The sequence below is a fragment of the Pelecanus crispus genome, chromosome 6 (genome assembly GCF_030463565.1).
Source record: "Pelecanus crispus isolate bPelCri1 chromosome 6, bPelCri1.pri, whole genome shotgun sequence".
Lineage (NCBI taxonomy): Eukaryota > Metazoa > Chordata > Aves > Pelecaniformes > Pelecanidae > Pelecanus > Pelecanus crispus.
The window spans coordinates 20,368,340-20,612,132 of record NC_134648.1 but is presented as its reverse complement, the minus strand read 5'-3'; the positions used below and the strand labels follow the sequence as shown (position 1 = coordinate 20,612,132).

Sequence of the window (243,793 nt, the reverse complement as noted above, 5' to 3'; positions counted from 1 at the left end):
ACAGAGACCACACAGTCACTGTCAAACGAGAGAAGTATATCCTGTGAAGTCCGTATACAAACAAGATTAGAAAGCACAGGATTAGCCATGCAAACGTGATCCACTACAGATCCTTCTCTCTTTCTTTTTCTTTTCAGCTTATCCAGGTAACATGCAGAAAATGCCAGAAGTACCAAGGTGCTGGAAAAAATGGTCAAATACTGGGCGGGGAGGCAGGAGAGAAGATGCCTTACAGGAGTAACAATTAGCTAATGGCAGGAGGACTAAAACACCATTATTCTCCCTTTGAAGTGTATAATCAGTGATTTCATGACTAGGAAAATATTCAGGCCTTTTAAAGATCCAGCTACTGTCTGTGGCTTTCTGACTTACTGCAGTAGTTAATTCTTCCACCTGATTGCATGCTGTGCAAATTACTATTTCCATTTGTCCTTTGTAGAGTTACTTATCTCTGTATCTACAAGCAAAGCCATTTTCCCTTAATCTGTGGTGGAGAGGGGAGGGACTCATCACTTCTCATGGTATCACTCAGAACAGCAGCATGCTCTGTTCACTTTGGCATGCACACAACCCCAACTTGTTGTCAACAGATTGTTCTGCAGCAAATGATTTTGAGAAGACCCTCACAGTGTCATTGAGGAAGGGACTCTACTTTGCTCTGGCCTGTTCTGGTTTCTGATGACTTGGCAGCAGGGTCTAGCCAGCAGATAATGGGAGACAGAGTCAGAAACCTTGGTTCCCGTTTGACTTTGTGACAGACTTACTACCTGACACTGAAAAAGTAATTTTCTCTTTTGTTTCCCCTTCATCTTTTGTCTGCCAGGGCTCTTTAAGGCTGTGTGCTCTTTGGAACAGTCCTCTTCTAACTCTTTACTCTGGGAAGCCTACCTGTTTTTTCAATGCAGTTATTATCCCCAACAACCAAGGGGTTTTGAGAGAGAGAAGGAAAAGGCTTCTTATATACCTGATAAATGAGTTTAACACTGCCACACTTGAAATTCAAATTATACGCCAACATGCATACCTGGGAAGACAGTGAGTATTTACAATATTCATGTTGTCATCTGCAAAATTCACTCAATAACTTAAATCTCTGCCAAAAAGCACTGGGAGAAGCCATCAGAACAGTAACCTTAGTTTTTACAAATATATATGCCAAGGATACAGCATTGACTCTGCCAAAATATTTCATATTCCTTGGCTCCAAGACAGACAAGGCTCAAAAATGCACAGGGACGATCTTGGGAACACAGGGGTTTGGATTTCATTTTGCTATGTCTAGTTCTCTGCTGCTCCTACAAGAGAAAAGGAGAAAGTGTGTTTTTTCTGAAAGCAGTTGCTTCACCCCATTCCCTCCCTCTCATCTCCCTCAAGCAGCCACGAGCACTCTGTTTCCCTTTCCTGCCCTGCCCACGACCTTAAGACACTGGCAGATAAGCTCAATAGCTACTGCCAAGGGGAGAAGATGAAATCTGAACACAAAACTGGGACCTTGCTCATGCCAAAGGCTTAAGTGCTCTATATTAGAAAGAACAGGAAACTATTCTGGGGATGACGAATTTTCTCCCTGCCACTTTATTTATATATTTTTTTAACTCTCTTATTAAACAACTGAAAAATCTGGTTCAGTAAAAACCAAAAGTCTTAAAACTTACTGCCCATTCCCTCTTGTATCAAAGGCAGTAATCCCAAATCCTAAAGCAAATACTAAAGGTATAATTTAACCCTCAATGCTTCTAAAATAGTCAATAAACTTCTAAACCAGGCTTTCAAGACATGAGCTCAGCCCATCTCCTGTATGCAATTGCATCCTTGTGTCAACCACAATTTCAGGGTTGATGTGAATGAAGAAAGAAGGAATTAGATGGAATTTAAAATCCTGGCCCACTGTTTGACACAAAGTCCATCTAAAACAATTTCAAGCTAACAGCAAAAGCAATTTAATTTTAATAGAAAGTTCTGAGTTAAAAAGCAGAAGCAGCATGCAAAGGCCTGATACAGCACACAACCATTTAGTGCTGTGATTCTAAAGACATCATTGAATAAAACACTTTCTAATGTTATTCCAGCTAATAATACCAGCAAGCTACCTGGACTCAAACCCCAAAATTGACTGATTTTAACTTGTATCTACAGTTGCAACACATGAGACAATGTATTTGGGAAGAGCAGTGCTTGCAATTTATGAAGAAACTCTTTGTCTACTTGCATGAGCAGAACTGGTCTGCATTAATTATTCCAAATACCTCCACCTGGTTCATTACTAGCTCCAACTCCAGTGCAAAACAAAGGCACTTTGGCATTCACTTAGCCAGATTTATCAGTTGTTTTAATGAGAGCAAAATTAAAAGCCTCTGTGGCAATCATCTTTTTCCTTAAGTACAAAAATAACACTACCGCTTGTTTTACACAAAAGCTCCCAACACAGCAACTGAAACAGCACTTGTAAGGGGGAAATCATAGAATCATAGAATGCTTTGGGTTCGAAGGGACCTTTAGAGATCATCTAGCCCAACCCCCCTGCAGTGAGCAGGGACAGCTTTAACCAGATCAGGTTGCTCAGAGCCCCATCCAACCTGACCTTGAATGTTGCCAGGGATGGGGCCTCCACTGCCTCTCTGGGCAACCTGTTCCAGTGCTTCACCACCCTCACTGTAAAAAATTTATTCCTTAGATTCAGTATAAATCTATTTTTCTTTAGTGTAAATCCATTATTCCTTGTCCTGTCACAACAGGCCTTGCTAAAAAGATTGTCCCCATCCTTCCTTTAGGCCCCCTTGAAGTACTGGAAGGCCGCAATATGGTCTCCCTGCAGCCTTCTCTTCTCCAGGCTGAACAAGCCCAACTGTCTCAGCCTGGCCTCATAGGAGAGGTGCTCCAGCCCTTGGATCATTTTGGTGGCCCCCTTCTGGACCCGCTCCAGCAGGTCCATGTCCTTCTTGTGCTGAGGGCCCCAGAGCTGGACGCAGTGCTCCAGGTGAGGCCTCACCAGAGCAGAGTAGAGGGGCAGAATCACCTCCCTTGACCTGCTGGCCATGCTCCTTTTGATGCAGCCCAGGATATGGTTGGCTTTCTGGGCTGCAAGCGCCCATTGTTGGCTCACGTCCAGCTTTTCATCCACCAGTACCCCCAAGTCCTCCTCTGCAGGGCTGCTCTCAATCCCTTCATCCCCCAGCCTGTATTGATACCGGGGGTTGCCCCATCCCAGGTGCAGGACCTTGCGCTTGGCCTTGTTGAACCTCATGAGGTTCACACAGGCCCACCTCTCCAGCTTGTCCAGGTCCCTTTGGATGACATCTCATCCTTCTGGTGTGACAACCACACCACTCAGCTTGGTGCCATCTGTAAACTTGCTGAGGGTGCACTCAATCCCACTTCATTGATGAAGATGTTAAACAGCACTGGTCCCAGTACAGATCCTGAAGGACACCACTTGTCACTGATCTCCATTTGGACATTAAGCCGTTGACCAATACCCTCTGGATGCGACCATCCAGCCAATTCCTTATCCACCAAACAGTCCATCTGTCAAATCCGTCTCTCTCCAATTTAGAGAGAAGGATGGTGTGGGGGACTGTGTCAAAGGCCTTACAGAAGTCCAGATGACATGTATAGCTCTTTCTTTGTCCACTGATGTAGTCACTCCATCACAGAAAGGCCACTAGGTTGGTCAGGCAGGACTTGCCCTTGGTAAAGCCATGCTGGCTGTCTTGAATCACCTCCCTGTCTTCCATATGCCTTAACACAGCTTCTAGGAGGATCTGTTCCATGATCTCCCCAGGCACAGAGGTGAGGCTGACAGGTCAGTAGTTGCCAGGATCCTCCTTTCTACCCTTTTTGAAAATAGATGGATGCAATGTTTCCCTTTTCCCAGTCACCGGGGACTTCACCTGACTGCCATGACTTTTCAAGTATCGTGGACAATGGCTTGGCAACTACATCAGCCAATTCCCTCAAGACTCTGGGATGCACCTCATCAGGTCCCATAGACTTCAGGTTCCTCAGGTGGTCTCGAACCTGATCTTCCCTTACAGTGGGAGGGGCTTTACCCCCCTGGTCCCCATCTTGTGGTGCATCGACTTGGGAGGGGTGAGGAGACAGGTCGGCGGTGAAGACTGAGGCAAAACTGTTGTTGAGTACCTCAGCCTTCTCCTCATCTGTTGATACTAGGTCGCCATTCTTGTTTGGGGGGTGTGTGTACGCTTTCTTTAACCTTCCTTTTCTGGTTGACGTACCTGTAGAAGCCCTTCTTGTTATTCTAAATCATCCCAGAGGTAGTTGCTACGAGCAGAGCTGAACTTTGCCACCCTACCACAGTATCACTGTAGTAACTATAGGGACTAGGGAGCCAGCTTTGTAAATGACGTAAATTACTCCCTCCTCTTTCTCAGTGCGGTAACACAACACTCCCAGGTATCTCTTCTCTACCTTCCACAGCAACGCTGCTACTGCTGGGCCTTCATCTACTCATGATATATAAGCACGTCTGCTCACAGCATTTGTTTTGCTCAGCCCCTAAAAGGAGCAAAGGAAAACACAAAAAGGTTGCAAAAACTGTAATAAGTCAAATAATCTATGGCAATTTAACTTTTTTGCCCCCATGAGTTCACCTGAAAAATCCAAAGAAACATTAAATATGGGGTGAAAATGGATATTCACAGTCCTAAATAATTTCCTACACTGGGCAGTAACAGCCTACTGGCTATTTTTAGTCACAGTCCCACCCTCCACTACTGCAAGCAAAGAGAGCATATAGCAGAGTATATGCTCTCCACCGGTGCACTGGAAGAAAACTCACTAAAATATATCAAAAGACCTACCTAGACCATTCCTAAATGCAGATTGTAAGGGAGAATAGAAAAGTAATGTTCAGTTAAAATTGGTGATGTCTGTAAGGTTTCTTTGAGCTGCTTTAACACTTGCAAATATATGCAATAAACAAAGGAAAACAAAATTCAGTCTTATATTTTTGAGTAGGATGAGCAGCAGAGGTAATAATAATGTACAGACTTTACATATTGGAGCAAACTGGTGAAAACACCACAGTCTTCTGACTTCTATTCCATGCACACTGACCTTTGTGGAAGGTGAGATATATCACTCAGGCAATCCCTGCTGCAGCCATACACATAGCAGGAGCTTCACAGCAAAAGATGACAGAGCTTGAACATTAGATAGCCCTGTTCTAAGAAACTGTGCCTGGATTTGCAGAAAAATACAACAATCCTGCAAGCCTTACAGCAAGTCACTTACACAAAAAACACACGGCATGTAATCTAGAAATTGGAGGGCCTGTGCCCTTCTACCACCACATGTATGTCTGTTGTGGTTAGTGGCTTCTGGTAAATGAAATTAGGAGAGTTAGGAAGTCTCTAGAAAGTCAACATGCTGCTTATCTACCCTGCTTATCACATGTTTTCACATGAACTTCATTACCCTTCTTCAAAAAAACAGGTGAGCAAGGTAATACCCTGTAATTAAGTTCTACTCCCACCTGGGCAGCCAGCTGAGAATTCATACACAGAGGGGCAGCTTTTTACTTTATGTTTTGCCTTCCCACACTAGACAACTGCTAAATTTTACCTTATTTAAACTCCACACCATGGATGGATCAAAATACGATAATCTATGTGCCACATGAAGGCAACTCAAAAGTGCCCCTCTGCTTTGCTCTCAGCAGTTGACTGGAGAATTAATTCTAATGTGTTGGAAGTCAGAGTAAGAGCTTATTTCATTAAGAGCTTAGATGAAACTTTTTTTTTTGTTTCTATGAAAATACCATACAGATTTTTCTACAGTATTTTTTCTAAAATAATTTTTGAAGTTACATTGTAACCATAAAAAATTAAAATATATACAGAAAAGGTAACTGATATAAGTAGGAATGCAAAACAACTAATCATTTTCAATTTTGAGTCTTAGATTCCATTGATCCATTTTTTTTTGCAAAATAACATTTTGTTTTCAAGTTCTCATTCCAATAGAATACATTTAAAGGCCTATTTCAGCTTTTAATCTCAAATGCTAACAAGATAAGTGATGTTATTTATTTTTGCAACTTTTTGAATAAGCAGTGTTAATCAAATTCTGTTCCAGTTATTTTTCATATTAAAGCTTTGTTTTTCTAAAGAGAAGATACATTTTTCCCCAACACAAAGTATCAAAGTAATTCCCTGGTAGACTACAAAACATCAATTCAGGCTTAGTTAATTGCACTTACTACATAAAAAAGAGATCACCAAGGGAATGGGATTTTCAGGAAATAGCTACATACAACCTCTTCAAGCTACAGAGGTAGAATCCATCTGCTTTGTGCTGCCATTTGTTTAACTAAAGTCATACAGCTGCACTGTGTATTAAGCAAAACAGTAAACTTCAAAAGAGACGTCCCAAATTCAGAAGAAACTATAATTACAGTTCCTATGAACATTCATTAACTTTGCCGTTTCCACAGAGAAGTATGCACAAAACATCACCCCCACTCTTAAAAATAATTACCACTAGTAGCTCATAGTAGAAACAGAAAAGTTCATATTTTCACCCAAGCTCATAAACCACACAAAATTGTTACAACTCATGCAACAATTCCTTATAACTAAGAAGTGGTTAAAGAAGCTGTTTTCCTATTGTCATCCTTCAGTCTACCTTGCCTCTTCTCTTTCACTCCCAGCTTTCTTACCTGGAAGCTACAGCTAATTCTGGAGTTTGACACCTACATATGATAACAAAAAGGAACTATAAAACAAGGCACCAAAGCAATTTTCCTTGAAAAAGTAGCATCTCACAATGAGACAAGCTAAACTATTTTCTGCAATTCTCTGTTAAAACTGTTTCTGATTACAAAGACTCTTTGGCAGCTCTGGTTTTCAAGACACTTACCACAAGAGACATGTTTCCTGAGATAAGATGTGATGCTGTTATCCCAGGAGTATGGTCCATGTGATCCTGCAAACAGTCAGGTAAGTCCTCTTTTCTGTCTCAAAAAGAGACTTAGTTGTATACAGATATAAAAAACCTCCTTTGCTAACTATTAAAATTATCTGCATGATGATAATTGACGATAAAAATGCTAGCTTCATATCAAAGACCAGCTGCAACAGAATCAGCTGCTATTTCTTTATCTCAGTGAATGCAATAAAAATTGTGCAGAAAAATCTATTTATCTTAACCCTGCATGAGTCTAACCCAAAAATGTAAAACACAGGGAAACACAAGAGCAAAGGTCAGTTGGAAAAAAGCTCCGCTTGGCATCAGGTAGCTAAAAGATACCTTTACCTTCATTGCACCTGAGATCTTACCCTAATATACAGAAATTTTTCTTGCAACAGAACTAGATTATAGAGCACAGCTTTTTGTTTTTTTTCCCTAAATATATCTTAGAAAACTGAATGATGAAATATTCTGTTCAAATAAACACACTTCCATTTCATTGCTTGCTATACTAGATGTAAGCTGTTTTAATAGGAACACTAGATATTTCTCCCCAGTCATACCCTTGATTCTTGAAGTCATATATCTTTGGCCTTGCCCTGCAAGTACCTCATTTAAAGAGTACTTGTTTCTATGGAAGAATAAACATACATACTTTTTTTTTTTTTCCTTTACAGAAAAATATTTCTTTGCATTATAAAACAGTACTTTCTGTTCTTTTTGAAATGAGGGAATGAAAGTCACCTGCCACGGTCCTTACAGCAGTGCCACTCCAGCACTCCCACGCACCTTCTGCCCTTAACTCAGTTTTCCCCACTTGTCTGAGGGAAAGTCATAAAAACAGATGCTCTGCAGAACCCACTCTCATACGAGCATCTCTCTCCTGTGTCATCTTTTCATACATGCCGTGAGGTGTAAATTTCAAAAGAAGTGTGTTTTCATGGTGGCTTGCTGATGCCATACTGCTTTGTGGATTCTCTGATATCTAATAAAAGACAACCTGACATTCCCACACACTGAAAAATGAAGGAAACACAAGAGAAATCCATCAGAAGCAGATTTTCATTCATTCTGGAGCTCACATGCCTTCTGGTGCTCACTTTTTGTTTTTTTAACAGAGAACTTAACAATAAAGAATTATGCCAGCTTTGTTTCTTTTGGAATACTATTTCTAAAGCAACAAACTTGTTTTGCATTTAGAGACAAAAGGCAACATCCTTGGCTTCAAGCACCTATATACCATGGATAGCTCAAAATCACAATGTACTCCTCATCTGGTATTTATTTTTCATGATACAGCAAGGGTTATTTTGATCTTTTTGACACACAGAGGTATTCATTCTATCTCTAAGGATGGAAAAGACACTTTTTAACATAGCTGTACTCAGAGACAAACAGGAATCTTGAACTTCATACAGAATCATCATGGAATATAAAAAAATTCTGAAAAACGTAATAAATTACATGATTCTTTCTTAGAGAGGAAACAAGAATCTAAAATGAAATATTCTTTTCTTCCCCACACCCAGTTTTGAAAGCTACCTACTAGCTAATATAAAAATGGATGCCATTTCAGATCACAAACTCCCCCATTTCTTACAGACTATTTTTTCCTGAGACACTCTGGTTCAGTAGTGCCACTGAAAGTAGAAAAAACAGTGTAATAGAATTTAATTCTTGTGCTATTCTCGATGCCATTGCCAGAGTGACTTTAAATTGCTTTTGAACGAACTAGAAGTTCAAGTTAATTGAACACAAGGATTCATGTAGCAAATTATCTTACTACTAATGGTATGGAAGAAAGAAGCCTGATTAGTAAACCCTGCTGGATACTTGCAATGTGAGAAGTCGAGAGATGCCAGAACTAAATCAGAGAGGTGAAGATCAATAGTTCTTTAATCAATGGTGGATTACAGTGGGATTTGTTCTGCTGAAAACAGCAGGGGCAGATAAATTCCCCACTGAGATTAATTTCTGGGAAGGGTGGATGCAAACAGAGGAGTGCAGTTATCTTCATGACAACTGTAAGTGGCAAGAACACCACCAGTGGGAGTACAGCACTATTGCCTGAGTCTCTGCTGGTGACCAGTGACACCCTCATCAAATTCCCAGCACCTCTTAGTTCCTTAGAAGAAACTGCCTTGAAGCCTGTGTACTTCTACAAACACAAATATTGTAAACCAAAAAGCAGGGACACAATTTTTTGGCTTTGTTTTTAAACCGATGGTTTGTTACAGATTTTGGGTTCATAAAAATTCTGTATTATGGAGATGAAAGCACCAATGTGTACAGCTAAAGAATGACAGCTTCATGCACAAAGATGCTGATCACATTCACAGCACCTACTTAAGTCAAAGGATTGTCAGAGCTGCTCTGGGGCTGTCTATTGGGGCTATCCATGTAATCCATCATTACCATTATAGTCTTCGGTGCTATACATTACAGTTCCCACAAACTAATCAATAATGCATCATGCTAATACTGTAAACTGAGACAATAAGCAGGCTAAGCAGAAGAGAGAAATCACAGAGCATCTGTTATAACAAAACCAATTTAGAAACAAGTCATAAATTGAAATTACTGTGACTTTGAACTACTTAAGAAATACTAACATGAAAAAACAGAGCTAAGAGCTTAGCTTGTCAGTGCTTGATTTTTTACCAGCTTGAGGGAAAGATATCTAATTGGTCTCCCCCCTGATATTTTACATTGACTTACCTTATCAGAAGACAGCAAGACGCAGAGGGTCCAGCAGATACTAAGTTTGCTGGACATCATCTGATAGATTAATTTGTTCACTTACTTTGGTTATTACCAGACATTGTTTGAGAGGTCTCCATCTTAAACTTTGATCAGATGGCATCAACTTGTCCATTTTATTTCTTGTAGGAAACATTTCAGAAAATATTTTCAACTCTGACACCATCCCAGCTACGTTGGTTTATTTTCAATGACTCTGAATTCAGGAGCTTTAAAAGAAACTTCTGGGTTTTTTTTCTCTGACTTTTATCAGACATTAATAATCACATCTGTGTAGCAAATCAGAAAAGGTTCTTTATTGGGAAAAATGCAAATTTAATACAGATATAATATAAATTACAAAATATGTTTTAAAAATCACATCTCCAGGATACCCAAATTAATTGAACACGGAGTCTCAGTGAAGCAAATAAAGTCTTTCCCAGATCATCTCTTATTTTAAAGCAGGTCATAAAAATAGTCCAGGCCTTGTCCCAGTTCCCAGATGGATATTCCAGTGCCCAATTCTTTTGCAAGCTCTAAGCGCAACTGGATGGACTAAGACAAAGACACATAAAGCAATTACCTTTTAGTCAGAGACATTAGACACTCCATGCTGCCATCTCTTCAGGACATTATCAGACTTTCTGAAAACATCTATCCTTGAACCAGATACTGAAAAACCTAGTCTGTATTTCAAATGCTCTCTGGTTAGCAAGCAATCATTCAGTAAGAGACAGTTAATTGCACCAGTTAATTCAATGACCTAATAAAAGATAATCAGCTAAACAGACAAAATGCCACAGAAATAAATCAGATTTATGAACTATGCAAAGGACTATTCTAATTTAGGCTATCATTTCACATGGTACAGAAATTCTAACTCTTCCCAGAAATGTCTCAGGGGTAAAATAAAACTTCATCACTGAAGACAATTAGAACAACTTGTCAAATACCATCAAGATCTCTTACCTACCCCTGCCTTCTCCCAGGACAGAGTCACAATTTTCATTATCACAATTCTATTTTAAAGAGATTCTGGGACATTAATATTTTAAAGTATCCCTATTTGAGCTCCAGCCATTGATTTAGAGTTAGTTTAGCCATTGACTTACAAGGGAAGCAATGCCACAATTCATTTTCTATACTTCTTTCAGTTCAAACAATAAAAATAATTAACTTTCAATCTTTTACTTTCAGGTCTTCTTACTTTGAAGTGCAGCACCGCAATGTTTAAACTGCTCACACCAGGGATGTGTTTAAAACTCATTTCCATAGAAAACAGAACAAAGTATCAGGGCATCATTAACATCCACTGGGCCTGGCATTCATGACTGCTTTTAACTAATCATGAATAAACCAATTTTCAGCAACCTGCCAGTGATTCTAACCTTAAAAAGGGAAGAAACACACTTGTCATGGGGTAATAAAATGAAGTGTTGCCCAACCATCTTGATCACCATTATGTGAACAACTCTTCGATTCACCCCAGCATACAAATCTCAAAATATTTCATTACAAGCTTGTTGAAATTGGAAAGAAAACCTGCTTCCATAAATTCACCAACCATCACAGTTGAGTATCTGCTAGAGAAGAAGTAATGAAAGAAATGTACAGGAATGCGTGTTCTTAACCTGGTTAATACTGACAATAGCAGCGTGAAATCCTTCCACGAGGCCAAAGAGAACATAGCATAACAACATGCAGCACAATCTATCTTTTCTCTGATAGGTTCACAATGAAACTTTCTAACACTAAGACGGGTACTACTAGCAAGAACATAGTTAGACATGGTAATTAATACCGCATATGTGCTAGTACTTCCACCAACATTAGATTAATGAAGGGAAATATCCTTGTACTAATGGAGCTTAAGATAACAATCCTGTTCAGAAAACCAGAGCCTTGGATCATTTCACACTAGTTTAACCATACAAAATGTCTCTGTTCTCTGTAAATATGATATACTTTCACTACAGAAGTAATTCCCTTCTAATATTAAAAGCCAGCAGAGGCTTAACATACTGCCTTTAGCTTAATTTGAGAAAATCTAAAGATAGCTTCCTAGGAACTAAGGCTACAAGTAACCATTTTATCCTGTATTCTGGTATATTCCAGACTATTTTGTAGACAGAAACTGTATGTCCTGACAAAGGACTTTAGTAAGGCCAAATACCTAAGTTTTCAAAACACCAAAATATGTTCCACAGAAACAGAACTGAAGAAAACGGGGTGATGCAGGCTGACAGGGAGAATCAGGACCCCGTTACAGAGGAAGGCAGAAGTTCCCCAAGCTCCCAGCCAACATGATCAGAAGGAAAATTTCTTCCATCTCTTGTCTGACAATCAGCGTGTCTGTTAGCACCCGAACTGTGCACTCAAACAGATCTCCTCAGAGCACTGGTTTGCCCTGATGTATCTTATCTCTAGACATGGCTAATCTTTAAAGATCCCCAAACCCCATTATGCATGAGACAGAAAAAACAATCTTCTTGTATAGGCAGCTGAAGCTTTGAATCATAACAACTACATGAGAGTAGACTTCTTTCACAAAAGCCTAAACCCGGTTCAACATTTTCTGAAGTGTCTCAATAACGCAACAAGTCAAGTAAACATCTCTTTCCTCTTACAGCCCTCTGACATGAAGAAGTGGCACCTACCTTCAGTGTTGGGTAGAAGACGGCATGTTTTCCTCCTTTATTTCTGCAAAACAGGAACACCAAATAGTCACAATAGCTTCGACAGATTCCCACAGGATTTTTAGCTGAGGTGAGAATTCAAAAACAGTTTTATTCCTTCCCACTAAAAGGAAACAAAGACAGTGCTAAAGAAAACTACCGATTTTATTTTGGAGAAGTTATTGCTATTAAAAATGAGATACACTAGTATGTTCAGCACATGAACGTTAATATGCCCATATCAAAGACAGAGACTACTTGCCATTTGGTGGCTCATATCTTTGAGATTTCTTACCCAGTGTTCATTCCACTCTGGAAGCTGAGGCACTCTGTCTCTGAACTCAGACACTTTTGACACCAACTTCCATTCATTCCATACTTGCATCCCGGCTACTCTATCTACTGAGGGCAGGGTAGGGCCAAAATCTTCTCTACTTCTCTCCCTTTTCTACTGCAGATAAGAACTACTCCTGCCCCTTTTCTACTGTAGATACAAACGTATCACAGCACATAAATCCAAAGTGGTGGGGAAAGAAAAGCCATTAAGAGAAGGTCCACAACATATCTAAAAGTCAAGTATGCAACTGTGTCACTGTCCTGCAGGTATCAGTTACAGGAATATTTGTCAGAAAGGTCCTCCTGACAAAATTATCCTACTTAATGGATTTAACAATGCTAGCATCTGGAAAGTTAGAAAGTTCAAAACATGACTGTGTAGAGTCAAAGACCTGCTAGAGGAGTCTTTGCATAGCAATTGTATCATGCCACAACTACAACAACAAAAATCCCTGGTTATCTAAAGGATTCCTTAAAAGGCTTCAGGATAAGGCCTTTCAAAACATTTAAAACAGAGTGTCGTGGTTTAGCCCCAGCCAGCAACTAAGCACCACGCAGCCGCTCGCTCACTCCCCCTACCCCGATGGGATGGGGAAGAGAATCGGAGGAGTAAGAGTGAGAAACACTCCTGGGTTGAGATAAGAACAGTTTAATAATTGAAATAAAGTAAAATAGTAATGCTAATAGTAACAGTATAATAATGATAATAATAATAATGATACACGAAGCAAGTGATGCACAATGCAATTGCTCACCACCCGCCGACCGATACCCAGATAGTTCCCGAGCAGCGATCGCTGCTCCCTGGCCACCCCCCCGCCCCAGTTTATATACTGAGCATGATGTCATATGGTATGGAATAGCCCTTTGGTCAGTTTGGATCAACTATTCTGGCTGTGCCCCCTCCCAGTTTCTTGTGCGCCTGGCAGAGCATGGGAAGCTGAAAAAGTCCTTGACTAGCATAAGCAGTACTCAGCAACAACTGAAAACATCAGCGTGTTATCAACATTCTTCTCCTACTAAATCCAAAACACAGCACTATGCCTGCTGCTAGGAAGAAAATTAACTCTATCCCAGCCGAAACCAGGACACAGAGCCAAGTTTCCTAATAATTAACACAAAGTTTGGGAAAAAATCAGGTAACTTTCATGGTTAAGATGAAAGTCCCAAACTGCTTTGGGTGTAACACTTCATCCAAAAACTGGTTACAATGAAATACAATACAGGCAAAGTCAGACAAGATACTTATTTATCCCATACTAGTTGCTTTTAAGGAGCACAACTCTTAAAAGAGGTGAAAAGACTGACAGCAAAAATAGAGGATCCCAGAAAAGACCTCACAACAGAGATGGTTTGATACTAGATCTAAGTAAACACACCAAGATATCTTGTTGCAACTGGATTACAAAACTGTCAGATAGTAAAACACAACTGCACCTACTAAATGCACATCTGAAAAAGATGAAGACATTTGGTTGTTAGATGCAAACTGTGAAAGATTTCCCCCAATTCTCCAAATCACTATCTTTCAGGTTAAATTAAATGCTAGCACTATAAAATATACAGACAGGGCAAGCTATGCTGGGCACAGATACAAAGGCTCCATCTTAAACCCCTAATAATGAGGAGGATGAGTTAGTTACAAGTGGTCTCACAGCACCACTTTACCAGCTAGGCTAGGAGGAAATGCAGAGTGCATGGACAGACCAAGGAGGAATTGCTGCTAAAATCTCCCAACTTACATAAATGCATACCTACCTGTAAAGTACACTGGGACAAGCACTCAGAGGCAACAGATTTCTGTAACTATTTGTATTAGTCTCTGCCTGCTGCATGAAAATCACTAGCTGTGCTTTGCTTAAAGAGTCATGATTTGATTTCTTAGCAACTGTAGACATGCAAGATTTCCAAGTGGGAAGCTTTACCAGTGAAGCATATTTCAGGCCTGGCCGCCATCCCCATCCAATATAACTGAACCTTTGCAAACCAAAGAGGTAACTGAAAAAGAGTTCCCTTAAATAACCCACCCCTGCAGCCAGCTGAACCACTGCAGACACACTGAGCCACACAAGCACAGTGTAGCAAGGGAAGTTTAGAGTGATTTTTAGATCCAGCGTGCTTTATGCATGAAAAATTCCTCCAGGCAGCCCACAAATGAGAATCTCCAAAGACTGGCTTTCAAAGGCAAATGATGTAGTACTATTGACAAGCTATCCCTTTCCCGCACATTCAGTTTGCAAGGAGACATTTAGGAAATGTGTTTCAGAAATGATTCCCAGAAGCATACCATTCAAACAGAGCCCTCAGGTTTACTCTTTTGAGAGCAAGTCTTCATCCAGTGGTCATCGTGTCTCCAGTTGGACTGTGCATTAAAGATCAGTAAAACAAAGCTTCTGATTTACTCCTCTTTAGTTAACATGAAAAACCTTGTAATTTTTTGGCACAAAGTAATTTTGCAACAGGACACCAAAGAATTAAATATGAAGGAACACAGATCCCAGTCCTTTCATACAAACACAGAAAATAAATTAATACACTGCTGACCAACAGGTAAATTTTTTTTGCTGATAAGAAATACATGTTGCTGAGAAGTTAGGAGAAAATTACAGGCTGAGAGAAATCTTGAAAAATATTTAGTTTTAAAATTTTAAAATTTTTAAATTTTAAATTTTTTAATTTTAATTTTTTTTAGGTTTTTCGCTTTTGGGGTTTTTTTCACATTTAAAAATATTTAAATCAGGAAGGTATTTGGAAATAACAAAGTAGTTCTGATTTTTTTTTCTTAAAGCACCCTGAAATGTGTTTTACTCTTGTTTTCACTGGTGTGTCTTCACACTACTAATGCATTGAGTAACATACAAGATACAGTTTTGTACAAGTAGTAGGATTTTGTTTGTATAATTTTACTGTATTTTTGTATATTTGCATACAAAAATAGAAAATTATCACTGAGGTGTAATAAGATGTTGCTGGGGTTTTTTTAAAATCTGTTTTAAATTAGTTTTTCCTACCATCAGGAATTCTGTTGTCATTTCATGATGAAAAAGGGAGGACAAAGAAAGTTATTACCCTTTCCCTTCATGCTCTCAGTCCTTTTAAAAACTTTATCTAGAAGTCACTTGACATTATTCTCATTACATTTCTCTACAGCCCATTCCATTTAGTGGAAGTCTGTTGCTTGACCAATCTTATCACTAGGACTTGTAAAACCAGGCTCTTGTACCACAGATTTTTCTTAGAACTATTTTTGGCCAAGTTATTGGTAATCACCCAACAGCTCACAGTACTAATCTCAGAGCCTCTGATTTACTGACACTTAGCAGATAACTTTGATGGATAACTTCTAAAGATATGACTCATCAGACTTCTAAAGATTGCTTTAGCTCATGTTATTTCATTCATCCTTCTCTGATTTACTTCTCTCGCCTGAAGCACTCTTTTATGCTGCAGTTCAGCGTTGACATACAGATCACAAACAGCAGAATTTCCATTTGTTGAATTCAGTTGCATACTTTAGTTAACTAGTAATTCATTGTGTACTGGGCCATGCCCAAAAATATTTGCAGAATGGTAAGTTAATAAATGTAACTCACTTTTTGTATTCAAAGTAGTGTTCAGCAATTTGTTCATCCCAGACAATTTTTGGTTTGTGCTCCTTCAAGGTTTCAATGTACCTACAAATTAAAAACATAGATATGGAATTAACTTTTCTAAAAAGCAGTTACGAAATTACATTGCAGAAATTTCTGAAAAAACAGTTTTACCATGTTCAGATGTTGAACACTGTATCAAGAATATCTTCTTGCTGACAATTAATTTCCTCATCTACTTTACAATTTGCCGTGTTCACATTTTTAGGCTTTTTTTTTTAAGCAATGAATTAATTAACGTTCATCAATTGACAAATCTATATAGGCACATGAAGGCAGTGCCTCAATATTTCTACAGTCTGATTCCTATATGCCAAAGCCCAGCAACTGAAGTCACCCCTAGGCTGTGTACTGTAATTGCGTCCTCCAAGGCTAATCAATGCAACTCTCAATTATAAGCCACTATAATGTGATCAGAAAAGTTCTTCTATAAAATGGTCTTAGTTAATCTTCTAAAAATGAAATAAAAAAGAGCTTGTTTTCAAGGAAAAGTTACTGCTAAGTAACACTGCATATGAATTTTCTCCACCACTAGCTTCTTGGCATTTTTCTCTTGCATGGATATTTTGAACGTGGAATGACCTACCTCATACCTGCTTGACAGAAATTGAGGACAGAATACTACTTGTACCCAAAAAACTGCATAGTGAACTGGTGTGGAACAGTTAGTATGCTGTAAATTCATGTTCTTGGTTAGCTCACAGTATCATCTCAGTGTAGAGACAGTGTCTCCTTGTGTCTGCATTTCTGACTGCACAACGGAAACAAAGCTGCTTGCTGCCTCATGCAAGAAGACCAGAAGATGGCAAGCTAGTGCCAATGATAGAGGCCACGTGGGTGTCACAGAAATAAGAGAAGTCTCTATCACATGTTCCTCTGTCTCTTCTGCATCTTTTTAACTTGCATCCTTGGCCAGCAAGAAGGCTGAACTTAACTCTGCTGACAACTTTCCTGACTAAACATTGGGGGGTTTATCTGGCCACAGGCCAAGCACCATCAGTTTCTTTTTTTTTCCTTGGTGACTGTATCGGGAATTTGAGTTCAAAGTCCCATTATCAGTACTCTTATCATGATTATATAAAGCTATCACAGGCAAACACAGTGATCATAAGGTAAAAGCATTAAAATTATTTTTCTATTTTTGCAAAATCTATCAAGACCATCTCTTCCACGATATGTCTCATTCTTGCAATACTTTCTCTGCTCATGACAGGGTTTGCATAGAGAAATTTGCCTTCAGATTATCTTATTTTTAAATAAGAAATTTCCATCACCTATGTAAAAGATGCTATAACTGATTTCCATCAGCCACCATCCTGACTCCATCAGTGCTGAAATTCCACCTCACTATATACTTCAAAAAAAAGAGAAAAAGTTTGTATTTCTCAGTTTGAAAAAGATTTATTCTCTCCTTCGGCATTATTCTAAATGCAATTACAACATTCCGCATTGCAGGGAATATCTTCTCTCTTTTGCTGTGGCTTGCTCATTCATATATTGGTAAATTACTGCCTACTGCTAGCAGTTTTAGGAAAGATTTTTATTTTGTATTTAAGTCAAATGAACCCGAGCCAGGCATACTATTTAAGTATCTACATATACAAACACATGATATCAGCTATTGCACTCTTCCTCAATACACACATGCCCTGGAACAACGCACCTTTTCAAATAATGAAAGTTAAACCTTGGAACCTGCCCATCCCTTTTTAAGATATACAAATTTTAAGTTGCCCCCCTAGAGAGATATGCAAAGAGATCTAGTTTTGTATATTTAAAATTTAAGGATAGCTTTAACACCTTGCCCCATTTCAGAATGGTGACTTCAGTAATGACAGGAGACAACAATCGTGTAGAACATGGGACCAAGATGTTACAGCCTAGAAGACAAGAACTACCACCCAAGATATCCAAGATGCAGTTTTATTCCTGAATGTATGACTTTAGATTGGAAATCCTAATTTTGCTTGCTAAAAATCCCAACACAATTAAAAAGTGTTCAGCATACATATGAACAAGCTTTAAAATTAGAAATGCAACTTGAAACAATTATTATAGCCTATTATATATAAGGCATATTATTATTTTAAAGCTGTTTAGGCATGCACCACATTTAATGACAACCCATCCTGACCAGGCACAGAGAATTTATTTCCCTTTCTCCTGCCTCTAGGCATTTAGCACCATGGTATGTAGGAGCAAAAATGAACAAGTTCATCTTCAAATCACATCTATGGTGATGAGACTAGCTCCAAGATTGAATTGGGGAAAAAAGAAACTTAAGGCCCAAAATTATCACTACTATCCATTAATTTGGGGGGACCTACTTGAAACGTATTAACTTCGTTTTTACATTGTCTCTATTAAGGACAAGAAGAATTCAAAGTACAATGTTCAAAACAATAAACTCCTGTTTACTTCAACCGCAACTGCGTACTCAATGCTTCTGAAAGTCAAGTTTTATGTTTTTCAACCAGACAACAAGGTTGCTGTGAAGAGTCTGGAAGAGGTGCAGCAACAAGCCAGAGCTATTTGTTATAGGCCTTCTATTGCCCTAATCTGGGAACAATCCATTCCCTTCCTGAAGTCATCTGCCCCAGTCATTATTCATTTTCTTGCACTAAAACATACGGGAGCTTTACAGGCAACATCTCCCAGATATGCCATATTCCTATTAGCTCTGTGCTATCCTACTACGTGCATCATACGCACAAGGGTTCCCATGTAAAACTGCATCACTTGTATCACAACACACTTGCTTGACTCAAACTAATGCTTACTCAGACACTCTTAACATGTTATCTCTGAGCTGAGGCAGTACTTGACTGAATAAGTATTTGATATGCAGTTATTATAAAAAAAAAAAAAAGAAAAAATATTGAGAAATTTTCCATCACACTGAACCAGACAAACATGGGATATCGGTATGCCTGCAGTACAAGAGATCTAGATTAATTTCCAGGTTCTCAAAGAGGAAAAGGGATGGGCAGGGAGCTCATCACAGCCAGCCTTCCTTCTTCTTTCCACCTCTCACCTCACTCTTCTCCTTTTGATGCATATTTATTGCTATCTTTCTCTCCTCTCTTTCTAATTTATCCCTCTTTCTACTCCACTATCCCAGTTCGCATCTGCTTTTATACTCCTATCCAGACTAATTTATTTGCTTCCTCATCCATCAGCTCCTAACTTACTAGCTTTCTTCGAGCTGCTTCACTGCCCTGCACTACGTATTTCCTGGGAAGTTTGTGACCATTTGCAGAGAAAGTCATGCTGTTTCTCTGGTCCTAGCCTGAAACAAGGTCAGCACAGATGAAGTATCTGGAGTGTTGATGCTAGTCTCTAATGAAGTGTCAATGCAGCATGTATAAATGATAAATTTGCATGGATTATCAGGAATAGTAGCAAAAGGCAGATGTCACCTACATGTCCACCTTGAAAATACTTGTTCTTAAAAAGAGAATTGCCATTCTGGCTTGTTTAAATAGGCCTTGGTTTAACTTACCCAAAGCAACATTTTTGTTCCCCAGAACATTCCTTCTTGATAATAGCTAAGGGGCTAAAGTATCAATTCTGTTGTCACAACTGGGCTTTGAAAGTTTAAAAGTTATGACCTAGTAAAAACAGGGCCACATAATGCAAAAGTGTTTGGAAATGATTTTAAGTCTGCCTGCCACCTTTCATGCAAGACTTCAAATCTGCAGTGTTTTACTGCAATTTACTGCCATACCTCTGTCAAAAAGGACACTTGGTCTGTAGACACTGACTGTTATGATTCTGATACTCTGTTACAAACCCACTGGGCAGGGCTGGACTAGAACAAGCACTCCCTTCCACAGAGTAAATGAGAAGCCAAAATGTACATATTATGGAGTACCTGTAAAGCCAGTCCTCCCAAAGATGTGTATCTATGAACAACACTAACATGGTTACACCTACACAGTACTGCACTTTGCTGAACATTCAACTAATAAATAAAGGATCCAGAAGAAAGCTTCTCAGGATTTATGGCTGGTGCTCCTTTTCTAAGACACTTTTCTTCCAAAACATGAAAAATGGTGCGGCACTGGAATATGTTAAGGTAAAATCCACGATCTGTAGTCCCCCTGAAGAATGTATTTATCTCCATGGATAATGCTTTTTGACCAAGAACATAAAGAAACAAGCCTCTAGTATATCTTTTGCAACAAGAATATACATTCTAGGAAAATATATAGCTTCATATATAATTTTTAGACTAAGATTTATTAATGAAGGTTAACTTTTTTAATCTTCATGTGCTTTGCTTTATTAGTGTGGAGTTGCTCTTCAACAAAAAAGCTTTAGTGACAAGGAAACCACTACTGAGCATGCACCTCATTTTGATGCTCTTTTCTAACACTTTACATTTTCTCCTCAGCTCTCACATGAACAAAACTCTGTCTTGAAGCAAGAGGTCTCTAATCAGAAGGATCATTTGCTCCTGCTGCAGGAAACTGAGCTTATCTTCCACTATAGCAAACTTTAGTGATTCAGTCCAAGGATAAAAAAATACTACTCAGCTTGAAAATCTATACCACATATTTTCTTTTCCATCTGCTTCAGTTACAATAGACTTAACTTAGTTATTAAACCCTGAACCTACCAGGAACTGCATCTCCATAACTGACCATCAATACTGTCTATGCATGGCAAGAGATGTTTTAGACTCAACTAGATAGGGTCCATCTTCCCCCTTTTCAGGGAGCCCTATCTATTAATAGAAGCAAGAGAAATCACATAAAAGGCCATATTCTAAAGCTCAAGAGTTTCTATTTCTGATGCAAAACAAATATACAGAAATAACTCTAAACCAGTTTTCATGGTAGTATTCCTAAGGACTTTCCCTGTCTTGGTACATATCTTCCAAACAGTACTGGCCAGTCTCCCCACTGCTCTGTGTATATCAGGACACTGTGTCAAAGGGCAAATACCCATCTTCGAAACAAGATTTTTCAGCGGGGATCTCTCTCTCTCTCTCTCTCTCTAAAACCTGTAAGTCAAAACCCCTTTTATTTAATGTTTAATTTCAACTACCACGACACTTTCACATTTTAGCTGTTTAGGCTTTTCTTAACTATTTCCTTTTTGGCAGGAGAAAATGTCAAGAAACAATATAATCTGGAGACATTTTTAAACTTTAAATAGAGAAGGTTTTAAAACAGAGAATTTTTTTGGCCTTCTCTGCTTTTTAGAAGATCATTTCTAAAGAACAGCTGCAAAATTGCTCAATATACTACAAGCTACTAAATAATTCAGCCATGAAACTAACAGTTTTGATAAAGGATGACTTCCATGGCAATAAATGAAAACACAAAAGGAAGAAAATTTGAAAATGAAGAAAGATTATATAGAGATTTTGAGTTCTCACTCACTAGATCCCTAAAATTGCAGCTTGCAAAAAGTAGATGCCGTACAATTTTAAGAGTCTTTAGATATTAGCCTTTAAATAGTTTTGTGAGCATGCATAAATTTATGAAAAGACTAGCTGCAGAGTCACTAATAGCATAATATTATATGTGTGTGTATATATATAGTATTATATAGTGTGCAGTAATAAAGGTCTGTAATAGACTGAAAAATGAAGTAACCTTTCACCACACTGGTCCCATCAGGATCACTTAAGCACCTTTTTACTCATCTCCTCTCACCATTCAATACTCAATAGCATCATATTGACAATATATAAGTATAAACTTCCAGCTTTAAAAGATGGTAAAGTTGCATACCACTATATCCTTTTCTTGCACATTAAAGAATTCGGATTTTATTAACACAAATCCCACAAGTTCTTTCAAAAGCAAATAGGTTATCCAAGAAAAAGCTAGTACGTATCTTCTAGAGAATCAAAAGAACACACTAACATTAAAACAGTTTTTACTCTGGATTTATTCATTTGAGTGGAGTGGAGAGCACACTGTAAAAGCCTTATTTATTCTGTCTGCAGAGTATGTTATTAAAAAATAGTTCTGTTAAGACCTTTAGGTTATTTAATGTAAAACAACTTAAAACCAAATACAGTTTGCAGAGAGATACGAATCTGTTCACTTTTGTTACAATGGGGTGTCTTTGGTAAAGCTGTTGAAGTATCCAAGTAGCAGCACAGAAATGAAAAATCTACAAGCATCATCTTTCTCTATTAATATTCTCTCTGTTGTTGCCTGCACCTTTGCTCTATCAGTTTTAAAAGGCAATAATAGTATTTTCATTATTTTAATAGTAACAGGTTTCCAACAGAGCAGTTTCTCTGTGGGTGTGTTGCTTTCAGTAAGTTTTATAAAGTCATTCTCAACTGATTTCTCCACAATACTTCATCAGTGACTTGACAGATGACACTTTTCAGTGCTTCCCCACCAACCTCACACAAACCTATTGACCTTCTAACTTCTGCCATGATGCACAAGCCAAGCCATGATGCACCAGTCCAATGAAAATAAGCAGAACCTCAGCAACGTTTCTACCGTTACTCTGGGCTCTTCAAAAGTGCACCTTGTTTAGCATTCTCAAAGTAATAATGCTTTGGTGGATACAATCTGCAGAGGGGCAGCCAAGTATTCCTATTTTATAGAACTCTGGAGACACAGAAGACAATGTCAAGCTTTTCAGAAGCGTCCTCTTCTTGCTCTTGTCTCAGGGAAACAACAAGCGTTAAAACCTTTCAGTGCCTTACTACAGCTACAAAAGAAAGCACACATGTTATAGCATTTCTGTATATACAGGTTTACATGTTAATAGTGTCCCTTATTTTCATTTAACTTCACAGAGGTTTTATAATGAAAAATCCCCACCTGAGAGTGTATGTAATGGTACGCTGGCAAATTACCCTAGGGAACTGCGAGTACAGCTGAGAGTACTCTAGTGTGTGCTAATTTTTCTCAATATAAGCAAAATGGTGGTTCTTTACAAAAAAGAAAACAAAGTTACGGTTAGATATTGATCAAAGAATAGAACTAATCACACACAAGGCAGAAAAATGTGTGACTTTATATATTTAAGGTTTTGACTCAAACTGACAGATATCAGAGGAACATATGAAAATCTCCTTAAAGAGAACAAGATCTTTATTTCTAAGCCAATAAATATTTCTCAGACAATGCAGACATAACTCAATTGAGGCAGAAGGTTTGCATATCTGTTTGTATACCTTCAATAACACACTGCTGTTCAGCAGCTCCATTTGATTTTGTAACGAGACAAATTTTTTTTGGTCTATTTTTCAAGACACGTGGGCTACAAAATGTGAACTTTTTTTTCCAGTGCAAATTGTTTATGATAACAACTGTTTACTAAATTGCTTTTTGTTCATATGCATCAACTTTGCATATTGCCCATCAGAAACGTTTGTTGTTCTTGACCATTGCCAAGTCTCAACTTTCTAGCTAAAGTATCTGACAATCTTTTTCCTTGTATTTGTTAAGTTAGACATAGAATTTTCTTTCCAATTTACCCAATCTAATACATGACAGGTCACTATTTATGGCAGGGTTTCGTTTTGGCAGGTTTTGCCATCTTGAAAGAATTAGTTCCTTGCCTTTAAAAGCCTGCTGTATTGTCTGGACTTCTCTTTCTGCTCTGGCCAAAGGGCACCCTCCTGTCAGGCAGAAAACAAGTTAATGGTAGAATATTTTACTCTGCTAGAACAAAAAGCAGGATTCAGGCAAGCTCACAGAAACAAAAAAGCACAAGAGAACTGAATGAAATAAAACATAGCGTTACAGACTAGCTCAAGTAACTAGTCTATTTAGTCATACTAAAAAAAAGTTTAGTTTGACTATGAGTTAGAGGCTAGAGGTTCCACAGGCAAAGGATGGGTTTTTAAAATTTATTTTTAATGAACTTTGTATATTGGTCAATTTGACATCTTTGATAGAAACATATCTTCATTTGGTCTTGATTGCCTTTGCACACACTTTAAAAAATGTAACTATTCAACAAAAACATGATGTTGTCTTTGGTATTCATCACAGAATTAATACCAAGTAGGCATGCTACTGGGCAAACAAAGAGTAACGATATTGTCTCTCAAATTAGGAATCAGGTCACCTCAAGGTTAACATTTTCTCTGACTCACTTCACTTATGAACTATACCAGACAGAACTCTCCCTATGTGCTCACTTCTAAGCAAGAATTTCCCCCTCCTCCCAGTTTTGAGTTGAAATTAAGTAGAAAAGAGAAAAAATAGCAGATGTGTAAAACAGTCTAATATAAATAATTTAATAATTTAAAAGTTGATACGAAGTAGATCCTCCTCTCTCTCACACTTCCTATTTCATAATTAAAAACCTTTTCATTAGCAATCACAACTGTCTCTGCTATACACCATGGACAACTTGAAAAGCCTTGTTTAAAGCAAGCTGTCAGGCTACATTTTGCTGCTCTAAAATGCAGCACACTGTGAAGACAAACTGATTTTCCTCCAAATTCATACCATCCACCATTACCAACACAAACCACAGATATATTAAATCTCATATAAAACCTACAGGGCACACTGATGACCATCATCCCTAAAAAGAATAAGAAAACCCTTTTCCTCAATTAAAAAAATACTGTCCCATGGAGTTTTCACTGGTCCACGTGGCTTGATAAAACCACCATTATTTAGACAAACACACTTGGAGTACTGCATGCTGTCTCCATTTATAACCAAGTTGATTCACCTGTTCTGTATTGTCTAAATTCTACAATATAGCTTGTTTATACTACATAGGAAAGTGTTAGTACAAGTGTTCAATTGTACCAGCACAGTGCAGTTATTCCTAGCAGGGGCGATCAAAAGCCAAGTGCTATTTTGTGAGATGTTTAACATCTGCATGCATGCAAATTGTCCTAAATAGAGTTGAAAACATATTGTTACCTTACTAATGAAAAGACAATTTCAAGAAAATATGTAGATGTGTCAACAGCAGTACTTATACCACTGTATGTCAAATCATATAATATGCACTTATTTATTAAAATAATGTATTAATTTTATACCTTATTTTAAAATCAATGTTATGTTTCAATTATTCGTTATGATACTAGGAAAAAGTAGGAGAAGCATATCTCTTTTTTACTACCTCTAGTCACAAAATATTAGGGTAAAAGAAGTATGAAGGAGAATACTCAATAAAAAAGACTTTGTCAATAGAGTACCTAACTTTATTGCAGGATGTAAAATTTAAGCAGATTCTGAAGATCTGCATTCTGAAAAAAAGAGAAAATCATAGCTTTCTTACTTCTTTTTTGTTTTTTTAAATCACTTGTCTCATTAGGTCTCTCTATAGATATATACCTGGGGTTTCGTTACTTTTCTCTCTCTGGATAGGATTTGTAATCTGGATCTTTTGTGCTATATGGATAAAAAAGGACAGAATGTGGAGGTCTGTATCAAACTGAAACCTTTCTAGACAACTCCAGGTAGTCATGGCTAACTGCACTGGAAAATAACCCCCTTTTCAGGAGAAGTCTCAGACTACCAATGCTGTTTCAGAATGATTATACCAGAAGATACTACAGTGCAATGCCAGAATTTGCTTTGAGCAGTGAAAGCTTTGCTTACTCCTACCATATTAAGGCAGTTTCCACCATAATCCAGGGTAAGAATCATCTCAACACCAAAGATTTTACCATATGAATTTCCACTAGAGGCTAGGAGCAGTGAATGAAAGGTTAAATACATTCTATGGGATAATAAATAAATTATCATGCTGTCAAAATTAAATACATATAATGTTTAAGTTACATAACAAGCATCTACTATGTGGAAGAGAAGAAGCTTAGTCACAGAAATGTTAACCTTACAGAATTGTGAAATACTTAAAAGTGCTGCTAGGCTTCTAAGAGAATGCCTGTGTCTAAAGGAGAATTTAAAATATGCATTGTTGAGAAGCCAGTAGGTGATTCTTTCCTCAGTCAGGGTCAAACCACCACACTGACATTACTGCAGCTTAATGTCCATCCTTCACAGAAGAAACACAGGTCCTAATAAATTCTTATAAGGTGTTGTATCATCATGTAACAGTAGAAGTATTAGTCCCTCCTAGACCACACAACATAAGAACTTAAATTCTGCTCCAGCTCACCCAATAATCTGGTTTACTACAGAATCTGAGACAAGACAGTCTCTCTGCTTAAAAGTACTTCTCAACATGATGAAAACTAATTCTTGTTTATCCCTACAGGCTTGTTTCAACAATCAATGGGTTCATCCTAAAAAAATAGAAAAATCTTTGAAGATAAAACTGCTAGTTTAAGGGTACATTTTCTGAAATGCTTAAGTAACACTCAATTGGGGTTGAAGCATTTTCAATTACATTACTCAAAGTACAATACTGTGCTCCATTCTTCCAAGAACTGACATAATAGGCAATGCACATGAAAAATCTGTATATCTCTGGATGTGAGGCTGAACAAACTTCAGATACACTAATACATCTGCTGTTCTGCTTCAGCTGTAAGTAACAAAAACTAAAAGTATGCCTGTTCTGTTGCATGTCAGGTTGGGTTTGTTGTTTTGGTTTTTTTTTAACACACATCCCACAAGCTTTCCAGACTTTCCTCATGCTCAAAATATACAAATCAGCTATATTCATACAGTGCTACACAGATTAGCTATGAAAACTGTGTTGTACTGGATTTGGAGCCTGGTGAGATTCAGAAGATCTTAATTCAGTGTATAGGAGATGAAATCTGATGCACTCCAGCTATGAAAATGAAGGCTGAGTGCACAGTCACCTACTTTGATATTCTTAATTCTTCCATGCTCTTCCATGCCTACTTCATTAAAAAAGATAGATATAAAAAAAATATTTCTTTTCCATCCTTGCCTAAAAGGTCAGATGATCTTAATGCCAGTGAATGTCACTGCTAACTCTTCCAGTTGCTTCTTGCATCTCTCTTCAATCACTCCTGAATTAAAACCATTCCAATAAAAACATGAGGTCAATAGCAACGTCACCCACCAGATTTAACAACCACAAAAGCCAGCAGGAACATCTTTTCCTCACCCTGTGTCAGGAAAGGTGCAGCACGGCTCTTCTTCCAAGCCCCCACCTCGGTCCTATCTGACCTGGGTCTGGGGTACTGGAGGACAACTTTTGAGGTTGCTGGGAGGCCTGTGCCAGGCAGGTGCTCAAGCCCGCTGTTTCCACAGGGTTGTTAAGAGGCCCTGGCTGAGACAGATGGTCAGGGGCCAAGCCCCATGCAGGGAGCAGTTACAGAAATGTTACACTTGGTAGCAAAGGAGAATGAAAAGGAACATACATTGGGTGCAAGCAGCAGAAGGCACCAAGGATGGGAGAAGGATGCTGTAGCTGAATCTGCTAGCAGTGTAGCTCCCAGATGACCTTCTCTAGTCAGGCAGAGCACAAAACTTGCAGGCTGCAGGACTCTGGGTATGTAAAACTGACCCAGGTCAGCAACAGCCTTAGGAGAAAAATGCTGGCTCTGTTCTCTCTCCAGAAATAGGAGAAATAGTTTAGGCCAGACAGAAGCAGTGTTGTCTGCAAGGAAACAGAACTTCAGGTGATGAACAAAACTAACTACATACAGCAGGAGACTGTAGCCTGAGAAAGCTGACCATTATTTGGATTCCATCTGCTTCACAAGGTGCTGAGAATGAGACACAGAAATAGATCTCCACTTCCAAGTAGCCTCAGAAGAGTGTTCAGATTCCTTAGCTGACAGTCAGTATCTCTGCCTGCTTCTCCCTGGCTAGTGGGTTTTCAGTAAAACATGACCTGTGACAGCAAAGTTGATACAAAATGCTAAACCATGAAAGTGATCCAGTTGTTGAACAGCCCTCTCCCTTCAAAGCAGTGGGAATATCTGTATCCTTCAAATCTCTTGAAGGCAGCCTCTGCTACCACGGCTCTGAACTTCGGAATATAAGACATGCTTCATTCTTAAGCTATAGGAAGAACAGTCCAAGAAGCAAGGCGGCAGCATTCACCACTGCCTTGTGCAGCTCTGCTGCAGATCCTTGAGATCCCAAGCACCCTGCTGAATGCAACAAACCAAATGCGTTTAAGAATGGTCTTCATGTCAGCCCAACAAACAAATCCATGGTATTATTTCCTCCATCCGGGACACTGCCATACTCCCAGCTATCAGAGCCCTAGCACTGTAATTTTCAACGCTGCAATGACAAACAAGGACAAAATATCCACCATTTACTTGTAACTATTTCTGTTCTCTTGAAAAGTATGTAGTAAATGCTTTCAAAATGAAATAATACTTGTTAAAAGAATGGTATTTAAGTAATTCCTTACAAAAAAAATTTCAATTCCATAAAAGCAATTGTGATAAACTACCTAAAAGAAGCTACGAAATTACAGTTGCTCAAGCTTTATGTATCTTACTGTGCTGCTCTAGTTTGTGGACAAATGTTACCCATAGTCTCTTAAAACTAACACATTCGAAACCTATTTCAGGTTATGTTCCTAAATGGAAGCATATTGTAGTATTCTCTGACTTTTAGAGGTAGCAAAGACCAAAACCCAGCAAGTTTTGCTCTTACATCTGAGGCCAATCTGCCAAATTCTCATTGCTCATAAATCTGACTAAAATAGGATTTCCAGGTTATCACACACATATTTTTTGAAAATTTTCAGGGTTCTTTTGTTCCAATTTTTACTTTAATTAGCCAGCATGCAATTAAGTTTTGGTATTTCAACCTATCTCTGACAAAGCAGAAAGATTTTTCAAAGCTACTCCATGTCTTTTAATTATCACCTGTCATGTCTCAAGTTCAACCTCTGAAGACCTGAACACCAAACACTTTCTATAAGATAAAAGAAACACAGTTCAGGGATATTTTTTTGCCATGAAGTAGTTATAGATGCGCAGTAATAAATTTCAATGATCAAGCGCAATACAGCAGATATTTTTATCTTCATATGAAAGAGATCATAAATTCAATCCCTCACTGGGAGGATTATAACTAAAGAAGGCAACTACACTAAAGGAAAATCTATGGCAGATAGTAAACTCCACAAACCTCCAGTGTCCTATGAAGCTATATACTCTTTTCCATCTTTTGGGACCAACTTAAGTGAAGAACAAAGAACATTGCTGCTGACTTTTGAGTTCATTTCTCATACTTGGCAGAGGGATTTTTCTCCTCTCAACTGACCATGTTTTAGTCACAGTCATACAGATTTGTTCTGGATTTACACCAATAGAACTAATATAAGACTTTCAGCCTTTGTTTTTTTAAAAGATAGAATTATGATAAGTTAATGCAAATGACTATTAACCTCTCATAAATAATGCAAATCTCAGAGGGTTAGTACATTTTTAACATGCCTTAGAATAATCTGGATGACATATAATCCCTCCATTTTTGGCATGACTTGAATTGAGGATGGGTTATGAAGTTATAAACTATATTTTATCCAGTGAGAGTGGAGATTTATAACCTCTTAAGAAACTATCTTCATCAGGGCAGTTAAGTAAATACTTGAGAACACAGATTTTGAATCTCTTGATATTTAGTTAAACTAATACATATTCATGTGGCAATGTTCCGTTTTAAAGAAAAGCCTGGCACTTTTCATCATGAAAAAAAAGCAGAACGTCTTCTGTATCTTTGCTGTAACTCCAACAAATATTTGTATATTTTTAACTGTTTATTTTCTGTTGAAAAAATATATCTGTGCCGGCTGCTAAAATTTGTAAAGGTTAAGACTAAATTTTAAAGCAAAAAACAATATGGATATATTTATTAAAAATGACTTCCAAAAGAACTATACTTAAATCAAACGGCAAGACTTGGAGGGCAAATCAAGGGACAAAATGATGACCACTGCATTTTTCTCCCTTTAAATTAACTGGAAATTTAAAAATGCAATACTATTTTACGACTAACAGGTATCTATATAATGTTCTTAATCTTTAAATTAAACTGCACTACCTTTCACATTAACCATAACTATGGCCCTCTACCACGTATACAGCACCCTGTTCACAAAGGATCTTTGGTTTGCTGAAGAAATTGTTGATTTAGAGGAACAGTGTAAAGGGGAATTATACTCACAGCATATGCGGGATCTGTGTACATTCTAAAATTTTGTTAACATCTGGGGAAGTTAGAAAATAAATCCTTTTGCTGTGTTTGAATGATAGAAGTATGCTTTTTGCAATTATTTGAGCAAATTCAGACAGTAAGTATTCACAATTTATCCTAGTACACTGCTAAAGGTAAAACAGTAGGGAATTTATGTATCTGAAGTCATTCCATATGCAAATATATTAAATTGCGATAACACTTTCAAAATACTATCACTTTGCATTCCCTACACAAGTCATCCAACACATGGAGTAATCACCAGTACAGCTGTGTAGTAAGTAATAGAAAAAGAATGTCCTTTAAACACTTACTAATTGTAAATCTAAACAAGTTAAATATTAACAAACACTATGATATGCATGTAACAGAAGGCGAATCCAGAAAGCCCAAAGCAAAACTAAAGAGCAAAAAATCCTACAAGGCACCAATTACTAAAAGCACAGTGGAAGAGAGACTGATACAATGTGGAATGAAGAAAAAATGTCTTTTTTTTTTTTAAAAAAAAAGCACAATTTAGAAACAACTGTTGGGGAAACACAGCTATTTTCCTTTTTTCTTCTGATTTCATCAGTGAACATTGCTTTTTTCAAAGGCTCAAGAAAAGCATTTGATTGTTTTAATTAAAAAAAATTGATTCCATTGAATTAAGTCTGTTAAGACACTGAATAAGTTCAGACAAGTCAACTTTTCTACCTTAACACAGGCCTGAGGGGAGAAGTAAAGCTCTACTATCCATTGCAAAGAGCCATTTCAAAACCATATGGCAGAGGTGCCACGTGGGCATAACTCCCTGTGCCCCACATACCTAATTATCACAAGCTCCTGCTACAGTCATATGCACAGAGATGAGGTATGAATGACGTTGTTAAGTAAAGAAAACATAAAAAGAGGATGATAGCAAAGCTAGAAGATGAAGAGAAACAGATGGGACTGTCAACCGTAAAACTGCAAAGCCCTACAATGCAAGAACATGAATAACATGGAGAATTGTGCTTGGACTAGATGAAGAAGTTCCAACTGCAGTCACTGAAAGACTTACTGACCCATGTTTGGGATTGGTAAGGCTTTTGCTGGGTATTACTTTAATTGTGCTTACTTTCACATAAGGGGGAGGGCTGTAATCTGTTCCTCTTTCATTTTCCATTGCAGCTATTGCAATAAACCTCAGTACTGCTTTACACACATTGTAGTCCACAATATAGCTATTGCACCACTTCAGAAGCTCTTTTATTTCAATCCACCCCTCAGGATGGCACAGTTTTCTCTTTGATGAGAAGAGGGATTCTGTACTCAGCATCAAAAAATGTTTGGTGAATCAAATCCAGAAGTCCTGAAGAGAAATAAAAATTACCTCCTCAGACCATGAAAAAAATGCAGGTTCTTGGCTTTTCAGTAAGCTCCATAACTGGGATCAGTTGAACTAGTTTTCCTGATTGATTCTGGCACTTGCTGACTTGAAATCCCAAATATTATGTTGCAAGTAATCTTTCCCCCACCAAAGCTCTACATTTGTGGATTATGATGACTGCTGTCTTTGATCAAATGCTCAGAAAGTTTTCACAAAGAGGACCAAACTAGGAAGAAAAAAGAACCTGCACACACGACTGACAGCCAAAATACAGAGAAACACACTGAAAAGGCCAAAATGGATTTTATTGGGCCCTTTGTCTACGTGGATATCACATCAGGGAAGGTCTAAATACATCATACATGTTACAGGTTTCTTAAGCTGACAAGAAGAGACAAAGGGAAAAAAAAAAAAGAGTGGGGCCAAGAGCTTATTTTTATCTATTAATGTTTCTGAGCAAGCAACATTCAAATGTGTTGGATTCAAGCATTCAAATATGTTAGATACTCTTTTGGATACTGGGGAATGAAGAGACAGATTATTAGACCTATTAATTTATATTTACAAAATATATTCCAATTACAAGTAGTTTCTGACCCTTTCTGGCCCCATAGCCTTTGGAAGAACCTCTTTAATTACTTGCTTCGTTTGCAATAAAATACAATCAAGCAGTACTGATTATTTGACACAGATATTTTAAGTGTGGAAGAGGCTAACTAGTTGCTGTAACAACATAATTTAACGAACTTGACTGGCAGGTACTACAGATTCTCACCCCATGGCAGAACAGTTTTGAACTGCACCCCCACTTTCAAACCTATCATCTTTGTTGCAATTTGTACCTACAATAAGATAAGAACATATTGAATAGAAGAGTGCCTAAAGAATTCATAAAACCATCAAATTGTCCCAGCATTTCACACTTCAGGATGATGCATAAACATTAAGCAATTACGACAGAGGTGGGAAGACTAGTGATTAAAATAAAGAATCTATTTGGAAACAAGTTCTTCCTCTGAAAGACAGAAGTCGGGGATAATGTTATAAATTAAACTAGATGAAAGCAATACCAATCCAGCCAGTAATTGTGGGGATTTTCTATAATAGAAGAGTGACTTCTCCCTACAAGGGCAGCAACTAAATATGCCATGATTTATAAATATTTCTTCAGCAATACTGCAACAGCATTAGCAGTTGTCTAGAAAAAAATAATTTAAGACAAATATCAGAAAATAATAAAAACTATTGAAATTTCTTTACATGATTCCAGATAATCTTAATGATTCCAGATAATCTTCATTGCGTCCCCCAAAAAGATGCCTGGTCACAGAAGGAAAGTGGAGCTAAGGAGTTACCAAGTTAACAGAAGAGCCGTTTTAGGGAAGTGCATCATATGACAAGATTGCGTTACTTTAGGAGCACTTTGCTCTAGCTTATAGCTAACACAAATTATACTGTTTGCCATTTAAATTTGGTCAATCACTCAGATTCAAATTTTATTTTTAACACAATGAAAGGATGAGTAATTCAAAAGGAATTCAGAAAGGTGCTCAATTTTTACAGATACAGAAACATCATTCTGTAAAGAATTGGTTCCATTAATTTTGAGTTCACAAAGACAATACACAAGCTTCACAGAACCAGAGATACTGTTTCATTCCAGCAAATAGATCTGTGTTGGTTATAATAAAATACAAGTAACATATCCAAGTTTTCTTACCTTTTCATTTGAGTTACTGGATACTCAAAATTAAATTTAAAGCTAACACAGGGTATTCATGTTTGTTTTTACCCAGAGGATAAATAATTTCTTGAAAAGGTTCAGCTATAATGATTAAAATTGATGGAAATCACTAGAATTTTATAACTGCATTATGTGTCACTAACTACAACCTCAAACATAACAGAAGAAAAAAATTCTTGACTGATGTCTGATACTCACCTTCACCACCAAACCTTCCTTCTTGACCTTATGACTTCTTTAGCAAGTCAAACCAACACTTAGAAGTGCTTTAGAAAGCCACACACACACACCATTTTGCCAGAATCAAATCAATCATATCTCTCCTTCCTTGAACAAACAGGCAAAACCTACCCCTGCTCCTCTGCTAGTCAGTGTTAGCAGAAGACAAATACTTGCATTGGGCTCCACACATATTTTCAAAAGAGAATTTAGCTAAATCTTAAATTACGAAACTACTCAAAACATTAATATATTTTAGTAATATTTAAGGAAACAGAAAAACATAGAAATAAATCCAAAATGTTTATTTAGTAGTCAAAATTAGTTATCTTTCATTGTGTAAACAGCAACAGCTTCTTTTTTGCTGTTTAATTTTATTTTCAGCTGCATCTCAGGGAATTTACAAGTAAAATTGTGTGTCTACTGTTAAGCATTCTGATTCTATAACAAAAACATGTTCAAGGTTTTGCTTTGCTTTCAAAAGTTTTTAAATCTTACACAAATTTAAGCTTATTTATTCTTAAAACATATATGGAGTTTTAAAGATTCATATCTTAAAGACTATGAAATATTTCAGTACAACATACTCAAACATTTTCATATGAAAGCTCTTAGGAGGACATACTGTATGAACTTCTGGGGGCAAAAATTAGGGCAGTATCACCATCTTTACCACCCCAGCATGACTATGGAAGAACAGCTGATAGAACAAGTGCATCAGAATTAATCACAGGGTTCATATATGTATCATATTTAAAGAAAGGAAAATAAATGAAAAGAATCAAAGTAGTGTCTTAAAAGGACAGAAATATACTAGGATTAAAAAGAACTTATACACACAAACCAGATTTTGCTAGAAACAGATGCATATGGGACATTACATTTTACCTCCAATGTTACTGCCATTCTACAGAAGGGGAATACAATAATAATGATAATTAATACAAACATCTTCAATTTTTCCACACAGTACTGAAGTCTACTGTCTTAGAATTTCCACAACTATTTACACAAGCAGAGAGTACTATTTGACTTGCCTCTTAAAGTATTTTCAAAGGGGTATAGAAGACTATGTGATATGCCACTTAGTTGGACTTTCACAGCTACTAAGAAAACAATACATTCATTAGTCCAGAATCGGAAGTCACATCTCGGAGGTGAGATCTGTTAGACTGTAGGATGCTATTATTGATGGGACTCCACTCCACTCCCACATACAATGAAGAATATAGCCCTTATATATGGTAAGAATGTTTCTGCATGGGCTAGTACTGAAAAATTGAAACTGGAGCTTTACATCTTTTTCTGAAAATAGCTAAGATGATGATTTTCATTAATGCAAGCAAACACAGAATAATTTAACTTCAGCACCTCTTAAACTTGACTAATTGACTGCTTAACTTTGACTGCAATGAAAGTGTATTTTAATATAACTATGCAATCACTGTATGCAAAACATACTAATAACTTCCTTAATTTATGTATTCCAAAGCATTATAAAGGCTAATGAACCTTGCTGCTTTGATTTATCATGCAGGATAACCTGGTTAGACAGTCATTAAGAAGCTGCTTTCTCATGACACAAAATAGAAGTTTTTGCTAATGGAGAAAATATTATAAAATACATCTTACAGGTACATAAAGACTACTTTACCCATTCCAGAATTTTCTATAAAATTATGAAAAATTCAGAAGTGTGAACAATTATTTCTCAAAGGTCTCCAGATTTTTTTCAAGGATAGGCAGAATAACTTATTTTCATAATACTCTGGCATCTTCTAAATGCCTCACTGGCATTATCCAATTAACCTTCTGAGCATCTCATCTTCCACATGGAAGAAAAGGCAGAGATGTTAACTTATGTCACCAGCAAGAGGGATGTATTCAAAATCATCACAGGAACAGAATTCTGCCATTGTAAAAAATGGTGGGTCTGTATTGGTAAAAAATAGTGTCTTGAAGCACATTTAATCCACAATTGTAATACAATTAGTAAAAAATAAAGTAACTGCCCACTTGATTAACATTTTTCGTCCTCAATATTTACAAGAAGCACAACTCTTGATTAATCCACCAGTATGAGTATCACATCAGAAGCCAAGGTTGTAACTAGATTCCAACTTAGAGAACAAGTTTATTTCCTTCTGTTGACACTAAATGAGGATGAATTTTAATAGGTGCCATGGAAATTTCAAGAGTCTGCAGTCAGGTTGACATGTTCTATAGGTAAAGTTATAGGTTGATTTCAATTTAAACAACAAAGTTGCTTAGTCTTTGGGTAAGTTTGAGAGCTCCGATGATAACTTGTAAATACATTTAGTAAAAATAAATAGACGTAGTGAACTAAATTCACTGCAGAAGCCAAAACTAAAAAGTATTTGAAGTTTTTGCTTTATAGGTACAAAGAGTTGTAAATCTGAAGTCAGTTATTTGAGCCATACTTTACTTTTCTTTGGAATCCTGTATTGGGGGGGCGGAGGGGGGGCAGGGAAGACACACAAATCTTCAAATTACTTGGAATCTGTGAACCTCAAAGGGCTAACTTGCTTTGATATATGTAGAAGATTACTGCAATGTAATTTATTATTTTATCTACCACATTCCAGAGCACAGCTGTAAGAGATGCCAAGTGCCTTGTCACCTTGTTCTTGTCATGAGCTCAGAGGCAAAGAGCCTCAGACCAAACATCTTGCCTTTCTTGGGTCTCCATACAGACTCCCAGGAAAAGATTTCTTTACTAGGATTGTCATCAACACATCAACATCCTGCGCACAGTTGCTTCAATGAAAACATAGGCTCTTCCTCTGTGTGAATTTGCACAGTGAAACAGCTGGTGTTGAGGATGTTCACGCAGTGTGTGCTTGAGGAGTTACTTTAGACTAGGCCTAATCTGGTTTCACGGACTCAAGGTTCATGAGGAGAGTGAACTAAATGCACTCATGCATCCCTGCTTCCATTTCGGTCTTGTCCAAAAGGAATTAATGTTGTATATTCCAAGACTGCTCTGCAATGTGAACTAAAGTAACATAAATGGGACATGACATGGAAGACTGACTTAAAAAGTGTATTCCAGAACCAAACTAAAATACACCACACTATTTTTAAATATTTCTCACTAAAAGAATGATCAGTGGAGTTTTCTTTGGTTGGTTTGGTTTTTTACAGTCTATATCTTTGTCTTTCTCCCCCTTACTGCATTTTTAAAAGTCCATAACGAAGAGTCACACTATATGCCAAGTGCCAACTCAACTAATTGAGTTATAATTATTACAAGGAATTATTACCTGAATAATAACTTGTACCCCAGGAGATGAGTATCCTAAACATGCACATGTAAGATCTTGATTCTATTGCTAAATGGTATCAGAATTCAGGGTATCTCCAAAACAAAGCTGAAAAGTCAATTTTATCTGCATTACAGGAAAGTGAGAAAAATGTTCACCTTTTGAAACATGATACACACAACAATGGTGATACAGTAGTACATCTGAAATACTTGCTTTTGGCATTCCAGTAAGTTCTATATTAATTCATAAATAAGAGGGGCATTTTCAGTAGCTCACAACACTTTCAGATCTACAAAGTTCAGAAACTATATAGAAAATGCATGTGCTGACATACAATACAAAAGTACATATTTCACTTTTTTCACAGGAAAAAAAATGTAAGTAGGTCCTGAGCACATTTGCTCATTCTGTTTATTTCAGAAAGACACAAACTTTCTAATTCAGAAAAAAAGCTTCACAGAAAGGGTCAAAGAGTAATTTCAAAGAGTAGTTTTGTACTTACAAGAAGGCAATTTGATTTCTAGGATACCTAAAACATCCAGAGCAAGGGTGGTAGTATATATTTTAGATATGCTCTATTGTAAAATAAATGAGTGCATACCTCACTGATTTAAAAATTAAGTTTATCCACTTGTGGATAGAAATAATTTGGCCTAAATGTATTAGTTACTACCTTCATTCTGCAACTTAACTTCATTTGATAAGGGCCTTAATACATGCTTGTTTTCATGTATCTTTCCTTAATTTATCCTGAATTCTTAAAATTCCTGCAGTTTTCAGTCACCCAGTTCTACCTTTACATTGCTTAAGTATTTTTGCTGAATTTAGAACTCCTGTTTATTTCTGCAAATCAAACATGTATTTACATGAGTCACTATTTGCTGGTGCTTAGTCTGAGCTTTCTGCAAAAAAACAATGTGAAATACAGCAGGGTACAGATGTCATTGTAATGGTACACTCCTCTCTCTCTCCTGTTCCTTCTGCCTGTTTTTAAACAAAATCAAGTTTCATTCTCACAACTCCAGCTACACTCTAAAGTATTCCGTCTTAGGGATTTTCCTCAACGTGTTTTTCTAGTTTTAAAGAAAATACATTTACTAGTTCTGAGAATGCGTGCGACACTTCAACCTTACGTTTCAAATAATTGTATTTTTTATGCTAAAATTCACAAATCACTAAGCATGTCTTGGGAAACCTCTGGAAGAACTTAAGAATTGAGATCATTAGTAAACCAAGCCTGTATTATAAAACAGTTAGTGTGACTGAAGTATTTTGAGTTAAATTTTGCACCTAGTTAATTTTGAAAAAACTGTGTACTCTTAAAAACAAACAAAGAGAAAAGCACAGTACAAACCCAAGGTCATTACATTTGTAGTATTCTAGGAGGGATTACTAGCCTGTAATCAAGGATAGAAGAAACTCATGGAGGGAGATTATGTAGGGCAGGAGAAGGAGGAAAAACAGATCAGGACAGGATAGAACTGGGAGATTGAAAATTATAATCTTCAGAACTCAGAATAGATTAAGGGAAGATGTACTGTACATAAGACTTAAGCACCAACACAGAAACATTAGGACTGAAAAATAATTAAAATACCAATAAGCATGATTGTTACAATATCAGTACTAAAAAAGGCAATATACATACCTGCACATATTAAAAATGGAATACAAAACAAAATCATCACTCTTCAAATTCTGTTTCATATCAGATGTGAGCAAAAATTACTCAATTTACATGATGGATTATACTTGTAGAGACAGAAATAAAATATCTTTTTCACTATATTACTCGTAAGAAACTTTAATACCTAGTTTGTTTACTGAAACTTGCTGAAGTTCATGATGATTTTACAAGGCTGAACTAGATGTTGAGAGCAAGTTTTGCTCAAAACAGTTTAACACATCTTGAGAGAGCAGGACCTAGGAGTTAGCACAGAGGACAGCTATCAGAGTTAAACACTCCGTTGCTGGTTTGCTCCTCCTATCTCTCTTTTATGGTTACAGGCAAGTCATTTATGAACATGGAATATCCCCATCATAAAATAAGGTTATACCTGCTTTCACTAGACACATCGAAACTTCAGACTGAGTATCATACCCACACGAAGTACTTCCAACGTTCTTTTAGAGGCTTACATAGACAGACTCAGGTCTAACTTGTACGTACTGTTCATAAAGAAATTCTGGAACTTTTTTAACATAGGAAAGGACCATGAAGGATTCAGCAGCAATCCTTGATCAGCAGAAGTCTGATTTCACCCTGTTCTTCTATCTGTATAAGCCAAATAATTTAAAACTCCTTGCAGTATGTAAATGGCAGGCTAGCAACCATTACAAAATACTCTGAACTAAGCAACGAAGCTGGTGAAGGGTCCAGAGAACAACTCTTATGAGGAGCAGCTGAGGGACTGGGGTTGTTTAGCCTGGAGAAAAGGAGGCTCAGGGGAGACCTTCCTGCTCTCTACAACTACCTGAAAGGAGGTTGTAGGGAGGTGAGTGTCGGTCTCTTTCCCCAAGTAACAAGTTATAGGATGAGAGGAAACAGCCTCAAGTTGCACCAGGGGAGGTTTAAATTGTCCAAGTTAGGAAATTAGGAAAAATTTCTTCACTGAAAATGTTATCAAACATTGGAAGAGGCTGCCCAGGGAAGTGGTTGGGTTACCATCCCTGGAGGTATTTAAAAGACGCGTAGATGTGGCACTTAGGGACATGGTTTAGTGGTGGACTTGGCAGTGTCAGCGTTACGGTTGGACTCACTGATCTTAAAGGTCTTTTGCAACCTAAATGATTCTATGATTCTATTCTACTCTGTAAAAACAATGTGACTGACACTAATCTTTATACAAAGGTTTTTTTAGTTACCTTGTGTCAGGGACTGAAAGAGTTAATGTCTCAAGCACTGTGGTGAGGCAAGTTAAGGTCTCCATTGAGATAAATCGGGGTCTGCACAGCACCACAGGTGAGAAGCCGATTGGCGTGGAGTTGGCAGGGAGGCGGGAGGCTGTCGGAGGCGGCCAAAGGTCATGCGGAGCTCATTTGAGGAAGGGGCTCACGACCACCCGAAAGATCCCTCACGACCACCTCCCCCGCCCACAGTGGCGCCTGCACAGAAGAGGGAGAACATTCTGGAACAAGGCTGAAGGGGGGCGAGACTAGAGGCGGGGAGTGGCCTGTCAAAGACACAACTTGGAGGAGCCACGTGGCGCACCCCCAGCCCCGGAGGACCCCGCGCTGCCGCCTCCCCCGCCCGCTGCCAGCGCAGCCGGAGGCCCTGCACTCCGGGAGCAGCGCCCAGCGCCGGAGGACTGCCGCGTTTGGCATCTACCTCGCGGGATCCAAGGGTGGTGATACCGCTCGCACTCCTTTTTCTTCCTTTTCCTTTCCTCTTCTAAGTATTTGGATTGGAACCCACATTGCTTACTGTTGTGCTTTCCTGGTTCGGGTTGCCTACCATTGTGCTTTCCAAGTTCAGGTTGGTGTTTACAGTCAATAAAGTACGTAATTGATTGGTGTCGTTTCACCTTTAATTTAGCCCAAGGGAATTGCAGAACCTCCATGATCTTCTCTGGACAGTCCAGTTTGGGCCATGACACCTTGTTGCAGGCATTCATTGATATTTACACTTCAATAAATCCATGACTTAGTATCTTGAAATACCAGCTACCTCCTTGAAACATGGGAAAAATTCCAAATAAGACATTGGAAAAATCAACAGTCAGGGAAGTCATGCTGTCTAATGAGCACCAGCACTGCCATGTCCCGTTAGAAAGAACTGAGCAAACAAACATTCGGAAGACAAAGAACAAGAACAACACTGGACACAGCAGTACTAAGTTCAGTGGTGCTAGTTATGAGCACATTATAATATAATTCTGAAGTCCAGTTGAGCCAACAATTGAGACATGGGAATTATTTTTGGTTAAAATTCTGAAACAGAATCCCAGTATAGAAGGTTTAACAGAAAAAAAAAAAAAAAAAATCTAACAATTTATCTGCTTGCACTATGCTACCTTCTATCTTCTTTTCAAAGGCATTAGGAATAGGTTAACTACACCATAAAAAAGGCAAAAGTTGTGAGACACCTAAGGTAATCCTTGACAGAAAATACTTGATTGTTGTGAATCTTTTAAATTTTTCTTTGGACACAAACAGTCAACTAGAAAATCTCCAAAATTAACATCCAAGAAAAAGCTACCAGTTGTTGATCAAGCCTTTCACAGCTGGAGTTGAACAGTAAAGGGGTCTGGTTTAGCGCACTTTCACAACAGAGGGAAGGAAGTCTGATCCTCAGCAAGCCTCCCAGATGATGCAAAATAGAATTGGACAGTAAGAATTCTTACAGAACCTCAAAGTGGCCCCCAAGACATTTATTATGTACTGAATGTCAAATTTGGCTTTAATTCACTAACAGAACATTAAATACATCAAAGAAAATGCTGATGAGTGACATTCTGGCATTGGCCGTCCTGGTGAGGCATGTGAGCAAAGAGAATTAAGTAATTTGTGGAATGCTCCCTCCCTAGCTGAACTAGGTCAAATGCAGAAGAGGACCTTGTAAAAGTAAATATGTGGTCTGTTAAGGCTAATGTGTCAGGACAGTGGTTGAATTTAAATATGATTTCAGTGGAAATAAGAAACTACTTGGGAGGGCATACTGTCGTCTAGTGGTTACACTGTGTTAAACACTCATTTTGTGACAGCATTAGTTGCTGCATTTGAACTATCTGTACATCAAAATACTGGGCAGCTCCCTTCCTACAGTGACAGTATATTGAGTGAAAGGAATATTACTAAAATTTTTAACAAAAAGGTATGGTTTTTTTAAATATTTGTGTCATGAAATCAGATGTACAGGAATAAGTGAACAAAGAAATCTACAACTGTATAGGTTCTCAAAGCCCAGAGAGCAGTCAAATACAGGACAGAGAGGAACACAAGCACGCTGGAACAATCTTGCTAACTGAAGGAGTGCACAGTTCGCAACTTTGAATCAGAAAACAATATAACCTTGTTAAAAACAGGAAGTAACAAAGTCAGTCTTACTGCCCTAAGGCCAGCAAACGTCTTCCTAAGTTATTTCAGGCAAATCAACTGTAAACATGATGGATAAATCTCAAATGAGTGGTTGTTGAAGTGTACACATGGTCAAGCTGGTTCATTTTAGGAAAAAGAGAGCAGTGGCAGGCTCCTGCAATGACAGCTCAGCAAGCTGAAAGAACTGTATCCTGTGTTTTGCAATTGACTGTTTCAAAACCAGTGCACACAGCCTCCAAAGAACTGTCAAAAATATCAAGTCTTTTCATTTGAAACATTTAGAAAACAGTGTCTGAAAGATATACTTGAGGATTTCTCTCAGGGAAAACCCATATTAAAACCAAATATACATACATTCATCTCACTTTTTGATTACTCAAAATGGTAGTCAGTACAAATTTTCTCTAAGTGTCCTGTTTAGAATGTCATCAACAAATATAACTTGTAAAGCATATAAACTGCACCAAACAAAATTATAGGACCTAGAGCTGCGTTCATACAGGAGACCTGAAAGAAAGTCAGAAGCAGTACATGGCTATTGTTTATCAGGTAGAGCTAACAATCCAGACCTGATAAATCATGATTTATTACTGTTTTTTCTTAAATCTAAATTTCTGTTCCTCCATGTGTATGACCAAGATAAATGTTCTTTTTTAAAAAATCCTCATTGTGAAAATACATAAATAAAATACTGACTATAAAGGTATATATACAGGGCCAGGAAACACAAATTGAATGCTTCTATCTCTGACTTGCACACGACACTGTAACACAAAACTTACATGCTAGGTCTGATCCTGTAACACACTGAGCACTGCCTTGCAGGTGGTGAAGCATAGATCCTCAAACATTTTCACAGGTTTCACTTCTACTAAGATCCTTCATTACAGAAGACTTCAGTAAGAACTAAGTGCCCAAATGCTTTGGGCAACCTGGCTTGCAGACTCTAGAGCTTGTATCTAAAGTGACTGGGAAAAGAGAAGGCCCAGGCCTTAAGAGTTCCAAATCTATCATATTTTATTTCAAGGGTTGGTAAGGGACAGGATGGTCATCTATCATGTCATTTAAATATACCTACAAACTTAAAAAAGGCGTTGAATTATTAAGATCATCATAAATTTTGCACTACCCACAAAATGAATGTACTCTATGTTCAAATATAAAAGAAATGTATATTTTGTTACAAAACAACATGGATTGTTGGTGACCATAAGAGCTGGGTTTATGTATTATTCACCATGAAAAAAAATCATTAATTCAAAGATTGCCTGGTGGTGTTCATGCCCTTCTGCAACGCTAAGCCTGAGGAGGGGTGAAGGTGTTTCAAACTCAAAACTTGTGTCTCGCTTGCTTTTGCTGGCAGTGGAATGCTGGGAAATACCTGCATGCTGTCCAGTCACTTCCAGTTACACGTTGATCTGCAGTCTACAGAGGGATCCACTGAAAGAATACGGCAAAGCTACAACTGGTGGACAGTGTTTCTCCAAGGTTCTCAGCCCAGCCCATACACAGGAAAGAGCTACCTAAGCATTGTGCAAGATCTGAGCATTCTCAGGTTCAGCACCCAAGTGGGTACACGATGTCACTTATGAAGAACTGTAATGCATGGGCTCATCAGCCTACAGTTTTCTGCTATTTATTTTCTGTCAGCAGGTAAATGGGACCAGAGCGTGGTGTGTAGATTTAATTGTGAGTAAATGAAATTACAGAATTGGAAGGCAACAACAGCTTTAGCGTAAAGAGACTAATCTGTGTGACCAAAGGATATAGGCATGTATCTCCTACTAAGGGCAGTGCACAGGCAGACTGCAAGTAATGTTGGGCATACTGATGCATCACTGAAAGAGACAACAGCTGTTGTATGAACCTTTGCCATAATTTTATATTTCTGATGTCTCAGAAGGCTGGCTTTTTCTGACTTCAAACCCTCTCAAGATGGAAAGAAGATAGCTAGGAATCCATAGCTCTGCACAGAATAAGGCTTTTTCATCAAATTAGTAGACATATGGACTTTTTATCTGGCAATAGTAAATGGTTGTTTTTACAACAAAAAGAAGTAAGCTACAGCATTTCAGGAATATCTGTGTTGTGACCTTTGCTGTTCAATCTATATACATGAAAATCTGAAAAAGGAGCAATTAGCAAGGGTGCAAAATTTGCTGACGAGATGAAAATACTCAGAGCCAATTAAAACTAAACTTGACTGAAACAAGTTGCACTTGTTCACAGCAATGTATTATATGGCAGTAAAATGGCAACCAAAATCTGATGCCAATAAACACAAAATAGTAACTATGAGAAAAGTACAGTATTGGTTCTGAATAAGCTGTTATCACCCAGAAAAATGACCTTGGTGTTTCTATAGATGGTGCTCTGTTTGCATCAGTCTAGCACTCAAAAGTTGTCAAGAAGTCAAACAGAATATTAGAAATCAGTAAGAAAGGACTGCAGAAACATGAACTACAAGTGATAAACTGTTTCACTCACTTTATAAAGTATTCTGAATGCAGTTCTCAGTTCTGGTGCTTGGAAGCCTATGATATGCATCAAGTACATTTTAACAAATCATACAGCAACATTCAGCTAAGGGTCACATTTAGCCAGACTCTGACCAATCTCCAGCCAATGCCATTGTCTGTTACACATCCCCTTGAACCAAGAAATAAATAACAAACCAGAAATCGTTTGTGTTACTTTGCCCATAAATACTGCAATTGGCTAGGTGAATGTAAAACTTATCTTGGTTTGAGCACCTATTTCAATTTTGTTTTCCCATGGGGCAAGTAGGTGCCATTGCAGTAGATGAAGGAGACATCTAGGAAATGAAAAAGTCTGAGGCACAGTTCCACTAGTCATGGTTTAATCTCCATATGGGAACAAGCACTAATAGAACTTGTCAATCACCAGAAAAGTTTGTGGGCTGGGGAGGAATTAGAAAAGAGCAGATGAAATCATATGCCAACAAGGGCTGATTTGGTGCATAAACCTTGCCAGGAGACATACCACACTCCACGGTAAATCTAAGTAAGCATGTTAATTTTACAGTATTTAGAAAAGCATTAGAAATAGAACCAGGTTCTTAATTTTAATTGCAGCAGACCTGGCATCTTAATGATATAATTTCCCAACTTGATTGTACAATATATTTAAAGGATCAAGGCTTTTCAAATTTGGTAGAACATTTAGTTTTTTGAAACATACACCATGCAAATATGCTGAGAAACACCTTAAAAAGAGAGTAAGCCCTGATGTATCATTTATATATAGGTTCTCTAACACTAACTATTCATTAAACATGATCATATTTTTTTTCCAAAATAAGTCTGTTAATCCTTGGAATTTAAGATCACTGATAAAATGGCTGTTATTTTTTAATCACTGTTATGGTATTTCAGCAAGTCAACTGCAGATAGAGATGAGCTACATTTTCTAATCATGTGCTATTTTTTTCACTTCTCCCATTGTGAGCATTGCCAAGTTTCAAACCAGACTAGTTACCACTGAAAACTGACTCTAAAAAAAGTCAGTGCCAATGGTATGTCAGTTATATATAAATAGGTTTCATAAAATGATTTTAACTTCTCTCCTTTATTAAAATCAAACAGTAACATCAAAATACATCAAAATTATTTTCCAGTTGGTGTGATAAAGAGGGCACAAACACATTTGCAAAACTGCAAACACCATTTGAAGAACGTAACTGTAGCATACTAAAACTTTATTTAAGCAACCCACTATCATAAACAGAGGCAGTACTATGATGGTACCGTGGTTGAGCATTATGGTTGTAACTTCATTGCAATATGCTTCAGAGATTTCACAACTGCAAGATCATGAGCGTGAGTGGTAGTACTTAAGATGATGCTGTGAAATCTGAGGATTCAAAAAAGATGTCCAGACTGATCAAAATTCTGGAAACTTGCAGGAGAGACTGAAAGATGGGAATTCTTTACTTTTGAAATGAAAATAACAAAAACGCCATAAATAACAAACACTTTAGAGATCACAAAGCATGCATATTTCTTGCCACTTTGCAGTTTTGGGCTGTAGCACAGGATAATCCTAGTGTTTCTGTAAATGTACAATCCCACGAAGTTTCAGCTTACTGTAATTCTTAATGCAAGCAACATTTCTGGATGAGACATAAAACCATAAAATATTAAAAGTGTTTTCCTTGTCAAGAAGACCAGGCTAATCCATCAAATGGTACCTCTTTAAATACTCAAAGTAACTGGGCATGTCACAATTTAACCACACTTTTCCATCTCTCCAAAATGAAAACACACCTATAGGACTGACACAGTTTTTATTGGCAGTGCCTAAATCAGTTACTCAATTAGAATAAGTAAAATGGGCAAAAGATAAAGAAATCTGCACTAGGGGTTTGTCAGCCTAAGGCTTTGTTAGTTAAGAGCAAAATTTTCATTACTCTTCTTCCTAATATTTTAGGCAAATACCAGCCTAAACATTCTACATCTTAAGCATCACCTGGAGTAATAATTTTTGCATCAGTCCTATCTAACTTGTGCAGATTGCACAATGCAGATAGAATAGGAAAAAGAATACACTCTGTCTTATCTGTAAAACTGGAATATTTCAATGCAATTCATTTTCTCCCTTTCACTAGAGGTGTAAAAAAATCCCAGTGTTTTGAAGCCACCTGTCATTTTGTGCAAGTGAAAAGAATAACAAAATAGTTAACTATGTAAACATAGAAAAGGAAGATTTTCACAGTAGAGAAATAGGATTTACAAATGCAATCCAAATGAAAACCAGAAGTTGAACAATCCAGTGCACCTCATGTTTCTTTTCTGCTTTGTAAGCACATTTTTGCTGTTTAATAGCAATTTAAAAACTATGATGCATGCAGTCTGTCTCCTCATAATGAAGTGCAATATTTATAGACTTAAAACAGAAATGGATTCCAGAATCCTTGCATTGACAAACTTCATTTTGTGAAAGCAACAGACGTCTACATTTGCTTCTTTCACATCCATGCCTTTGCAAATACTATATCGCTTTCACTTACATTAACAAGCCTTTGCCTTACCATTCCATCCATGTTTTACCCAAAAGCAACATCACAATAAGCTTTTCAGAACATTTTCTCATTAATTCTGCAATACAGGTCATAGAACGTACCCCCCAATATATTTTTGAAATTTCATTTCTTCAAGCTGCATTTCCATCAACTACCTCTGACAATTCAGAGAATGTCACTAAGTTATGAATTTTGCTTAAGGTTATGAAAATGTCGCACCACTTATGGCCTCAAGGCGCACACAGTCTGCAGTTCTCTATCAGAGTGGCATCTGGTTTCCCAGGTAAGATGCAATAAAGAATCACTTGCTGACCAGCTATTCGGAGGGAGCAACCTTGGAGGACGGCTTGCTGCACAAGACAAACTCACTTTACGTTTAAATTCTAACAGGCTCTAAATACACTAATGAACTTTGATCGTCAGACAAGGCTGCCTGGGAAAGAGAGACAAAAAGAGACAAAGGATTATAAAAGGAGAGGTTACATAATGGCTCTTTGGGGAGAAAATAGCAAAGGGACAATTTTTTTTTCTAAGTAGAAGAGTAAAAACTATGTGCAGGAGGGGAATAATGAACTTTTAGAGGCTCTGATGTTAACTTCAAATAATACTTCCTGAGGAAAGTAAAATCATAAGAAATACATAGACATTTATTATTTTGCCCTCTGCATGTTTCTTTTTCTAGTTAAAGTGAAGAGTGTTTGTTTTCTTGGACCCATTAGCAAGTCCCAGTGGGAATTTACTTGTTTGTTTTTCCTGTAAGTATCACAAATATCTGGTAAGACAAGCTGCAAAATGAAACTGTACAACAGGAACTCAGGGAGAGTGTGTGCCAACAGTGAATTTGGAGGATCCATGCTTATCTGGGAACCTAAAACAGGCAGTTGCAAGGTACAGTCCATTACCAGGGAACAAACAAGGATCTGCCTCCAAGAAGACTATCAGGGAGGCAAGACAAATGATAGCACTGTAACCAACCAAGACCCAGCAAAGGTATGAGCACAAGGATGATGGTGAACTTCAAATCCAGCAATCTGCATATGCAGCAACAGAACCAAGTGGTCCTTGTGCCATCACTTCCATTTCTTGCCTAGGCTTTTTTGTTTCCAGCTCCTGCAAAGAGTTTCCTAGGTAAGTCCCAATTGCAGAAACATAATTTTTCTGCGAAATCCCCGAGGAAATCTCACTGTGCTTATAGTGACTTTGGAACAAGAAAGACTTGCTGAAGTCAACTGAAGCCAATACTTTATTGGTTTACCTACGGTCTCTGTACTGGTTCTGTTCATCCTGCAGGTAAGTTTTAAGTTGTTGTAGTAACAGATTGTACTCCAAACTTTCCTTAGTAGAGTGGCTTTTACTTATTATTTATTTACACCTTCAGTTAACTCACTGCCAAGAAACCACAGGTAATTTTCTAGCAACAGTTGTAGCCTAATTGAAGCTTTTGCTGGGACAGCCGTGATGATTATAGGTGTGATTCTCTTCTTGTTGCAGTATTTCTCATCTGGTAAGTGAAAGGGTTTTTGGTGTAACGTCGCCTTTCACATTGTCCTGGTTTCGGCTGGGATAGAGTTAATTTTCTTCCTAGTAACAGGCATAGTGCTATGTTTTGGATTTAGTAGGAGAAGAATGTTGATAACACACTGATGTTTTTAGTTGTTGCTAAGTACAGCTTATGCTAGTCAAGGACTTTTCAGCTTCCCATGCTCTGCCAGGTACACAAGAAACTGGGAGGGGGCACAGCCAGAATAGTTGATCCAAACTGATCAAAGGGCTATTCCAAACCATATGACATCATGCTCAGTATATAAACTGGGGGGGGTTGGCCAGGGAGCAGCGATTGCTGCTTGGGAACTATCTGGGTATTGGTCGGCGGGTGGTGAGCAATTGCATTGTGCATCACTTGCTTTGTATATTGTTATTATTATTATCATTATTATATTATTATTATTATCATTTTACCTTATTTCAATTATTAAACTGTTCTTATCTCAACCCAGGAGTGTTTTTTTTTCACTCTTACTCCTCCGATTCTCTCCCCCATCCCATCGGGATAGGGGGAGTGAGCGAGCGGCTGCGTGGTGCTTAGTTGCTGGCTGGGGCTAAACCACGACACGCATACATTACACTGGGAGTGTTTTCTCTAGTAGCTATACTTACAAATATTTTTAGTGCCAACTCCAAACATTTGCAGACTGTAACAAATATTTATAAAGTGTTCAAGCAAATATTTACAAAAATACTCTGAGATCATCAGCTACTTTAGGTACAGAAAATTTCCATTAGAATTCTATACCAATAAGGAAGATAAAAAAGAAAACCAAACCCCTCCAGGACATGAAACAACTCTGTATTAGGGACATCATACATTACATATGAAGCCTACATTTTTGTAGGCAAGAATTTAATGTTTGAACTCTTAATGTATGGGCTTTATGTTACATTGAGGTAAGTGCTTTTCATGCGTAGAGCTAAAAAGAGGACATAAATTGAACAAAATGGACCTAGACAGGCTGGATCGATGGGCTGAGGTTCAACAAGGCCAAGTGCCGGGTCCTGCACTTCGGTCACAACAACCCCATGCAACGCTACAGACTTGGGGAAGACTGGCTGGAAAGCTGCCTGCCTGAAAGGGACCTGGGGGTGTTGGTAGACAGCCAGCTGAACATGAGCCAGCAGTGTGCCCAGGTGACCAAGAAGGCCAACAGCATCCTGGCTTGTATCAGGAATAGCATGGCCAGCAGGAGCAGCAAGGTGATTGTCCCCATGTACTCGGCGCTGGTGAGGCCGCACCTGGAATACTGTGTCCACTTTTGGGCTCCTCAATACAAGAAAGACATTGAGGTGCTGGAGCATGTCCAGAGAAGGGCAACAAAGCTGGTGAAGGGTCTGGAGCACAGGCCTTATGAGGAGCAGCTGAGGGAACTGGGATTCTTTAGCCTAGAGAAGAGGAGGCTGAGGGGAGACCTTATTGCTCTCTACAACTACCTGAAAGGAGGTTGTAGTGAGGTGGGTGTTGGTCTCTTCTCCCACGTAGTTAGCGATAGGACGAGAGGAAATGGGCTCAAGCTGCGCCAGGGGAGATTTAGATTGGATATTAGGAAAAATTTCTTTATGGAAAGGGTGGTCAAGCATTGGAACAGGCTGCCCAGAGAGGTGGTGGAGTGTTGAAAAAATGGGTAGACGTGGCACTCTGGGACATGGTTTAGTGGGCATGGTGGTGCTGGATTGATGATTGGACTGATGATCTTAGAGGTCCCTTCCAATCTTAACGATTCCTAGTTTTTACTTTCATTATAAATAATCCAGCCACCAAGCCAGGAAACATGAAATTATTACTCTCCCCTTAACTGGTTTAGTGGTGGACATGGTAGTGTCAGGTTAACAGTTGGATTGGATGGTCTTGAAGGTCTTTTCAAACCTAAATGATTCTATGATTCTATGAAAATTATTTTCTGTCTTTAAGTGCATAATTGGATGTACATGTACATACATGCACACACATGGATCATGGCAATTTCCCTGAAGAATAATCTGAATTTTCAGCTGAACTGACATTTCAGTAATGGTATCACTGAAATAATAGTGCTGGACTAACCACAAGTGAATGTGACATCAGAAATTGAAAAATGCAAACTATTAACATTGACACTGTTTGGAAATTTGGCAAGAACCTCCCAAGAATTCAGTTATATCACGCACCCACTTGAACTTCTAGGAATCCCAGTGAATTTAGCCTGTAACAGTAAGACTGATTAAATACTTCTTGAGTTCTTTATTACATATGGTTTTGTCCTGGTTTCAGCTGAAATAGAGTTAATTTTCTTCCTAGTAGCCCGCATAGTGCTGTGTTTTGGATTTAGTAGGAGAAGAATGTTGATAACACACTGATGTTTTAGTTGTTGTTAATGTCTGCTTATGCTAGTCAAGGACTTTGCAGCTTCCCATGCTCTGCCAGGTGCACAAGAAACTGGGAGGGGGCACAGCCAGAAGAGTTGATCCAAACTGACCAAAGGGCTATTCCATACCATATGACGTCATGCTCAGTAAATAAACTGGGGGGAGTTGGCTGGGGAGCAGCAATCGCTGCTCGGGAACTGTCTGGGTATCGGTCGGCAGGTGGTGAGCATTGTGCATCACTTGCTTTGTATATTATTATTATCATTATTATATTGTTATTATCATCATTAATATTTTACTTTATGTGAATTATTAAACTGTTCTTATCTCAACCCTGGAATGTTTCTCACTCTTACTCTTCCGATTCTCTCCCCCATCCCATCGGGGTAGGGGGAGTGAGTAAGCGGCTACGTTGTTGGCTGGGGCTAAACCACGACAGGTATTTTTAAACTTTAAGCAATATCTTATCTATCAACATTTTACTTTCTACGCCTTCTTAATCCTTAAATATCTCCTTATTAACCTTCTATTTATTTATCTTTAAAAACACAAAGTGCTAGTGTGCAACATTAAATAACCATTTTGGTTGAGAAAAATAACATTTTGACAATCAGATAAAAAAATAGTATCAGGCAAGTAATTACTAAAGTCCCATGGTTTTGAACAGTGTTTCACCTAAAGATGGTTTTGTGTCATATGGAACTACTAGAAAACACACCCCCATCCCCCCAAACCTGCCTGGTTTTCTTTATCAGCTTTTCTGCGATTGTGCTGTAACTCCATGGCTGGAAGTCTCATCCTTGGCTTATGACATGGAAAGCTAAAAAGATGCCCCTAAACCCTGCTTTTTAAAGAGATTGCTTTATCTGCTGAAGTAAATTATAAATATTCCCTAAACTACCAGAATTTATTTGGAATGATGTCTCCACTTTTGCATTTGGCATACAGTCCACTTACTCCTTCTGTTTCCAAACAATAATGTTAGTTAGAATTAATAAGTATTGGTTATGATCCAGCCTGTTAATAGCAAGACTGATCCATGGGGTGTTTTATAGCTTGTTAAAAGTTTATTAGCTATCACAGTTCATCAATAAAAACTGTTTAATTGGCTAATTGCTACAGCTGCTGCTGTCAGTGATGCTTGTGATTCTTCCCATGTATACAGTAGCATCTACTCCCAAACACTGCCTGTCTGATATTCCTTTTACAGGAGACTCTTATTGCAGTTTTGTACTCTGTGATAATACAGCAGTTTTTACCTCTTAACAGTTCCTATGAGAAACACTAGATTAGGTTACAGCTGCAGTGAGAATCTTTTTAAAACGTGTGGAAAATTAAAATATTAAAAGCCTTTTGAGTGTCTTGGTTTGATAAGTAGTGACCTCAGAAAGTCAGTGCTCTGATGGGCTGACTAAAGGTGACTACAGCATGTTTGTTCAAGCCTTTATTGCAGCTGTTTCACAATCTCACATGGCTAAGTAAGTATTTGCACTGAAAAACATGTAGCAACCAAACATTTGGCCAGCTGGAATTATAAGAATGATGATATTTCACAATTAGTATTAGATATGATGTCATTTTATTTGAATTCTATTTCAAGAGATAAAATTATCATGTTTGATGTGCAGAAACTTTTCATTTTCTCCACAAACAACTTATTCTAATTGCTTGTAATATGAAAATTGTATTTAAATATATCAAAAGTGTATTTTTGCTCACTAAAACAGCTCTTAACTGTTGCATATGAACAGCTGACTGCCATGCTGTACTGCAGATGTTTGTATAAGATTATCAACTCTTCCAGTGTTCTCAGAGCAACCCAGAAAGTCAATATGACATAAGAAATATCATCAAGATTTTGCTTGTTATAATCTGTTGAATACTGTATATATTTCAGGGTTTCAAGCCTACACTTACCATGTACAGCTATTTTATCAATATGCATTCTGGGCAGCAGTGCCCAGGCTTTCACCAGTGAAGAGCACAGGCTGAGTATTCTTCTGAAACAGGGTTATACTTGCAGAAATTCCTAAGAAGCAAATGCATATAGTGTTTATTTATTCATTCATTCATCTGTTCCTTCTGTAGATATTCAAACACTATATGCCTGAATAGATGAAGCCCTCTCAAGTGCTGCTCTAAAGTAGGTATTTCTACAGTACTCCTCCCTAAAGGTTATGAGTGGAGAGCAGTACCACAACAGCTGAGAACAGCTTGTTATGCCTGTGAATTTTTTTCTTTGTAAGTGTGCAAGCTGAATAAAGGGAGGGGGGTGTTTCTAACAACAAGTCCCTCTAGATCTTCCAATTATCCTGCTGCTGAAGGTTAAGACAGCAAAATATACACACACACACGCGCGAAGGATCTAATTTCTATTATTCTAAGATCATCTAAGGTTCATTTTAAAACTGTGTGTCCCTTATGCAGCACAGCTACGCATTCCTGACATTCAAATTCTAAAGCCAGTGTTATACATAGCATATTCCATTTTACTTTGCCTACCAGTACCAACTTGATATTAACACAAAGCAAGTATTACACTCTGAAATCCAGCGGTACATTATCTTTGCTTGTTGAACAACAACAGTGCAGTTACGACAATCTTTCTCTTGTGCCCTCTCTGCCCTGGATTTTGTGAGATATGAGCACAATAGTTATGGCACAGAGACTATCATCCTAGCAGTTTGTTAAATCTGCTTGCTAATTATACATTGTGTTGATCAATACTGGAAGGGAATTAATGCATCACAAATATATGACATACATCTTAAACTACTATTAAGGCTACAGTCTTCTGAATAATGAATGAAGTAACAAAATATTGTAACCACAGTTCAACACGATAATCACATTTCAGAATAATAGTTTATGGTATGAAAGCCTGAGATCTTTCAAAGCCAGTATGATCTTAGCAACTCATTGGTCAACTGCAATTCATATTACTGCTTTGGAGTCTTACACATATTACATTTATTGGTAGAGATGATCTAAAGTAAGTATTCAATTTTTAATAGTGTTCCAATATTTCTTACCCTTCAAAAAGACATCTTTTAAGCCTACTTACATAGAAGGGCAAGGGAAGAGGAAGAAAAGATGTAGTAATTAGATATATGATTAGCGCTGCCACCTATAAGTTGTAGATAAAAAACCAGATTCATTTCTCAGTGCTGAGCTGCTGCTTCTACTCCAGACCCTCTTATACTCTCACTTGTTTTCTGATAATTTCCTCGAATTCCACCAGAGCAGTATACAGATTTATGAAGATCCTTACAATACTAATTCTGCATAGACACAATATATCAGAACCTGGGAAGAGAATATTGTCTACAGTTCTGCCTCTCTGAGATTTCAAAGATTGCACATTCCCGGATCTCAGTTCCGTGTTTGAGATAAACAGAAACTCTTGAAGGTCCTAGGAGCTATGGTACCAACGTCACGGTGCACTTTTTGACAGCTTTTGGGATATTCCAGCCAATCAACATCCTCTGTTCTATCCAGCCAAAATAACTGAAAAAAATCTTGCATAGGAGAATTTAAATCACTATACAAAATAAATATTAAGATAAAACATATCCTGACATTTCCTTTCCCCTTGTGCTTTGTTTCCAAGCCTCAAAAGTATCCTGGATATTCACACATATGCGAAGTTTTTTTAGAAAAAAAGAAAAAAAAAAGCCTCAGCTTCTGATTATAGCACATCTGTACTGGGATGCAAATAATAAATATGGTGGTCAACAGAGCATTCATAAAGCCAAAGAAAAGGTCACAGAAGACATACAGACACGGCTGAATTCAGAAAATATCTAATTGCTTTGTGGGGAAATCTGAAGGAGAACAAAAATCAAGAAGATGACATAACTTCCATTGAAAGTTTTTCTTCTGAGACAGAGTCAAGAGGATATGCCTGCTATGCATCAAAGCCTATGGATAAGCTCAGAGCAGAGGACGCAGCCACTTACTGTGTGGGTTACACTGCAGTCTATCACCTACCCTTTTAGGGCAAAAGCGCTGAGAGCTTTGTGATTTCCAAAATCTTCTGCAAGGGCATGGAAACCTAAAAACAAGGATCCTGACAGATGGAATCTTGAGACAGAACAGCCAGCCTTATGGTATGTGTCAGAATCATGGTTTCATTAAACTTCAATTTTTCAGTCAAATTTCACAAGAGCAAGTTTTGCTAAATAGGAAACTAAGCAGAGAAAATTTTCTTCTAAAGTAACATTGAGCAAGTCTTATGAAAGACCATACTGAACCTCTTCTAATACCATCTGTTAATACCAGATGAAGATGTGAGTACTGAGTTTATGCTGGCAATCATTAGTATGTTTTCAGTTGCACCTTGATAAACCCTACATGTTGGTTAATGACACAGACTATCTGCAGAGTATTCAGTAAGTCCAGCTGGGCTGATTAAGAAAACCCAGATGGAGAAGCAACTTTTCATACCATTGTAGGTTTTAAAAGGCTACCATTTTCTTTTAATGCAAAGAACTAAAAGACCTAACAAGATTGGAAACATGAGCAAAAACACGAGCCAAGTATGAAGCAAAGATGCAATTAAATGCATCAAGGTTTTGTTGTGACTGACTGAAAGATAGTTGTCATCTAAAACATTTTTTATATATATATACACATATAGCTGTCACACACAAGATGGCTGTTCATACAGCCTTTTACCAAGAACTTGACCCACTATAAGGTAACATACAACAGCTCTTCTTAGTGACTATCTGAAACTGGAAATAGTATCTCTCTCTCAAATTTAATGAATATAGCACTGTTGGCTGGTACAAAAAATAAACACTGCATTCAATATGACCAGAGAAGAGGAAGAATCCATGGGTTTTGGAATAACTTTTTAGCTATTAACTCCTCATTCAAGAACTTACTTGCTCGTACCAACCTTTATCTAGTGAAAGAGAATGAATTGTTACCCTCTGTGGGATTGTCAGTGTTCTTCCTGTAAAATGTTTATCATGCTACTGAAGATAATCATTAACCTCACTGGAACCTTTACAACCTCTCAACATTATGAAAAACAGAGCCCAGGAAATATAATTCATTCAACCCCTTGTGAACAATCCTTTTGGCAATGATAGCAGATTTGAGGAAAAAAAAAAAGCCTTGACGTCCTACATAGTAGGACAGCACCATCACCACTAAATGATCATTGTGCAACAGTGCTGCCATCAGCTTTGCAATACCCTCACATGCTAGAGAATGTCAAAGTCTTCACATCTAAACAAACATTTCAGGGCATTGGGGGTTTTTGTTGTTGTTTTTGCACTGAGGGAGGGATGAGAAGCCCAACTGCATGCTCAGATGTCAAGTTCATAGCCAGAGCATGAATTTCACAAATTAAAGTAATCTGAGTTGGTTACAATTCCCTGTGCAAGCATATAATTAATAAAATGGGAATAAACCTCGCTGTACAATTTGTGCCAGTGCTTGCTCTAATTTCCCAGACAACCACAGCCTCATTACTTCCAGATTTGTGCGTCTCATTATGATGCTGACACTCACACTTGTGTGATTAGTGCTGAAATTACAGATTCATCCTGATTTAGTGTGGCCTTTATTGCTGTTAATTAGGCAATGAAATGTGAAAACTGTTACAGCATTTTAATTATCTGAATGCAATGAGATTTGTATATAAAAAAAAAACAAACCAAACCCCCCCCACCACCACCAAATCCGAACCCCAGAGAGAATGCAATCTTTTCTTTGAAACAGTTGCTGGTTTTGATGGAAACAGCTGATTGAGAGAAATTTCACAGTTTATTTCCTGCTAGTTGAGGTGACTCCTCCTGTCTCTATCTGCCATGTACAGTTTTATTTTTTGCAAAAAGACAGATCAAAAATGCCCTCATATCAAAGGGCATCAAAATGTGCAGCAAGAAAAATCTGAATGAAATACAGACAGATGAAATGCTTAATCTAGGTAAACTTAGAGCCAAGATCCTTCCAAAAACACCTGGAGGAACAGCCACCAGTAGGCACAACTTATGTGCAGAAACACAACCTCATAGGAGACAGCATCAAAACCGCAAGGGAAGAAGCACTGGAGTCTCACCCTTGTTGCTGGACCTAGGTTGAAGTAATTTTATATGCTGAGTGGTCAGCATGACCCCATCCTGATCAGTTGTCTCAGCCAAGATGTGTGTCGTCTTGCAGTCAGCTGTCACGGAAGGTGCATGGGAGTACAACTTCTCTGGTTGTACCAGAGAAGTTCTTCCTGTAAATGTTTATCATGCTACTGAAGATAATAATTAACCTCACTGGAATCTTTACAACCTCTCAACATCATGAAAAACAGAGCCCAGGAAATATAATTCATTCAACCCCTTGTGAACAATCCTTTTGGCAATGATAGCAACTTCTCCCATGGCATGGGCTATACACAGCACATAACCGTAATGAGTCATGTGTGAGTGAGGTATGTGTCTGAATGTGTCTCCTACTATTTGATCTTCTCACTGGTTAAATAAAGGTTTCATTGAGCATTATTGCTTTGCTCCACTAGTTTTAGTTATTACTGGTTTATTCATTTTTGCTAACATACAGTAATTGATAATTGTCATAGGACATTGTGAAGGAATTTGGTTTATGGGCAGAAGAAGGCTTTAAAGAGATGGAGAGCCACATGCTGGCACCTTGGCTGCCCTACGACAGCTTGCTGGAGAAGGCAGGCGGCCCCCTCAGACAGAGGACTACTGATCTCACTAGCAGACCTCCAGTGGCTGTGTACTTCTAGGCTTCACTTGCAAAAATGGTATTTTAGGCAGACAGATCACATGCAGGCGCTCACATGTACACACAAACATACGACTCTGAATCCTGAACTGCACTATGCCTTGTGTGTTTGTATTTCTGTAAATAGTTACATCAGAGCCTGTCTTTACAAGCACTCATAAGAATGCAGAGCCTGGCAAGCCTGCAGACAGCTGCTCATAATGCCCATGTGGAATCTGTAGAAAAGCACTGTCGTCCCACACTTTTTATAATAGACTCAAATTTGTAGGACATTACTCTCACTATACCCATTTAAATCATTCTTCAACAGTGTGACCTATGTAAGTGTTATCTTATTTGATTATAAATAACTTTCTACACATAATACTTCCATTTTGATAGTTCTGATTAAGCTCTCAAACCTGTCCCCTCCTTTCATCATATACTGGATAGAATTTTGTAATTTTTCTTTTACAAGATCACAAAAAATTAGTATTATGTTTATTTGTGAAAAGGAAACTGAACTGCTGTCATTTTTTCAATAGGCATGAGATTTCAAATAGATTTTAAACAGACAAGCATCAGGAAACTTGAAAAGTAAGGCTCTCAAAGAAATGTCAAATTTAATAGATTGTATGCATACATACATATATATATTATATATCTCGTGCATATGCATTCATCAGTAGTCCATAACATTAAAATATAATTGGCATGGTGCTGCACTGGGAATTTCTCTGATCTCTCATTTACTTTCTCATCTTAATTTATGTACATTATACATTTTTGGATTGGTAATTTTTTAATGAAATAGCCAAGGAAAATATTCTCAAGTAAGACTATTTTTTACTGTTCTGTATACCTCTAGTGAAACAAAATTCAAAACACTATGGTGAAAAAAACAAAGTACTTGCATTATTGCTACTACAGACACACTAACCCTCATGATGTGAAAACCCAGCATGATTTTATCTAGGTATTTAGTGTTCAAAAAGCACAGAAAACTGAGTGTTTCAGAGTGTGTCATGAGTGCTGATTAGGCATGAGGACCAAATTTTACTCCAAATAAAAATCAAAGGCCATTTCTTTAATATTTGGTTTAAAATCCTCCTTGAAAAATGGTATTCTCTCACTTTCAAGTCAATATATTTCCCAGTGTGTTTCTGGAGTCATAACACATCACCTTTTCCTTCCATTGCCACATGTCTGCCTGGACATTCTGCTATAAAACAGAAGTACCGCTGTATTTGGAGTTAAATTGTGCTCTATTGGGGGGGGGGGGGTGGGGGGGGAAGTATGAGTATGTGAAAAAACCATGCGATTCCCTGCCTTCTACCTCCTCTCTACTTTCAATACCACAGTCAGTTCCCTGAAAATAATTTTGAGAACTGTACCAAAAAGAAGGTATTATTGAATTGAGCATCTGCCTGAGGAACTAAATATGGAAGAAAACCTAGACTGATGGGTTTAATATAGAGAAATAAACATGAATTTATCCAGCAATTTTTCACTCTAAAGCAAAAATGCAAATATTAGGCAATTTGCCAAAGGCTACACAAGTCAGTAAGAGAATCATGAGCAGAGTCCAGTTCCTTGCTGAATTCATCAAACTGCTAATCAGTAAAGTCCTTAACATCAGGGCAAGCAACACATTATTTCCAATATAAGCACAGAAATAATGTTGACAGAATATATATAAACACATGCACACACTCAATGTGACAGTACTGCAGCCCCTTAAGCTTCTTGAAAAAGCAGACATCAAAATCTATAAAAGTAGAGTTGTCTGTATCTTATTTTCTACTCAAAGATACCGCATAGCTGCCTGTTCCACTTAAGAAAGTGCTCAAGTTCACCCCTTTATACATTGTTCCATAGGATTTATCTTCTAAATCCCAGAAAGCAGATGAACTTGGTGCATGCATTCTTAATAAACATCCTTTTCCCCTTGTCCTTTAAGCTTACTACGCTGGAATTGTTTTACTTGCCAGCCAACCTTTCCTATTTTTGACCATTCATTTGCACACAAATAACAAAAAAACTCCAGCTGGATACACAATTCAGGGAAAATTTTACAGCTGTCTCGGAACACTAGAAAGGATAGTACTGGCTCTACTAGGCCAGCTGACTGTCCCAGCTCAGTGCACATGTTCCCAATGAATTGGATACATCTTCCTATGAATATGATCTTTTTGGCACACAAGGATGACCCAATTAATGTAAAGCAGTAAGACAGACTCCCAGATGTGAAGTCAAACGTATTGAAAGGTCCACCCTGACCAGTTTCATTAAACCAGCTCAGAATAATGGACATCTTTAAACTGAAAGCTGAATTACTCCTAAATAATTAATAAAGTATATTTTACCCATAACTTCATACAGCCTTTTTTAATGGCAACTAAGGAGAAAAGCAATGAAGTTATTCCTGCCCATCCCCTTATTTTTTGGCACTGTGCAGAGAATGAGACAGTGAACTGTTAAAATCAAAATGTCGATGCGTTACACTGAAGTCTGGAAGATGCTTCCCTCAATAAATTTGCAAGTTAATGGCTTACATTTTCATAATCTAGCAGACTACTATATAAGCATATTTTCCATACAATAGTATCTAATTGGTACAAAATGGGTCATTTCATTAAATATTTTTAAGTGATACAAGAATGGGGGCGCTCACATGAATTCTAAAATAAGCACACAGATATCATAGAACAGTTGAAAAAAAACTACTGTACTATCTAGCAAAATTACATATATTACCATAAAAATGAATTCAGCACCTGAAATGTCACAGTCACACCTGAAATAGACATTTGCTATTATAGCATTCAACTTAACATCTTTTACAAATTCTGTCTTTGCACTGATAGTATGCAATACTTCAGGTACAGAATATACACAAAGTTCTCATCTCACGCATACATAATAAACAATTCAAGAATATCTTTTGCCAAGGAAATCAGTAATTTTATGAAGCAATTTTCCATTAAGAAGAAAAGACAACTACTAAACTTTGCCACCAGCAGTGTGGGCTGCAAAAACACTCCATTACAGGGTAATACAATACATAAGGCAATTAAGGAACATCATGTTACCAGATATGAGGTCTCCTTTTTCATATTCTTTCCCTGTTGAGACTCACTGATTTTGACACTGTCTCCCACAATATTCTCCTTGGGAAGCTGGCAGCTCATGGCTTGGACGGGCATAGTCTTCGCTGGGTAAAAAACTGGTTGGGTGGCTGAGCCCAGAGAGTAGTGGTAAATGGAGTTAAGTCCAGTTGGCAGCTGATCACAAGCGCTGTTCCCCAGGGCTCTGTTTTGGGGCCAGCCTTGTTTAATATCTTTATCGATGATCTGGATGAGGGGATTGAGTGCACCCTCAGTAAGTTTACAGACGACACCAAACTGGGTGGGAGTGTCGATCTGCTCGAGGGTAGGATGGCCCTGCAGAGGGACCTGGACAGGCTGGACCAATGGGCCGAGGCCAACTGTATGAGGTTTAACAAGGCCAAGTGCCGGGTCCTGCACTTGGGTCACAACAACCCCATGCAACGCTACAGACTTGGGGAAGACTGGCTGGAAAGCTGCCTGCCCGAAAAGGATCTGAGGGTGTTGGTAGACAGCCGGCTGAACATGAGCCAGCAGTGTGCCCAGGTGGCCAAGAAGGCCAACAGCATCCTGGCTTGCATCAGGAACAGTGTGGCCAGCAGAAGCAGCAAGGTGATTGTCCCCATGTACTCGGCGCTGGTGAGGCCGCACCTGGAATACTGTGTCCACTTTTGGGCTCCTCAATACAAGAAAGACATTGAGGTGCTGGAGTGTGTTCAGAGAAGGGCAACAAAGCTGGTGAAGGGTCTGGAGCATAGGCCTTATGAGGAGCGGCTGAGGGAACTGGGATTCTTTAGCCTAGAGAAGAGGAGGCTGAGGGGAGACCTTATTGCTCTCTACAGCTACCTGAAAGGAGGTTGTAGGGAGGTGGGTGTTGGTCTCTTCCCCCATGTAGTTAGTGATAGGATGAGAGGAAATGGGCTCAAGCTGCACCAGGGGAGGTTTCGGTTGGATATTAGGAAAAATTTCTTTATGGAAAGGGTGGTCAAGTATTGGAACAGGCTGCCCAGAGAGGTGGTGGAGTCACCATCCCTGGAAGAGTTCAAAAAACGGGTAGATGTGGCACTTCAGGACATGGCTTAGTCTAGTCTACCCTTGACTGGTTTAGTGTGGACTTGGTAGTGTAGGTTAATGGTTGGACTGGATGATCTTAAAGGTCTTTTCCAACCTAAACGATTCTATGATTCTATGATTCTATGATTATGACAGCATTTGGTACAAAAGAAGATGGACAAGAAAGATGTTGTACAGGAAACCTGTATGATAGGAAAAGTCAAATTTGCTGAAGAAACATCATCACGAATTTAACTACAGTCTTCTGTTTAGTAAGAGGGACTGTGTCTGTCTCTTGCAATAGCTCACAGAACTAGAGATGGTGGAATGCTAACTTGACCTGACATTACAAAAAGCTCTGCACATAGCTGAAATACAGCAACATCACAGCAATCCAACGGAAGTATTAAAAAAAGAAATAAGGAAGCTGCGTGCACTATCCTGCACTGATACTGCAACTGAACACTGAAACAGTTCAAATTAAGTGTACAGCAGTCCACTTTTAAGAATGGCTGTCAACAATGGTGTATACCTCTGTCCCTTTCCTCAGCCTTTCAACTTTGTGCTTCAGCATCATAAGTACAACATACTCATGTGTGGTTAATAGAGTACATATCATTCCACCATCCAGCATCTCCGTACCCAGCTTACTTCCAGAGAGGAAGGCTGCTTAAGAATCTATTTTAAATCCTAGGCATACATGTTCTGCCACTTGTCCTCAGCCCCAAGATGACTGTTACATCTTTCATTGTATCCATGAAATTTGAAAGAAAAGAAAAAAAAAAGGCATTTAAAGGCTGTGATTTAAAAAGAAAACACCCAGGAGCAGAAGAGATGGGGATGCTGGTGAAAAGTAGTCAAGCATCAGTGCACTGTACAATCGTTGCCAAGGCAGCCAAGAGGGCACTGACAATACTGATAGACTACAGCAAGTACAGGGATGTAGTACACACAAATTCTTTGTAGGTAGTAAGCATCACCCTTAGATCATAAAGCAATGGGCAATTGTCTCCTGAGTCTTTTTATGAACACATTAAGTTACAAAGGTTGACTTACAAAAAACACTGTATGACCATGTAGAACACTTCAAATACTTAACAAGCATCTCAGGCACAATGAAAGTCAAAATGTTCTAATACATACAAAGTTTACATAAAATTTTGTGGCCAGTGTTATTCAAGACAGTGATTCACATACAAGAACTTGCTGTCTTCTGTAAACCACTTAGTACCTGAAGGCAAGCTAATTATTGTTTTACAGAAATCAAAATATTATGCCTTGATAATATCTCTTGGATCTTGAAATACTCTCTTGATGTGAGACAGTTATGCTTCTGTTGGTCCATCACAAGGATTATGCCCTTCTATCTAGCACTGGTTCTTTGGCACTGCTCGAGGACCATCTGCTTAACATCATTTAAGAATTTCCCTAGATACTACTTCCAAAATTGCATCCTCTTGAAAGAATACATAAAATGCCAAATATAGTCTCTGCTATTAGCCACTGTTAAAGGCAGTATACTTATTATCCAGTGTAATTAGCTACAAGCTTCTGAATGTCAATTCACCACGCAGGGCTGAATGATAGGAGGGGAACAGTCAGTTTGACCACTGAGGTCTTTATGAATTGCAGACAATCTCAGTAAGAAAATGCCCTGAAGTGTGTATTTGCAATTTTACTGCTATTAAAGAGTATTAAAAGTTATTCATATGCCACAGATACAATGAGACAAAAATAGAAAGCTTACATAAGCTTCTATTATGAAGAATGAGTATTGAATGTAAAAGTAATTGAAAATGAGATTGTAGGCAGCCACTGGAAGGTTAGACTTGCCTTAGCTCTAAAAATAGACAATAATGTATTTGCTGGTTAGTGGCTGTAAAGGACATACAGCTGATCCACATCCATTTATAAACACTGCATGAGACCTGGTTGCTGATATAGTTACTGTATGCATATATGAATTTGGCTTAGTAAAAGAGCTGTTCAGAAACTATACAGAACCATTGGATTAGCAACAATTGCCAGGTTATGAATCAATCACCCACCAATCACCCAGTAAACATCACTGATGGAAATACTGGACGTCTTAAAGCTCTGCAGTTGCAAGAATTATTTTGCTGAAATTAGAAAGCAAAGATCTAAAGGACAGTAAACAACTAGGAAGTAGGACAGTAAACAACTAGGAAGTGGTTTTCAACTTTCAGCTTGGCAAAAAACATTGCAGGGGCCTGCTGAGCAATCACAGTTTGTACACAAGTAGATTACCCAGCACTTGCTTTAAAAGCAAGTTCTCCTGCAGGTGAAGGAAGCAAGATTAAGTTTAGCAGAATCACTCAGTAAGACCAGAAATGAAAACAGAAAAGCTGCTAACACACAAGTCCCAACAAAGACTTCTTTAAGAAAGTGCTTACTGTTATTTCAGGTAGAATGTCAAGTATCCTGAAGTTTCCCTTATGGAACCTCTTTTCTCTAACATTAAGAGTTTCCAATGTTCAATACCATATGGATTCACTAGCATGCATACAGTGACTTCAAGTGTTCTGTGCAACTAACTTAAATGTCATGCCTGTTAACATTAACATGTTCTAGGCTTGCCTTATACTTATGAGAGTATGTATGTGAAGAAAACATTGATCTTACAATTGTTTAAACTACTTCTTTCTCAAACCTTTCAAAATAATTATTATATAAGGGGTCATGATGCCCACTCACATGTATTTAAAACAGACACAGCTCTTACGGAAATTAGTAACAGCAGATACAATGTACGATCAGCAACCTATACCTTCACCAAATTACACTACTCATTGTTTCACTATCACCAGTTAAAGAACCTTCCTAGCTGCAACAAAGTGTCACTAAAAAATGAGGTGCTATGCACTGGGTTGACCCTGGCTGGATGCCAAGTGCCCACCAAAGCCACTCTATCACTCCCCTTCTCAACTGGACAGGGAAGAGGAAATATAACAAAAAATCTCGTGGGTCAAGATAAGGACAGGGAGAGGTCACTCAGCAATTACCATCACAGGCAAAACAGACTCAACTTGGGGAAAATCAGTTTAATTTATTACCAGTCAAATCAGAGTAGGAAAATGAGAAATAAAACCTAAATCTTAAAACACCTTCCCCCCACCCCTCCCTTCTTCCTAGGCTCAACTTCACTTCTGATTTTCTCTACCTCCTCCCCCCGAGCGGCACAGTGGGATGGGAAATGGGGGTTGCGGTCAGTTCATCACACATCTCTGCTGCTCCTTTTTCCTCAGGGGAGGACTCCTCACACTCTTCCCCTGCTTCAGCATGGGGTCCCTCCCATGGGAGACAGTCCTCCACCAACTTCTCCAACATGGGTCCTTCCCACAGGCTACAGTTCTTCACAAACTGCTCCAGTGTGGATCTTTTCCACGGGGTGCAGTCCTTCAGAAGCAGACTGCTCCAGCATGGGTCCCCCATGGGGTCACAAGTCCCACCACCAAACCTGCTCCAGCATGGGCTCCTCTCTCTCCATGGGTCCACAGGTCCTGCCAGGAGCCTGCTCCAGTGTGGGCTTCCCACAGGGTCACAGCCTCCTCTGGGCACATCCACCTGCTCTGCTCCAGCATGGGGTCCTCCACAGGCTGCAGGTGGATATCTGCTCCACCGTTAACCTTCATGGGCTGCAGGGGCACAGCCTGCCTCACCATGGTCTTCACCACAGGCTCCAGGGGAATCTCTGGTCTGGTGCCTGGAGCACCTCCTCCCCCTTCTTCTTCACTGACCTTGGCGTCTGCATAGTCGTTCCTCTCACATATTCTCACTCCTCACTCCAGCTGCAGTTTTTTTGTGTTCCTTTTGTTTTTTTCCCCCTTCTTAAATACGTTATCACAGAGGTGCTACCCACTGTTGCCGACTGGCTCGGCCTTGGCCAGCGGCAGGTCCGTCTTGGAGCTGGCTGGCATTGGCTCTCTTGGACATAGTGGAAGCTTCTAGTAGCTTCTCACAGAAGCTACCCCTGTAGCCCCCCCGCTACCAAGACCTTGCCACGCAAACTCAATACATGCTAGAAGAGGAAGAAAATTATGTTGCCCTGTAATATTCAGAGGTCATGGCAAATTTAATCAGCGTGTGTCACCAGCAGTGCTATATCCAGGAGTTCAAGCTATCTGGAGGTGAAACAATACAAAATTAAAGCTGAACTGAGCAGAGAGGTCAGGAACAACCTCCTTTCATTTTCAACTGGCCTATTAACAAAATACACTGTGTGTAATGGAGACCTTACCCTCTGAAGATGATGCAATAGAAAACTGGCAAATTTTTTTTTTATTTTTTTAAAGAATGCATTAAGGAACCCAGACATTTCTTGCTTCTTTTTAAGTGTATCACTAGTAGACACTGCCCCTTGTTTCTTAAACTGCAATGCGTATTCTCACAAGGTATGCATTAATCAGTGGTAGATTTGTTTGTTTCGTATGAAAAAGGAAAAAAAACTAAACCTCTAAAACCCAACAGAGAAGTCCATCAAAAGTATTTCTTCAGTGCCAAAAATACAGAAGTAGAGCACCAGTAGGTGTTTACAGTTAAAGATTTTTGAGACTTAAGGTCCTTAAAACCATATTAGCAATAATGTCATTCAACATCAAATCTCAAGGAGCTTTACCAAATACCACTCTGAAATGCAGCACATCTCCGCAAATGAAAACATTCAGAATAATATACACAATCATGTCAACCCTGGGAAAAAAAATACTCGCCACGTAATACCACAGGATACTCTCTGTGAGTGGACAGTTGCTTTGCTTCTCAGGTCTGATGGAAGCTCCTGGTAAACTGCATTTTCTAGAAAGTTAAAGTGAATCAAAGTTTCTATTTGTACATAAAAGTAGACAAGTACTATTAGAGTGTGGACAAGCATGATTTTTATATGTAATTATTTTTAAGCAATGTGCTATATTACCTCTGGTATTTAGCACCAGAGAAAGCAAAAATCTCTTGAATTAAAATTCACCACAAATCTTACGGTAGTTCCACTTGGGTGTACAAAAGCAGATCTCACAGGTGACTTTCAAATCATGCAGGTCAGGAACTCCAAATACTGAAGACCATGCATGCAACTAAGAACCACAAGCAGACAGAAGAGTGCTGTTCCTTTATAGCTATTCTACCGAACAGCTGCTCTTCAGTTTAATATTCTAGGAAAAAGTTTCTTGGCTTTTTGTAATGAATAATAGTAAAGTTACCCTTAAAAAAACCCCAGAAAAACCCAAACCCACCCAAAAAACCCTCCACTACAACCCCCAAACTACCAAACAAGGAATTCTCTAGGTTGTGCACAATAAAAGCCAAATGTGTCTCAACAGCCAAGGCAACTGAGATGTATTTTCATACTTTGCTTTGTTGAGGCAGGTGCAACTTTCTGTTGCAGAAATCAACCCTGTGTTGCTTGACAAAATCTGTAAAACAAACTGAATTCCTGCCCTAAATGTTCTTTGAAGAAAGCTTCTCTAATATCTTAACTCTAAACATAGCCCAAACTTCTGATATTCTAATATTCACCTCTTCAAAATAAAACATCAATTTAAATTGACAACAAAAACCTAAAATTATGCTGACAACAGTGTGTAACTGGAAGATATATATTTAAAACATTTCTTCTCTAGCAAGTGTGATTCTGGAATCACTTAAACATTTTTTGGAAAAGTGTTTTAAAGAAATCACGCTGCTGATAACTTCTTATTCCATACGTTGATCGTTTTGCTCTTATTACCTCAATGACTGCCATTATATATAACAAGCGCAGTTTAACTTCTCTACCACTATGTTTCTTTATTGATCTTTCGAGGCAATTTATCAGATGCTTTCTAAAAGAAGAAAAAAAAGTCCAAATACAAATGAAAATATGACCTGTAACATACCTCTTCCAAACAAGTCTGGCAAGTGAAAGGTCACAATTTACTCTTAAAGAAACCATGGTGGCTATCCTTTTGTATTTTAAAAACCTGTTTTTCTCGTGATGCTGATACATTTAATTCCTATGGGAAACACATCCATAAATCCACTACTTTTATGTTTTCCATTTGGATGGTTGATTCAGTCTTGCCTCTCTAAAGATACACCTTACTCAGGAATCTCACCAAAATATACATTCTACATTGTTCCAGTGACTGAAGATAAAAATTCGTCAGAGCAGACTGCAGTGGTCTTGTTCTGACATGACTAAAACACATACAATTGTAAGACTGACATCCAGGAGACCAACGCAACCTCTGGGACCAGACACCAGTGGCCAAAATACTTACTGAAATACAACGATGCAACACACTAGAAATGCCCACGCTGCATGCACTGCTGTAGAGGCACTTCAGCTGGGCTGTTGGCCATGTGACCTTTTTAGAGGAACGCACCTTAATTCCTTTGAGGTATTTCACTGGTGTTTCCCTGTTGGCTTGTATTATCTCAGGAGCCCCTGGCTCATCTCCATAAGACTTACAAGTGTGCTCCAGTGTACCCAGCAGATCTCAGAGCAACAGGCTGAGGGCCCTTGCTAGCACCCCATCCTTCTAACCCTGGTGTGTCATCCCACATCTTGTCCCTCTCTCCGTCCTCCTTCAAGTCTGATTTAAAGCTCTGTCAGTCAGCCCTTCTAACTCATGAGCAAAGACCCTCTCACCCCTTTGAGAAAGTTGAATCCCATCTGACACCAGCAGGCCTGGTGCCATGTAGACTATCCCATTATCGAAAAACCCCAAATTGTGGCAGTGACACGAGCCATGGAGCCATGTATTAATAGACTGGGTCCATCTATTTCTTCCAGTATCGCTGCCCACAACTGGAATGAGAGAGGGGAAAAAAAGTACCTGTGCTCTGGATTCCCTTACCAACTGTCCCAAGGCCCTGAAGTCTCTTTTGATTGCCCTTGGACTATGTGTTGTGGCTTCATCACCAGCCACATGAAAGAACACTAACAGGTAGACCAAGGGCTGTACCAGGCTAGGAAGTTTCCTAGTAATGTCCTTAACCCAGGCCCCAGGGAGGCAGCAGACTTCCCTAAGAGAAGGGTCTGTCTGGCATATTGGACCCTCTGTTCCCCTCAGAAGGGAGTCACCTACCAGTATAACCTGTCCTTCTTCCTCATGGAGGTGGTCGTGATGGGGGGGGGTAGTCCTTTCTGACCTTGGCAACACCTCTGGTGTAGATGGACCATTATCCACATCATCCATTGACTGACCTTCCACATCCAGAGCCTCATACCTGTTGTCTAGAAGTACCTGGGAGGGCAAGAAGGAGGTTCGCCTCCCACTCTGAGCGTGGACTTGCCTCCATTCACTCTTTTCCTTTAAGCTACTGCCTTCAAGGATCCCCTTGATCTTGTGTTTTTTCTGGTGGCTCTTCCTGTTTCTGTCTCAGGGAGGGCAGAGCATGGTTCCAACAGTCTAAATCTTTCTCATTTCCCTACTAATGACCCTGTGTTCAACTCTTAAGAAATAGCAGCCAAATGTCCTAATAATGGTGGCTGATAAGCATAGCTCTGCATAACAAAGTGCAACGTCTTTGGAAATACTGTTTTCCATTTCAAGCAATGACATTAAGTGATTCAAAAGCATTATTTCATGCTTCTTATAAGAAATTTCCATTTTGTGTGGTTATTTTTTTGCTCACAGTAGCAGATGAATACACACAAAAATGTATTGCTAGTAAAGGGTCATTTGCTACTTGCTTTATGGATTTTAACTGGCATTCACATCAAGCTTGAGCAGAAGCTATGTAATATAACTGATGCATAATGAATTCCATCTTACTCAAATTATTTTCCAGTACTTATTCTCATTAGAGGAGAAAGCTCCTTAGGTCAAAAGGCAATGAAAAAGATGTTTCATTCCACCTCATACTCTGAACTCTACCTGGAATTAAACACAGTGGTTTAATATCTGGATGCATTTGGATCTGCTCAAATAGGATTTAATATCCTTCCATAAATAGCAAGTTCTGTCTAAGTTAAGATATCACTGGTACAGAGATAACTCTTGCAAGTGGTATTATATTTATAGGTAAAATATATACCATATTCTATACATGCAATACTGTACACACATATGTAGAAAACGTAATAATTAAACATTTTTATACTGCAAGTGCTTGTATTTTTACTATGATAAAAGCTTTTTTATCAAACAGTTCTGTCTGGATTAATAAAATTTCTGCTAATTCTAAAGGGAAAACCACCTAACAAGTTACAATATCAATTAAATGGAACAGAGCCAAATGAGGAATCCACTATTAACTTCTGGAATAAGAAATGTTAATTCTTTTACATTAACTGGCCTTCTGGGATTTCTAATAGGCTGAATCTAGCATACTGTGGGATTTTAGCATTGATATGTTTCTAATGAGAGGTTAATGAATCTAATCGCTCATACCATGGTAAAACACAAGACTGGGATTCAGGGAGCCAGTTCTGACAGTGTTTGTCTGTGTTCCAGTTGAGTTCACTTATTCGTGAAGAAGTTTCCATCAGATGCTCCACTTCTTACTGAAATATGAAGTGAGTTGGAAAAGAAAGGTCCCTGTGGTGTAGAAGGAACTGTCAGCAACCCAAGGAAAAGGCCAAATTAAAATTAAAATTCATTAACCTTAGCATCTGCCAAACAGTTCTCAAAGGAAGACAGAAAAAAGAAAAAAAGAAGGGTGAACACAGTAGCCTGAGACAAACAGAATTATCACTTTTTACCTGTTTCCCAGAAAACTACTACATCAATAGCCTTAGTTCTCTGAGAACAGTATCTTTGATAAATAGAAATTATGTAACCTAGCTAAGTACCATTCTTCACTGACAAGTCCCTGCGTCTACCTGGCATTTGAATGTGATGAGAATACCTTTTTCAGTCTTCCTTTTGCTGTTTTTTTGTTTTTGCGGAAACTTCTATTTTTTCCAAATTCTTTGCTTAAGGAATGTAAAATCCACTAACAGTTTGTTGTCATGTACAGTCATGTAAGGTAGAGACCTTGTGGGAAAAAACACACAAAAAAATTTGAAAGATTACTTAGGGCTAATGAAGCATCTATACAGGACCGAAACCACTAAGAGTGAGACAGTGCATTTTTAATTTGTACTGTGCTTATGGAGTCCACATCTGGGTTTCCTATATGCTACTGCAGTGCAAATAGTGTATGATAGAAGTCTGGCAAAAATTCTTTTGCTCTATTCAGACTTTTTTTTTTTTTTTTTTAAGTTTTTGGTGGGATTTAAAGATGAAAGACTATAAGAAGAAAAGCAAGATTTAGTGCTTGTTGAGAGAAAAATTAAGTAAGACCAGCACTACCAATGCAAGAGAAAAACAAAAGGCAGGTATACATTTAAAATGTTTCCTCTGAAATATACTGATTGTTAGATATCTGCCTAATATTACATCTGCATCTATCAAATACATCTGCATCTATCAAATAAGCCATTTTAAAGACCTAGTTCCCAAGTGTGAGAGTAATAGTACATTAATAACAAGTTTTATAATTTAAAAACATCTTTGTAAAATAACTTGGCTTGTTTTGAGCAGAATTGTTAATACCGAATAAAATTTTATTTTTATTCACTGTTGAAACTTTCATGTGGATAAACTAATTCTGCTCAGCTTGAGTACCAGGAAGAGCTGACAGAAGTAACCTATAAGGACTTTTTTCCTCAGGAGACGGAACAAGTTAGTGATAGCCATTGAAAGATGAAGTCTGTATCTGATATAGCAGCTAATAAAGGAGGTTTCTCAGGTCATCTTAAATATGATTACTGACACCAGTTACCATTTAGACAGGTTTACAGATTTGGGTATCATTCCTATCAGTTGAAACAGTACTAAGAAAATAAAAGTTTACATACCTTGTTTCCAGCAGAATATTGCTTGCTGTGCAAATTGACAACAAATACACTTTTATCATCATCTTGAGTCTCAGATCAGTGTAAAGCAAATAAGATTCATTTTCCCAAATTTATGTACGGTCAAGCAGAGAGCATCCCGCTAGCCAAGTCCACCCATCAAAAAGCTGTTGCAATATTCTGTGCAATCCACATCCAAAGAATCACAGTGAGAAATGCACAGACATAACCTACTCTAGCCCAACTAAGCACACAGTTCACAGCAGACCAAAGGAGACCCTAAAGACTGAAAACAGTGACGTTTCCTACAACTTTTCTCCCAGTTATAGCAAGCAATTCCATGCACAGCACAACTCATGAAATCTGACTTCCTATCTCTAGCTGGATTTCCCTCTACCTAATCAAATGTAAACTTTTCCCAGTTGAGCTTTACACAGATTCTCTGGACACCAGCAACCAGCTTATGGTAGGGAAGCTTACTCTCTTCACAGCCATAACTTATAATTTACAGTTCTCCTAAACCACCTATATTCAGAAAAGTTTTCATATCTTTGAGAACTTCAGTCTTTGTCAAATTTGGTTTCAAGTAGTTCATATATCCAAAGAGCACTGCAGAGAACAACTGCATGGACAAGCTGACCAGCAAAGACAATGCGAGTCATAAAACTTATTTTCTTGAGAAAAATAGTAATAATCTGGATGACTGAGTGTAGAATATTCAAGATATAAAATTTATCAAAGTGGAACCAAACAATGTATTTGAACACTGATACATATGAAACATGCATAAGCACCTCAAAAGGAAATAGAACTCAGTGAAACTTCAAGCAGTTTGTAAAGACATACTATTTTTCATTGCTAGTTCAAAAAAATCACTCCTTGGCATCTCAATACATAATTTACTTTAGTTCTGTCCTCAAAACAGCTATCTTTTTGCAGACTACTCTAATGAATACTTGGAATTTGGTTTTATACATTTTATATTTCCTAACAATCGGAAGCACAATTCTGCAATTTAACAGTGCCATAACATGGGTAAATAAATAAATAAATACATTTTATGCAAGTTATTCAGCCAGTCTTACTGCTTTTCAAATGTTCTCATATTTCTACTACGCAGCTGTGAATGATTAGCATCCCTCCCTCATCCCTCTCTGCTTAGTTTCATGTTAAGTTTGTTCTTGCCTAAAATAAAGCTTTTTCAATACAAGCAGGTCCTGTAATACTTCAAATATTTTATTTATATTTCCAATTTATTTCAAGATTAACATGCTTTTCTTCCCTCCTCACCAGATCTTAAGTTGAATTTCCGATGTTAATCTAGTTCATGTTTTGGGAAATCTGGTTCCTTATTTGGGTTAGGTAAATTCCAACTCTGGCACCAGGAATGTCCCTTTTTGGTGCTGCAACACTGGGAGAAGGTTTAAGCCACTCTGAAAGCAACACACTCAATACCAGCTTGACACATTCTTATTTGAAAACTTTTTATTTCAATGTGTCAAAGTTTGTAAAATAGGTAGAATTTGGAATTATAAACAGAATCACTTTTTAAAAATATGCTTCAGCACAGTGTAGGATGAGAGATCATGCGTGGGCATGGTGAACTTCCCATGAGGTGAACATATAAATTAAAAATACGTAGTAGAAGAATTAAAGATTTTGAATAAATAGCTGAAAAAATGCACATCACATAAGCAGCCTAAATAGAACAATATGGCAAGTATAACAAGATTTACAACACTGGTAATGTTATTGGACTGTTATTTGTTTCCAGCATAGAAGAAACCCATTACAATAGGCCTCTGGTACTGCTACAAGACAGCATCGTATATCCCTCTCTGACAAAGATTATTCTTTCTTGAATCGACAACACTCAAGACTTTTACTCTGTACACTAACATACTGGGAAGAAAAAAAAAAAAAAAAGACAAATAACTTGGAATCTCCTCAAAGTCATTTCAAAGTAGGTGATAATATTATAACATCCCCAGACTATCCTTGAACATATATTTGTGACAATCATCTTCTACTACAAAGAGGACACTATAAAATGACCTTCTTTGTTCAGCTATAATGGAGGAAAATGCTGCCAGTTAATATGATGAAGAAAGTATCAAATGTCAACGTTTTCTAAAACACATTTCCAAAATCCAAACCAAGATCCTTTGTTGCACAATACTCCAGGATTATTCTTAGTAAAGACCAAAAAAACCCCACAATAAAGCAACTCACTTGCCAAACTCTAAATTTATTTCATTCTTTTAAAGGCTGTAAAAAATGGTCAAAGAAGCTCCCCTTCAGCAGGCTATCCAATAAGGCAGAACATTCTATGACTTCCCTTTATTTATTCTCTCCCAGTAGCTCTGGCAACCATAAAGAGAAGGGAACAAGAGGACAGAATTGTTACCCACTGGAGGGCTGAAGAAAGGCTGAGTTCTCTGGCTCATTTCATGAGATGATTTTGCACTGTAAATTGCATGATAAAAATTATTTATCTGAACCACTCTTAGTATGAAACATGTTTATGAAGCAAAAGTTCAGTTTATTTCCCATGAGAGTGAATTTTTTTTTTCCCTGACTTTACAGCAATCCTGGTGGAGGTTTTGCTTGTTTAATAGACTCCACATTTGCCATTTTTTTCTCCCTGTCAAAAATCTATCCTCCAGAAAAAATTGTCAGGAGAGAAAAGACAAAGAGACTCCATTCATGAAGACTGTATTTAGCAATAAACTAAGACAAACAACTAGCAAGAGTCTGAAGGTGCAGGGTACAAAGCAGTAAGTGATGGTAATAGGAAGAGCCTTTAAGAGAAATCAGAGGAATCAGGAATCAAGAACAAGAGATAATGCCTAGCATTAAAGTTGATTAAAGTAATTCAAGAAACTGGAAAATATGAAAAGCTATTATTGGGTAAGGCAAAACACATCTTTGTTTTCAGTGAAAAGATCAGATGTTCCTTCTAACACCTCAAAAAAACCCAAAACAAACCACAAGCATAGGCCAGTTAAGGTCTCTAGCTGACAGCCAAATATTTATTATAATATTACTACCCAGTATTGTTGAATTTTGCATTACCTATATTCACCAGTGCTCTGAACAATGTACCACAGTCTTTTTATGTTAAGTGGTATCTTTTCAATTTTAGATATGGAATCACTACAAAAGCACAAACTGCAGATTGAAATTAATTCCAAGCTGTTTCATCTGTACTAAAAATCTCAATATTTGCCAAAGTTCGAATGCAGATTTCTTACCGGCAATACTGCTAGAACTAAAATACATACACATTTGCTTTTCTGGTAGTTCAAATAAAGGGGAAGAGGTTAAATAAACTGATAAGGTTTCACAACAAAATCGAATGCAGAATTCAGAAAGAAAATGAAAAAGAGCAGTTTCAGTTGTATTAAAAATTCTGCTTTTTCACCATCATATTCCTTTCCTTTCCCTTCAGAAACATAACCTTGAATTTTTATCTTGCTAGCCAAAAGAACAAGGGCCTCCCTCCACAGATGCCTGACTCTTTTGAATAAAGCTTTCCTATCATTTGCTTTCCAAACTCCAGAACAGCTCTAGTCCAGAAAAAATGTCCTCAGTTTCTCTTTTCTCTTTCCTTTGGTGTTTTGCCATTTTAATCATTGTTATGTACTGACTAGTTTTCTGTAGCCATGTTTCCAAGTTTAATAGAATAATAAAGCAATAATTGATTAATGGAATCTTTATCTGGAATAATTCTTCCACTATTTTAACAAAAATTAACAGCTTCAAATAGTCAGTTTGTCCTGAAGTAGCCGTCTAATTTAAGGGATGCATTTGTAACCTTTGACCAGAACTTTAGAATCCCATCGCCTGAAGCTATGGAAGGGCAGAGAAGGGCAACAAAGCTGGTGAAGGGTCTGGAGCACAGGTCTTATGAGGAGCGGCTGAGGGAACTGGGGTTGTTTAGCCTAGAGAAGAGGAGGCTGAGGGGAGACCTTATCGCTCTCTACAACTACCTGAAAGGAGGTTGTAGTGAGGTGGGTGTTGGTCTCTTCTCCCACGTAGTTAGCGATAGGACGAGAGGAAATGGGCTCAAGCTGCGCCAGGGGAGGTTTAGATTGGATATTAGGAAAAATTTCTTTATGGAAAGGGTGGTCAAGCATTGGAACAGGCTGCCTGGAGAGGTCATGGAGTCACCATCCCTGGAAGAGTTCAAAAAACGGGTAGACGTGGCACTTTGGGACATGGTTTAGTAGGCATGGTGGTGTTGCGTTGATGGTTGGAATGATGATCTTAGAGGTCCTTTCCAATCTTAATGATTCCTAGTTTTTACTTTCATTATAAATAATCCAGCCACCAAGCCAGGAAACATGAAATTATTACTCTCCCCTTAATTGGTTTAGTGGTGGACTTGGTGGTGTTAGGTTAATGGTTGGACTGGATGATCTTAAACGTCTTTTCCATCTTAAACGTCTTTTCCAACTTAAACGATTCTGTGATTCTATGCTTTTAATTAGATGACCTGCATTGCCTTTTGTACCTCCATTGAATAGTTTCTATTTATGCTTAAATACCGATTTTTTTATTCTAAGTTGAAGCCATCCTTTAAAAAATCTGACCTTGTGACATAGGACTTTCCGCCTTCAGTACGTTTTTGTGGTTTTTTTTTTTTTGCTGGGACTGTCAGACTGAGGCCCACGTCTTTCACTAGTGGCTACTGCCAACATGGTATCTGAGGAGAACAGTGCTGTGTAAATGTTTTCCTTTCCTTTGTCTGTATTTTTGCTAAATCTATATTTCCAGTCAATATGCCTGATAACTAACAGTGCTATGCCAGGGAGGAACAGACACATTTAAACAGCAGATAAATAAATGTCAGAATCCAAGAACGATTTAGAACAGTGGTCAAAATATAAACAGCCAAGCAGAAAATATGACCTAGGTTAGCTAATACTACTTTAGTGGTCTGTGAGCACGCTTTGGAATATGGGATAGTAAGAAGGTAGAAAAAAAATAATTTGAAATAACCCATTCTTAAAATTTTAAATTTTAAAAAAACCCAACTTACCTCTATAGGTATCAGGTTTCCAGGATCAAACATAAGAGCAATTACAAATGACAAACAATTTACCATTCATCTTTAACAATTCCACCAATTCTCCTGTCTTCTAATTCATTTTCCCAAGGATACGTACATCAGCAAAAAGAGAATTGTTCAGGAGGCCTTCAATATGCAAACTCAAGTACAGAAACAAAACCAGGGTAAACTAAACACTTCAGAATGTTCGGACCCAGCTAAGACTTAAAGCCCACCCCCCGCCCCCAACCAAAAAAAAAAGAGAAAATGTTAAAAACAAGCAGCAATCAAGGTGATATGAGACATTCATATCATATTTATAACTCAAAATTTCAGTGTTAACTGCAGAAACACTATGCTCCCCATGATGTTTTTGTCATGTATTCACTGGGTAATGAGGGCTCAGCAATGCCAGTTTGCAATAACATTAGTTTCCCAGGTTTGGTACATAAAGGTCTCCCTAAGGATGCATGTCTCCCTGATTTCTCTCCATATGCTCATAATTCACAAATGCTAAAATCTAGGACCAATTCTATAGATTATTACTCCCAACAGCAATCATAACTTCACTCACACTGTCAATACTAAGACATATTCCACTTCTATATTGAGTTTTCTCAAACCATCTAGTGCCTCGTTACTATAAAATGTAGAATCCAGTGAAACGTAACCATATCTAAACCCATTAAAACTAATTCAAAGCTATGCAAGAATATGAAAAGTGACAGCTTCATTGACTTTTACCTTTCCAGGTTTATGGCTCCAGGTGATAAGCATATTAAGCACAGACCTCTAACCCGCAACTACTCCTCATCTGAAAACATCTTAAGAAAGTTACTGAGACTCAAAGCCCTGGACTCTGGGAAATTTTGCTTTCACTCAAACAGGAAAAAAAATAATCTTTTAAAACACTGATGTCTCTAAATTTTGGTAAATACAAGGAAATACCAATGATAAAATTGCCTCCTCTGGGTTTTAACCATTGTAGCAGGTAATTTTATACTCAAGATTGCAAGCACCACCTGCCATCTACACCCCCACACCGTATTTGAGGTTGGCAGTACGACTATCCCCAATCTTACAGAAACTGGGTCACAGAACTTACAGACTCCATTTTAACCCTCCCATCTGATCAGCATCCTCACTCAAACAGGGAAGTGCATGTACCTGCTCTAAGCCTGGCAATACAGCTACCTTGAACTTTACACAAAATACCATTCTAGACGAATTTTCTTTTCCCTCCCCAACCTTAAGGGCAGTTAAATAACAAAGGCAGAAGCTATTTGCAAAAGGTTTACAAGGATGTAAAGTATATGGACAGATTTTTAGTTTTTTCAAAGTTTTTTCAAAGACAGTTTCTTTCTAAACAGGGTAACAAAAACAACATTTGATTTAAACATGGAAATGACATACATAAAACTGTCAAAAAGTTGTAACTACTTAGGATATATAGATATATTTTGGGCATAATCTTGTAAATTGGATTGAGTTTCAAATAACTCATTTGTGATAATCTTCATAATACTGTATTTTTCCCTAAAAGTAGATTAAGTATCAGAGTCTGCCTTGATTTCCATTTTAGCCATGAATACCACTATGTTCCAGTAACTCTGAAATGCAGCTCTCCTATTTTTAAAGTACAAAATCCAAAAACTATTTCAGCTAAAATTTATTACACAACATTTCTAGATTCATCTCCCTAAAATAGGCATGAACGAATTTAGGAGGGGGAAGCCCACCTCCCTCTACTTCCTGGTGTTAATTATATACTGAAATATCTCATAGAAGTGTAAAGAAAAAAAATTTATTGGACCTTATACTGCTACTGAATGTTATCAGCAGAAACCTCATTCAATCACCTGCTGTGTAACTCGAAGTGTAAACAAGCTCTTTGCACATATCAAAAGCTGTTAATGTTGTGGAATATACTTGCACTTCTATTACTTCAAAGACTGTGAAGCTATACGCTCCATTACTATTTTCTGTTAAGTATTACTTCAAGGCTTCAAGCCTATTCCTAAGTCTTACATATTTCCACACCGGCTCTTGACTTGGTTATCAAGTCCTTCCATCAGGAATTAGATCACTGTGCATACTTTGTTGCTGTGATTGTTACTTTTCTCTAGAATCATAATAAACATGCACATTTATTCTAGCCCACTGAAACAACTATGCACAAAAAACAACCTTGAAAAATGTTAAAATATTTTTATAGAACTTTTTTCCACTGCCTTATGCAAAGAGTAATCAATTTTTTTTGTAACTTCACCTTTTTTTTTTTTTTAAATTGTACTGTTCAAAAGCATTGTGTCAAAATGAAAGGAGGCATTTAGATTGTATGATTCTGCCTACATCAAACTTCTAGTTCACATCAAGATTGAGCTTTTACAAGAAAAACTAACACCATACCTTGGTCTGCATCATGGAGCAGTCTCAGAGTGCACGAAATGGATGCTTTTTTTTTTTTTTTTGGATGAAACAACAGCAGAAGAGGCACTCTTAACTGCTAATGAGTTTCAGTCCATAGGACCAGACTAGAGTCATCCCAAGGAAAAAAAGCCCCAAAGACTCATTGTGTTAGCACTGGGTCCCCAGCACCACTTTTGTGCCCACCTGCTTGACAGCATATACATAGCCAAGTAATGAAGACATGACTTTAGCAGATCAGGAAAAAAAAAAAGCAAAGAACTGTGCTTTATTAGGATTTACCCCAAGTTTCAGAGCTTGCTACATAAAGCTTTGAAAGTGGTGCTCTTTAGCAAATGAAGGAGTATGTAATTGTCTTCCTATAAATTCAACCAACTGAAATTATATTTGAGTTACCAAGAAAGTTCATTCCAACTTTTAAATCTATACTGATGATATTCAAATTAATTTCAATAGGCCTATAAAAAGTCATAACGTGGTTTTAATTCTGACTGCTTCCCCAACAGTCATGGCAATTCAATTCACTGAAGGGACTAATGTTAAAATTAAGTAATGACGATTGCAAAATCAGTTTAAGATTAGAAAAACTCCAAGCTGCTTTCTTTTAAGACTTAAAAGAAAAGCCTGACTGTTAAAAAAAACAAGCATACACTACACATCAAACAATGCCCTTCCTTCAACAAAATACAAATGATCTCATTACTGTCAATTTTCTAGCAAAGAGAATAGACAGTCAGAGTCTGGCTCTATTTAAGTTGCAAGATAAACAAGCCCTTTCTCACAGTATCTGTATTCAGAAACATGTATTCCATTATTTTTCAAGCCAGACCAAGTTTTCAATCACCAGACACACTAATCAACAAAAAAGCGGTCCATTTCATCAAAATAATAATAAATAATGAAAAATAAATAATAAAATAATATTAATAAAAATAATAAAAATGTTTTTACAAGTACATCAACAACAAAAAGAGAGCCAAGGAGAATCTCCATCCTTTGCTGGATGTGGGGGGGGAACACTGTCACCAAGGATGAGGAAAAGACTGAGGTACTTAATGCCTTCTTTGCCTCTGTCTTTAATAGCCAGACCAGTTATCCCCAGGGTTTTCAGCCCCCTGAGCTGGATGACAGGGATGGGGAGCAGAATGGAGCCCCCATAATCCAGGAGGAAGCAGTTAATGACCTGCTATGCCACCTGGACGGTCACAAGTCTATAGGGCCAGATGGGATCTACCTGAGAGTACTGAGGGAGCTGGCAGAGTAGCTTGCCAAGGCACTCTCCATCATCTATCAGCAGTCCTGGTTTACAGGGGAGGGTCCCTGATGACTGGAGGCTTGCCAGTGTGACGCCCATCTATAAGAAGGGCCAGAAAGAGGATCCGGGGAACTACAGGCCTGTCAGCCTGACCTCGGTGCCAGGGAAGATTATGGAGTGGTTCATCTTGAGTGCGCTCAACAGGCATGTGCAGGTCAACCAGGGCATCGGGCCCAGCCAGCATGGGTTCATGAAAGGCAGGTCCTGCTTGACCAACCTGATCTCCTTCTATGACCTGGTGACCCACCTAGTGGATGAAGGAAAGGCTGTGGATGTCATCTACCTGGAAATCAGCAAAGCCTTTGACACAGTCTCCCACAGCATTCTCCTAAGGAATTTGACGGCTCATGGCTTGGACAGGCGTACTCTTTGCTGGGTAAAAAACTGGCTGCATGGCCGAGCTCAGAGAGTTGTGGTGAATGGAGTTAAGTCCAGTTGGCAGCTGGTCACGAGCGGTGTTCCTCAGGGCTCTGTTTTGGGGCCAGTCTTGTTTAACATCTTTATCAACGATCTGGATGGGGGGATTGAGTGCACCCTCAGTAAGTTTACAGACGACACCAAGTTGGGTGGGAGTGTCAATCTGCTCGAGGGTAGGATGGCCCTGCAGAGGGACCTGGACAGGCTGGATCGATGGGCTGAGACGAGCTGTATGAGGTTTAACAAGGCCAAGTGCCGGGTCCTGCACTTGGGTCACAACCCCATGCAACGCTACAGACTTGGGGAAGACTGGCTGGAAAGCTGCCTGGCCGAGAAGGACCTGGGGGTGTTGGTAGACAGCCGGTTGAACATGAGCCAGCAGTGTGCCCAGGTGACCAAGAAGGCCAACAGCATCCTGGCTTGTATCAGGAATAGCATGGCCAGCAGGACTACAGAAGGGATTGTCCCCCTGTACTCGGCACTGGTGAGGCCGCACCTGGAATACTGTGTCCACTTTTGGGCCCCTCAGTATAAGAAGGACATTGAGGTGCTGGAGCATGTCCAGAGAAGGGCAACAAAGCTGGTGAAGGGTCTGGAGCATAGGCCTTATGAGGAGCGGCTGAGGGAACTGGGATTCTTTAGCCTAGAGAAGAGCAGACTGAGGGGAGACCTTATCGCTCTCTACAACTACCTGAAAGGAGGTTGTAGGGAGGTGGGTGTTGGTCTCTTCTCCCACGTAGTTAGCGATAGGACGAGAGGAAATGGGCTCAAGCTGCGCCAGGGGAGGTTTAGGTTGGATATTAGGAAAAATTTCTTTATGGAAAGGGTGGTCAAGCATTGGAACAGGCTGCCTAGAGAGGTCATGGAGTCACCATCCCTGGAAGGGTTCAAACAACGGGTAGACGTGGCACTTTGGGACATGGTTTAGTGGGCATGGTGGTGTTGCATTGATGGTTGGAATGATGATCTTAGAGGTCCTTTCCAATCTTAATGATTCCTAGTTTTTACTTTCATTATAAATAATCCAGCCACCAAGCCAGGAAACATGAAATTATTACTCTCCCCTTAACTGGTTTAGTGGTGGACTTGGTAATGTTAGGTTAATGGTTGGACTGGATGATCTTAAAGGCCTTTTCCAACTTAAACGATTCTATGATTCTATGAAAACCAATGGGGGAAGTAACTTACACATAAAAGAGTCAGGGGTGGGGGGATGACATGACATGACAGGACAGACAGACACAGGGACGGGACACAAGAAAAACAACAAAAACAAAACGAAACAAAACTACAAAAAACCAACCCAAAACCCCAGGATGTATTTTTCTCAGGAGAAGGTCAAAAACTCTCCCAGGTTAGTAATAAAAGAAAACTAACCAGCTGCCTGGAGCCAACACTTTAGTCCATGCATCCCTGTCAGTAGTGGCTAGGTCCCAGGGTGACTGATAAACTTTATCCAGGCTGCTGTCTTTTGGCTCAAAAAGAGGACGACTTCATGCCTTCTGAATCAGAAGCTTCCCAGAGGAATCTATACTGCACATGATCCAACAAGTCAGCACACTGCACTTAGCCAGTTCTAGGCTAACTCATATAAAGATGCTAAGCATTTTCAGGAGGCCCATTTCACACTCATCCCCAATTAATTTACAATGGAACTGAACATAATGAGTATCTTGTGCGGGACAGTCAACACCAGGCAAAAATTAGTCATTAGCAGGGCTCATTGACAGGGCTTTAAACTAGATGTGAAGGGGGAGGGGGAACATACCAGGCTTGCCTGTGACAAGCTGCAGGATGGTACGCAATGGTTAGAGGGATGGGGTGCTACTATGAGCCCTCAACCTGTTGCCCAGAGGCATGATGAGGATGCTGCAGCACAGCTGAAGTCTTGCAGAGATGAGCTGGGGGCTCCTGAGATAGAGCTCACAAGGAAACCTTCGTTAAACACCCTGAGGGAAACAAGGGATGTTCCACTAAGAAGGTGACATGGCCAGCAGCCCAGATGAAATGCTTATACACGAACGCATGCAGCATGGGGAACAAACAGGAGGAGCTGGAAGCTGCTGTGCTACTAGACAGCTATGACCTGATTGCCATAACCAAAACCTGGTGGGACGAATCCCACAACTGGAATGTGGCTATTGATGGCTACAGGCTGTTCAGAAGGGACAAGCAAGGAAGGAGGGGCGGTGGCGTTGCCCTCTACATAAAGAAATCAATACAGTGTGAAGAGCTGTCCCTGAAGAATAGCCACGAGCAGGTTGAAAGCTTATGGGTAAGTCAGAGACAGAGGCAACAAAGGGAACCTTGTGGTTGGTGTCTACTACAGGCTGCCTGATCAAGGGGAGCCTACTGACGAAGCCTTGTTCCTCCAGCTCCGGGAGGCTTCGCGCTTGCAGACTCTTGTCCTGCTGGGGGACTTCAGCCACCCTGACATTTGCTGGAAAAGCAACACAGCGAGCTGTAGGCAATCCAGGAGATTCCTGGAATGCATAGACAACAACTTCCTAAGCCAGGTAACAGACACCCCTACCCGAGGGGACACGATACAGGATCTGATGGTCACCAATGCAACTGAGCTCATCAGTGATGTCAAGACTGGAGGCAACTTGGGCTGCAGTGATCACGCGTTGGTGGAGTTCACGCTCCTGAGGGACATGGGAAAAGCAAGGAGTGCAGTCAGGACCCTAAATTTTAGGAAAGCAAACTGCCAGCTCTTCAAGGAGTTAGTCAGAAGGACCCCCTGGAAGATGGTCCTCAGGGACAGGGGAATGGAACAGAGTTGGCAGATCTTTAAGGACACCTTCCATAGAGCACAAGAGCTATCAGTCCCCAAGTGTAAAAAATCAGGCAAGGAAGGGAAGAGACCAGCATGGCTGAGTCGAGATCTGCTGGTCAAACTAAAGAGTAAGAGGGAACTGCACAGGCAGTGGAAGCAGGGACAGGAGTCCTGGGAGGAGTACAGGGAAACAGCCTGGTTGAGTAGGGAGGAGGTCAGGAAGGCCAAGGCGAGGATGGAGCTGAATTTGGCAAGGTACGTAAAGAATAACAAGAATGGCTTCTACAGGTATATCAACCACAAAAGGAAGGTTAAAGAAAGTGTACCCCGCCTTGATGAACAAGAAAGGCGAACTTGTAACAACGGACGAGGAGAAGGCTGAGGTACTCAACAACTTCTTTGCCTCGGTCTTCACCGGCAACCTCTCTCCTCACCCTTCCCAAATCAATGGACCACAAGATGGGGACCAGGGGGGTAAAGCCCCTCCCACTGTAAGGGAAGATCAGGTTCGAGACCACCTGAAGAACCTGAATGTACACAAGTCTATGGGACCTGATGAGATGCATCCCAGAGTCCTGAGGGAATTGGCTGATGTAGTTGCCAAGCCACTCCCCATGATATTTGAAAAGTCATGGCAGTCAGGTGAAGTCCCCGGTGACTGGGAAAAGGGGAATGTTGTGCCCATTTTTAAAAAGGGAAGAAAGGAGGACTCTGGGAACTATCGAGCTGTCAGCCTCACCTCTGTGCCTGGGAAGATCATGGAACAGATCCTCCTAGAAGCTATGCTAAAGCACATGGAGGACAGGGAGGTGATTTGAGACAGCCAGCACAGCTTCACCAAGGGCAAGTCTTGCCTGACCAACCTAGTGGCTTTCTATGAAGGAGTAACTGCATCAGTGCACAAGGGAAAAGCAATGGATGTCATCTATTTGGATTTCTGTAAAGCGTTCGACACAGTCCCCCACAACATCCTTCTCTCTACATTGGAGAGAGATGTGTTTGATGGGTGGACTGTTCGATGGATAAGGAATTGGCTGGATTGTCACATCCAGAGGGTCATGGTCAATGGCTCGATGTCCACATGGAGACCGGTGAAAAGTGGAGTCCCTCAGAGGTCTGTACTGGGACCGGTGCTATTTAACATCTTCATCAATAACATAGACAGTGGGATCAAGTGCACCCTCAGCAAGTTTGCAGATGACACCAAGCTGAGTGGTGCCATTTACATGCCAGGAGGACGAGATGTTATCCAGAGGGACCTGGACAAGCTGGAGAGGTGGGCCTGTGTGAACCTCATGAAGTTCAACAAGGCCAAGTGCAAGGTCCTGCACCTGGGATGGGGCAACCCCCTGATACCAATACAGGTTGGGGGATGAAGAGATTGGGAGCAGCCCTGCAGAGAAGGACTTGGGGGTACTGGTAGATGAAAAGTTGGACATGAGCCAACAATGTGCGCTTGCAGCCCAGAAGGCCAACCATATCCTGGGCTGCATCAAAAGAAGCGTGGCCAGCAGGTCAAGGGAGGTGATTCTGCCCCTCTGCTCTGGTGAGACCCCATCTGGAGTACTGCATCCAGCTCTGGGGCCCTCAGCACAAGAAGGACATGGACCTGCTGGAGTGGGTCCAGAGGAGGGCCACCAAAATGATCTGAGGGCTGGAGCACCTCTCCTATGAGGCCAGGCTGAGAGAGTTGGGGTTGTTTAGCCTGGAGACGAGAAGGCTGCGAGGAGACCTTATTGCGACCTTCCAGTACTTAAAGGGGGCCTACAGGAAAGATGGGGACAATCTTTTTAGCAAGGCCTGTTGTGATAGGACAAGGAATAATGGATTTACACTAAAGAAAAATAGATTCAGACTCGACATTAGAAAGACGTTTTTTACAATGAGGGTTGTCAAGCACTGGAACAGGTTGCCCAGAGAGGTGGTAGAGGCCCCATCCCTGGCAACATTCAAGGTCAGGTTGGATGGGGCTCTGAGCAACCTGATCTGGTTAAAGCTGCCCCTGCTCACTGCAGGGGGGTTGGGCTAGATGATCTCTAAAGGCCCCTTCGAACCCAAAGCATTCTATGATTCTATGATTATCCTTTCATCATTGAGCATGAGAGAGGATGGGGCAATGGCAGCTAAGGGATTGATAGCAGAGGAATCTGTATACACACATAGTGTTACCTGTTCTATGCTGTTTGTTAATCACCATATATTTGAAGATACTCGGTCAGGGCTAGTAGTGGTTTTAGTGATCCACCACCAGTGATCTCACAAGCCCAAATAAGGCTTCCAAAGCAATGAGTTTTTTTCACTTTACACTAGGTGCAGACACCCACACACAAATCTATGAATGTAAGTAAATTTAGCTTACAGTAAAGGTTTCTAGCTCTTCCCTTTGTTTGTTTTAAACCACAAAACTATTTTTCCCAATTCCGTCATGCTATCTTCTAATGGTTAGAGTACAACAACGAGACAATAAAGAACTGTATCATTATTATTTTGTCAACATTTGACGACTAACTATTGCCTGTAGCAAATTTCCTATTAAAAAAGATCCTGAGAGACAAAGACCACATTTCACAGCAATATGCCCACCATCAAAATGTCACAACTGACTACATTTTTTTTAAAACAGATGCACTAACTTATACACACACTCACCCACAGCCAATATGCCATTGTACAACTGAACTTCAGAACCAATCATTTGCGTAATAAAGACAAGCCACCTTTCCCTCATTTCAAAGGAAATAAGGAATGTGTTTCACATAAAACCCAATTATAACAGTTTTTATATTTAACATCATATTTACAACTTGGACAAGCTGAAATAGCATAATAATTTTACTTTGTAAGATGTTCTATCTACTTTATATGAATTAACTAGTCTTTCAGCTAACAGCTCATGCTCACCTTCCATTCCTAAAGGGAGGAAGGGACAGATATACCATGGAAGCCACACATAACAGAATATCCCAGAGGAAATTTAATAGAATAAACCTCTTGAAACACTCCTGAATTACTTACGACATTTGTGATATAGAAATAACTTCTTTCTGATTCCAGGCCCAATCACAACTTCTTCCTATCACTGCCATGATTTTACCATCTGACCCAGCAGTACATTTTAAGAAGAGCGAGCTTAACAGTTTCTCCAATGAAGCGGAGAGGTGGACAACAGATCAAGAGGATATTCAATCCTACAGAGCTAATTGGTCCATCAGTTTATTTGAAATATTAGTATCTCCCCAATGTTACATAAGCTAGGAGCAAAACGGATTAAATCAGGAGACAGAATCCTGGTATGCCAGGAAGTAATGGAAAACCTGAGAGAATTACAGCATGAAATGTTGTAAAAGACTTGAAGCTGCAAGAGTAAAAGCGTCCCTTAAGCAAGGTTTTTGCTACCTTCTGTAAGACAAAATCATGAGTCACAGTTGGCCCAAAGCTTCTTAAATTGCTGCTAATAAAGACACTGCCATGGTAATTCAGGGAAAAAGCTCACCTCTAACTGTTTCTAAGTACCACTTTTAATTACCTGCTATTTACAGAATGGCAGACAGCCAATAAAATTCTCAGTAGAACTCTACATCCTACATAGCTTGCAAATCATCTTACTTTCTATCTCTGAATAGCACAATGCATTGTCAAATTAGTTTCTCCCTTGCTTCAACTGGTAATTTATTATATCAATCTTCTTAAGTGTTCAAAAATTAACATAAAAATCCCTATTCAGATTCCTTTAAATAAAAGGTAAGCGCACACAGCATTTTCTCACAACAATGGAATTATTCACATATCTATTTTCAACAGCTACATTTGGAACAAAAGCAGCTTGGATGCAGAATATATTCAAAAGTTATATACAGCCAGGTGGAACATCGTATCTTCCCTCTTTCAGCACTATACAAAAAAAGGACAAAATGTCTTTAACACATTAAACTTAGCAGGGATGTGCTCAATAAAGAAGGCTGATTTATTAAATGTAAGTGGCACCACTGCCACATGATAGCCTTTGATTTACACTGTTTTTAATTCACAGCTAGCAACGAAGTTTTTCCGTTCCCTTACAGCCCAGGTCATAAAGGCTACAGATTTTAGATATCATGGAATGGAAAACACCATAGCACTGCTGTCTAACTTCCCATGAGAAGGCAAAAGAAAACAATGGGTATTACTGCAACTGAAATATAATGTCCCAACAATTAAGAGAGATTCTGAAGAGCAGATAGCTAAAGGTGAAAAAAGTACATCGGAAGTAAGAAGCTTGTGAGACTGAGGGACTTGCTGAGCTACTACAGGTCTCAAAAAGGACTCCAAGGTAAAGATTCTGCCGAAAGGCTAAACAATTTCTTAAGCTTCAGGGCGTACTGAAGAATTATTTACCCAAGACATATACTTTTGAGGTGAAGAAGAAATACTCTTAGGTTGCGGTATCTATAAAGGACATGCTGGAACAAACTGATCATTAAAGCAGCAAGTCAGCAATACCAGACGGTTATGTTCTGACAGGATTTTAATACAGTGGTAAGTTTTAATGACGGCATCTTAGCAGTTCAGACACCTGATTCTTGACAGCCAGAGGGCAGAAAACATTTCCAGACACACTAGAGGTGATCTGGGGGATCACAGGCAGAACACCTTTATTTCAGGCTTAGCATTTCATACAAATTATGTCAGAAATAAATATACACAGGAATGTAGCTTCCCTGCAGCTAAACAACAATGGTACTTGGTTGATTAAAGCACCAGAATGTGCTATAATCTCTGAGACTGACTCATTGTATTAACACATAATACTTGTGACCAAGCTGCAACATTGTTACTGCAAATATAAGCTGTAGTTCCTACTGTAACAACACCCAAAGACAAACTACATTGTGCTGTAAAAGAAAAATCGTTTTCATTTAATTTAATCCTGAGATATATATATACACACACACAAGCACATATACATATTACTTTTTATGGCATGTATGAAGGAAAAAGGATATTACATGGAAAAGTTGTATATCTTTTCAGCAAAATGGTAACCACGCATTTCTACCTTTAGGTTACATTCTGCAATTAAAAAACACTGCCAGATAATATTTTATGGAAATAGGAATTCCACTGAAAGTTATCTTATGAACTTTTGGACTGAAATATTTGGTGAATGAAATCTACCTATGTTCAGAGCCTCTTTTCATTACATAATTCCTATCCCAGAGAAAAACACAAACATGAGACCAGCAAAGGTTTCTGCACTCTGCATGTAATCCTATGTATAAGTTATACTAATAATCAATTTAAATGCATACTACATTTATATCAAACAACTTGAGACTTGCCACTGAAGCTTACAATATGCTTACATTACAATTATTGCTATATACCTTTCACTGTAGACAATGGCTTTATTGTAGTACAGTATTGACCCTGTAGTAATTTTCTGTTATTCAGCCAGATTCAGACACAATTCAGCACTGGGAGAAAACTGTGTCTACAGTATTAGACCCCTGCAAACAGCCAAGGTGAAGCAGGAAAACAGCAGAGGCAAGTGCAATGCTGACAAAGTGTTTGTGTAACTGAAGGCATGGACATAAAAAAATTCAGGCCCCTGCCTCATATACAGTCCACCTCAGATAGTATTTTAATGCCTAACAAGCAATCTGTTACTATATTGAAATATCCTGGTGTAATGAATTTAGTAACCTGTGAAAGTGAGAACAGTCACCTCTTGCGCTTTAGCTTTGTTTCCACTTGGCTTGGTTCTATTTTATAAATCAGTAAGAAACTTTGGAACAAACCTGATTTTCCTGCCAAATTCACTGTTTTTCTTGCTTTTTCTTCTGGCTTGCTGTACTATACCCTGACTGTATTTCTACAAAGCTCACTGTTATTACAGGTGGTTATTACCCAAAATTAAACCAACCATTTTCCTCTGAGAATCAATATAAAAATGCAGGCTGGCTTTGGAATACTTCCCTTTATCTTGCTATAGATTTACGTCTCCAGGTGAGCTTACTGCAGCTTTTTCTTCTCAAAAGAAACTTGGTGGCATATTGCTGTTTGAAACCAATATCAAATTTCAAAGCAACAGGTAACAACTTCAGGAGCTGAGAGGAACATTCTTTAGGTCAATTGCATGAACCCCCAAAATGATAAAGAGCATAAGAGAATACAGCAGAACATTTTAATACAAAGATGGCAAACTGCACGTACAGACATGGATAGAGGAAAGAGGGAAAACTACACAAATAATTTTTCCACAGTTCTGACAGGATAACCGTGCCATCTATCTGTACTTCTGTACAAGGAAGAGAAGTTACAGGTCTTACTCTAACTGGTGAGCTACTGTTTCACGTGCAGATTTATCACTTTTGTCATTTCTATGCTACTAATACATCCATATTTCTAAACAAGAATATTTGTGGATTTCTGAGTTTTGTAAGAATACATCATACATAAGTACTTACTATCCAGAGAAGTCTTACCTGTTACCAAGGACTGGTTCCCCAGAGGCTCCCAAAGCAGAATAGTCCATGCCATAGAAATTCAGCCCTAGAAGTATTTTATTCCTCCATTTTGAATCAGGATCCAGTACTTGAACACATGCTCGTACCCAGGGAAGAGGGGAATTCGGACCAGGTCTGTCAAGTTAGCAAAAAGCAAACAGGTTGTCAGAAAAAATACTCATTCATTCTCAGCCTTCTCTTTTTGACTAGTGTAATTGTAAAGAGCAAATTATGGCACACAAAAATCAGTGAAGGTTAACCTACAGTCCTATGAAGGTTAAATGCACATTCTTCAGTGGCTTGAAGTACTGATGCACAAAACATGCTTGCCCCACTCTTGACTTTGCGATTCATTTCTAAGGTGAAGGGACACAAAACTTCTTACAGTGGGTTAGAAAAGGTTTCCACCTAGCACATTTTCTCTGTCACTGGGCCTGGCATAATGCCCACACAATAATTCAAAACTCTGTATGACTTCAGTCATTTTCCAATACTATCCTCGGTGTTTTTACTGTAAACTGGCACAACATACTGGGACAAAATCCACCATTTACTTACAGAAAGAACTATAAAATCAATGATTGTTAAGCAAGACAGGTTTCAATGACTGTAACACTTATTTGTGGATAAAACCCTAAATAGGCAATTACCTAACAGAAAGCTACATTAAGAAAAAGAGTAGAGCCTTAATAGACAGAGTAATTAAATCATCATACACATAGTATCAGGGTATCATGCTCATTCTGTTCCTATCTCATCAGAGAGGAGAGCAGGCTTTATCATAAACACTCACTAACATGATAAAAGGCACTCACTAACATGATAAAAGGAAAAGCATATTCTAGTCTTACAGATATCAACATCTACTCCCTACTCATTATCTGCCTCAAAGCCTTCAGGATATCTGTGCCATTAAAGCTCAATGTGCTAATACAGGACAGAAATGTAGCTGGAAATTGTGTTCATATTTAAAGGCAAAAAAATTGTGAGAAAACATATGTATTATCCTGTATTTCATATAGTCAGACCAATCAAAGCAAATTCAAGTGAAAAAAATTTGATTTTTTTACCAAATCCTTTCTCAGACTAAAAGTAAATCTCAGAAACTACATTTATTTCAAATACAATGGGTGTGAACTGAAGAATGCTTCCCTCCTCCTTTCAAGTAAAAAAGGTTAGCAGCTCCAAGTAACTTAAAGTGCCAGTGAAAGCATAAAGATGTGACTGTACCACATAACAGAACACATGATTTTAACATGGCATAAAGCATGCTGCAGCTTTGCCACACAGGAAAGATCCAGCCTACAGCACAGCATTTCAAAATGCAAAGCGGTTCCAGATGGGTTTGTATAGTCTGTACAAAAGCCTTTAGCACCTCATCTTCATAGATGTCAGACTTACCTAGAGAAAAGCTAAACTGGATACATCTATGCTGCATATTCCAGCAGGAAAGTAACAAAAAAAAATGTTCTAACTTCAGTACACATCACTGCCTATGTTTTTTCTCCCCTACGTAGCTAGGCTTGAAGATGTAGAGACAGGCCTGGGGAAGGATAGAAGAGACAAAAGTTCCTGTCCAGACATTATCAAAATGCTAATATACTACAGGTGACAAAGGTTTTAGTGATGTAATAAACACAGGAACAATGGCATTTCTAAATCTGCCAGTTTACCACAAATAGAAACTCCAGACAGCCACCTTGAAGCAAGATATACAGAATCTCCCAGGGATTCCAAAAGCATATCCTTAGCTGCAATTTGTAGGTGAAATGAACCATGCTTTTGGAGAACAGTAACATAAAGAGTCTCTGCAGAATTTAAGGACCTCTCAACTATATTGCTGTTCCACTTTAACACAGTTAAAAACTCAAGTTCCTGAAAATGAATATTCATGTACAAGAGCAAAGTTTTGTGTTATTTTTCAGTCAGATCAGCTCCCTGATCTGGTTTGATGAACTGCTACATGAGCAGCTGTATCAGTACAAGGGAGGGACTAGTGAAAGACTGCAAAAAGTCAAGCATATCCACCTTAGCAGTGCTGCCAAAAGGCAGTCTGCTGCCTCGGGATGAAGCAAATGACTTGTTAATTGTGCTTTAAAGCTATTTTTTTTGACAATGACATGTACTAGATTATTCGTGTACCTATCCTGCAGAACTGTGCTAAATAACTAAAAACAAAACAGCCTGGCCTGGAAAAGAATAAGTGTCATGGAACTAGTAAAAGGATAATTTTTTAGCTTGAGTACAAAGCCTTTCACAATATCTGGGTGCCAAATATACATTGCTGTTAGACAATGTCCTGAGTCATTGGCTTGTTCAGAAGTGACCTATCCTAATTACTAATCCAAAACTTTAGTATCTGATACAGTTAAAACACACTGTCCACTTTACTAAATAAATGAACTCATGCTGTAGATTTAATAGTGACTTAACTGGGAATCAGCTCCTTCAGCAATCTTTTTCTAATGTTAGATGAAGCCTTACCGTTGTGGTGTTGAATAGTCATATGTCATGAGACTGAAGCTGTCTATTGCCGAAGCCAACTGATCAAATTCTTTCTTTGTGAACATTCCCGGCTGGTTAGTCCTTTTAAAACAAAGCAAAATGAAAACAACAGGAAGAGATAAATTACTACAATAACCTGGTTTATTCTCTCTTTTGGGTTTCATACCATTTGATCAGGTAAGAAAAATATTTCATTCTGAGGTGGCAAAAAAAGATACTTCAGTACCATTCTTATAATAAATGTCCAAGAAAAAAAAATATTCAATGCTATTTACATTGCCAGTGGGAAGAATCAGACTTCCAGAGCATACTTACAAAATAAGCATTTCCAGCATGGCTATGATAGTGATTATAAGGGCTGTGGACTAATCAAATTGCCTTTGGTAGCAATCAACTGAACTCTAAAAGCTTTTACAAAACCTTTAACTGCTTGGCCTGTCAAACTGTTTTTGATATATATAAAACTAAGTTATCTGAGCCATACTTAAATAAATGGATGGGTGCAGCTTTTGAAACAAAAACATAAACCAAAGGTAATTTATTAATCTCAAAAAGAATAGTAATTTCAGCTTGTACTGTACTTCAGAAATTTTCTCTCACTGATGAAAAACACTTTAGTTTCTTTTCATTCCCTTTCAAAAAAGTCCTAAAAAGCAGAATGCCAATATAACTTCCTGTTTTTAGCAAAAGACTATACAAACCTCTTTTCTTTAGACAAAACCACGTCCATTTCTTCTTTTTTGGGGGGGTGGGGGGGTGGGGATAAATCCATTCTATGACTTCTCTAGACAAAAGTCTAGTTATGCCTTCTGTATATCTTTGTATGAAATATGGAACACAATTCTTACTTCCCCCTTTTTTTGCTTATTCTTGATTTACAAAATCTAGCACTGGGTTAGTATCTACCTAAGCTTCATGGGTGAGGGAGTATATTTTTGACAGTTTTGGACTCATAGAGACTACTAACTTCCTTCAACCATTCAACTTGGAAACAATTAATGCACACAAATTGCCTGAAAACATTGAATCTGTTTCAAAGAGAATTCTTAACTTCAAACTAGCAGCACACATAGCACAGGGGGGAACATAAGGCAGCCTTAATCACATTGTAAAGATGGGACTGTACTAAAAAGGAGAAGCTGCCAGAAGAACCACGTCCTCAGCCCCAGGGCTCTGAAACACGTTAAGATGAGACAGACAGGTAGAGAAGTAGCATACTGTCCTAACAGCCTGGGAGAGCAAGGTTCATAGGGGAACATTATAAAAGAAAATAAAAAGAAAAAAAAGGTGGTTTAACAGCTACAAACCCTGTGGTGCGACTCTGCCATTTGAGAGGCAGACTTAGATGATTGTACAATATTCCTCTAGAGAACAGAGAGACTGAAGAATCCAGACCTCCCCAGTAATATCAGAAATCGCTACTTGATCTAGAAATTAGTAAGTAGGCAACCCCTACCTAGACAAGGTACACATTAAAACAACTCATGTTCCATCTTAAATGTAAAAAACAACAAGATGCTCAGTGACAGATACAAGTAATAAACTGAAAAATCACTTATTTTGACCTTTATCACTTATGGATCAGTGCGCAAATTCTCCATCCACCAATGTGTGCTGAGTGGATCACCAGAGCATAACAGCATTCATTTATCAGTCTACAAGGACACTTTCTGTTCCATCACATTAGGAAAGAGGTTAACAGAGTACAGGTTACAAAGTGGGGCAGATTAAATCATTTAACATGCCTGTCACACTATACGTGAGCAAAGCATGAATGATGTTTGCAAGCCAGGTCAATGAACCTGACCAAACATACACTGGATTATGTAGCTGTAATTTGTATGAAGCCTAGTGGTGTTCTGGAAGTCTCAAGTTTTCAGAACCAGTGATATACTTGTTATATTAAGGAGAAATCCCATCCCTTTCCTTCCAGGGTTTTAACAAATTAAAACAAATCTTCACTTCTGGAACCTATTGGTGGACCTCAGTTTTTTGGATAGTTATATGTTTGTCATTTACTGCAATTACAAGCTACAGTGGATCTACAAGAATAAAGAAAACTAAAGACATCTTTGAAGCAGTGTCATGGCAACTTGGATGTCTGTAGGCAAAGCAATTCCTGAACACACTCCAGCAAAACACATTTTCAGTAAATTGATTGTGATTACTCATGAAAGGAAAAGCACAAAAAGTAATTATAATGTGTATTAGATATTAGGGCAAGTTGGATTGCTTTATAGATTAAGCTCGGTAGTACTTCAATGAAATTTGTATATGTAACTTTCCCTCTACATCCATTTTTCATATATGTCAAGGAATATGGGGAGGGGGCAGGGGGAAACCCACAACAAAAAAACTGAGGTTAAAATGGATATTGTCATCATTTTCTCCAAAGCAAGCTTGTAACTGAACTACTTCCACTACAAAGGAATGCCATCTGAGGAGCAAGGTCATGAATTTCCATCTTGGAACAAACTGAGCAGCAATGAATACATTTTGTCCATTCATGGATAGTGTTAAAACACCACCACTCTTCACAGAAAGCAAGCACCACTCACTAGCTCAATCCACACCACCAGTCAATTCTGCTCTAGTTAAGCAATTCAGGAAACTGTCCACTGGAGCAAAAATGAGACTATTTGTTTCATTTCTTGAGACCTGTTCTGAGTCAAGAAAATGGGCGCTCAAGGATAAAAACTAAATATTTTTCAACAGCTATCATGCTTCTCATTTGAGGTTTTCCAATCATTCTAATATTTAATCAGAAACTTAACTCAAGGTCAGGTATGTTCTACTGACTACATCAAGAAAACCAGCACAGAGAAAGTCAAGAGGTTTGGCACAGAATATGCAAAGTCCATGAGAACAAAAGTTTCCGAGTCTAAGCCAAAAGCCTGTCATTATTCTAAGTCTTGAATACCATTTTCCAAAATATTCAGTGAAGTGGCAGAAATTTCATCATCATTTATCAGCACTGTACAATATATATACTAAAGACAGCTTGTTATTAAATTGTCAGATGACTAAAACCTTGGTGATTTTATCTGCTCACTATCAATACTGCAAATGTGAAGGACCAGAAGTCAGGTGTATGAACATGAATAATATGAAAAACAAATTATTTAATATATCTGAAAAGTCTCTTTGCATGGAATTAAACCTGACCTCTGAACTGCTTCATTTGCTTTACCTTTGAGTTCACCATAAAACACAGTTCAAAAATTACATCTCATTTGGAATCTAACAAATGTACTTGTTAAAAGAGTGAAGTTGAACACTGAATACAAGAGAAATCTGCTGTTTAAAGAAACCTGCTCCTACTGGCCTAAAAATATACTGAAATTACAAAACATGCACTATAAATACAAAACAATTTGGATTCAAGAAGTAAATTCAGGCAGAAAAGAGTAGTCTTTTTATGTTAGCTTATACGAAATCCTTTTCATTGCTGTTCTAAGAGCCAGACACTTCATATGGTATTTGCATTTGTATTTTTCTAACTCAATAGCTTAAGTAAATGTTAAGCTTCCTTAACATTCTGCTCAAATGCACTGGTGTTCTTACATGATTCTTATATCATTGTTCAACATAGTTAACTCTGAAACTTATTAAATACTAGCAAAAACCCCAACTATTCAGGTTTGGAAACGGTTGGAATCTGGGCAAAATGTGCATCTATATAGACTGTAAAAGTTGCTCCATGAGGAGAAATTCACCAGAGAGATGAAATTTATGGCACTTCAACTGCAGTAAAAAACACCTCTGATATTATATATACAAATCATTCATTTCAGCTGAGCTCTGGATATAATGTCCATCATGATGTCTATAAGACATTATCCCACGTGCTTGTGCTGGTTGACAGCAGGCTTAATATGAGTCAGCAGTATGCTCTGGAAGCCAAGAGGGCAAAACACATCCTGGGGTGCATCAAACACAGTATAACCAGACAGTCAAAAGAGGGGATTATCCCACTGGATTCAGCGTCAGTGCAGCCTCACCTCAAGTACAGTGTGCAGTTCCGGGCCCCACAATTTAAGAAGGATGTTAAGGTCCTTGGATGCATCCAGAGGAGGGCAACAAAGCTGGTGAAAGGGCTGGAAGGAAATGTCCTATGAGGAGCAGCTAACGACTTTGCACTTGTCTAGTTTGGAGAAAAGGACACTGAGGGGCAACCTCATTGCTCTCTACAGCTTCCTGAGGAGGGAAAATGGAGAGGGAGGTGCTGAGCTCTTCTCCCTGGGATCCAGTGATAGGATGCATTGGAATGGTTCAAAGCTGTGTCAGGGGAGGTTTAGACTGGACATTAGAAAGCATTTCTTTACTGAGAGTGTGGTCAAACACTGGAACAGACTTCCTAGAGAGGTGGTTGATGCCTCAAGCCTGTCAGTGTTTAAGAGGCATTTGGACAATGCCCTTAACAACATGCTTGAACTTTTGGTCAGCCCTGAACTGATCAGGCAGTTGGACTAGATTATCATTGTAGGTTCCTTCCAATGGAAAATATTCTATTCTATCTTTCCCTTTGTAGGGAACCATGGAGTTACTGAGAGAAAAAGCACTCTACTTTTTGAGCATAATGTTTAAGACACAGAAATATTTCTAAGAAGTGACCCAGTCCTTTTCTTGTACAGAGAACAGCTGTCCCTGAGACACATCAATACTTTTGCTTTAGACCAGCACATTTCCTCAAGAGGTGATGAAGCTTCCACCACACACTTTTAAGAGATGCATTTTCTTGGATAAAATACTGATTTTACTGCTGAAACCTTGTTTACATGGCCCAGTATTAATTTGTTCCCATTCTTAGCTATGTCACCTTTGACTTAACTAAGTAGCTCCTTTACTTTGTCAAGAGATTCACTGTTTCCATTTGTAGCTCCTGACCAAAATTTATGTTAGACAACACAGCAAAAGCGGAAAAACTATTCCCCTGAGAGCATAGTTCTTATGTGCATATCTTCCCAAAAACTTGTCAGTATTTTCCGATGGCACACTGCTATATGTATATACAGAAGCTATTATAGGGACAACATCACAGACTTAGAAGAAGAAATCACCTGTTTTCCTTGGTATTACTGTACATACAGCTTAGAATTTCACAGACCCTTTTTACCATTCTGTCCTTTCACATCTAAAATAAGTGCAGGGGAGTTTGTTTCATAGCCTAGAATGTCTATTACCTGAATCTTCCAAATAGCATACAGTCATATGTATCAAAATTCCCATTAGTGCCTTACTGATAAGTATTTCTGTAAGGTTTTGACTTTGTAGTCTTTCATATTGAAAGACTGGAAAAAAATACTTCAACCATGCAAGCCACTTTCATTTACTTTCAAATGAATCTACATTCTCAATTACTTCTTGTCTCACTATGATTACTCTCAAAATGAAGTAAGAAAAAAAAAAAAAAGGTCTTGTAACTGACTATTATTCCCTGCAAGTTCAAACTGCATTCTTGTTTGGTTACCTCATCTTCTCCCTCCCTTACAAAAGGGAAGTTTTCTGTATCCTCACTTCTTTGAATAGTCCTTCATAATGGAAAACTGACTGATTTTCTGTTTCTAGTATATATGTATTTCAGAAGTCATCTTCTCAGTAACGACTTAATTTTCTTCTTATGTATAATTCCTTGTTTTCTCTGTAAAACAACTGTTTGCAAATCTTGCCTTCTCCCATCTTTCTTCACCATCAGATATTATTTTCATAGCTCCTTGCAGTTAGCTGCACTACAGTATAATGCTATTGCATTTTATGAACACAGACCATTGATTTCAGTTAATGCACAATCACTGAATAAAAATTCACCATTTCTTCCTCCATCTACTCTGTTCTACAGCAAATAGGAGAAAGAGCTAAAATCTCTACCCTGTGCATCACACAGTTATAGGCACTGATAATGAAGTAGTCAAATACATAAAAAAGTTAAATCTGAAACCATTTTCTTTTCAGGAAAAGTCCTTTTCACAGTTTTGTAACTACCCTCTTGCTTTTTAGGTTCCTCAAAACTCTGTAAGGATGACAGCTCACTGAAGTAATTCTCCGCTATCAGTATTTAGAAAACAGTTCTATGTGGATCCTGGTTTCTATGGATGTTTTGCAACTAGATTCTCTGGTGTCTTACAGGTGTTCCATTTACAATGCCCTCTGACTGCTGGGTCTTGGGAAAAAAGATGTGTCATCTTTGTCTGTCCAGCTGCCTATTTTCATGAAGTGTCAGGGATCTGACTATTAAAACAATATCTCTATGTCAGTTTTGTTTGAAACTGGTCAAATGCTAAAAAAGCTTTTGCAGAGAGATGAAGAATGGAAGAAATAAAGCTTACAGATACCTTGTTTCCTCAGAAGTCATGCTAAAAATAGAATTAAGGTCTGTCTGCAACGGCACTGGATGAAGCAACAACAGGACCTTGACACAATACTGCTGTTCAAAGCCATGAACAACATTTACAGATCTAATCCTGCTGTCAAAAAAAGAACAGGACCATACTGAATGATTAACCAAAACAAGAGAGATTCTCAGACAGATGAAAATAGATTTAATACATAGTGGGGGCTGAATTCCATGCAGTTGGTTGGAGATTTTAAAAAGCACAGCATGATCTCCATCTCTGACCTCTCTCCCTCAGTGAGCACATCCTTGCAGACAACATATCAAGGCTTTTACAGAGATGCATTTTACTCGTTAAGCATTTCAGAAAATGAGCATGCTTAGTATTCAAATACGTTCACAAGCATTTGTAATACAGCAATCCTTTTCTCTATTTCCTTTGTAAGGACAGAAACTTGCAAAAGCTGAAGAACTGCATGCAATGATATGATCTAAATCTTAGTTAAATCAGAGCTTAAACACAGTATCTGATTTTGTGGCCTAAAAGTCCAGATCAATATGACAAATCAGGGACTGTACATTGCAAAACCAAAAATGTTGGTCCACTGAACCACAGTGTTGATGTCAGTCTGTTGTGGGAAAAACAAATAACACAAATTCCAAGTTAGTATAAATGTTGTGGGGGGGTTTTTTTGTTGTTTTTGTGGGGATTTTTTGTTGTTGTTGTTTGTTGGTTTTTTTTCCCCCCAATCTGTATGAAAGTCCCATTCCTCTTAAAACAGAAATAAAAATCAAACTGAAAGGTAACTCCATAAAACCAGTGCAACCACCACTGCTCACATACACTCTTCCAGTTGTGGCTTTTCATCTGATCCTACTCTTAGAACACTCTCCCAGTTTCACACACTAACAGTGTTAGGACAGATGAAGGCAGAGACAAAAGCAGAAGGTTCCTTCCCCTCCCAACTAACCCTCATCTTCTTAACATCTCCAAATCATGTTTTGCTCATGTAATATGAAAGACTACCTTATTGTTCATAAGCCAGAGAAACATTATCCCAAGAGATAAAACTTATGAAAGAATGAGCAAATGAAAAAAAAGGATTTTTAATGGAAACACGACAATTTAGCAGTTCATTTCTAATGAGTTGGAACAGCCTGAATATTGCAAGACTTTAGCAAGCCTGGGCTAGACATTAGGGAGAACCTTCTAACGGCGCATGTAGTCTGGAAGCACTGTAATAACATTCATTCATTGGTAGATTTTAAGAGCTTGTTAGATAAACTTCTATCAAAAGTCATGTAGTTATAATTTATTTTGCCTTAGGATAGTGCACCTTCCAATACTATTCTCTACTATTCAGCACAGTAGCTTAAATTCAGAAATCAAAGCCTGCAACCCTACTTGTGCACTGTCTTTGGCTGCTGCACTAATTTAATGACGGGAATGGTAAAATTCAGGTGCCTTCAAAGAGCATAAGGGCTATCTGTCAGTTGTCCACAGAAGAGATCACAATTTAAAATAAAAAATATCTCTACCAAATGCACCCTAAAACCACAAACCTGACTGATTTTATTGGCATTACTGACCATGTTCAAGTTTTCTTAATGGCAAGAATCTCTCTACCAAATTCTCAGATTAGACTAGGACAGGCATTTAAAAAACAACAACAAAACCTAGCCAGCTTGACAAGCAAGAAAACTGTAACCGAATGCTAGAGATTCACAATACAAAAGAGCTGGGAGTGGTTACTTCACACAACATGAGTGCATCATATCACTGGGGGACTGTAAATGGTAACAGACTACCAAGTAAAAACTTACTGTATTTTCATCAGGAAACAAAATGGCATTTATGTACCAAATGAAATTTTTGCAGAACATTGAGGGCTGGCACTCTTCCTTAATATACATATCCCATCCCAGCTGTTGCCTTTGCAGTACTTGCTCTCCAAACAGGGAGAAACACAGGATCTGTTCTTGTCATGGAGTAGCCTACGCAGTTTTCATGAAGCCAAACTAATTACGTGTGGCCCATCTGGTTTAAACCAGTAACAGAAATCAAGAAAGAGAAGCATGCCAACAATTATATGTCCTGAAAAGAAAGCATGAAATCCCAGCAGACACCTAGGGACAAATGAGCCTGAAAACTGCTGTCCTCAGAGCTGAGGCATGCTGGCAGACCAATCTGCCCCACTTACACTGTATTTTTTCAAGTAACTTAAGAATTGTTACCTGAAACTCTTAAGCCAACATACAAAATTCACCTGTTTGACAAAAACAGACAATCTGAATACCAAAGAAGGTTTCTTTTGATACTTGTCATTGTATTTACTGTTTGCATTTTTGGGGAGGTTAACTGCTCTCCTTTAATGCTGTTTCTGTTATGTTGCTTCAGCCTCTTCAGAGGAATCATTTAAGCAAGACTATGCATAAATGAACATCCACTGTGTCACCATTTGGTTCTCCTACTTTCCAAACTATTCTAGTGCCTTTCATGCCAGGGCTTAATGCCCAGGCAAGCCATGCTCCAATAGCAGAACATCACGCAAAACAAGCTTGCACCCTGGAGCATATGAGCCTGATTTAAAAACTTTAACACACCAAATGTAGGCTTAATTCTTCCTTGCAAAGATTAAAATGCTCATCTTTTTTGAGGGTTTTTTTTGGGTTTGGGTTTTTTTTTTTGGAAAGTTTTCTGACTTCATAGTGAAACTTATGCAGTAGTTCCTCTATAGCAGCTGGCTCAGAATTAGTAGAGCTACAAACACCAGACACGGTGAGGAATACATTCCACTCTTTCTTCTCTTTGACTGTTGTTAGTTGACCTGCAGATTATTTTAATGATTCTCCCTAATGGGAATTCAAAAACTGACATGTACACCTGCTTCAGCACGTCAGTGCAGTCAGACCTTGGCGGCATTAATTTTATATAGTAAGGCACAGCCTTTAAAAAGCCACTTCTAAGAATAGATTTGTTCCTCTCAAGTCCTTTCTGAATCTATACAAGATGCATTGAACGTTCCACGGCTGCAGTCAGAGCCATGCTGTACTGAGCTGGCAGCCCAACAAACAGCAGCAAAAAAACAGCGAAGTCATTGGCAAGGGAAACAGATGTAGTTTAGAGCCATTAACAAGCATCCAGATTTACTGCAGCTAACAGAATTCAGTTTAAAGACGTGACTGACAGACTGTCCTGGTTTCGGCTGGGATAGAGTTAGTTTTCTTCCTAGTAGCTGGTATAGTGCTGTGTTTTGGATTTAGTATGAGAATAATGTTGACGATACACTGATGTTTTAGTTGTTGCAAAGTAGTGCTTACACTAGTCAAGGACTTTTTAGCTTCCTATGCTCTGCCAGCAAGAAACTGCGAGGGAACACAGCCAGGATAGTTGACCCAAAATGGCCAAACAGATATTCCATACCATATGACATCATGCTCAGTATATAAGCTGCAGAAAGGTGCCCGGGGGCAGTGATCACTGCTCAGGGACTAGCTGAGCATTGGTTGGCAGGTGGTGAGCAACTGCATCGTGCATCACTTGCTTCATATATTATTATTACTACTACTACTACTATTTTACTTTATTTTATTTCAATTATTAAAATGTTCTTATCTCAACCCACAAGTTTTCTCACTTTTACTCTTCCAATTCTCTCCTCCACCCCACCAGGGCAGGGGGAGTGATTGAGTGACTATGTGGTGCTTAGTTGCTGGCTAGGGTAAACCATGACAGTCCTTTCTGGCACACAACATGGGGCACGAAGGGTTTGAGATAATAACAGATTAACCAGAGCGTATTAAGGAATCTGTTAACAGTTGCCAGTCACAATATTGATTCGTGTGTTCTCAATATTAGCTCATCTGATTTGCACTATGCTCCTTTTTTTTGCTGTACATGTTAAAAGATTGGTGTTGGGTTTTGCAGTTTGCTGTGCTCTGCAGGGATTAGTGATGATTTGCCTGGGAGATTTGTTATTAAAACACTGGCCTTGAGCTTTATCTGGTATTTGGGTTTTGTACTGAAGCCATTACTGTACTTCAGGTACTACCTCATGGAGACAATTAGCAATTACACCTCTTCCTCTGACAGGTTTTTTTATGAATGAAATACAGAATGGCACCTTTGCTACCTTCTTCTATGATGTTTCCTCCTTCATTACTATAACTTTTCATTATCTTGAACATCTTTGGGTAGTTAAGATACATCTATTGGTATTTCTTGGGAATATTGTTTCGGTTTTGTCTAAGGTTAATAAGCAATTTAAGAATACCATCCAGAGACCTGCCCCAGGCTGGATAGTTATGAGTGGCAGGGTATGTGGGATAGTATGCGCAAGTACCTAGGACAGTGGGCACCTCCAGTGTTTTGGAACTTCATCCCGAACAAGTGCAGGATCCTGAAAAACTAGTAAAGTATTTGGAAAAACTATGTTGTCACCCCAGCAACTCCAGAGAGACACAAATCACTGCAACGTGCTGGGGCCTGGCCCATGCCTACAGAGCTCTGTTCAATACTATTCAGAACCCTCAAGGCGAAAAGAAGGTCTCTGGATCTGATGACAAAATGACAGGCACTGCGGCTACTCCAAGCCCCGCAACAGGCACCGCTGCTAAACCGCAGTGAACACACCTGTGCTGGTATCAGTCACCCCTATACACAAGAAAAAATACACAAGAAAATCAGCTTGTTTAGTAAGGGATGAAGGTGAGCCAGTGCCATCACAAGAACAGGAGGAGGAAGAGGCAGAACCCATAAATGAGATGGTAACCACCTGATCCCTATCCCCGAGTGAGCTGTGAGATATGTGAAAAGATTTCAGTCATCATCCAGGCAAGCACATCATCACCTGGCTGCTCTGATGCTGGGATAATGGGCCCAGTAGCCTGGAATTAGAGGGTAGGGAAGCCAAGCAGCTGGGATTACTTTCTAGGGAACAGGGCATTGACAAAGCAATTGGAAAAGGGGCACAAACCCTCAGCCTCTGGAGGCAACTCCTGTCAGGTATGAAGGAAAGGTATCCCTTTAAGGAAGATGTTATATGTCACCCAGGCAAGTGGACCACCATGGAGAGAGGTATCCAGTACCTGAGAGAATACAACCGTGCTGGAGGTGATTTATGGTGACCTGGACAACGAGCAGCTATCTAAAGATCCAGATGAAGTCAGGTGCACATGACCCATGTGGCAGAGGTTTGTATGGAGTACACCATCATCTCGTGCAAACTCATTGGCAGTAATGATATAGAAGAGAGGAACACGGAATGAGAGGAACAGACCATGGATGAATTGGCTGGCCAATTCTAGCAATACAAAGAAAGTCTCTCTTCCTCCCTATGGGCCTGTGCCTTGGCTGTGGAAAAACTGTCTGAAAAACTGCCCCACGAGTTCCAGCAACTCAAAGAGGGTATGTCCTGCTCCCCACCTGTACAGACCAGTATCTCAGCCATTAGGAGTAAGGGTCCCTCTGCTCAAGAGAGAGAATATAGTGTATACACACCACAGGCCACCCAGTGGTTTTATCCGTGTGACCATGGAGAGGACATGAGGAAGTGGGATGTAAAATCTACCCCAACCCTAGAGGCACGGGTACCCTAGAGGTGAGTTGCAAGGAAAAACAATTACAAAAGGCAGTTCTTCCCAGAAAACTGCAGCTCCAGTTTCCAGTAAGCGGTTCCCCAGACAGAGTAAAAGGGCTGATTTTACTTCCAATCTTAATAAAGGAACTTTTGATTCGCATTTACAAGGCGTGAATAACAAATACTATGAACAGGACCAGAGGAGCCCTGCCTAGTAGCCTTTAAGCCTTTATACAGGGAAGAAACAAAACCCATGAGCCCAACAGCATGATTCTGAATATGATTCAATAGTATTACTATAATTTGAAGAGCCTACTAAACTTTCTTCAATAACTGTTACTCAGAAGTAGTCAGTAGTCTTTTCCTACCCAGTTTTCTGCTCCCCTCAATATAAACTCATATCTCAAGCTGTATCTTGTGATCCAAGTCACACATATTTTACAGGTTTTCTAGTATGCAATAAAAACTACTATGTCAGGCAGCTAGTCTAGACAGCCCACTTAAGAGTCATTTCTATGCCATCTTGAGTGCTGAATTTTATGCACAGAGCCTGATTTCAAAATCTCTTTATGTGTAACTGTACTCTCCATATTCCTGACAGTACCTTTCTTTTAGGATGCTCACAGGAAGACTGACAACTACAGGAACAATGGAGGGCAACGTGTTATCAACTAGGCACAACAAATAGGAAACTGTGTATAGTTACAGTTCTCAGATTTTCCTTCCCAAGTCCCATTTTCTGTATATTGTTTGCCCAAAGAGATTGTCTTCCAGCATCAAATTTCTTTATTAGCAACAGCAAGCATGGGAGAGCATACTCACTGTACATACTAGCTAACTCTACCATGAATACACACTGATCATTTTTAGAATTGCTTGCTTTTATGTGACCTCATTTGTCAAATTGGAAGGAAAAGTAAGACAGATAATCAGACATGTAGAAAGATCAGAAAAGTGCAGCAAGAGTGTTATTGATTCCAACAAAATAAGATTATTATGGCCAGGTTTCTCACAAACATTTTGACCTTTCATAATGTTAAGCATAGGCATTGGTAAAACGGAATGCTACTTAATAAAACACTACTCTACAAAGCTGTTTGTCTAGTATGCTGTTATTTGACATAATCTGATAATTTAAAACTCCATCTGAAGCAAGCAATAGGTTTCCTGCTGTTTTGATCTCTGGCATTATTTACTTACCAAAATTTCAAGGCTTTACATTCTGTCCCGCATAGTCCTACATGAGAATGAAATTAAAAGTGACAGTTCCCATCTCAGTCCAAACCAGAAACATCTTAGAAGCTGTTTATAATTTAACTGAATTTGTTTACCATACATTACCATAAAAATTACCCTGTTGTTTACTTGCATATTCTGCATCAGAATTACTACTTGCTAGGAAATGCTTCTAAGGAAAACAGTGCATGTGTACTGGAACCCACAAACATATTCTGTATATGCAACATTATGGAAAGGCAATTGAATCTGCAGCAACTTCTAAAGATGACAGACTCCTGGTGAAAAACACAGATTACCTTAATCATTACAAGTATCCATTCATAATCAACTTCTAAGATACTAAAACACCTGTTTCCTTTATCACATATGCAAAACACTGGTCAATTGTGGTATCCATTGAGCTGTGCAGCTGTGAGGTCAACGAGCAATTTTCTATCATGTACTCTTTCTACTTTTCAGCCAAGTGTGTATGTATATTTATAGGAAAGGAGGAAAAGAGCATGACAGTACAAAGTAAAAGGAGCCACAAATTGCCTGCCCTGCTGTCAATCTTTCCCAAGAGGCAGGGCAGCAAAACTAAGCTTAAATCCACTGCTGCTGGATAGCAGTAATAAAGACCGCACAGACTCCGGTAACTTTCATTGCACAGCAGCTCTGGAAAGAAAGAACTGAAGCTACTTAAGACAGTCCTTCACATCCGCAATGTTTCTGCAGCAATAATAAAGAATAAACTGAGTGCCAAAATCTTAAGTTTGGAGAAGTGGAAGTTTAGAGCTGGAAAATACTGACAGTACGTACCTAGAGAAGCTTAAACTAACAGGAAGAGAGGCTGTAGGTTGGGTTTTTTTTTTTTTTTTTTACTCTTACATATGCAAATATGAACATCCGCAGTTAGGGATGCTTGCCGTATTTTGAACAAGAAGCATACATCACGTTCAAATATTTGAAGAGAGAAAAGTGGTTTGGGTTCCTGCGGCTTTCAAATGAAAGCAGCTGTGTTACTGCTGTGCATCTCAAGAAGCCAATAAAGACAGACAAATTTGATATGGATTATTTGCCAAGACTGCAGTAGCTTTAATATGCTCTTTTCAAAGCCTAGAATCTAAAAAAGTGAAAAACTAAAGATGTGCTCAACTACAGATTTAACCGCACGTGTTTCATGAGCAAGTAACAAGTTGTGTGCAAGACTGCTGCATAGCAGAGAAGTATTTTGCAAACTTTCTAAAGAACAAACAGGTACTAAAACAGCATTACAGCAAAGTAAGCTGAAGAACCTGAATACCAAAACTTCTGGTTTGCAGGCTGTTTTGGCACAAATTGGAAATCCTTCTTTTCAGCCAGCTCTGGTTCCAGCTGCCCTACCAAGTTACTTTCATTAATTCAGTTGTCTGGCTTTCTTTTAAAGTTCAGAGAGCAAATGTATATTGTTTGAGCATCATCTTCTTGTATTTATCTTAAGAGACACTAAGTTTTAAGAGACACTAAGTTTTAAGAGACACTAAGTTTTAAGAGACACTAAGTTTAGCATAACAAAGGCAGTAATAACTTGAACTTTAGCAAGAACATTTTAAAAGGATGAATCACTTCAAAATGCTGGGAGGTGTCCATTCCCCAAATCCATTGTTACATACCTGCTGACAGCATACAGAACAATTCTAGAATTTCCCCTAATACAAAGGTGGATCTTGATCCATAAAACTTACAGTGAGGTCTAAGAGACAGTGATTCTCACAACAAACAAAAAACACAAAGAAACATCCACTTACTCTGAACAGTCAAGTAGTGGTCTAAAGGAGGAAAATCCTGTTACATAATTCTTTCTTCATAAACAGCACAGACACTAGAAAAAAAGCTTCCCAATCTCTCCAGAAAAGTTTTCTCTTCACTTTCTGCTCCATCAAAAGGACTGTTTTTAACAAGATAACGTCTTGTTTTCCTGGAAATACAGTTTCTTCCTTCCTAAAGAAAGGAGTAGTATACTCTAACTTTTACAGCCCCCATACAGTCCTAGAAGGATTTCAGCTACATGTTTTTAGAAAAGACTAAATATTTGACCAGGTTACTATCAGTCTTGGAATAATTCTGCCTAAACAGCATGACAGTAAACAGGAATCTGTGTTAACTGCCTCTTTTTTTCCCCCAGGAATCTCCTAAAAGAAGCTAGGTTAACTCCATATATTCACATCTCACCACAGCAAACCTTAGTGTTCAATGAATGAAGAATACCATTTCAAAGCTACCAAACAAGAGAGCTAGTCTTTTTATGACAAAAATACAGGAATTAAGAATCAGTCTTGTCTACCCTCCACCCCCACTACTACAAAACTAAAGCAAAATGAGTACAGAACATTCCTCCTGATCTTGTTCAGGAATGTCAACAGATCCAGCTCCTAGAACAATGAGTGTACTATAATGAAGATTTTCAAAATAATAGTAAGTGCCATTTGAACATAAAATGCATTCTCTTTAATGGCTTAAATCAAAAACACTTTGAGGCTGAAAAGAGGAAAATTGCTGAATCACAGTAAAACACTGTCAAGGCTTTATAATCTCCCTACTCTAAAAACAGTGATGAAGTAATGGCTCTTGAGATATTTTTGGTTTTTCTCAAAGTCCCTTGTCTCATAATGCATACGTAAACCAAAAATATCCTCTGCCAGCAACTTCTCATTGCTTTTAAAAAAATGTAGTGTCAAGAACACTTGACCTCAGCATAACCCAAATCAGTTACCAAATCTTAAGACTTCAGACTGTTTGAAATGTAAGAAGGGCTATGATTTTCAACTTTTTTTTTTCCAATCAAACAAGAGATCAGCCACAGTAAGAAGCAGCAGTTAAAAATTATTGTTGGGATATAACTGCACTTAGCTGAGAATGTACAGGAAGCAGAAACACACTTTGAGATGCTGTGCTTCACATACAGATGTGGCAAACTTTTCAGAGCAAGGAGAAAACAGCCAGCACAGTATCTGATAGAAAATGTTTTGTCATAGACATGTTTTGTCAATTTTAGACAACTCATGAAAATTCACATACAGTTATAAATTTAACAGTATGGGCCTCTTCAGTGTTTTAGACATTATTTTGGAAATGTTTACCTGTCATTTTAATTCACTGAGGCTAAAAGCAAGCCTATACAGTCTCAATTTAAGAACAGAATGCCAAAACCTGACTTGCGTATCTTCAGCTCTTTCCATTCCTTTGCTGTGTCTGCTCCACCCACCCTTTTTTAATCACAACTAAAAGAAAAACTTCTCTAGATTTCTAGCTTACCTAAAACCTTAGTACAAAGGCTTAACAAAGAAAGACTTCAAAATTATCTATTAAAAAAAGAATAAGGCTAGCTTGAGTCCTAGGTGCATCCCCTGTACAAGAAGCTGCCCACAGCTCTTCAAGAGAAACAGGGAGAAAGGTGTATTTGTGAATGTTTGCTTTGTTCCTGGGACAGAGGAAGAAAGTTTCACAACAGAGCATACTCTTTTTCTTTTCTCGCCCACTGTCTCAGTTCTGCTCCCTTGCACTCTTCTGCCAAGCATGCCTTTATGGATCATTAATTCTGCCATCCAAAGAAACAAAGGTACTGCTCCCCCTTTTCTCCTTGCACAGCTGTGAATCACCTGCTTCCTAGATGTGTATCACCAGGTTCAAAATGCATATGAAGATTCCAAAATTTTCCTAGGTGTTTCTACAGTGCTTTGCCATCTGACGTTATTCTTTTTCTAGTGTTCTTTATCATGAACTATGAGTATTTTTATCCTTTTCTTCCACACTGATGTAAAGACCAATGTATCACTATCACTTACACAGCTGCTGTTGACACATTTGAAGACTTACTATGTCCCTGACATTTTTTTTCCTCTTTTTAACATACTAAATACAGTTCTTCAAACTTTCCTCAAACGAGACATTATCTATACTTCTAGGTATTTTTCTTGCTTTCTTCTAAACTCTCTCATTTATCTACATCCTCCTATAAATACAGTACCCCGGACTCAGTTTTCCATGAGACCTGCCTAGCACTGACAGCAGAATAATTACCTTTTGTCACCCCAAAAGCTCCCTGCCAATTGTCTCAAAATGAAAAGTATCCCCTTTCCTCACAGCACTTTTGCCTCTGCATTTTGAAATTGTCTGATCCTCTTCCTGCACAGGACTGCCCAAAAAGTTTCCATGCATTTATATGTTTTACTTCTCCCTCCTTAATATAGTATATTATATCCACCTTTACTTAGTCTCATGGCATTAATCCCAGGCAATTTTTAATATTTTTGGAATAACTTCAAGATCCGACCACCTCCTGTTAAATGTTTACTTCCCAATCTGGTATCTTCCACAAACTTAAAAACAATCCACCAGCCTTACTGTTTTAGGAAAATGCTTTAGTCACTTTCATACAAGATATATTGCCCTACCACTTCTTTGGCCCAGATTTTACAGATGTCCAGCAAAGACTGATTTTTATACTGCATATACAAAAGGTCTAATGTATCCAGAATATACCAGACTTGCTAGGCATGTGCCACACAGTTCATTTGTGCTGTCCTATACATTCTGCTCTATACCATATGGACACATATTTCTTCCAGGAAAATCTAAGGGCCACAGTTTAAAATACATGGTTCAGGGAACCAGATATTAAGGAAGATGTAGGAGATTTCGAGAGAGTCCAGAGAAGAACAATCCAAGGTCTAGAAAATATGACCCATACTACAGCATTAACAGACTTCAGTATATTTATTCCATACAAGATTTGCTGATGGGTCCCACCTGAAATGTCATCCCAGTCTGACAGTCACACATCTGCAGAGTGGACTATTTTAAGAAAGCTGGCACTTACATCAAATTCATACTGAGGGCTTTTGTTTTAGGGACAAGGAACCATACTTCATATTTGCACTAATGCTTCCCAGTCCTTCTGCCAGACATGAAACTGTGAGGTTAAGTGCACCTTTCATCAAACATGTTTGGTTTTAATTTAAATACTACTTTGATATATACTATCAGAAACTGGCCAGGAGATAACAATTTATTCTAGCTAATGTGTATGCAATTACCAGTAGCAGTATTTTTGAGAACTTCATGAGGACAGTGATAGTCCCAATGATTTGTTTACAATGTGCTTCATTCTTGCTAATCATCCCAAACACCATGTCCCATAAGGTTAAATGAAAACATACTGCTCAATGACCTCTGCTTTGTACTGGTAAGCATGTTATTAAGACATAGGTAAGAACAGTAGCACACTATTACCTAAACCAAGGATCAAGGTCTGATATACATCTAGTATTATCATGGCAGACTTGATAAAATCACTAAAGTATAAAGCTGTCTTGTGTTACCTGGGGCTTCTTAAACAACTGAAACTGTTTTTAAAACTATCTTCGATTCATTTTACTTATGATGGATACATACAAAACTCCAAAGTTTTGGAGGTTTTAAAAAGATTTTTTTTTTTCAGAAATGCAGCAATCACTCCTTTAACAGGCTTTCATCTATAATTCTAAGACTCTTAACAGTGACAAAGTAACCAGTCCTGTTCATAGCTTCAACGTATACTCAGTGTATGACAAAACAAGCTCTTAGTATCTTAAATGTGATCTTCCTTAAAAAAGACCCCCAAAAAAGTTCTCAATGGCATGTCAAATAAGTCAAGATATTTCATAGAATCATAGAATCATGTAGGTTGGAAAAGACCTTTAAGATCATCAAGTCCAACAGTAAACCTAACACTGCCAAGTCCACCACTAAACCATGTCCCTAAGCACCACATCAACACAGCTTTTAAATACCTCTAGGCATGGTGACTCAACCACTTCCCTAGGCAGCCTCTTCCAGTGCTTGATAACCATTTTGATTAAGAAATTTTTCCTAATATCCAATCTAAATCTCCCCTGACAAACTTGAGCCCATTTCCTCTCTTCCTATCACTTATTACTTGGGAGAAGAGACCAACATCCACCTCATTACAACCTCCTTTCAGGTAGTTTTAGAGAGCAATAAGGTCTCCCCTCAGTCTGCTCTTCTCTAGGCTAAAGAATCCCAGTTCCCTCAGCTGCTCCTCGTAAGACTTGTGCTCCAGACCCTTCAACAGCTTCACTGCTCTTTGGACACGCTCCAGCACCTCAATGTCTGTCTTGTAGTGAGGGGCCCAAAATGGGACACAGTATTCGATGTGCAGCCTCACCAGTGCCAAGTACAGGGGGACAATCCCTTCTGTAGTCCTGCTGGCCATGCTATTCCTGATACAAGCCAGGATGCTGTTGGCCTTCTTGGCCACCTGAGCACACTGCTGGCTCATGGTCAGCCAGCTGTCAACCAACACCCCCAGGTCCTTTTCCGCCAGGCAGCTTTCCAGCCACTCCTCCCCAAGCCTGTAGCGTTGCATGGGGTTGTTGTGACCGAAGTGCAGGACCCGGCACTTGGCCTTGTTGAACCTCATACAGGTGGTCTCAGCCCATCGATCCAGCCTGTCCAGATTCCTCTGTAGAGCCTTGCTACTCTCCAGCAGATCAACACCCCCGCCCAACTTGGTGTCATCTGCAAACTTACTGAGGGTGCACTCAATCCCCTCATCCAGATCATTGATAAAGGTGTTAAACAGAACTGTCCCCAATACTGAGCCCTAGGGAACACCACTCGTGACCAGTCACCAACTGGATTTAACTTTATTCACCACAACTCTTTGGGCCTGGCCATCCAGACAGTTTTTTCCTCAGCAAAGAGTATGCCCATCCAAGCTATGTGCCGCTGGCTTCCTAAGGAGAATACTGTGGGAGACGGTGTCAAAGGCTTTACTGAAGTCCAGGTAGAAGACGTCCACAGCCTTTCCTTCATCCACTAAGTGGGTCACCTTGTCATAGAGGGAGATCAGGTTAGTCAAGGACCTGCCCTTCATAAACCCATGCTGACTGGGCCTGATCACCTGAATGCCCTGTACGTGCCACGTGATGGCACTCAGGATGATCTGCTCCATAACCCTCCCCAGCAGAGGAGGTCAGACTGACAGGCCTGTAGCTCCCCAGATTCTCCTTCTGGCCCTTCTTGTAGATGGGTGTTACTTTTGCTAACCTCCAGTCAACTGGGACCTCCCCAGTTAGCCAGGAGTGCTGATAAAAGGATTGAAAATGGCTTGGTGAGCACTTCCACCAGCTGCCTCAGTACCCTTGGGTGGATCCCATCCAGCCCCATAGACCTGTGTATGTCTAAGTGGTGTAGCAGGTTGTTAACCATTTCCCCTTGGATTATGGGGGCTTTGTTCTGCTCCCTGTCCCTGTCTTCCAGTTCAGGGCGCTGGGTGTCCCGAGAACAAGTGGTCTTACTATTAAAGACTGAGGCAAAGGTAGCATTAAGTACCTCAGCCTTTGTCACTATGTTTCCCCCCACATCCAATAAAGGGTGCAGATTCTCCTTAGCCCTCCCTTTTGTTATGAATGTACTTATAGAAACATTTTTATTGTCTTTTACTGCAGTAGCCAGGTTAAGTTCTAGTTGGGCTTTGGCCCTTCTAATTTTCTCCCTATATAACCTCATGATATCCTTGCAGTCCTCCAGAGTTGCCTGCCCCCTCCTCTGAAGGTCATAAAGTCTTCTTCCTGAGTTCCAGCCAAAGATCTCTGCTCAGCCAGGCCAGTCTTCTTCCTGACTAGCTCATCTTTCAGCACATAGGGACAGTCTACTGCTGTGCCTTTAAGGTTTCCTTCTTGAAGAATGTCCAGCCTTCCTGGACTCCTTTGCCCTTCAGGACTGCCCCCCCAAGGGACTCCACCAACCAAGCCCCTAAACAGGCCAAAGTCCACCCTCTGGAAGTCCAAGGTAGCAGTTCTGCTGACCCCCTTTCCTTACTCCTCCAAGAATCAAAAACTATTATTTCATGATCGCGGTGCCCAAGATGGCCTCCAACCATCACATCACCAAGTCCTCCTCTGTTCACAAACAACAGGTCCAGCAGGGTGCCTTCCCTAGTTGGCTCACTCACCAGCTGTGTCAGGAAGTTATCTTCCACACACTCCAGGCACCTCCTAGACTGTTTCATCTCTGCTGTATTGTATTCCCAGCAGACATCTGGTAAGTTGAAGTTCCCCACAAGAACAAGGGCTAGCAATCATGAGACTTCTCCTAGCTGCTTATAGAATATTTCATCTGTCTTTTCATCCTGGTTGGGTGGTCTATAAACAGACTCCCACCATGATATCTGCCTTGTTGGCCTTCCCCCCGATTTCTACCCATAAACACTCAACCCTTTCATCACCATCATCAAGCTCTAGACAGTCAAAACACTCCCTAACATACAGGGCTACCCCACCACCTCTCTTTCCTTGCCTACCCCTTCTGAAGAGTTTATAGCCATCCATTGCAGCACTCCAGTTGTGCAAGTCATCCCACCATGCTTCCATGACTGCAACTATATCATAGTTTTTCAGTTGCATATCATCTTACAGCCCTTCCCATTTGTTGCCCATGCTGCATGCATTGGTGTAGATGCACTTCAGTTAGGCTATTGATCCTACTACCTTTTTGTGGGGAGAAGCCCTAATTCCTATGTGATTGTTCTCAGGCACTTCCATGGTTTCCAACACATCAATAACCCCTGTGCCTTTGCTGCCATGTGGATTGGATCTCCATCCCCTACCTCCATTGAGACGCCAGACCGAAGGACCTTGCTAGTACACCATCCCTCAAACAAAGCTTATCTCTAGTGAGCCTGGTTTTATCCCTTTCCCCCTTCAAATCTAGTTTAAAGCTCTTTCAATGAGCCCTGCTAACTCCTGTGCGAAGAGCCTTTACCTCCTTTGAGACAGGTGTACTTGTCTGTCACCAGTAGGCCTGGTGTCATGCAAACCCACCCACAATCAAAAACCACAAAATTCTGCTGGTGACACCAGGCTCAGAGCCAGGTATTGATCTGCTGGCTCTTCCAGTTTCTTCCCTCATTGTTCCCTGCAACTGGAAGGACAGAGGAGAACACTACTTGTGCTCCTGATCCCTTAACCAGTTGTCCCAAGGCCCTGAAATCTCTTGATTGCCTTTAGACTTCTTGTTGCAACCTCATCACTGTCTAGATGAAAAATCAGTAATGGATAATAATCTGAGGGCCATAACAGGGTAGAAGTCTTCTTGTCACATCTTTAACCCAGGTCCCAGGGAGACAGCAGATGTCCCTAGAAGTGAGTCTGGTCTGCATATTGGGCCTTCTGTTCCCTTCAGAAGGGAGTCTCCTATGACAATGACCCATCTTTTTTTCTTTATAGAAGCGGTTTTGATGCAGGGTGTAGGCCAACTTAACTTTGGCGACTCTTCCAACCTAGATGAACTATCGTCCTTATCTTTATTCAGTTCTACTTGCAGAGCTTGTACCTATTATGCAAGTGCATCTGGGAAGGTGGGGTAGCTACAGAGGAGATGCGCCTGCTGCACTGGGCAGGAACTTGTTGCCATTGCCCCCTATCCCTTGAGTCACCATACTCAGCCAGGTGGAGAGAGCATAGGGAATCCTCTGTATCATGTATCCTGTCTGCCTTACAGGCCTGTCCCAGGGAAGGTAGGGTGTGATTCCAGTAGTCTCTCCCTCTCTTAGACTCCCTGATACTCCTCACCTACTCACCTCCTCCTGGAGCTCTGTTCACTAAGCAGAGGAGTTCCTCTACCTGGGTGCACCTCCCACAGGTGCGCTCACCGCTGCTGTCCGATACTGGCATAAGAGTAGGGCACACCCTGCAGCCTGACACCCGGGTGGCAGCATGTTCCCACCAGAGCTCTGTCAGTAAAGCTGTGTTGGTCGTGGTGGGTGCAAAGCTTAGAGAGGCCATGGCTGTCTGCTGGGTGGATACCATTGCTTCCCGGTCAAGCTGGCAGAGCTTCAGCACCCTTCCTGCACACCTTGCCACACCAATTGCCATACCACACCCTCTTTGCCCACCCTGTTGGCAGTGCCCCTGGTCACTAGGGCTCCCCAGGGGCTTCTTTTATATGTGTGGGGGGCTCGGCCACTGTTGCTCCTGGCCCCGCCCAGGTCTCACCAGCCACTGTCATGCGAGCTGCAGGCTCCCGGCAGCTTTCTGTGCTCACCCTGTTTTCCCCTGTTCAGGAAACCCCACTGTGCACCACACTAGAGCACTCCTCTGCAGATCATGCCAGTACCGGAGCTGCTTGCCTCAGTGACTGAGTTTACTTGTTGAGATTTTACTTTTTCTCATTTACAGATTTCATACAACTTCAAGAGATAAAGAATCATCTGCTATTCAAGGAGTAGGTACTGTCTTGTAATCAAGAGACAGGTGTTTTAAAAGGATATCCATCACACAGCACAAACTGCTCAGTGCATATCCTAACCGTCAAAATGCAAGTAAAGAGCACGGTGTTATGTTATGAAGTGACACAACCAATGCCATCTTTTATTACAACTTTGTGCAAAGGACTATACTTCAGGGGACAATAAAAGTCCAAGAAAAGTGACCACTAACAACCTGTCTGCAAATACAGAGTTAGTTAACACTGTGTTTAGCAAAACTAACAGCTTTTAATGACTTCGTGTATACCAAGCTGATCCTTAATGCAATTACACCATATGTCTAATGTCTGTCATAAACTACAAATGCCAGAAAGGCCATGGTTATGCAACCATGGCTAGACTCAGAATCCCTGTGAAGACAACATCCTATCTACAGCTCCTGAGAGCTTTTTGTCTGCCTTTGCTCTTTCTCAGGACAGCAGGAAACAGGAGTATTACTCATGCTCTTTCCGATGATAGCTCATCTAAATAATCCTAAGAATTTTCTTTACTCATTGTTTTCTTCATGGTAACTGGGAAACACCATGGATAAAATGGTTGCTGAACCTGGACAAAATATGTAATAATCTCATCAGATTAAATTCAATTTACTTGCAGACAGGAAAGAGTTACTATTCAAAGCCTTGTTTTTTGCCTTTGAAAACTCATCCCTAACATATAAGTATAGAGAAACAAATAAAATAACCAACTCAATCCCTGCGATTTACAGACTTAAGAGAACGGGTGCAACCAAATTTCAAGTCCCATTTGCCATCTTTTCTTCCCCCCCCCCCCCCAGCATAATTAGGCATAAAGTTAGTTCACTCCAGCACAACTATCCTATTCAGAAAGAGGTCTGTGATATCAGTATAAAACATCCACACAGCTTTCACCAGTATAATTTCTGCAGTATGGTAACCACTGAAGTGCACATATTTAAGCCAGGAATTTAATCAAGCCCAGGATTAGTCAGCACAAATGGAGTTACCCACCCACCACCAATGGCAGAATATGCCTGGTTACCCATTACTTGTTTTAGAAATGGTACTCATGTAGTTTATACATGCATCCATATCTAAGCATGTTAAAAGCAGTAACACTCCAACAATTTAAGACAATCTGTTGAAAGATAGGCTGGAAGTCTTCAGCAAACCATCTGCTCTAGCAACTATTTACATAACACAGCAGTCCTAGCACCTCTTTTCAGACATACGCAACCATGAGTTTCCCATCCCAAAGGAGAGTCACAGTATAACACACACACTTTTTAGAGCATAGGTTTGGCTCCTGTTGTTCCTCTCTCTTGCAAATCACTTATGTTTGCAGGAAAATCATGCAATTCCTGGACATCAGGTGGATGGAAATACTAACTATCTCAATCTGTGTTTGCCACCACAGTAGCTCTACACACATTCTCTGTAACAGCAAAGCTTGCTAGAGAGATTCCTGCCTCCTGATCAGCCTCCACACACATTCCCACCCCTTGATTACACCAGTGCCACTGTCTCTGGACAATGCTGTAAACAGATACATTTAAAAAATGCTATAAAAGAATATATAAAATGTCTGAAATTTAAAAAAAAAAAAAAAAAAAATGTTTTTCGAGTGAAGTTTTCCTTTAGCCCAGAACATTTCACAAGCAAACCAAAAACCAAAGGCTTCACCAGATCCTTTAGTTATGAAAGCAAGCTTCAGCTAGCAGATCAGTCTCACTTAGTTTTTGTTTATAAAAGCTGAATTCAAGAAGTTAAACAGATGACCCAATGTGTTTCCTTCCTGCATCATGCACTTGATCTCATGTGCAATGCCACATTTTCCAGACTCTTTTTCCCTAAATAAACCAGTATTTTTTAGCTCTTAAAAGTGACTCAGATAGTATTTGCTGCCAGACTGCTTTGATCTTAATGCATATCAAAGGAGTCTAAATTACAAATTCCTAAATAAACTGCTTACATTTAACTGTGCTCTCTCTTTAAATTTTAATCAGGGTAGAACACAAAAGGAACAATGTTTCAGCTCCTAGCATCCCAGATGATTAGGGTGTTCCACACACAGCTAGTTTCCTTTATCAGCCTCTTGCCAGCTGCTGAACTGTAAAATATTATTTGATTCTTGATGGTACTTATTTCCATGCCTTTTGCTGTATTTTTGACTAACAGTCTACAGTGATTCCAACAAATAAAGAATATAAGACACATTAAAGCACATTTTCAACCATGTGTAAGTGTTAAAACCCGAAGCGAGTTTCAAGACACAAGATACTTAATACACAATGGGAAGTACTTTTCAGTTGAAGCCTTGTTATGCTATAAATCAAAAATCTTCAATTACAGCTACTATCTAAAAAGTCAAGTAGGGCAGAAAGAAAATTTCAGGATTCTGCTTATTGATATCATTAAGTCCAACATACTTCAAAGCTTTAAAGCACGCATGGACGTTGTGAACATTTTAGGATGTTTCTGTAATTGGTGAACATACTTTCAGCTACCTGCTTACTCAAGAAGCTAAAGTGTTTCTTCTAGCTAATGCAATCGGAAGACATACATTGAAGACACAGACAGGTGGCTTATATAAGAGTATTAATTGAGAAGAATGTGACTAATGCATTCTCCTGGGCAATAATGGTTTATGAATAAATCCCAAAAACTTTAGGAATGCATAAAAAACCAAAATAGTTGGTTTAGAGGAATGAGACTTTTGGATTCTTTCATATAAACTATAGGTGTTATTTCCCACAGCCAGAAGACAGGAATACTTCACTAATCCTCTACAGATAAGGCCATTTAGGGACAGCATGTAATCCATATTTCAGGGTAAAAATTGCACTTGAGATAGACAGCTCTTCCCAGCTCTAACATGGCATCTCTAAGTCCCAGTTCAAAAAGGTTTTGGAACTGTGAACCCACTATCCTGTCAATATGCAGAACAGCAGCAGGAGGGGTAATGACAACTCAAGGTCCAAACCTCAGTGTGGTGTTCAACTGCAAAATAGTCCTCAAAGACAGTAACAAAGCAAATTCTGGTCAAGGCAAAATGCATTTAAGAATCCAGAGGGCTTATAGTAGCTTCGACTCTTGTTTTGGGATTTAGAAAAAGTAGAGTGTAAAGCCCCATGTGACTGCATATAAACAAAACAGATTTAGGTCCCTCTGGCTACGAGACTGAATCTGGTAATGTAAATAGGCTTCACAATGAACAGGAATCTTAAGGTTTGTACGATTTTCCACTTTCTCCCTACCACCAAAAGGAACAAATGCACTTTAATGTGAACACTGTTTACAGCAATTGTTTAAATTCTACCAGAGCATGCATTAACATTTTAAAATAATCCCTGTGATAAAGTGACTCATAAAGCATTTTAGAAAAATGTTTTAAAGTGTTCTCCTTCGCTTTATCTGTAATAGACTACAATTAATAGCAACAGAAAATTGCTTTAAAAAGGAACTATCAATTGGGATGAAATGTAGATCATAAGAGGGCAGCATGAAAGATTGGAATAAATGATAGATAGAAGACATAGTAATTTCTCATTATTTTTGACTTAACCAAAGAATGAGAATCTCAAAGTATTCGTTATCACCATTGAACATCCATGTGACACAAAGGCATACCAGCCCACAATTTTCCAGAAAAATCTGCAAGAAATGAGAGTATTAACCTTTGCAACATTCACAGACCATTATCTCATGAGCCAGGAATAGATTTTTAAGGACTTAGTTTCCATGTCTTTATTTTTAAAGAAGTATTGCAGTTATTGCGCTGTGGTGCAATGAGTTAAAACCCGAAGTGAGTTTCAAGACACAAGATACTTAATACACAATGGGAAGTACTTTTCAGTTGAAGCCTTGTTAAAGGCTTCAGTTGAAGCTCCTGAGAAAGACCTCACCATGCTGATGACTCATCTTTCTGCTTAAGGAATACTGTCAGCCTCAGGACCCACAGGAACAGTGGAAGGGTGAACATAACACCATTGAAAAGGGGTAGAAAAGTGGGAAGGCTCTCCGTAACAATTCTAGCTGTAATGTTAATGAGGCTTTTCTGTATTAACTAGATAATTTGGACTATCATACTATTAAAGGCACATAACACTGACTTACTGGGAGCCATGCTAGCATTTCAGGGGGCAATAGCCAAAAGCATCATTCAGTTCCTGGAACCTTCCTTGTAGTAGAAAGTTTTACCAGCAAAGCCATCCATGCATCAGAAGAAGCTCCTAAGCATTTATATTCTGAAGCAAACCTGAATGACTCTCAACCTTCTCTTGACAGAGAAAGCTGGCTTCCTAAGACTCAAGTATTACCAGCCACAAAAGTGGCTCTCAACAGCCACACACAGACATCCATGACAGTAAGGAACAACATACCTGCCCTGTAGCTCTGATTACTTGCAACACATGTGATGCCTCACCCTGAGAAACAGTGCTGATTAGAAGCTTCCTCCTTTTTAAAATCCTCTGCATCTTATGGCCTGAACATTCTTTCAAATAATTGTTGTGGTCAAGTGAGTACTGCCTCCAGCTCTGGGAATACCACATATGGAAGAGGTCTGACTGACCTGAGGCGTTTGCACAAACTTCAAACTTCAGCTGAGAGTCAATGAAGAGGAAGCAGATTGTGACAGAAAAAGTGAAATAGCCCCAAATGAAACCTAAGGCTGACAAAGAAGAAACCTCCAGCATGAATATCACACTGCTCCTGAGAAAGACCTCACCATGCTGATGACTCATCTTTTCTGCTTAAGGAATACTGTCAGCCTCAGGACCCACAGGAACAGTGGAAGGGTGAGCATAACACCATTGAAAAGGGGTAGAAAAGTGGGAAGGCTCTCCGTAACAATTCTAGCTGTAATGTTAATGAGACTTTTCTGTATTAACTAGATAATTTGGACTATCATACTATTAAAACATTAGGTGGACGAACAATAAATTCTTGACCCCATTTATATAGTGCATTCCTTTTTGCACATTACAACATTTGGAGTGTAGCAGCGTGCCAAACTGCCTCAGGATTATAGGGTATGTATTCTGACATGGGAAGACCAAGGAAAGTATGGAGCACAGAGAGGAAAAAGGAACAAGCCACACCATGTCCAGAGAAAAAGAAACAACAGTGTAAGTCTAGTGTTGTTCTGAGACTTGGATCCACTCTCAATGCACTAAAAGTAGTACTGTTCTACGAATAAAGTGTCTCATGAAACATGATGCAAAAAACACCAGAACTGAGGTAGAAACAGAGGGGCTTGAGTGACAGGAAGGAATCTCCTCAAAATGCAGCTAGGCTGTCAGAGCCCTTCAGTCCCTAAAGAAAAGGGCTCTGCATAGCTATTATTTTACAGGACCGCCTACTTTTCCAATTTACATGGAATTTATTTTGTTTGCTTTTGCCATAGTCTTCAACATATTGCTTCTCTCTCTCTGCCTATCAAAATTTGGTGGCCAGCCACACATGGAAGCAAAGGGATTTTTGCATTAAACTAGCTACTTCATTTTAAGGCTATAAAACAGTCATAGCATGCAATAGAGGAAAACATAAAGCAAAAAAAAAGTCATCCTGAAGTACATAGCTTTATAGAAAATGAACTGCAATCAGATTTCATGCAGCTATTGAAGAACAAAATTACAGGTAGGTATTATTCAGGGCTTACAGTCTTAAGATGGTAGAAAGTACATACCCTATAATCAAGAATTGGTTTGGATGGGGTTACATCACAGTTATAGTGCAGATGCTAACTGATCTCAGCACAGACAACATTTTAGTCACCTACTACAGGGTCCCTGAATCTTCTCGGCAGGCAGCATTTAAGCTCTGCACAGATATCTGTAGGCAGAAATGTTTTGCTTCCCCCTCATGCTATCGGACCTCCCCGCAAAACCCAACAAAAACTTGAGACCATTGCAGAGAAATGTTCAGCTGCAGAAGAGACATTTACAAGCCTGCTCAGGCATTCCATTTTCTCAGCCTTTTTGACACCTTGGAAATGAACGTACACTGAAAGATCGTGACAGCCTACAAGAAATTGAGGAGGCTGTACAACACCATCCTGAAACTGTGCTGTTAAACTGTCATAAACTGTAGTGGCTGTGAGCCTGTCCATACCGTTATACAGCCCAAGGTGAGAAAAAGAATACTTTGTAATATTTTTTTTTAGCTGTCTAACTCTCATATGAAAAATACCTAATAATGGCTCTCTGTTTAAGATTGACTTACATTACTGAATTTTCATGTGCAGGCATAAGGTTGCTGAACAGCTTGAAGGAAAAAGGAAACTTGGAAAAAAAAATCTTGCACTGCCGACTACACAAATATTATGAGTCTTCCCCAGTTATCATTATCAGCAAGTCAAGCCCAGTAAGTCAAAAATATCTGCATAATCAGGAGGAGGTACCTATTCCATTAGGTAAAATTCAGAGATAAGGAATAAACACAACAGAGGATTAGGACACATGTCCCATCTGTCACCTATTCTGCAGTTAGCAGAGCCTACTGCAACATACTCAATTACTTTATGAAGACTGTTTCATGTATGTTATCCTCTACAACAGGTTATGCTTCATTATTCTGCAGTTCCATATCACAAGAGCCCCCACCAAAACTCTTAAAAACAATGAACAGGGATTTAGAGCTTCTCACTCTGACAGTAAAAGGCCATCACCCATGACATACACGCAACTTTAACATTTGGCCCATCCACAGTGTAACAGGGACATTCATTACCTTTGAGAAGCAAGGAAACAGGAGAGTGGAATACAGAGATTCAGAACCTGGTAGTTTTTGCGATTACATAACCCTTATTACCACAATTCTCTGAAAGGTATGATGTATTCCTTGTAGCACTAGTGTATACCATAAATGCTTTTCCACAAGGTAGCACAACAGATAGCTATGCTCATGATGCAAGGGTACCTTGAATCTTTTGACCTGGAAGGGCATCCAAATGTGAACAAATGTTACCAAATAGCAGATGAATACTGCCAAAATCTTGCTAATAAAGCTGTATAGCATTGGCATGGCCCACATTTCAATTTGAAATGACAATAACAAAGTCACATCACTCTGCTGGTATTCTGAATCACCTTCCACCCTTGTCTTCATTTCTATCTGCTCACTCACACATGGATGTAATCACTGATTGATCATACAAAGCCCTGAAGGACTACACATAATCTCCCTGAAATACCAAAATACGGGAGTGCCATTTTCTTTCAAGAAAAAGACTAGAGATCTAGTAAAACTGTGATTTTTTTCAGTGTTACTATATATCACTTAAGGACAATGGAAAATCTTTTCCTAAAAATGTAAAGACTTAAAAAGGGTTCAAATTCCTTCCACATATAATGAAATTACAGTCTCATTTTCCACATGGGTTTTGTTTTTTCCAACACATACAATCTTATGAAGTAATTCTCTCTCTGCTGAAACACTGAAAGATAAGAACTGCCTACTGCTGTTGAGCCAGAAGAACATATAAACTGCTACATCCGTCAGATTTAAATCATTGCACAAATAAACAGAATCATTAACAATTCCAAATATTATCCTCTTATTAAATGCATTTTCTGTACATATGAACTATCAAGTCAAAATAATTTTAAAAACCCACAGCCCTATTATAGATATAATTCCTTCTTGCAGCTCTGTTTTGCTTACTTAAAGAATAACTATTACCTATCATAGCTGAAATTGTGCCCAAAGACTCAGAAAGTTCTTTCATATGCTACCTTTATGACACCCTTTCCACTCCTTGGTAACAAGTCGTTAACCTCCACAACTGTTTCTGCTCTTGTTCTCCTGGAAGTTCTTACCAGACATTTTGGGCTAACACCACAATAGGAGGTCCCTTTTGCAAGTTGTTTTGACATCAAAAGCTATGAGGTATATATGAATGCACAGTTACTAAGACTATTCAGTGCAACATGCATGAAGACAGGACTACCAAACCAACCCAAATAATTTCTTATTCATTTAAGCTGCATAGCTATAAACAAAGCTTTGAATTTATTGTACATCAGACAAGAAAGTATTTCTCATCTGGAACCTGCCATCTAAATAGGAATACTCACCCTGCTGCAACTGCAGGAGGGATGACCAGTATGAGTTTAAGTTGTGCTTCATGCAGAGCTTCAGAAAGGTGAACAAGCAAGTGAATCAATTCCCTGAAATACAAATATATTGTTAGAGGAAAGGGCAGTAAAACTGGCAAGAACAAGTTAACAAGTAACATTAGAAATAACTGAAAAGATGCAGCTGGCAAGAGAAACAAACACAGTTTGTAGTGAATGACCGGGGCAGGTCGGTGGGGGTGGGAGTGAATCTGGAAGACTGATCAGAGGTTTACCCTCTTCCAGGAATAAGAACACTGAACTGCTTGATACAGTCTTAGTTTTATTGGAACTGGTGCTCAGCTTGAGGCTAAAATGTTTCCTAGTTTTATTTTAATCTAACTATGCATTGTTAGCATGCAAAACCAGCATATCTTATCAGAGCAGGTCACCTCTTGCGGTCATACTCAGTAAAAAGAATTAGATCAATAGAAGAACCAAACACTGTTCTGAAACAAGCAGCTGTTGAAGAGATTCAGGTTGCCACTGTATTACTACACATGAGGTCTGAGAATTTGTAAAGATGCTTTCACAGCAAGACATGCAATCTTAGGCCTGTATTTAGAAACATTGCTGCTGCTTTTTTCTGTATAAATAATCCTTTTGTTTCTCAATACATTGCTGTATAGCTATAAAATAAATGGCTGACAATGTCATATCTGGAAGTATCACCTTCCATATGCATCATTTAAAGACTTTCACAAAAGCTGATTTTTATATCCATATTCTAAACATTTCAATAGGAAAATAAACTCCAAAATTCTCATGTCAGCTGTTTTTAAGTCTTCCTGATTTGAAGGGTGATGTTAATAGAAAATCCTTCAGAGACAGACTGCAGAAACAAAAAAGTTTAATGGCTATTGTTATCTTAAGACGAGTCCAATATTACCTTCAATTTGCACTATAAATATGGGCCTTCTGTGTGCCTTAAGTCATTTGATTTTTCAGAACAAAGTCAACTTTCATATTTACCCATTGGCAGGGCTGATCCACAAAAGCAGTCAGACAGATGATATTAGCACAGAGTTCTAGATCTGTTCAGAACTATGCTTAAACCTGAACCGAGTAGAAATCAACTTAATGACCCATTCCAGTAGGCTAAAACTGCTAAAGTGGGAAAGGCAGGATATACATAGGGGATCATCCAAGTTGTTTGCTCCACTTAAACTGGATTAGACCTGAACTCTCAGAAACAACTTTTGGTACTGTCATGCCTTTCAAGGCAGTATCATCCTAGAGATACTCTTCTGAAATCCTTGATCTTCCAATATAATTATCCATCACAGTAATAATGTTTGACTTGCACAATGGAGACGCTATCCAAAGGCAACCAAGTATTTTCATTGTCCCTGAAATGGTTTGATGCCTGGTGAAAACTTCCTAAGGACACTACAAAAGCCATTACTCTCAAAATCCTGGCAAACAAACAAAGCAAGTTTTATCACTTTCCCAATACCACCAGTATTTTGTGCTTACAATTTGGGAGCTGGCTGTGCTGAACAGCTCTTGACAATGAACCGCCACCTATATTTCTCCTGTGCAGGGAGACATGAGATTACAGCAATCAGCTTTTGGTCTGTCTGCAGCATGTACTTCTACCATTCTTGTTCTGGGAAAGTAACATCTTTCCCTCCCATTTCCTTATCATACGAATTCCACATCAAGAGTGTCACTATTCAGACAAATCAATTACAGCAAAGAAGAATCCTTTTCCGTAGGAACGCATTAAAAAATTACAACACTAAACAGATATTTACTGACTCCAACATATACATCACAGTTTCCAGATGACAAAATCTTAACAAAAACTGTAATCAGTATTAAAACTAGCGATGCCTTCTTTCCCACTGATTTGTGTCTCATAGCTAAGTGACCTTTTTAACTAACTGTGGCCAAACTGCAGTATGATTGCACCCTTTATATGTAGCATCTCTGACATCTAATAAGACAAATTTGACCAAAGAATCAATTCCTCTGGTATTGAGATTATTCTACAATATTCATCAGCAGGGATCTCTCTGCTCTGCCTGGCTAGCTACCTTTGTTAGCTATAGGAACTCTGAGACCTCTACACCATGCAAAACATTTGCTGACTTTATTTAGAAGGTGAGGGGATAGAAGGATGGGCAGAATAGGACAGAAGAACCTAACATAGGTGCAGAGCAAGATAGCGTATTTTTCATTTAGAAACAAGGCCAACACCCTTGCTCCCACTCTGCATCTTCACATATTTGCCTCAGCTCCTAAAATTTTGCTATCCAGGTACCAATGCTTTGAAGCATAAGAAAAGCAGTTGGGATTATTTTGAACTAGATGCAGAGAAAAAAAAAAATCAAGTTAATATTAAATTCAAGGTTTCTGCCTTCCTCAGCAATGTCAGACACTGGTGGTTAGCCAGCAGAAGTAAAAATGTATTCGCAAAAGCAGTGAGACGCACCCATAAAAAACAGTGACTGCACAAAAGCAGTCATATTTTAAAATTAGAAAGGCATACAGCATAGAACCACAACGTACAACTGTAAACAAAGGACAGAGATTTGTGGCCTGATAAAGGGGCAGGAGTGCAGTTTGGATTGCTGGTTTTATTTTGTAGCTAGCAGACCGGACTCTCAAACCAGACTCCATTAAAGCAGCCACTTCTTCCCCTCCTGCCACCGAATCCAAGCAGTATAGCTCTGGCCAAAAAATAATTAGCTTCAACTTGGAGGAGGTCAGGAAGAAAAAGGGTAGCTGGACAACTGCAGATTCTTGCTCAAGAAACCCAGATTAACATCTACTCACTAACCTGTCAAGCCAGGTCTCTGGGCCCTGAAGACTCTCTAGTGAATAAGACAGATTAACAGTTCAAAACTTAATTTAGGCCCACTTCTATTTGTCAGCCAAGACAGACTATGCAAATCAAATGTGCACTCTTCCCCTCTCCCCCAAACAGCAATAGCAGAATGCTCATTTATTGTGTGCTATAAATTAAAACTTTACTGTATCCCAACAGTGCTTTCCAGTGTTTTAAACACAATATTCTCCCATCTTACCACTGGTAATTTTGAAAGAAAAGCTACTGACATTTTAAATATTATAATGAGGTGCAGGAAAGTAGGAATAAAATCAGTCTCCCTGAAAAGGCTTCATTAAATATTTACCAGAGACTTCACCATTGTCAAATTTAACTTCAGAGCAGCTACTAAAACATTGGCAGCTTTAAGACTCTATCTTGAGCTAATTAAAGCCTACTTCATTCCTACTATTCCAGGCCTTCTACTATCCCTACCATTTGTAGGTCAATTTTCCAAGTGTTCATTATTTCAAAGTATCTTGTCCCCTATAAAGTATGCAGACCTCCAAATTTTCATCACCCAAAGTTTGAGGGAAGCTTACGTTTTTCAGAACTCCCTTCTTCCAGCATTGCTGGTCTATTGTGTTTGGGACACCTTGTAGTACGGTTTACTTCAGTGCACAAGAGTGGGCTGTAGGTGTATTTGAAAAGCCTTGCAGAAAACACATAAGGCTGTTCTATCCTTCCCTTCAGTTACATAACCCTTCAGAACTCTGCAACTTTCCAACTTCAGCCAGTTTTTTGCACAAGTTGGTAGTCAGTACTCCCTAAAATTTATGCCTTGTCAAGAAAATTGGACAGAATAAAGCTGTCTACTTCAAGAAGAAATTGCCCTTTTGTGCCATTTCATTGCCTAGTTAATACCAAGAAACTGGAGTGAATTATGGCGAATCTTTTATTAATAGATTAATTTTTCAGGGACTAACATGAAGGATAGAACTGCCAGAAGAGCTTTTTGCTCCTATACTCCTACCAACATTAATAAGATGTCTGAAGGTCATCTTCTGCGTGATACCAAGTGCCTGCAGCACGTGGTGACAAAAAAATCATGTTTTTCAGATTGGTTCTGTGTGATGGCAGTGCCATCTGTCAGCTAATGCCAGACTGATCAGAATAATGTGTGTACTTTTATGTATGCTGTGAGATTCTGATGGGTACATTCATGCCTTTTTCACAACATGACCCAGGTCTCTGGAGAAAAAAACACACCCAATAAACCCACAAGTGAGATTAGTAAGAGAGACATCGTCCTGCCTAGCTATTCACAAAGCAGGAGAACCTTTGCTTGCTCAGTTATCTCAGTATTCCTGCCATGTACATTTCTAAACTCAAATGCCACAGTGTTAATAACTTGGAGTATTTTATTGCAAAATCAGTCAAGAAAGTTCTATCTAAAAGACAGTTATTTAATTAAGAAGCAGGTTTAAACTATAAGAAGCAGCAAAACACATTAGAATTGAGGTATCATCTGCCTATCATCTCACATTAAATTTGACCTCACTGTGATTTGTATATCAATAATTCTATTCCCAGTATCACAGGAAAGAAGTAGGTACCAGTACTATAGACAGTACTTTGAAGTATCCATATTCGACATCTAAGGGAGCCTGAACTGGTCAGTATAAACACCCTAAAACTTAGATCCACACACACATATCAAGACAATTCAGGTTCTTCAGACAGAACAGGTGGTATTTTGGCATCTAAATATAAGAACCTAATGCCATTTTATACATCCAAAGGTATACAAAGCATGCATACAGGATTGCTGTGTAAGACTCGAGGCATCTAGGACCCTACATGAACAGCCAGAGACCAGGCTGCTTAAGTTACCTAACATGAAACCAGGCAGCTATGTTTAGGCACATAATTCTCTTACATAAAATGTATACTGTTGGTAAAATAAACATTTAAATGAATATGCAAAAGAAAGCAGGACAAAGGGTTAATATAATTTAAGACTTTAGTCTGCTGAGCATCACAGAGCAATTCTAACCCCAAACCAGAATGATTAGAAATTTTTTTGTTCTTGAAAACAAGCAAAACCAGATTAAGTTAGTTCTGCTCAAGAGGTAAAACAGAAGATACATGGTAAGCCTGAAACAACAGAATTTCCTGTGTTAGTGGAAGCCAGCAACATAACTTCTTAGCAACATTTCACCTCATCGGTAATGTCAGCTAGGCTAAACAGAAAACTGAAGACTCTTTTTAGATAACTCCTCAGGCCTTGCAGGAAGAATTTTCATTTGTTTCTAATGTTGAAGTGAGTACCCAAAAAATCAAGATTTTCTAGAAACACGCAAAGGGCTGACAGAGACGTGCCTCAACTTGCTTAATTTTAAAAATGCTCAGTGATCACAGAGGCTGGTCACAGGATTTATGGGTTACAGAAGCTTTGCACAGAGCTAACATTGTTACCCTGTTATATGGAGATACTTACAAAATTTAATTGTCACAGGGGCTTTAGGCAATTCAGTGTTTCAAGCCCCAACATCAAGACAATAGGGAGAGCATGCGTTAGGAAGATGTCATCATGCCTCTTTAATCCAACCAAAATTCATGTTCAGCTATTGAAAAAAGGTATCTCATGGGGACAATTCCTCAGCTGAGGTCTACTGAGAAGAGAGCTTCAGCTGCAATTAATTCAGCTTTCTGATATATGAAGTAGTGCTTAAATCATAACCCAATTTATTATTGAGTTAGGACACTAATTTGCAGGTTTTCAGATTCTTTTGCAGACTCACCTGCCTCAAGAAACATTGGTGCGCTCTGCTAAAGTATCACTGCACATTGTCTTTAGAGAATGGATGCCAATTTCATAGCTGAAACACCACATTGAGCAGAAATGTTCCATAAGCAAATCCCACCCTCTAGTCATTTTAAATCTGATAAAGAAATCTGTGCTATATTAAGTGTTCCTGCACCATTAAGGTAGTGCACTGGATGGGATCATGGATCTTTTCCATAACACTATTAAAAAAAAATTACAGGAATAATTTCCACAGCTTTCCCCTCAACACAGATACATGAAAGGATGCACTAGAATAACTGAGTGCCATTTTATTATTTATTAATTTAATAGCTAGGTATCCACTGACTTTAGGTTTTGAAAAATAAAAACCATAATGATTCTAAGTGAAATATTTTTCACTTAGATCCACACCACTGCTCTGTCATTTCATAAGGCAAGCTGGCAACTGCAGCGTATCTCCAAATAGTTTTATGCACCTATGTTGAGTCTTAATAACCTGTTGCTAACTGCTTACATGAGACTATTCCTTGTATTTAAAAAAAAAAAAACCCTGATTTTTTTTTTTTTCTTTTTAAACTAAAACATGTTCACACTAACTAAGCAGAATAAATTGTATTAGCTAGGCAGGTCTCCTTGTATTGTCAGACAGCTCTGAAAGTAATTTGAAGGCAGACTGTCTGTTCCTAGGAGCATCATTATGATCTTTTGTTCCTTTACGTAGAAGTAGGTTAAGCTACTTTCAGCTGTTTGACCTTGAAGGATCTGAATCAGGAAAGCCTACACTATGTACCTAATAGTTAATACAGATGCTTTATATGGAGCATACACAATTGTTGTTTATGAACACTTCACATCTCCGAAGGATTAGGGGTCATCTCTGTGTTGAGACCTACCTGTCAACTGACCCCCACCCTTCCAAGGTTAAGAACATGCTTTGCTACTGGTGTTTGTCACTTTCGAAAAAAACAGTCTGACAAGGAAGATCAAGTATGAATCATGTTACAATACTGCCACTCTGTGGGCTAAAGAGGTCGTGGGCTGCTCCAATTCTTTTCTGGCAGGGACAAGCAAAGCAAAAGATGTCCACCCTTACCCATTTATCAGGAATAACTCTGCTCTGCTATTCAAAAGGAAATTAACAGATCCAAAGTAATAGCACTCAATGTGCAATAAAAATACAAGCTTGTCAAGGTGCTAAGTTAACTTCATTCTGCCCCTTAAGATCGGTGCAAAGCACCTGTTCACTCCAAAAAACATTGACAGGGAAAACCCCTGGGGCACTGGATACCCAAGCCATCCAGTTTTAGAGCAAGTAACAGACAAACTGACTTAATCTCAAAATGAAGACACTGGTCCCATAACTTAAAAGCATCATGAGGCAAAATTTTAATGTAATGATGCACTTCTACTTTCACAGAACAACTGTTATTCCACACACAAGCCTGGCTTCAGCTTGCTGTCTAGATTAGCCTTATTCAGAATGCTTATCTCTGAGGAGGCAAGCCCAGCCCAAGGTATTCTGCAACTTAGACACCCTAACCATTTCTAGGGGAGTGGCAATAAAGGGACCAAAAAAACCACAGATGAGTTTACAATGAAGCACTTAAATCAAAACTGGTCTTGAAGAAGAGGAAAATCTGCAGTTTATAACTTCGTTTCTATTCATGTTTTTCTACCAAACGTCATCTTTCACATTTTTAGTTAGGATAATCCTAAAGTCTTGTTCACAGGTGGCCACATAGGATCAAATATTACTGACTCGGAGCAAAGGAGGCAGTTACCATTCTACTCTATAAGAATAACCCTTTCCTTATCTGAAGTTATGGAAAATACTTCCCACTCCTGTCTATCAATAACAGACAGAGAATATGTAAGTGGCACTTCTATACTTCACCTAAACAACACTCAGGTACTGAAGGCTAGAGCAACTACACAGCAGTACCTCCTCTAGTACAGTTATTATCACACAAGATGGGACAAGCAATGGCAATGCTGTTTTGAACCAGCATTACTCCTGGCAAAGAGTAACATTTTTACCATGCCACAAGTAAACTCACCCTGGAGCTAATAAAAGAGTATGCTTTGTTCATGTGTGTCATTTGCAATACAGAACTTTGATGCTACTGTCCTTAAATTGGTGTTCAGTGAGTCTTAAAATTATAGCAATACAGTCTGTCTTACATTCATGGAAATTAACTAATAGGAAAAGCATCAATTTTACTGAAATATAGTAACCACAGTAGATAAACTGACCACTACACCCAGCTTCTGGCTGGCAGTTACTAATTGCTTAAATCACCTTGTTGGCTGTCTTATTAAGACATTGCAATAGGTTCAGAGCTCAGTATAGAGATCAACTCTTAGGAGCAAACTGGCAAATTACCTGATTATGAGCAAGAGCATCTAGCTTAAGGATTATTCATTCCAGTGCAAATGGTGGAGTCCCTGACAAGGCTACGAAGATTCTGTAGTTTCAGTTCTTTGTTCCCAAGTTTTGATTTTATAGGGAAAAGGTAGGACTCTGTTAATAGCACAATTGGTTCCAGAAGTAACTATTATATGCCACTGTCAGTAACATTTGCCCTAAACAAAATAACCTGAAGTAACCATTCTTGAAAGGTGAAAGTCTTCCATAATGAAGTCTGCATTCTGTGGAGCTTTCTTTTAAGCTATTTTCCCCCAGACATTTTAGGCAATAGAGTTGATAGGACTGTTGTGCTTTAGGGAATGGATGCCTGAATTTCCTGAGGAAACTAACACAAAATCTTTACATTGCTGTGCTGAATCATTCATTTCACCACACATTCTGCCTTTTCCTCCTGAAACAGCAGTTTGGAGCTTGCCTTACCTTGACCCTGTCCAAGGTGTTAAGACAGCCAAGGGGCTTTTGCTCAAGGAAAATAGATTAGAATATCTCCGAGATCATAGAATCATAGAATGTTTTGGGTTGGAAGGGACCTTGAGAGATCATCGAGCCCAACCCCCCTGCAGCGAGCAGGGAAACAGCTTAATATGGATAAGCCCTTTAGTTTTAGCAGCTACAATAAATGCAGACTAACTGAAAGTGGAGCTACCAAAAGGTAGATCAGCTACTCCAAAGTTTAAAATACACTGTGCTTGCAAGAACTAGAAGACAGTTTCTCCCTAGATTTGCTTTGGGTTTGGGATTTTGGTTTTAGCTTCAGTATGTCTAAAAGATCTCAATATAAAGGCTTGAAAGGTTTCCTAAGCAATTCAAATTCAGTGGTCTTGAAAGAATCCCACACTTCCAAGCTTCACCCAGTAAACCAAACCAATCAATGCTATAATAAAGCCCAGTGCCAACATCTGAGTAAGATGCAACTGAGGTACCCTCTTCAACCTTGTACAACAGTAACATCTTGCAGAACTCAAATATGAAATGCTAATGTGGTCTGCTAGGTCCACTATGAAGATTATTATGTAATCTTTGAGCTCATGTAGACTGGACTCTTCTACTTCACTCTAAAGTAAATGGAACAATCTTCAGTTGTCCTAGAATTAAGTGTACTTATTTATAATGACAAATTCAAAACAACATGGACAAATTAAAAAGATGCTTTAAAAGAGCCAATTTTTAGGAATTGCTTCCTAGAGACTTATACTCACGTTTGCTTTTGATTTCCCAGCTGACTCCAAACTTCAACTACAAAACCATCAAAATTTTCATTCTAAATAAACAGAATCAACAATATACAGTGAATCACCACACTTACTGATTATGCTTGTATCAGACATGACAATACAATATCAAAACACACAATTACTGTAGTTTTTCTTGTACTATTACAGATTGAACATGCTTTGTATTCTTATACCAGCTTCGTCTTTAATGCAGCATTTAATGAATTAGTCAGAGAAGCACAAATTATTTAACAAACATGCAAAAGTTAAAAGTCTCTTAGTTATCCATGAGTTCTACTCTTACAGGATAAACCAGCATCAGATTGGGAAAATTCAGCCATTAATGAAAGATGGTTGTTAAGCAAATCATTTGACACACATTTACATGTATATTGGGAAAAAACTCAAGAGCTCAAGTCTGAAGATGTAAATGCTAACTTGGCATAGGCATGATTCCAAATATTGCCCACAATTAATCTCACTTGTGCTAATTTACATTTAGCATGATCAAGGATGCTGTTGTACTTGAGTACCCTTTCCTTAAGAGGCCAACTGTTACTGAGGACCTAAAATTGATGTATCAGTTACAAATTCTAAGACACTATCCAGTTGACCTCTACATCCATCTTCCTCTAGAGCACATTATGATTTCTTTACATCATGTAGCAAGTGAGAAAACTTACTCTGACAGTAATTAAGCAGGCTGTCATGAATCAACCATGAAAGCTGAATGTCTTTTGGGTGCAACTTGTCTAGTCCTACACATGCATAGCTCTAAAGCCATTAGCTAAGGGGCTGCCCATAAAACCTTAGCAAACAGTAACCATTCCTTAAAAGTAAATCCTCTTCTCCTTTGCCTAGCCTCTTAACATTTTAAGGAAACTGGTTTATCGGACCTGAGCAAAACTGTACAGAAACAGATATCCAGTGAGTTATTCTTGGTATTAAAAGTGGCTCATTAGCTCTAGCACGCTGAGCCTGAAAGTACTCCTGTAACACAGAAAACGGCACTCATTGCACCTGTGACCCTTCTTCTGCCTATCAAAAAACATCACTAACCAGTTTAGCCCCTGCTTAATAGATTTGGTTTTTTAATATAAGTTTAAAAGAAAGCAGTCTGCTCACTAAGCAACCTCCATGAGAAGTTTATCAGGTACCCTCTACTGTCTCAGTAACATTCAGCCTGTCAGCTGTTTGGAACAGGTTTTACTAATCATAACTTGTAACAGGCAGAAGTGCACCAGTGCAGCTGCCAACAATAACTTAACAAGGTTAGGTTGATCAGACTTAGGTAGTCTCACTTTAGACTTATAGTTAACTGCACTTAAGTGTTGCTATATTTTGTATTTACAGGAATTGGACATATACTAGGACACACTATTAAGAATCCTGTCTCATTATTGTTTTCAACAGAAATTTATTTTGTAGAATATAAAACTACTGGAAATGAGAAAACACCCATTACAAAAGGAACCAAATATCATCTCACACTTTTATAAGGATTAGCAAAAAGTCTTTTTACCTTGGCTAGCAGAACCATGTTCTTAGAAAGTTCCTCTATCTCATCCTCACTTCCAAAAACACTCTCGAAGTCCTGATAAGTCCAGCCATCAAACAAAATTCGAGGCACTATCAAGCAAAGTCATCAATAGTAGTGAAAATTAAGAATTTACTATCTACACTGGAATATTTCTGCAGAAACAGAATACAGCAGATGCAAGTAGAGATGCCACTAAACAACATACCCCATGACTTATATCATTGCTCTTTCATTCTGACCAATTTTAGCAGCACAGATAAATTGACACTATAGAACATTGTTCTTCCATTTTATGTTTAGTTAAAGGTCAGCACTGATGCAAGTTTTAAGAAAAGACACCTTCACTTCATTGAACTATCTTAATTGGACTGTCACTTAGGGCCCCAAGTAGAGTCTTAAAAGAACACCAACATGAAATGGCAATCTTTCTGTAACATGTGCATCTCTTCTACTGCAAGAACAAGATCTCAGACTCCAATTTACTCTTTTGTACACAACCCTATATTACTTCACTCTTCTACTCATCTCAAGACCCTATGACAAATTTTTATTTTGGAAAACATGGCCATTTAAACTCATGTAATTTCTTTTTCTAAGAACACAAAACCTTAAAAACATATTCAGACAAGAGTCGGGAAAACTGTTGGAACAGTTGACAACCATGCACACTGGAAAAGCCAACAACTCGCACAGAGCTATGTCTAAGCCCTTTCTAACTATCAGGGATGTAAAAGGGTATTTTAGAAGAGTCTAGAGATTTCAAAGGCTTTATCATCTGGCAGCTGAAGTAATTTAAAATATCTGACTCAGCATTCAATTTTTCTAATGCATTTCAAGTTTCATACTCCCTTCTGAATCAAGAAGGGTTTCACAGTTCCACAGAATTCTTGCCATAGACAAATGTAAGAAGTTTAGCACAGTATTATCTCTATAGCAATGTTTGCCGTTTTCCCTAAAGACACACACCATGGCACATGAGTTCCCAGCTTCAAGGGGAGAAGAGCCAAAGGATGACTTTTCTGCTATCATGAAGGAAAATCCGTCTGACTCAGATTTGGATTTTTTTTTTCTTTTTAGCTAAGTAGAACCCCTGAGCAACAAGTTTGGAGACTACTCCCAAGGTAAACAGGTATGTTATATACAAATTACGCCTCCAGAGAGGGCCCTGTCACCCAGGGTCTATCCAGAGACAAGAAGTTAAGGCAAAACATTAGGGCACCAACAGGATCAACACTTCAGTTATGTATCTACCTATAGTTAACTGGTTTTATTTTTCTTCTCAGACTTCTTCCTTCATACAACTATGCTAAGGTAACCTCCGCTTCTCCCATACACACCTGGAACAAAGCCTTCTCTTGCTCTGCTAGCAGTTAAAGAAGATAAAAAACAAACATAAAACAGAGGCTCACCTATTTTGATGTTTTTGGAGGTTTTTCTGACATCTTTCATCCAGCCTGCCAAATGGTATCAAGTAAGAGAACAACTGTTAAAATATAAATGATGTTGACAATGACAACATATTTTCAAGCATTCTTCAAATAATGTAGCCTAGTTTCATTATATCTATCTTCCTACCACAGACTACCAGTTCATAACCAACACAGATGAAACATCTTCTGATGCGCAGAATTTGAAGCTATTCACCTCCACTACAGCATAACCAGCATTTACGACAAACTTACAGTAGTCCCCACCCAATCCCTCCCTGCTGCTTACAGTTCTGCATCGTCATGGAAACTATCTCACTGCCTACTCAGAACAACATATCTGTAGTCACCAAGCACCACCTGGGAGGAATTTTTTTTTTTTTTTTTTTTTTAAAAGATGGTACTTTCAAGTGTCCCATCCACTCCTCTTGGCAGTCATTGCGCTAGAATGAATTTGTCGGTGGACACCAACATGGTAAGAATTACAGATGTTTCAAATGAGATTCCACATTCAATCACATTCAAAACCATGAACTACTTAGTTATTGTTTAAGAACATACTAGCTGAAATCTGAACTTGCTGCCAGTTTCTTGCCAGTGAAGGAAAAAATTATCTTCAGATTAAATTTATCTTCCATTCTCAAAACAAATTCACCCAAATGTTTTTGCAAAGGGAAAAAAACAACAGGTAAACAACTGCACAGTGCAAACACCAAAGACTATTCCTGCCTGTACAGATTCTTTGTCCCTTCCTTTTTTTGAGAGGGGCTTTGTAGACAGCCTGGTGGAAGTGCCAATCTTCCTACTTATTCTTTGGACACATAAATTATGTATACACGTGGAAGCAGGTGGGGACAGAAAGAAGTTCACTCTGAAGAAAACTCTCCAAAAAATGGAATGGATGAAAGTACTTCACCATGAGGCAAAGCCAGAAAAACCCACATGCATATATTTGCCAAAGCTACCTATTCTGCAACAAGACCAGTAATCTTACTTGCAATGCATAACCAAAGAAAAAGAAAATAACACCTTTATCAGCATCATGGAGCCCAGTAAACTGGAACCTTTCCTTCCCTCTCCTTTTCACTTGCAACCAGACTGGTGAGATTAGTGTAAATTTGTTTCCAAATATTTTAGCAATGTCATAGCCATGGCTGTTCCACTTGCAAAAGAAAAGAGGAAAAAAAAAAGTGAGAGGCTCAAAAGCAAGATATACAGCTCACTTTCAACCAATACAAATTCTTTAACACAAGTGTAATCATTTGCTAGATCCCTATTAGTTTGAGGAAAACTTCTGGGACATTATTTTTTTTTAAATAAGAAAGTACTCTGGAAACTCTGATAGCTACATGAAAGGCAATCTTCAAATTATGCAAATTCACCTAACTACAGGAATTTGCGTGTAGATTCCAACACAGTTTTGAATTTACAGACTCTGCATTTATGTTCAAGAGAACTTGAGAAAAGTGAAAATAAGGCACCTATTTCTCTTTTGAGTAGCGTAAGACTGAAACAAGTGAAAAGCATCCTCTAAACAAAAGGAAGAGACATTTATTATTCCAGAAAGGATGCTTTCCTGATAAGACTGGATAGCAAAAGAGATCAGTTGGACAGCAGCATAAGATTTTTACTGTTTATTTAGAAGGTTCAAGTTGGTGGCTGCATGGTATGAGGACACTTAGTAGCCCTCCTGTTCTAACTTTACTGCAACTTCACATGGCTCATCAAGGACAAGAGAATACTATCATCTCTGTTTTACCAGTGAGAAGAAACACAATGACCTAGACATCCTCCAGGAGATGGACGGAAGAACAAGGGTTTGAGACCACCCAAATCCCAAGCCAGCTCTCAAACAATACTCTGGCTATTTGACTGTATTTGACCACAAGTTCCCCTTAGTACAAAAATGCTTTTAAAGCAGGGATGCAAGATTGCAGATTAGCACAGTCTGCTGCATATTAATTCAAAGCACTGATTTTGTTCACTTTATTAACTTACGGGAGTAATATATCCCAGAACATCTCCTGAGAAACCTCTTTCCTTCATCTTCTTGGAGCAGTAACTTCTGTGTTCCAGTATAATATCCTTTGCCTTTGGATCCACAACTACCAGTCCCCGGTCCTGCACATTTTTATCAGAACGCAGCATCTGGGGAGAGAAAACAGTTTTTAGAACCAGCTATATGAAGCAGCCATTTTCAATAGCAACAGACTTCGAAAAGAAACAAAAAATTAAAAAAAAAAAAAAATCACATCATTAAACTCTAAGCACTCCTTTTAAATGATGCAGAGCAGTTTGATTTAAAACTGAAACAGGAAAGTGCTCAGAAATTATTTGTCATCATCAGTAAACTTACTTTGTTTGCAAGGCAAAAAGCATATAAACAACAACAAAAGAAGAAGTGACAAGATTAAAGAACATCATTCACTACAGCTGATGGTGCTCTGCTCTCTAGTCAAAGCTTTCTGGCATGTTACCCCCAAAATGATAAAAAGGGATTAGGAGTTCTTAACCAAGAATTTGAAGATGACTCTTAAACTGGATATATTTTAGACTTAGTATGCTGCACTGTGGTTACTGAAGACCAAGGTTCTGAATGCCTTTCTTTAAAGAAGGTCTGCTTCAACTAAAACAGCGCAAATAGTTTTAGCAGACAGAAACAGAGTGAGAAGGCCTAATAAAGTGTGCATGGTGAGTACACAGAAACCATCTATTGATTCTGTGTAAGGGCTTTAGCAATAAGGCCTGTCTTAACACTTCGTATTATTCTCACTACCTGCAGACCAGATTTTCTTCCTGGTAGATGTTGAGTAAGCAAGTAATACAAATAATGAGAGATATATCTACATAATGAAGGATTAACTGTACTTATAATTTAAGGGAGATGTCTACTTTTTTACCAAACATGCTTAGCAACACTAAGTACATATACTAGGTATATGCACTGGTAAACATACTTCCTCTCCATACACACCCTTTCTCTTGCACTGCTGTGCCTTCTTGCAGTTTTGAAAGAAAACATGCAGGAAACAAGAACAGGCTCAGCAAGTTAAGAGAGACTTCAGCATGTTGGCTCCACTTGCTCAGATTGCTACAGGACTCTGAATCATTTCTGCTTGCAAAGGAACTGCTGGTTAGAAGGCTTTTCAAACTCTTCTATCAAGACACAGCCTTCCCATTGGCAAGGCTGAGAACACCTTCCCTTCCACTAGTAAATGACCTAGCACTCTTGGCCCAAACTACTGCTCCCCACCCCGCTTTCCAAAGGGATGGAAGTATGTCTCCTTTAGCTATGCAAGAGGGGACAAAAACTTCCTGCTTCTGCAGCTTGCATGGGGGATAAAGTTCCAGAAGTCTACATCATATTGGTTCAAGGAGTGAACCATTTCTGACACTCATAAAAGCTGAAGGAAAGGACAGTTTCAGGTAGTCTTATTTGTGAGCATAAGCTTCCACAGAAATGCACGGTTGCTTTTAACACTGTTTTGACAGAATGAAAGTCCATTTACCAAAGTTCAATTAGTTCATTGCACATGTTAGATAGGATGAACATTTGAGTTATTTCTCTTACCTTTTCTTCCAGTTTTTTTGTAGCACCTTTCTTTGCATCTGTTTTTGACAGGGTACCTTCAGCTAGCCAGCAAATCATCATAAGAGAAAGTGAAGTACAGAGAAGCCTCATGGTGTTTTTCTCCATGTCAAGTTTCTCCTGCCCTGAAAACACAAGGGTTCAAATCTCTGTGAAGAGAAGAATATAACAGTTTAATTCAGTTTTCTTGTCTAAGAAAAGTCAAGCAATTGTCTTATATGCTCTTTAGAATCAGATATATTAAGGCAGTACTGTTTTAATAGTGCTTTTGCTCTGGCAGCAAAATACCAGAGTATTTTAAGAGATTCCTAGCTTGAACAGCTTTTTTTTGTCCCTTGTTTTAGTACATATATCACAGAGAGAGTGGGTTAGACACTTGCAGCTCCCCTTTTAAAGAATCTCTAAAGAAGTATAATGGTTTACAGCTGAAACCGAGATAAACATCTGCTGCCCAGAACAATTATAGTACCACCTTACCTTTTCTACAGCAAATTTGTTTCTGCTTCTGATACCATTTGTTTCTGCTCCTGCCTAGCCCAGTCAGCGAGTCACAAATTAATTAAGAGACACAAAGAATTATAGCTATATGCTTATAGCTAAATGCCTTTACTTTAACAGGTAAGAACTTTGCTTTCAATTCCTTGCCAAGTCAGTGATACACACAAAATGAAAAAAAAAATAGGCGTCCTTCTGGTCTAGAAGAATGGCTTTGACAATTTGTCCCAGCTCCAGACAAAAGAATTGGGAATTAATAGAGAACAGTTCTGCTCAGTGCTATTTATCTATCACATCTTAGTTCTTCCAGAGGAAAGACTTTACAAAAAAAATTTCAAATACAGCCAGAGCTTGTTTTTCAACCTCTCCCCATTCATGAGTAGCACTGGTTTTCCAGCCTAGTTCCCAGAAGTGGATAAGAAGAAAACAGAGAAAAAAAAATATTTAGCATTAGGGGAACCAGGGTGAAAGGAAGTAAAATACCAGAATGAGGAAAAGCAACCTGTTACTAATTCTGGAAGTTGTAAGTATCAAACTGGGACTAGCTTTCATCTATAATAAACTAGTGGCTCTAGATATGTATCAGGCTGCTTCTCATAATTATGAGATCCTAATGGAGAAAAAACCATAACCTTTCCCATAATTTTCTGAAGTTTTGTCGAACTTAAAAAAAATCCTGTTTCCTGTATTACTCTGAAGAATTAACATTTCTGCCACTCACTTTAAAGACTTATGAGCTCATTTCTTCAAGTCATATTTACAAGACTTGTTGTTCTGTTGGCACTGATGACTAGTGCTGCTCAAAGTTTGAGTATTTTGTTTCTGTACAAAACATCAGGTGAGGGATCCCACAGCAGCAAACTGAGCACTCTAAAGGAATACTGTGGCAGTAACATGGTGGCAGAGGGAACCTTAAAGGTTAAATGGAAGTGTATTCAATAAAACAGCTGCTGTTTGAGGCCAACAGTGGTAATGCAGAGATGAGATCAACAACCCAATAAACTTATGCATATTTGGATGTGGCTGGCTTAGCAGTGAGGTTTTAAAAAGCAGAGGTATTTATTGCAGGAGTTAAGGTTTCTGCAGGAAAATAGAGAGGAGTACGTGGTTAGGGAACAAAGCAGAAGGATGATGGCAGCAGAAGTGCTTGAAAAAAAACCCAATGCCACTAGCACCAAAGAACATTGAGCATCAAAAACCTCATATACAAAATCATTTGAAGACTTTAGTCAAGCCTTACAAAGACTGCAAAATAAAAGCAGAAAAACTTCTAATACTTCTTGGATCCAGAGGGTGGGGTAAAAGCTAAATTGCTATACCATTTGAAATTCACTATTATTAATAGTTAAGGTGTTATGCTTCTACTTTGACTTCAAGGTCACTGGTAACCCCCTTGTTTTCCACATCCTAAAAAATTAGACAAAGCAGGTTCCTCTTGATAGCATCTACTCTATTCCATCTAGCTTGGCAGGATCTATAAACCACTGCAGAGAGCAACAATTGAGAGCCTGAACAGTCAATACAAGTCTTAACATTTGGACAGGATATCAATTCTTCCAGAAGCTGGTACATACTGATTTGGAGGTGTTTGATTTCACTTTCAGAAACAACTAGCAACAGCATCCACTTTCCTGAAGAGAACTTAATGTTTAACAGCTGAAGAACAGAAGTTTAAAGAACCATCACTGAACTCTAATTAGACATCAAAAAGTGCTCATTTCCTTGACATGATCATCTCCATCTGCCAATTATTGTTAGGTCAAAATCCACTCCTAGATCTACAGGAAGCACTGAGCCTATGGCAAAATGGTTTCTGCCAGTGACAGTCCAATATTGACTATTGGCTATAACCTTATTTTAATAATTTGTTCTTTATCAACATCAGGTAAGTGAAAATTAAGTGGACAGCGTCGCTCTACTACATGAATTAGTCAAACTTTAAATGCTCTTTATGAAACTATAAGCATGAATTTCCCAAGCTTTGCAAAACTAGATCCCCATCAAGTTTTTCTTCTGCAAACCTTCCTTCATGATTTTTTAATTCTCCTCAAACTAACTAAGCTGAGTAGAACTGTATGAGCTTGGCACTCTTGTTTATTTCCTGCACCACTGCAACATGCAAGCAAAGTTGAAGATTGACTCTGTTTGTGTCCTTGTTCCATTGATACTATGGACAATTTAGAGTTTAAAACATCTTTTGACAAACTGATCTGAAGGCCAGCTTTCCCTCCAAGCCAGGTCACAAATATTGTTTAAGCTGAGTCCCCACCTGAGGTAACATACTTTTAGTCAGCTGTTCTAAATACCTCTGTATTTTTAATAGAGGGAAAAGCTGGCACAGATTTAGGCTGTCCAAAAGAAGCAACCAAAGAAACTAAATCACCTTAGAGGCTAGCACAACAGCTATTTGGAATTCAAGAGTTAATGCTTATTTCTAAAGAAGAAACCAGATTCTAACTGTTGCTGCAGAAGCAGCCTGCATCACTTAGTAAAGGAACCGCAGGAAGCATACTATTAATGTTTTTAAGTTAAATCAACAGAAGTTAGATTCAGGAGTGAAAAGAGGGAAAATATGCCCGTTTCTAACCTGTGTAAACATTACTCCCTTTCCTCTTATAAGGTGCTCTAGTTTGACAGTAGGAATTGCCTCCCATACTCGTCTGACTCTCGAGATACCAAAGCTTTCCACAGAGACCTGAGAGACCGCCAGGAGCCTGCAAGCCTGCCAAGGCAGCAGGCTCCCTCAGAGCAAGCCGCGGCGGCGGCCTACCCCCGAGCTCGTACCCCGCGGGGCCACCCTCAACTGCCCTGCCAACCCCCACCCCGCCCCGCCTGCGGTGCGGGCCGAGGGCCACCGCACGGCCCCTCCCTCCCCTCCTTCCTTCCTTCCCCAGGCAACCCTCAGCTGCCCACTGCCACCACCTACCGCCCACCGCCGCTTCGGAAGTAAAGGCGGCCGGCCCCGCCCCGCCGGCTGACGGGGCAGCGCTGAGGCGGCGGCGGGGCGGGGCGGGGCGGGGCGGGGCGGGGCGGAGAGGAGAGGAGAGGAGAGGGCGCCGGGTGAGAGCTGGTTGTGCCAACATGGCGGCGCGGCAGCGGTGGCGGCTGCAGCTGGAGGGCGCGGCTGCTGCTTGGCTCCCGCTCCCCGGGGCAGGGCGAGCGGCGCGGGGGCAGCTCCCTACCCCGGCCGAGCCCCCGGTGCAGAGGCGCCGCGTGGGCTGTGTCGGTGCTCGTCAGTACCCGAAGAAAGCAAATGCTAGTCTCGGTCTAACCGTAAATTCACTTAGAGAGCCTCTTGGTTTATTCTACGCTGTAGCAAACAGCGTAGGTAAGCAGGGGGGTTGGGCTAAAATACATGCGCTGGCCTGGAGGCAAAATGATAGTACAGACAAGGCTGTATTAGAGAGTCAGCAAGCAATATTCCTAACTCCAGGTCTGCAGAAAGGAGGAGTCAAATCTCAGATGGCCATTAACAGGCTTTAAAATGAAAGTTTATGTTTTTAATTGAGGTTTTTATTATCTTCCATTTTGACCTTCTACAGTTTGTGTTTTTACATACAACATGGCTGTGCTACTACTATTTTTACTGCAGTGGAAGTTTTGATGTAACCCTGTTATTTCATGGCCTGCTTCCAGCAACTAAGTACCATATCAAAAGACTTGATAAAAATGGATGTGTTATGTTGTGATGTAGTGACGAGCCTACCATATCCTGGCGGTGCACTTCCCAACAGGAGCCGTTCTGTGACTTGCTTTCTGTGTTGGTTACAGCTTGGTGCTATCTCCCATAAGCTGAACTGGAAGGTTACCTTATTTTTTCCTGATCTGTCCTCCTCTTTCATTCCTTCTTGCGTAATGAAGATCTTAACGAACATTCTTTAGCACTGAAAAGAAAAAGAGAAATGTTTTTCCTCTGAACAAAAGTCTTGCCAGTGAACTGGATGCATGGTCTCTCTGGCAAGTGCTAAGAGTGTGTGCGCTTTCTCTGTGCACTAAATCACCCAAATTTAAATTCTAGAAAGGACTTCACAAAGGAAACTGGTACTCACTAGCACATTTGGACACACACACTTACAGACTAAAGAGCAGGAAAAAGGAATGTCTCATCCCACTTTTTAGTGTGACAAAACCAGCTCTGAATCCTTCAGCTTTCACTCAAGAAGTGGTGATTTTTTCCATCTCATAGGACTGCTTGATAGGTGTGTTTGAAGCATAGTACATTTTTGTATATAAACTGCCCCAAATTTAAAAGGTGCGAAACTACAGTACCTAAAGTAATTTACAATTGACATGGTACCAGGTTTTATGTTGTTTCATAACATGCTGTTCATCTCTCACAAACTTTAAATGCTTCCAGGTTACATTTCTAAATAGCAGGAACAACAGAGATGAGGCAAGAAGGCATAAAAAATCGGTTTTGTTTCCAGTCTCTCTGTAATGAAATCTGTCATTTACCGTGTTGCATTCCCATCACATTCTCCTACTGACTCTCTTTCTTGTAGCCTTAGTCGGACTGAGCCAAAGGTTTGCTGCAAGTAGTTGACAGGGTGCATGCTGCCATTGAGGAGACCTGTAGCTACCTGTAAGGGAATCACAGATCTTGTCTCTCATATGTAAGGATGTGCCCAAATTTTTAACACATCTACAAGGCATTGGGCAGTCCCCACTGGTGGCTGATATTCCGCTAAGCAAGACTAAAAGGTACGGGATGTTTATGCTTCTACATCTTCAATGTTCTCCAAAGAGACAAGAAACTATATCTGCTCTGGGAATCGTAAATGTATCTTGTTTAACTCCCACTGTCTACCCCATGCACTACTTACCAATTCAGTAACTAAACTTGGCACTATGAATTCCTTTCCTTGAGCCAGGTACTTGAAGGCTGGGTGCCACAATGCTGGGCATCTCAGCACCTAAGTTCCCCCTATGTAACTAATTGTAACTCATTAAATTTCACTTTATTTTTCCTGGAATTATATCTCATGCTTCTTAACTTTTTTTTTTTCTGGAAATGAAAAGGCCCTGAGCTTCAGAGGTGAGTATTTTATATAAAATACTGACCTGTCTTCTGTTTGTTTTTTCCTCATACTCTAGCAGTTACTGATTTTGATTATTATTACTGACAATAAGTCTTTTGCTTTAATTCTATCCATTTATGGCCAGCTCAAAGAGGCATAAAAAAGTTTAAAAATGGGGTATGGTTGCCTGTGATGGACCATATCAGTTTTATTTCTGTGTTTTCAGTCTGTACACTATTATTCCTTTAAAAAAGCAGTACTTGAGTAAGATAGGATGCCTAGGGCAGAGTAGAAGTGTGCTACTTTCCTGGCAAGTAATTATGCATACTCAGAAAAAAAAAAAAAAATGGTGTGGCAGTAAGAAATGAGTGGAAGCCTGTAGTTAAGGAGAAAGAAAGCTAAGAGAAACAGCAGAAGGACCTCAGAGATCAAATGAAAAAAACTCCTATGAACTAGAAGGAATTATACAGAGTTTATTGCAACTCGCAGAGCCACCCAGCTGGCTGACATTACTCTGTCAGCATGCAAGTGGCAAAGGAGATCTTGTTTGTAAAACCTTTGTTCACCCTTATTTCATCTCACCTACTTTCTTCATTTCAAAGCTTAAGTATTCTATTCTACATTTTAATGTAAACCTGGTGTTTTGAGTGTAAACCCCTTCTGGTCATTGAGGAGCTCACTGGAAAGAAAAGATCAGGCAGATCCATCCTAAATTTCTGGAAGTTTAGGGTTTCATGATAGTGATACTATCCTAACTTTATGTTTCTTAAACTTGAAAGCAGCACACCTGGTACTCTGACATGGCAGAAGGCATTGCTGATAAACCTGTGCTCTCTGTTAATGGATAATCAATGTTAGGTGTCAGGTAGAGAAACAAGATTGAGTGTACATGTGGAGGAGCCACAGATTCTCTTTTCACCTTAGCTCTTCTTGCTTCCAGTAATGGTTAGAACGACCATGAGGAGCAGAAGAAAGCAGTAACTGATGGGGTGAGGGACAAATATGACAGAAGTAACAAAGGGAAAGGAACAAGTCCCTTTTTGTAATTACCACAAGTGGATACTCAACAGCTGAATCCATTCAATTTAATGGTAATAGTTTTATGAAGGTCAGTGTAATTATTCAAGTCTTTGTACCAAAGTGCAATGAAATTCTGAGAATTATAAAAGCAACTAATGTATGACATGGGAAAGAGGGATAGACATTGTGGATTCTTTGGCAAACAAATGTCCTGCAATACATTTTGTGTAATAGGAAAGCATTTCTTAAGATTATTTCCCCTCCAATTCTGATTTTACAGTAATTAGAAATCTCTTAAAAATCATGACAAAATGGATGGCACTAATGAAGTCTGTTTTTTCACAGACTGGTGTTTTACAGATGTTAAGCTCGAACCAAAACATTTTCCAGATAATATTATTAACTCAGTGCATTTGTAAAGGGCTATGCCTAGTGTGAGCTCTGTGCTATATAGTACCAGCTGAGCTCACATTACAATGTTTCTTTCAGTCAGGACGCACCTAGAGACCGTTACAGGCTCTCTTTCCCTTAGCTAACTTCTATTCACGTAAAACGTGTATCTTCTCCCTAACAAAACTGTCTGAAATGGGCTTATACATTCTAAATTATGAGGCAGTAAGGGCAGACATATATACCCACACATTCGCCATAATTGCATAAGCCTTTGTTGAGGCAAAAAGAAGACAGGGAGCAAGGACAAATACAGTAAAGCCCCAAAAGTCAGACAAAAGAGGATGATGTAAAATAACTGGGGTACGTGTACTGCATACTGAGCCACTTCAAATGAAATATTTAGCAGTATAGTTACAAAACTAGAGAGCTCCATATGGGTTAATTACTTGAATACTGACCCCAGTTCTCCAGCAGAATTTGCAGCCCATGCTTAGCTTGGTACTGCCGTAGCTATTCTGCTAGCAGTATTTAAGCCACCACTTAAAAGGTAGTTTAAGTGTACCTGCATGACTTGCAGTTGCAGTATCGACTAGAATACAGCCAGACAGGATTGATATACTTAGCCTTTGGGTGCCACTGTACTCTTAAGAGTAGAAATTACTTCAAGATTTTGGCTAGCTCAAAAAAGGTATTTTTTTCTGAAACAGAAAATCCTACATAGTGACATCTTAAGTTTTCAGCTTCAAAGGTAAATGGAAGTTATTGTTAAGCATCAAAATCTGTTTGTAAAGCTATGAAAAAGGAGAGTTTACTTCATGTAAGCCAACAGGTACAGAGAATCTGAGTTGAACATAAGACTAGTTGTGCACGACTGCCTGTAGTTGCACTTGGTCTACAAAATGTATCTAGGGAGAAACGCATATATGTGTGACTACCACATACTGTCATCTTGTCTTTCTAATAGATACTTACACAACTAAAAAGCACTAATGTAACAACGTATCCTGAAAACTTGCAGAACAGACACTTGAGATGTGACCTAACTGAGGTGTAGAGCCACTACGAGACAGTATCATGTAGTTCTTTATCTATGAGAGAAAAATGAATCATTAACTTAAAGGCACTGGAGTGTGATAAATTTAAATAAGATGCAAGATCTAAATGAGGAGGATTAACCATGGGAACAAACTGGGGAAACTGAATTTGATGGTGTCAGATCAAGACTGAGTGCCTTTCTGGAAGATAGGCTGTAGCTGAAAGCTAGATACTGGGCTCAATTTAAGGGAAAAAAGAAAGAAAAAAAAAAAAGGAAAAAGAACAGGTTAAATGAAATGGCTTGAAGTATACAGGAAAACACATGAAATGACTGATTCATCTCCAGTAGCCCTAAACCCCATGATTCTACAAGTCATTATAATCCACTAAGTATACTAATCACTTGCATTATGACTGAAACTCTCAGCATACTTTTGGTTAGGCAGACTAGGGCAGTTTTGACACCATTGAATCTATTTTCAGCTGGTGAGATTAAATGCTCTGCACAGTCCTACCTCTTTGGCATGTTTAAGACAGTTTAACCTTGAAATGTTTTCAGTCTCAGGAGTAGATGTTGCATGGGACTGTGCTGCTCTGCATGTCTGCAGCCTTCATGAGAACCATGTGGCCCTGGGTTTGCATGCCTGCATGCCCAAGGAGTCAGAGGGCCGTGAATCACCACGTGTAATGCAGAGCAACTGCATCACTTAAACAACTGAGGGGAGGCTCACAAGGGGTATGTGACAAAAGATGGTTCTGCATATAGTAGCTCTTGGGCTTGGAAATATTTAGAGTGACTACGCAGGGTATGTGATGTAGATCCCATGCACTGTTTTGGGGCCCCTTTTGAGCTGGAGGACTGAGGCACGGCCTCTGTCAGTCCACCCTGTGGAAAGCATGATCTTATATACCATACCATAGAGAGTCTGTACCCCACTCTCCACATTTTAGAAATAAGATCCTAGATTAACAGACTGCTCAAAGCTTACTGATGAAGTGAAATTTTTTGTCTCCTGATCTGCCCTCCCTCTCCTGCTCCCTCAGAGGTTACATCCAGTGAGGCACCGGCGAAGCCTTCTGTTTGTCCTTCAGAAATCATAAAACTTCTCGATCATTAGGGGCACGAGAGAGGAAGGAATTAGGCCGTTCCCGAGCAGGGAGCATGCAGCGGATTCACCCGCGGATCCAGCGGCTGAAGCCGCCCTGTCGACCCCCCCCGGGGAAGGGCCGCCTGCCCGCCACCTCTCACGTCGGCCTGGGCCCGTTTGCCCTGATGGCGGTGGCTGGTAATGGCGTCCCAGCAGCGGCACCGCCGGTCTCCGGGGCCCAGCCTCCAAGCAGCCACCCCTCCCGGACCGCAGGATCGCCCGGGCTCCTGCGGCGGTAGCCGGGGCACGGCGCAAGGAGCCGGCGGAGCTGCCAGGGACCCTGCCCGCCGCGGCGGCGGAGGTGAGGCCCGGCGCGGTCCGCAGCGCCCCCGCCTCCGCGCGGCAGGTGGCGCCAGAGCCTCGCGCGCCCGCCGCCCGCGGGGGCGCGGGAGCCGTCCCGGCGCCTGCGCGCTGCAGAGGCGGCGGCGGCAGCAGCGGCCTGAAGAGCCCCGCGGGGAGAGCGGGCGGTGACGGCGGTAGTTGCGGCGGTTTGGCGTGTCGCTGGGCGGCCGTGATCGTGTGCCACGATGCCTGCGGTGTCGAAGGGCGATGGGATGCGGGGCCTGGCGGTCTTCATCTCCGATATCCGGAACTGTGAGTGGCGGCTGAGGCGCGGTGGGGCTGGGGCCTGGGCCGGGCCGGGCCGGCCGTTGCCCTGTGGGGCCGGGGCCTCTTTCCCTCAGTCCCCTCCCTAATGCTCTCTTCTTCTCCCTACCCCCGCAGCGGGCTGCTCGGAGCGCTCCTGCCTCACGAAATGGCGACGTGCACTGGGGGGTGGCGGGGAGGCGGCGCGGCGGCCGGCAGCCTAAGGCTTTCGGCTGTGGGTTTGGGTTGGTTTGTGCGTTTTGGGTGGGTTGGTTGGGGTATTTCCCTCCCTCCCTTCGCCGTTGCGGAGGGGCGCTGGGTGTTGCTGTCGCTGCCCCGGCGGAAGGGGGTGCCGAGAGGTTGTTGCCCGCCGCCGTTGTCGTTGTTTATAAGGTGCTGAAGCGAAGCTGGCCTGTATTCGGGGTGCGGGTGGGTTTGTGGCGGGCCGGAGAGGGGCGTCTCTGGTCTCCTTCCAAATCCGTGAACGGCTTTCAATTCAAAACGTCACTGATAGAAAGCAGGCCTCTGTAAGGGTGCCGGCGAGCTGGGCCTTCTGTGGGTGTGCCTAGGCTTGGCTTAAATTTGCTTTAAAATTATGCTTTGACAGAAATCAGCTCTTCGTATCTGTGTAATTAAAAATGGGATGGAGAGGGGTGCCAGTAAGTGTCCCCCTGAGGGAAGAGGGGAGAGCATGCCTGTGAGTGCGCAGGGCAGAGGAGCACAAATCTACTGCTGCTTGGGGGGGAGGGGGCGGGGAGGTGTATGTCTAGGGGCACACCTCAGTGCTCAGCTTTACTTTTTGACTGAGAATTGCATGTGATAGCAGTTTAATATTAATCTGAGTTAGAGATCTAAGTGTATGATGTGGCAGAAATTGCCTGGGGAAGGGCTAAGGTCACTGTGGTTGGGGTGATGAAACAGCTCTGTTTTGTCCACCTGTGTGTCTCTAGATTACTTGAGGCTACTTTAAAAGCAATGGTAGTAAGGTTTCCTCTCTAACAGGTGAAAGTGGATTTGGAGAATTTTTTAATGCAAATTATGATGATCTAACTAGGCTTGTCTTGGGATAACCACAGTGGCTTGGAAAACTCTTCATGTTGATGACTTCTAATACAAAAAGCTGGGGAGAAAATTATACCGATAAAATGAGACTGTTTAAATGCAGAATTTCCCTAAAAGTAAATTCAGGTGATTTGGACCTCTAGCCATGTAAACAGGGGCTTTGTATGTAAAATTCAAGGTTGTTAATATTCCTTGTAGCAGAAGCTGTCTCAGTGTTTTTTCAGAACAGAGTTGCAGGTTCTTAGGTTTCTTCAGAGTTCACTCTTGTATGTGTAGAAGGCGGCTTAGAAAATGTGTTATGTGTCAGTTCAAGGTTACGTGAATGCTCTTGTGCTTTGTCTGGTTGGCCCAACTATTTACTGAAAATTTTCCAGTGCCCTGGTAATTCTATGCAAGCTGCATGTGTAACACAGTTTCACCTGATATCATAGCATTTAAGACTTGCTGTTGTATCTACTCACTATTTTTGTGATGATTGTTTTCATTCATTTAGCTAGAAGTAGTATGATTTTATTCTTCAATGTCTCTTATGTCTTGCAGTTGGTTAACATGTTTGTCCACTCTTGTTTTCAGTGGAATTCAGCAGAAGGGAATACAAGAGAAACATTCAAGTTCTTTGGTTCCTAAGCTATATTTAGACATATGGAATGGTAAGATTTAAGGTAGTAGGATAGGACAAATTAACTACCGATTTCCCCACAAGCTTGTGAGTGCATAGACAGTGTGGGAACTCTGATGGAACAACCACCCCTCTGTCCAGATTGGACAACAAACCTCTCATGCTCTCAGTGCCTGCAAGAATGACAAAGATGTCAATCCCTTGTGAAACAAATAAAATGTTAACACTTTCACTGTTTAAACAAATACTAATATTTCTCAAATGTTTTGTCCCTGTCCAGACTGCTATTTGGGAGCTGTAATTACTTTTGTATCTTTCTCATCTTCATAATCATAGAATGCTTTGGGTTGGAAGGGACCTTTAGAGATCATCTAGCCCACCCCACCCTGCAGTGAGCAGGGATATCTTTTAACTAGATCAGGTTGCTCAGAGCCCCATCCAACCTGACCTTGAATGTTTCCAGGGATGGGGCCTCCACTGCATCTCTGGGCAACCTGTTCCAGTGCTTTACCACCCTCATTGTAAAAAAATTTCTTCCTTATATCCAGTCTAAATCTATTCTTCTTTAGTTTAAATCCATTATTCGCCATCCTGTCACAACAGGCCTTGCTAAAAAGATTGTCCCCATTCCTATAGGCCCCCTTTAAGTACTGAAAGGCCACAATAAGGTCTCCCCGCAGCCTTCTCTTCTCCAGGCTGAACAACCCCAACTCCCTCAGCCTGTCCTTGTAGGAGAGGTGCTCCAGCCCTCGGATCATTTTTGTGGCCCTCCTCTGGACCCACTCCAGCAGGTCCATGTCCTTCTTGTGCTGAGGGCCCCAGAGCTGGACGTAGTACTCCAGGTGAGGTCTCACCAGAGCAGAGTAGAGGGGCAGAATCGCCTCCCTTGACCTGCTGGTCGTGCTTTTGATGCAGCCCAGGATACGGTTGTCCTTCTGGGCTGCAAATGCCCATTGTTGGCTCATGTCCAACTTTTCATCCACCAGTACCCCCAAGTCCTTCTCTGCAGGGCTACTCTCAATCCCTTCATCCCCCAGCCTGTATTGATATCTGGGGTTGCCCCGTCCCAGGTGCAGGATCTAGCACTTGGCCTTGTTGAACCTCATGAGGTTCACACAGGCCCACCTCTCCAGCTTGTCCAGGTCCCTTTGGATGACATCTCGTCCTGAATGAAGACGGTAACTACATCTTCCAAATAGCTGTGAAAGACCTGATAGTTCCCACTAGTAGGTGATCTATGTAGCTTTCAAATAGCTGTCTAATGGCATTTGAATCCATTTCCTTTAAGGGAGCTCGGAGTATTGCCAGCTAACCATGGGCTGGTGTATGCAGACTAAGATTCCCCAAGATACTTGAGAGCACTCTCTAGAGACTCTGTGCTTTGCAGACACTGGTATTGGCTTAAGTTCCATCTTTCTGTCTTTGGAATGGGGAGCTAGATGTTTGTCAAGAACAAAAAGTAACAGTTGTTTAGGTGAACAGAATCTATTGACTTGTAAATCTAAGAAAAATGTTCCTGTTCTGAGATGGGGAGGGAAGCTAGACACAAAGTGCAGCTCTTAACCTCTATTTCTAACCTTAAAGTTGGATTAAATGTCTGACAGTTGCACTGAAGTGCAAAATGCCTGCTGGCATTCTGAATTTCAGTCTTAATTTTGGCTTTCTTGGACTCATTTATCTCTTTGTAATACTACCATAAGGGCCTGATGTTTTTAGTTTTCCTACAGCCCTTCCAGATTATGAATGATGTTGAAACATGGTGTGGGGTTTCTCTTCTGAAAGACTTTGCAACATCTGCATTATAGGTGTTGCTGAAAAAAATGAAAATGCATTTGTGTACTAACTGTGCTCAGGTGGATGCACAGAATGTGATTTCAAGCTAATAAAATAACCTAAACTTCAGGGGAGTATTTATGTAAGTTTTTAGACTGTCTGCCTTTGGAAATGCTTAATCTTCTTACATAAAGTCTTATTTCTTGGGCATTTGGACCTACAAAGTCTGCAGCACTAAATAATGCATTATTCTCTTACAAGTTTATTGTATTACTGATTTGGGAGCGATGCGTGTCTTGCCTATCTGTTTTTACCAGTCTGTTACAGGCTTCAAAAAAGTCTTACTTGATAGCAATTTTCAGTGCTTACAACTCTAGTTGATTGTGAGTGAACAAACAGCTTGCACTGCCAGTCTGCAGTGCGAGTTAGTTAAAAGTTAGTTGGCTAACTTTTTAGTTGCCTCTTTTTTTAGTTGGCTAACTAAAAAATTGTTAAAAGGCTGTTTGTCACTTCTGTGTTGGTTAGGCATATTTTTGGCACTTAGGTTCTCTATTAAACTACTTGATCTGTGCGTTAAATGCTTCTATGCCACATATGACTTTGACTATAAGAATTACTTTCTACATTACTAAAAAGTCTGCTTAAGATACACTGGTTTCTCACAAGTCTGTAAAGCTTTTCATTAAAAAAAGAGTCAGCATGCTACTTGAAGCAGCAATTGTAAAATATTTTAAAGAGCAAAAGTGCTTCTTAACACTTTGACTTTGCTCTAGTCTCTGTGAGAGTATAATATTGAGTGACTTTTTTCAAAGTGAAGTGTTCTTTATTCATACAAATATCATGTGAATTTTCAAAATCCGACAGTATAAGAAAATGAATTATCCTGCAGTTCCTGATAGCTCTCCAGAATTTTGTTTCAGGGCAGCTTCTTCTTGTAGGCTCTGTATTCTGAATATAGAAGTCCTAGTGCAGATGGCAGGGAAAAAAAAAAAAAGAAGTTTTTAAGAAAATAATGCTTTTAGGTGCCTGACAACTTGCCAGTAGATGTTTGGGCTTTTCTGGAAACTTGCTCAGTTGGGTTGTTTTGTAACATATATGAAATAGTACAGTAAATAGCTTTTTGGCTTATCTTTTGTAGACATCAGAGAAGAGACAAGAAAACTATAGATTGAAAGCTGAACCGAAGTACTTGGTTAAGATAGTCTGGTTAATTAGCTCTTAGTTAATGTGGCCCACAGAAAATAGCAAGGTGTGGCTATGCTGTAAAGTAGATTGTGGTGGTAGTGGAGCTGGAACGCTCCGAGTCCTGTGGTTTGGTGACGTGCTATGCAGACTAGGAGTCCACGTCAGAAAGAGTCCTTGTCACTGCTTGGATGAAGTAAGTGCCTCGTGAACTAAAACCCAACAGGATCCACATATGTTATAAGCATATGGACTCCTGCAAGGAATACTTATTCTTCAGTAGTATGTTAAATCTTTTTTGTGTAAGTACTGCAGAGCTGCTGAAGTGATTTGGCTTATGCAAGATGGTGCTTAATAAACTCTCCAGCCATCTTAGCTGACAGACACATCATCAGGAGTCTGTTTTTAATTTTTTTTGAGAATAGCTTTGTGCTTATCTGGTGATGAAGTACTTTTAAGTAATTTGTCATTCAGCCTATTCTGTTGCAACAACAGTATTATCTGCTATTCACCTGAAAACTAGGAAACCTTGCTTTTCTCCTTTCTTTTGGAGGTGGTAGTGTAGAAATACTTTCTATTACAATATTAAGCGTACTGCTGGTAACCCCCTCTTCCACTGTAAAATCAGAAAGTCACCTACTCTTGGGTTGATTAAATGGGCCTACACAGAGGAAAAAGCTGCTTTTGCCACAGGCTTGGAGGACAAGACAGTTCTTCATTTCCCTCATTACTTTAGATAACTGTCTTACCTTTTCATTGTCACCTCAGAAGTTGGACAGAGGGAGGAAGGTTTCCTTTAGTTTGTTCTCCAAATGTTTCTGTATATGTTCTGTTCCAAGATACTGTTCCTTTCTCCTTGGGCTATATTTTTTCCTTAAATAAAACCCAACAGATATGTTAAACAAAGGTCTATTTCTTCTTTGTACTGGACAGGGACAGTGTGCGGAGGCTAAACCCTTTTGAAGTCTGACTTCAGTAGCTTTGCTTCACTGAATTGGGACTGGTGCATCAGGTTACGGATAAGCAAGTGGGGATTAGAAAAGGCTGATTCACGAAATTCATCATATGATGATCACCCTTTTGACTGGATGGTAGATAATAGAGTGCATTACCTGTGTATGTGGGAGGGGCATGCATGTGAATTAAATGACCACGTGGGTATGTATAGAGTTATTTTTTCTCTGTGAGAACAGCCACACAGTGAAACGGACCTCACATAGGGTGAGTTGGGCCCATACAGCTTGTTTTAGTGCTGCATGTCAGTAATACAGCTTTCAGTGTGTAGGCTAAAGCTACTGCATTTCTCCTCTGAGGTGTAGGCGTAGGCTCTTATTTGCATTAGGTATAGTTTTAAAGTAAGACTTGAGCTACTTCTGAAGACAGTTTTCTTTATTTGTATTCTTAGATTACTTATCTCTTTGAAGAAATTTGAAGGCAAGGCATCTTGATTTGCTCTCCTATTTTTATTGCAAGGCTATGGCCGCTCATCTAATATGGAGAGTTTCTGGCCTGAAAAAACCCTAAGAGCATGCTATAATAAGCACTAAGTCTTGCATCACTTGCTACTATTTGCAGGAGAGTGATTTAAGGAAAACACAATTAGCATGAGATTAATCTGAGGAGGATGCGTAAAACAAAACTAGTGTTCTGCCCATGGCCTCTCTGTCTTAGCTTTCTTGTGATCATTTCATGGAACTCTAAGGGGCTGGGTTTTTTGGTTTCTGGGGTTTTTTTAGTTGGTTGGTTTTTTACACTTGTTGAATTTGTGCATGTTCGGCTGAGAAAAGAGGAGAGTAGGCAAAGATGATAATTAATAGATGAGAGGTAGTAAAGAGCTAGAATCTTTCATGTGACGTCCAACCTCTCTGTTAGAGATATTGGAAAATATAACATCTGAATCTGAAATTCTTTGGATAAAGGCTACCAATCAGGACTGGTTAGAGGAAGTTAAGGACTGTTGCAGAGACTATTACATATCTGCATCAGTTAGTGAGCTCCTATCAGATTTTTTTTTAAGGCCCCTGAAATGGTAGTTTAGAAGTGATAGTTAAACTAGGAGACTTTGGATAAGCCTCAAACTGTTCTACCTTAGTTCATGTTCAAATAATAGAAGAGACTCCACAGTGACTTGTACTAAATCAGTGCAGATGCTGCCTTACCCCGTTGAAGGGAGTGTTAGTGTACAGTGTGAAAATGCTGTTCAAGGAAATGACTACTTAAATGCTGCTCAGTCAAGGAAGGAGGAAGAGCTGCTTTATGTAGTAGCCTAGCCTTGCACTTCTGGTTTTGCGTATCTTCTTAGCTTAAAGCTTCTCTTTTGTTAGGAGTCAATGTTTTGTCAGCTAAACTTCCAAATAGATGTTCTATATGTCATAAAGTCACTTGGATATGAGCTTCCAGTAAGCTTTCAGTTCATCTGAGGAAAGATCTGGTCTTAAGTTAGACCCTATTACCTAGTTACTCCTCAAACTCTTTCAGAGTTCGAGCTGTAGTGTTTTTCTTAACTTGCGGTGCCTCGTTAGAAAAAAACATCCATGGTAGGCACCTAAAATTATTAAACTTGTATTAAATTTCTGCAATTAGAGTATCTGAATTGTGATAGGATTTGGAAGCTGCTGTGTGCTCTTTTGCATTTATTTCCCTTCCCTTATGAGGACAAGGAGTTAATGGATTACTGGACTACAGTAAAGCCTGTGACTCCCTGCTGGTTCATGAGAAATGTTGTTATAGGGACAAATCTCTAGCAGCATACTGGAGGAAGAAGTCAGTTCTGTGGATAGTAGTTCACTTAATGTGCAGAATACTAGAAAATGTACACTACAGAGTCCTTAAATGTAATTCGTAGGCCACTGATCTCTTTGTGTGTAGTAATCTAATCACAACAGAGTGTCCCAAGGCACAGCAATCTTCAGCTGCCTTTGTGCCATTCATAATCTTCAATGTGACAGACAGGGACTTCTTTCCTCTGATCAAACATATCTCATGAAAGGACAGCATGCACTCATGGTTTTTGTTCGTAACAGGATGTTAATACATCATTAAGCAAAAAGCTTCTTGTTCTGCAGCCTTCATCTGGTCAATTTCTGAACAAAACTGAAGCCATATTAACATCTTGTGAAGGTACAGTGTTTTATAGTAGTCTCTTTGGATTAGTTGCACAGTGAGTTTGTAAACAATAGCACCAGCATCCTCCTTTAGACATATGCAGGTGGACCTGGAACTTGCACCTCTATTGCATTACTCTACATAGTTTAGCCAAATGAAGGAGTTTACGCAGACAAAACTCGCATAATGTGAGGGCAAGCACACAGCGAATAGACCACTCTAATCTCTAATGTATTGCTATGTAACGTGCCTCCCTTTTGGCCCACTTCTGTGCTGTGCTAAATGACCAGCGGAGAGATTAGGGAGAGGTGGAGGATGGATTTGGTGTTTTACTTCATGAAGCTAATGATCAGCATAGCAAATGGCTAATCTATACTCTATAGCTGTAACGCAAGTATCTGTCCTGCTGGCAGGTAAAAATAGTGATTTAATTTACTGATAGGAGATGTAAGTACTACAAAAGCTCTTTCACAAAGGCAGGAATGGATGCACTGATTACTTTTACATGAATATTTTCCTCTAACTATTTGTACCACTCTTATTGTAGAGATGCTAGTGTTTGTTTTGATTTTGGGCCCCTCCTTCAACCAGTTTCTTTCTCTGTCCCCTGACAGCAGGGTTTAAGAATGCAATGTAGTCTTAGCATTATGCTTGTAAGCTGTTTTAGCAATAGGAAAGGCAGGTGGGTAATTTGATTGCTTTGTGCCAACTAAAGTGTGTTTGGATGGTGAATGTGGTGAACTTGCTCTGTACCTGGTCATGTATTCTGCTGTTTTCTGCTGGCATTATCACTTGCAGTAAAGCTGCTATGACTTACCCATTGGATATTAAATAAACCAATTTTGCTTTTGGCTGTTTGGCTTCCTAACTGATCTGCAGCAGTACAAGGTAGTAGCAGGAATGTGTATGCCAGGAGGAGAGCAGTGCTAAGGAACATTGTGGAGTTGTTGTCTTGTAAGAAGTATAGCCTTGAATCAAAGTGATTATGAAGCTCTAGCAACATATTTTGCTGAAGGGAAGCTAGTAGCAGTTTGACTGTGGTGTCTTTCCCACCTAACTCGCCAATCAGCTTAGATGCTCCTAATCTAGAGGCTAATGAAAACATAACAAAACAGAAAAATCCTTATGTTTGGAAAACAATGACTCGCACCTCTCAAGGAAAATGTCTAACAACATCTTCAGAATTGGGAATTTATCTTTTGTGTAAGAGCTATGTTCTTCCCAAGTAGATGTTCCTAGCCACTATGGAGTTCACAGGAGAAGCTGCTGCTCTTAGCCTTGGCAGTATTTGTGTTGCTGCTCTCCTAAATGGAAAACTAGAGTTGTCCTGTCTTCAAGACCTGTTCGATAATTGAATGTGAACAGAAAGTCATGTTCTGTGGTGCTACCATTTGTCAAACAAATAGTAACTGCCACTACTACTTGCCTTCGGGAAGCATGATGGAATGCTGGCAGCTTTTTCTTAGGCTAATATAGCATGTTGGGTAGGAGGCTCTGTAGTTCTTCACACTAATAATGGCACATCCATAATCATACAATTGTCAGATGGCCACAGGGCAAATAAGGCTAAAAGATAACACAATGTAACAGTTCTGACCTGTGCACAAATTCAAAATAAATGGATTATTTGGTGTGCTCAGTTACACTGGGTGCTGGCCATAAGCAGATTGGAGCCAGATGAGTACTGGGAACATCTCAACTTTTGTGAAGCAATCTTTTTTTTCTTTTGCTTTAAGTGTTGTCAATACACCTGTCTTGAGAACTTTCCTGCAGAAATCTACTCTGCTTAGTATTTGTGTAGACACTTGTATAGAACAAGTGCTTCTCTGTTCCTTTGGGCAATAAATGTGTAGACTTGGTCAGAAATAGCCAGACTGTAAGTGGTTTGTATGAAAGCTAAGAACTTGTAGCAGTTCTAGTTAATCAGCATGAATGCACTTTGTGCCTCAAACTTGGCTTAGGCAGTCTACAGTTAGTATAGCCACAAGTTAATCCTGATAGAGTAGGTCACTGTCTGAGTGAGCCACAAGCAGCCCACTAATTCCAGCCTTGAAGCACTTGCTTAGTCTTAACACTGCTGCCAATTTAGTATTAAGGTATGTCAAATGTTCTCTTCAAATGAATGGACTCAACAAATCCCTTCCCTGTAACTTCTGTTTTCTCATTCTTCTGTAGATTGTAATGCAAAACTCCAAACTGAGATATGGAGGCGTTATTTATGCAATACTGAAGCTCTGAGTGTAACCTGGATTACTAGGAGATTTAAGAATAGTAATTGGTTCTCTGAAGAGCTGGATGACTTCTGATGTTCACTAGTCTATCTTTGTTAAACAAGATGGTAATTAAAGATAACAGTGCACTGCAGACTAAATTTATCTTGCCTAATGAAGGCAGTAGGCAGCACAGTGGAGTCTGTCCTTTGGCAAATTGCCAAATATGAAGTTAATCGCTCATAAGTGCCTTGGGCAGTGTTGTGGCTGGGTATCTTTGCTTAGGTACTCATCTTGGAGAAGACTAACAGTGGTCATATACTACTAGGGCTGTAAGACTATAAACAGTGCATGTCTTTTCTGCAAAATAGCCAGCCAAAACTTAACGGCTTGCAACCAGCTCTTTTAATAACTTGTTATGGATAATTAATCATTGTCTTGCTAAACTGGAAAAAGCCCGCATAAGTGAAAGCGAGAAAGATGTGGAACATGATCTTGTTCTCTGGCTTAAATACTGTCCTACCCATCAGTTTGTATATATGACATGACCTTTATTAAGCCTCTCCAAGTTGAATACCTTGGCTACAGCACAATTTGTTGGAATACAGCTCTGATAATTTCTTGATGCTGGGAGCTGTGTAACAGCCTGGAAGTGAGGTGGAACAACTGCTTTTGCAAGCTTTGACATGTAAGCCTCTAGTTCTGCAGCACAGCATTCCTTCAACTGTCATCAGTAGTGGTCTTATCTTCCTTTTAACCATCCTTAAGGTTACTTGAGTGTTTCTAGTGATGGTAAAAATCAAATACACATGTAGAAATTCTTCAGTGAGTGTTACCATGGCTGAGTAATGTGATGAAAACTTCTCAGTTAATCAAATATATTTTCTCTAACAGCCCCTGCCTGCCACAACCCCCTGCCCCCTGCTTAGTGGGACAGAAGATGTAGCTAAAAATTGGTTTTTGATGCTTCTGTTTTCTTTTTCCCTGTGCATGGAACAAACTGAAGCTACCTGCCACTGTGAGGTTTTGTTTTGCTTTGTCATCCTCTAATGTAAACAATAAATTAAGTTTGAATAAGATTACCATGCAATATAACTGCTGGAGTTTAGGAGATTTGTTTTTAGATACTTGGCTTTGTTTTAACTCATGAGTTATCCTAAGTGTTGTTATGTGACTGTCCTCATTGACATTTAACACCCAATGGCTAGTGCTGCTCTCTAAAACTGTAATTTCGGGCACATATGGATTGTAATCAGTAATAAAGAGACAACTTAAGATTTCATCATTCAACTTTGATTTCCAATACATGGAGTTAAATTTTTATCACCAGCTAGTTACTATGCTATTTATGTTTGGTCAAGGTCTAGATGAGATTATGTGCTGCATTCAAAATAGAACAGCCTGAAGGAATTATTCAAACCAGGCTTTTGTTTGTATGCTATGCAAGTTTTTAACTTTGAGAGCATAAACCCTCAGATGTGAATTTGCTGTTTAATACGGGTGTTCCTGTCAACTCAGTGCTACAGCTGTGTGCCCAGGGGGTGGGATTTTGCTTTTTGTCTTGCTGAGGCCGCAATCCATTTCTACCAAAGGTGCTGACTTCACAAATTCCTGAAGTATTTTAGGCAGACTTCCCTTAATGCTCTGTTGCTTGCTTAGGACACAAAGAACACAATTTTTAGCAGTAACTGATGATCTGAGAGCATAACAGGTAGATAATGCTGCTTGAAAGGTTAGTTGAGAGGTTTTGTTGATTTAAAAAAAAAAAAATTACAACCTTGACTTCATCTTGGGTTAAGAAAAACTGAGATGTACTTATTCTTGTTCCCCCTTCCTCCCTCCTTTTTTAATATTGGTGATTATTGCCATGCTTGTTGAAGTTGGAGAAACAATTGCTAATAACTGAAAGTAAATACTGCAATGCACTTTCTTTACAAGCAGAACCTAAAGGTATAGAGCAATGACCTAGCTTCCAAACTTGGGTAACTAAATATCCTACTCAGGTTAGCAATATCCCAGACTGAGGTCAGTGTTCTCTGCCCCGTTAATTTAAATGAAGTACAAAATCTCCAGACTCAGTGGTAACATTTTAATTAGATGTGCTCTTTGCTTGGTAAAAGGGAAAAGAAATTAATAGTTTCAGAAATTAAAATTTCCACCTGGAGCAGATGAATTGCTGAAAATCAGGGGGGTGTTTTCAAGTCTTTAAAAACAGTGCTAAGGTGATAGCTTAGCAAAATTGGAGTGTTGTCTATTTACATAAACACTTGCACCCTTTTGGCATATGTTACTGTGGCCCTCTTGTCATAGAGTATGGACCCAGGAGCAAAAGACTTGCTTCAGTCTAGTAGTGAATTCCTAATGCTGGCAAGTATCTTAGATGAACACTTGAATTCTCTCTGCCATGTGCACAGGACAAATAATCTAATCCAGTTAAGACAAATCTAAAAATCTGTAGTAGAAGACAACATTTCGTACAAGCCTTGGATTGTATGAGCTGCTGCTGCTTATTTATACAGTAAATAGTGTCACTGCTTTAAAATCAGCTTACTTCAGGTTGGCAAATTAAATTAGAAGAAAACTTGTAACATGTTGCATGATGTCTTAGTGAAAACTGGTTAAATTTTGTGATCCCAACAGATGCATCTTATAAACTGAGTGAATTACACTGATCTCTAGCCTTGTCATTCTAGAAGTTAGTTGGAGTTTCTAGGTCATTTTCAAACAGGGCCAGGAAACTTTTATTCATAACCTTGTAGCCAAACATGTGGTGAAGTGTAAAGGAAGCTGTCATTTTCTGCTGCTAGTTGATGTTTTGGAAACTGCTTGAAAGTTTGAGGTCTGAATTCACAGGTCTGAATTTCAGACACAACTAGATGGCGAGTTTGGCATTGCTGAAGTAGACTTAATTTGCTTCCCTCAAACTTCAAGCAACTGAATATAATGCCTGAGTGGGATATTTTACCCTACCACACTCACTCATGTAGGAGATAATGGACCCAGACCTCTACAGAATCTCAGTCACCAAAAACTAGAAGAGTAATAAGCTGCTTTGGTTTGGACAATGCAAGTATTACTTGAATAAGCTTGCATTATTAGAATTTAAACTGCAGCTTATTTCTCTGAATATCTGGCGCTAGAATTGGCATTAGAAATCCTAATACCTGTTCTTGGAATCAAGAGTTGATATGAAATACAAACTGTGAAGCCTAAGGTGGTGAAGTCACCTAATAAAATGTGAATTTTAAATATTTCTTGTTTTTTAAGTGACTTTTCGTGGGGCATATTGAAAGTCTGAACTTATGATGTATCCTATCTGTCTGAGGTCTTTTGAGTCTTTGGGCTACTCATAAGTTTACTGCTTTCTCTTCAGTGTCTGCTAAGAATGGTTTTAAAGCTGTTGAACTGAATGACCATTCAACAGAGAAACAGTAAATTGGCTTGTCTTTAAGGTGAGGAATAACACAAGCTGTTTGTTTATAAGACTGTGCTTAGGAGGCTCCTTCAGCGCACTGTCAGCTTAGTAATCAAATTGGAAGTAAAATTCAGTTTTCTCTTGCCAGTTTAAGTAACAGAAAACCAGAGTCGGAAGTCAGTAATAAAGGCATCTTGGATTAATTGTACGTGACTGATAGTATCTAAAGTTTGCAAAGCTTCTTGAAACAGGGAGGTCCTTTTACCTTCTCAAATTCCCTTATAAAGTGATGCTTAAGTTACCTCTGTGATGTTTGCCTTCATCCAGTCCTAATAATGGAAAGGGAGAGTAATAATTCTTCCTGATGTTTTTATGTTCACACAGCATGGTTGGGTGGAAGGAAGCTTAGGGTGGCAGAGGGCTGTCTAAAGCACTGTATCCTGATGTGTGTTCTTTTGATTTCAGGCAAAAGTAAAGAAGCAGAGATAAAGAGGATAAATAAAGAACTAGCAAACATTCGGTCAAAATTTAAAGGTAAGTGACTTGATTATACTAAACTACACATATTTCCTCATATGACATTCTTCTCTGGGTTTTTGTTTTGTTTTTACATGTTTAGACTTTTTGTCAACTGCTGATGCAAGCAAAATGCTAGAGCAGGCTGTTAGAATAACTATTGAAAATGTTCTCCTAACTACAGAACTTCCTGACACTTCTGTGATTCTTGGCTGTAACAGAAGAAAACTCCCTCCTATATCAAAGGATTGAGCTACTGTTCACAAACTTTTTCTAATACTTTGCCTCCTAAGCATGTGACTACTCAGCCTGTTTGATTCCAGAAGGCCATGAACTAGTTTGAAGAAACATTGGTGGATGTAATTATTTCCAGTAAAACAGAACCTGTTTAAACTTTTCCTCCTTCCCTGCTTCCCATCCCCCCACCCCTTTAGGGAAGTAATGGGTTAGGCTGTCTTCTAGCAGAATTAAGATAAAAATGTGTAGCTGATGAAGCCATGCATCTTGACCACTCCCATAAGCAACAGGAATACAAATTACTTGTATGTAACAAGGAATATGCGGTGACTAATTCCATCCTTGTGTGTTCCAAGAGGCAGCAATTAATGAGTTTTACCATGTGTTGTTTAAAAGCGCTGTAACTGTATTCAAGTTGTGTATGTGGCTTCAAATTTTAAAGATTCTGAGGGGTAGTTGAGATGCTTTTGAATGGAGTTATACCAGTAGTGGCTGTGCCAAACATTCTGCTTACATAGATATGGGGTTGTGTGTGTAGCTAGATAAGGCGTTGGCAGTGTGGAGGTCATGTATGTGGCTTCAGAATTTGCTGTATTCAGATTAAACCTGTTTAGTCTAAGTCAGGATAGATAATTAAGGTAGTGTTACCTATTTGGAATACCCAATGCATTAACAAAGCCCGAAATTACTTTCCTGAACTTCATGGGGATCTGTTGCTATTTTTTGAGTGGTATGTCTCTTAAAGGCATATGAAGACCTGCAAAAACTTGAGTGTCAACAACAGCTTGGAAGGGAAAAGTTGACCACAGTGCAAGACACTCCAGAAAAGTTAAGAAATTCTTCTAAATTAGAAGCCATCACATGCCTCTGTGCTAACGTTTTTCTCTCGGAAATTTCAGCATGCTTTGTCCAGATTGGTAGCTTCAGTTGTAACTGAGGAAATTTTAATGTCTATTTTTCTAGGGTAAACAGAAAAAGGACTTTTCATTTAGTCACCTCCCTATGCTGTCACATTGTTTTTCAATTCTTTTTCCTTGCAAAGCTTCCATCTAACACTGATGTTAGTTTGATATTTGCCAGAAGTAGCAGGCTTTGCATAGTCTGTTCTACAGACTATTGTCCAATACCCAGTCCAAGTCTAAAAGTGTGTCCACTTCCCAGACAGTGCCCAGTAGATACTGCCTTCATGTACTAAGTATGCATACACACTGAGCAACTAGCGCTTAATTCGAGGGTCTGCTAGAAACCTGCATACAAGAGTAACAGCCATTTTCCCTAGTTCTAGCTGAATGATCAAAATGGACCATCTTATTGCCTAGCAAATTTAAGCATAAAATTGTAACTTTTAAATAAAGCAGTTTAATCTCCAAGCAAGCTCTATACTAGACAAATTAAGTATATCCTTCAGATAAAGAGACTAAGTTTAAATAAAAATGTTTAAGAAGCTTCTGTACATTTAAGAAGCTAGTTGAAGTTTCATGTTACTTTATCTTTCAACTAATTTCACTAAGTTGCTTAATCTGGAAGATACAGCCACAAAGACTGCTTGTTTTGTCTTGGTCTATGTTTGTAAAACTACTTGCTGTCAGAAGCATTGTTGCTTATCAGCTGTTGCTGAAATTCATTTCAGCACCTAAATTCTTTAATTGTTTAGACAGGACAGGTTTTTCTAGAAAGCAGCATGTCACTTTCCCATGTACATATATTAACAGTTACTCCACCTATGCCCTTCTGTCATAAAGAACAGCTAGAGGTTAATGCCTAGCTGGAAACCTTGCTGCAGTCACACTAACACGGAAATCTACTTCTTCCAGCAACTTAAATTCAGGCTACACCAACTTTTTAATCTTGCTTTGGTTGATGGGTAAGCTTTTAGTTGGTTTGCAAAACCTAATCAGTTTTTCACTAATGAAACTGGAAGTTTTCAGGGAAGGTCTGAGAACTTCAAAAGGCATAAAAAATGAGAGTTATTGAAGCTCCTGTGGAACCTCGCTGCCTACTGTATGTTCCATTGTGCTTGAAACATGAAGGAGGTTCTATCAGGCCTGCTTACTTCACTGCTGGAATTAAACATGCTGTTGTAAAGGAATGCAATAAGGAATTGCAGAAAAGTTCATAATGGTTAAGGCTGTTTAAGTACTGACTTGCAGGGATATAGTCCAGTTCTTACTGTTTGGCTGTGGTTCCTATTAAGTAATCCTCTTCAGATAGGAGCAGTTAGTATCTCACTTGCTGCTTACTGGCCCAACTCTTTAGGTTTGCACCTGACGTGAAAAGCTTTAATCTACAAGCTGAAATGGGGAAGCTAGATTCAAACCTTTATTCCAAATGAAAACTAAGTATTCTAGAAAAAATGATGGCTTACATGTCTTGAGTAGCGCAAGTTAAACTGTTTGGGTCCATCCACACCCACTAACCTGCATACTTGTGAGTATGAAAGTGAATCTGTGAATTATTTGGGTACCACAGCAATCAATGCAGACTTTAAAATTAATGCTAATAATTATTATGCCTCCTGAGTGCTGTTACTGGTAAAGTGCAATAAATCCTACGTGGGGATCACAGAATGGACACTGACCCACAATTCAGTATTTTGCCAATATTGGTCATCCTGAGTCTTGCACAGTGAAGAGTCTATGAATGTGTATTTGGAAGGTTGCTAATACCACCTCTAGTAAAAGGCTGCCTAGCACATGATAGAGCTCATCTTCACTGTTCTTTGATGTGAATGTCTTTATAAAAGCAGCAGTATAAGCCACTGTATTACTAAATTTAAGAAAACTTGGCAGTAATGAAGCTCTAAGTGAGCTGAATTCTGTCAGAATAGCATTCTCTGCTCTGGTTAACATAGGTAGTTTGGTAGCTGCATTGTATCACTGAGTGGTCATAGGTTAAAGAGCTGCTGCCGGCACAGTTCATAAAAACCTGTTCAGTTCCGTTCCTCAGTTTTGCAAGGCATTTCATAGCTTAAGTACAAAAATAGTTAAATGTACGTGCACAGTAAATTCTTCTCTGGTTAATTGTGATGCAGGGGAGAAATGATCATAGGAACCTTTGGCTGTGTAGAACCATGAATCGGGCAATGATCAGAGAATAGAGGTGCTTTCAGCAAAGTAGTGCAATAACTTTAGCCTGTGTACCTTGTGTAGCATCCTTTAAGCACAGTTTAATTATTTTTTAATAAATATTGTTGTATGCTCGTTCAGTAGCTTGAGTGAAAGGTAACTAAACCTTCCCATAAGCTGATCTTCATTATGGCTACTTTATTACTGAATTTGTATGGATTTTAGGTGAAAAAATCTTACTTAACTGAAGAGAGTAACTTGATGTAGCCTGAACGAAAACTAGACCTAAATGTTACAATTTGCAAGAAGCTGAGTTTGGACAACTTGTGTAACTGCCTAAGGCCTTGAGAGTGTGAGGAGGTGATAGCTGTGTATCTTTCTGCTGCAGAAGTTCTACATAGGCTTTGTGCTGCATGGTTCTTCCTTGCAGAAGGGCTGTATAAAAATAAACAGACCTTCATAATGCATTTTATTCTTGGTTTGAGTGGAGATCATTCAGTTTAACCCAGTTTCTTTTTATGTAGCTCTGACTTTTAAAAACGTTTTTAAGTAGTTTAGATTAAGACAAGTGTGTGACTGAACTTAAGATGGAGTCCCTTGCTAAATAATTATGGGGAATACTGGTGCCCTGGGTTATTTGCCTGGCTGAAGATGCAGCCGTTAGACTGGCTGCATTGCTGTAACCGGGAAAGGTCTGACTGTAAGAAGCAGGGCTGGCAGTAGTGCCTCTTGACAGAGGTATGTTCTTGCTTGAGACTCGCACAGGAGACGGGTGTACCACAAGTATCCTTTCCTTCCTCTGGACCTTTACAATCTTCAACATACTCTGTTCTAGTTATCTTGACCCCCACCCCATGTAACTTGCAAGATACATTCTTATACTGTTACAGACAGAGGCTAAGTGTTTTTACTTTTGTTCCATCATGCAAGTAGCTGGCAAGCCTGTTATGTGCCTTATGTTTGGAGAACCTGTTATTTAAAATACCCTTGTACTTAACAGTCTGGGATGAAGCTGCACATATCTAGAAAAGCCATACTTTTCTTGAACTGATGGAACGTACGCTATGGCTTTGGCTTCTGATCTGGCTTCTGTGCTTCAAGCTCAGAAGGAATCTAGAATCTCTGTACTTAAGGTGACTTTGTCTCTTGTTTCAGCATGAGGAAGCTCCATTGCTGAGGTCAGTGTGTACTTGAAGGTTGCTTTAAATACTTCTGCATTAACTGAGATAAGATGCATGTAGTATAGAGAAACTACACAGTGTAATAAAGCAGAAGTTGTAGGAGTTAAATGTGGAGAAATAGCATTCCTTTTGTTGCATCATTTTGATCTCTCAGAGCAGAAATTGCCCACAAATCTACAGGCTGTTTCTGCAGTCAAAAGAACTTTGTTCTCTGCTTATTCAGGCTTGTTCTTTTTTCCAGATCTGGCATTAGATTTTAGTTTTGTTCTGACTGCTTAATAGGGTTTGTGTTACCAGAGGGGCTGCTAGATTTCAGACATGCTAGTGTATCTTAGTTTTGGCTTGTGCAGAAGTGCCCCAATGTCAGTTAGATAATTTCTGTGGTGTGTGTGTTGTTGGTTGGGTGTTTTTTTTTTTTTTTTTAACTTCAGCTCACTTGTTTTCCCAAATTTGAGCAAGTCTTCTCTATCATCCCAAACTACACAGTAACCCTCTGCAGAAAGTTCAAGATAAGCCTCTAAACACCTGTTTTAAGCAGAAGGTGTGTAACAGTAAATTGCTTTCCTGGCAGGCTGTGAAAGTGTAGTCTTTATATTTAAGGTGGGTCTGGTTAGTCACATTGTCTTCTGATCATCTAAGAGATGTATGAAAGCAATCAGACAATAAAAAAATAAAGTGTCTTCACCAACAAAGTGAATTGTTAGAAGTAAAACCAGGCTTCAAATTATCACCTGAGTTGTAGGCCTGCTTCAGCAATACTCTGTTCCGGCAATAGTAGTATGGTAACTAAATACTAGCTTATGGATTTATATGTGTTGTCTGCCACAAATATTCATCCTTGCATTTAGAGGGCTTGGACTGTCACTCTTATGGAAAGACAAATCTTGTCTCAAAGTGTAGATACATTCATAAAAAGCAACTTCATTTTTCTTAGCATCTAAGCTAGTAGTGGGCCTTCTGTTACAGTATAGCACTGGATTGCTGTCAACTGCATGAACACAGGTCAGTGTCAACCTAGGAAGGAAGCACACTGAATGCAAAGAAACACTTAAGGGTGTTGTCCATTCTGTTTTGCATAAGCTGTTACTGCAGTTTTAAAAGCTAAGATTGTCTTGTCTTTGAGATAGTAATCAACCATCTGGATGCTAGTGAGACTAGACTTGTCAAGCTTCCTTACCCTCTACCCCCAGTGAACATCCCACAGGACTAAACTGCCTTCTTGCCCCCTCTGGCTGGTAGCAGGTTCTGTAACTGTGCAGCAGCCTGGTTTTTAAGTATACTGAATTAGATTCAAAAGCAGGTGCTGTTTTTTAACTCATGGTCCAAATTAGAGTCAGAAGGTGCTGCCTGTGAACCAAAGGGTCTCATTATGCATTTGTGCCTTATTTCTTCCTTTTTGGAAGGCTGTGTGAGAGAGATCTATGAGCAATGAAACCCAAAACTTCCCTGTTGAAATGGTAGAGAGGTGATGCACAGAAATGTGAAAGTAGTAATTCTTTCTTAATAATACTACTATTTACTGATCAGCTGTTAACTTCTTTCTTAGAAAAATAACTGATAAACTTTCCAGGGAAAACAAGTAGCCTTTGAAATGTCCACTGTGCTCAAAATCTGCTGACGTGTGTTCTGAATGCTTCCTGTTTCTGCTGACTTGATTTGCAGTACTTGCAAATGTTCCCGAAAGCATTTAAAAATGAGCTGAGTTAAAATAAATGATTGTGTATCAGAGTAAAGATAACAGAATGTGAAATTTCCTTCTGTTCTTGTTTGGATGTTTGCTGGAGGCTGTGGGAAGCTGTACTATTTTAGCACATACTTAAGTGATGAGATTTGTTAGTAATGTTTAAAATAAAACCTTTATAACTCTTTGTAAATGCTACACGGGAGGGAGAGGAATTGAAGAGTTAAAGTTGAAATTTCAATAAGAATCTGAATTAAAGATTTCTTCAAAACACAGCTGGAGTTTGACAACTACTGTGAGGTCTCTGCAATGCTCTTTTTTCAAATTGCTTAGCTGATTAAATAAAAACTTTAAAACGGCAATGATCTGTTGCGGCTGGCTTTAAGAGTTCTAGCAACTGTTACTTGGCTTAGTTTATAAGCTTGCCTGTTATTGAGAACCTTCAGATTGCCTTCAGTTCTGCATACAAGGGACAGAAGCTTTTGAAAGCAGTCAGTGAACTGACTGCTTTGCAGATGACACCAAACTGGGTGGGAGTGTCGATCTGCTTGAGGGTAGGATGGCCCTGCAGAGGGACCTGGACAGGCTGGACCGATGGGCCGAGGCCAACTGTATGAGGTTCAACAAGGCCAAGTGCCAGGTCCTGCACTTGGGTCACAACAACCCCATGCAGCGCTACAGGCTTGGGGAAGAGTGGCTGGAAAGCTGCCTGCCCGAAAAGGACCTGGGGGTGTTGGTAGACAGTCGGCTGAACATGAGCCAGCAGTGTGCTCAGGCGGCCAAGAAGGCCAACAGCATCCTGGCTTGTATCAGGAATAGTGTGGCCAGCAGGAGCAGGGAGGTGATTGTCCCCTGTACTCGGCGCTGGTGAGGCCGCACCTCGAATACTGTGTCCAGTTTTGGGCCCCTCAATACAAGAAAGACATTGAGGTGCTGGAGAGTGTTCAGAAAAGGGCAACAAGGCTGGTGAAGGGTCTGGAGCACAGGCCTTATGAGGAGCGGCTGAGGGAACTGGGATTCTTTAGCCTAGAGAAGAGCAGACTGAGGGGAGACCTTATTGCTCTCTACAACTACCTGAAAGGAGGCTGTAGTGAGGTGGATGTTGGTCTCTTCTCCCATGTAGTTAGCAATAGGACGAGAGGAAATGGGCTCAAGCTGCGCCAGGGGAGGTTTAGGTTGGATATTAGGAAAAATTTCTTTATGGAAGGGGTGGTCAAGCATTGGAACAGGCTGCCCAGAGAGGTGGTGGAGTCACCATCCCTGGAAGTTTTCAAAAAACGGGTAGATGTGGCACTTCAGGACATGGTTCATTCTAGTCTACCCTTGATTGGCTTAGAGTAGACTTGGTAGTGTAGGTTAATGGTTGGACTGGATGATCTTAAAGGTCTTTTCCAACCTAAACAATTCTATGATTCTATGAACAATTTTTTCTGTCTTCAGAAAAAGTGTTTCAGGTACTGATTTTACAATATTGTTCTTTGATAGCACATGATGGAGAAGGAAGCTGCTTATTCCTTGTTAGTAGGATGGTGATATGTTTTGAGCTTGATTGCATGGCACAGCTTCTGTCAAAAATGCTTCAAATACCCCAAGATCCAAGGACCTTGCTAATCTGAGCTCTTAAAATCTTGGAAGGTTATAATGGTTTAAATAGCTGGGTCCTAAACATGAAAAAAAGAGTTGCCAAACCATGACAATTACTTCATTGTGAAAGTCAGTGTGCTTCAGAGTATACATACTTTCATCTGCTTGTGTTCTTCATTAAGCAATTGGGTTGTAGTATTCTATACTCCTTTCTTCCTTTCTGATCTCACAAAGTCAACACCAGAGTCATTTGAGAAGGTGAGAGAATAGGGTTTATACTTGTGACTTTTGTGTATTGTTATGGATTGTATGCTAACAGGCAGCTGCAGTTAAATCTCTTGGACTCCTGGGAACTCCAGTCTTGGAGACTGGCTGGGTTTTTTTCACTGCTGGTAAAGTTCAGGTGAAAGCTACTTTCTGATGCCTTTTGGTGTATCTGTAACTCTGAGAGAAGCAGCTAATTATATTAATGCTATTAAATACCATAGCAAGTCCTCAATTATGTAGATCTTAGCCACTAGAGGAACACTGACTACAATGGATTCAACTTATTTGGTGTCCCCTTCTGTGAATCATAATAGTGTCTGGTAATGGTATCCACCATCACCTGTTCCTTTAATCAGCTGGCTTGTCACGAGTTAGCATGTTCTTACTACTAAGTAATATAAAGCCCTCCTGGTTTATTCACTGATTATTTCTTTTTCTTCCAGATCTCATGCAGAAGACCAATTGAAAATCAAATCCTAAGAGCTTGTAGAAACTTCTCTTAAGCAGCTGAAAAGTGTTTAAAAACTAAAGCTGTCACTGCCTTTTCCTGGGTGGTGGGTTTTTTTTCCTTGCCCCTCCTAGGGAAGGAGGGTATTTTTGATCTGCATCTCCCTACCTTGATGGGATGGGAGGAAGCTTCTGCTCGAGTACCATTTTATTGGGAAAATAGTATAACAGGAGGTATTTATTTACCCTGTTATAAATACAGAAGACTTTATTCCTTTGCTGCTCAAGCCATAGTTTGAAGGCCACAGCAGATAGACAGACATGGCTGAATATCTACTTTTCCCTATGGCCATATTGCTTCCAAAGAAGGCGGGGGAGGAACAACCACCCCCCCATCCCTGAGTCTGGACATTTTGCTCTGATCCTTCTAATGTTAATTCAGATGTCTAGTAAAGCAAACTGCTCTGGATTTGTTTGCTGACTCAGCAGGAAAATAGCCTTATGGCAGCAAACTGTAAATGTGACTTGAAATAAACATGGCTTTGGGCAGCTTTCTGCAGCGCTGCCTGTTGTCAGAGGATCTTGACAGGATCCAGTATAGCAGGATTTCACTGTCATGAGTATCTTCAGTAATGCTGCTTCATGTATCTAAGGAAAATGTGGCATATATTGGCTTCCTTGGTACAGACCTGAAGGCAACTTTTCTTTGCGCATCATAAAAATAGCTTTAAGGTAAAGCTTCTTTTTGTTGGCAACCGATATGCTGTCTGTGTCAGTTAAAAAAAAAAAAAAAATCAATGTGTGTCTAAAGACTCAGATTTGAAGGGTGTCATTGTCCCTATTAAAATGGCAGTCGTGTGCTTAAATTTTCCTCAGTTGAAATAAAACTAAACACGCCCCCACCCCCCCAATGCATAGTTGGAGCCTGTAGAGTTAACCTTTAATCATTGTCTACTTCAGTGTGCCAGTATGCTTTCTCTTGGATCACTAACATTACACGGCTTCACACATTGATAGTAATGTTCATTCCTTCACAAACTGTAAGTGTAGTTTATAGTGGTAAAGTTTCCATTGTTTTTATACAGTCAGTGAATGTAGTGTGAAATCTATGGGAGCTGTAGATGCATGTGGCATGGGAAATCTTAACCTGCTTCTGCACAGGTGGATGGGAAGGAAGGAGGACAAATTTCTATACTATTAAGATTCTTTATTATATATTTAGCTACCTGTTACATAAATCTGAAGTTTAAGAAAAAAATGCAGTTTGGAGCTTTTTTGGTAAGGGCAGTGAGTTAGGGATGTCTTATTTAAGCTTTACTTTATGCAGTGCTATTCTGGCTGAACTTGCCTATCACTAAGGAATACACACTGATTTGACAGACTAGTTATTCTGGGCCCAGAATGCAAAGGCTAAGGAGCTTATAGCCTTTTAGGCAGCAGCATCTATCAAAATTTTGCTGCCCAGACTGAACTCTCCTAGCATTCAGGCTTGCCTGATTTAGTGGATACTCCTTTATCTCCTGATTTGGGGTAGGAAGAGAATGTTCTGCAAAAAGTGTATGTAGCCTTTTTCTTCAGAAGTGGTCTGCCTGGTGAGCTGTAAGCTGCTGTACTGTTCCATGTAGCTTTTACAAGGTTCTAAAATACAGCAATACTGCAGCATAAGGCCAAACCTATTTAGGGTGCATTTTTCTTCTAAAACTGAAACATTTGTGAATACTTTCATTTTACAAACACTTTAAAGCTCTTGTGGTAATCTCATTTCATGTGTTTTTTCAAGGCTTTGGGATTTACCTCTATCATTCTATTTTCTAAAAAGACTTGCTGTTTTTATTTTGTTGCTACTGAGTTCTCTACTGTGGTGCGCTTCAGGAAGTATGTTAAGACCTTTTACTGTGATAAAGGTTTGATAATTGGTTTAACAAGAGAACATGTGTATAGAAGACCTATAGCTGCTCTTAACAGAAACAGGAAAATCAAGATTGAGTAAACACGTAGGCATTGCCTCTTAGCAAGAAGATACTTGAAGGACAGAGCAGGATAATTCAGGGACTGAATGATAGCATTATTTCATGACTGTCCTTTAGGATATAGATAATGGTAAATGGAATTAACACTAAAATCTTCAGGTTTTGGGTTTTTTTTTTCCTTATAAATTAATTTGAGATTCACTTATATTTAAATTTAAATATTTAAAACTAGTATGTGAATGTCTTGTCCGTTCAGTGACAGCTCAGCTTTTTTAGTCATGCATTTTTCTGTCTCAGACCACTAGGAATAGCTACAAGCTACCTGTGTTCTATGACTGGGAGTAATTTTTTAAAACCCAGGAGTTGTTTGATTGACATCTGTTGATGACGGTTTGTGATAACTTTCATGTGTTTAGCACAAAAAGATTTAATTACTTATAGTCCTTTAAGTCAGAGATAAGTGGATATATTTAGCATTTTGCCCATTGTAGAGTAAATAAAAGCTGAAATAACCTAAAATTTGTGAAATTCAATTTCAGTACCAACAGCTGAACTCTCAGTTTGTCCCTCTTCTGTAGGGTGATATGTAGTGAATCAAATGTCAGTCTTAATTGCTAGGTACAACTGTAAGTCTTGTTACTGTAAGACATGATGAGGTACCTCAGTGGAACTGGCAGGGGGGACACACCAGATACAGAATTGTTTAGGTTGGAGAAGACCTTTAAGATCATCCAGTCCAACCATTAACCTAACACCACCAAGTCCACCACTAAACCAATTAAGGGTAGAGTGATAATTAATTTCATATGATATGTCCTGGCTTGGTGGCTGGATTATTTTTTAATGAAAGTAAAACTAGAATAGAATCATTAAGGTTGATAAGGACCTCTAAGATCATCAGTCCAGCCATCAACCCAGCACCACCATGCCTACTAAACCATGTCCCAAAGTGCCACGTCTACCCGTTTTTTTTGAACACCTCCAGGGATGGTGACTCCACCACCTCTCTGGGCAGCTTGACCACTCTTTCCATGAAGAAATTTTTCCTAATATCCAATCTAAACCTCCCCCGATGCAACTTGAGCCCATTTCCTCTTGTCCTATCGCTAGTTACTTGGGAGAAGAGACCAACACCCACCTCGCTACAACCTCCTTTCAGGTAGTTGTAGAGAGCGGGAAAGTCTCCCCTCAGCCTCCTCTTCTCCAGACTAAACAACCCCAGTTCCCTCAGCTGCTCCTCATAAGACTTGTTCTCTGGACCCTTCACCAGCTTCTTTGCCCTTCTCTGGACACGCTCCAGCACCTCAGTGTCCTTCTTGTACTGAGGGGCCCAAAACTGAACCACAGTATTCGAGGTGTGGCCTCACCAGTGCCAAGTACAGGGGGACGATCATAGGAACAACATAAGCTTAGTTGTTCTTTGTTTCCTTGCTTTCCAGGTGACAAGGCTCTGGATGGTTACAGTAAGAAAAAATACGTCTGCAAACTTCTTTTCATCTTTCTCTTGGGGCATGACATTGACTTTGGTCACATGGAGGCTGTAAACCTGCTCAGTTCCAACAGATATACAGAGAAACAAATTGTGAGTAACTCAGTCTCTATAAAAGAGAAGCTGTTCTGTCTAATAGCCTGCCTTGGCTGTATAGTCTGTAAAGGACTTTGCTTCATTCCCCTTCCCACCTCACCCCCATCTTAAAGCCTTATTTTGGATCTAGCAGTGATTCTGAAATTTAAACAGCTTTATGCACAGGGAGTTTTTTACTAATTGTAAAAACTAAAATGTGTGCTCTGTGTAAAAATTATTACTTTTGTTAAGAAACTGCCTTGAGTCTTGCATTAAGGTAAGTAACCTTTTAATTTTCAGAATTTCTCTTTAAATCTTCCTAGGTAAGGTTGTGTTTATGAGGTACGTGTAACTTACTAGTATCTGACTAATAAGTCAAATTCTTGATTTGCTCCCATTCATCTAAAACGATCTTTAGAGTATATGCTGAAATAGATTGATAAAATGCTTAAAAAAACCCTGATAAATTAGGGTAACGCTAAACATTCATTTTTGTTTGTTTAATCTTTCTAGCCTTCGCTCTGCTATCTAGATATCTATTTCTGCCCATATGTTTGGTATTGGAGGAGAACTGTATGTCTCAAAGAATTACTTGTGGCATTAATAGAAAACATAATTTGTCAGCTAAAATCAGTTCTCATTTTCCTTTTTCTGAATCACAGGGATATCTCTTCATCTCCGTACTAGTGAACTCTAACAGTGAGCTGATTCGCTTAATAAACAATGCGATCAAGAATGATCTGGCCAGCCGCAACCCTACCTTCATGGGGCTTGCTCTGCATTGCATTGCTAATGTGGGTAGCCGGGAGATGGCGGAAGCATTTGCTGGAGAAATTCCAAAAATACTTGTGGCTGGGTAGGTATGACATGCCTCCTTCAAATACAACACCAATAAAACTTTTGAGCAACTCGGTTCCATTGCAGCAGCTTAATCCATGCTTAGAGCTATACAGCCCTGGGCTTGCAATACAACTAGTGACAATTTCCAGTAACTGCAGATACTTTGTTATACCTGAGCATGGAGTTGCTTGTATAAGTGTACAGGTACAACATGGAAATTAAAACTATGTCGATACCTTGAATAGGCTTTTACAGCTTTGTTGTGATCCCGTTTTTGTTCTGTATAAATGTACAGCAGTGAACACCTGTGAAATGTGTATGTTTTACTTATCTCTCCTGATGAAAAGAAGAAATAAATGAACCTAAATAGATGTTTACACTACAAATTTTGTTATAAACTGAAGCTCTTATTTAAGTGGTCCTGACTTCATAAGGAATGTAAGAATATTCTGTTGTGTGAGCTTTCTTGCTTCCTCTACTAGCCACGTAAACAGCAATTCCTGTAAATGGCAAATAGTCACCACCAACTTTCTTACTTTCCCTTTGTATTGCTACTGTCTCTAAGCAGACCTGGCAAATATCTGGAGCTGTAGTTAGTAAACCTAAAATGAAACTTGTGATTGCAGGGCTAATTTTATTTTGAAACTTCAAATGTCCAAGTGCAAACAGTGCATGTAAACTCTCTTATGGATATGAAATGTTTTAGAATATGCATGGATCTTGTTTTATAGCAATGTCTTGCATTAATATAAAAAAGCAACATGTTGCACGAGAACTGTATTAATACTCTAAACGTCAAGCACTGGAGCTTGCAAATGTTGGAAGAGTGCTTGGTTATGCAACACTAATTCTGACTGTGTCTATGTGTACTGTCTGAGTTGGTGACAAGAGGAAGTATATAATGTGATAACTGGTTGTGACAAAAGTCGTAGGAAGTACTTCCGAGCTCTTGAAATAGTGTCTCTGTAATGCAACACTTGAACACTGTTACTATTTTGCAGAGCTGAAATGTGGTATGGGCCAGAAAGAGAAGAATAAGCAGGTAGCACCTGATGCTCAGTGTGGGTCTGGTCTGGTGGAGGAAGTCAGGGAGAATCTATCCCATAATTCCACCTTTCTCAGATATGGAATTCCCTATGTAAGGGCACATGTTTAGAGATGGCATGTTCTGGGGCCCTGTCAGGCTTGTTGCTGTCCTGTCCTGCACTGCGCTTGCCAGGTGCTATTCTCCATGTAGCATAGTAGAGACAGAACTGTGATGATGAGTCATGGGTTTTGATAAGATAACCTTAAAAAGTTCCAAAAATTTCACATAGGGTGATCAGTCACAGATAGAGCACAGCACCTTCAGTTCAGACTTGTTTGAGCTGTGTTTAAGTTCTGACATCAGTCTTCAGGGCCTTGTTCCTTCTGCATTTCTGGGAGAATGTATGTATGTGTACATGTCATATCAAAGTGACCTGTGCAGATTGAGCACTGTTGGTTTCGTTTGCAACTTTAATGTAGTTCCTTGGCTTGAATATAAATTGGAGGGAGGGAGTGGACAGGGAGGGGAGGAATAGGTTTGTTTTGGGGTTTTTTTTTAACCGAGGTACAACTCGGTTTCATGGAAAATTGGTAAATTCATAAAGAATAGGTGGACTGAATTTCTACTGGGGATGTGGATGTTTCTTGAACATTTAAGCAAGATTGCACAGTATATACTGCCTCTTAAAACTTTCAGTGCTAATGCTCTGTACATTTCTTAGCTGTTGTTTGTGCAACATAAAAAAAATGCTTAATTGACTTCTTTGTGAAAGGGAGTTCACTGAACTAGAACAGTAGCACGCTGCTTTTAAAATAGTCCATTTCTGTGCCAGCAGCATGGATGGAAAGGTGAACAGATTTGTGGGTTGCATTCTTAGTGATAGCTAGCTGACTTGCATGCTAGCTGTAGGTACTGAAGCTGTTGAGTAGTTAATGATTTGTATCTGATATGCAGGACCTGTCAGGAGATCCAGCTTTGGTCACATGCATAATATAATGTACCTTAACCGTTTGACTTTTCAGTTTGGAAGAAGCTTGTTCTTGTGATTAGATGAGCTTGTGCTCATCTAATGATGAACTTTAAATTCTGATAAAAAGATGTGAAATGTCACTCTTGCAAAGAATCATTATAGAGGCTACTAGACATATGTAATGGTTGAAAACTTGACTAGTTAAACTTACTGGACAAATTTAAGAACAACAGATACCGTAACATACGAAGAATTTAGTGAACTTCTGTTTTCAACTTCTGTTGAAAAGATGCTACTTGGCTAGGGATGCTGAGTTGGTGCAAAAGATATCATAATGCTGGCCTGCAAGTATTGCTGTGACTTAACCACTGTATTTTAAATCCATATTTGTGTCTTGCAGAGATACTATGGATAGTGTGAAGCAGAGTGCTGCCTTATGTTTGCTGCGTTTATATAGAACTTCTCCTGACCTTGTACCCATGGGAGACTGGACGTCTAGAGTGGTGCATCTCCTCAATGACCAGCACTTGGTAAATCAGCTTCATTATGCTTCTCAGGCCTACTCTGTACAGCGAATGATGTCACTTCTGCTATTAAACACACTATTAATTTATTTCTTCTTGAGTATTTCAAGCAAATGGGTTTTCTTTAGGCCTGGGGAAAGAAATGGAAGGAGTTTTGTCCTTTTTTAGTGCTGTACATGTTAACTTGTATTAAAGCTTTGTTTGCCTTTGAGATATAAGAATGGCATGCACAAGTTCTTCTTTTGCTCTGGCTGTAAATAAATTAATTTTGTGCCTTGTGATACTAAGTCACATTGCATTGGTATAATACTGATCTTCCTAGGCCTTTTAATATTAGACCTGCACTAAAAATGCAAGGCCTGATTTGTTGGTGCTAGGACTTCCTTGTCCTGGGGTGTCCATGTTGTTATTCTTGTCTTGCTGGTTCAGAAAAACCTATTGTTCTAGATAAGAGACTCTATTTTTCCCCTGTCTAATTACTTTATGAAAGTGAGGCTATTAAGACCTGTGCTTCAGCAGTAATAAGAGTGTTTTAGTCTGCAGTAATATAAAATGTTTGTTATACAAAGCCCCCTCTTCATGTTGGGTTGTCAGAATTCTTTCCTGGATGATCTGGTGCATCCTATTTCTTCTACTCATGCTTCTCTTGTGTAATAAGACAATTTGCACCCAGGCTTTATTTTAATATAACTATGTTATTTTAGATGTACTATCCAAGCGTGAGACAAAGCTAGTGGAAAAATAGCATGAAATGCTGTGCAAGCATGGCAGTATCATGTTGTTGAAAATCCTGTTGGATTTTTAAGATGTGTAATTAGTCTAGCTGCTAGCCAAATAAAGGGCTTTCTAATGTAGGGCTTTGTCATGGGGATAAGCTTAGTTTTGTTGTACATTAAAAAATACTTGAAGTGAAAGGTGTTAATGGATAGCGTCTTAAACTGTTACAAAATTAAATGTATTGTTTTGGTTTTTTTAGGGTGTGGTTACTGCAGCTACAAGTCTGATCACTACTTTGGCACAGAAGAACCCAGAAGAGTTTAAAACTTCAGTCTCCTTGGCAGTGTCTAGACTGAGCAGAGTGAGTTCAATGATAACCCTGCAGATACTTCACTGTTGCTTAATTTACTCAGCTTTCTAGGTCAGGTTAGCTTACTGTTGCTTACTTATTCAGCTTTCTAGGTCAGAATAGTGTACCCTTAAAAGTGAAAATTATTCAGTTTCACTTCATATAGCTGGTTCAGCTGATCTCTTTTAACACTTCTTGCTTACAAGGGCAGAAAACCGTATTAGCTTGCCCAAACTTTCTTGGTGTAATCCTTGCTATGCTCCAAGTCTATGTAGTGAAAAGCTCTCACACGCTCAGCTACTTGTATTTGAAAGGATCCTCATGATGCAGTTGAGTTTTTAATCTTCATTTTATGTTACTGTAACACCAAAGAGTAGTTGGATCAGACTGATTCTGCAAACTTCTGCATGGAACCCTCAACAAACACAGCCCGTACTTTTATCTAAGCTTCTTACAAGATGAGTCATCTTCCTAGTCCCTCTTTTGAGCTGCTGCTAGGTTAATAATCATAAGCATTTGATATTCTGTAAATGGATGTAGGGGGTTAATCAGGGGCAGGGAGGAGTGGAGAGACATTTCTGTAAGTTAGCATCTTCATGCTGGAAAACTTCCATTACTGTTTTGTTTGACTTTTGTCTTTTGGAAGGTATGCAAGACATGGGAGGATACTACTTCACAAATGTATTTTAGACCCAGATTTATGTAGTGTTATACCCAAAATTACTTGTAGTTCAGAGAAATTTAATTTCTCTTCAAATATGAAGATTTCATCTAATACTTAAAAGCAAGGGAGTGCTGAGGGAAGTGCATAGCTGTTCTGTAATGGAGCAGGAAGAGTCAGATAAAATTTCTTTGAGCAAAGCTAGTGCCAAACTTGCGCTTACCCTAGAACCAAAGGGGGAAAAGAAATCCATGAAGAGGGGTACTCCCTCTGAAACCTAATCTAATCCTTATCACGTTTCACTATGCATATAAATCTCTTCTGTGAAAGCTATCTGTTCATTGCTCTGGAGTATGAATAGTGTTAGTATTATGTTAGTTAGTATGAAGGTGTTAGTTCTTCCTTCTGCTTTAGTTCAGTCTGTCATAGAGTCTTGTGCTTGAATTCCAAGTTCACCTATCAGCAGTCAACTATAACACTGTATTTAGGCTTTCTGTTGGCTGAATCTATCAATTGCTGAACCAAAGAAAGTCAAGCTTCTAGTAAAATGTTTTGGTGTTACAAGGTGGTCATCTTCATTCTTAAGAAAAGCAAGTATGCTTTCAGGAAGATAATTCCTAGACTACTGTATCTGTAAAACTGGATTTCTATTACTAGGAAACCTGATGGTATACTTACAGTATGACAGCTGGCACCTAATTAATCTAGTGAATTAAACATTGCTAGTAACATAGTTTTGTAAGCCTCTGTCAGAGGTGACCTACAGCATTCTTTCAGTCTTTCTCATGATTGCGCATCATTTAACTTCAGTAGCTGACATGCTATCTACGTATTTTACAGATTGTAACTTCTGCATCAACAGATCTTCAGGACTATACGTACTACTTTGTTCCTGCTCCTTGGTTATCTGTGAAACTTCTGAGGCTGTTACAGTGCTATCCACCTCCAGGTAATGCACAAATCACAACAGTGGTCATCTCTTTTTATGCAGTACACTATCTCCAAAGAGCTACTGTGTTGTACTGTTACCTTAGCTTGGAATGCAAGCACTTTGTCTTAGACAAGTATACTGAAGTCTGCACTCCTGAGTGTTTCAGATTGTTAAACACAACATAATTCAAAAGGCCACATAGCTTACAGCATAGTGTCAGACCAGTGTGCATCTTACAAACCAGTTGCAACTGTCATTTTAAACATTCTTTAATGTTATCAACTATATTAAAGCCTTGAAATACATTATAGTGCAGATCACATTTGGCTGTTGTTCTGACTCAAATAGAACTGTGGCTTAGAATTCTTTTGCCAGCTGTATATTGAAGGAGGGTGAACTGTCTTTAATGTATTGGAATACTTCAGTTTGTTCAGATTTAGTAAGGTGGAAGGCCTAAGGTAGGGATTAGGGTGTTGAGCAAAATGAAGTTTTCCAACGGCTTGTTCTTCTCCAGAAGACCCTGCGGTACGTGGTCGTCTAACAGAATGCCTGGAAACTATTCTTAACAAAGCGCAGGAGCCACCAAAGTCAAAAAAAGTACAACACTCAAATGCAAAGAATGCTGTGCTGTTTGAGGCAATAAGCTTAATTATACATCATGACAGGTGAGCTGTGAGAATAATTCTATTATGAGAGGATTTTTTTTAAGTGAAAAGCTGTGGCTTTGTCTTGAACACTAGATGGAATTTTACTGGGAGGGGAAGGGGGTGAGAACAGAATATGAAGTTGCTTGCTAGATCAGAACACAACCACAGCAATGGAATTGAACAATATTAATGAACTGTTGCTGTCAGCATATTTTTTTATTGCTTTGTTTCTTGCTGCTTTCTTTTGTGGTGTTTTGTATTGACCCCACCACTCTAATCCAAGAGAGATTATTTGCTCACAGTATCTGAATTGTCATTTCATCGGCAGGGCATTCTAGCAGACACTTTGAGATGTTTTAAGAAATTTGCACTGCAGATATAGTATTCTGTATTGGGTGTTCTCAAACCTGTTGCTTTTAACCCTTTCACTTTCTCTCCTGTTCTGTGCAGTGAGCCAAATCTACTAGTCCGTGCCTGTAACCAGCTAGGTCAGTTCTTGCAGCACCGAGAAACTAATTTGCGTTACCTAGCGCTGGAAAGCATGTGCACGCTTGCCAGCTCTGAATTCTCACATGAGGCTGTGAAAACACACATAGAAACAGTTATCAATGCATTGAAGGTAAATATTTAAGTGTGCAGTCTGTTTTGAGTGTTGTCTTCTCCCCTGCCTCAATGCCCTCTCCCCCACTGCCCCAAGCCCCCATCCCCAGTTAGGCTTATAATACTTGGGGACCAAATGAGTTATTCTCAGAAGTCTGCTTTAGGTTTTTTTTTCCTTAATCCTGCAAAATCTTGCTGCGTTAGCAACGATAAAGCTCAGCTTCAGTTTATTTCTGCAGCTTACTAGTAAATCAGATACTTGTAGCAGTGGCCCCTGTAACACTTTGGTATCTCCTCAAGCTGTAGACTTGAAGATGAATAATTCTTTCAAAACGTGGAATTTCAAAATAGAGAATGCTGGGGCTGGGAAGACTTTGTTATATTACTGTCTTGCTGGTATCAGACTATTTATTCACTGTAGTAGCTTATGGGAAGCAGTAGAGCAGAAAACTTCCACTGCAGAATCAGAAAGTCAAGAAACCAGAAAGACACATTCCCAGGCCACGTTTATGTGAAAAAGCAGAAGTCAAAAGAGGAAGACTGATTTGCATGTAAACTTACTTGCACACTTCATTGTTTACATGTATTGCTTTCTTCTAAGCTCATGCTGTAGCATATTAATACATTTATCTAACTTTAAAGTACATATCTGTTCTAGCTGGGCTTCTGTTGGTACAAGGCAAGCCCAACACTAAACCTGCAGGTAACTAATTGCAGGTAACTAATTGCCCATTAGCCTGGTGACAATTTGACAGTTTCAGCCAGTTATTAGTGCATTTGTGGCCAGTGGTGCCAGTTACCCAGTGCATAGTGGACCACAAACTCATTCACCCTGGTGAGGGTAATAGTGGAGTGTTCTGTATAAACTCCTCCATCCCTTCAGCACTTGCACAGGTTTGAATATGTACACTAGAGAAACAAAACCTGATGATTTGAATTTTTGTGATATTATCTAAAAGCAGGAAGCTGTCTGATTCTCAAGTGACCTCTTTCTAGGTGACTGAAAGTGAGAGTAACATGAGAAACTCGTAACTTATGTGAAGGGCATATCTAAGTTCATTCTGCATCTGAAAAATTATTAAAATGCATTTGTTTTAAGTTTGACTATGAATTATAGTAAGTTTCATCTCTTTAGTAAGTTGCATATGCTTTCCAAATAAAGATGAAATCATCTTGACCTTTTGTGCTGTGTCCTTTTGCAGACTGAAAGAGATGTAAGTGTACGCCAAAGAGCTGTAGATCTCCTGTACGCAATGTGTGACCGAAGCAACGCCCAACAGATTGTGGCTGAAATGCTGAATTACTTGGAGACTGCTGATTATTCCATTAGAGAAGAAATTGTGAGAAATTTGTTTCCTTAATTTTTTCATAGCTGGCTTTGGCACCATATGTATGGTTGGGAAGCTGCATAGTCTGTGATAGATTCTTTTTCATGGTGGTTTAAAAAAAAAAACAACCCCAAAAAACCCGAAGTTTGTAGTCTAATAGCAAAGAATGTTTGTCATTTAGGTTAAACTAATGGGGGGAGGGGGGAACCCTGGGAAACTAGGAATTTCAAAAAACTACCTTGGTCTTAGGGCATTGCATATAGAAAGTGAAGAGAATTTTATTAATGCTTGAGCAATCACAGTCTCTAGATCTGAGGATTATGTCCTGCTCTAGTCAACTGTATAATAGCTTCAAAAATTAGCATGATAAATACTTACTTGTAGGTAGAACTTCATGCTATGTATGCTGTGAGAACATTTTCACAGTCTAAGGATTCCCAAAACAATACCTTATAATCAGCTAAAAGAGGCGTGACATCTATCTCCTTCTTCCCAGCAGGAAAAAAAAATGCAAAAGTTGAAATACTCACTTAACCTTCCTAGAATGGTAGCTAAACACTGTACTTACAGTAATTATTTAGCTTAATTAGGTGCTAAAGTTTCTTGATCAGAGAAGTTAACACAGAATACAGTGTTAGTTGATTTACCTCTTGTACTGTCTTGTTGCTGTTGACAGTCTACCCTGACTTGGCAAATAATGTGAATTTCATTCTGTTAATTTACTACTCTTAAAAGAATAGGCCAGTATAAATGCAACTAATAACAAGTTATGTGGAGGTCTCTTCCTATGCTGATTGTTTGCTTCAGGATATAGGAATCTTAGTATGACCTGAAAAAAAGCTTATTTTGGTGACTCTGGTCTGTCTCTGCTAGCTTGAGTTTCCACTCTTTTTCTAGAGGTCTCCAATTTCCAGACTTGGTCCTGTCTCAGTGACGGTTTAGATGGTGTTTTTATAGCAAACAAAATATTCAATAAATTGATCTTGATCGCCTAGGTACACAGTTGAAAAGCCACAGATGCAATATATTCAAATGCCTTATGGGGAAAGTATTATGTACCTGGCAACTGGTGTGTTCTGGCACAGGATTTCAGTGTTCATCTTCCATGTTACCTGTGGGAGCAAGTGAGCAAGCTGATGCATCTGAAAACTGAGGCTTCTGGGCTAACATGGGGTATCACTAGGTGTATATGAAAGTGAATCTTGATACACAGCTTCTACTATAAGCTAGTCAACCTTCCTTATTCTCTTGTGTATGTTCAGGTTCTGAAAGTTGCAATTCTAGCTGAGAAGTATGCAGTGGATTATACCTGGTATGTGGATACGATCTTGAATCTGATTCGCATTGCTGGTGACTATGTCAGTGAAGAAGTGTGGTATCGAGTTATTCAGATTGTCATCAACAGGGATGATGTTCAAGGGTATGCAGCAAAGACTGTTTTTGAGGTGAGAATAACTGTTTTCGATTCACTTTCAAAATGAGGTAGGAATTAAATAAACACCATGTAATCTAGCAGGTTATATGTGTCTTCCCTTGTTGGGACGAATAAAAATATGATCCTGAATATTACAACAAAACGCTGCTGAAGCTTTTGGTAAAACTGGCATCATAGATTTTTCAGAGCTAGAGACTATTAAGTTGATGAGAAGCTTCTCTGGCTTAACTAATTTAGAATACACCTGGTACTGCTCTGGTTTTGGTGAGGGAGGGCAGGATGGGTTGTGCTGGGTTTTTTGTTATTTTGGTGGATGGCATTGAACGGATGGCTTAGTAAGGAAATTACCTGCAAAATTACTGAAAGGTGATGAAAATAGAAGCCTTTTACAGGGAGGCTTGCCTTCTTGCTTTTTTTTTTTTCTTTGAGTTTTCTGCATGCAGGAATCCAAAACGCTCAGAATGATAACTGGATGATCCTTCTGGCAGCATATACTCATTCCTTCTGTTCAGGATCTGATAAAACTGGCATTTGAACTATTAAAGGAGAACGCTTTCAAATGGCTGGCCTTACTGCTCTGACTCTGGATAGTTCATATGGGCTTTCCACTTTTTTTTAATTTCCTTTCCTTAAGCTGACTTTCAGAACTCATCCCTGCTTATGTGTTTCTTCATACTCAATAAAGAACAGTATTTTTATCTTGGACAACCTCAGCACATTCTTGCAAGGTTAAATTAAGTATATTAACATCCTTCTGACACCCCTAAAGATGTAAGGGGAAACTTAAGCAGCTGTGTCTCGGTCCTCAAAAGTCCATAGTGCTGCTAGATGGGCCTAAGACTGCTCTTAAGTAAGTAATACTTCTGTTAGAGATTCTTCTATAAAGTCATACTACCTATCATGCTTTTCTCTATAATGCCTAGACCTATGGCCTGCTCTTACAGGAAAGTAGACTAGGAAGCTGGACATGAAAGTGACAGAAAAGGGTCTTTTGTGGTATGCTACAGATTGATGACTAGTAATGTGTTCTTACAGGCCCTTCAAGCTCCAGCATGCCATGAGAATCTTGTAAAAGTAGGTGGCTACATCTTGGGAGAATTTGGAAATCTGATAGCAGGTGATCCAAGATCAAGGTAAAGCACCTTCTAAAATACTCAATTGAAGTAGTAACACTTTCTGTAAAGAATCTAATGTCTATTTAATATTGCTAAAGGCCAGTTAACAAATAATTCAGCTCTTGCTAGTAATGCATTAAGAATTACCATGTCTACAATACACAACTGAAGAAATTATTTTTCTTCCCATCTTTTAAGTCCCCTCATCCAGTTCAACTTGCTACATTCCAAGTTTCATCTGTGTAGTGTTCCTACCCGAGCTCTGCTTTTGTCTACCTACATCAAGTTTGTGAACCTGTTTCCAGAAATCAAAACTACAATTCAAGATGTATTGCGCAGTGACAGTCAGCTCAAGAACGCTGATGTTGAGCTGCAGCAGAGAGCTGTTGAGTATTTGAGGCTCAGTACTATTGCCAGTACTGATATATTGGTAGGTATAAAGATTTTTTTTTTTTAATTATGCAGAACTCTTTAGCTGTGTCTTCTGTCAACAAGTAAACTCTACTAACCTTACCTGATTGCTCAGAAATCTTAATGCAGGATTAAGGATCCACAATATGGGTGTTGATTCTTTTAGTCTACCTAATTCAGCTGTAGTCATCTTTAATTTAGAGCTAAAATCAAAGTTATTGCTTTAGTGGGACAAGTGACTGTTGAAGCCAGTGAAAGCTCGTGTAGTACAGGGTCCTACAGTATTCAGGTACCAAAAGGCTAGTGCTTTGTTTTGAGGACTTGCTTGATGGTTTGGTGGGTGGTTTTTTTTTTTTTTTGGTCTCTAGAAGTGTTTTAACCTGATGCTCTCAGATCTGGCCAGAGCATGGCATGCTTAGTCTTGACAACTAGTAAGTGCTTAGGTCTGACAAGATCCTTGGGTAATCTGTGGTTTCAGTCTAGGTCTGCTTGACTTAAATTAGATCATAGCAGACCTAATGGTCTTTATTTATTTATTTAGTGGCACTGTACCAGCAAGTTGTATGCTCCTGTTCTCTTAAACAACTGCTTTGGGAGGACTTCAGAAAATTTTTTTTTTTCTTTTTTAAAAAAAAGCGAGTCTACTCTGTCACTGTACAATAAACTGCATAGTCATTTTCTATGTGGACATCACTTCTGCTTTTGCCTCATGCAATCTATGACTCTTCAAAGAGTCAGAAGCTGGTTTGTTTTTTTTCTGTAAGTTTAACTCATACACATTGTTTTCTGTGATAAGGCTACAGTGCTGGAAGAAATGCCTCCCTTTCCAGAGAGGGAATCCTCAATTTTGGCTAAACTCAAGAAGAAGAAAGGCCCAGGCACAGTTACTGACCTGGAAGAGATCAAAAAGGAGAGGAGCTCTGATATGAATGGAAGCGCTGAACCTGCCTCTGTCAATGCCAGTGCTGTTGTGAGTTTAAAAGCTGTTATTTCACTAATTTAGACAGCGTGCAGGTGACAAAAGAGTGGTTTCCTTGAAGTGGCTTTTCAGGGGTTTAAAACTTCTCATCTCAAATTTAAGACTATGGGTGTTCGCTATAAAGTAGCAGGGGAACATACAGCTGCTTTCCCCCAACCACATGCTCGGATGCAATTTTCCTTTGGAAATATGTAAATGGAGACAGACTGTCTGCAGCCTAAAAAAAAAAAAAGTCCCTTTTACATTTTTACTTTGAAGAATATTGCTGTAAACTTAGGAATGGGAATTTCCTTGCCAGTGAAATTGCAGTGAAGGTGAGATGATAAAATTAGCAGGTTTAAAAGGAGTACCTTTAACTTCAAAGTATCAGCTGTTCTGCTTTGTCTAACATGGTAGATTTTTGCACCTTGTTTCAGGTTGTTATTACTAGAAGTGGACAACACTTGACTTAATAGGATGTTCTTAAATCAATACAGTGTTGTTACTGTTTATTTGACACTACTGTTTGAGTTCAGTTATGGTAGACAAGGCCACAGTCTTGTTTCTTCTGAGCTGAAACTTCTCACCTTACTGTCAATTAAAGCTGGTAGGATGAATCGTTCCCATAATGTAATACTTGTTTCTGGTTTTAATGACTAGCATAACTTGTAATTACATTTGAGATGTAGTAGTAGATTACTTAAGAGGAAATATTGTAGCACACTCCTGCCCAGTTTGTTAAAGCACAATCCTTTAACTCTTAGCCATTGCAGTATGTAAGAGTACATGTTCCAAGTGTAACATCTTTGAGTGGACAGAAATACCTTTCCAGCAGGAAAGCTGCCAAATTTTTGTTGCATGCCAGATTGACTGAGGTGACAGGCAGTTAAAATTGTGTTATGCTTTATGAGCTTTACTTTATGGGTTGCAGCCATGTAAGAAACTACACTATTTTACCTTCATCAGTGGCTTAGATGCCAAGAATATGTTCCAACTGTTTGTTTTCACTAGTTCTTAGTGATTGGCTTCTGAAAATTTTTTTGCCAGGGAATTTTTTTTGTTATACTGCATCAAATTCAGTCTTTGGAGTATATGATAACTTTTGAGTTGGCTTACGAAAACAAAATTTCAGACTCATCCAAATGCATCTCATGACTCATCTTCAGCATATCTGGCATATTGTACGCTGCTAATCTCTAATACATGACTGATAGTCAACTTTAAAGATGCTGTGATGTTTTAATTTAGGTTTGTGTAAAAGCCACTGCATTTCTTGCTGGATTCTCCATGAAAGAAAAGCAACACATTTGAATTCTATTCCCTACAGTACTTAATTTCTCTTGAAACTAAGAGGGGAGAAGCAGGGGGGGCAGGAATGGAGTCTTTCTTCTGCAGAATCAGATTCTATACAGATGAATTTTGTTTTTTTTTTTATTTAACGGTTAGATGGACATAACTCTCTTCAAAGGAAAAAAAAAAAACAAAAGGGAAAAAGAAAACCACATCTGTAAATGACCTTAAGTTGAAATACAAGGTGATAACTGCATTCATGAAGCCTCCTACATCAATTCAAAGCTTGATTTGGGGTGGGGAGAGGCAGTTTGCCATAGCTTAGTTGTCTATGCAAAAGAGACAGCTTTGGTTTAGTTTTGCTGTAGTGTAACACCAAGTGTCTTGTCTTCCCTAGTCTACTCCTTCTCCATCTGCGGATCTGCTGGGTCTGGGTGCTGCTCCTCTCACCAATTCAGCTCCCCCACCGTCCTCTAGTGGTAGCCTGCTGGTGGATGTATTTTCAGATTCAGCTTCTGCGGTTGCACCTCTTGCTCCTGGTTCTGATGACAACTTTGCGAGGTAATTAAGTCACCCTGTAAGGAATCTGAAGAAGAATTTGTCTGTTAAAACAGGGTTAGAGGAAAAAAAAAATACATACAATAACTTTCGCTTTTGTTCCAGCTTACTGAATGTGTTCCTGGGTGGTAGTTGTGCAGCAAGAGAGGTGTTCTTGAACTTGTACTGGATGTGCTGTCTTTATTGAATACCTCTGCTCAGGGAAAACCTGAATCTGTAGTAATCAACCTGAGGATATTAGCCACACAGTATTGCCTAGTTTTCATGCTGGTTTTGCTTCTTTGTTAAACTAAGCTGCTTGTGCATCTTAACCCTCAAATTCAAGATGTATTATCTGGCCTGATATGAATATGTTTATTCTTATCTTATTTCCATAAAGTGTGCTTGTGTCTTTCCACTTACGGCAAGCTGATACTGGAACAGTGAGATGGATTATATCCAGGCATGCTGGTTCTCAGAATTTCAAGATATACTTAAATTGTTCTGCTACTGTCTGACAAACAGGTGTGAAAAGGGGGGGGAAAAAAAAAATAGTGCTTTTTTTAAGGGGATTTGATACAATTATCTTCCTAATTGCATTACCAAGTGTAGTGTAAGTGCAATGTTGTTATTAATCCCTTTAATATTAAAGCCACTGTGGCCACACTCAAATGTTGGCTAAAATTTTAGAAATAAATAGTAAAGATCATAAAATGTCTTTAAAAATCTGTCATCTTATTGGCCAAAGAATGTGTTGCTAGTGTCAAGGACCACATTTTGAATGATGTCGTGACAAATTTGCCATGCATCTTAATATAAAACATATAATTAGTGAAACTTATATGCCTGGATCATTGAGACTTTCATCAAAATTTTATACTAGGCAATGCATTGTTGCAGGTTTGCAGTGATTAAGACTTGATCTTGTGTTTCTCTTGGAATGCAATAAGTGATGTTTAATCATGCTACACAATACCAAGACTTCAAGAAGCTACACAAGCTTGTTAGACCTTTTTCTTAAAAAGAGGGGAGGGAAAAAAAAAAAAACCCAATACTAGTAGTTTCATAAGCAAAAGTTACCTAAAAAGAGTTTTCTCTTTCTGTAGAAGAAAGTATAGCATTGCCCAACCCCTTGGTCTATCTGTAGATGATGAAATGCTTCTCTAATGATACTGAGAAGTTGCTTTTTACAGTTTCCTGCCTCTTTTTAGTGCTGTTGTCGCTTTTGTTTCTAATCTGTTACTTGGGTAAGTCATTCTCTGTGTATCCGTATATTCCTGCCTACACTTAACACTTGCGTGTTTTTAAGAACTGATTGTGCAGCTGTAGTTAGAAGTGCCACTAAGGTTGATGAGGCCTCTGCTTCAAAGTGCACGTTTGTAGTAGTTAATCTACGTTTATGGTTTTGAACTAAAACTTTTTTGCTGTCACAATTAAACACCTAAATGGACTTGGTTCTTTAAGAGGTATAAATTGAAGCTACTGAACACCTTCAGCTGTCTCCTATCTTTGGGAAGAATTGCTGGTTCCTAACAATCAGGGAGGGGTGGGGTGGGGGAGAGAAGTGGGGGAAAATACTGCCTAGTGCCTAAAATCTTTCTAGGGGTACTGAGCTAGGGCAGCTAATAATTTTTTTTTCATGCATTAAACTCAGCAGTACCATTTTTGAGGAAGGAGGTAAAAGAAATAACTAAGCACTAAGCTGTCTTTACTAACTCCTGCTATCTCTGTCGCTACTGCCTTTCTTCCTTTGTGCTGCCTGAACTAGCCCTGACCTGGCTTCATCTGAGGTAGTTTCTGAGGAACCAGCTGATACTGTGCATGATGCTGATGAGCTTTTTCACAAGTAAGCAATACTAAAACCTTGCAAGGCTGGGCAACTTCCAGAATATAGTTATAAAGCAAAACTATATTGTGCATTAACTTAATACCAGCAAAACTAAAGAAGCATGTACTGTCAGACTTGTGACTAGAACACCTCTGTAGATGCTGTGGATTTTATGACAAGCTCATGAATACACAGGTTAGAGTTGCCTTTACAAGTCAGTGCTATCACACACTGCTCTAAAATGAGGCAGTGCCAGTTGTATGTTAAGTTTTGCAACTATTCACAAATAAAGGAAAAACATGAGTAAATTATCAAAAGTACTGATGTTTGGGAGTATGTTTCAAGTGCCTTGTATGCAAAAGGCTCATGTTTGACCACCTCTTCTACTTTTAAGTGAAGGGTGACAGAAAGTGAAATCAGAATGGGCTTCCTCTCAAAATGGGGGGAAAAAAAATACAGCTCTCAGTTGACTTATGTGACACAGAACTGATGAAACAAGGGATTCTTTTTTCTTTCAGGTTTAAACAGTCAAAGCTTCAAACTTTTCAATTCTGCACCAACCTAATGAGTTTCAGAAGTTGTCAAGAATATGAATAAGAAAAATCCTAGTCTGTTGCCTGGTCCTTTATAGACAGAGTGTGTGTGTGTGTAATAGCATATTAGGACTTCCTTCGTAGTTTCTCAGACATCCTATCAAATAAAAATTTCAGTTCTTTTAGTGTCCTACAAGTGGTGGTTTTGGTTATAAAATTGTCTTTTCTAACTGCAGTTTTCTGCAAAGGCCTCTCTCACAGACTGATGCGCTCTAGGTTAACCACAATCTTCATCCTCTGTGTAAACCCTGAATTTTGTCGTTCTAAATATTGTTTAATATGGCTCAATTTAAAACACATTTCCCCTCTCTTCCCCTAGGTTTGTGTGTAAAAATAATGGAGTCTTATTTGAAAATCAGTTGCTACAAATTGGATTGAAATCTGAATTTCGACAGAACCTGGGTAAGATCTTTCAGGCCAAGTGGTTAGCTGTCTGCATTATCAACCAATGCCAGCACAATATTGTGGATAGGACTTCTTTTCAGCTACTTAAGAGGAAAATGTGATTTCAGGCCTAACCTGTCTTAGGATCTTCATTGTTTGTGGGTCCTTGGCTTCTGTGTGGATTCTTGTTTCCTTAAACTTCTTGGTTGTTTTGGTAGCTGAGATGAAATGGGAGTGTTAAGTGGTACTGTAAACTCCAGCTCTTGCTGCCTAGTTGTAAGGCTGGTACAGCCAGGGCTATAAAGGACTATTCTCCTCAATTTTTATAGCTTATTGTAATAATATGATACACAATAAATTTCAGACGTGTGTCGTAACACATTAATGCACAAGATACTGAAAACATCTAGGAAAGAGCTGGGAATCAAACACGGGCCAGCACTAGGATTGCTTGCTTCTCCCCTTCTGCATCACTTTTGCTACCATAATAGTTTCTTTATAGAAAAGGTAAAGTTCTCCGGCAACTGAAAGACTTCCACTGATTATTTAACTACCTGTGTGACAGCTACTGTGGGAGAGGTCTGATGGTTTGTTTTGATCTGTTACTTCATTTTGAACAGTGAATATCTTGGTAAGATAAACCATGTAGATTATGCTTTGTTTTTAGAAGTTGTTTTAAAGAAAGGTAGAAAGACAATATAATAGATACTTGAAGTACAAGTAGTTCAATATGATTACGTGTGACATACTTAAATTCTGATGTCTTTTCTTTCTAGGACGTATGTTCATATTTTATGGTAATAAGACATCAACACAGTTCTTGAATTTTACTCCAACAGTAATCTGCTCAGATGACCTACAGTCAAATATCCTTAAATGCAGTAGCATGTGTCTGTTCTTATTTGGGTTTTGTGTTTTATGCCACACAAAGTTATAATAAAGCTGCTGGATCAAGGCATGGTGTCCTTGAACATGGAGAAATGAGAAACTTGCTGATAACTAGTTTTCTAAAGTTTGGGTAGAAAGAACAAGTCTTGAGCAGAGATGGAAGATTCTCTCCTTAAAACTCAAATTTTGCTGTTGAAATAAGGAGAAATTAGGCTGAATAAATATGCAATGTAACTGTAGTTTTCTCCCCTGTCATGAAATAGCAGGGGTATAGATAGCCTCAGGCTTGAGATGGAGGTATACACGTACATAAAGACAATGATACTTTAAAATAAGCTTTTAATTTACAGTTCATCCTTAACGCTTGGTATTGCAAATTGAGGATTTGTGGGAAACTCTGTAATCAAGCTTGTTTGACTCAAAGCATCACTGTAATGTTCACATCAAAATGAAATAGTCCAGTGGTTTTTATTGTGAAGTCTGTGCCCTCATACCTTTTTGAGGGCATCTTTTTTTAAGAATATTCAAATAACTGAGAATTGTGGGCATTATTGCTGCTAGGTGTGTCAGTATGGAGGAAAAAAAAAAATTTGCTGTACAAGAATTGAGCTTTGAATATTCAGTAGCATGTAAAGAATGAGTGGACATGATGCTAATCCCTTATCTAGCTTATTGGAGGATTTGCTATTTTTTAAATTAATTTTTTTTATCAATTCATTGATCCATTTCCTTAACCACTTCTTATGCCTGAATCTTCAGACAAAACCTGTTGACCCCACAGTGGATGGAGGTGCACAGGTTCAACAGGTTGTGAACATCGAATGTGTGTCAGACTTTATGGAAGCTCCAATCCTGAACATTCAATTCAGGTAAAACAGAGGATTCAAATGCTAGTAAATTAATTAGATGAAAGATGTTAAATTTATCCTGCTCCTCTGACTGAAATGTAGAATACGGACACATAAAGCTGTCTTGGGTAGATGACTTACTTGAAAAATTGATCTCACTAAGCTTTAAGCCACTAGGGGAGGTAGGGAATCCACTTGGAAAAATGTGTTTTTTAAAAAAAAAAAAAAAAAACAAACCAAACCCAAACTAATCAAGAAGCAGCTACTGATTAAAATGTCTCCATGATTTCTGTTTCTGCTATCCGTATAAAACAGCAGTCTTCCTGTTTGCTTAAGAAATCTTGACAGGAATATACGCAGTGACTTCTCCCTTCTGGAAACCAAGAACACTTCTGCAAACTACTTGGACTGGAAATGCATGCAGCCAAAAATAGAATCTTGTTATGTCCACTCAACATCAGCCTTTAGGAAATCCTGCTTTCTAGGCTACGTTCTGTTATTCTAGTCTAAACTAGTTCTTACTGGTATGTTTTCACAGGGATAAATTTTCACTCCTTTGGGTGCTGTCTAGAAGGATAACAACCTGTGTTAAAACTGAGATCATTATTAGAAGTTCTGCCAATTCACTTTCATGTGCCATCTAAGCAGAGCAAATAAATTTATTTAACAGTGGATTAAAACTGTATCTTAGAAATAACATTATCTGCAGTTGATGGATTTTAATCATAAACAATTGCACCTTAGTGTTCATCCTCAATTGCTTCGTTGATTTAGGCTGAGCAACTGCTGACACTGTACTGCATACACTGTGTTCTTTCTATTCCATATGCAGATATGGCGGAACATTTCAAAATCTTTCTGTAAAATTACCCATCACATTGAATAAATTTTTCCAGCCGACAGAGATGTCTTCTCAAGACTTTTTTCAGCGTTGGAAGCAACTGAGCAAGTAAGACTTTGTCTGTAGTTGGGCTTGGGGCTCTTGTGGTGGGCCAAGGGAAGAAAAAGGGCATTCACGTATATTTGTGAATGTAGCTGGTGCAGTGCCCCATCCCATACTTAATCCTGTGAGTTATAAACTCTCCCAGTATAACTAGTTGCTATTGAACAATATTGTACATAATACATGTGTCATACCATGTTCATCTTGCCTTGTCTTGCAGTCCGAAACAAGAAGTACAGAATATCTTCAAAGCAAAACACCCGATGGATGCTGAGATCACAAAAGCAAAGGTGGGAGTAGCATGGTATTTTTAATTTGTAGTGTAAATGTAGTGGTATAAGCAAACTTTGTTCATCTTGGCTTATATGGCAATTGGATCATCCTGTTAGTGTAAGTCCATGTTGTGGAACAGACCCTTGGCAGTGCTGGGTTGAATGGACTTGTTTCTCAGTGTGGCTTCAATTAGATGTAGTCTTCAGTAGCAGCCGGATACTTGAAGCTATTTAAGAAAACACCAGTTCAGTGCTTAAAACTGAATTGGAAGATACTTCAAGCCTTAATTTATACTAGAGTTACTGGTTAGAAAAGAAAACAAGCAACTTCTTGTAGAACTGGCTGCCTTAGGCAAAACAGGAATGACAGTCTAAGACAGGAATGGGTTTACCAAAACCAGGAGAGACTCGTATTGGATCTAACTTCTCAAAAACAACTGAGAAGTACCTTTTTTTTAGGAACAGCTCATTATCAGGGCCACTCAGTCACTTAAAAAATTTGTTGTAATAAAATTGGTATTGGATAATTCTTTAATGTCTTGAACACTTAAAAAAAAATTAGTCTCCTACTTGTTTTGCTAGTTGGTGGTGGCTGTGCTTGGGTAGAGTTGGTATGATGTCCTGCTGTCCCCACATGTAAATCTTCTGGGTTTCTTTCATAGATAATTGGCTTTGGATCAGCTCTACTTGAAGAGGTAGATCCCAATCCTGCTAACTTTGTTGGTGCTGGTATCATACATACAAAAACTACTCAGATTGGATGCTTGCTGCGCCTTGAACCCAACCTCCAGGCACAGGTATCTGTTTTAAGTATCTACAGCTTAAATATAAGTTCTTGTTTGAACTAAATATCTGTGTATATCTGAAACTCCTTAAGGTATTTATTTAAAATCACTATTGCAGTAGCTAATTGTGACTGCAGACTCCAACAAGAAATGACATTGTAGCAGGTGGTCCTGGCCCAGTCTGGTAAGCTGCTGCTTCATAGCAATTATCTTCCCTGTTGGAAGAGATCATATTATTCCAGACTGTTAGTGGAGTCTCATCTTCTTTTGAAGGTTGGAAACATTTAATGTTTCTGCTTTGTGCACTTTGGACAAGATTAAGTATAATTCCCTTTGACATTTTAAATTAATAAAAGAATGATTGACTAAAAGAGAAAACATAAACGAACACAGTATTAAGAGTATTTTTCCTCAAGCATTTTGATAGAGATTTTATCAAAGTTAACTGAGGACTGAAAATAAGTTTTGGGTGGTAAGTTTTCTGGAGAAGTGGTAGTAGAGAGTCTTTAGACCTTTCCATAGCATTTACTGCTCTTGAAGAAAAATTTTGGACACCACCTTGCTGTTAAAGCCTAAAAATATTAGAACAACGGTAGTTCTCAACAAGGTTTTGAAGGTGTACTTCAGCCTATGGTTTGAAAAAGCTGTATTACTCAGTGGCTGGCTGCCTCTGAATGTTTTAACTTGAGGGCTTTTTCCTACCAAATCCAACAAGAAGTAAGAAGTAACTGGTAGCTTTCACTAGTTGACTCTGAATTCATTTAATGCCAAACTGTGTTTAAAAAGTAAATAATATTTGATGTTCTTTTTCAGATGTATAGGCTCACACTACGAACAAGTAAAGAAGCTGTATCTCAGAGATTATGTGAATTGCTGTCAGAACAGTTTTAATACTAACCATGTCAGTTTTGGGTTTTCCACTTATATCACTGTCATCATACTGCAAATAAATGTCTTGTACATCACTGTCTGAGTACTGCAATGTTAACCAATACCAGCTCCCTGCCTTAATAGGACTTGACCCTTGTTTGAAATTAAGACTATAAAATGTACAGTACAGGGAAGAGACTTTTTACATTAAAAATGGCTTTTAGTGTGTTACACAAAGGGTGGGAGGGCTGTCTTGTGCTCCTTTGTTTTTGCAGAGGTCAGGCTTTTAAACTTGTTAAAGGGAAACTGATTTAGATGTCAACCAAGGATTTCAACTGGAAATGGCTTGTAATGTTTTGCCTTAGTGCCTTTAACAGGTACTCCCTCTGCTCTGAGCTGAAAGAAGCCAATGTAATGCTGCTCAGTAAGGTTAATTCAGATGCTAATGTAGAGTCAAAACTTTGTAAAATTGAACATTGCCACAAGTCTTGTACTGGATGGAAGGGCAGATTCCAAGATGTGTTTGAATCTGATTCAAGTGAATGTTTATGTTGAGTGTCGCCAATCTTTGTATTTGAAAAATGAAACAGGACCAGGGTCTTAAAGTATTAATCTTGTAATCCTTTACATCTTAATGTTTTCTGGTCTTTGGAAAGTGGATTGAACACAAAAGCTATTCTTAATCCTTCTGCTTATCTGAAATAAGGTGAGCTTCTCCAGTAGGTGGTGAATGAGTACATGCTTGTTCATTGTTAATCAAACTGAAGTTAAATATTCTGTCCTTTCCCATCAGACTTGGCAAGGAATAATCCTAATGATGTGATATAACTAACTGCAGAGTCTGGTATTGTGTAAAAGAAGTGGGGAGAAATGGGCCCTTGAAGGGCTGTAAGGCATGCACTCTTTTAGGTGAAAATGTAATTTTAAACAATAGTTTTCCCCAGTGTACAGTAATGATAAAACTTTAGAGTTTGAATAACTGACATCTGAACAGTTTCCTGTCTTTCAGTGGTCATAAAAATACCCAACATGGTGTAGAAGACTTGTGTTTGAGAGTAGAAGGCCCCAAAATGTTCAGCTTTTATAGTTGTTTTTACAATGAAAGCCTTTGTAACTTGTTTCACATCAGCAAACTCTTTGCAGCCTCTCTGCAGAAGTAAGTGGACACAACTTTGGCTCACACTCTTCAAGCCTTGAGATGCAACAAAGGCTTCTAAAACCAAGCAGGTGAGGTAGTGCAGTTAGGAACTGTGGGCAGTTGTCAGCAAGTACTACTGGTCACGATGAATGAAGTCAGCTGCTGCTGACATGAGAAGTGAACCTTAGATCAAGATTTCCTCAAGGTTATTTAAAGGATGCCTTGGACTGGTGTCTCACAACACATACAACCAAGTATGCCCATGAAATAAAGGTTTTGAGAGATAGTGATGACATTGAAAACACATTTAAATGAGGCTCCTGTCATGCTGCCCAGTGTACAGCAGGGGACAGGATTCTACATGATTGAGTGTGCCATGCTTTTTTTCTTCAGTGCTTTGAGTTAAGTGATGGAGCTGGGCAATTGTAATTTGGTTTGGTTGAAGGTTAGTGATTGTACTTGAGTGCAAATGAAAATGAGGAACAAAGGGTTTGGCTGTGGTGTGTGGATTTTGGGAGATGTTTTGTTTTTCCAGAAATGGCTGGTAACTATGGATGTATGACTTAAAACTTGGCTATAGACCTGGTCTTTCTGCAGAAGTTCTCTTGAACGATTGGCCCTTTTATGGCCTTTCAAGAAGCTAATCGAGACTCTTTTCAAAGACAATGTTTGTGATCAAATCTTCATGAGCAGTTCCTGCAGTCAGGTTGGGCAGTTGGCAAAATACTAATGGACTAGCTTGTGTTTTGTCCTTTGGATGCTGTATGTCTCTCTAGTCCTGTTATCTTAACTATGCTGTTGGCTGCTATGTTAAAAATCTGTTGTGCTGAACTAAAGGGAGTCTTGGCAAAGACGGGGAGGAGCTTCTATTTCATTTTTTCCAAATCCTGTTGTATATCTGTCCCCCTGAAAATGTTCTGTGCCCTCATTAAAGGACACCTTGAGACACTGCACTACTTTAGTTCACTTTGCTTTGGTTCAAACTGTGCTAAAATGTGCATTAAAAATGTGGGAAGGAGGGGGGGTAAGGGAAAGTGTCTTTTCAGTGGTGACTGTGTTAAGCTTATGACTGTTCACACTTTTTATTAAATGTCAGCTCAATGAAGCCATGAGCAGAAAAGTGAACAAATTAAGGACAAATACTTGATTATTTGTGAATGATGGTTAACTTACCAAAGTGATGTATCCTGTCAATCAGATAAAGTAATTTCTGCAGTAAACAGTGTTATTGTTTTTAAGTACAGTATTTTCAGGCATTGACATGTGAAAATAACTGAATAGCAAAACAGGTAGCATATGTTCATTCTTGACCTACACTCCAGTATGTAACATTTATGGTGATTGTCTTATTTGTATAAAACAAAGTTCTGTCTAAGTGGAGAATTTTTCATATAGAAGACTATATATTAGACTATATGCATCAGAAGAACGTATTAAGATTAAATAAAGGATTAGAACAGTAATCAAACTGTCCTTTTTTGTTTGGGGGCATGGAAGTGTAAAGAATACTTGCATGGAATGGTTGTCATGCAACAACAATTGATGTGTAATGGTAAATTCTTTTCTGCAAACTACTGGTGGGTTGTCTTCAGTTGAGTCTTACCTGGCCCTGCAGATCTCTGCTCCCCCAGTGATTTTGTTTATAGCTTTTTTGTTGGTGTGTTTGGTCACATGTTACAAATACTCTGCTGAAAAAAAAAAAAACCCTTGATGCAAAATCTTTCATCCAATGCTAACATGTTAGTGTTTAACAACAGTAAGTACATTAACAGTACATACTGCAGTAAACTGGTGTAACAGTGGGGTATGGTTGCGACTATGAAGCACACACCTGTATTACACACAGGCAGGACTTTTTAAAAAAAAAAAAAGCTGATGTTGCTGTAAAAGGAGAGTATCTAAACTGCTAAATAACCTCACTCAAGATTTAAATGTGTGCTTCAGATTCTTAGTACTTCTCTAAAACTTGCTAGAAGAAAAATAAAAACCAAACCTTGGCACTATGAGCTTTTGTGCATTCATACAACTTTTTCTTAACAACTTACAAAGTAGTAAGAATACTCTCTATTAGCAGCACGTAGAAATTGCTTGCGAGTGAGCTACCTGTGTCCTTTAGACACGTGGTCTTTGATTTCTTGCAGACAAATGCCCTGCAAATTTCTGCTTTGTCTAAAAGCCACATGTCTGTGTTAATGATGAAATGTCCCACTACATTAAGGGTGCATGTAGAAACCTGACAATTAGCTTTTTGGTTTAGCACCTTGCTTTCTGACAGCAGCTGTGTATGGATGACAAGCACAAGTGCTGTGTCCACTTTCAAAGGACAGTTGTCTGTTCTCCCAGTGAGGTAATGTGCTGCTATTCCACAGGTACTAGTTCAACTGTAGTGAACCTAACAGACTATTTTTGGTTAAAATAATTGGTCAAATAATGAGAAATAAGTTAGCAAATTCAATTCCTTCTACTTTATTTCAAAGTCAAACTTCTGTTATTGTACATTGCCTAGAACAGTTTCTAGCGTCTGGTTAAATATCACCCTGAGCAAGGCCAGACAGTCTCTGACATGGTCTTCCCTCCCAACCTGCAACCTGCCCATTTCCCCCCTCCCCCTCCCTGCTTCTCTCCCCTGCACCCACCACCACCCCCAACCCCTCCTGGTCAGGAATAATTTATCAGTTAACTTCATTGACACTCCAGGTAGCTGCTCAGGAAGCCTCACTGCAAGGCTATCCTATATAATCAATACAAGAGAACTCCCACAATGAGCAGTCACTGTGGAAGTATTAAATTATGATCAGTGTTTAATTAAAAAAAATTGGTATCTGAGGCTGTCTGGAAGTCTGGCTAGTGTATGCAACTGTCAAAGTTACACACGCAACCACTAAATACAATTAGTTCTGTAATGAGCCTTTTTCCAGGGTTATCTGGGTCTTGGCATGGTAGTTGGAATTCCTTCTTAAGAAGATGAAGTGGCCTGCAGCAACTGCATACTGTGTTGACCATCATCTGCTCAACATTCAACCTGTTTGGAAAAGAGGGAGGATCAGTTAGTATTTGTATGCAGCATTTTAGGCTTACAGCTTTTCCAGTATTTGAGCGTTATTTTTTTCTTATGGTGGAAGGTTTAGAGGAAAGAGCACAACCCTTAGAGTTTAACAGTTCTGTCACTACAGAACTACAAACAGTGCAGCAATTGACTCTATTCTAAGTTCTCATGATGACTACTGCAGGAGTTCAGGTGTACTGACCTTCTGCCTTCTTTTTTTAAGACTGAATTTTCAAAGCACTTAGAGCTATTAGGCCTCAGACCTCACTGGAAAACCAATAGGTTTTGATTTCCCCATTCTCCTTTTGCACTTCTGAAAACCATAAAGTAACTATATATTTAAATTTTTTTAAACCTGTGCACTGGGCTACTTGCAGTTTGCAAAAGGTCTTTGGTATGATCTGTTAATAAAGGTGCTAAATTGTGCATGTTCCTTTTGCACAGTTCATGGAGGAAGGAAAATCCCTTTCTTCCCCTGAACTGTTAGCACCAGAATCTAAGCTGATGACTGCATAATTGTGGGCTGTGAGGTCAGTTAACAAAGTAGTAGTCGACTTTGATATATCTTGCTGAATTAACAGGAATAAAGCACAGGTTGGTGAAGTGGTAGCTTGAATAAGCAGGTGAGATTTAGATTCTCTTTATGATAGTACTACTGTTCTGTTATACTGTTGCTTTTCTGTCTGGCAAGTTCAGCCAACTGTGCTGGACTTGCTCCTATCTTTTTTTTTTTTTTTTCAGTGACAAGTTGTATAAATGTAGGCTAGAATTCAGCTATGGGAACAAGAGAGTTACAGAAAAAAAAATTTTGTAAAATTCTCTGTAAAGGGGAGAAAAGTCTGCTTGGTTTCAATTAAAACTGTTTTAACCACAACTTTTAGTGATTGTGATGAACCTTAACTCAAAAAATCTTCCTCCAGGCTTCACAGCCCTTTTGAAAATTCTCAAGGTACAAAGTCAATCACTCAGTTTTCAAAATGCTGGGGAACACCTGAACCCACTTTGCAGGGGATAGCTTTTAGCTTCAGGATTAATTTAAATTAGTTATTGCAAAAGCAAAACCCTTCATTGCTTTCCTATTCTTGAACATTGTATTTGCTTGGATTGTTGGAAATAAAACAATTTTAAATATTTTTCCCCAAATAACTGTGAACTCTAATACTGCTGCAGTGAGTTTAGTTTTATTTGAAGCCTTGATTCCCTGTCTGGATAGTCTCCTAATGAGCAAGCAGAACTGCACAGACTGAGACAGCACACTTCTAACTATAAAATATCCCTGAGTTACACTATTAGGAGAACATTGAGACAACTGAAGTGACAGTATGTATTTAGGTGAGAGAAATTTATTTTGCTGGCTTGGCTATTTGAAAATGGGTATTTGTAGTCTAACTGACCTTCTCCATCTTTACCAAACAACAACAAAAAACCCCAAACAAACAAAAAAAAAAGCAAACAAAAAGCCACAAAAAAACAACAAAAAAAGTCCCCAAAACCTGAAGCATTGATGTCTGTTTTTTTAAAAAAAACCTTAAGGAAGGGAGATAACATTCCTTGTTTAAATTGTAAATCCCTATGTACTAAATGACCTTATTAGTTTTGTTTCTAGTTAGCTGGCTTATACTGCAATGTTATATTGCTGGGTAGATGCCAACCACATTTTTCTCCCTGAATTATGAATGAGTGGTAGTTAACAAATATCACTACTTACAGGTGGCCAACTAAAAAAGAAACAATTTTAGTACTATACAATCTCTAAATTATCCTTACTTTGTTGAAGATGGACACGATCCTTCACACCGGCTTAAAGTGACATTTGTAGAACAGCCTTTGTAAGTTATTTTTTCTTCATATTCAAGTTCTCTACAACGTTCTGCCAAATGTAAAAAGAAAAAAAATTATAGCAGGTCTTCTCAAGTGACCTTTGCTGGATGCCAAAAGCCTCCATACTTAGTTTCATGGAAAACCATTCCTACTGCATGAGACAATTAACAAGTCACAAGTGAGTAACACAGCAAGAGAAGGTTTTAAACTAGGCACTGAAGATGCATGAGATAGTTAGCCTGGAGGACAACTAAGAAAATGCAAGTCACTGGAAGTATTCTTAACATGACTTTTTTTTGTTCATTTGTATAGTGCGAATTCAGTCCAGCAGGAAAAAACTAATCCACTGATGAGAACGCAAAGATGCAAATAAAACAACCAGCTGGCTAATTCTGGTGGAATTATTTCTGGTTCACAGACTTTGTAATTGATTTTAATTATTTGAAAAATGCTTAATTTGCTCATTTTAAGAATTTGTTTATTTATAGGCAGCCAGAAGTTCACAACTTAAATGCCTGCCCGAAGTCTGTGTTTCCTTACTAGATAGAATGCGTGACGCTACATAGCAGGTAATTATTACATGTATTGATTTTTGCATTTTCTCCTGACTTGTAGAAAGACACTATGCACTTTATGAAGCAAAAAGGTGACTGAAAACACAGGTTTTGCAACAAGTTTAAAGATTGTGTTTGAAGTTTATATTAAGGAGAACAAAGATGTTGAATACTACGAAGGCAGTTTATGCACCTCTCACACTCATCCTGTACAACACCTTTGAGAACATTCAGGTTCCCTGCTTTGAAGAAAGGTTATGGATGAAACCTGAATATTGTTGTAGGGAAGGTTCAGTTAATACTGTAGTATGAATTTGGGAATTTGTTGTTGGAAAATAAGGCAATTAATAACTAGAAACTAGACTAAGGTACTATACTTGTATCTCATGAATGAAGAGCTAGGGGTGAGGCCACTATTTAACTTTTCTTTCTGGACTGAAAGGTACTGTTAATATTCTGTAAGACTGAACAGTACCAGAATTGCTCAGTTTAGGGCTGAAAAATGTGCAGAGAAGGGAGAACTTGTTTGCAACTTTCTGAACTCATGATATAAATACTGGGAGGTACTGCCTGTTAACTGCAAGGAACAAACCCAGTAACGGTATGGTTGGGAAGATACTGTTCTGAAGCACTTTTCTTAGAAAAAGAATGTGAACAAAATCTAAATCAGGCACCAAAAACATTAATTATACTGGGGAAAATCCTTGTGCTTATGAGAGTTCCTACTTGGATTCCCATTCTGTGAGGTGAACATTATGAGGATGCATGGAAAGCAGGGTCAAAGGGAATGGGGCAATAGAAAGAATCACATCTCCTTGGGTCAAAGTGTCATTTCCTGATGTGCAGTCAGTCAATTTGAGCCTCCTTTCTGCTAAAAAACCTGAAACCAGCCTCTTTCATACTGCATTACTTGTGTAACAGTGGGAGGAAGGACAGATTGTGCATTCAATCGCTTGCTCTGCAAGTAGATAATTCTGCCATGCCTTGTGGCTGAGCTGACTGACAAGCTGGACTCTGCTGACAAAGTTAACAGTGAAAACAGAGATGAAAGGTTCTGCAACACCACTGTTACATATTGATTCTCACATCACTGTTTGAGAGTAGTAACCACAAATAAGGATCCCTTAGTTGACTATTTGGGACCCTTTGTGTAAATAGTCTTCTGGATTAAGACTCAGTAGGTGATGTCTTGGATGACTTGAGTGTGGTGTTCTGTTTTGTTCTTTTTTTTTTTTTTTGTTGCTCTTAAAGATAAGTTTCTGGTTCAGTTGATCTAACAATGGAATGGAGGACTTGGTGTGTGCAAGGTCCTGCACCTGGGATGGGGCAACCCCCAATATCAATACAGGCTGGGGGATGAAGGGATTGAGAGCAGCCCTGTGGAGAAGGACTTGGGGGTACTGGTGGATGAAGGTCGAGGGAGGTGATTCTGCCCCTCTGCTCTGCTCTGGTGAGACCTCACCTGGAGTACTGCGTCCAGCTCTGGGGCCCTCAGCACAAGAAGGACATGGACCTGTTTGAGCAGGTCCAGAGGAGGGCCACAAAAATGATCCGAGGGCTGGAGCACCTCTCCTACAAGGCCAGGCTGAGACAGTTGGGGTTGTTCAGCCTGGAGAAGAGAAGGCTGCAGGGAGACCTTATTGCAACCTTCCAGTACTTAAAGGGGGCCTATAGGAAAGATGGGGACACGTTTTTTAGCGAGGCCTGTTGTGACAGGACAAGGAGTAATGGTTTTAAACTAAAGAAGGATAGATGTAGACTGGATGTAAGGAAGAAATTGTTTACAATGAGGGTAGTCAAGCACTGGAACGGGTTGCCCAGAGAAGTAGTGGAGGCCCCATCCCTAGAAACATTCCAGGTCAGGTTGGATGGGGCTCTGAGCAACCTGATCTAGTTGAAGATGTCCCTGCTCGCTGCAGGGGGGTTGGGCTAGATGATCTCTAAAGGTCCCTTCCAACCCAAAACATTCTATGATTCTAAGATTCACAACAAATAAGGAAATAGCATAATGGCCTGTGGAAAAATTTTGAACACATGCTTCAAAGATAAAAAGATGCAAATACTTAAAATTTCATTATCAAGCAGAGTAGAAAAGGGCAGGCCTATTCGGATGCCACATATCTCTCCTAATTCTTGAAAAAGATAAGGCAAGTGAAGGCTGTAACTTGTTGGAGGTGAGGTTGCAATTTCTTTAGGAAGTAAACATATGGAAAAGTAGAACAAACAGTGACAGTGGTATATGACAGTGGAGAAGGCAGTATGATATGGCTAAAGTACACTTTCAGATAGTTTCTTCTTTATATGTTGAACTTTATATCTTTATATATCTTTATATGGGAGACCAAGAGAGAATGCAAAGTAGCTGAAATTGAGATGGATCCTCAAACAGTGGTTAAAACAAATACATATATAAAAAAGAACCATACAGGAAATCCAGCTTCCATTGACAGATTGAATGGTGCATGTGTCATTCTGGTTTACTGTAGAAGGGTTAATCCATATCCTAAGAAGCATTGAATAAAAACTCTCCACCTTGCTGTTTCTAAATAGAAATAGAAAGTAGGCCACTGCTTTCTCTGCAGAGTACAGTTAAAAATGTACAGATGTCTCTTGTGCATCCACACCAGTGTTTCTGAATCCTATAATGTAGATCCTGAAGTAGGACAGTTTCATTTAAAACCAGTCGAGAGAATGTTGTTTTGTGTGCCTCCCTTTACATGGAATTGTGCAAAAATTGTAGAATGTGGTATTCCTTCAGTCAAAACATATTAGGTTTTAATTATGCACAGGAGCCAAAAAAACATCACTGTACCTTGAAAACTGAGAAAACAGTATCCTGCAGAAGAGATTAAAAAAAAAAATGCTCAAGTGTGCAGAAAGAGTATATGAGAGGTAACAGGATGAATGCAGGGTAAGTCAAGAGACACCTTTTAATTGGACAGGCTATCTTTCTTACTTTAGGGGTTTTTTAAGATTAAAAACCAAATGATGCTGTGACTCTCCTGACAACCATCCTGTCAGCCTCCTTAACTCACACTTTTTAATGTTTACATAGGTATATAGCAGGGAACCTGTTGTTATGAAATCAGACTTCAGACAACTACACTACAAAGAATAACTGCAGAAAGGAGAAAAGAGAGAGCCAATGCATACAAATGGTGTCATAGCCAAAAAATATGTAGTGTAAGAATTCATACACTCATGAAAGAAAAGATACACTAAAATCAAAAACATGATATAGGAACTGATATGGATATACTTTACCTTGTGAGACTGTTAATGGTACAAAAGAAGACAAGGATGTTGAAAGTCTAGAAGTGAAAGAAGGAGATGATGAAGTGCGAGTAGTAGTTAATGTTGTTGTTCGCAAAGAATTCCTTTCACCTGACTCTGTAGAGGCAGTAGTAAGAACACGAGGAGCAAAAGTCCTTGGTGTAGCTAGAAGAGTTGAAATCAAAACAGCAGTGGACTTAGCAGAGATGCTGGTGGGAAATACAAATGAAGATGTTTTGCCAAGCGGAGTAAATGTGGTGTTTTGGGAGGAAAAATATGTACTACTCGCAGTAGACGTAAACGTGGAAGTAGGCGTAGGCTTGGGGCTGGTGGCTGGGGCCGACGTGGAGGAGACTGCAGAAGTGGCGGCAGATGGCAGGTGGGTGCTGAGCGGGCTGCTGGGGGCAGGCGGAGAGCTGGGACCTGGAGACGTCCTTGTCAGAGGGACTTCTGTGCTGCTAGCGGGGCTGGCCTCTCTGGAGACAGAGGTCTTGGAGGTGCTGGTGGCGGAGGTGGCGGCGGTGGTCTTCAGCGTGGTGAGGGGCTGCACGGTGTGTGGCACGGTTGTCTTTCTGTGGGTGAAGGCTGCTGGGAGGAACGCACAGGTTGACTGAGGGTGGCAGGCCAAGAAGCGAAGGTAAAGGAAGGTGGGAAGAAGGCCTGGGCTAGGGCCTCGGGCAAGAAAAGCAGCCCCGTATCGCACCGAGTCTCGCGGGGCAAGAGGGAGGCGGGGGCTTCTGGCTCCTTCCCGAAGCCTCCCCGTCCTCCTTAGCCCCAGCCGGGGCCCGTGTGTGTGCCAGTCAGCGACGGGGTGACCCTGGCTGGATGCTAAGTGCCCGCCCAGCCACCCGCTCACTCCCCCTCGGCGCGAACGGGGAGAGAATCGGAAGTGCAAAAGCAAACAAGAACCGCACACGCGCCCAGATGCAGAGAGTTTTCAGAAGCAAAGAAGCTGAAGGAAAAACCAACCAAAACGCGCCCACGAGATGCAAAGGCAATCGCTCACCGCCTCCCACCGGTGGCCAATGCCCAGCCGGTCTCCGAGCAACGGCTGCCTGGTGAAAGCTCCCTCCCACCCCATTTTTTTTACTGCTCCGCATGACGTTCTGCGGTATGGAGTACCTCCTTGGTCATTCGCTTTGGCTCAGCTCTCCCGGCTGTGTCCCCAGCCAACCTCTTGCCCACCCCTTGCCCGCTCGCTGGCAGGCAGAAGGAGAAACAGAGGAGGCCCGGGTGCTGTGCTAGCCCTCCTCAGCAACAGCTAAAGCACTCGTGCGCTACCGACACCGGCTTGGCCACACATCTAAAACACAGCGCCAGCCAAGCTGCTAGGAACAGAAATTAGCTGCATCCCAACCGGCGCCAGAACACAGGCCCAGGACTGCGCCGCGCCCCAGACTGGCCAAAGGCAGCGGGAGGGGAGGGCCTAGTACCAAGGGAAATGCGCGAGCGGCGTACGGTGCTTGGAACGAAGCATGGGCGGAAGGAAGGGTAAGAGCTGGGAAGAGGAGGCAGAAGCAGCGGGAAGGGAGCCGTACCAGGCTGCGAGGAGCTCAGCCTTGTCGAGGACACAGTTGAGGAGGGAGAAGAGGCAGACGACGGCAGCGGGCTGGTTTTGGCTGTGGAGGGTGCGGAGGACTCTGGTGCAGGTGACTCTTTTGGAGCGCTCGTTGTCGTGGCAGAGGGCTTGCGCCTTAGGGTCGTAGGCGTAGGCTTGGGGCTGGTGGCTGGGGCCGACGTGGAGGAGACTGCGGAAGTGGCGGCAGATGGCAGGTGGGTGCTGAGCGGGCTGCTGGGGGCAGGCGGAGAGCTGGGACCTGGAGACGTCCTTGTCAGAGGGACTTCTGTGCTGCTAGCGGGGCTGGCCTCTCTGGAGACAGAGGTCTTGGAGGTGCTGGTGGCGGAGGTGGCGGCGGTGGTCTTCAGCGTGGTGAGGGGCTGCACGGTGTGTGGCACGGTTGTCTTTCTGTGGGTGAAGGCTGCTGGGAGGAACGCACAGGTTGACTGAGGGTGGCAGGCCAAGAAGCGAAGGTAAAGGAAGGTGGGAAGAAGGCCTGGGCTAGGGCCTCGGGCAAGAAAAGCAGCCCCGTATCGCACCGAGTCTCGCGGGGCAAGAGGGAGGCGGGGGCTTCTGGCTCCTTCCCGAAGCCTCCCCGTCCTCCTTAGCCCCAGCCGGGGCCCGTGTGTGTGCCAGTCAGCGACGGGGTGACCCTGGCTGGATGCTAAGTGCCCGCCCAGCCACCCGCTCACTCCCCCTCGGCGCGAACGGGGAGAGAATCGGAAGTGCAAAAGCAAACAAGAACCGCACACGCGCCCAGATGCAGAGAGTTTTCAGAAGCAAAGAAGCTGAAGGAAAAACCAACCAAAACGCGCCCACGAGATGCAAAGGCAATCGCTCACCGCCTCCCACCGGTGGCCAATGCCCAGCCGGTCTCCGAGCAACGGCTGCCTGGTGAAAGCTCCCTCCCACCCCATTTTTTTTACTGCTCCGCATGACGTTCTGCGGTATGGAGTACCTCCTTGGTCATTCGCTTTGGCTCAGCTCTCCCGGCTGTGTCCCCAGCCAACCTCTTGCCCACCCCTTGCCCGCTCGCTGGCAGGCAGAAGGAGAAACAGAGGAGGCCCGGGTGCTGTGCTAGCCCTCCTCAGCAACAGCTAAAGCACTCGTGCGCTACCGACACCGGCTTGGCCACACATCTAAAACACAGCGCCAGCCAAGCTGCTAGGAACAGAAATTAGCTGCATCCCAACCGGCGCCAGAACACAGGCCCAGGACTGCGCCGCGCCCCAGACTGGCCAAAGGCAGCGGGAGGGGAGGGCCTAGTACCAAGGGAAATGCGCGAGCGGCGTACGGTGCTTGGAACGAAGCATGGGCGGAAGGAAGGGTAAGAGCTGGGAAGAGGAGGCAGAAGCAGCGGGAAGGGAGCCGTACCAGGCTGCGAGGAGCTCAGCCTTGTCGAGGACACAGTTGAGGAGGGAGAAGAGGCAGACGACGGCAGCGGGCTGGTTTTGGCTGTGGAGGGTGCGGAGGACTCTGGTGCAGGTGACTCTTTTGGAGCGCTCGTTGTCGTGGCAGAGGGCTTGCGCCTTAGGGTCGTAGGCGTAGGCTTGGGGCTGGTGGCTGGGGCCGACGTGGAGGAGACTGCGGAAGTGGCGGCAGATGGCAGGTGGGTGCTGAGCGGGCTGCTGGGGGCAGGCGGAGAGCTGGGACCTGGAGACGTCCTTGTCAGAGGGACTTCTGTGCTGCTAGCGGGGCTGGCCTCTCTGGAGACAGAGGTCTTGGAGGTGCTGGTGGCGGAGGTGGCGGCGGTGGTCTTCAGCGTGGTGAGGGGCTGCACGGTGTGTGGCACGGTTGTCTTTCTGTGGGTGAAGGCTGCTGGGAGGAACGCACAGGTTGACTGAGGGTGGCAGGCCAAGAAGCGAAGGTAAAGGAAGGTGGGAAGAAGGCCTGGGCTAGGGCCTCGGGCAAGAAAAGCAGCCCCGTATCGCACCGAGTCTCGCGGGGCAAGAGGGAGGCGGGGGCTTCTGGCTCCTTCCCGAAGCCTCCCCGTCCTCCTTAGCCCCAGCCGGGGCCCGTGTGTGTGCCAGTCAGCGACGGGGTGACCCTGGCTGGATGCTAAGTGCCCGCCCAGCCACCCGCTCACTCCCCCTCGGCGCGAACGGGGAGAGAATCGGAAGTGCAAAAGCAAACAAGAACCGCACACGCGCCCAGATGCAGAGAGTTTTCAGAAGCAAAGAAGCTGAAGGAAAAACCAACCAAAACGCGCCCACGAGATGCAAAGGCAATCGCTCACCGCCTCCCACCGGTGGCCAATGCCCAGCCGGTCTCCGAGCAACGGCTGCCTGGTGAAAGCTCCCTCCCACCCCATTTTTTTTACTGCTCCGCATGACGTTCTGCGGTATGGAGTACCTCCTTGGTCATTCGCTTTGGCTCAGCTCTCCCGGCTGTGTCCCCAGCCAACCTCTTGCCCACCCCTTGCCCGCTCGCTGGCAGGCAGAAGGAGAAACAGAGGAGGCCCGGGTGCTGTGCTAGCCCTCCTCAGCAACAGCTAAAGCACTCGTGCGCTACCGACACCGGCTTGGCCACACATCTAAAACACAGCGCCAGCCAAGCTGCTAGGAACAGAAATTAGCTGCATCCCAACCGGCGCCAGAACACAGGCCCAGGACTGCGCCGCGCCCCAGACTGGCCAAAGGCAGCGGGAGGGGAGGGCCTAGTACCAAGGGAAATGCGCGAGCGGCGTACGGTGCTTGGAACGAAGCATGGGCGGAAGGAAGGGTAAGAGCTGGGAAGAGGAGGCAGAAGCAGCGGGAAGGGAGCCGTACCAGGCTGCGAGGAGCTCAGCCTTGTCGAGGACACAGTTGAGGAGGGAGAAGAGGCAGACGACGGCAGCGGGCTGGTTTTGGCTGTGGAGGGTGCGGAGGACTCTGGTGCAGGTGACTCTTTTGGAGCGCTCGTTGTCGTGGCAGAGGGCTTGCGCCTTAGGGTCGTAGGCGTAGGCTTGGGGCTGGTGGCTGGGGCCGACGTGGAGGAGACTGCGGAAGTGGCGGCAGATGGCAGGTGGGTGCTGAGCGGGCTGCTGGGGGCAGGCGGAGAGCTGGGACCTGGAGACGTCCTTGTCAGAGGGACTTCTGTGCTGCTAGCGGGGCTGGCCTCTCTGGAGACAGAGGTCTTGGAGGTGCTGGTGGCGGAGGTGGCGGCGGTGGTCTTCAGCGTGGTGAGGGGCTGCACGGTGTGTGGCACGGTTGTCTTTCTGTGGGTGAAGGCTGCTGGGAGGAACGCACAGGTTGACTGAGGGTGGCAGGCCAAGAAGCGAAGGTAAAGGAAGGTGGGAAGAAGGCCTGGGCTAGGGCCTCGGGCAAGAAAAGCAGCCCCGTATCGCACCGAGTCTCGCGGGGCAAGAGGGAGGCGGGGGCTTCTGGCTCCTTCCCGAAGCCTCCCCGTCCTCCTTAGCCCCAGCCGGGGCCCGTGTGTGTGCCAGTCAGCGACGGGGTGACCCTGGCTGGATGCTAAGTGCCCGCCCAGCCACCCGCTCACTCCCCCTCGGCGCGAACGGGGAGAGAATCGGAAGTGCAAAAGCAAACAAGAACCGCACACGCGCCCAGATGCAGAGAGTTTTCAGAAGCAAAGAAGCTGAAGGAAAAACCAACCAAAACGCGCCCACGAGATGCAAAGGCAATCGCTCACCGCCTCCCACCGGTGGCCAATGCCCAGCCGGTCTCCGAGCAACGGCTGCCTGGTGAAAGCTCCCTCCCACCCCATTTTTTTTACTGCTCCGCATGACGTTCTGCGGTATGGAGTACCTCCTTGGTCATTCGCTTTGGCTCAGCTCTCCCGGCTGTGTCCCCAGCCAACCTCTTGCCCACCCCTTGCCCGCTCGCTGGCAGGCAGAAGGAGAAACAGAGGAGGCCCGGGTGCTGTGCTAGCCCTCCTCAGCAACAGCTAAAGCACTCGTGCGCTACCGACACCGGCTTGGCCACACATCTAAAACACAGCGCCAGCCAAGCTGCTAGGAACAGAAATTAGCTGCATCCCAACCGGCGCCAGAACACAGGCCCAGGACTGCGCCGCGCCCCAGACTGGCCAAAGGCAGCGGGAGGGGAGGGCCTAGTACCAAGGGAAATGCGCGAGCGGCGTACGGTGCTTGGAACGAAGCATGGGCGGAAGGAAGGGTAAGAGCTGGGAAGAGGAGGCAGAAGCAGCGGGAAGGGAGCCGTACCAGGCTGCGAGGAGCTCAGCCTTGTCGAGGACACAGTTGAGGAGGGAGAAGAGGCAGACGACGGCAGCGGGCTGGTTTTGGCTGTGGAGGGTGCGGAGGACTCTGGTGCAGGTGACTCTTTTGGAGCGCTCGTTGTCGTGGCAGAGGGCTTGCGCCTTAGGGTCGTAGGCGTAGGCTTGGGGCTGGTGGCTGGGGCCGACGTGGAGGAGACTGCGGAAGTGGCGGCAGATGGCAGGTGGGTGCTGAGCGGGCTGCTGGGGGCAGGCGGAGAGCTGGGACCTGGAGACGTCCTTGTCAGAGGGACTTCTGTGCTGCTAGCGGGGCTGGCCTCTCTGGAGACAGAGGTCTTGGAGGTGCTGGTGGCGGAGGTGGCGGCGGTGGTCTTCAGCGTGGTGAGGGGCTGCACGGTGTGTGGCACGGTTGTCTTTCTGTGGGTGAAGGCTGCTGGGAGGAACGCACAGGTTGACTGAGGGTGGCAGGCCAAGAAGCGAAGGTAAAGGAAGGTGGGAAGAAGGCCTGGGCTAGGGCCTCGGGCAAGAAAAGCAGCCCCGTATCGCACCGAGTCTCGCGGGGCAAGAGGGAGGCGGGGGCTTCTGGCTCCTTCCCGAAGCCTCCCCGTCCTCCTTAGCCCCAGCCGGGGCCCGTGTGTGTGCCAGTCAGCGACGGGGTGACCCTGGCTGGATGCTAAGTGCCCGCCCAGCCACCCGCTCACTCCCCCTCGGCGCGAACGGGGAGAGAATCGGAAGTGCAAAAGCAAACAAGAACCGCACACGCGCCCAGATGCAGAGAGTTTTCAGAAGCAAAGAAGCTGAAGGAAAAACCAACCAAAACGCGCCCACGAGATGCAAAGGCAATCGCTCACCGCCTCCCACCGGTGGCCAATGCCCAGCCGGTCTCCGAGCAACGGCTGCCTGGTGAAAGCTCCCTCCCACCCCATTTTTTTTACTGCTCCGCATGACGTTCTGCGGTATGGAGTACCTCCTTGGTCATTCGCTTTGGCTCAGCTCTCCCGGCTGTGTCCCCAGCCAACCTCTTGCCCACCCCTTGCCCGCTCGCTGGCAGGCAGAAGGAGAAACAGAGGAGGCCCGGGTGCTGTGCTAGCCCTCCTCAGCAACAGCTAAAGCACTCGTGCGCTACCGACACCGGCTTGGCCACACATCTAAAACACAGCGCCAGCCAAGCTGCTAGGAACAGAAATTAGCTGCATCCCAACCGGCGCCAGAACACAGGCCCAGGACTGCGCCGCGCCCCAGACTGGCCAAAGGCAGCGGGAGGGGAGGGCCTAGTACCAAGGGAAATGCGCGAGCGGCGTACGGTGCTTGGAACGAAGCATGGGCGGAAGGAAGGGTAAGAGCTGGGAAGAGGAGGCAGAAGCAGCGGGAAGGGAGCCGTACCAGGCTGCGAGGAGCTCAGCCTTGTCGAGGACACAGTTGAGGAGGGAGAAGAGGCAGACGACGGCAGCGGGCTGGTTTTGGCTGTGGAGGGTGCGGAGGACTCTGGTGCAGGTGACTCTTTTGGAGCGCTCGTTGTCGTGGCAGAGGGCTTGCGCCTTAGGGTCGTAGGCGTAGGCTTGGGGCTGGTGGCTGGGGCCGACGTGGAGGAGACTGCAGAAGTGGCGGCAGATGGCAGGTGGGTGCTGAGCGGGCTGCTGGGGGCAGGCGGAGAGCTGGGACCTGGAGACGTCCTTGTCAGAGGGACTTCTGTGCTGCTAGCGGGGCTGGCCTCTCTGGAGACAGAGGTCTTGGAGGTGCTGGTGGCGGAGGTGGCGGCGGTGGTCTTCAGCGTGGTGAGGGGCTGCACGGTGTGTGGCACGGTTGTCTTTCTGTGGGTGAAGGCTGCTGGGAGGAACGCACAGGTTGACTGAGGGTGGCAGGCCAAGAAGCGAAGGTAAAGGAAGGTGGGAAGAAGGCCTGGGCTAGGGCCTCGGGCAAGAAAAGCAGCCCCGTATCGCACCGAGTCTCGCGGGGCAAGAGGGAGGCGGGGGCTTCTGGCTCCTTCCCGAAGCCTCCCCGTCCTCCTTAGCCCCAGCCGGGGCCCGTGTGTGTGCCAGTCAGCGACGGGGTGACCCTGGCTGGATGCTAAGTGCCCGCCCAGCCACCCGCTCACTCCCCCTCGGCGCGAACGGGGAGAGAATCGGAAGTGCAAAAGCAAACAAGAACCGCACACGCGCCCAGATGCAGAGAGTTTTCAGAAGCAAAGAAGCTGAAGGAAAAACCAACCAAAACGCGCCCACGAGATGCAAAGGCAATCGCTCACCGCCTCCCACCGGTGGCCAATGCCCAGCCGGTCTCCGAGCAACGGCTGCCTGGTGAAAGCTCCCTCCCACCCCATTTTTTTTACTGCTCCGCATGACGTTCTGCGGTATGGAGTACCTCCTTGGTCATTCGCTTTGGCTCAGCTCTCCCGGCTGTGTCCCCAGCCAACCTCTTGCCCACCCCTTGCCCGCTCGCTGGCAGGCAGAAGGAGAAACAGAGGAGGCCCGGGTGCTGTGCTAGCCCTCCTCAGCAACAGCTAAAGCACTCGTGCGCTACCGACACCGGCTTGGCCACACATCTAAAACACAGCGCCAGCCAAGCTGCTAGGAACAGAAATTAGCTGCATCCCAACCGGCGCCAGAACACAGGCCCAGGACTGCGCCGCGCCCCAGACTGGCCAAAGGCAGCGGGAGGGGAGGGCCTAGTACCAAGGGAAATGCGCGAGCGGCGTACGGTGCTTGGAACGAAGCATGGGCGGAAGGAAGGGTAAGAGCTGGGAAGAGGAGGCAGAAGCAGCGGGAAGGGAGCCGTACCAGGCTGCGAGGAGCTCAGCCTTGTCGAGGACACAGTTGAGGAGGGAGAAGAGGCAGACGACGGCAGCGGGCTGGTTTTGGCTGTGGAGGGTGCGGAGGACTCTGGTGCAGGTGACTCTTTTGGAGCGCTCGTTGTCGTGGCAGAGGGCTTGCGCCTTAGGGTCGTAGGCGTAGGCTTGGGGCTGGTGGCTGGGGCCGACGTGGAGGAGACTGCGGAAGTGGCGGCAGATGGCAGGTGGGTGCTGAGCGGGCTGCTGGGGGCAGGCGGAGAGCTGGGACCTGGAGACGTCCTTGTCAGAGGGACTTCTGTGCTGCTAGCGGGGCTGGCCTCTCTGGAGACAGAGGTCTTGGAGGTGCTGGTGGCGGAGGTGGCGGCGGTGGTCTTCAGCGTGGTGAGGGGCTGCACGGTGTGTGGCACGGTTGTCTTTCTGTGGGTGAAGGCTGCTGGGAGGAACGCACAGGTTGACTGAGGGTGGCAGGCCAAGAAGCGAAGGTAAAGGAAGGTGGGAAGAAGGCCTGGGCTAGGGCCTCGGGCAAGAAAAGCAGCCCCGTATCGCACCGAGTCTCGCGGGGCAAGAGGGAGGCGGGGGCTTCTGGCTCCTTCCCGAAGCCTCCCCGTCCTCCTTAGCCCCAGCCGGGGCCCGTGTGTGTGCCAGTCAGCGACGGGGTGACCCTGGCTGGATGCTAAGTGCCCGCCCAGCCACCCGCTCACTCCCCCTCGGCGCGAACGGGGAGAGAATCGGAAGTGCAAAAGCAAACAAGAACCGCACACGCGCCCAGATGCAGAGAGTTTTCAGAAGCAAAGAAGCTGAAGGAAAAACCAACCAAAACGCGCCCACGAGATGCAAAGGCAATCGCTCACCGCCTCCCACCGGTGGCCAATGCCCAGCCGGTCTCCGAGCAACGGCTGCCTGGTGAAAGCTCCCTCCCACCCCATTTTTTTTACTGCTCCGCATGACGTTCTGCGGTATGGAGTACCTCCTTGGTCATTCGCTTTGGCTCAGCTCTCCCGGCTGTGTCCCCAGCCAACCTCTTGCCCACCCCTTGCCCGCTCGCTGGCAGGCAGAAGGAGAAACAGAGGAGGCCCGGGTGCTGTGCTAGCCCTCCTCAGCAACAGCTAAAGCACTCGTGCGCTACCGACACCGGCTTGGCCACACATCTAAAACACAGCGCCAGCCAAGCTGCTAGGAACAGAAATTAGCTGCATCCCAACCGGCGCCAGAACACAGGCCCAGGACTGCGCCGCGCCCCAGACTGGCCAAAGGCAGCGGGAGGGGAGGGCCTAGTACCAAGGGAAATGCGCGAGCGGCGTACGGTGCTTGGAACGAAGCATGGGCGGAAGGAAGGGTAAGAGCTGGGAAGAGGAGGCAGAAGCAGCGGGAAGGGAGCCGTACCAGGCTGCGAGGAGCTCAGCCTTGTCGAGGACACAGTTGAGGAGGGAGAAGAGGCAGACGACGGCAGCGGGCTGGTTTTGGCTGTGGAGGGTGCGGAGGACTCTGGTGCAGGTGACTCTTTTGGAGCGCTCGTTGTCGTGGCAGAGGGCTTGCGCCTTAGGGTCGTAGGCGTAGGCTTGGGGCTGGTGGCTGGGGCCGACGTGGAGGAGACTGCGGAAGTGGCGGCAGATGGCAGGTGGGTGCTGAGCGGGCTGCTGGGGGCAGGCGGAGAGCTGGGACCTGGAGACGTCCTTGTCAGAGGGACTTCTGTGCTGCTAGCGGGGCTGGCCTCTCTGGAGACAGAGGTCTTGGAGGTGCTGGTGGCGGAGGTGGCGGCGGTGGTCTTCAGCGTGGTGAGGGGCTGCACGGTGTGTGGCACGGTTGTCTTTCTGTGGGTGAAGGCTGCTGGGAGGAACGCACAGGTTGACTGAGGGTGGCAGGCCAAGAAGCGAAGGTAAAGGAAGGTGGGAAGAAGGCCTGGGCTAGGGCCTCGGGCAAGAAAAGCAGCCCCGTATCGCACCGAGTCTCGCGGGGCAAGAGGGAGGCGGGGGCTTCTGGCTCCTTCCCGAAGCCTCCCCGTCCTCCTTAGCCCCAGCCGGGGCCCGTGTGTGTGCCAGTCAGCGACGGGGTGACCCTGGCTGGATGCTAAGTGCCCGCCCAGCCACCCGCTCACTCCCCCTCGGCGCGAACGGGGAGAGAATCGGAAGTGCAAAAGCAAACAAGAACCGCACACGCGCCCAGATGCAGAGAGTTTTCAGAAGCAAAGAAGCTGAAGGAAAAACCAACCAAAACGCGCCCACGAGATGCAAAGGCAATCGCTCACCGCCTCCCACCGGTGGCCAATGCCCAGCCGGTCTCCGAGCAACGGCTGCCTGGTGAAAGCTCCCTCCCACCCCATTTTTTTTACTGCTCCGCATGACGTTCTGCGGTATGGAGTACCTCCTTGGTCATTCGCTTTGGCTCAGCTCTCCCGGCTGTGTCCCCAGCCAACCTCTTGCCCACCCCTTGCCCGCTCGCTGGCAGGCAGAAGGAGAAACAGAGGAGGCCCGGGTGCTGTGCTAGCCCTCCTCAGCAACAGCTAAAGCACTCGTGCGCTACCGACACCGGCTTGGCCACACATCTAAAACACAGCGCCAGCCAAGCTGCTAGGAACAGAAATTAGCTGCATCCCAACCGGCGCCAGAACACAGGCCCAGGACTGCGCCGCGCCCCAGACTGGCCAAAGGCAGCGGGAGGGGAGGGCCTAGTACCAAGGGAAATGCGCGAGCGGCGTACGGTGCTTGGAACGAAGCATGGGCGGAAGGAAGGGTAAGAGCTGGGAAGAGGAGGCAGAAGCAGCGGGAAGGGAGCCGTACCAGGCTGCGAGGAGCTCAGCCTTGTCGAGGACACAGTTGAGGAGGGAGAAGAGGCAGACGACGGCAGCGGGCTGGTTTTGGCTGTGGAGGGTGCGGAGGACTCTGGTGCAGGTGACTCTTTTGGAGCGCTCGTTGTCGTGGCAGAGGGCTTGCGCCTTAGGGTCGTAGGCGTAGGCTTGGGGCTGGTGGCTGGGGCCGACGTGGAGGAGACTGCGGAAGTGGCGGCAGATGGCAGGTGGGTGCTGAGCGGGCTGCTGGGGGCAGGCGGAGAGCTGGGACCTGGAGACGTCCTTGTCAGAGGGACTTCTGTGCTGCTAGCGGGGCTGGCCTCTCTGGAGACAGAGGTCTTGGAGGTGCTGGTGGCGGAGGTGGCGGCGGTGGTCTTCAGCGTGGTGAGGGGCTGCACGGTGTGTGGCACGGTTGTCTTTCTGTGGGTGAAGGCTGCTGGGAGGAACGCACAGGTTGACTGAGGGTGGCAGGCCAAGAAGCGAAGGTAAAGGAAGGTGGGAAGAAGGCCTGGGCTAGGGCCTCGGGCAAGAAAAGCAGCCCCGTATCGCACCGAGTCTCGCGGGGCAAGAGGGAGGCGGGGGCTTCTGGCTCCTTCCCGAAGCCTCCCCGTCCTCCTTAGCCCCAGCCGGGGCCCGTGTGTGTGCCAGTCAGCGACGGGGTGACCCTGGCTGGATGCTAAGTGCCCGCCCAGCCACCCGCTCACTCCCCCTCGGCGCGAACGGGGAGAGAATCGGAAGTGCAAAAGCAAACAAGAACCGCACACGCGCCCAGATGCAGAGAGTTTTCAGAAGCAAAGAAGCTGAAGGAAAAACCAACCAAAACGCGCCCACGAGATGCAAAGGCAATCGCTCACCGCCTCCCACCGGTGGCCAATGCCCAGCCGGTCTCCGAGCAACGGCTGCCTGGTGAAAGCTCCCTCCCACCCCATTTTTTTTACTGCTCCGCATGACGTTCTGCGGTATGGAGTACCTCCTTGGTCATTCGCTTTGGCTCAGCTCTCCCGGCTGTGTCCCCAGCCAACCTCTTGCCCACCCCTTGCCCGCTCGCTGGCAGGCAGAAGGAGAAACAGAGGAGGCCCGGGTGCTGTGCTAGCCCTCCTCAGCAACAGCTAAAGCACTCGTGCGCTACCGACACCGGCTTGGCCACACATCTAAAACACAGCGCCAGCCAAGCTGCTAGGAACAGAAATTAGCTGCATCCCAACCGGCGCCAGAACACAGGCCCAGGACTGCGCCGCGCCCCAGACTGGCCAAAGGCAGCGGGAGGGGAGGGCCTAGTACCAAGGGAAATGCGCGAGCGGCGTACGGTGCTTGGAACGAAGCATGGGCGGAAGGAAGGGTAAGAGCTGGGAAGAGGAGGCAGAAGCAGCGGGAAGGGAGCCGTACCAGGCTGCGAGGAGCTCAGCCTTGTCGAGGACACAGTTGAGGAGGGAGAAGAGGCAGACGACGGCAGCGGGCTGGTTTTGGCTGTGGAGGGTGCGGAGGACTCTGGTGCAGGTGACTCTTTTGGAGCGCTCGTTGTCGTGGCAGAGGGCTTGCGCCTTAGGGTCGTAGGCGTAGGCTTGGGGCTGGTGGCTGGGGCCGACGTGGAGGAGACTGCGGAAGTGGCGGCAGATGGCAGGTGGGTGCTGAGCGGGCTGCTGGGGGCAGGCGGAGAGCTGGGACCTGGAGACGTCCTTGTCAGAGGGACTTCTGTGCTGCTAGCGGGGCTGGCCTCTCTGGAGACAGAGGTCTTGGAGGTGCTGGTGGCGGAGGTGGCGGCGGTGGTCTTCAGCGTGGTGAGGGGCTGCACGGTGTGTGGCACGGTTGTCTTTCTGTGGGTGAAGGCTGCTGGGAGGAACGCACAGGTTGACTGAGGGTGGCAGGCCAAGAAGCGAAGGTAAAGGAAGGTGGGAAGAAGGCCTGGGCTAGGGCCTCGGGCAAGAAAAGCAGCCCCGTATCGCACCGAGTCTCGCGGGGCAAGAGGGAGGCGGGGGCTTCTGGCTCCTTCCCGAAGCCTCCCCGTCCTCCTTAGCCCCAGCCGGGGCCCGTGTGTGTGCCAGTCAGCGACGGGGTGACCCTGGCTGGATGCTAAGTGCCCGCCCAGCCACCCGCTCACTCCCCCTCGGCGCGAACGGGGAGAGAATCGGAAGTGCAAAAGCAAACAAGAACCGCACACGCGCCCAGATGCAGAGAGTTTTCAGAAGCAAAGAAGCTGAAGGAAAAACCAACCAAAACGCGCCCACGAGATGCAAAGGCAATCGCTCACCGCCTCCCACCGGTGGCCAATGCCCAGCCGGTCTCCGAGCAACGGCTGCCTGGTGAAAGCTCCCTCCCACCCCATTTTTTTTACTGCTCCGCATGACGTTCTGCGGTATGGAGTACCTCCTTGGTCATTCGCTTTGGCTCAGCTCTCCCGGCTGTGTCCCCAGCCAACCTCTTGCCCACCCCTTGCCCGCTCGCTGGCAGGCAGAAGGAGAAACAGAGGAGGCCCGGGTGCTGTGCTAGCCCTCCTCAGCAACAGCTAAAGCACTCGTGCGCTACCGACACCGGCTTGGCCACACATCTAAAACACAGCGCCAGCCAAGCTGCTAGGAACAGAAATTAGCTGCATCCCAACCGGCGCCAGAACACAGGCCCAGGACTGCGCCGCGCCCCAGACTGGCCAAAGGCAGCGGGAGGGGAGGGCCTAGTACCAAGGGAAATGCGCGAGCGGCGTACGGTGCTTGGAACGAAGCATGGGCGGAAGGAAGGGTAAGAGCTGGGAAGAGGAGGCAGAAGCAGCGGGAAGGGAGCCGTACCAGGCTGCGAGGAGCTCAGCCTTGTCGAGGACACAGTTGAGGAGGGAGAAGAGGCAGACGACGGCAGCGGGCTGGTTTTGGCTGTGGAGGGTGCGGAGGACTCTGGTGCAGGTGACTCTTTTGGAGCGCTCGTTGTCGTGGCAGAGGGCTTGCGCCTTAGGGTCGTAGGCGTAGGCTTGGGGCTGGTGGCTGGGGCCGACGTGGAGGAGACTGCGGAAGTGGCGGCAGATGGCAGGTGGGTGCTGAGCGGGCTGCTGGGGGCAGGCGGAGAGCTGGGACCTGGAGACGTCCTTGTCAGAGGGACTTCTGTGCTGCTAGCGGGGCTGGCCTCTCTGGAGACAGAGGTCTTGGAGGTGCTGGTGGCGGAGGTGGCGGCGGTGGTCTTCAGCGTGGTGAGGGGCTGCACGGTGTGTGGCACGGTTGTCTTTCTGTGGGTGAAGGCTGCTGGGAGGAACGCACAGGTTGACTGAGGGTGGCAGGCCAAGAAGCGAAGGTAAAGGAAGGTGGGAAGAAGGCCTGGGCTAGGGCCTCGGGCAAGAAAAGCAGCCCCGTATCGCACCGAGTCTCGCGGGGCAAGAGGGAGGCGGGGGCTTCTGGCTCCTTCCCGAAGCCTCCCCGTCCTCCTTAGCCCCAGCCGGGGCCCGTGTGTGTGCCAGTCAGCGACGGGGTGACCCTGGCTGGATGCTAAGTGCCCGCCCAGCCACCCGCTCACTCCCCCTCGGCGCGAACGGGGAGAGAATCGGAAGTGCAAAAGCAAACAAGAACCGCACACGCGCCCAGATGCAGAGAGTTTTCAGAAGCAAAGAAGCTGAAGGAAAAACCAACCAAAACGCGCCCACGAGATGCAAAGGCAATCGCTCACCGCCTCCCACCGGTGGCCAATGCCCAGCCGGTCTCCGAGCAACGGCTGCCTGGTGAAAGCTCCCTCCCACCCCATTTTTTTTACTGCTCCGCATGACGTTCTGCGGTATGGAGTACCTCCTTGGTCATTCGCTTTGGCTCAGCTCTCCCGGCTGTGTCCCCAGCCAACCTCTTGCCCACCCCTTGCCCGCTCGCTGGCAGGCAGAAGGAGAAACAGAGGAGGCCCGGGTGCTGTGCTAGCCCTCCTCAGCAACAGCTAAAGCACTCGTGCGCTACCGACACCGGCTTGGCCACACATCTAAAACACAGCGCCAGCCAAGCTGCTAGGAACAGAAATTAGCTGCATCCCAACCGGCGCCAGAACACAGGCCCAGGACTGCGCCGCGCCCCAGACTGGCCAAAGGCAGCGGGAGGGGAGGGCCTAGTACCAAGGGAAATGCGCGAGCGGCGTACGGTGCTTGGAACGAAGCATGGGCGGAAGGAAGGGTAAGAGCTGGGAAGAGGAGGCAGAAGCAGCGGGAAGGGAGCCGTACCAGGCTGCGAGGAGCTCAGCCTTGTCGAGGACACAGTTGAGGAGGGAGAAGAGGCAGACGACGGCAGCGGGCTGGTTTTGGCTGTGGAGGGTGCGGAGGACTCTGGTGCAGGTGACTCTTTTGGAGCGCTCGTTGTCGTGGCAGAGGGCTTGCGCCTTAGGGTCGTAGGCGTAGGCTTGGGGCTGGTGGCTGGGGCCGACGTGGAGGAGACTGCGGAAGTGGCGGCAGATGGCAGGTGGGTGCTGAGCGGGCTGCTGGGGGCAGGCGGAGAGCTGGGACCTGGAGACGTCCTTGTCAGAGGGACTTCTGTGCTGCTAGCGGGGCTGGCCTCTCTGGAGACAGAGGTCTTGGAGGTGCTGGTGGCGGAGGTGGCGGCGGTGGTCTTCAGCGTGGTGAGGGGCTGCACGGTGTGTGGCACGGTTGTCTTTCTGTGGGTGAAGGCTGCTGGGAGGAACGCACAGGTTGACTGAGGGTGGCAGGCCAAGAAGCGAAGGTAAAGGAAGGTGGGAAGAAGGCCTGGGCTAGGGCCTCGGGCAAGAAAAGCAGCCCCGTATCGCACCGAGTCTCGCGGGGCAAGAGGGAGGCGGGGGCTTCTGGCTCCTTCCCGAAGCCTCCCCGTCCTCCTTAGCCCCAGCCGGGGCCCGTGTGTGTGCCAGTCAGCGACGGGGTGACCCTGGCTGGATGCTAAGTGCCCGCCCAGCCACCCGCTCACTCCCCCTCGGCGCGAACGGGGAGAGAATCGGAAGTGCAAAAGCAAACAAGAACCGCACACGCGCCCAGATGCAGAGAGTTTTCAGAAGCAAAGAAGCTGAAGGAAAAACCAACCAAAACGCGCCCACGAGATGCAAAGGCAATCGCTCACCGCCTCCCACCGGTGGCCAATGCCCAGCCGGTCTCCGAGCAACGGCTGCCTGGTGAAAGCTCCCTCCCACCCCATTTTTTTTACTGCTCCGCATGACGTTCTGCGGTATGGAGTACCTCCTTGGTCATTCGCTTTGGCTCAGCTCTCCCGGCTGTGTCCCCAGCCAACCTCTTGCCCACCCCTTGCCCGCTCGCTGGCAGGCAGAAGGAGAAACAGAGGAGGCCCGGGTGCTGTGCTAGCCCTCCTCAGCAACAGCTAAAGCACTCGTGCGCTACCGACACCGGCTTGGCCACACATCTAAAACACAGCGCCAGCCAAGCTGCTAGGAACAGAAATTAGCTGCATCCCAACCGGCGCCAGAACACAGGCCCAGGACTGCGCCGCGCCCCAGACTGGCCAAAGGCAGCGGGAGGGGAGGGCCTAGTACCAAGGGAAATGCGCGAGCGGCGTACGGTGCTTGGAACGAAGCATGGGCGGAAGGAAGGGTAAGAGCTGGGAAGAGGAGGCAGAAGCAGCGGGAAGGGAGCCGTACCAGGCTGCGAGGAGCTCAGCCTTGTCGAGGACACAGTTGAGGAGGGAGAAGAGGCAGACGACGGCAGCGGGCTGGTTTTGGCTGTGGAGGGTGCGGAGGACTCTGGTGCAGGTGACTCTTTTGGAGCGCTCGTTGTCGTGGCAGAGGGCTTGCGCCTTAGGGTCGTAGGCGTAGGCTTGGGGCTGGTGGCTGGGGCCGACGTGGAGGAGACTGCGGAAGTGGCGGCAGATGGCAGGTGGGTGCTGAGCGGGCTGCTGGGGGCAGGCGGAGAGCTGGGACCTGGAGACGTCCTTGTCAGAGGGACTTCTGTGCTGCTAGCGGGGCTGGCCTCTCTGGAGACAGAGGTCTTGGAGGTGCTGGTGGCGGAGGTGGCGGCGGTGGTCTTCAGCGTGGTGAGGGGCTGCACGGTGTGTGGCACGGTTGTCTTTCTGTGGGTGAAGGCTGCTGGGAGGAACGCACAGGTTGACTGAGGGTGGCAGGCCAAGAAGCGAAGGTAAAGGAAGGTGGGAAGAAGGCCTGGGCTAGGGCCTCGGGCAAGAAAAGCAGCCCCGTATCGCACCGAGTCTCGCGGGGCAAGAGGGAGGCGGGGGCTTCTGGCTCCTTCCCGAAGCCTCCCCGTCCTCCTTAGCCCCAGCCGGGGCCCGTGTGTGTGCCAGTCAGCGACGGGGTGACCCTGGCTGGATGCTAAGTGCCCGCCCAGCCACCCGCTCACTCCCCCTCGGCGCGAACGGGGAGAGAATCGGAAGTGCAAAAGCAAACAAGAACCGCACACGCGCCCAGATGCAGAGAGTTTTCAGAAGCAAAGAAGCTGAAGGAAAAACCAACCAAAACGCGCCCACGAGATGCAAAGGCAATCGCTCACCGCCTCCCACCGGTGGCCAATGCCCAGCCGGTCTCCGAGCAACGGCTGCCTGGTGAAAGCTCCCTCCCACCCCATTTTTTTTACTGCTCCGCATGACGTTCTGCGGTATGGAGTACCTCCTTGGTCATTCGCTTTGGCTCAGCTCTCCCGGCTGTGTCCCCAGCCAACCTCTTGCCCACCCCTTGCCCGCTCGCTGGCAGGCAGAAGGAGAAACAGAGGAGGCCCGGGTGCTGTGCTAGCCCTCCTCAGCAACAGCTAAAGCACTCGTGCGCTACCGACACCGGCTTGGCCACACATCTAAAACACAGCGCCAGCCAAGCTGCTAGGAACAGAAATTAGCTGCATCCCAACCGGCGCCAGAACACAGGCCCAGGACTGCGCCGCGCCCCAGACTGGCCAAAGGCAGCGGGAGGGGAGGGCCTAGTACCAAGGGAAATGCGCGAGCGGCGTACGGTGCTTGGAACGAAGCATGGGCGGAAGGAAGGGTAAGAGCTGGGAAGAGGAGGCAGAAGCAGCGGGAAGGGAGCCGTACCAGGCTGCGAGGAGCTCAGCCTTGTCGAGGACACAGTTGAGGAGGGAGAAGAGGCAGACGACGGCAGCGGGCTGGTTTTGGCTGTGGAGGGTGCGGAGGACTCTGGTGCAGGTGACTCTTTTGGAGCGCTCGTTGTCGTGGCAGAGGGCTTGCGCCTTAGGGTCGTAGGCGTAGGCTTGGGGCTGGTGGCTGGGGCCGACGTGGAGGAGACTGCGGAAGTGGCGGCAGATGGCAGGTGGGTGCTGAGCGGGCTGCTGGGGGCAGGCGGAGAGCTGGGACCTGGAGACGTCCTTGTCAGAGGGACTTCTGTGCTGCTAGCGGGGCTGGCCTCTCTGGAGACAGAGGTCTTGGAGGTGCTGGTGGCGGAGGTGGCGGCGGTGGTCTTCAGCGTGGTGAGGGGCTGCACGGTGTGTGGCACGGTTGTCTTTCTGTGGGTGAAGGCTGCTGGGAGGAACGCACAGGTTGACTGAGGGTGGCAGGCCAAGAAGCGAAGGTAAAGGAAGGTGGGAAGAAGGCCTGGGCTAGGGCCTCGGGCAAGAAAAGCAGCCCCGTATCGCACCGAGTCTCGCGGGGCAAGAGGGAGGCGGGGGCTTCTGGCTCCTTCCCGAAGCCTCCCCGTCCTCCTTAGCCCCAGCCGGGGCCCGTGTGTGTGCCAGTCAGCGACGGGGTGACCCTGGCTGGATGCTAAGTGCCCGCCCAGCCACCCGCTCACTCCCCCTCGGCGCGAACGGGGAGAGAATCGGAAGTGCAAAAGCAAACAAGAACCGCACACGCGCCCAGATGCAGAGAGTTTTCAGAAGCAAAGAAGCTGAAGGAAAAACCAACCAAAACGCGCCCACGAGATGCAAAGGCAATCGCTCACCGCCTCCCACCGGTGGCCAATGCCCAGCCGGTCTCCGAGCAACGGCTGCCTGGTGAAAGCTCCCTCCCACCCCATTTTTTTTACTGCTCCGCATGACGTTCTGCGGTATGGAGTACCTCCTTGGTCATTCGCTTTGGCTCAGCTCTCCCGGCTGTGTCCCCAGCCAACCTCTTGCCCACCCCTTGCCCGCTCGCTGGCAGGCAGAAGGAGAAACAGAGGAGGCCCGGGTGCTGTGCTAGCCCTCCTCAGCAACAGCTAAAGCACTCGTGCGCTACCGACACCGGCTTGGCCACACATCTAAAACACAGCGCCAGCCAAGCTGCTAGGAACAGAAATTAGCTGCATCCCAACCGGCGCCAGAACACAGGCCCAGGACTGCGCCGCGCCCCAGACTGGCCAAAGGCAGCGGGAGGGGAGGGCCTAGTACCAAGGGAAATGCGCGAGCGGCGTACGGTGCTTGGAACGAAGCATGGGCGGAAGGAAGGGTAAGAGCTGGGAAGAGGAGGCAGAAGCAGCGGGAAGGGAGCCGTACCAGGCTGCGAGGAGCTCAGCCTTGTCGAGGACACAGTTGAGGAGGGAGAAGAGGCAGACGACGGCAGCGGGCTGGTTTTGGCTGTGGAGGGTGCGGAGGACTCTGGTGCAGGTGACTCTTTTGGAGCGCTCGTTGTCGTGGCAGAGGGCTTGCGCCTTAGGGTCGTAGGCGTAGGCTTGGGGCTGGTGGCTGGGGCCGACGTGGAGGAGACTGCGGAAGTGGCGGCAGATGGCAGGTGGGTGCTGAGCGGGCTGCTGGGGGCAGGCGGAGAGCTGGGACCTGGAGACGTCCTTGTCAGAGGGACTTCTGTGCTGCTAGCGGGGCTGGCCTCTCTGGAGACAGAGGTCTTGGAGGTGCTGGTGGCGGAGGTGGCGGCGGTGGTCTTCAGCGTGGTGAGGGGCTGCACGGTGTGTGGCACGGTTGTCTTTCTGTGGGTGAAGGCTGCTGGGAGGAACGCACAGGTTGACTGAGGGTGGCAGGCCAAGAAGCGAAGGTAAAGGAAGGTGGGAAGAAGGCCTGGGCTAGGGCCTCGGGCAAGAAAAGCAGCCCCGTATCGCACCGAGTCTCGCGGGGCAAGAGGGAGGCGGGGGCTTCTGGCTCCTTCCCGAAGCCTCCCCGTCCTCCTTAGCCCCAGCCGGGGCCCGTGTGTGTGCCAGTCAGCGACGGGGTGACCCTGGCTGGATGCTAAGTGCCCGCCCAGCCACCCGCTCACTCCCCCTCGGCGCGAACGGGGAGAGAATCGGAAGTGCAAAAGCAAACAAGAACCGCACACGCGCCCAGATGCAGAGAGTTTTCAGAAGCAAAGAAGCTGAAGGAAAAACCAACCAAAACGCGCCCACGAGATGCAAAGGCAATCGCTCACCGCCTCCCACCGGTGGCCAATGCCCAGCCGGTCTCCGAGCAACGGCTGCCTGGTGAAAGCTCCCTCCCACCCCATTTTTTTTACTGCTCCGCATGACGTTCTGCGGTATGGAGTACCTCCTTGGTCATTCGCTTTGGCTCAGCTCTCCCGGCTGTGTCCCCAGCCAACCTCTTGCCCACCCCTTGCCCGCTCGCTGGCAGGCAGAAGGAGAAACAGAGGAGGCCCGGGTGCTGTGCTAGCCCTCCTCAGCAACAGCTAAAGCACTCGTGCGCTACCGACACCGGCTTGGCCACACATCTAAAACACAGCGCCAGCCAAGCTGCTAGGAACAGAAATTAGCTGCATCCCAACCGGCGCCAGAACACAGGCCCAGGACTGCGCCGCGCCCCAGACTGGCCAAAGGCAGCGGGAGGGGAGGGCCTAGTACCAAGGGAAATGCGCGAGCGGCGTACGGTGCTTGGAACGAAGCATGGGCGGAAGGAAGGGTAAGAGCTGGGAAGAGGAGGCAGAAGCAGCGGGAAGGGAGCCGTACCAGGCTGCGAGGAGCTCAGCCTTGTCGAGGACACAGTTGAGGAGGGAGAAGAGGCAGACGACGGCAGCGGGCTGGTTTTGGCTGTGGAGGGTGCGGAGGACTCTGGTGCAGGTGACTCTTTTGGAGCGCTCGTTGTCGTGGCAGAGGGCTTGCGCCTTAGGGTCGTAGGCGTAGGCTTGGGGCTGGTGGCTGGGGCCGACGTGGAGGAGACTGCGGAAGTGGCGGCAGATGGCAGGTGGGTGCTGAGCGGGCTGCTGGGGGCAGGCGGAGAGCTGGGACCTGGAGACGTCCTTGTCAGAGGGACTTCTGTGCTGCTAGCGGGGCTGGCCTCTCTGGAGACAGAGGTCTTGGAGGTGCTGGTGGCGGAGGTGGCGGCGGTGGTCTTCAGCGTGGTGAGGGGCTGCACGGTGTGTGGCACGGTTGTCTTTCTGTGGGTGAAGGCTGCTGGGAGGAACGCACAGGTTGACTGAGGGTGGCAGGCCAAGAAGCGAAGGTAAAGGAAGGTGGGAAGAAGGCCTGGGCTAGGGCCTCGGGCAAGAAAAGCAGCCCCGTATCGCACCGAGTCTCGCGGGGCAAGAGGGAGGCGGGGGCTTCTGGCTCCTTCCCGAAGCCTCCCCGTCCTCCTTAGCCCCAGCCGGGGCCCGTGTGTGTGCCAGTCAGCGACGGGGTGACCCTGGCTGGATGCTAAGTGCCCGCCCAGCCACCCGCTCACTCCCCCTCGGCGCGAACGGGGAGAGAATCGGAAGTGCAAAAGCAAACAAGAACCGCACACGCGCCCAGATGCAGAGAGTTTTCAGAAGCAAAGAAGCTGAAGGAAAAACCAACCAAAACGCGCCCACGAGATGCAAAGGCAATCGCTCACCGCCTCCCACCGGTGGCCAATGCCCAGCCGGTCTCCGAGCAACGGCTGCCTGGTGAAAGCTCCCTCCCACCCCATTTTTTTTACTGCTCCGCATGACGTTCTGCGGTATGGAGTACCTCCTTGGTCATTCGCTTTGGCTCAGCTCTCCCGGCTGTGTCCCCAGCCAACCTCTTGCCCACCCCTTGCCCGCTCGCTGGCAGGCAGAAGGAGAAACAGAGGAGGCCCGGGTGCTGTGCTAGCCCTCCTCAGCAACAGCTAAAGCACTCGTGCGCTACCGACACCGGCTTGGCCACACATCTAAAACACAGCGCCAGCCAAGCTGCTAGGAACAGAAATTAGCTGCATCCCAACCGGCGCCAGAACACAGGCCCAGGACTGCGCCGCGCCCCAGACTGGCCAAAGGCAGCGGGAGGGGAGGGCCTAGTACCAAGGGAAATGCGCGAGCGGCGTACGGTGCTTGGAACGAAGCATGGGCGGAAGGAAGGGTAAGAGCTGGGAAGAGGAGGCAGAAGCAGCGGGAAGGGAGCCGTACCAGGCTGCGAGGAGCTCAGCCTTGTCGAGGACACAGTTGAGGAGGGAGAAGAGGCAGACGACGGCAGCGGGCTGGTTTTGGCTGTGGAGGGTGCGGAGGACTCTGGTGCAGGTGACTCTTTTGGAGCGCTCGTTGTCGTGGCAGAGGGCTTGCGCCTTAGGGTCGTAGGCGTAGGCTTGGGGCTGGTGGCTGGGGCCGACGTGGAGGAGACTGCGGAAGTGGCGGCAGATGGCAGGTGGGTGCTGAGCGGGCTGCTGGGGGCAGGCGGAGAGCTGGGACCTGGAGACGTCCTTGTCAGAGGGACTTCTGTGCTGCTAGCGGGGCTGGCCTCTCTGGAGACAGAGGTCTTGGAGGTGCTGGTGGCGGAGGTGGCGGCGGTGGTCTTCAGCGTGGTGAGGGGCTGCACGGTGTGTGGCACGGTTGTCTTTCTGTGGGTGAAGGCTGCTGGGAGGAACGCACAGGTTGACTGAGGGTGGCAGGCCAAGAAGCGAAGGTAAAGGAAGGTGGGAAGAAGGCCTGGGCTAGGGCCTCGGGCAAGAAAAGCAGCCCCGTATCGCACCGAGTCTCGCGGGGCAAGAGGGAGGCGGGGGCTTCTGGCTCCTTCCCGAAGCCTCCCCGTCCTCCTTAGCCCCAGCCGGGGCCCGTGTGTGTGCCAGTCAGCGACGGGGTGACCCTGGCTGGATGCTAAGTGCCCGCCCAGCCACCCGCTCACTCCCCCTCGGCGCGAACGGGGAGAGAATCGGAAGTGCAAAAGCAAACAAGAACCGCACACGCGCCCAGATGCAGAGAGTTTTCAGAAGCAAAGAAGCTGAAGGAAAAACCAACCAAAACGCGCCCACGAGATGCAAAGGCAATCGCTCACCGCCTCCCACCGGTGGCCAATGCCCAGCCGGTCTCCGAGCAACGGCTGCCTGGTGAAAGCTCCCTCCCACCCCATTTTTTTTACTGCTCCGCATGACGTTCTGCGGTATGGAGTACCTCCTTGGTCATTCGCTTTGGCTCAGCTCTCCCGGCTGTGTCCCCAGCCAACCTCTTGCCCACCCCTTGCCCGCTCGCTGGCAGGCAGAAGGAGAAACAGAGGAGGCCCGGGTGCTGTGCTAGCCCTCCTCAGCAACAGCTAAAGCACTCGTGCGCTACCGACACCGGCTTGGCCACACATCTAAAACACAGCGCCAGCCAAGCTGCTAGGAACAGAAATTAGCTGCATCCCAACCGGCGCCAGAACACAGGCCCAGGACTGCGCCGCGCCCCAGACTGGCCAAAGGCAGCGGGAGGGGAGGGCCTAGTACCAAGGGAAATGCGCGAGCGGCGTACGGTGCTTGGAACGAAGCATGGGCGGAAGGAAGGGTAAGAGCTGGGAAGAGGAGGCAGAAGCAGCGGGAAGGGAGCCTTACCAGGCTGCGAGGAGCTCAGCCTTGTCGAGGACACAGTTGAGGAGGGAGAAGAGGCAGACGACGGCAGCGGGCTGGTTTTGGCTGTGGAGGGTGCGGAGGACTCTGGTGCAGGTGACTCTTTTGGAGCGCTCGTTGTCGTGGCAGAGGGCTTGCGCCTTAGGGTCGTAGGCGTAGGCTTGGGGCTGGTGGCTGGGGCCGACGTGGAGGAGACTGCGGAAGTGGCGGCAGATGGCAGGTGGGTGCTGAGCGGGCTGCTGGGGGCAGGCGGAGAGCTGGGACCTGGAGACGTCCTTGTCAGAGGGACTTCTGTGCTGCTAGCGGGGCTGGCCTCTCTGGAGACAGAGGTCTTGGAGGTGCTGGTGGCGGAGGTGGCGGCGGTGGTCTTCAGCGTGGTGAGGGGCTGCACGGTGTGTGGCACGGTTGTCTTTCTGTGGGTGAAGGCTGCTGGGAGGAACGCACAGGTTGACTGAGGGTGGCAGGCCAAGAAGCGAAGGTAAAGGAAGGTGGGAAGAAGGCCTGGGCTAGGGCCTCGGGCAAGAAAAGCAGCCCCGTATCGCACCGAGTCTCGCGGGGCAAGAGGGAGGCGGGGGCTTCTGGCTCCTTCCCGAAGCCTCCCCGTCCTCCTTAGCCCCAGCCGGGGCCCGTGTGTGTGCCAGTCAGCGACGGGGTGACCCTGGCTGGATGCTAAGTGCCCGCCCAGCCACCCGCTCACTCCCCCTCGGCGCGAACGGGGAGAGAATCGGAAGTGCAAAAGCAAACAAGAACCGCACACGCGCCCAGATGCAGAGAGTTTTCAGAAGCAAAGAAGCTGAAGGAAAAACCAACCAAAACGCGCCCACGAGATGCAAAGGCAATCGCTCACCGCCTCCCACCGGTGGCCAATGCCCAGCCGGTCTCCGAGCAACGGCTGCCTGGTGAAAGCTCCCTCCCACCCCATTTTTTTTACTGCTCCGCATGACGTTCTGCGGTATGGAGTACCTCCTTGGTCATTCGCTTTGGCTCAGCTCTCCCGGCTGTGTCCCCAGCCAACCTCTTGCCCACCCCTTGCCCGCTCGCTGGCAGGCAGAAGGAGAAACAGAGGAGGCCCGGGTGCTGTGCTAGCCCTCCTCAGCAACAGCTAAAGCACTCGTGCGCTACCGACACCGGCTTGGCCACACATCTAAAACACAGCGCCAGCCAAGCTGCTAGGAACAGAAATTAGCTGCATCCCAACCGGCGCCAGAACACAGGCCCAGGACTGCGCCGCGCCCCAGACTGGCCAAAGGCAGCGGGAGGGGAGGGCCTAGTACCAAGGGAAATGCGCGAGCGGCGTACGGTGCTTGGAACGAAGCATGGGCGGAAGGAAGGGTAAGAGCTGGGAAGAGGAGGCAGAAGCAGCGGGAAGGGAGCCTTACCAGGCTGCGAGGAGCTCAGCCTTGTCGAGGACACAGTTGAGGAGGGAGAAGAGGCAGACGACGGCAGCGGGCTGGTTTTGGCTGTGGAGGGTGCGGAGGACTCTGGTGCAGGTGACTCTTTTGGAGCGCTCGTTGTCGTGGCAGAGGGCTTGCGCCTTAGGGTCGTAGGCGTAGGCTTGGGGCTGGTGGCTGGGGCCGACGTGGAGGAGACTGCGGAAGTGGCGGCAGATGGCAGGTGGGTGCTGAGCGGGCTGCTGGGGGCAGGCGGAGAGCTGGGACCTGGAGACGTCCTTGTCAGAGGGACTTCTGTGCTGCTAGCGGGGCTGGCCTCTCTGGAGACAGAGGTCTTGGAGGTGCTGGTGGCGGAGGTGGCGGCGGTGGTCTTCAGCGTGGTGAGGGGCTGCACGGTGTGTGGCACGGTTGTCTTTCTGTGGGTGAAGGCTGCTGGGAGGAACGCACAGGTTGACTGAGGGTGGCAGGCCAAGAAGCGAAGGTAAAGGAAGGTGGGAAGAAGGCCTGGGCTAGGGCCTCGGGCAAGAAAAGCAGCCCCGTATCGCACCGAGTCTCGCGGGGCAAGAGGGAGGCGGGGGCTTCTGGCTCCTTCCCGAAGCCTCCCCGTCCTCCTTAGCCCCAGCCGGGGCCCGTGTGTGTGCCAGTCAGCGACGGGGTGACCCTGGCTGGATGCTAAGTGCCCGCCCAGCCACCCGCTCACTCCCCCTCGGCGCGAACGGGGAGAGAATCGGAAGTGCAAAAGCAAACAAGAACCGCACACGCGCCCAGATGCAGAGAGTTTTCAGAAGCAAAGAAGCTGAAGGAAAAACCAACCAAAACGCGCCCACGAGATGCAAAGGCAATCGCTCACCGCCTCCCACCGGTGGCCAATGCCCAGCCGGTCTCCGAGCAACGGCTGCCTGGTGAAAGCTCCCTCCCACCCCATTTTTTTTACTGCTCCGCATGACGTTCTGCGGTATGGAGTACCTCCTTGGTCATTCGCTTTGGCTCAGCTCTCCCGGCTGTGTCCCCAGCCAACCTCTTGCCCACCCCTTGCCCGCTCGCTGGCAGGCAGAAGGAGAAACAGAGGAGGCCCGGGTGCTGTGCTAGCCCTCCTCAGCAACAGCTAAAGCACTCGTGCGCTACCGACACCGGCTTGGCCACACATCTAAAACACAGCGCCAGCCAAGCTGCTAGGAACAGAAATTAGCTGCATCCCAACCGGCGCCAGAACACAGGCCCAGGACTGCGCCGCGCCCCAGACTGGCCAAAGGCAGCGGGAGGGGAGGGCCTAGTACCAAGGGAAATGCGCGAGCGGCGTACGGTGCTTGGAACGAAGCATGGGCGGAAGGAAGGGTAAGAGCTGGGAAGAGGAGGCAGAAGCAGCGGGAAGGGAGCCGTACCAGGCTGCGAGGAGCTCAGCCTTGTCGAGGACACAGTTGAGGAGGGAGAAGAGGCAGACGACGGCAGCGGGCTGGTTTTGGCTGTGGAGGGTGCGGAGGACTCTGGTGCAGGTGACTCTTTTGGAGCGCTCGTTGTCGTGGCAGAGGGCTTGCGCCTTAGGGTCGTAGGCGTAGGCTTGGGGCTGGTGGCTGGGGCCGACGTGGAGGAGACTGCGGAAGTGGCGGCAGATGGCAGGTGGGTGCTGAGCGGGCTGCTGGGGGCAGGCGGAGAGCTGGGACCTGGAGACGTCCTTGTCAGAGGGACTTCTGTGCTGCTAGCGGGGCTGGCCTCTCTGGAGACAGAGGTCTTGGAGGTGCTGGTGGCGGAGGTGGCGGCGGTGGTCTTCAGCGTGGTGAGGGGCTGCACGGTGTGTGGCACGGTTGTCTTTCTGTGGGTGAAGGCTGCTGGGAGGAAAGCACATGTCAGTTCATCATAACGAGGTAATATGGGAAGGTTCGTAATTTGGGCATTTTTGGGATAGTAGCTTGTTTCTTTGTCATGGGCAAGGAAAGCAGGACCAAGTCTCACTAATTTTGTGTGTTTTAAAGATGAATCACTGGGGCCATGTCCAGAATATGTCCCATCCCTTCCTGCTTGATCTGAGAATTGCAGGCTGGTGATGGTTTTGATGGATGTCCTCAAAATTTTTCTCTGTATTCTTGCTCTTGTATCTCTTGAGAGGGGAAGATGTGTCTCTACTTTCATTTGCGATTCCACTGGTTGACACGTAATCTACCGTTTGCCTGCTGCAGAGTGTGGCGGAAAGGATCCATAGAAGAGCTGAGGCTACTGAAGGGACAGGCATAGGCCATGGATGACTCGGCTCTCTCCTGACCAGAGCACTCACCTTTTACTACTTTACTAGTTGGTGTCTTAGCTCTGGTTGGCTCCCTTGCTACAAAGAAATGGACGAGAGAAAAGAATGGTTGAGTCTTGGGAAGGATTCTAGGCATACCATGTTGTGGCACCTTCTCAAAGAGGCTGTTCTGTTCAACACCAAGACCACCCAGTCATGCGGAGGCCAGTGTGTCTCATTGGGAGAACTTTGCTTGGAGTTGAGCATACACCTTCTTGCCCACCCTCTACCAATGACTGTTTTGCACCCACGGTCAGCATTGGCCAAAGAGGTGGCATTTGTTGACACACACTTGTCATGGGTGTGCCAGGGCCTGGGCATCCACTGAATAGAGGACATGTCTTGTGTTCTGTCTCTCACCCAAAAGTGTCCTCATGTGTAAACTGGAGACAAGTTTCCAGTTTCACTGCCTTCTGTTCCCCCCACTGTGCATTCTCAGGGCACCACTGTTAAGGGGAGAGAGTGTGCGTTAGCTTGTGTCTGATGCTATTTGTAAGGCAGGAACTCATGGATGTCTGTACCCTGATAAAGCCTGTGCCCCAGAGCCAAACCCCTAAAGAAGCAAGGGAGGAGGATGCAGTCTGGGTCATGTGTGGGCCAGTCCCAGGACCCACCTGGGTCCCAGGAGTCCCATGGCAAGGGCAGTGGGAATTGAAAACAAATACCAAACTGAAGCCTATGCAGGGCATGCTGCTTAGAAGAGAATGGTGGGAGCTGGAAGGATCAGGCAGAGTAGCAGGAAGGGTAGGAAGGAGCCTTACCAGGATGTGATGGTCTCAACTCTGTTGAGGATCCAGCTGAGGAGGGGGAAGAAGCAGATGAGCCTGAGGTGGCAGGTAAAGAGCTGGGGCTTGGAGACATCCTTGTCAGTGGGACTTCTGGGCTGCTGGCAGGGGTGGCCTCTCTCAGGACAGAGGTGCTGCTGGCAGACCTGGCAGGGCTGGTCTTCTGCGTGACAAGATGCTGCACAATGTGTGGCTTTGTTGGTCTTCTGTGGGTGACAACTACAGAGAGAAAAGCACAGGTTGATTGAGGGTGACAGGAGAAGAGGGGAAGGCAAAGGAGGTGGCCAATTCCCAGGCAGAAGCCCTAGGGTATGGGTGGGACAAGAAAGGCAGGACCAGACCCCACTGCGTCTTACTGGGCAAGGGGGAGAAATGGGCCTACGGCTCCCCCACCAAAAACATGGGGCAATAACTGGGCCTGAAGGGTGTCATCCAACAATTCAGCACCCCATGCCTCTTCCTGGAGCTCCTGAGGGAAGAAGAGCCTCTCTGGATATGTATGTGTTCCCTCCAAGGTATTCCAGAATGGGCAAGAACATCCTCTGGGAAAGCTGGTGTAAATGAAGCAGAGTCTTAGTCCAAGGGCATCTCTCAGCTCCCTCTTACTCACCTACTGGGACTTGTTGGTGCAGAGTGGTTGCTTGGGTTCCCTCACTCTCTGTAAAGTAAGGAAGAATGGATATTAGTAATGGTTGGGAGCTGGTAAGGTTCCTAGTTAAAGTGGGTTGCGATACTTCCTCAGAGGAAGTTGTAATTGCTGGCACAAGAAGACCCAGATGTGTACACCCCAACAGTACTTTGTGGGAGATGCATGGATTGGGAGAGAGTGTACGCCTGCCCTTCCAATACAGTAGACTTCTCCCCCGCAAGCTGTCCCAGCCTTTGGTGTTGGTTGCTAACCTAGCAATTCACGTTGTCATACAGCCTCAGAGGAGACTGTCCTTGTTGGTATATGGAGTACCTGACATCCTGAAGTGTAATTTCATTTTTTTAAAATATAGTTTTGGGAGAGTTTGTTACAATGGCTAGGGGGAACACATATTCTCCTATCTGTGAGTTGAAGAACTCACTTTGAAGCACAGAGAGATTTTGCCTAAATTTGGAGGAAGTGTAGATTAAGGCCTCAAAGAGAAATGTTAGGTTTAAGATGGTATTTGGATGTCAGATGCTTGCTCCATTGGCAAGACACATAAATTTCCATTTTTATCACACTCAGTTATCCATGTCCTTTCCTATCTACTTGCAGTGTTAAGACAACTAGTAAAAATGCTTTTTCTTTTATAAGGAGTACATTGGCATGTGTCTTGTGAGTGATGGCTTCACCTGGCAGATATCAAAAAGTGATATTTACCTACTGTTGCTTTAGGCTTGCTGAAAGTTGTGGTCTGAGATATGGTTTGAGTAGGTATTGAGTAGGTTGTCATTTCCTTTTTGATAGTGGTCCTGAAAGGTGGTGTGGTGAACTTTACTTTTTCTGTCTCTGTTGAAGCAGCAGTTGATGACGCAACAGGTGTAGGCTTTGGTTTAGCAGTCATGGTTTCTTTTGTTGAGGTAGTTATGGAAGGGGTAGTGATGGTTGTAGTCATGTTTGGTGTGGTAAAAATTGATGTTGTATATTCTTTTGGAGTAAAGGTAAATAATATAATGTGAGTAATCAGTTCATTGAATAAATAAAAATAGATAAATGAAGAAGCTATCCATATTCCAGAGACCCAGTTTTCGCCCTTGATCTTTTGAATATTTTCTGCATAATTATTTGTATTCATGTTCTCATAAGCTTGCCAAACCTTTTTCTACTCATACTTGTTTTCTATTGTCTCATATCTTTCTTTGTTCTAATTTTCTGTATTTTTCCTGTATTAGATTATTTTTTAGATAATTTTTCTAAGAAGTTAGCTTTGTTGTCACTTATTGGCTAAAGTCTGTATGGACTTTGCCCAAATGACAATTTCATTGGCTACCCTTCCAATGAGCCGCAGTTTCAGCTTTCTGTAATTTGTATTACAAAGCTAAATAACATCATACTATAGGGCTTTCCTTGTCCCAGTGCACAAATCATCTGTCACATTTCAGCCTTTGAAGTTGTGTTTTGACTCCTGTGGGACCTCTTTTCAACTCTGCTTTCCCTGATTGCCTGGGTCTGGGATAGCTTGTTAGTTGAAGTGCACGTTGGTGGGAAGCTACATGTTATTATGAGTCTCCACAAGCCACAGAATCAGGAAGTAACTTATGTTGGAGGAGTCATCCTCCTGAGAGCAGGACTCTAGAATCCTAGACAAAGCGCTGCACTGACCTGTGTGATTCTGCTTTGGAGCCTGCTTACATTATACAGAGCTAATAGCTTGGGTACTCCTTGAATATGACTGCATAACTGAACCAGTTGTGGAAAAGAGGCTGAAGCTGAGCTAATAAATCCAACTGGAGCTGAGCTGGCTCACTGCATATAGAACTTCTAACGTGCTTCTCAGATGATTCACACAAGGGATTTTCGGTTGTATTTTTAACCTAGAGTCTATATGCTTTCTCTTTCCATGCACCTTTGGTCTACACTTCTGAACATTTCTGGTTTACAAAGACCTTTCTGGAAGCCTGCTTTGCCTACTTCATGATTTGGAGTCTTATGCTTGGATGTTGAGACAGCTTGCAATGCTTTTGTAGTAGAATGATGCCTCAACTATGTATATAGTGGGTTTACTATCATTTATTTCAGACAGTAACACTAAAAACCTACCAGTTGTTGACTTTATTGTGACAAGAGGTGATGCTGATGAAGTTCTTAGAACTGTGATTTTTGAAGTTATTGTTGGATTTGTAGTCTCGGTTGATATAGTAGCTGCAGAAGAAGAAATACTAGGCACTCTTGGTATGGTACTTGTGGAAGAGCTTCTCGTTACTTTAGGCTGCACTGTTGTTACTAAGAGAAAAAAAACAAATTAAAGGATAAGAAATAGTTCTTGATAATCTATTTATAATATACCTATATAAATTGAAAAATAGTTTTTAAAGTAAAAACACTGTCTTAATAACAATTAGTAGTAACTACTGTTAAAACCTAATACCTTTTAGATGAAACATTTTAGAGAAGTTATCCATCTATTCCTTCGTTATCATGTGTAGTGAATACATTTAACAGGAATTCTTGCAGAAGCTTTATACATTTTTCTTTGTCACTTTAAAGTGAATTTGGCATAAATACTTGTGCATAGAAGCAGAGATGGAATTGTGTTTTATTATTCACACAGCAGACAGTGTAACATTTTCCTAATAGCATCTGTCTTCAGGGAATTTAATGTAATTTCTAACAAATTTAAGATCAGTATATATAGATTCCTTTCCTGGATCAGGTTATAGGGGTTTGGTATACTCAGTCATACATTTCCATGAAGACCTTACATTTTCAAATTGTTATATGGTCGGTCACCACTAAGAACTGCAATGACATTTTTGTGGGATTTTGTGCATCATAGAATGAAATAGAATGGTTTGGGTTGGAAGGGATCTTTAAAGATCATCTAGTCCAACCCCCCTGCAATGAGCAGAGACATCTTCAACTAGATCAGGTTGCTCAGAGCCCTGTCCAACCTGACCTTGAATGTTTCCAGGGATGGGGCATCTACAACCTCTCTGGGCAACCTCTTCCCGTGTTTCACCACCCTCATTGTAAAACATTTCTTCCTTATATCTAGGCTGAATCCACACTCTTTTAGTTTAAAACCATCACCCTTTGTCCTATTGCTACAGGCCCTACCAAAAAGTCTGTCCGCATCTTTCTTATAAGCTCCCTTCAAATACTGAAAGGCTGCAATAAGGTCTCCCCACAGCCTTTACTTCTCCAGGCTAAACAACCCCAACTCTCTCAGCCTGACCTCGTAGGAGAGGTGCTCCAGCCCTCTGATAATCTTTGTGGCCCTCCTCTGCACTCGCTCCAACAGGCCCATGTCTTTCCTGTACTGAGGACTCCAGAGCTGGATGCAGTACTCCAGGTGAAGTCTCACCAGCACAAAGTAGAGGGGCAGAATCACCTCCCTCGACCTGCTGGCCACGCTTCTTTTGATGCAGCCCAGGATATGGTTGGCCTTCTGGACTGCAAGCACCCATTGTTGGCTCATGTCCAGCTTTTCATCCACCAGTACCCCCAAGTCCTCCTCCGCAGGGCTGCTCTCAATCCCTTCGTCCCCCAGCCTGTATTGATATTGGGGGTTGCCCCATCCCAGGTGCAGGACCTTGCACTTGGCCTTGTTGAACCTCATGAAGTTCACATGAGCCCACTTCTTGAGCTTGTCCAGGTCCCTCTGAATGGCATCCCATTTCTCAGGCATGTCAACTGCACCACTCAGCTTGGTGTCGTCTGCAAATTTACTAAGGGTGTGCTCGATCCCACTGTCCATCAGAGACAAGATGGAAGTCCGTATGCACTAGTGGAGATATTTCATTACTGATATCTGGAATTGTCTAATTATGCTCAGGAAACACTGTTCTCTCATTAATTTTTTTTCTTAAGATGTCTAACAAATATTCCTGGGAAAATTTTTGTGATAATTATGATACCAAGTTATTTTTCATCATTGCATCTTACGCATGTGAAACTGATGACGCCACTGTATCACACAAAAAAGGATATTGCTTACCTCATAAACACATATCAGGACATATATCAGTTTGTAAGTACTAGTTTGGTCAGCTATGTAAACTAACCTGTTGAAGGTGAAGATGTTTCAGGTGTGGTACTAGTGCTTTCATCTCCTGTTGTGTAAAGGTAGAACAGGTTAAGTTCATGAATGAGAGAATATTTCAATATCCCAAATAAGGCAAATTTGAGATTGGATTCAAAGGATTGTGTTAATTAGTGAAAAATTCCTGAAAATGCTTAATATGATATATTTCAGTGGTAAACTTCACATCAAAGGACTTAATGACAAATGAATCAATACATCTCGTAATAATAATGAACATGAGTAAGTTTTTGCTACCTTTCTTATGATTTTTATGCTTAAGGGCACCTCACTATTCAGGGATAATGGAAGCGTGTTTTTTGTATGTAAATGAGATCACTAGCTGACATCCTGGTTACACAGGTTAGAATTCTGTAATATGAGAAAAATTGTCCTTGAGTATTTTTATATCTGCATGAAAATCCAAACTGAGCAGCTAGAGTCTATCCAGAACATTATTTAATGAGATAGGTTTTCATAGAAGTAAACCATAAACCTTAAGTTAAACTATTTTTTAAAAAAAATCTCTAAAGCAGATTTGCTAAGTAGAGTCTATTAGCTAAGTCTGATCATATTCTATATGTTCTCTTTTTTTATGAACGGTGTTGAATACATCTGAGACCCATAGCTCTGCTGTGGCAGCCCCTCACACAGATCAAGACACCAATACACTTTCAGGAAGACCCACATTTTGAAAAGGACTCACATTTACAATGAGCATAACTTTTCATATTGCTAACTGAAATCTGTCAGGGTCATCCAGCTTCTGTATTATAGCATTACCTACCCTAATCCTTTTAATCAGTTCTTTTCATTCCTTTTACCAACTGAAGTTTTACATACTAGCAGTACATTAATAGGGTTAATTTGAAGGGAAGTTATGTTTGGATGAACATTCATTATTAATTGAAAGGTACTAGGAAAAATACCTTCTTTGGGAATACACAAATGTTTTAGTATTGTTTTCCAGTTACTGTAGAGAAAGAATGAATATATAGGTCACTGCTTACCACATGGCATGCATCTTTCCTTCTCATGGTCAAAGTATTCATCATGAGAGCAGTTGTAACAGCCTGAAGAAAGGAGAAGAGAAGTTTGTTTTACATTTCTCAGAGAACATAATTTAATTTATGCTACTTATAATCTAATATCTTACATTTCTGTTATTAAAAAATTGTATCAATTGCAACATCATCTATTCAGGTAAGCATTTCCTATGTCATCCTTGGAAGAAGGGTCTGCCTATGTAGTAATTTTTTTGGTTTCTCCAACTATATCCATCTGTCTAATAAAAATACTAACTCTCCACATGTTTTCTTACCTAAGTACAGTATATTCTTTTGATTTGGTGCAAGTCAGAGAATTTCTCCTCAAGGCAGGCAGAGCTCAATATAAAGCTAGATGTAGCACAGGTACTGAATTGATTATGTATTTAAAACAGTGGTAGTAAGGTAAAGATGAGCAAAATTGCTTCAAAGATAGCATCAATTAGAATACCATTATTTACCTGTGGTATGACTGATTTAACGAACAGCACTGAAAATAATTACTATGTTACTGTTTCCTGATTCACACTAGTATAGCTTATTACCTTCAGTGTTGACATATTTGTAGTTTTGATTTGGACAATTACAAGGCCTGTAATGCCAGGTGCAGTTGTCATTGTTGTAGCCATAGGAATAAGCATCACCACTTCCTGTTTTTTTATGAGAATTGTAATACTCACAATAGACAGCTAAAAAAGGTAAAAGCAAGAGAGAAATCAGAATTTTTCATATTAATGGCATGTTATTTTCCAAGGACTAAAGGGAGGAGAAATTAATAAACATTTTTAATCAAAAATTTTGTCACTGAAGTTACTAGCTTCTGATACAAGTTGAAATTTATGCTCCAGTGAAGTCAGTTTCTTTTTTGCAAATGCATTATGCAGGCATTTCCACAATTTTTCATGCATAATATAGTGAAATTGAAAAGAAACCATCAAAGATGACAACTCTAGCATTGATTTATAACACACTCATCCTCTTTTTTTCCTCCATATATGGTGTTCTGGAACACCTTGATATCTTTTTCCTGTTTTACAGTGTTCCAGCCAACACAGCTGTCTTCGTTTCCTTGACATCCACACAGAAGGTGATTTCATCATAGCTAAAATGAAACTTTTTTTTACAATTTCATATTCTGCTGACAAACTGACAGTTCATTATACAGCGGCAGCAGAAGAAACAGTCTGCCTTCTCTGACCACATTATTTTTTCTCTCATTACTCCATGGTAAAAAGAGAAATAATATTTTGGTTCATTTAGCACAAATGAAAACTGCAGATTTCAAAACCCAGGTGGCTGAAGTCAACTATTTGCCCATAGAGGAAATGCAACTTTGGAGGTGCTCATTAAGCAATTACCTATGACACCATATTAATATACTCACAGTAACAATAATAATGTCTTAAACCTGTTTCAAGAGAGCTTAAAGAAACTTACGACAGAACTCAGGGGTCCTCCAGTCAATGCAGATACCTTTATCTAAGCATGCCATTGCATATACTGCAATGGCATCACACATGCATTCACAGTCCCCTCCAATGTCACAACCACAAGAGTCTCGAACACAGGCCTCATAATAGGGCATACGATTCACCTACATTGGAAAATGAAGTAATGAATTTTCTAGCATTCTTTTGTGCCTATTTGTTAAGAAGGTATTTTTTCCTGGGCTAAACAATATGTGTTCCATTAAGTGACAGTAACTCTGAATACTTGTCAAAGCAATTACAATCCCACTTCATACAAATCTTTTTAGCAAGAACATAGGTGTCTCCACATCAACAGTAGAAACTGATGTTTTGCCAGATATGCATTTCTAAATTCATACCAGTCCTGAACATATTATGTACAGTCAGCTAAAAAAAACCCTGAAACCCCCACATCCATTCAGGCACAAGTGTCTAGGTTTGTCAGCTGTACACCCTCCATGGATATACATGAGCACTGCAGCATTATCCACGTTTCTCACTTGTCTTCACGTCCTGAAAAATGGAGTTTTTAATTCAGAAGGCCTGGTTCTAATGAACGTTGGAATATTTTCATTTCCACAAAGTGGGCAACTTAAAACAAATAGGGTTGATGATATCTTGCTCTTGTGCTGATCTGCATCTTCTAAGTAATGCTGTTGATTTACTGATGAGAACAAGTGTTTTCAGGCTTTTCTTAAGTTTGGTTTTCTAACAAAGGCTAAATGGTTTCAAAAGAGTAAACAGTGCATTGATCAGTATCAGACATCATCAACAGACTGACTAATTTCTGATATGTAAGTCTTCATACTTTTTTCACTCTGATATTTTTAACTAATCAGTTAATGCTATACTTAGCTTCTGTGCTTACAAAAGGGCTGGTGAAGTGCAAATAAGAAAGGATGAAGACTAACATAAATGAGAGCCATAAAACATTTTATATATATTTTATTAAAACATTTTGGGGAAGAGAAAATCAAATCTTGGGGTGTGAGTATTTTGGAAGAATACATATTATGCCAATAAATAAAACAGACCAAATCAATTCTTACCTTATTATGACAGGCAGAAAAGACTTGGCTGTTGATGATGGAACATGTCTTTTCTGCCCATGCTT

The 243,793-nt window shown here is 41.9% G+C and overlaps 2 protein-coding genes across 8 annotated transcripts; one reads left to right on the top strand and one right to left on the bottom strand.

Annotated features, from left to right (window-relative positions):
* Positions 1-10,128: 10,128 nt before the first annotated feature.
* Positions 10,129-140,130, bottom strand: CHID1 (chitinase domain containing 1). Of its 2 annotated transcripts, XM_075712527.1 has the most exons (12): positions 139,969-140,130; positions 138,396-138,545; positions 137,427-137,559; positions 136,380-136,424; positions 134,953-135,059; positions 133,416-133,477; positions 124,165-124,257; positions 92,669-92,770; positions 90,164-90,319; positions 16,277-16,357; positions 12,330-12,372; positions 10,129-10,227 (listed from the first exon to the last, which is right to left on the bottom strand). In XM_075712527.1, the coding sequence occupies exons 1-12, from the start codon at positions 140,092-140,094 to the stop codon at positions 10,129-10,131; spliced, it is 1,197 nt and encodes a 398-aa protein (XP_075568642.1). In that variant the 5' UTR covers positions 140,095-140,130. The 2 variants fall into 2 exon arrangements, with proteins under 2 accessions (XP_075568642.1, XP_075568643.1); XM_075712528.1 differs by lacking the exon at positions 124,165-124,257.
* A 9,421-nt stretch (positions 140,131-149,551) lies between these two features.
* On the top strand, positions 149,552-198,930 carry AP2A2 (adaptor related protein complex 2 subunit alpha 2). Of its 6 annotated transcripts, XM_075713255.1 has the most exons (24): positions 149,552-149,689; positions 163,512-163,580; positions 175,434-175,576; positions 176,221-176,414; positions 178,796-178,925; positions 179,896-179,997; positions 181,487-181,595; positions 182,092-182,242; positions 182,675-182,843; positions 184,027-184,164; positions 185,415-185,597; positions 186,623-186,720; positions 186,901-187,132; positions 187,910-188,083; positions 189,759-189,922; positions 190,140-190,159; positions 191,708-191,744; positions 192,639-192,721; positions 193,480-193,578; positions 194,346-194,460; positions 195,272-195,388; positions 195,603-195,672; positions 196,317-196,451; positions 197,253-198,930. In XM_075713255.1, exons 1-24 carry the CDS (start codon positions 149,623-149,625, stop codon positions 197,328-197,330), a joined length of 2,877 nt encoding a protein of 958 aa, XP_075569370.1. In that variant the 5' UTR covers positions 149,552-149,622; the 3' UTR covers positions 197,331-198,930. The 6 variants fall into 6 exon arrangements, with proteins under 6 accessions (XP_075569370.1, XP_075569366.1, XP_075569365.1 ...); XM_075713251.1 differs by lacking the exon at positions 190,140-190,159 and having other exon boundaries at positions 182,095-182,242; positions 191,667-191,744; positions 193,480-193,569; positions 194,337-194,460; XM_075713250.1 differs by lacking the exon at positions 190,140-190,159 and having other exon boundaries at positions 191,667-191,744; positions 193,480-193,569; positions 194,337-194,460.
* The last annotated feature ends 44,863 nt before the right edge of the window (positions 198,931-243,793 follow it).

Bases quoted from the DNA above. Each gene is read 5' to 3' on its own strand.
- CHID1 (XM_075712527.1), bottom strand. From the start codon at position 140,094: ATGGAGAAAAACACCATGAGGCTTCTCTGTACTTCACTTTCTCTTATG. The intron at 136,425-137,426 runs GTGTTATTTTCT...ACCATTTGGCAG, and splicing joins GCTCCATGATGCTGATAAAG to GCTGGATGAAAGATGTCAGA. The intron at 12,373-16,276 runs GTGAGTTACATT...CCTGTTTTGCAG, and splicing joins CACTACTTTGAATACAAAAA to AAATAAAGGAGGAAAACATG.
- AP2A2 (XM_075713250.1), top strand. From the start codon at position 149,623: ATGCCTGCGGTGTCGAAGGGCGATGGGATGCGGGGCCTGGCGGTCTTC. The intron at 163,581-175,433 runs GTAAGTGACTTG...CTTGCTTTCCAG, and splicing joins CATTCGGTCAAAATTTAAAG to GTGACAAGGCTCTGGATGGT. The intron at 189,923-191,666 runs GTAATTAAGTCA...TGCCTGAACTAG, and splicing joins TCTGATGACAACTTTGCGAG to CCCTGACCTGGCTTCATCTG.